At 41.6% G+C, this 288,358-nt stretch overlaps 8 protein-coding genes and 1 long non-coding RNA gene across 18 annotated transcripts in view; 3 read left to right on the top strand and 6 right to left on the bottom strand.

The window, feature by feature from the left end:
• The window catches only part of hmcn2 (hemicentin 2), a 59,698-nt gene extending 48,964 nt beyond the window's left edge, over positions 1 to 10,734 (bottom strand). The window contains exons 1-6 of the mRNA XM_037098615.1: positions 10,409 to 10,734; positions 7,554 to 7,624; positions 6,627 to 6,785; positions 5,769 to 5,891; positions 260 to 431; positions 44 to 150 (exon numbers count right to left, since the gene is read on the bottom strand). Coding sequence (XP_036954510.1) covers positions 44 to 150; positions 260 to 431; positions 5,769 to 5,891; positions 6,627 to 6,785; positions 7,554 to 7,624; positions 10,409 to 10,667 — 891 coding nt within the window. The 5' untranslated portion in view covers positions 10,668 to 10,734. The remainder of the gene's footprint in view (positions 1 to 43; positions 151 to 259; positions 432 to 5,768; positions 5,892 to 6,626; positions 6,786 to 7,553; positions 7,625 to 10,408) is intronic.
• Positions 10,735 to 12,961: 2,227 nt separating this feature from the next.
• LOC119019811 (neuronal calcium sensor 1) lies at positions 12,962 to 34,276 on the bottom strand. Its single transcript, XM_037098704.1, has 10 exons — positions 33,994 to 34,276; positions 33,292 to 33,405; positions 32,212 to 32,352; positions 27,706 to 27,730; positions 22,443 to 22,581; positions 17,734 to 17,812; positions 17,162 to 17,250; positions 16,376 to 16,453; positions 15,651 to 15,749; positions 12,962 to 14,222 (listed from the first exon to the last, which is right to left on the bottom strand). Exons 3-9 carry the CDS (start codon positions 32,273 to 32,275, stop codon positions 15,651 to 15,653), a joined length of 573 nt encoding a protein of 190 aa, XP_036954599.1. The 5' UTR covers positions 32,276 to 32,352; positions 33,292 to 33,405; positions 33,994 to 34,276; the 3' UTR covers positions 12,962 to 14,222.
• Positions 34,277 to 39,265: 4,989 nt separating this feature from the next.
• adamts13 (ADAM metallopeptidase with thrombospondin type 1 motif, 13) lies at positions 39,266 to 59,941 on the top strand. Of its 7 annotated transcripts, none has more exons than XM_037098669.1 (29): positions 39,266 to 41,139; positions 41,414 to 41,600; positions 41,896 to 41,962; positions 43,706 to 43,839; positions 44,118 to 44,201; positions 44,448 to 44,572; positions 44,658 to 44,804; positions 45,989 to 46,123; positions 47,017 to 47,167; positions 47,282 to 47,386; positions 47,490 to 47,641; positions 47,751 to 47,814; positions 49,242 to 49,368; positions 49,457 to 49,605; positions 49,700 to 49,820; positions 50,184 to 50,264; positions 50,341 to 50,522; positions 50,686 to 50,842; positions 51,920 to 52,049; positions 52,145 to 52,324; positions 52,401 to 52,599; positions 52,679 to 52,781; positions 52,866 to 52,995; positions 54,630 to 54,806; positions 54,895 to 55,099; positions 57,195 to 57,477; positions 57,553 to 57,696; positions 57,780 to 57,959; positions 58,793 to 59,941. In XM_037098669.1, exons 2-29 carry the CDS (start codon positions 41,523 to 41,525, stop codon positions 59,221 to 59,223), a joined length of 4,221 nt encoding a protein of 1,406 aa, XP_036954564.1. In that variant the 5' UTR covers positions 39,266 to 41,139; positions 41,414 to 41,522; the 3' UTR covers positions 59,224 to 59,941. The 7 variants fall into 7 exon arrangements, with proteins under 7 accessions (XP_036954564.1, XP_036954569.1, XP_036954568.1 ...); XM_037098670.1 differs by lacking the exon at positions 39,266 to 41,139 and having other exon boundaries at positions 41,185 to 41,600; positions 58,793 to 58,968; positions 59,068 to 59,941; XM_037098668.1 differs by lacking the exon at positions 39,266 to 41,139 and having other exon boundaries at positions 41,186 to 41,600.
• Positions 59,942 to 60,880: 939 nt separating this feature from the next.
• On the bottom strand, positions 60,881 to 67,404 carry LOC119019796 (carnitine O-acetyltransferase-like). Of its 3 annotated transcripts, none has more exons than XM_037098676.1 (14): positions 67,290 to 67,404; positions 65,621 to 65,890; positions 65,374 to 65,492; positions 63,943 to 63,996; positions 63,688 to 63,853; positions 63,398 to 63,572; positions 63,103 to 63,281; positions 62,566 to 62,666; positions 62,359 to 62,478; positions 62,140 to 62,262; positions 61,904 to 62,039; positions 61,708 to 61,770; positions 61,478 to 61,615; positions 60,881 to 61,373 (listed from the first exon to the last, which is right to left on the bottom strand). In XM_037098676.1, exons 2-14 carry the CDS (start codon positions 65,876 to 65,878, stop codon positions 61,158 to 61,160), a joined length of 1,848 nt encoding a protein of 615 aa, XP_036954571.1. In that variant the 5' UTR covers positions 65,879 to 65,890; positions 67,290 to 67,404; the 3' UTR covers positions 60,881 to 61,157. The 3 variants fall into 3 exon arrangements, with proteins under 3 accessions (XP_036954571.1, XP_036954570.1, XP_036954572.1); XM_037098675.1 differs by having other exon boundaries at positions 67,048 to 67,386; XM_037098677.1 differs by lacking the exon at positions 67,290 to 67,404 and adding an exon at positions 66,931 to 67,025.
• A 236-nt stretch (positions 67,405 to 67,640) lies between these two features.
• On the bottom strand, positions 67,641 to 69,103 carry LOC119019556 (immediate early response gene 5-like protein). Its single transcript, XM_037098285.1, has one exon. It carries the CDS (start codon positions 68,951 to 68,953, stop codon positions 68,075 to 68,077), a length of 879 nt encoding a protein of 292 aa, XP_036954180.1. The 5' UTR covers positions 68,954 to 69,103; the 3' UTR covers positions 67,641 to 68,074.
• A 20,709-nt stretch (positions 69,104 to 89,812) lies between these two features.
• On the bottom strand, positions 89,813 to 97,944 carry asb6 (ankyrin repeat and SOCS box containing 6). Of its 2 annotated transcripts, none has more exons than XM_037099168.1 (7): positions 97,824 to 97,944; positions 97,188 to 97,337; positions 96,865 to 97,010; positions 93,250 to 93,356; positions 93,046 to 93,154; positions 92,869 to 92,955; positions 89,813 to 91,931 (listed from the first exon to the last, which is right to left on the bottom strand). In XM_037099168.1, the coding sequence occupies exons 2-7, from the start codon at positions 97,295 to 97,297 to the stop codon at positions 91,210 to 91,212; spliced, it is 1,281 nt and encodes a 426-aa protein (XP_036955063.1). In that variant the 5' UTR covers positions 97,298 to 97,337; positions 97,824 to 97,944; the 3' UTR covers positions 89,813 to 91,209. The 2 variants fall into 2 exon arrangements, with proteins under 2 accessions (XP_036955063.1, XP_036955064.1); XM_037099169.1 differs by having other exon boundaries at positions 97,799 to 97,913.
• Positions 97,945 to 110,573: 12,629 nt separating this feature from the next.
• On the top strand, positions 110,574 to 286,128 carry si:dkeyp-14d3.1 (transmembrane protein 132C). The gene is made up of 9 exons (XM_037098900.1): positions 110,574 to 111,967; positions 152,361 to 153,249; positions 196,589 to 196,735; positions 237,563 to 237,749; positions 256,032 to 256,175; positions 265,431 to 265,639; positions 273,671 to 273,944; positions 277,756 to 277,947; positions 284,324 to 286,128. The coding sequence occupies exons 1-9, from the start codon at positions 111,922 to 111,924 to the stop codon at positions 285,491 to 285,493; spliced, it is 3,258 nt and encodes a 1,085-aa protein (XP_036954795.1). The 5' UTR covers positions 110,574 to 111,921; the 3' UTR covers positions 285,494 to 286,128.
• Positions 133,306 to 140,548, top strand: LOC119019919. The gene has a single exon (XM_037098899.1). The coding sequence runs from the start codon at positions 133,806 to 133,808 to the stop codon at positions 139,662 to 139,664; it is 5,859 nt and encodes a 1,952-aa protein (XP_036954794.1). The 5' UTR covers positions 133,306 to 133,805; the 3' UTR covers positions 139,665 to 140,548.
• Positions 276,867 to 277,867, bottom strand: LOC119019921. Its single transcript, XR_005075185.1, has 3 exons — positions 277,602 to 277,867; positions 277,365 to 277,503; positions 276,867 to 277,055 (listed from the first exon to the last, which is right to left on the bottom strand). It is a non-coding gene; the product is annotated as an uncharacterized LOC119019921 (long non-coding RNA).
• Positions 286,129 to 288,358: the final 2,230 nt, after the last annotated feature.

Genomic DNA, 288,358 nt, shown 5'->3' with positions numbered 1-288,358 from the left:
CATTAAGCAGTAGTAGTAACATATATGTTCACCGGAGCAGTACCTTCAGTGTCCAAGCCCCGGGCCTGGGGAACTTCAGGTTGACGACACGAGCAGAGTTTGGAATGTTCAACAGCTCTTTAAGGCCCTGCTCTACACCAACTACACGGCCTGAGGAAAAGAGCACAGTAATGTTAACTTTGGTCAAATATCATTCAAAATGTGAAATACAACTTCTCTTGTTTGGTGGCAAGAAAGAAAACAGCATTAACGTGTCTACCGAAGGGATCGCTGAGCTCAATTTGTGGTCCTGGTCCACTGAGCGACACGGTGACCTCTCGAAGGCTGGGGTCAAAGGGCACTTCCCACTTGTTCTCCTGGCCTCCATCGTGGTTGGAGGACAGCAGGTGGACCTTCATGGCCTGGACCGTCTCCTCCACCCACTTCAAAACCTGGCGGGAGGAGAAAAAAAAAAAAAAAAACATCACACGAACCGTAACAGAGCTACATGTCCCGCCGGAGGCAACACACGCGTCAGTCGATGAGGCTGACTTAGAGAGATGACAAAGAGCAGGAAGGACACCATGTTGGCCTTTCCCTGAAAGTTCCAACCAGCCTCTTCCCTACCCAAAGGCTCAGGCTGGTCTTTGTCTCTGCACTATTCTTTCATTGCAAAACTATTCCTCAGAGGGACTTTGCCTAAACAAAGGAAAAGTGGAGCATTTCGACTGTCAAACTGATAACACGCAGTTTTCTGCACTCCCAAGCATGTATTCCCAGAGGAGCGTCTCTCAAAGTGGAAGTCTGTCAGGCAGAAGTCCCCCTCCTACAGCTTTCATGAATCATAAGACATGTTCCTCAGAATAGAAAGCAGTGGATGTGAGGTAGGGGTGTTCCTTTGTTCTGGAAATACAGTAAAACCATGTATTCCACAGAATCAACTTGACTAATAAGCAGGATCATACATGGCAGAACAAGCTGGCCGATTCTCATTTTTCTGTTGAATCGGTTAAGCTTACTAAGCCAGATGAGGTCAGACTGTGACACATTAGGACTGCAAGAGGCTCACTTCTTAAATGAGTCATTCCAGTGCTCAGAGCGAAGATTACCTAAAGTCTGACAAAATGGTTGACAGTTTGATTGCATTTAATGGCATAAATGATCATCTCTGAGACAATGATGTCCCTCATTGGCTCTCCACAGGAATATCCAACACTATAGAATTTCCGTTATGACAGGTGCTTGACCTTCTAAGTATAATCACGATGATGGTTTTCAGTGAGAGCACAGTTTTCCTTTTGTTTTGTCTAAAATGAACACAGAAGCAGAAGAGCCCATTGATATTCCGCAGTCTCATTTCAGTGGTCTCAGCAGACCAACAATCTTCCGTCTTCCAAATGCTTAACAAGCAACTGCTGTCTAGTATTTGTTTTTGACCTCATACGCAGAGACATTATGGCTGAGCTGCGTCTGCAATGAAACAAAGTGAAAACATTTTTTTTTTTCAGCGGGCTCTTGGAGACGGAGCCAACGGCAACACATTTTAAGACATTTATGAAAACGAACGAAAAACGGAGACAAGGAGAGCCTTTGATAATTGAATTATCAGGCCTCCGCTTTTTGTCTATCAGGTCCACTGGGTGCTGACAGCAGCTGGTTCCTCTCCCCGTTTTACAACTGGAAACAGCTGTAATGTCTGCCACATGTGCAGCCATCACCAGCAGGGCAGGAAACTGCTAAGAGGTGACCTACATCTGCCCCAGGACAGTCTATTACTTGTGCAAGAGCGCAGAGATGAGTGGGCACGACTCTGCCCTCAGACCTCAGATAAAAGGATGTGGAGTGCAGAGATGGGACGACTCGCTGTCCAGGCCGCGGCAGGTCTGCAGGAGCACGCTGGGTTGTGCAGCCACTCCCTGCCCCAACCTCTGGGAACGCAGAGGATCTTGAGTCCTGTGAAACCTCATCCGGCGTGTCTCAGTCGAGGGCTGTTACAGGAAGGACCCCCCCTCTGCTATTCATAGAAGCATGACAGATGGGCCGGAGAAGAAGGGTTAGCTAAGGCTGGCGTGATGCTGTATTCCCTTTACTTGTTCAGGTACATTACCAGCGGAAGAAATCCATGGCAGTGAATAAAGGAGCAGTTCACCCAAAACTGAAACTAATTCATCTACCCACCCACATGCTGCTAGAAAGTTGGGTGAAACTGTGTTTCACGGCAGCATTGCAGATGTTCCTAAGCAACTGAAGAAGCTGGGTGCACGCTAATGCATTTAGCTTAGCAGCAACAGAATAAATAACGTCTTTTTCGAATCGGTTTGAAATCTCTGAGCGTCCCCCCTGTAGGACTCAAGCACCTTTAGTGGACGTGAATTTGACGATTGGAGTTGCCATTGCCAGCTGAGGCAATCTGCTGGACCGATTCCAAAACGTCTGGTAAAAATGAATCGTGTGTCATCATCATCATAGTGGTATTAGGGGACCGGATGGGCTAAGGCTAGCTGGTTAGCATGCTAACTTCAGAAGACATCTTTGCTGAGTACATAATGACTTAATTTCCATTTTTGGGTGAAGCGTTCCTTTAAACACAACAGCTTGACTCCAGACCACACAGTGGGCAGGGGTCAGTTTAGTCCTTAGCCAAGTTTAAACACCATGCCTTGAGACATGTGCAGGATGATGTCCCGCTACAAATCAAGGTTATTAGAGGGAATCAGTCCCAGGTGGACCCCCTGCCTCTTCTCAGCGGGAGTCGACACACCTGCCGAGGCTGTGCCTGTCACAAGTGGCCTGTATTTGAGAGCAGCAGCTGCTACATAGATGGCGCCTTTGTTCAGTGCGCTCAGGAGGACAAGTATAAATGTTACCTGGGTTTTGTTTTACCAGCTTCTCACTTCACTGCTGCCTCCACGTAATGAGGAAACCATAAGTGCAATGGTAAGAATGACTCTTAAAGGCACTTGAATTGAGTGTATGTGCAGCCTGTGATGTACAAACTGGCCATATCCTTCACCGCACATGCTTCTTTCAAACCCTCTGCAAGCACACATCACAGCAGACATTGTCTGGAAGCTAAGAAATCACAGCCCTAATTTTTGATCAGTGCTTCAGGCTGCCGATGAGTAAGGATGGCATCATTATCATGAGGAGCGCAGATCACGGTCCAAGTCTGACAGCACATTAGCGGATCTTTCTTGTCCACACTCTTGTTGGCTTATCCTCTCGTTGATCATAACCAGACCAAATTTAAAGAGTGTAAAGAGTGTGATGTGTAGAGCTGACAATGAGCTGCTGTGTGAAGACTTGGAGCCAGCTTCACTGGGCAGCTGTGTTGGAAGGAGGGAGGCCATGACAGATCATATCCTGGGATTAGAGAGTAAAATAAGGGGTCTGTTTTCACTCCCCCCTTCCCCGGACGCCACAAAAAAGATTCTGTATATTTGATTTGGCCGCACTTTATTAAACTGCTATTAAGATAGGAATATTTTGGTTAGATTTATACTACTTCTGAGGTTTTTTAGGATTAAAGGATTTGCATTCATTTGGTAAAAGCTTGCCACCCAAGAGCTATAATCACACAGGTCTAAAAACCACTGACATTCACTAATTCATCATGGATCCAAGAAAAATACATGCAATTTGCTTGGAACAGTGCGCCGAGAACATGTCAGTGTACTTTAGGCTACTTTAGCACAAAGCCATGTGGGGTGGAGGTGCGAGGGCCAGAGTGAATTAGGAATCCTGTTCGCTTAATGCCGCAACACAAAATGACATTCAGACACTTCTGAAACAGCTGGCAGGATTATAGAGTGATAATGAACCCAGCGGCCCCACACACAGGCATTGTATGTTTAGCTACATGCAAGCATGACTTGACAGGAAACAGACCTGCGCACACACACAAACACAAACACATGTGAGTTCAGAGGTTCAGTGGGCCACCACTTGGCCCCCGCTCAGCGCTGCCCAGCCATCTCCTGTGCTGACACGCAGGATACCAGTGTCTCTTCCAAAGGAAACTCTGGCTTCTTTTACGTCTGCCTGGGAAGTGAGCCCTGCTGTCTTTGGCTTCTGAGACTGGGCCTCTGTTACATGCTGCTTCCGATATTAAAGAGTCACTCACCCGTATCATATGACCAGGAAGTTTAATATCAGCTTTAGAACCGTTTGATTACTCGAAATGAAATCACTATTATTACATCAGTGGGTCAAATGGGATGTGTTTCCCTCCCACCCCTGCTGTTCTCCATTATTAGGTGACGTATAACCCTTTTGATATTGGTATACTCAACAAGGAATTAAAGGTGTAGGTGGCCAGAATTTGAAGGTACCGTAGCTCCAAACTATAGGGGCAGCATATCACTAGATTAAACAACAACCGCTGCTCTTTGCTAGCTATCTCTGGTTGTAGTTAGCTTTAGCTAATTACATCTGTTCGTTGTGGAGCCAGTGGCCTCATTAACTGGCTGAGTTTTCCTGGACTGTGACCTCGGGTCGCCGGGAGAGTCAACACAGGCATCGGGGCTCAGCTCAACCTGGCTGGGACTGAACACAGCCTTTAAGGCCGAGGGAGGTCATGTTGAGGACATGCGATGCAGTATGGCAGAGATTTACAGTGTCTCCAATCTGGACTACGATGACAAGACACATCAGGTGGAGACGGGAGAGGTTTTAAGTGACAGGGGAGAGAGAGTCGGGCATCAGCAGTGGTTGAAACCATTTTTCAGGGTTTTTAATTTGTAAATGTCAAGCGTGAATTAAGCTTTTTTTAAGCGCTAATAAAGCTATTAAATGATGAAGTATTTAGATGAAGAATGGTGTGTATTTTTCTGATTAGTGAGGAAAACAGGTTAAACTAGAATGGCACTCAGCAGAGTGCATACCTCAGCCATGGCCTCAATCAAACCTAATCCAACATCAAACGCGATAGCCCTGTATCACTATAAATTTCAAACCACCCATTACTGCTTAAGCATCAAATTGTACTCATAAATACCAGGTGAATAAAGTCACATCCTTTGGACTGTCATGGAAAATCCAACTCGAATCCTTCACAAAGAAATCCACAGTCCAACAGCACTAAACAAGGCATAATCATCCACAGCCTTATATAGGTAACCAAGAGAAGGGGAAGTTAATTTTTCACATCACGTTACTGTCTGGTGACATATGGCCAGTAAAAAGTGATTAATACAGGTAAATTGCAACACATTGTTCCATAGAGCCCCTTTAAGAAAAAATTCCAATTGTGTGGTGTAAAAGAAAAAACTCCCTTTATCTGGATTCACAACAAAAGTTAATGGGGTCGATTCTAGTCCAAGACCCATCCTCCATCCAAGTTTCGTGGAAATCCGTTCAGTGGTTTTTCTGCAATCATGCTGACAAACCAACCAAATATACAGACACAGGTGAAAATGTAACCTCCTTTGCAGAGGTAAAAATAGCTCCTTTCTTGACTGATGTGAGTTAATTATGTTTGCTTATTAGACTATGCAGCAAACTCACCACTTTCACCCATCTCCCAGCTGAAACTAAGGGGGCTATCGGACAATCACCTCTTGTGGCACGAAGTGGTATTACAAGACTGGACGGACCAGGGCAAGCTAGTTAGCATGCTAACTTCTGTGGACATCGCTGCAACACAGCACACAGATGTCTTTGACATCACATCATTCCATGTTTTTAACTTAAGTTCTGGCCACATCTTACACATTTCCCTTTCAGTGTGTATGAACGGGTTTAACAAGGCTTTGGTCATTGCAGTGCCATGTGCTCTGCAGCACTCTCACCTCGTTGACCTGCTGCTTGTCCAGGTGAAAGATCTGTCCAGACGAGGTGGCAGCGATCTCCTCATAAGCCCTGTAGCCCGGCTGAGAGCGGTCCCCACAGTCCCCGGTCAACACAAATACCACCTGGGAACGAAGGGGGCAGGAGAGTTAAGAGGATTACTACCGTTCACTGTTTGCTTTCTACAGACTCGCTTTCACTTGGCTCCAAAGTGACGCTAATGCTCATTGTCATGCTTCACGCCAAGGCTGAGAAAGAGTAACTTTGAAGAAATTTTCCCTCGCTCAGCTGAGCATCGGGGAACTTCATTGGAATGTAGATCTTTTCCCAGCATGCCTCTCTATCTCTTTTGTTACAGCATGTGATAAATGCAAAGACACTCAAAACTCTGTGGATCAGGTATTTAAAGCTTCAGCTATGTCTCAAGAATGCAATCCAGGCACCCCAAGTACAAGAAAATGTGTCAAACAAAAAAAGGAAACACTGAAAAAAAAAAAAAAAGTTTATGATCGTGGCTTAATCGTTTAAAAAGGCAACATGTTTCGACCACTACATCTTTGTCAGGGCTCCAAACAGAACTAATGGTCGAAACATGTTGCCGTTTTTTTTCTCGGATTTAAGCACTATAATTTGAAGTGCCTGGATGGCCTTCAACCAGTCTTCTCTTTGCCTAGCAATAAAACATTACTGGTTAAACCAAACTAACGAAATGCTTGCAGCACTGTTGTTTGTACCATCGGGGGGCAATCTCAATCATACGTCCGATCACTGACATTGAAATCATTCAATTTCCAACCTTGGACTGATTCAGTATGGATGCCTGAGGTCCTCACAACCCTGTCCAGTTTCTGTTTCTGTACCTGTGACTGACGGAGCTGCACCAGCTGCAGAACATCTCTTTTCAGGCGGTAGTCTTTGGCTCTGGCATCAGTGAAGACGTAGATAAAGGATCCAGGCAGAGAAACCTCCAAGGCTTTCTTGATGGCTCCGATACTCATCTCAGGACAGTCGCCCCCACCCTGTGTGACAGAATCTCGCATGATCAATGACTTCTGGAAAACTCTAAATTTGAACTTTCTGTCAACTTGATTCCTCATTTGAAAACAACTCACAGAATGCAGATTTTGCACACTCTAAGATCAACAGGTGAGCAGGAGAAGACCGAGGGCCCACATTTAAAACTGTAGGCAAAACTAAGCAAACTCTTGAAAGAAGAAACAAGAAAATATTTCCATTATCTAATAACATGCCAATTTCTAACTATTGATGCTTTAGGATACATTTCTTACTTTTTATTTTTTTTAATAATTAATTGTTTCAGGGGAATACCATAAAGGGATCGTGACTCATTTTACACCCTTTTTTTTTTTTTTTTTGCACCTAAGCTAAAAGTGTTAGCGCGTACCCTGTCTGAAGGTGGTGGAAGAGCTCAGCCATGCATTGAGGGTTTAAATAACTTCTCCTCAAATCAATCTGGGATCTCGAGGTTTGCAGAAACTTAGATTATTCTCGAACAGCTGTGAGGAGCCCTTTTATAACTCTTTCGGTTTATTTTTACGTTTTTAAACAAGTCCCCATCTACCTCAGTTGTTTCGGGGAATGCTGCAATGCTGTTTTGCTCTAAAGCTCCAGAACTGTTTTGTGGATGACAGCGCTTTCTTTTGGTTTTAGTAGGTCTCTTCCTTTAAGCAATGGTAGTCCCACCCAGCAGTACTCGATTAAGTGTGGAACAACACATGTCTGACCCAGTCTGACAGCATAATAGCTTCATGTGTTCTGGTGCCCACCTGGACAAACAGCTCCTGCAGATCCTGTTGGAACTTCTTGGGGTCGGTGGTGATGGACACAGGGCCGATATCTGCGAGGGGAGAGTACATTATGGATATCTTCAAAGAACCCACACAGAGACTTTTGAATTGAACTAAATCAAATCAAGCGAGCTTAATCAGAAATGTGGTGTATGCCTACAAATATTCATCCCAACTGAACAAGCGCTGAGGTCTAACTTGTCTGGATTTTTCTTCAAAAACTCAACAAAATAACTCTAAGAACAAAGGGCTTAGTTGTCCCCTCTCAGCAGTTCAGCGTCTGTAAACAGTGAAAAAAAAAAAAGCATCTGCAGCATCAAAACTCCTTCTAAGCCACAGCATAATTTATCAGGACCAGCGTGATGCCCTGTAGCTTTTGTGCACGACATGAATATCAATCACACGCGAAACACAACGCGAGAGGGGCTGGTGCACTGAGAAATAACAATGCTCGGGTTTTATTTTACACAGATCTTTGCAATCTGGCCAAAGTTCAGACGACGACAGAATAATCATTTTCCGCGGCTGCAGTCAGCATTTTCTACCGGGGCGACTTCCTCTGGTTCTCAAGCAGCAACATGATGGATAAGAGCCTGTCAGGGCCTGACACGTACTTGGACGCCTTCTGGGGCCAATCGATGGAACAGTAAACATTAACTGATACACAGAGAACACACTGTTTTTTGCTCTAGAACACTGTTGTCCATAAACACAAGCCTTTCATCGTAATTACTGCAGAAAAGACCCTCATCAGGTTGGGTGGAGCCTCATGATTTCTGGGTGTCTGTGCTTGTCATTCCAACTGTCAAGTACCATTTTCAAATGTCATCGTCAGGCTAATGATACACAGCGTGCAGACGTGTGTCAAGCTGATGATATTTCTAACTCATCCTCAATCTATTTTCCAACAGTCGAGGCTTTCAAGTCCTCGTCTCCCCCTCTGGAGCGACTGTAAAACACTGACAGCGCTGTCACGCCTCTTTGTCAGCCGCTGCGGCTTCTTTGCAGTCTTGGAAGTTTACAAGGTCCCCCAAGGGCAGGGCACATTAAACACAGACAGAATGTGTGGTGTTAGTGCAGCCCACCAACCTCCCCCCCAAACCCCACCACCACCCTGGCTGGCTAAACTGGGGGGCTAGGAGGCTTTTCCGGAGGCTTGGATGCAGGAGAGGGAGGGGTGAGGAGGGGGGTGATTGGGGTAATTACACACAAGCAGACAGCATATGCTTCTCATCAGCGCTCAAACACCCTCCCCCATTAGAGCACTCTTATTTTCAAGCTTTCCCGTGTAGAAGGACAGATGCAGGGAGGGTTAGAGAGGGCTTACCTGTCCCACAGACCCCTCGCAGTGTAAACCTTACATATTCCTGTCCGGCGTCCTGGAACAGTTCGCTCCATGTAAGTGGACCCACACCGCTTAACTTGCGCTACATGCGCTACAGTTTCTGAGATGAGCTGTGGTTTGATGTTTCTGTCATCTCTTAAGAGTAAAAACTCAATTTACTGAGCTCTCATGACAGCTCCAGGAAACTATCAAGCCAGGGGGGAATGTAACCTGGAAATGCTGATTTTATAGTTATACAAAGAGGAGGCTACCGTGGTGCCTGTACCTGGATGGACCCGGCAGGACAGTCTGACAGTTCTGGCATATTTGCTTTCTTATTCGGCATTGTTAAGAGTAACAACACGTTATACTTTAATAAAAGTAAAGATATAAAACTAAAGTATTACTCTGGTAAAAGTGAAAGTAACCAATACTGAAACTACTTGAGTAAAAGTCTGTTAGGTTTAATTAGTAAGTAAAAGCAGTAATGGAATGTAACTAAGTACATTTACTCAAGTACTGTAGTTAAAAGTACTTTACCTTACTTACCAGTATTTCCGTTTGCTGCTACTTCATACTTCCACTTCACTGTGTTTTGAAGGCAAATATCATACTGTTTACTCCACTATACTTATTTAACAACTTAGTTACTGGTTACTTTGCAGAATACATGCTGGATCAGAGCCAAAGTAGTGTATTTTCAAATTCTTTTCACCATTGAATTATAAATCAGTGATTCTGATCACCAGAAAAATGCTAAAAAATCAGATCAGGTGATGAGTCGACCAATAATCTGCAGTATATACATACATGTAAATATATGGATCTTCCAGTTTTACTGGTGCTTTTGATACTAATGTACTCTTGATATCAGATACTTTCACTCAAGCACTCCTTCATATGAGTGACTTTCACTTTCACCAAGTGTTATTTTAACTGGATATCTTCGCTTTCACTCAAGTATAACTTTTGGGTACTTTTTTGAGTAAAGGTCAGTCATAAATATATTCATATAAGTATATACAGTCCACAGGTTGACTGATGATCAGCCTGGCAAATCACTAGATCTGATTCCATATTAAGCACCTATCCGTGTATAGGAATCCATATTTGTTTGTTTCTTTTTTTTCTTTTTTTCTGACTGCAAAAATAATAAATTCATTTTAAAATGTGCTGCTTTGGCTCTGCTGAAGCCTGTCATGTGTAAAATAACAAGTAACTAAAGCTATCAAACAATTGTAGTGAAATAAAAAGAACAACATTTATCTTCAAGATGCCAGATTGGAAGTTACACAGTAGCAGCAAACTGAGATAACCAAGTAAAATGAAGTTTAGTTCTTCTTAGGGAAATTTAACTTAGGTACAGTACTTGAGTGAATGTACTCTGTTACATTCCATCACTGATCTTAATCAGCCCATGTGCATTAATTCACCAAGAATTCAGGACGACCACAGTCACAGGAAATGGACCTCCTGTGAATGGGGGTTTATGAAAGAACAAAGTGTGTACCTGGGTCATGGAAGGGGACCAGGACAAAGTTTTTAATGGGTCTGGTCCTCCGGTTCAGGGTCTTCTCCAGGATCCGCGAGGCGCCCTCTATCACCTGTTTCAGATCGTCGTACATGGAGCCGGTAACATCGAACACAAAGGCCAGAGTCGAGGCGCTGTCACCGGATCCATCATCCTCCTCAGCCCGGGGGACTGCCAAGAGCCTGTGCGCGCTGACACAGAGCGCCAGGATGAGACACTTTAATAAGACGCCGCTCATTTTATTTTAGATTTACTGCATCTGTCTGCTGGAATGAAGCGAATCACATAAAAAAAAAGAGAGAAAAAAAAAAGTTAAATAAAGTTTTGAAAAGTTTGGTTTTCAAAGCAGTTAACAGTCTGGGACTGCTTCCAGTCGGAAGAAAAGATATTTGGAACAATGCGGCTCAGCTGAAACACATCAAAATCCAGAGTAAAAGACTTCCACTGGAGTACATCCGTGCGTAAAGTTTGGAGGAGCGTGCGGACTGGCTCTGTGCTGGAGAGCCCCTGGAGAGCTGGTGCTCTGACGCTTCAAACGGGGGCGGAGATGGGTATTAAAAGGTTCCCGAGACTCAACCTGATTTTGTGTGTGTGTGTGTGTGTGTGTGTGTGTGCGTGTGTGTGCGCGCCCGTGTGTGTGCGTGCCTCGACCCCACTGTTACTTCCCGGCTTTAACCCTATCCAACATTCCCCCCTCCTCAATTCGATTTTCTCCGTAATCGCCGTGGGCCCCGAGAGACGTGGCTTTTTAACAGCTTTACGCACATTACCAGCGGAGTCTGGAGTCTGTATTATGGACATGCCGAGAACATTGTCTCAGTAACAGCCTCGTTTTTATAAATAGGCATAGTTTATATTCAGCTGACACCAATCTAATTTTATACGCTGAGAAATATCCCCCCGCATATGAATGGATAGAATGGCTTGACATGCCAAACACAAATGTCACTGTCCCTTTTAACTGTGCTGCTGATCTAGATAGAAATGTCGATAAGTATATATTATTGTCATTGATATACAGTGTCCAAGGTGATCAGACTACAATGGTAAGTCAGCCGTGGTGTTTTGTTAATGATTCAGCATCTTCCCCATAAGAAAGTGGTGGGAGCCCAGATTATTCCTGCTCTTTCATTTTAAAATCAGCATCTCCTTCACTGCACTAATTACAGAAGCTGCCTTTGAAACCTCAGTATGTTACAAAGAGAATCAAACAAGCACCCAGACAGCCCTGGACCCAGAACTCCTCCTCACTCTTCCTCAGGTGTCCGTGATGAGAGGAAAACTGACAGCAGGTCTGAGCAGCAGCTTCCACACAAAAAGCCGCTGAGCCCCCTTATTAAGCCACCCATCAATGACAAGGATTCACACCTTTATGTGGTCCATTATTCATTATACAACCACACAGTGCAGGCTTACACCACAGAGTGGGTTGGCATGTGAGATTCTGTGTTTCAAAGCATGACAAGAGCTTAACGGGAGATTAATCCCTGTTAGTGAAGAGGCTCGGTGCAAATCTGAACAGCTAATGTTCGAAATATTGAAGACTGTGCAATCAGGGGGGTGAAGTATTGGAACCCCTTGAGATGAGATTCATTAGAGATAAAAGGACACATTCTGCAAGCACACATCTGAGCAGCAGAGCATTACGCATTAAACAAAACAGATCCTTAAAGGAACACTTCACCCAAAGAGGATATATTAGACACTATCTACTCACAGCCATGTCAGTGGAAAGTCAGGTGACGTTTTGCAGTACACAGAACATTTCGCAGCAAAACAGCGTTTTAGCGTTCTCCTTCAACAACGGTGAAGTTGGTGGGGACTTGTTTTAAAACGCTAAAAATAACCAAAAAACTCACATAAAATGGCTCCGTTCAGCTCGTCCAGGTTTATCCAAGTCTCTGCTGAAGTGCTGAGATTCCAGATTGATTTGAAAAGATGTTATTCTCACTCTTGACACATGGTCAAATTTCTGCACCCACTTCAGACAGGGTGTGTGCTAACTCTTTTAGCTTAGCAGCTACAGCTAAGATTTCAGCTTATCAAAGGGTGTAAATAAAATCTTTTTGAAGATGATTGAGCCAGGTGCCATAATCTGGGGTTGTTTTGTTGCTTTGCTCACCCGAGAAAACAAAAACATAAAATGGCTCCATACAGCTCGTCTTGCATAATGCAAATCTCAAGTAGTCTTGAAATCATCAAACTGATTTGGAGACATTATGTTTACCCCCTTTAAAGCCGAAACACACAACAGTGATGTAGCTAAGGTGAAAGTGTTAGTCTCATGTGATTGCATGAGCTGGGTGTTGAGGGTGTAAATAACATCTTTCAAAATCTATCTGGGATCTCGAGGCATCCAGAGATTTAGATCATGCCAGATGTTTTCAGGTCTACAAAACGTCACCTGACTTTCCATTGATATGGGGGTGAGTAGATAATTTTTGGGTGAACTGTTCCTTTAAAGTGACCCAAGAGCCTGACAAACACACCATTTCTACTCATTTTGATACAAATACTAAGAATACAGTGATAGAAAAGTTAGCCACTTAAATGCATTTTATTCTGTGCTCTTATACTGTCAATCAACAGGTAAATGACATTTATCATTTAGTAAATTATCATTTGCATAAGGCATAAAATCAGTGAAGCTGATAAAAACATCTTAATGCTGTACGTAAAATAGTCAAAGAATGGGAAAAAAAGGCATCAATACATGCTCTGGCCTTTCACAGGACAAATACTAAGAAGACAATTGCAACCACAGAGCTCGCAAAAGCTTTACAACCAGAATTGATGTCTGTTTGTGCCTCTCAATGACCAGGCTTTGTGTGTGCGGTGGGTGGAGTACGATGCTCTCAATGGACATAATGAGCCTCAATTCAGATGCAGGCTATGACAATTTGTTGTGTTGCCTGGTGCATGTCGTTCAGGATGCGGCTGTGCAACACTGCAGACACTAGACGCTCGTGCTAACAGGGAAGTGGAAACACAATAGGATGCACAGACTGCAAACATAGTAAAATAATCTATAGAAAACTCTGCCCTCCTTCAACACTCTTCTTTAAATAAAAACCCTGTTCTCTCAGGAAAAGGAAACTTCAGAATGTGAGAAAAAAACAATCCCACAATAATAATGAAAAATACAGTGCAACATTTCGAACACTTTTGATTAAAAAATAAAACTTCATTCCATACTTATGAGTAAAATTCCCATAAATGCAGCAAAGCAGAAAATAAATTATATATACATTATACAATATACACTATACTGCTCTGTAACTTGAAGTCAGTGTTCACATTTTCACACATTTTGCCAGATTCTTCCCCAAATCTCCCATCTGTGCATGTGGTGATGTAGCAGTTTCTCAGAGCAGCTTACATGCCTCCCTTGCTTTACAGTATGTGAACAAGACGCACAGTAACATCTCAGAGGGAATTCAGTTCCTTGAACTGTCCGTGGGGAAATCACAACACTGCGCTTGCAGAAATGCTCGTACAGTCCACAACACTCAAGTGTGTACGCTGTGCCACATAGCCGCAGAAAGCACAGATGAATGACTGAGGGTTTCGCTGACGAGTTGGAATTCTCCGTCACGGCAGAGGATATATTTGTTTACAATCCTGACTGGAAATGTAGACGAACAGCTACTTGACACAGATGCCGTATGGCCGTGCGACGAAAGGTTTGCAGTCCACTTCTGGGTGAGCGAATTAAACGTGGCCTCCTCCCGTTACGGTTGTGATGGTGCTGGATTGGCATGTAACGCACAGGAGGATGCTGAGTTGGATCCATCTGAGAAGTTGTAAGAATGATCACCAGTGAATTAGAGCGGCAATAAGTAGCCAGTTAAACAATTAGTTATCAGCTACTGAAATAATCAGACTAATGAATTTGCGTCATGCATATCAAATGAAAGGATAATGAAAACCTGAGGGGCAGACCTGGGGATTCTAAAAAGATCTGAGGTGGTTTCTCACATTCTTGGAGTCCACAAGATAACACTCAATTGCTCAAACAGGTACTGATTCCCACTGTATATGTCAGTCACATTCAGTATATAGTTGCTTCTCTTTCAACTGAATTAGATGATTTAGTTCAGTTTTGTTATGTATTTTAACGTATTATTATCATTATTATTATTATATTATACTCTGTGCAGTTTTTCTCATTCCTTTTTGATCAGGCACACATGCTAAAGAAATCATGGTTTGGACCTGAAGGGGAGGGTGGGAGGGATGTGTGGTGATTGGGAGGGAACAAAGGGAGGGGCGGGCTGTTCTGGCATCAATGTATCATGTATTTGTACACTGCTAGCTGGTTCAGCCTCGGGGTTGTTATAAATCCAATAAAAAATAATGTTAACCCATTTTTTAAAAAACATATTTAAATAGTTGCTATTTTTTTTATAATCAATTAATTTAAGAAAAAAATCCCTGATTTCAGTTAATTAAATGTAATCATTTTCTAGTTTTATTTAATCTTCAAATACAGCAAGACCGAAGCAGAGTTTTGGGGGGCAGAGGCTGATAATTATGACTAATTATGAAAAATCTTTCTGTTACCATCTCTAAAAAAGTTTTCATATCGGTGCATATCAGACAACATATTCCCTCGAGCTGACCAAAATGGTCAGCTCTAAACTCTATGACAATAAACCAAATGTGTTTGAGTTGAGGACAAAACAAGACATTTGAGGACATCATAATAATCGACAAATTAATCAACAATGAAAACAGTCATTCGCTGCAGCCGTACAGTGAACAGATGACAGTTTGTAGTGTCATGAAACCCTGTTGTGGTCAGAGAATGCACAACAATCACTACACAGAGCTGCTGCATTACTAAAGTACATCTTCACAAGCTCACTTCACAGTTGACAAAACACTGAGCAGGATGTCAGCAACAATTGGCAGCGGCTGGTGCATTACATTAGGCAGTGAGAGGAGAGGGCTGTCTCGCTCTTCACTCAGCGCTGCAAGACTACTTGATTGCCAGCAAACAAGTGGGCCATATTGAATAATTCATAAGAACAAACTGAGAGCAGAAAGTGGCTTCTTCACTTTGGTTTTCAGCCCACAGATGGAGTTTCCTCTCTTTTATTCTTTGCTCTGATGAAATAAGAATTACTTGGTATAATCTTGGAGCTGTAGCATGACCTGGGATTTAAAATCACCCAAGCAGAGAAGAATGCAGGTACTGGCTTACTATAACCCCACTCACCTACACAAGTCCATCATAGAGTGACAATGCCTGAACAATAGAAGGGTCTGCCTTTGAGCCCTCCTGAAACTCTTGCAGAGTCAGCTTCCCGTCTGCATTCTGGAAGAAGAACATGAGACAAAATGAGCCTGAAGGCCTGAAATGCTTTAATACAGAGTTTCCAGCAGGGGGCAAAAGAGGCTCTTAACTAAATCATGTTACTCCTGTTCTATCCTTTTGGATTGATCTTTGGTTCAGTGCACTTGGATGGTAGCCACTCTCAGCCAATACAAATCACTGAGAGCTGCTGCGCTGCACAGCTAGTTCCACGGGCTGATCTTGGCAGTGGTGGGCTGACGAACACACCCATGCAGGCTGCGTCTCATCTTTCACCAAAGCGGAATGGATTCTTGGGGCTGAGGGACGGGGCATTAGCACCGAGGGCTAGTGGTGAAGGAGACTATATATGATGTTTATAGACTACAGGCGGTGTTAGTGACGCTGTGATGGCTACAACTAACGGCTCTAAACTTAACAGTGTCTATGTCAGAGCCTCGAGGGTGGCAACAAGGGCAGATTCAGTCCTCTTAATGGTAAATTGATAATCTTTACTGCACATGCATCAGTGTCCAGCAGCATTTGATGTTAAACTGTAGAAAGTAACCTCTAATCGTACAGCTACTACATAGTTACATTGTTTCTGTCACTTCAGTCTTTTGATATTATGTCAATATTGAAATGCTAACCTTGTCCATCATTGAAAATATACGGTCCACTCGTTTTTCTGGCGTGTTTTCTTCTTCTGGCAGCTCCACAGTGTTGCCCTGAGATGAAAATCATTTCATTTCGTAACATTCAAATAATTCAGAATGGGGTCACTCCATGCCATCTCACCTTGAATTGAATACAATCTATCAAATTAATGGGACCTTGCAAAAATCCAATAGCAATCATAGTACTTCTACCAAGGCCCATTCTGGGTCTCTTCTGGGCTGAGACCCATCCTCCATCCATGTTTTATGGAAATTTGTTCAGTAGTTTTTGTGTAATCCAGCCAACAAACCAACCAACCAATCAATGGATGTACACAGGCGAAAACATAACCTCCTTGGTGGAGATAATTATTACGGACTAACGTCTTTAAATGTGTTGTATGTCTGCAATGCATGTTATCAGATTCACAAAAAAAGGAAATTATAATAATCCTTCTTGGGAATATTTACAGTCCAAAACGTTTCTTTTAGCTATGGGTCTTTAACTAAATCTGTCACACTATTTTTTTTTATGCAGGGCCAAATAACCTCATGTGAGAGATCTATATTTATACTACCTAGTTCAAATTTGGTTGCAACAAAGTGAAAAGTAGGAGATATGCTTGGGAAGATATTGATTGATTTTTCATTTGGATATAAAATGATCCATTGTTATTAATTTGATTGTAAAACATTCTTCAACAACTATTTAAATTAGTACAGGTCAATTCCCCCCCCAAAATGATCCATATCAAATGCTGAATAGTTGGTAAGACTTACCACCATCTGATAAATGGCATCTACTATGTTCAACATCTCATCTCGGGTGATGTAGCCATCGTTATCCAGGTCATATAATTTAAAAGCCCCTGCATAGAGAAAGATGTTAAATCATATGGGTTTTTAGTGAAGCAAGGAAGCCCACGCTGAGATCAGAGAGCAGCTGTGACTTCAAAATGTAAAACAAAAGATTATATCACACCATGTATTTTCATGAATTACAAAGCACACAGTGTTACATGTTTTTGGGAGCGGTTCAGACTGAGCATCGACAGGCAGAGGCCTTTCATGATTGCTTCAACAGTAGCAATTCTGGATATAAATAATGATCAACACCGGTTAAAAACGTATGGTTACTGCTGACACTGCAAGTTTTTCAAGGGTGTTCTATTTTCAAAAATAGCCATCAACATATTGGGTCATGACCTCCAGGTTGCAGAACCAGCCTGTATCTTGCTAATAATGTCCTATTTGCTGCACTCCAGGAACCTGCTGGTCCTCTTTCACATGCAATGAATGGCAGTCATTTAAATGTCAAAAAAATAGGGGAGGAGGAGGGTGCATCTTCTTACATCTCAACTTCTCATCCAGAGTCCCCCGAGAGGTCACAGACAAGGCCTGTATGAACTCAGAGAACTCGATGCGTCCATCCTGTAGAGTGACAAAAGGGGGAGAGAGGGGGAGGAAATGGCCAAGAGACAGGGTGAGCATCGTACTTCACACTTGCTATACGTTCATAGGCTACTTGCTGTTCCTTCATGATGTCCTTGCTGTATTGTAACTGGGCCAGACGTTTGTTCCAAGTCAGCTGCTATTTTTGCCCTGCACCTGGCTCTCTCCTGAGGCAGAAATATGTCACCTCTGGTCATTAGAAAGATGGATGCTACTGGTTCATAGTCTAAAAGTTATAGCACACAAACAACCACTGAACATTTGGGGCGAAGATGTTTCATATTTTTCCTATGATCTGCGTCATGAATGGGGATGGCACACGATTCTGTCCGATGAGGTAGAAAACATCCCGCTCTGACACTTAAGTCCTCTCAGCTTTTTGAGAATCCCATGCACTGAATCTTATCACAGAAACTCAAAATTTCCAATTACACTCACATAATTGTGGCCTACAGCGCTCTTCGGCGAGGCCACACTTTGTGCAGCGGGGAGAACCGTCTGAATGATAATCAAATACAAAACCAATGCTCAAAGTGGCTCAAGTTCCGCTAATTCAAACCAACTCATCAAGTTATGACCTCTCGCCTTGAGCAAATGGAGGAGACTTTCTCAAACCAAACTGGGATGCTGAATAAAAGAGATACCATTCACATTCTACGTGAAAACAACAGCTTTTGGGCAACAGACAATGCATACAAAATCAACTTCCTGGCAGTGGAGCCTTCAGGCTTTTGGTTAATTCATACTCTCACCAGGTACTGAAGCATCATATTAACTTTTCAGACATTCTGCTACAACCAATATTGGAGGTAATGCAACTGTAAAGTAACATATTGCTTTGAGTAGAAACAGAATTATATGACAGAGGGTTTTGGTGACATTATTCAAATAATGTTTTTTAAGAAATTATCCACACCATACTAGGGCTGCACAATATATTTTTCATGCACACGCGCAATAGACACATTGCAGATGTGCACTGTGGGCATACGAACTCTGACACGTCCTGCTACAGCTTTCTTGTTGCTTGATACCAAAGGAAAACTTGCGCAGATCACATTTGCCTTGACTAATCTACAATAGAAGTCTGTTTGATTTCCATAATTTACTCTTATTTAAGGGTTGCAAGTGAATGACATGCAGGCTCTGCATGCCCAGTGAGTGTGTCGCTGCTGCCAGCGTTTTCGGTCAGTGGAGGAGAGATACGGCAGGTTTCCTTGGCATCAGAACACCTTGTAATATCTGCATCACTGTCGCCAGTTTGTGATAAAACATAAGCCTTGTCTCTCATGTCTGTGTGAGGAGGAGGAATAATCTAATGGATGTGCAATGCTTGATGTGGAAAAAAAACAAGTCAAGCCACTATTCCTCTTATTTACATGATGGCGTGCGGGAGGGTTGCTCACAGAGGCACAAGCAGCTGGACTCGCCATGTCTTATGGCCAATGTCCAATTATTTTGCCCTGTGTGCATCCTCGGACATCATCTCTTTGTGTGTCACACAAATGAAACAACTGACAGACCAGCAGAGAAAAGCAGGCAAGCATCATGTGGTGCGTTCTGGAAATGTAGTATATTTAAGGCCATGAATGTACCAGAGAACTGATATGGACATATGGAGTGAGAAAAAGTTCTGGTACATGCGTACAAGAGTAAAATGTGCATATTGGCAGATTTCATGTACTGCATGTGGGTTTTTACCAGTATGAGTTTCCTCAGCAGTTACTCTGAGCCGTTTTGTAGGGAGCTGTTGTAAAACCAGGAGCAGAGTTTTGAACTGCCTTTCTGAATTGCTTTACAATTATGGGAAAAACAAAATGGACTAGTTACCAAATAGACTGAACTCTAGGACAATATTTCACATATAACAATATTTTAATGGGTTGCAATCTGTTTATTGTTGGAATGCAGTTTTGTGGAGACATAGTTAATTACTCCTTACCTTTTTCTCAACTACTTTTCATGGTTTGGTGGAGTTATTTTACTTCTATTTTCTAATTATTTTTTTTCAGTTGTTTAATTCTTTTTTATTTTGTAATGACATTTTTTTTTCCAATATCATGCAGCCCTACGCAATGCCACTTCAGCCAGTGTGCCACCAGAAAAAATATTGCCAGAATAAGAATGGTCTTGGCGAAAAGCCTCAATGTCTGCAGAGTAAAAATCTCTGTTCTTCAAAATGCGAATATTCCGAGCTTATCAGAAAAAAGGACAAAAAAAGACAAAAAACTAAAAGGAAAGTACCGGCTTTGTGATGGGAAGTTTTGGGGATTTGCTACAGCGAGAAACTGAAAATGTTTTCAAGTATTTCTTTGGTTTTCAAGTATTCATAATTTTTCAGACTTCTGCTTTACAATAGCACCCCCCACTGGATTTCTACTGAACAGCAATATACTTAACAGCATCCGTGCTTTGATTTCCTGCTATGAAACTATATGACCCTCTTATCTCTACTAATGCCACCACTACTTCTGAGGTTATTTTGATGTAAGTCACAGAAAAGTAGCGTAATCAGTGATGCATTGCTCTACACTCTACATATTGTAAACTAAATTATTAATTTCAAAATGACAGTAACTACTTACATGTACTACATTTTGTTTTAGAATTAACTTGCTCAACACTGGCCACAACAGCTGCCTAGCTGTTCATCCACAGCACTCGTCACGGCCCTGGGGTCAGTTAACCTTATCTTTACCAGACATCTGACCAGCCAGACAATGCTGAAGTCATGCATTGCTGATTACATAAGTCATAAAAACTGTTAAGATCAATGCATTCTCTAACTACAGGGTGCCGAACACTAATGGCCAAAGATAAACATCACACAGAGGGGTTTGTCTGATCTTCCTTACACAAAGCCTCTTAATTGAAGTCAATAAGCCCCTGGGGGGGGTCACCAATATCCCAGGAGCTGCTCATCCACAGTTGTCTTCCAAAACACCTTTTGAAAAATCTTGTACAGCGGTAATGAGTTAGATTACTTAAGTCAAAGGCAGCATGTAACAATTAGGTGTTGTTAAAATTTGCTTTGTCATCATGTCCTCAAATAATCAGAGGATGTGACCACATAATAAAGAGTTTAATTAAAAATATATAAAACTATTTAATTCATTCTTAAATACTGGTTCCTGGTAGAAGGCTAAAAGTTACGATTACGTGTTACTATAGAGGATATGACTCATCTTCAGCCCTCTTGTTCCAATTCTAATTCCAAGTGGAATTAAGCAGGACTCTGACCTTAAAATTATGAAAAAATACAAAGACGCACAAAGAGCTGTAAAATAAATAGGATTTCTAGACACTGTTGGCCTTTTATTCTGTGCAACTTCTCTCTCTTTACGTTTGCCCTGCTGTCAGACACTGTCACTTTTTAGCACCCTATTCATTATCTAGCAGCACTCCCAACCAACCACTGTCAAACAATTTCTTCATAACACTGATGTTAACAAAGGTAATCGAAAAATGTGTTTGTGCATTGTAAGGTTGGACAAAATATCAATATTATATTGTTATTGTAATATGAGACAATCCTGATTTTAAAGGCTGCATTACAGTAAGATGATGTAATGTTCTCAACTTAACAGACTGATTCTTGTAAATTCCATTTATGGGATGTTGTGAAGCAGGGCAATTGTGAATTTCCTTACATTACAAATTTGAATTGCAACAAGGGGAAGCCCACATTTTTACAGTACTTTCCAAAACCCTTGAGCCATGTCACCATGACTTAAGGCTTGGCCTTCCCATTGCATCCCCCACAAAAAATTTGAAATTGCTTGTGCAGAAATACTGCAGATTCCAAACTAAAGAACAACAGGGAGATGCCCGCCTTGTACAGTATTGTCCTTTAATTAATGCAGGTGGGGCCTGCAGAAAAGATTGTTTGATCATGAAAAAATTCCTGTGTCCTTCCTGTGATGGAATAAAAATGTGTGTTTTTTAAAGGGTATTGCCACCATTTTTCCACATGAAAGTGTGTTTACAGGTCTTGGGGAGTACTACAGCACCTGCTCAAAAAGAAGCATAAAGCCTCGTGTTGCTCAAGGGAGCTGCACGTAATCTAATAAATTAACTACAGTGATGTCACTCAAGCTGCATTGTGGGTAATGTAGGCATCAGGTTTTAAAAAGGAAGAAGTATGCATGGAATAAAAAAGGTTATAACTCTGGTTCTGGTGTATCAATATTGATAATGTGTTTCTAAACTGTTCATAATGGCTCTAACAGTGGAACAGGAGTGCAACGCTAGACCACTAGACTACTTTTTAAAACCTAGTAGCTATATTACCCACAATGCAAATTAGCCACTAAGTGACATCTCTGGAGGCAATTTATTAGATTACATGCAGTGGAAACTCTCATATTGTCCTATATGCCTAAAATTTAGTCATCCCTTTAATATTGTCCTAATATCAATATTGAGCTATTTGGACACAAAATATTGTAATGGTTTTGTCGCCCAGTGCTTTTGAAGAGACTTCAAAATATTGAGATGTACTTTGTGATATTTTTGGGAAAATATAGCCTAAAAATATTGCTATAGTATCAAGGCTATAAAGCCCAGCTATACTTCCTTTTAATAAGACAATACAAATTTGATTACAAACCTTATTTTCATCAAACACATTGAAGACAAAAGAGGCAAACTTTGTAGGATCTCCAAAGGGAAAGAACTGCTTATATATCTTCTGAAAGCCCACAGCATCAAGCTGCCCACTTGGACAATCTTTAATGAAACCTTTGTACCTGAAACATAAAGCAGAGATACTGATTATTGAAAGAGTTAAAATTTCATTTTCATTTCATTTTCATTTTTTACTTAATCAGGACAAGATTGTACAATAATGACGACAGACTGAAGTCACCTCCTCTCGTCTACAGAAGGCATTACTGATTCAGTATGAAAGAGGATCAAAAAGGTGAAGTGCAAAGCTATTTGTCTCATTCACAGATAAGAAGATCGCCTTAATCCAATAGCAAGCCCAGAGTGGTTAACTCTAATCAAATTACTCTCGAGCCCTCTTTTGATAATATGCGTGGCTGATAGATAAGTCTAAGAGCTTCCTCTCGCCCCTGGAAATGACATATCTAGAGAGCGACTTAATATCTCTATTAGCCTAAATATAGAAGCATCTCATAAGCAATTTCAAGCGCAGTCATTCAAAGGTAGGCAGTTTCCTTCATAAAGGAATACAGCAGCCTCAAAGTCTGACTAGGCTGTAACAGGTCATGAGGAAGGAAGAAAGCCTTTACAAAAATAAAATCTAGATAAAATGTCTGAAAAGGAGAAAATAGCAGGGGAAAAAATAGCACATTCTATCTATAAAAAGCACTGAAAAAAGCTTTTGCTCTCAATCAACAGCAAAAATGACGCAAGTTCACACGAGGGAGCAGTGCATGTTCGTCTGTGATTCAGTTAAGGCTGTTCAAAATAAGGCTGGGCTGTAATTACGGCTGGAGAGAGAAAGAGAGAGAGAGCGTTCTGATGAAGAATGAAGGCCAGGACAGATCTTTTCCACTTGTGCTCTGGCTCCACTTTCCTTTTAAACTCTTTACTTTTAATCTGCCTTGCAGATAATGAAGCAGCTCCATATAGTCCGAGAGACTCAAAGCGACGTTTTGAGTAGCAGCTCGGAAAAAGTTCAGCAAGAAGAGGAGCAAGAAGAGAGCAGAAGCATGTAATTCTCACATTTGAATTATCTGGAGACATGCTAGAAAATGAAAGCCTTGCTGCTCACTATAATACAAAATGTAGAATGCAACCTATTTGATATTCAAAGAGCAGAACACATAGTGCATATTATAATCCAAAGCCGACCCGGTTTTACCTGAAGCCTTTTATTTTCAATGTGTGACTATGCGATATCATAGGATGAATGATACTGTAAACATACTGAATACTGTACCGTGTAGTAAAGTATATGCTCACAGATAAGTAGCATGAAATTGCAGGGCAGAAAAATGTGTTTTTGATTGGAATTCAACTTGTTTCACAGAAATAATGACTGCAAAAAAGGTTTCCTTATTCCTGCATCGCATTGAAAGGATTATAATTTATTACACAGAAATGAATCAATATCTCAGACCACATGAATAGTGTGGTCAACGTGCCCTGATTATGACTCTGATGTCGAAACAGGTCTGCTTTTTAAACCATTATGTGGAGTACTGCTTCCTGTACTGTGTCTTCTGTGGCTCTAAAGGAGTTTTACAGCATCTGAAATGAAAAAAATCTGTGACATATGAGCCCCTCAACTTTATGAAAGTGCAATTTTTAAATCACTGGAGTACCTCTTCAGGATAACTTATTTCCTTTTCTGACATGCCTGAAGAAGGTATGTGAAAGGTTTTTACAATTTGTAGTAAGAGCACCAGAAGAACTTCCAAAACCCTGAGCCATGTCACCATGGCTGAAGGCTTGGCATTCCCATTGTATCCCCCACAAAAAATTGAAATTGCTTGTGCAGAAATACTGCGGATTCCAAACTAAAGAACAACAGGGAGGTGCTAGATAAAATGTCTGAAAAAAGTGACATGGCAATGAGTTCCCCATTGTTTAAGCATTGCACTTCTATAACATTGTCAGAGTCACAAAGAACTTTTTTTTAAGTTTCAAAAGTGACAGAGAAGATGCATTTCTTCATCGATCTGTGTTTCTTTTCCTTGTCAAAACCAGGTTTCACCATTACCCACATTGCAAATTTAGCCAACAGTTAAGTAGCTAGATTCTGGGTTTTTATGCTAACGTAGCCATAAGCTCCAAGCACAAAGCCGAGACGAAGCGCAACCTAGGTAGGTCTTGCCTTGCGTGACAGTTGGATTATGAAGATCAAGTGATCAGGTGATCCTGCAAATCTATCTTGCTGGTTTTCACGTTACACACTTTAGTCCAAACAGTGGTTTAGACCAATTAGCATCCAGTGAAGTAATACTGGCAGCTACAGGTATGGTTTAGTTGCAACAGACAGCAAGAGAAGTGACTGGTGGCTCCTCAAGAGGTTAGTGTAGCTTCTGTTATGGCAGTAGTTATTAGAATAGGAGAGTTATTTCATTAAAAAAGGAGTAAAGAACAGTACTGAAGGCTTGTCATGATGGGACAGATGTTTTCTCTTGTCTCTGGACTGGCTTCAGTACCACTTTTTAAACAACATTTTTTCATATATGTTGTAGGACTACAGCACAGAAAAACAGGCTAATGTGTTTAATTGAAGCAGACAATTTGAATCATTAAAAAGGAATTTCATATTCACAGGAAAGGCTTGCCTACATCATACATTAATGTACTTCTCTGATGGTTATTGTTTGGATTGTTTGTTGGCTGGAGTTGCCAGAGCAACAACATATTGCCCTATTTTGCACAAATACAGCTGCCCAGTTTGAGGTAAGAAACAATGGGTGATTGATTTATTGTCATTGCTGTGGATGCATAAATTGAGTAGCCCAAAATAGATAGTTCGACTAAAATAAAATACGATATAATCTAAACTTTTTGTGCTTTTCGAATGCATGCCTCCACGGGACACGGATGAGGCAGAGCCATAAAAAACCCCAAAAAGATAAGTGACACAAAGGGATTCCTAATGAACCAATCATTGCTAACTAGCTAAATTGTATGTCAGCAGCCGGATCAGGGTTTGGGACTATTGTATTTTCAGGTTAAAGCAAAATGCTCCACAAGCTGTGCATGTTGCTATACTATATGTTTATGATTGACTTAAATCTGAAATTCTATACATTTGTAGTTTAATTAAGTTGTTAGTGGTTAATGATAGTAACTTAATTTCCTTTTAAATGTACTGTTTAAATTAACTGCTGATGTTAGTATTATGTTTTTTAGTTTATTTTTGAGCTGTAAAATGGCCCCCTATTATCTTGGTCAAAACAACTCAGAGACCAAATTTCTTTAAGTAAAGCGAAAATGAAACCATCCAAAATATAGCAGATATGGGATCATTAAAATCAGTTTTTGTTGGGCTTACTGGTACTGAAATGCTATTCTTCCATCTTTGGCCAGTCGATAGTCACATTATTACACTTAACTAAGCATAAAGTGATGCACATGTAAGGCTGACTACTGCACTAAACACACTATCAGTGCAGTTACATAAACAGAAGATACATACACTGTACATTACACTGTACCAGCAAACATGTTTGCCCAGTGTCAGCTATTCATCGTAATCAGAGTCACCTTCATTTGCCAAGAACACATCATGTACGAGTAATCTGACGTGATGACACTGGTGCTAAGACACATACACAGTCACCATGTACTTGAAGTTGTGCAATAATGCAACTACGCAGTGAACTTGCAGGGACAGCGCAGACGTGACTTTGTGCATCAGACCACACTAGGGAGCCAGCATGGAGATAAAGTATTTATTACTGGCACTGGCTCTGACTCCTTGGCATCTACCCTGGTGGTTTGCTAAAGAGTTGTGCAGGATGTTGCTCTTGTTTCTGCCTAGCTGGCAAGAACATCACTGCGCTACGGCATTTTGTTATTGATTTCAGGTGAGCATCAAGCATACTAATGATGTTCCCTTAGAGGAGAATTAGAAAAGGGAGCAAATTTAATACGCAACACAGGCATTTATCTAACCCTGCTAATTCTTCTATGTCTGTGCCTGTGCTCTAATTACACGCCATCTGGCATTTCCCCTGGTAAAATTCCCTCTCATCCCTCACACTCAGGCGTGTTGATTGCTGCTGATCTTCAAGTGAGGACTCATGCAAACTTTCCTGTGAAAGACAGTGTGAGTGATCGTGAGCTAGCTGGCAGCACAGCCTGGAGGGTGGAGGTTTAAGGGATGGGGGGATTCCACCCCAGTGCACTCAGGCAGCCCTAGAGACAGGCGAGCTCGAAGGCTCTGGACCTGCCGATGCACTATGATATTGAATGCTACTGCTGCTGTGTGGCCGTCAATGCGCCCTGGCTCATTCCCTTCCGTAAACCCCCAAACAGGAGACATGAACAGCGATGAGCTCTCGAGGCAGTGCTCTTTTCACGCATGCAAAATTAGGTCGTGAAATGCAAAACCAACGCAGGAGAACTGAAGTGTGAACATGGAAGAATGATCACTTTATCGCAATGCTCCCTCTTTATGTTTGTCATTTTAAAGAAATCAATAGCTCGAAAAAGCAGGATGCAGCAAACAAAAGCAATGACTGTGCTCATGCTTGAATCATCTATGTAAATCAAGATGTATTTTCTCTCATCCGTGTGCCGGTGGCTGTCAAATTGTACCTTCAGAAAAACATTCAGAAATTCACACCTTAGCAGCGATGATCATTCTCACAGCAGCTCTGTAACTTATCCTGGCCTGAGGTGTCTCTGTTTCATGAACATATTTTATTTTGATGAGTGTAAGTACATGTTATAACACTACAGGCTGCGATCAGACAAAGGTGTGGGTCACACTGACTAATAGGTACACAATCTGAGCGAAGGATTACCAAACAGTAACTTTGTGGCTGTGTACTCATTAAGAAGGTGACAGTGAAACAACCTTATGTTGCTGCCATTCTTCCTCTTCTGCCAATAGAGCAAGAAGGCTGTTGAAGAATGCATCATGGAAATGTTTGTATCAATGTTATCAGCCTTCAAAGTCATTCGGTCTCAGCAAGGCTTCAAAGTCATTCTATTTTCAGAACTCATCTGTCTTCAGGGTAGAGTGAGGGAGATGGCTTCAAATCAACTATCAAACAAATAGTAAATGTACTATCTGTGTACTTAAGAAACCAAACCCTGGGCAAAACATATCAAAGCCCCCATCATTTCTGCAAGTGTTGTTGGTAAATAGCTAAAGTATGACCAGCCTCATATCAGAAATGGAGACAGACTCATTAAAAATGAATGTACAGACTTACCACTGCTGCACCTCTTTCTCTGTAACTGCAAGAGAAACAAAAATTGACATTAGCTTAGCGGATAAACTTTGGTTGTCCTAGAAAAACAGATACAACAAAGGAGCCAAGTAGTAGTAGCATTTATCATCTTGGCCCACTCCTTTCAAACACACTTCGAACTTAACCAAAAATATTCAGTGTCAGCGTGCAATTATTGGAAAATAGCCATGTTTAGTTGAGCGTGGTGTGGTTCATTGATTCTAGCATACTATCAGAGGAGATGAATAATAATTTCTCCTGGCCAGTATCATAGAGAACAAGTGGGAGTAAACTCAAGGGAGCCACAAAAAGACAAACAAGGCTGAGGGGAATGAAGGTCAGATACAGATTTAAGACATAGAGCAGTTTAGGAGGCAGGATGTGTTATCATGCCCACACAAACACTATTATCTGCCAGTATCTAATCAACCAATCCCTCACGGCTTTCCCATGATGTCTCTTTACTCTCTCTCAAGTAACCAAAGCATAATTTGTCCTCTCAGCCTCTGGTGTTACTAATGAAAACATGGGGATGGAAATCAATTGCATTAATTTCACCAGGTGGTCCTCTGAGGGAGACTTTCTGAATTCATGTGGCTACAAATCTGAGAAAAGATGCCGTCACTTCTGCTGGGCCTTGGGCAAAGCCAACGCCTTACAACAAACAGCTAGTTAGTTAATCAATAATTTCTTCTACTGTTATGTTTAACCTTGAAGAATGTGTAGCCAAGGTTACTAAAGACTGACAATCAGGGAAACTATGGACCTGTGAGTTTCATGTCTCAGCAATCACTTGTCACAAATTAGATATATCTGAACAAATTGATTTATAAAAATGCTCCTCCTCTTCTTGTGGAGGATGGGACTTCATTCAGGAAAAATATGCACAGAAGCTAATGTGACAGACAATACATTTTTTTTTTCATGTGAAATGTGTTTTTAAAGGTAATTGGTCATAAAACAGTTGAAGATTATACACTGAACAGTAACATAAGTGTAGAAGAAATAGAAGAGCAATATTTATTTATCATACAGCATCATATCCAGTACAACGTAGGGAAGCTTTGTTCTCTGCATTTGTTCTCTGCATGGGACCCAGGGACCAACTGAAGATCTAAGCCAGTGAAGGACACTGAACAGGGAATTAACCTAATATACATGTTTTGATTGTAGGGGAAACTAGAGCACCCACAAAAACCCCCTCTTGCATGGGGGGTACATTCAAACTCCACATGAAAGGCCCTGGCCCAGCCCAGAATCATCTAATCTAACACTAACCAAAGCCCATAACTGAAACTTTATAGAGTTGGTCTGCAGCAGTTTTACCTTTTTTAATATTTGTTCTGTGAAATGTGACAGTCATGTTGGTATTGGTGACCTATATTGTGCAAGGTGACACTGACCTACTTTAGTACCATTATAACAATTGACTTTCTTGGCTTGCAAAATTGTCTTTCAAATTGACAAGCATCCAATGTGCACTGTTCAAAAAGGATCAAACCTTTGTCTCTTGCCAAAGAGGGCAACAAATATTATGTAATTTATAGAATAACATGGAAGTTAGCATTACTCTGGCCTCCTTAACAAAAAAAACATGGGATTTTTTAAATTGGATTTTGGATTATTGCAGAAAATAAGCTCGGTGGCAACACAAGTTTATAATACTTACAAGTTTTGTTCAGTCGTCAGAAGTAGAAAAGCTTACGTTAGGCTTTAAACTCACTACATCATGGTCATGTGACTTAAATGATTTGACCCCAAAGCTTTCTACTACACTTCGCTACTGATCCATCTACTATTTGGCAAGTTAGAGTTGGAACGGTTAGCATCTAAAGTGTGCCTGTAAAGGTGGAATAGTGAGAAGATGAGTATCCAAGTTCAGCATAATGAAATCAGGCAATTACAAACATATTTATGCAATAGAACATAAAGTGAAAATCTCATAAGCCTGTGTAAACCACAGACCTTATTTTAGGCATCTAGTGAAAAATACATTCAAAAACCCACTGATGTGAGGAAAAAATGTTTTAGGGTTTTCCTGCATATGTATTCTTCCTAGATAATGTTCCATAAGTGAAACCAGAAGGTGATGGACGTTGGCCCTCTACTGCAGGAGAGTAGTTAGATAATAATAAAATATATTCCTGACAAGGGTAAAAAGGAATTTTCTGCAAACACTTAACAAGGAGATTTGCTCATGTAGTCATACAGTAGTGCAGTAGTAGTATCAGTGTGACTACTGCAGCACTCGAGTAGAATCATACAGATGATATCGATAAGAGGGCCAGGTCAAGTAGCATCCCCCTGCCTCTGCCTCAATTTGTTCTGCTCAGCATTTCACCAAGAAACTCATCATGTGACCCTTTCCTGGGCAATGAATGTCTGGGTCAATCTCATGACTGTCAGCCAAATCAAGCTACCATTAAATTGGCCTCAAAAGTCAATGTAGTCAGAAATTGAAGCAATTTACCTTGGCTTCCATTTAATAAGAAAAAAAAATTACATAACTTGGTCCGAGGCAATGGACAATAATGCAATCAGCCCAGTGCAGGAGAGTGCAGGGCACACTCAGCGGTTGGCCCTCCAGGGTCTGCTACAACACATCCAGCTTGCACTCTGTCACTATGAGCCTCCTCATGGCTTTGACAACTTACAAAATCATCATGCTATTACATGGGCCAAGTCTACATCCTTCAGACATTTTAACAGGACTGCTGGTCTTTCTTGCGATGCCAGAAGAGTCATTTTGGGATTGAATTAAGCTCTCCTAAAGTACAGGTTTTTACTGAGAACAGGAAAAACACCGGCTAGCCAAAGCCTTTCCACAGTTGAAGGTTGTCTCAACCAAGAAAGTGTTTTTTTTTTCTTTTCTTTTTTTTAAATACAACGCCTTATTAATTAAGTGCTCTTGATTCTGCATTTTTAAACCTATAACAAAGCAGCAGAGAGAGACATCTACTCATATTCTTTTTGGATTAGACAAAATGTATTTCTAGTCTGGCATTGTTGGTTGCCTGTCAACATAGAGGGCATAATTTGGGAGAAAACACCCGACTGCTTCCACTACTGAAACACAAAGACACACAGGCACAGAGAATTTACAAAGTCCCAAATCTGTCAAGGACCAAAGGGAAGCAGTGGCTAAAATGGCATACAAAGCTTCTCATGGGAGAGCAAGAGCAAGAGGCAACAGGATGAAGGGAAGCAGAAATGATAGTCTCAAGTAAGGCAACAACAGAACGGGGGACAATGATCATGCTGGGAGAGAAAGCTCGGTGCCCCTCTCAGCGATGCTAACCAGATAAGATCCTAATTATACTATTCCATTCCCTGCTCAAAGAGGGCAATTAGGGGATAAAGCGAGAGAGACAGGGCGAAAGGGTAGGAAGGAAAAGAGAGAGAGAGAGAGAGAGTCAGCACAGGACAGCAGCAAGCAGCCCAGCCCAGCACGAAGCCCAATCTTCCTCCACAGCAATTTCCTGCCACAACAGCCGTCCGTGTTTCTGCTGTGGAGAGACCCACCACGCAAATAACACTGTCATTAAGCAGTCAATGGATGTCAACTCCCACCCACACCTGCACACTCTACTGCTCAAATAATAATAATAAAGCTCTGCGACAGAAATAACACCCAAATGATTAATATAGTGTCTTCAGAGCACATTTCCATGTGGTAATTATAGACGTCATCTCTGCTCAAATTTGATTGAAAATCGTGGGAGGAGAATCTTTCGTTGTTCAGCAGGAGATCATTGATAGGTGGTGAAAAAAGCGCTGTCAATCTGCAGCGTCCTGATATGTCGACAGAAACAACACAAATCCGCATAGGTGCAATGTTGCAGAACCACTCCAGCTTTTGACTCGGGTCATTCTCACCAATTCCATTATTTTTGTTAGCCTCTATTACTGACGTTTTTTTAATGGTGGCAGGTATTGCAAGCATTAATTATCTATCAATCTATTCAGCTCTGTCTCTGTGTACTTATAAAACATAAACAGAGGTTCATGGTCGGCATATAAAACCACAACCTCCTTTTGTTAAAACCCCCCAACTTCATTGCCGAAGGAAACTCAGCATCTCAATATTCATAAGTCCCTTCGGCGTGATTTAAAGATGCTGATTACAACTTTTGCAAGACCTTAACCGATCCCAATTTGCTACGAAACATTTAAATGTAAATTCAAATCAAACGAGGGGCTAATTCCCAGCTGACATTTAGTTGTAGCTGTTTTGTTGATAACAAGAAACGAGTGTGGAATCCCAATGTATCCCAGCAGGCAGGGATATTTACTGTACTGCCTATATGGAACACAGAGGGTGGAAGATATGATTTGAAAACTGCAGCATTAAAGTTAAAGTCGGGGAATTTCTTTCACACAAACCTCTGCCCAGATTGTTTTTCTATTCTCCTAGAGACTGGCTGAACAGTTTGTGCAGGATTTTCTTTCTAAAGACAAACAAAAACACAAAGACCTGGTGGTACTCACAGTAGGTTTTCCTTGTCAACTCCTCCACCACCTCTGGTTTGAGCTTGCTGTTTGATTTACCCATGATCTTCAACTCTCCTCCACACCTCCAAATCCACCTTGGCACGCAGCACCTGTCACTACCTCCTCCAATCTTCTCCTCTGCCAAAAAACATATACAAACGTGGGCCAGTTCAGTTGCAAACACATCGGTGAAACAGGAAAAACACACTTTTGTTTTGGTTTGAGAAAAAAACTCCCATTCAAGCTAAATGAGTATGAGATCCGTGGCAAGTCAAACCCTAGCGGCCCTCTGAAGAAGGGCTGGCAAGTTGCTGAGTCTATAAGAGAGCTGCTGAGTGCCTATGTGACCGCTTCATCTCTTCACAGCAGTGTGGGCAAAGAGTGGCGTTTGGATGCGTTGCTACCTTCGTCCTTGGATACAAGAGTCACTCAGTGGCAGGGTAAAGCACGCTCTCTCCCTCACAGTCATTCTCTGTTCTTCTCACTCCTCCCACCCCTCCTTTCCCACCACTATCTCTATTGCTCTGGGTAAGTTACTGTAGAGAAGAATCCTCCCTCTTGACAGCTCAGAAAAGGAGGTGTGTAAACTAAAACACAATGAACAGAGCTCTCCTTGGATGCACAGCGCTGCACTTTGCACTCACTCAGCACTGACTCTAATCCCCGGAATATATACAGACATAACAGTTTAAGAAAATGAAACAGGTTTCACTAATAATTTATGGTGAGCAAAAAAAAAAAAAAAGGAGAAAGGTCTCTACATAGCTCTACAGTTCTGGATGCCAGCTGAAAAGAGATCTGGTCTTGCTCTTAAAATAAGTGTGTGAGCTGTCTTGCAAGCTTATAGGAGGATTTGAAGAGTGACAGTTTTCTTTTCTTCCCCGTTCTGACTCATAATTCTCCCTCCTTCCTGGCCTCACGACAGCATGGTATGGTGATTTCCTCCACTCTGTCACTGCAGACAGGAGATGAGGAATAATGGAATTTCTTTGTATCTCAGGCCTGGTGTTGGCATGCACTGATGCCCAACCACAGCAACTGTCTAAACCACAGAGTCGGAGGAAAGGCAGTAGGCACCTTTACTGCAAACATCTGCTGTCTGTATCCATGGCCAGTGATGTCCTTCTGAGGGATGCCACGCTGGAAATCAGCATCTTGTGTTCCTTATGGTCTCCGGGTATTACTTAGACACTGGGAAAATGAACAGACAGACAGCAGTTTTAATGGGGATGACATGCATTTGTTGTTATTTAACAAAAACTGGCACCTGGAGTCACAGGCACATGAGCACTGGACTGGAAAAACACTCAAAACAGGCGACGACCTTTCTCCTGTCTGTCTGGCAAGGCTGCTGAATGCAGCCGACAGACACAATGTGGAGAGTGGACCAGTGATGTGAAGTGAAGAGGCAATTATCACAGTAAGCTGCTTTAAATAAGCACAATATCAATGACGAATTAACTGCGACGAGAGGTCCAAGAAATAACCGACTGAAGTCTTCTGAAAACAGCACAACGCAAACACCTAAAATTCATAACAAATGAAATGGCTAAACTGCCACACGAAAGAGGGCTTTATTTCCATATATTCACGTTAGTTGAGGTTGACGGGACTGAGAAAGGCGGCAGCAGCAGGTGGGATGTTGCCTGACAGCAGCACCATAGCAACACACAGTTTATGGCTAAAGTACAAGAGCTTTGCTAATCATTGTCTCCGTTGACGCTGGGTACCCACGCTGCTCCGCGGGGCGAGTTGACTAAAAATAAACAGGAAACTCACCTTTGAATTACACACAAAGCTATTTAAGGGAGCCACTCAGTGGTTTGCCTGAGTTTCCAACGCGGAAAGTCGCCGTCCAGTCAGTCCAAAAGCAAGACAGCCCGTCTGTCTGTCCGCCCGACGTCGTCTTCCTCCGCCGCTGAGTTCCGGAGCGACTCGCTGCTTCGCTCGCCGCTCGCGCTGCTCCGATGCCGCCGTCAGGGAGTGACGTTGCTACTGGCCACGACCAACTCAGCACAGTGCCAGAGACACTGACGTCGCGGTACCACTGCTTATACACTGACTCTTTGTGTGCTTTAAGGCGCTATACACGTGTCATGCCTTATATACACTGACGGGTTAGTCCACAGAACTTCCTCTTTGTCCTCATGTTAGGATAGAGTGTAAGGACAGATATGGCACTTGGAGGTGGCCTGCCTGTCCAGTTTGTACGCTGATGTTACATTGATGTTAGTAAGATAATGTCTTGTATATTCTTCGACTTGGCTCAAATGGTTAATAAGTAGCTGCTTTTAGTTTTTCATTATGTTTTGACTGAATGTAGTTTACCTGTTTAGCTAATCACTGTGTGTGCAGGCTGATAATAATCAATTTCAGACATAGCTTTTAGCCATTTTATTTAAATGACCTGATGTCAAAATTCTCTCAACTTCTCTTCCTCTCTAATAATTAGTTAGCATATGTGGCTACGATAGTGGGCTGAAGTGTTTTCAGCTATATTTTTTGCCTAGAAATGATCAGTATTGAAGGATTTCTCTAGAGATTTAGCATTATTGATTTGCTGGTTGGGACTTTGCATGGCATTGCATGAATGTATGAATTACTGTAAGTTGCTTTGGACCAAAGCGTCTGCTAAATGCTCTAAATGTAGATGTAAAGCAACTGGGCAAGTCTTTCCGTGAAGGCCTGGCTGGATTAAACAGGCAAAATCATGGCTCTTCTGGTCGACTGGACCTTGTTTTGGAGAAAAAGAAAAAAGTTTTTAGTTTATTTTTTAAAGAGAATTTTACCAGCTAGGTCAGCTAATGTTAGCATCACATAAGCTAATTAGCCAGCTAATGTCTGATGGTCAGCTAACATCCCATCAAGAGGAGTTAGCTTAATTTCACATCACCAATGTCAGCCGTGTTTGATTCCTTTCTTTTTCAGAGTGTTAAAAAGATTCTTGTTGACTTGACATTGTGAATAAATCCTTCAGTCACATATATTGCATAGTGTGACTCCTAATACACACTGCGGCACCCAGCTAGAGCGGGCCCCAGCCACCATGTTCTTTTTGTCAAGCTTGTCTAACCAAGCAACCCTAATTAAGAGGGGGGTGGAACTTTGGATTGTTCAGTTGTTTTCAATGACAGTCAAAGATTTCTACTGTAGATAAAAAAAAATACCAAATGTACAAAATGTTCAAAGTTGTGTTTCAATTTGTGTAGCTTTTATATTTAAAAATAAAGTCCTTTTATGGAAATAGGTCTTTAAGCTTGAGAATGGGATGACAGATTTAGAGAGCATACCAGGAAAATGCAGGTTAAGTTGATCCAAACACAGCCTGCTATATTTACTGATCTGTAGAGCATACAGCCAAGCTAAGAAAATATGCAATATTGGAATAAGGAGAAAACATTTCAGATACGCTGCTGTATTTAGCATTAGAAAAGGAATTCAGACTGGTTTGAAACATAATAATAATATTCTGCAGTCTCCAGGTTTATTGATTGCTTATTAGGCTCCTTGAAGGATCGTTTTTCTCCCCACGAGTCTCAATTTATCACATTTGTGACTGCCTCATCCTTATGTTGTACTTGTACTCGAGTCCAAACTTTGCAGTAAGACCTATTGACATGTAGCCTATTAAAATTCTGGTCCCATCGGCTGCGTGCCAACAGATGTCCAGTTATAGCATTTGTCCATTAACAACTACTACACCACTATTATATGGCCCACGGCTCTCGCCATTCATGGGAGGGTTGGATCTAAATGTAGCCTGTGTGGCTTGGCCATCTTAGTATTCTGTGCCCTTCCCTACAGTCCCCTTATTGCAGTCAACTGCAGTTACAGTAGTCTCACAGGAACAGAGGGAAGAAGACTGAGCACAGGAAAAGAGGCCAGGGCAAAATGGGGTAAATTAATGGAAGATTTCTAATCTTTTCACGCTGCAGACTTGAGAGGAGGTGGAATTCTGGATTCCTTTTAGAAACATGGTTCAACTTCAGCTCTAGCTATGTGGGTTGTGAGGGCAGACTGACCCAAAGATAACACATGATGAACAGAACACAGTCTACCAGCAACTATTTAGTCCAATATAGATCTTAATACCATATTTTCTAGTCTAATCAAATTAATTAACTTGTAAATGAGAAAGGGTTTTTATTAAAAAAAAAAAAAAGAAAGAAAGAAAGAAATGCTGTTTATCCTTCTTAATTGTTTTGGTGTAAGTTGCAGAGTTGTGGAAATATCACCATAGAGATGTCTGCCTTCTTCTCAATAAATTGGAACTACCTTGCAATTGACTTGTGGTGCTAAAAACGCCCCAAAAATACATTTGAAAAAATCAACGGCAAAGTCTCTCTCCACAAATATTGACCCGGTTACTCGAGAAAATCCGCAGACTTTGTTTGATTTAGGAACTGTTTTCTTTCTGCCAAACCAGACTGACTCACCGTGCTGAAGAAAAACATGCATCTACTTATAGATGAGAGGCTTATGCACATTCGTTTCATCCTGCTTGGCTGAGATGTGACGTTAGCTAGTTTAGTTAGCTTTATTGGCTAGCCTCTCTCCCATGAGTAGCTGCATGCGTCCTTTTGTCAAGATGATTTATTTGTCATTACATGACAGGTTTTTTTTCATAACCAAATGAAAGTTTGTAAGCTCCTTCATGCTACACAAACTTAAAAATACATTTATGGATAGCACCTAGTGCATTTTTTACATTTGTTTTGGGGTAAATGTAAACGGCAGCAGCAAGATGATGATAATAAGGTTGTCACCTTAACATTAAAAGTTTGCCATCAGGTAAACACCGTGTGAACACCAAGCATCAGTGATGTCAAGAGTCCACCTCTCCGCTCTGCCCGCTCAGAACATGGTCCGTCCCTCAAGTGTGGCAGCTTGATCCAGGATGTTGTTGTGGAGACAGGTCTCTGTAAAGATGTGGGCACGGCAGTCTTTGATTTCCCGTTGCTTGACCAGCCTCAGTCCCATTTGTCCATTTCATTTTACTGTGACCAGACGTTAGCCAGGAGCAGCCTTAAAATCCAGATTGGATTAGCATCGCTCCCGTCCTGGATCTCTTCCTTCCTCACTGGGGTGGTCCAGCTGGTCAGGTTGGATGGTTGAAAGACGTTGTAGGCAGTGTACATCTCAAAGTCTGTTGCTTTTGAGCCAAACCTGCGCTTTCCTCTTCAGTGCTGATGAATGTATTAATGGATGTCACAATGCCATCATAATGTAGCACAATTTGAAGGTAACAGCTGCTTCATCTGCATGTGCCATGGACGGGTGCTGAAAAGGAGGGTAAACAGCTCCTACATGAAACAGCTCACTACAAGGTCTGTGGATTATCTTGAGCCAGCAGGCCATGTTTTCTGGAGAGAGACATTGCTGTTTATTTTTTGTTTTTTTTTCGCTTTTGCTTTTTTTGGCAATTCGAGCACCACAGGCCAACTGCCATCTAGTTCCTGCATATGATCTACAGTACATGTATAAATAGCACTAGAGGTACAAGAAACATTTTTTTAGTTTTGATCATGCCTTTAATTTTGCTCTTTTCATATTTTGCTTACAATTTCAACACTGAAGAGAATCCAACACATCTCTCATGTGTCTAGGGACAAAATGATCCCCGTTGAGACTGGTTAACGTTGCCATTAATTCCCTCGTTTGTTTTGCTTAGCATCTGATAGTCGTTTACAGTAGCAAATGTGGAATTTCCATTGCAGGGGATCAAATGCCGACACAGTCATTCCTCCTTTCTCCTCCTATCATTCAAACACACATCACAAGAGCATTTGTGCTGAAAATGTTTTAGTGCAATCACTTGCAGATATTTGTCCATTTATCAGCAACCACATGCCATGATCATTAAATCGTAATCAGCGTAAGGGCAGCGTTTAACAACCCTGCAGCGTCTGTGCATCACCATGGTGCGCTGACATATGCTAAAGCAGCTGGAGGGACTATTGGGAGAAAACCGCTGCCTGGAAAGTTTCTGTATATTTTGAGTTTTAGCACCCTCAGTATTGGATTACAGGCTGGAAAGTCATCATCTCAGGGCTGACAATATACCATCAACACATCATTTGTCTTAATTAGCAGCAAAAACTCAAGAAGGTAGTAAAAATCCCATCAACAGGAGTAAACATTCTGGAGTTTACAGATTTTTATTATATTACGACTTGCAGACAGAGTTGCCCGTGCATAAACAAAGCACATAACAATTGAAAGAAACATTCACATATTTGAAAAATGGAGGTTACGAGGCCTTTTGGTGGTGATATTTTTATGTATAGCTGTAGCTTTGACTCAACATCCGATCCATCACGCTGGCAGTTTTATAGATAGTCACATGGCTACTACAGAAATGCGGCTTCAATGAGTCAAAGATGAAAGATGTGCCCGATTTAACCAAGGCCCTCTGGTTATAGTAACAAGTGATAACTTGGAAGATAAAGAGGAGCAGTCAAGTCATGAGGTTTAAATATTTAAGTACTCTGTCTGTCATTCTGTGTTAGGAAAGCAGGATTTCCATGTCAGCTACTTAATTAACATACTCAAATTTGTTTTTTGTTTTTTTGCAAACAAGTACAAACAATCGTGCAAACATAAAGGGTTTAATTTATGGGCTCTCATAAGGAGATGAACATTTATAGTTTTTGCACAAATTAATCTTTTACAGCCGTGTCACAGATGGAGGGAATGACAAAGAGCAGCAGATGAACGAGAATCCTTCCATGTCCATGTTCCATGAGTGCCAGAGCCACTCCACGTAGACGCATCTCAGAGCGAGACACTGAGAGGTTGAGCTTCACAAAACTAGGTCTGGTTAACCAGTTGTCTGTCAGAAAGGTTGTTACAAGTAATATTTGGGGGATGTATTAATCATGGCTTCTGAGAGAAGTCGGAGGAGTTGAAATAGCTGCAAGGAAAGAGCGACAAATCTATCAAAGTGAAAAAAAAAAAAAAGATGATCACTTTTCGACTTTATTCCAAGATCAACTTCCTCCTCCTTCTTCTTCTAACCGCAACCAAACAACATTTTCCTGAGGCATCATCTGTTGTGCCCACTCGAGTATCCCATATGGCTAGATATATATAATTTAGGATCATAAATATACAATCCCTACCCTCCTCCGAACAGACACGTGGATCCAACAACATTTATCACAGTCTGTTGTGCTTGGTAAAATCCAGCAGGGCACTGAGGTTTCAGCGGAGCAGCAATGCTGGTGTAATGCCTGTGACACCCAGCTGTTATTCGGACTGACAACAGGCAGATATCTGGCAGACTAATGGCAGATGGGGCTCGAATCTGAGCTCCATGGAGATAAACTATGCCCCCTCAGGAGGGAAGGGGATGGAGAGGAGGAGATAGAAAACGAAAGGGGTCAAATGTTTTCCAGCTTGGTGGAACAACAGTTTGGAATGTATCTGACTGAACACATCCTGGTTATTTCAGGGCATTTGTATCATTATCATAGCAGGAGAAAAAGGGGGTGCCTATTAAGTGGTGAGAATGTAAACAGAGCAAACCAGCAATGCGGTAAAAGCCAGATGAAAAATTCTACAGGGCCAGGCTTTACTATATGTATATATCATCACAGGCATCATTGGAAATGACATCTCTCCCCCAAGAATCATTTTATTTAAAAATCACTTTTAGCTGAATCTAAAGAGAGAACACATGCATGTCCCGGTAAGTGGTTGTAAAGTAAAATAATTGTGGCAGTAATGTTGTTTTATGGTTTCCACTGTGAATCTCCAGCCCTCTTAATAATCAATTTAGCATTAGATAGGGTTTTATGACTGTCATGGACATTAGGGACGTTATTGTGTTACACTATTGTGGAAGAGTGCATGTGCTTCTGTTGCCATCCAGGGTCCGTCCACAGGATCATGTCTGCCCTCTCATGGCTAAAAAAGGTAATAACACACATGATATTCACCAGAATGAGGATTAATCCAGCAGCTGTGGAAGGATTCAAATGATGGTTGTCGGTGGCTCCTAAATAAAGACTGCAGCGGCCATCATTGATTCTCTCACATCATCAACATATTTTGAATACAAATAGTCCAGTAAAATAATTTCAGATTAATATAGCTGCTGCAATAACTTGTGTGTGGCATTTTACTGCTGTTGACATTTCAAGTTGAGCTCATTGTGACTACTTTGTATACTGTTGGCTAGTTTTTATAGAGTTTATTTTATTTAAGAAGAAGGAGAATCAGCCTATAAAGGATCACTTCAACATTTGAGTTATCACAAACACTCAAAATCAACACATCTGGGGATATTTGGTTTCGAATGGACAGGAAGAGGATGAACAATTGCAATCTGAATAATAACTACAGCTGTCAGACAAATGTAGTGGGGTAAAATGTACTATATCTGCCTCTGAGATGTAGAATAGAAGTATAAAGTTGCATGAAATGAAATTGAAAGTAAAGCAAAGTGAAAATGTGTACTTCAACACATAATATGTAGCTGTGAGTTGCCGCTAAGGGGGCTCTCTTTCAAAACGAAAGACTATGAAGACGTTTGCTGAGGAGGAGAGCTCCTCAGACTTATTTTTAAACGTCTGGGATTCAAAATACTGAATTGTCTTCACTCAGGTGTTTATGTTCTGTAATGGTAACTGCTGACTGGCGCTTTGGGGGAAATGTTCCCTCTTCATGAACATGACGTAACTGGAGTCTCTGTGAGTGCTGAGTTGAGTCAGAGGTTGTCCTGATTTAAAAAAACTTATCTGACTTGACTCAAATGTTCACAGACTGTAGTATGTAACGTTTTAGTTCTATTCATGTTGTGTTTTGTCTCTTTTGCCAACTTCCTTCTTCGCTCGCTGACTCTATCCTAGAAGTTTCTAGAACAAATTAAACCCTTGGGTGGTTTTCTCTGGGTTTGACGTGGTTGGAAACATTCGGGATAATGTAAGTACACAACTCAACAAAATATATAACTAGTCTTTTTTTTTTGTACATTTTACTGCAGAATTCATATGTATTATATCTTAAAGTACAGTGTTAGCCTAGCCTAAGTTGCTCAGTGACAAAAGGCAAGAAATTACACAAAAAGCCAGTCATAGTATGATAAAAACAGAGCAACCAATGAGAGCTGTCCTCTTCTGTCCCAAATTCAGAAAAAAGACTAGCAAATATTGTGTGTCACTCATCAACTCTGTCAACTCCCACACTGTTTACATAGACACATGTTACTCATGCCCTCTTGGCTGGCGCCGTCCTGCTCTGTAGGAGGATCCCATACTGTCCCGGTGTTGAAGCAGAGCAGGTAGACTCACAGGAAGAGGGGAAACATGTATTTTATGGCTCTGCTTTGTCTGCTGTTACTGCGGCCTGGCTTCGCTGCTCTAATGACTTCTCCATTGGAAGAGGTAGGTGGAAAGCTGCGGGTGAACAGGAGCGCTGTGGTTAGTGATTCCTCTGTTCAGGACTTCTGCAAAGTACATTGAACTCTTCAACTTTAAACTGTTTATCATTCTGTGAAAAAAAAACCCGGCCTGCAGAAAGTCATGTTGCGTTTTTACTGGATTTGCATGGCAATCACTGAAATGCAAAAGCGCCGAAATAGTTTTGTGTTTTCGTGCAGCATTTGGGCCACAGAGCTAAATATAGTCACACAGGTTCAAAGCTGCTAAAAATGGTGTTATTGTTTGTGTGCACTTTAAGCTTTCCCATCACTCCGCCAGTCGGAAAGACACAGTTTCCTCCTCTGGTTGTTCTCCTGACGCCTCAGGTAAGTATAAAAACAGTTCGAAGACTCACGAATGACGCACTGAGAATTGTTTTCTTCCTGTCATCATGTAGTGACGTGTTATGTAGAACACAATCTTACCTCATAACTACACTACAATTACCAAACTGCAAAAAACAAGCACTATGCAATACAGATTATGGCACTTTACAGTAAGGGACAACATTTGGAGCTGTTAATAGGGAACAAATGAGGAACAAACTGCTTTAGTGCTTTCCCACCAAAATTAGCGGGCTTACACAGGGTCAACCCGATAGAAATCGGATATTGACCCCATTCCCACTTCCTGCTGGCATGGCAAGTCCATCTGATTTTTATCTGAAACGTCACATTGTACCTAATTGACGTCACGTTTTATTCTCGAACACACTGGAAACAGTTGCAACAGAAGAGAAAACAACAATAGACTCACGGTGAATGAAGCTTCTGTAAAATTTATAAAGCGTCACCATCCCCGCAGGATGACTCGTTTCACTATCGTAATTTAAGACATTCTGTCCAACAACATTTAGAGAGTCTAGAAGAGCTGACGATATTATTATTACATTATTTTATCACAGCTCAAACCAGAAGTTAGCTGGTGATCCTGGTGTTTTTATAGCTGGGGAGTTGAACTTTTTTGTCTCCAAAACACTGCGGGGCAGCTTTCATAGGAATGAATGGGACTCGGCCTCCAACACTGTGTCCAGTAATAAAACGTCCTTGAGTAGACGCATCCTTCCATCCGCAAATCCTTCCTTATTTAGCACCACCTCTGTGTGTTGACAATGTGTCATCACTTTGTTTGATGGAAGTAGGTGTGTTCACCCAGGTCTTATATTTAGAACAAAGCTGAGCCGAGCAGATGTGATAAAAACCCATGTCTACTACAATTAACCCGAGTGTAAATGCAGAGTTAACACATTCCCATTGCACACTTGTCATATCCAACTACCCCATGTCTCACGAGCATATAAGCAAACACTTAAATAAACAATATCGTGATGAAAGTATAAAACATACATGGCCATTGTCTGTACTCACCGCTGTCAAGCAAGTCTGTTTATATTTGGACATTTTGTCTGCACTTTCTCTGCCATCCTTGTGCCACTAGTTTGCTAAAGCTTTTGCAGGTACGTAGGTAGACAGACAGGTAGCCTGACCAATGTTTTAATAAGGGCTGAATAAAATGATTGGATTGGTTATGAGAGTTACAGCCTATATTACTGGATTATGTGGATTGTGCTTCTGAGAAAAACTCACCAATCCTAGCTTCAACTAATGAACAGGTTAGCTTCAAATAATGAAGTAATGATTCAATCCTCTTTATGAGGACTTCAACCACTTAGTATGATGCATTGCTTTATTTAAAGGGACACAGATAAGTAATTGTAATACATTGATGGGGTTATTAATAAGGGCCTATTACTACCACTCAGTATTATGTATCACTGCTAGGGCTGCACAGAAAACAGTAGCTAATGTAATCAGGAAGCTATCATTAACTACTGATTCATTTATATAGGATCCTCAGGTCTGCTGTCTGTTAACAGGAGTTATACTAAGTAGTGATTAATTAATTATTGATTATTCACCAGCTGCTATATAAAATTGGATAAGGAGTTAATCACTAAGTACTAGTTAACTAGTTGCTGCAAATTCATTCTTCATTTGTCATCTAGTAACTGTGACGTGTTACCCAGATTACTTGTGTGTGACTATACTGTTTGTTCTCCTTGCTCACAGTGAGTGGACGGCTGCGTCGATCGGCTTTGATGCCTGATATCACACATCTGGAGCTACTGGTGGTGGTAGGGCCGGATGTCCAGCAGGTCCACAAGCAGGATACAGAACGATATATCCTCACCAACCTCAACATTGTAAATCCGAGCGCAAAAACATGAAGTAAAATCACTGAAATTATCATCTGAACAGCCTACACTCTGTTGATGACCATTTTTGTGAAGAAAAGTTAGTGATGCAAACTTAAACACTGTTTAGAGGCTGAAGTAAATATTATCTTAATAAAAAAGCAACATAAGGGAGAAAGATTAGTTCTGATGTACTATGGGGAAATATTTACGTAACCGTATGTAATGGCTGTACTGCAATTCTATAGTCCCAGAACGACCTGACTTTTAGTCCAATTTCTACCCAGGCCTCAGAGCTGCTGAGAGACATGACCCTGGGAGCCAACATGAGGGTGCACCTGGTCCGCATGATCATCCTGTCAGAGCCAGAGGTAAGCAACTCACTGTTTTAACTTCAATGTTGAATCAAGCTCATAAATGAGCAGATCTGAGGAGTATTATTTTTGTGCAGCTGTTGTGTAATTAAAGCATTTTTAAGTACAAAGCTAATGCTGTTATCCAGGGTGACTTTGAACATCAGCACCACTGGAACAACTTTTATTATTATTATTATTATTATTATTGTTGTTATTATTATTATTAGTACCTTATTTTTGTTACTGTGGTCACCCTTCTAGCCAGAGATCCAAATGTCATCCGACATTACTTCATGTCTCAGAAGTGTGTGTGACTGGGGCAGAAGGATAAACCCCTCGAATGATACAGACCCACTACACGCTGATCTCCTGTTGTACATTACAAGGTGTGCCATATGCAGTTGGTTGTATCGTGAGTTCATATTTGATGAATGAACACACATTTTACTACATGTTTCCTGCCACAAACAGGTACGACCTGGAGTTGCCTGATGGGAATAAGCAGGTCAGGGGAGTAGCACAGCTGGGTGGGGCCTGTTCAAGTGAATGGAGCTGTGTGATCACAGAGGACACGGGCTTTGACCTGGGGATCACCATCGCTCATGAAATCGGCCACAGGTTAATCATTTCATTACATCACTGCATCTTATGAACATTATTATGTAAGGCATTGTTTTGCTGGGCTGTAATTTTCAATTTGATAGGTCAAATGAATTGCTCTATAATCTGGACAGTGTTTTAGTCAGTTCACATTGAGGTAAATATGTAATGTTTGACTCCATGCATATTGAGCACGAAACTGCCAAAATGATAAACAAAAATGTTAATGATAATAATAATAATAACAAATCAAAAAATGAATGTATATGCCATTAAATGCTCCATCATTATTTTGTAATTTGACACCAATTAGGGAAAGTAGAAAACAATGTTTGACTGGTACACTTTTAATTATGAATTTAAATTGACTGCTACCATAACGTTGAAAGTCTTCTATTCAGTTGACAGCAAGTCAGGTAAACATGTGATATTTGGTTAAATGCATATGGAGGACTGAAACTGCCAAAATTAAAAATAGCTAAATAAATGTCTCAGTAAGTAACTATGCCATCAAATGCACTGAAAAAGATGAAAACATAAGTAGATACAAAAGTAAAATGTTTTGAATAAAACAAACAAGGTTGATTATCAGCCAAGAGAATAACTTGTCAAGTAAAAGATATGTCATAGATTAATGTGCATTTGTATTTGAATTAAGCTTCTCATTTGTCATCAACATTCCTATGTTCCCTATAATAAGCACCAAATAATATGTCTCCTCCGAGAAAGTTCTTAGAAGTTATTCAGAAATTTCTGATGCAATACATTGTGCAATTGGTAGTACATAGTGAACCACAGAGTATTGAGTCGTGTACTGTAACAGTACTGGACTCTTGCATTTAGGGCATTTATCAGACGCTTTTGTCCAAAGTGACTTACAGTAATTCATACACTGATGAATGTCCAGGAAACTTTGACATGCAGACCAGGGAAATTGAACCAGCGACCTTCCAACAACAAAATGCTGACTCTACCTCTGAGCCACAGCTGCCCCTAATGCACCCTTAATGTCCCAGTTTTAACCAAAAATGGATAAAGAGGAGATTATTGTGTTTACATGCTGCTGGTGGGGATGAAAACTTCAAATATCACCCTTTATGTAAAATCTACTTTGAACAACTTAATTAGAATTGCTTAATGGTATAAGCATCACAAAAGAGACATTATCACCATATTTAATACTTAATTTACTTTTCACCCAGTTTTGGAATAAACCATGATGGACTGGGAAACACCTGCAGCAGGAGTGGCTTCATTATGGCCTCTGATGGAGGCTACAACAGTGTGGATCTGACCTGGTCCCAGTGCAGCAGACAGCAGCTGCTCACATTCTTCAGGTGGGCCAGCCTGTTCAGAGCAGCTGTGCATGACAATGCCTCTCATTCATCATGCACACCTGGCGCTGTTGAGAGGGCATTTCATCTATAAGTCATATCTTTGTGGGTTCACCTCAGGTTGATTCCCCTTTGCGCATTTTGAGAAAGGATCGATGTAATGAAAAAGAATAGTCATCATCTACTCACCACCATGCTGATGGTGGCTAAGGTGAAGTTTCGTACTCCACAAAACATTTATGGAGCTTCACAGGGAAAAAAAATGCATTGCAGCATTTTCGTAATCAACTTTTAAAAACCCCGAAACAAAACATAAAATGGCTCCATAATATTTGTCCGGCAGTATCCAAGTCTCCAGAAGCCCTGAAATCCCACATGGATTTGAAAAGATTTTATTTACACCCTTTTTTTAAGCTGAAAGCTTAACTATAGTTGCTTAGCCAAAAATGTGCATAAGCTTGACCTTGGTGTTAATAATATATTTTGTAATTCGGGATCTCAGGGCTTCCGTGGATTTGGATTATACCAGATGAGCTTCATGAAGCCATTTTGTGTGTGTGTTTTTTTTTTTTGTTTTTTTTTGTCTCCATCTACTTCAGTTGTTTGAGAAAATGCTGTTACGCTGTTTTGCTCTGAAGATCCAGAAATGTTTGTGGATTGTGAAACTCTCCAGCAGTATGCAAGTAAATAGATAATGACTGCATTTTCATTTTTAGGATAACAGATGCAATACATTTTTTTTCTTTTATTAAAAATCTAGCATAACATCAATATTTTTCTTAGAATATGAAAAGGGAATCAGCCTTACACTGCAAGTTGTTAACACATATGAAGTACATGCTCGCTATAGGCTCAACTTCATACTGAGATGACTCATTCATGATTCATGTTCCCAGTGAAGGTAAAGCTGAATGTGTCAAAGACCTTCCTGCACTGGGAGGTTCCCTACAGAACTGGAAGCCTGGCTTATATTACGGAGTTGACGACCAGTGCCGGATAGCTTTTGGAAGCTCTGCAAGAGCCTGCTCTTTTACCAACCCTGACCTGGTAAATCCCCTGTAATAGCCGCTTGATACCACCAGGTGGCATTCAGCCTGAAAAAAAATCTACAGTATTACCATGCTTGTAGTCATTTTTACAATATCGGTCTGTTTCCATCAGCCAGCTTGTCGTGCTCTGTCCTGTCACATTAACCCCGATGATGACAGCTCCTGCAAACGCCTCCTGGTTCCACTGCTGGATGGGACAGAGTGTGCACCTAATCAGGTGCTTCTGAGTCATTTTGGTGCAATCATTTTCCCAGAGTGGTATTATTCCCTAAAAATAGGCCCCAACATATTTCTTCATGAGGTGTAATGCTCTCTTGCAGTGGTGTCTGAAGGGCCGCTGTGTCTCCCTGGATGAGCTCAGCTCCTCTGTAGTGGTGCACGGCTCCTGGTCCAGCTGGTCATCGTTCTCCCCCTGCTCACGGACATGTGGTGGGGGAGTCACTCATCGCACAAGGAAATGCAATAACCCAGGGTGAGAACTGTGGTGCAAGCGTTAGTCATGGTCAGTGCAGGCGATCCTGTGACTGTGCCGTACACGATGAGGCTGTTTCAAAGGGTATGTGTCATGTCTCATTTCTCAGACCTGCTTTTGGGGGGAATGACTGTGAGGGGCCAGATATCGAGGCTGAACTTTGTCACCAGCAGGTAAAGTTTTCACTGCTTATGTTTACAGTGGGCCTCCGTACAGAACATCTGTACTGTTTACTCAGTCGACCACTGTACCCAGCATTGTACACTTTTTAATGATCATCAAAAAGTCATCAATTAGAATCAAAATATCAAATTGATCAAAAATCAATTAGAATATACTCGAGTATTCTAATTAACTTGATTTTTATATAGAATCTTAAATCATTTAAATTGAATTTAGGATGTAAGACTTTCTAAAGAAATGTCATATTTTTGTTTTCAGACCACTTCAGAACTTATAAACGTGAGTTCTTCTGGGGTCTTTTGACATGAAATAATGAGTTGCATAAATATGCTGTACAGTTCAAACTGAAAAAAAAAAGAAAAAAAATTGAAGGGAACCATGACCAGCACATTAGCAGAATTCCCATGTATTGATTGAGAATTAAAACCCTCCAGAGCACCTTCTTTTTCATAGTTTATTAAGAACATTAAGAAAAAGAAAACATGATGGCAACTTGCTGTATGTCTTCAGTATATAAAGTTGATCTACACCAGTGCCGAGATACAGTCATAAACTAAGAGCAGACACAACTTAAAGCAAGATTATGGAGAAATTCTCATTATGTTGTGTTTGGTGCCCCCCACAGTTTCTGACTGAAACATCACTGTGAAAATTACTTTTAGGCTGTTAGTTTTAAGGTTAAATAAGTTACGTAATGTTGCTTTAAATCTTCAGAACAATACACAATACATGGCTAAAACAAGGTAAAATTAAAAATGTTGAAATTCAAAGAGAATTCAGAGCAAGACTTATAAATAAACGAAACAATAAGAACAATTAATAGATTGAAAAAATAATCAAAATTAGCCATTAAAAAATTGGAATGGGTCAGTGTAAAAAGTACCCAAAATAATTCTTTAGTAAAAGTGAAGACATCCTGCTGAAAAGGTTACTGGGTGAAACTGAGAGTCACCCATATGAATATCACTTGAGTAAAAGTCTGAAAGTGTCTGATATTAAATTCAATGATTTATGAAAAGCATTGTTCTGGCAGTAAATATACTTGAGTAGAAATACATTTTACATTTATTTGCATACGGTATGTGCATTTACTGTTGACCTGACGGCTGTTCATTGTATCTGATATTCAGCATTTTTTTTTTATGTGCTTTGGCTCAGCTGCAGCGATGCAGCATGCAATTTTCAAAGTAGGAACCAAAAAATTGAAGCACTGATGGGATGACTCAGACAATCGGAGCCAAGAAAGTCATTTAAAAGTGAGACCATGAGCCTGGAACAAAGGGAGCGATTCTCAAAATGAGTTTTTGATGACATGCAATGTTCCGCGCTGAACGTCTCTGCGGTCAGTGGTGGACTGAGACACTATAATCTGACCGGAAATGTAGAAAATAATCCCTCTATTTTCTCCCACACGTAGTCCTGTGAGCGCACCCAGCTGGATTTCATGGCAGAACAGTGTTCCCAAACAGACCTCCACCCACTCTACCTGATACCAAACACTGCCTCCTTCTACACCTGGATCCCTGCTGTCGGCTTTGCACGAGGTGGGCCTCAAGACAACGTTTTGTGTTCCATATGTAAAGGGACAACACCTTTATCTGTTTTGTTTTTTCTTTCGACCCTTCTCACCAGGCGATGAGCAGTGCAGATACATGTGCCAGTCAGATGGAGAAAACTTCATAGTGAGTCGTGGCTCTCAGTTTGTGGACGGGACTCGCTGTGAGTCAGACAGCCCACCTCCCTTTGGCTCCACAGCTGCTTGTCTAAGAGGGAGATGTCAGGTAGGGATGACTAACTGTGACTCAGCATTACCGAAAACAGATTTCACACTCTCAGTCTCACGCCTTTCTAAATGTGCCGTTTGTCTCCGATCAGCTGTTTGGCTGTGACGGCGTGCTGCACTCTGGGAAAGTGAGGGACGTGTGTGGGGTGTGCGGTGGCGACGGATCGTCCTGCAGTTTGACCTCTGACTCCTACACTGGCGGTCAGGCAAGAGGTAGCGAACAGCAGTGTGTGGAGTAACTGAACACATTCAGTGACAGTAAATCAATTGACAATAATTTTTATAACTGATTAATGACATATGTCATTTCCAAGTGCATCAAACACTCTGATGCCTAGTGATGGATTGCACAAGTACACTTACTCAAGTGCTGTAGCAGAATAGTTGCCTCTCAGTTGTAGTGGAGTAGAAGTATAATGGAAATAATCTAGTACAGAGCAAGTACCTGGTAATTAGTACAGAACTTAACTACAGGTACTCGCTTAAATTGCAATTTTCAGATTTTTTTTAAAGACAAATATTTAAAAGATCAACTTCAAAAACATGACAGCTTAGTTCCTCCTCTTTCTGTTCCAGAGTACACCACCTTCCTCTCTCTGCCAGTAAACGCCACACAGGTTCATATTGTCAACAGGGCTCCTCTCTTCACTCACATGGGTGAGTATCATCACTTTCACAGCAGGTTCAAGTTTCTACAGTTTCATCTCAAACTGATGGGTATTTGTGTCTGCAGCTGTGACAGTTGGAGACGGGTACATTGTGTCTGGGGGGGGCAGCATGGCGCTGAATATGACCCACCCCTCCCCACTGGATGATAACCGCCTAGAGTACCACCTCCACATGACCCCTGACCTTCTGCCTGAGATGGAGGAGCTGCTGCTGCCCGGACCACTGCAGGAGGAGATAAACATACAGGTCAGAAGAGGTTAAAATGTCCAGTCTAATTCAAGAGGTGGACTTGATGAAAACTTTTTTAAAAAAGTAGCTTTCACATATTAGATCTTATTACAAAATGCTTGAATCAAAATCTATCTGTGCGCACAACATCTGACTTTTACCATTATGTTTGTCTCTGCAGGTCTATCGCAAATATGGAAAAGAATACGGAGAGAAAACAAATCCAAACATCAGTTACCAGTTCTATGTACCTACCAGAAACAGTGTCTTGACAGACATCACACCAAAAGGCAAATGGGCCGTCTTAACAGCACCCTGCTCTGTCTCCTGTGGATCAGGTCGGTAGCTGTTAATCAGGAGCCATGCTGAAAAGCACAAAGAGAACACAGCACAGTAGAATGTATTTGATTGTTACAAATTCATAGACTGCCTGCACACTCCGGTCTGTTTTACAATCTCAAAGAGGAGGCACTTGAAGCAATACTGACCTTTACGAGGAAGCTTTTATCACATACTTGCAATAGCTGTCTGTCACAAGTGCAGTGAAGAAAATGTCAAATTCGCTTTGTCATTGTTCCAATCTTAGATAAAAGACAAAGTGTCCGCTGATCCGATTAACCGAATGATCTCACACACAGTCCAGCAAAACAAAGTGAAATATTGTGTGTATATTTTTTTAATTTAATTTTCCTTGTTGATAAATGCTGTTGAATATCCTCAGCTTGTACTTTACTTATGTAATTTTAATTTTCTGCTGGCTTATGCTTCACTCCACTACAGTCTAGAGGGAAATACAGATTAGAGTAGTGCATTTCTTAATTAATTTGTTTGATCTATTAATTTAAAAAATGTATTTATTTAAAAAAAAGATTTCCAGCAATGGGGAAAATGCTGAATGTTGAATCCAGTAATCGCCCCAGCTGATTATACTTTTACCTGTACATTTGATATTCAAGTACATTTATTGCCAGGGAATTACTTTTAAGATATTAGTACATATCATATCAAATATCCAAGTTCTCCCCCAATAGGTACCTTTTACTTTTATCAGTTATATTTTAACATGACATCTTTACTTCTGCTCAAGAATAACATGTGGGTACTTTTTGATCACTCTATAAAATTCATACCAGCCATTTTTAGAATATAGTTCTAATTTTTCACATCATGTTCATATTCTGCTCACATATGGCCAATAAAAAGGTCACTAATACATGTAAATTGCTACAAGTTGTTACAGAGAGCCCCTCTTAGTCTTTTAACTTCCTCTGCATTTAATGATTATACTAAAGCCATGCATGAAGGGTTCAACATCTGAAATGTAAAACCAAATTTGCCCCAAAATGCAGAAAAATCATTTAATTGAAAAGGTTCATTTTTCTTTCTACACATACTAACCTTTCTTTCATCATTAGGCATACAGAAGCACGTGTACATCTGTGTAGGTGAAGGAACCAACAACCATTTGGAGGAGCACAACTGCGAAACACCTCCTCCACCCACACCACCCCTCACAACCTGTCAGCTCCCCCCCTGTCCCCCCAGGTCAGCTTCACACTCTGTCCTCTGCTCTGTCTGGACTGACGTGGACATGCAGCTCAGCACAAATGGGAACCCATGAATAATTCACTGTTTTGCAGGTGGGATGCAGGGACGTTTGGGCCTTGTAGCGCCTCTTGTGGCGGAGGAGAGAGAATGCGCCCTGTAAGATGTGTCCAGAAACACAGGGCTGACGTGGTAAAGGTCCCAGATTCTGAATGCCCTGCTGATACACCTCCGAGCACTGTGGAGAAATGTAACCTGCAGCCCTGTCCTGCCAGGTAAACTATCACTGTTGACCGCAGAGTATGAAGTATTTCGGGGTGTGAAAATGAAACGTCTCACGTGTGTTTCCAGATGGCGTGTGTCAGAGCCAGGGGAATGTTCAGCTGTGTGCGGGCCAGGGGAAGCCAAACGCAGCGTCTCATGTGTGCGGCCAGAAGACGGTCAGGATGTTGAAGTGGATCAAAGCCTGTGCTCAAAGCAGATCAAACCACCTGGTTCTGTTCCCTGTGTGGTCGATGTTTGTCCCATTGGCTGGGAGTCTAAGGCAGAGGTAGAGCAGAAAATGACTTAAAAACTGGCTCTGGTTTCAAAAATGTGCAGCGTGTCTGAACATCATCCTCTCTGAGCAGGAACAGCCCGTGTTGAAGCCTGGTTTGTTGCCGCGCTCCAGACAGACCCCTGTGTACGTCTGGAGCCCCGTCATCAGCCAGTGCTCGAAGTCCTGCGGGAATGGTAAGTGAAACCATATGCTCACCTTTACTCAGAAGCAGCATCTCCCCATCCGATGAGGTCACCCAAAGCCTGATGCTCATGTAGGAACCCTGCAGGTGTGGTTCTCCTGTGTGGACCACCGGACCAGACTGGAGGTGCCCGACGTCCACTGTGACGCTTCAACCAAACCTCCACCTCACTCTGAGACCTGCAACACATCCCCCTGCCCTCCCATGTGAGATGCTATACTTTAACATGCATTTTATATGCAGTGTTTATTTATAGTGTAATCTGTGATGCAGTGTAACTAAGTACTCAAAGGGTAACTTCACCAACTGTACACATTAAAGAGTGTTTACAGTTCTTGAGAAGTACTACAGCATCTGTGAAACAAGAAGTGTTAAGGCCTTGTGTGGCTCCACAAGAGGATGCATGTAGTCTAATTATTTGCCTCTAGTCTTCTGTCACACAGGGCTAAGTTGCATTGTGGGTAATGTATTGTGAGTAAAATTAGGATATCCCTGGTTCTATTTTAAGAGTTTTAAGAGTGCAATACTAGACCAGTGAACAGCTTTTCAAAACAGCTTTCTCTGGAAACACAAAGTGCTTCAAACTACTTTTTTTTCACATACATACTGGTATTCCATAAGAACTGTAAACACTCTTAAATGTGTAACCACTGCACTATATTTTGGAGGCAAAAATTTCACTTTTTACTCATTGACTTTATTAACTTGTGTGTTATGTGTTGCATAATGTTGCATCAGAGCCAAAGAAGCAGATTTCAAATTAATTTATTTTGATGAAAAAAACAACACACTGATGACAATAAACAGAAAGATGCTGCAAATGGATCTTATAATTGGTCAATCCATAGTATGATGTATATGTAGTACATGCAGGACATGCAAATATATGTATAATTTACTTAATTACTTTAAGACTTTTACTCAAGTGCTATTCTTCTGAGTGGCTTTATTTTTTTTTTTTTTTAAATTTGTATACTTTTAACAATACTGGCATGCGATATCCAACTGGCAGCCCATAAGTCGTATGAGGCCCTCAAACAACTTCCTCCAGGCCACTGGAGCATGTGATTTATGCTAATGAGCATATTAATCACTTATGTCTGTTGATAAGTACACAAATACTCTTACTTCATTGAAATTTTGAACCCCGGCTGTTCAATCAGGGGACATTTTTTTAGTCCATCTAACAACAAACCTGTAAGATAAAAAAAAAAGAAAAGGTTCATTGTTTTCTTTTTCTTTTTTTCTAAAAAAAAGTAGTTGAATAGAACCCTAATATGTAAAGCAGTTAAAATGAGATCAACCTTAGTTGCAGCAGTAAAATGCAACATACACATTAATGCAGCATTAATATTTTTTTTTTTTTAAATTTTATTTTTTTTAACAGTTTTGGTAAACAGTTAGTACAGAACTATATCCAGAAGCAATTGGTGGGGGGGTCCCCACCACAGCCGACATAAAAATATACATTTCTTATCAGGCAGATCAAAGCATTAATATTAATCTAAAAATATCACATATAATAGTGAAACACTAACAGGGAACATTTAAATGCACTATGAGTACTTTTACTTTTCATACTTTGAGTACATGTATTGCCATGAAATTACTTTTCATAATTAAGTACATCTTATATATTGAATACTTTAATATTGCCACTTCACTTTTTTCACATTGTTTCAAAGTGCTGCGTATTAATTTCCACCAAAGTAAGGTTTTAACAAGACATTGTGTCGACCTTTGGCTGCTTTTTACAACGCGCTATATATTTGGAGAGAAAAGATGTCTTAAAATAAGGGTTTGAAAATAATAGCAGCAAAATACCTTTTGTAATCACCAGGTGGCACTCTAAGCAAGGAGTCTGCAGTGTAACGTGTGGAGGAGGGGTGGCCAACAGGGTGCTGTACTGTGCTAGAGAAACAGAGGGGGAGGAGGAGGTGGTGGAGGACTCTGAGTGCAGAGACTTTCCAGAACCCACAGCAGTGGTTTCATGTAACACCCACAGCTGCCCAGCGAGGTACATCACACACAGATAAACAAAAACACTTTTTTTTTTGTTTTCAAATGCAAAATTACCTAAAAAAAAAACACTGTCATTTATCCAGGTGGAGGGTATTCAGCACGTCACCCTGCTCGGTGTCCTGTGATCTGGGTGTAGCTCAGAGGGCTGTGTCGTGTGTCCAGTTCGTCCATGGTAAGGAGAGTGTGGTGTCAGAGGAAAACTGCCGTGCAGCTGTCAAACCAGCCACCACAGTGCCCTGCCTGGTGCAGGTGTGCACCTTTAGGTGGGAGGTGAAGCCATGGAGCCAGGTACATCTCACAGGGCACACACTGACTGAAGGAGAAAGATTAGATTAAATTCAGGATAAGGACATCAGTTGTTTTGAACATTAAGTTGCCAAATGATCAAAACAAATCTATTAATCATTAGAATACACTTTCAAGCAGCAATGCAAACTATCACCCGATTACAGCCCCTCAACTATGAGGCTTTTCAAATTTTCATATCAGTGGAAAAATCCTGAAAACAAGATGTGAATATGTCAAGCTGAGCTCTGAGAAATTGTGATGTAAAACTTTCACTATATTTAGTCATTTTACAAAGAAAGCAAATGTCGAAAAATAATTCCTAGTTGCTGCCCCAGATCAGATGAAATAACTTATAATGGAAGATGAAAACAAAGACGCAAAAGTGAAGTAAATATTAGATATTATTCCATTGATAAAAATCTAAACAGCATCACGACAGTGGTACCTATTGTGTTTTTTTTTTCTCATTACTCTACTTTTACTCTTGTGTAGATAATTAGTGTCTTGCAGTCCAATGTTAAACGACTGGCTTTGCATGTTTTATAGCAGTTTATTTTACAGCCTGGGCGTCCCAACCCAACTGGGGAGTCACCAAAGCTTTACTGTCTCATGAGGCCTTCTTGATTTTAAGAGGTGCACAAAAGCTTTTTTTTAGCTATACAGTAGGCATGCACCAATCAGCCACAATATTAAAACCACTGACAGCTTAAGTGATCAACATTGATCATCTCATTACAATGTAATGTTCTCCTGGGAGACTTTGAGTCCTGGTGTTCATGTGGATACGACTTTACATGCACCACCCACCCAAACACTGATGTAGACCATGTAAACAACCGCCTGGCAACGGCACTGCACAATGGCAGCCCCCGCCAGGACAATGGGCCCTGACACACCACAAACACTGTTTAGGAATGACCCCACGAATGTGACAAAGAGCCCAAGGCGTTGATCCTATCCCCAAATTCCCCAGATCCCAATCTGACAAGCATCTGTGGTACACGCAGGAACAAGTGTGATGCATAAAGACCCCGCCCCCGAACCCACAGGACCCAAAGGATCCGCTGCCAGTGGCCCAGTTCCAGACATCACAGAACACCAGAGGTCTCTGCTTGTGTCTCTGCTTCCATTTGTCAGAGCTGCTTTGGCAACACAACGGGAGCCTGCGCGATACGGAGCATGGTTAACATGTTGTAGCTGAGTTGGTAGAGCAAGCGTCCCATGTACAGAGGCTTTGTCCACACTGCAGCGGCACCAGGTTTGAGTCCCAGCCTGCATGTCAGCCCCTGTCTCTCCCCGCTTCCTGTCATCTAAGAAGCTGTCCTATCAGTGAAGCCACAGAAAGCCCCCCTCCCCCCAAACAAGAAGGAATGGGTAGAAGAAAACACTGAATTTATCAAAATATAAGACTTTTAAGTGTCTATTCTTGTTTTTATTTTTATTTTTTAAATATACAAAGTAAAAGAATTTAAGAATTCACAGGAGATAGTCTGCTCCATCCATCCAAATTGTTGTTTTACGCAAACGTCCTGCTATTCTTACATTTACTGTTGGATTGATTGTAAAGTCAATCATTTATTCTTTACTCTTAATGTTATACACTGAACATCATATGAAATATTCATCAGATGTGTTGCTTAATCAGTTTAATCAATTACAGAAAATGAATGCCTTAAGGAAAAAGGTTTGGAATCGTTTAAAATGACGTCTGCTTTGTGTCGCAGGTAGTCATTTTGCAAACCCTCCGACTTTGAATGTACTTTTTCCACCATTCCTGCCATCAAGTGGTTTCCGTTTTATTGGCAGAGTATTGAAACTTGCTCCAGGTGTGTAATCCATCATGGTGAACAAGTCTGCACGTAAACTTCATTACTGATATGATAATGTTACACAGAACATGATGCAGACTCGATGTTCATTGTGATCGACCACATGACTCAGGCAAGTTTGGAGACTGTTCCAAATGATTTTTATATTGTCGAAAAATAACCCATAAATTGAAGAAATGACTGGAAAGAATATATCCCAACATCGAAACTGCTGCATTTTTGTGAATGATGTTGCTAAAATCACCACTGTGTTGACTGCTCTCCAGTGTTCAGTCCCCTGTGGATATGGGATCCAGTCCAGAACTGTGTCCTGCATGGGCCCCTCAAAGCCGGAGCCCCTCAGCCCCCTGCTCTGTATGCACCTGCCCAAACCCATCACCATCCAGGGCTGCAACATGGGCGGCTGCAGGGAGGACGGACCTGTCACGTCTCCCACTCCAAGCCACACAGATACACCGCCGCACCGCATGGGCCATCCCTCTCCTCCAAGTGCTACAGAGGCCGTCACCATCCCACACACCACAACAACCATTCCAACACCTAAACCCGGTTAGTGCACGTAAACTTCTTACCCATTCTTGTTACGGCTGATGGCAGATTATCATCACAGCATCTGTTGTTTAGGTGCATGTGGGCAGCTGCTTGTGAACGAATCAGGCACGGTGGACCTGAAAGATGTAACCGGCCGCTGCACGGTATCCATAGGCCGACCCCTGGATGAAGTCATTCATATCAAAGTGGAGTCTGGCTCCTTGAACTGCAGAAAAAGTTACGTTTTGACACATATAATGGATGAGATGCATCTGTCGTGACCATCGCAGCTAAACCAATGTATGCACGTGTTTCTACAGAGGAGTTTGCTGCATTTTTTGACCGGCTGGCTTTCGTGAGGAAGTGCGAGCAGGTAGCAGGAAGTGAACTGACCACCAGAACCAACGTGTTGCTGGTGCGTCAACACCTGCTCACCCCCGGAAACGGCGTTGTGCTGACCTACAGTTCAAAGAAGAACGCGAAGAAGAGTCACCATCAGGGTAAGAGTGTGAGTGCCTTTTGGAAGGAAAGCAGTGATACATGAACTGAGGCCAATGATTTAAGCCTACGTTAAGGTACAGAACTGGAAGTTCTGTTGAAAATACTGCGAGGCATAAATGCTCTTGTAATCAATAACAACAAGACAGAGGAAATTGTTATGGCCTTTCTCCTGTTTTTTTTTTGTTTTTTTTCTTCGAAGACTTAGATCTTTTGGAGCTGGCAGCCAGATCATTTCTCTGTTGTTGAAATTGGAGTGTCATGCTGTACTACTGTGAAACCTTCAACTAAACTAGAACTCTCAGTAGAGCACGTACCTCAGCCAAGGCCACATTCATCCACGATGAACTGTACTCACTCACAGACACCAGCCATCTAAATATGCCTGATTCTTTACATCAAGGTCCATGCATCTTTCCCAGAGAAATGAACAAAAACATCACAAAGGGTCATATTTTGAAATGTGAAAGATAATGAGAAGCAAATCCTGGATCTGTTCTGTCATTCGGAGCTGCAGCAAAAGTTCATCAGTTTTTTGTGTGATCCTGCTGACAAACCACCAATCAGCAAATGGACCCAGTTGAAAAGTAGAAGTTGTATTATACAATATCACTCTGACATCAAAGTTTTATTGTTTAATATTTTATGTTGCGGTGTTGAGTTATATTTTAGTCTGTCCTCTTTACCTCCTCTTTGACTTTGGAGGTGACAGCATCTGAAATATTAATATTAACCAGTTTCAGTAACAAATACAATACTCAGTGCCTGGCTATTGCACTAGTTTGCGTTTGATGATATTTTATTAATCCCAAGATTGAATGTCTTCTCCCCACAGATTGTGACATTCAGCTGTTTTCCCCAAGAGGTGTCTTTGAGAATCCAACAACATCCAGCACTAACCACACCTGTCGAGTCCTCATCAACGCCCCTCCCTCAGTGAAGATTAGAATCCAAGCGCTGCACATAGGATTAGTATTCAACTCTACCAACTCCCAGTCCACATACATTATGGTGTGGACAAGCATTTTAACACTGCTTGTTCTTTCTGTACGCTGCACATTTAATAGGAAGAGCAGGCCGGTAACTGCCGCACTGTTTTGTCTTCTTCAGATTCGGGACATGGATGTCTTAAAGACCAACGTGTTTAAAGGCCAGCAGCTGTTTCTGTGGCACTCCTCTGGAAATATGGCAGAGATTGAATTTCATGGAGACTACCTGCATTCCAAACGGAGTTTCAGAGCTGAATATTCCTTCACACGTCTTTGATATTAAATATTAACCATTTTAAAGGGTAACTCAATTTAAAAACAAAGTGTGTTTTCAGGTCTTGTGGAGTCCTACTGCATATGTGAACAAAAGTAGCAGAAAGCTTCATGTGGCTCCACAGGAGACTCATGTGATCTGATAAATTATCTCCAGTGATGTCACTCAAGCTGCATCGTGAGTAATGTAGGCAGCAGGTTTTGAAAAGCAGGCCGCTGTTCAAAACCAATACAGCATTTCACGTCTCGCTAAAAACATATTCATTCACCCGACTGGGCGTGGTTTTTCAGCATCAAGATGAGCAAGAACTACATAGTTGTATGGATCTTGCAAATAAGTGCACGAAAAGAGAAACGGAAAAATAAAAGCCCGGTTGAGCACATCAAAGTAGCGTCCATGTTTTAGCCCAGTTTCTCTGTATTTTTCTTCTTTGCCTCTTGCCATTTGCAACTATTTAGCAGGAATATTCTCAGTTAGAAGTGGATATATTAGAGGGAATGTTCTCATAAGAAGCTGCTTAATCTGAGAGGCATTTCCTTTCACACAGGCTCAGAACATCCAAGCTTGTTGGCAGCCGGCTGCAGTTTTTGCAGCGTGGTCAAGTGCAGCTTCTTGGCCGAGACATGGGAGATCTGAGGCGACAAAACAGTCGGGCCCTGAAGTAAAATAGTTCTCTGATGTCGGTCTGGCGTGTCAGGCCAACGGAACCACCTAGTTAAACTTAGGAAAGGTTCATGGTTTGGATTACCGTTCACACTTCTTTTCACATGGGAAATTATCTAAAGTTACATGTGACAAGACACCCAATGCAAACCAACAATGTGCAACAGGTAAACAACATGTCACAGGACACAAGGCGCTGCCTCAAGGTTATCTATCAAGGTCCCTTTATTCCACACATTCTTCTTTCCTTGTAATACCCAGTGCCTACATTACCCACAGTGCACCAAGTGACATCACTGGAGACGTTTATGGTGCATTCCATTGCAAGTTCATAGTCGGAATTTCCAAGTCAGTTTTCCCGACTGACTTCCAATCTAAAAGCGTCCCTGTGCATTTATTTGGGAAAACATGGACGCTTGATGCAAGCAGGTGTTTTAATGAAGTGAAGTGAACTTCACAAGCAACTACAGCAACAGATTTAACCGCTAAGGGCACTTAAATAATGACAGGAGTTGGCTCCTAACACATATTCTCAAAGATTTCTGTTGAGCACAGATCAGCTGAATGAAAGTGAAAAAAGACAACTATAAAGGTTTATTTGCTGCATCTTTCCAACTTGGAATTCTGACTTGGATGAACGTTCCATTGAGCTTTTCCGTGTTGAAAGTTGCAATGGGACACACCATTAATCTGATACATGCAGCATTATCTGGAGCCACAAAATACTTTTTACTACTGTTTTTTTACATATGCAGTGGCTCTCCTCAAGACCTGTAAAAACACTGTAATGTGTCAAACAGGTTGAGTTACCCTTTACGCAAGATTTTTTTTTGTTGTATCTTTTCATGCCTACTTGCTACTTCTTTTGACCTGAAATAAATAATAAAGGCCAAACATTCAAAATATTTGTGTCAAGTTAGGACAGTATCATTTTAAAGCCTGCACTGGGAATTAATTAGGTACAAACAAGGGCTATTATTCTATTGCAGTCAGCAAATCTTGTTCATTTGAAGTTTATATGTACACAATTTCTTAAAATATAGAATTTCCTCCACAGATAATTAAATCTCATCACAAAGGCAGTGTATTGACAGTCACACATTCTGTACCCAAAACCCCTCAATAACACGTTTCCCCTCAGTTCCAGCACGTTCAGTCTATTGTGCGTCTATGTCGGAGTGGCCTTCTGCCAGCGACTCCGGCATCGGTTCAGTTCCAGTTGTCCCATCCAGCCCCGGTGGGACACAGACGCCGTGCCAGGCTCCTGCGTGGGATCACTGCTCGGCTGTTGCTGTGTCTTCCAGGAGAGCTCTCATGTCCAACAGAGCATCCTCTACAGCCTGGGCAAACTTGGCAGCGTTCGTCTCCTCACAGCTGTTGAAGGCCGTGATGGCGATGTTGATGTGCTCATCCATGGGATTGTAACACACTCCATAGCCATCTGGCACCATCGGACCAAAGCACATCACACAGTCTGTCTTGGAGCCAACCTGGACACGGAGACGGGAGAGATGGGGGCAAACAAACAAACATTACTACAAATAATCATTCGCTCAGTAATAATAGATGTTTATTTTCTTACATGTAAATATACCTGGCTGGTGGAGAGATGGTAATGGTGAGCCACAGCAAATGAAGTATCCATGAATATCTCAGGCATGGAGGTCAGGTCCTCAATACTCACCATCTTCAGCCCGAGGAGGTGTCTGTCTATGGCTTGTCCATGAATTGCCTAAAAAAAAGAGTTGCATGTGCAGAACTGAGATGAATCGGACTGTGTCAGAAGAAGGCACAATTTTAATATAAGGAAGAACCAGGTCTCACATCGTATGTGTTCGTCTTATGTGTCTGAACGGCTTTCTGCAGCAGCGCCAGCCTTTCAGAGTTCTGTTGGGAACATTTACTGTGGTGTCAGACAGCTTACAAGCCTTACAGGAACAACAACACTGTATTTGAATTTTGGGTGAACTGTTTCTTTAAACTGCATCTTCATTGTGAAAATACAGTGGTGTAACAGTACCTGTTTAGCTGGGTCTTGCATTGCCTGGACAAAGTTAAATGAGTCTACAGTGGTTGACCGGATTGCATCTGTTCGCCCATACTTGAACATCCGTAACGATGCACTCTCATAAATCGAGCAGGAAATATTATACATCCTGGAATTCAGAAACGGCACACAGGACATATGATGTAATACCTTGAATGTATAACACAATGTTTTACTATGAAAAGGAAAAGGGGATGGGGATGTCTCACCTAAAGTAGGCCAGTTGAAGAACCATTTGCATAAAGGCATCTGGACTCAGCTTATGCTGTTTTGGTACATTTTTTCCAAAGTGAGAGAACATAAGCACCTTCACATCTAAGTCGTGCACCATTCTGATAAAACACAATGAAAAAAGGAGTTACGCAAAATGTGAAATGAAACTGAGACAGTATTAACAATAATAATGATCATAAGTGCACGTTACATACATGTTCATATTTTGTTTGGCTCTCTCTATGTCTCTCTTGACCTCAGGTGTAATGTTAAAACGCAGTTTCTGAGGCATGGACAAGGGAACCATGGGGGAGCGAACCATTTCAGTTCTCTGCCTGATGAGAAAACATGAAACGCTTCAGCAATTTGAGCTCATTTGTAAACAAAGATAACACTGAACTAAAAAACTGAGCGGAACTTACATGTATTTAACAACGTAATCGATGAGGAACACGATGGGTGGACCCTCAGCGGGTGCATGCTCATACACCAGCCCACACGTACCGTCTTCACCAACAATGAACTGAGGACGATTAAGGAGTACATTTAAACTCTCAAGCATCATCACAGTACTGCTGATTATTCTATAAGGTGTTATTTGTAAGAAACTACCACAATTTGGACATAGCTCCAAAACTGTATGGGGTAGCTTACCTGCTAACTACTATACTCTTTGCTGTAACTATCTTGGCTGTAGTGACCTTAGATTTATACAGAAGAACTAGTGACCAGATAACAAAATAAGGCCATTCCAACCAATGAGAATTGTTTGCTGAGCGATTTACCCAAAAAAGTCTTTTACTTTCTGGTTATGCAACCTATTAAATATGTGCAGTAATATTTCTCCTTGCCCCGCCCGCGAGTTCCAACTCTGCCCATAGACTTTTCATTTGTTGCATGTTTCAAACTGAAATACTGGCCAAATCTTACATACTGCCCCTTTAAATGTAAAGACTGACCTGTAATGTCTTGTCAAACCAGCGGTTGCCGCTGTTCCAGCGAGCACCTCCTCCGTGCAGCATCTGGGCAGCCACACGGCTCGGATACATCTCATCTGACACGCGGGGCATCGGGGCATCCAAACAAACTGTGAAGATACTTTTCTGGATGGCACGGACTGACTCCTTGTTCGTCTTATCTGAGGACAAACAAATCCAATAAAATCTCATTTTTCCATGACACATTTTCTCTCAATTATTCCTCTTTCTTGATTTCTGCACATGCTATCAAAGATTTTGCCTTCACTCTGCTTACCCTTAATCAGGTTGTTATAGGCTTTTCCCCAGGTGTTGCGATGCTGTGATGTAAGGATGCCAACAGGCTCCTTGTTAGTCTGCAGAGATGAGTTCCAGATCTTCTCCAGCTGCATGTACAACTGGTCTACTGTCAGCCGGCTGCCATCGCTGTTGTACACATCCAAGACAAAGAACTGCAAGGAGAAGCCAGACCAGGCTGATTTAGTCACAGTTCCAGTATGTCTTTAGCCATAAAACCAGTAGTAATTAATACAAGGCACAGACCAGCAGCAGCGCCATCTAGAGTACCTGGAAGTTATGGACGACAGTGATGTGAGTGGGAGGTGTTTTCCCGATGGCGTGATTTACAACCGTGTCTCTCTTTGGACCAGGGAGGCGACAGGAGGACAGGATCTGGTAATATTGGTCCATACACAGCGGCTTTCCACTCAGATACTCAACCGGCAGGGTCTCACTATAACACAGTATCCATCAGCCATTTTTCCACCAACTGCAGTTCATGCTGATAATAAGCTTTTTGCTATTAGTTAAAGACAAACTCACGTGTCAATCATTTTTTTAAAGTCCAAAACACCTGCAATCAGTTTGGCAGCAAACCTGCACAGAAGACAACACTGGTTATGATGGTTATGATTTATTTCATATTAAAGGACAAGTTCACCCAAAGCATTTTTTAAAAAATTGTCAATATTTCCTCCTGCTCTCACTGATTGAAAGTCAGGTGAAGTTTCGTATTCTACAAAACATTTCTGAAGCTTCACAGTGAAATAACGTTGCAGTATTCTCTTACACAGCTGAAGGAGCCTGAGACTTGTTTCAGATCTAAAGATCCCCCTCATCCGTAACTGTTTGAATCAGAATCAGAATTCTTTAATGTCATTGTCACAGACGTTACAGCGAAATTGGCTGAGCAATTCATCCTGTGTTTATTTAAAGAAAGATTGAAAAAAGAAAAAATAATAAATAAATGTCCACACATACCTACATATGTAAACCCCCATCCATGCACACACTTGCTCACTCACTCACGCACCAACACACACGCACACTTCTGGGTAAAATCTACACGCGCACACATACACACACCTGCAAACATACATACACACACACAAAAACACACACCCGCATACTTCAAACCCGCCCAGCCACACAGTCTATTGCACATGTTCCCATGACCCACACTGATGTTCAAAGTGCTTAGTGGTGGTGGGGGGGGTTATTGAAAAATGTTATTTACATCTGTGATGTACGGTTAACCTTGTTTAGTTACATGTGACAACAACAAGTCCTGAGCTACTTCAGTTAATAAGGAAAAAATTCCAATGTTGTTTTGCTTGTCAAGTCCGAGAAATGCTTTGTGGATTGTGAGACATCACCTCACTTTCCATCAGCATGGGGGCGAGAAGATAATGACTCAATTTTTTTATTTTTGGGTGACTATATCCTTTGAAGCTCTAAAGCTACTGTGTATTTGAGGGGTGAATAGACAACACAACATTCTGAGTAACAGCTTTACATTTACAAGTAAATGCCACTGGCTGACAATTTCAGAGCCTTGTGTACCCTGCACAGCTAAAGCTCTAGCACTGGCTTCACTGGAGGATTTCTCTATGGGGCCACCGTGTACACTGCATATCCCAGGGGTCACAGTAGTCGAAAGCAGCTGAGCAATGCTAGGAGCAGCCGAAGAGGCTTTAAATAGCCAGAGTGTACAGGGAAGCCTGCACAAAGGTCGGCCTGCGGCTACAGCTTCATGTGAGCTTGTTTACGTTGCGTTTCAGCACAATGTAAATCAGTTTCAGATTAACAACTTCATCAGAATGACAATGACAATCAGGGTTTATAACTGATATTACTGAGAGTAATACAGCAAATATCAGAAGAACTGGCTTGTCTTTTCATGACTGTACATATTTGTTTATTAAGATAAAGAGTTATGTTCGGCTGGTTTCACAGTGGGTGCTGGTTTCTCACCTCATCTGTCCCTGTCGGTCGGTGAAGTGCATGCGAGGCAGGACAACCCCGGGACTGGTGTAGACTGCCACCGGCATACGGCAGTCTAGATAGGCAGACTGCATCCACCATTCTGACAGCTACAGCAGTAGTCAGACAGCAGGATATATGTTTTGTTTTTTGTTTTTTTTACAGTCTGCAAGGTAGTATTACAAACATACAGACCTTATACATCAAAATATACATGTTAATACAGCCAGATATCTACCCAGTTGTCTGTTTTGCGTGCCTGTCGCTCCAGGCTTTTCTGCAACCTTTCCCCCACACCACCCTTGAGGAACTCCTCCACCAGTTTACGGGTGTGTTCCAGCTCCTCCTCGCTCACGATGGGCTCCAGGGCAGCCAGGTATCGCTCGCATGTCTGCTTCAAGGGTGGCACCGGCAGTTTAGGTAAACCCTCCTGGTGCACCAGGGACCTCTCTTGGATCTGTGTGACTGGTCTGACCAGGCGACATGGGTTCACCATGCCGGGTCGCAGCTGAAAGACATGGGTTTAATAAGCACATCTCTCCTCTGCTTTGGTAATATCTTCAGTGACTACACTGCAATATGTCAGGCTTTCATTTCAAAGACTGTCACATAGAATTTATCGATCATCTCGCTAGTTGAACCGGAAGTTAAATTGGATTCTGGAGCAGACAGATGCTGTCCATGAATCCAGGAGTCCACATGTTGCAATCAAAGCCTCCAACAGTAAATAACTCAGTAAAGTGTTAGAACAACATTTTTAATTGATTCAAAGTCATATACATTACAGTGAGGTGACTTGGGCTGTGAAAACTGACACCAAAACAACTGAGGGCAGGCAGTCACACTATTTGTCTGGGCCGACTGGTGAAGGCTCTGCCAGCTTATAAATAGAAGGTTGACACAGTTGAAACTTTGGAATCGGAGCTAAAACAAACACACATGAAAGCAAGAAATAAATCTGTGCCCTCATGCTCACTGATAGTTACCATTATGAAGTAGTTATCTGGCACAATAAAGATTTGACAATACATTTGGATTAATTCAATCAGATTTAAATGTTAACAACTACGTAACAGTGGGAATTATCAGTTCAAAAGTATTGATGTGAATCATTCAAATTGATAGAGCTGACTTTTAGTGTTGCCAAGCGTAAGGGAATCTGATAAACAACAACTTCCGGTATGTTTTTTTTTTTTTTTTTCAGAATAAAGTCGCTGTTGTCATGATTTTGGCAGTACATGGTGCATCAAATATGATAAAGACAAAGGTTATTACTGAAGGCTGGGGCTCTGCAGCAAATACAAAACTACTAATAACTGGCATTTTGTCGCATAAGTCCTGTTCGAAGCATGCACAGTGAGCTAACGTTATGCTATCGGCTAACATTAAGCTAGGCTAACGTTATGCAAAATGTCACCACGACGAGGCGGCCGCAAACGCTCTGAATTAATAGTCCGCCTTTAACAATGTCCTACCCAACATTATGAACGTGTACGGCGGTAGAATGAGAGTTACATTTTAACTTAATATTGTGACATTGCTGCTGACCTGTACAGCGCCCCACCCCCTTCACACAGCCTGACGCCGTAAACACAGACCGAACGTTCCTGCGATTTGTCATTGCGCACCCAAAAATACACGTAGGCTGAAAAACAATTGACTCACCGTGGATCTGACAAAAACAGCCAACATGTTGTCCGACAGATGCGCTAAAGTTTATGACAGTCCCGGGAATATGAATGGGAAACTGTCGGGCAGTCATGTCTCAAGGACGAGCACGCCGTCTATTCTGAGCCATCCGCCCCCCTCGGACCCACCGAGGAAAGACAACTGCGAGCTCTCCGCCAAAAGTCCTGATTTTCTGAGTGGACTTTGGTGCCTGCGTCCTGCTGCTGCAAGATACTCACCACGCGTCTGTCAGCAAATGTGTCTCATTTCATTTGAATATTTATTTCACTCGAAGAAATACAGCATAGTGTCCCCCCCCCAATAACCACCAATAAACTATTGTGTTTACGTTTGATTACGTTTCATTGCAGAGTAATAAATGTTTTGATTTGTCTCACAGGGAAACGGATCAGTGTGGTAATACAGACCTGCAAGGTCACTATAGACCCCATACATGTGTGTCTGTAATAACACCATCTCGAGTGCACACTCACAGCCTTTAACAAGAGTTAAAGTTGTAATTTAAAGCCCATACATCAGTGTTTTTCTTAGATTGTTAATTTTATTGATTTATTTATATATATAAAAAAAACCAGGCCCTGGTATAAATAATACATTTACAGAATGATGCTCTGCGTTGATCTGATGCATGAGGCTGTACAGATCTGGACCGACCACATGATGGCGCTCTTCCAACATCTTTCCTTGGGAGCAGCGTTAACGCCAACCGAAGGCAGTCTCTCCAGAACCCCGAACCATCACCGGCCAGTCAAATAAGGGGGTTTAAATGAAAGGTACATTGTGTGAATAAATTACATCAATTGGCACCGGACATGTTAATGTGCGAGAACAGCCTAACCGGAGACGGGCAGGACCGCTCCATACAGCCACAGCTCATCAGCGCGTCAGAAGAACAGAGGAGAGAGATGATTTGCAGTCGTGTCATTGTTTATTTGAAAGCATTAAAATAAAAACCATACAAAGAAAAAGAACAAACAAACAAACAAAAAAACAGTCTTACAAATCAAAACGCTTCGATTGCTCTGGTCCAGCCGCTGCCTGTTAACAGTGTGTGTTTCAAACAAATTGTTTGCGCGGCGAATATTTGCTCAAGGTCCGTCTGCTGCCAACTCACAAACTCAGATAGTCCACCTGAACCCAGCACCGAGATCAGGTTGGAGATGTTCGTGCTGTCCAACTGCTCCGTGTCTGAGTGCGAATCGTCGTCAGTTCTCATTCGTTTGCATGGCACTGGGCCGAAGTCCGGCAGATAAAACTCTGGGTCAACAATGTGATAACTTGTGTCCATCTTTCGCTTTTTGCTGTAGCACTGCGCGCCCTGCGGCTGTTTTGACTGCGCGCAACAGTCTGAGTGGAAGTATCCGTTCGTGACGGTAGTCACCACATGCGTGTCCAAGTCCAGGACAGTCTTTTGGTTGGCTTGCGCGTTTGGGATAGGTAACTCCCAGGGTGATTTGTCCGCACAACTCCAGCAAGCATCCGAAACCATGAGATCAGAGTCGCCTGGAGAGACCGCTGCGCAGGCAGACGCGTCTTGGTGCGCCACCTCCGCAGGCTGGCCGATGGGCTGGTGCGCTCCGCAGTGCCAAGTGTCCGACTCAACCCCAGTAAAGTTGCAGTAGAAGTCATCAGACAACTCCGTTAGGCTCCCGGTCAGTTCGAGATATTCTTGCCTCTCGCGGACTGCGGCTACATCCTCGTAGTGATGCGTCCTCTGCGCCTGCGACAAGTTTTTGCTCATGTAAAACTGCCTGGCGTTTCTCAGTACGTACGTTACCAGCAAGTTCTTGTGGAGCTTGATGCCTCCTCTCTGCGTCCTGGAGCTTTGGATTTTCCTCAAAGAAATGGAAATCAGGTTCTGTGCGTCAAATGCACACTCCATCCTCAACCGGGCCCGACCTGTCTTTTCTCTCGGCCTCTCAAATCGTTCGTTTCCTTGCTGGAGAAATATTTATGTCTCTAGCTGAGATTCCTACTCGGTTCGTGTAGACTGTGTCCATAGCGCTCCATGTCTTCCCAGTAAGGGCATGGATTTGCAACTCTCATCTTTCCTCGCCACGCCCTCGCGTAGACATTGTCCAATGGGAGGGAGGCGGTGCTTCTGTTATACGCAAACATCACTACGAGCCTCATTCAGAATGCACGTAGGAGCTGACATGCTGCATTTCACTAAAATGTGTTCTGAGCTTTTTTTTTTTTTTTTTTAAAAAAAAGAAAAGAAAGAAAAATCTCAGTGCGGACAAAAAGCGTCAAAATGATCGTCCGCTTCGAAAAGTAGGATGGAAGAGACTGGAAAGAGAGGAGTGGGATACAGCACACTGTCGAGGCGAGCAAGACAGGAGTATAATGAAGGAGAAAGTAATGGAAGAGAATCGAAAATAGAGCACCATATTAGAAGAGAACGGAGAGTAGAATAAAACTATAAAAAAGAGAGATGTAGAATGGAACGGAACACACTGGTTAGTCACTATTGTAGAGTGGAACAGATCAGAACATGCTAGAGTGGAATGAAACAGATTGGAATAACCTATAGAGTGTGGTAGAGAGCAGTAGAACAGAACAGGATAGAAGTGAATAGAGTAGTAATGCAATAGGCAGAAAAGTGGCTTAAAATTCAGCGGAGGGTTATGAAATAAAATGTAACAGAATGGAGACTATTAGAACAGAAATACTAGAATACAGCCACGAATAATGGAATACAGTGGGACCAGAGAAGCTGAATAGAATTTAGTGCTTAGTTGTACTGGATAATAGAACAGCATAGAATAGAACAGAATAGAATAGAATAGAATAGAATAGAATAGAATAGAATAGATAGTTACATAATATTAGACTAGACACAAAGATAATATAATATGCTACAGAGAAATATAGTAGAGTAGAATAGAGTAGTAGACAGTAATACAGTAGTATACAATATATCATAGTGGAGGGTTTTATGATGAAATAGAACAGAAAATAATATAATGTGACAACGTGAGTACAGCAAAGAGTAAAGAGTCAAGAAAGATAACTTAAGTGGCTAATAGAACTGAGCTAGTAATTGCAAAATAACAGAAAGTTGTTGGGGTAAAGAGAACAGATTAAGATTTTATTAAGAATATATGAATTTAATAGAATAGAATAGAATAGAATAGAATAGAATAGAATAGAATAGAACAGAACAGAAAAGAACAGAATAGAATAGAGAGAAACAGAACACAATAGTGCAGTGTACAGTGAAGAGTAACTGGAAGGAACAGAATAGATAGTAATAGAGAGTAATAGAACAGCTTAGAATAGACTAGTATGTAGATGACAAAATAATAACATAACAGTAGAGGATTATATGATAAAATAGAACAGAATAGAGAGTGATATGATACTAATAGAAAATAGCAAAGAGTAATCAGATAGAATATAGAGTAATTCATTAGAAAATATGAGAACATAGTCAGAGAGATATATACAAGAGAATAGAAAAGACAGGACTAGAATAGAATAGAATAAAATAGAGAGGAGGCACAAATGATAGTCAAGAGAGAAATAAAGTAGAACACTGCATTCTAAACTGTGTAGAGTGTAGAGAGCAATAGAACAGAATGAGACAGAAAGTAGAGGGTAATGGAACAGAGCTAAATAGAAGAAGGTTATTTGATAAAATAAAAAAAAACTGAGACAATTATAATCAAATAATAGAACATAGCAAAAAGTAATAGACCAGAATAGCACATAGAGCAAAACATGATGAAATATTGAAAATATCACGGCCATAGAGAGTGAGTAATAAAGAATAGTGAAGAGTAACAGGATAGAATAGAATAAATGAATAGAATAAAGATGCTGATCTGGAACACTGGACAAGTCCAACCGAAACTCGCGGCAAACTCAATTGCTCCCTGGCTCTAAACCATGAATACAGGCAGAGTATTTCTTCACTGTCAGAGATACAAAGCAGAGTCAGATCCTGGACGAACACAGACTCGGAGACCACAGTGAAGAGAGAGGACGACACAAGCCGTCCCAGATCCCGACTGAGGAGAGAGTGTGTGGTCACTGCCCGACAGGTGAGGTAGAGACAGACGCGTGTCCTCTCACAATGATACAAATACAACAGAAGAATACTGCAAAACTGTGACGCGTTGAGCCCAACATTCACAGAACTAGATGGCAATCAAAAGCAAAAGTAGGACAAGGACACATAATTAAAACATCACTGAATATGGCAAATACATCTGAACGATGTGAAGTTCCCATTTCTCTATGTCTTACTTATAAATTATGAAATTTAAATTTGTTGAAACAATGCGCTTTTTTCCTTCCTGTGTTGTATATTGTGTATATAGAAAGGAACGTTGCACATTACATAGGCTATAAATGTGTAGGTAAAAAACAGCATATTTTCAATCTTAGGTGGTCAGTTTGATTCCGGCACATTTCCCCTGCTCCCCTGCTGACTTTAAAATGGGAAAAAAGGAGTTTTTTGTGCATAGCAACAGAACTAATCAATGAGCCAATAAGCCTATTAACAAACTGATCAAAGAGCCGAAACAAAGTTGCTGAAGGGCCGCTAGTTGACTAGATGTGCAATAGATTGTAGGAGGGAGCAATAGAACACAATAGAACAGACCCCAATACAGTAGAGTCGAGTGAAATAAAATATGGGAAAAAGTAAAAGAAATGAATAGAAATGAATAGAAATGAATAGAAATGAATAGAATAGAATAGAATAGAATAGAATAGAATAGAATAGCAGATGGAACTTTTTAAAGCAGCTCTTTTTTTTTACAAATAAATGCAGTTCAAACAGCCGTGCACCATATTAAATGACAGGAGACTGAATGAAGAATGTCAGCACCGCAATCCTAAACCTACAAGGAAACTAGAGTACAAACAATGAGGAATCGGGCAAACGGGTTAAAGGCAGACCGAAAGAGTATGTTTGGATCGACATTTCACATTTTCCACTTTGCTCAGATCCTCTGGATGACTGAAGCCGAGCCATGGCTGATGAATGTGGCCTCGCTAAGAAGCATGAATGTTAACCAGCAAAGTAAGACAGAACAGACAAAAGAGGAGAGAACTCAGGAGAAGGGGAACATGATCATAATAATACTAAACTATAATTCTGTACTATAGCAACCTACAAAAGCAGCCTGTGGTAACCATGCCAACATTGACAATGAGAAAAATGGCTGCGGTTTCTTTTTCTAACTTTACCTAAAACATAAATACATTTCCATGGTTTATAAATCATGACCAGTAATTAACCCTAAACATGCAGATCCTGCACTCTGCCTCCTGTTACCTTGAAAAGATACACAGGTAGAGCACAGCAGAAACGACAGCCTTCTTCTTGTCTTCTTATTGTATTAAATCTGGATCTGTTTTACTGTTTGCATGTTTGAAAAGGTAACACCAATGTCCGTGTACTCTCTCATGCTGTCTAGATAGCTAGGGCAATGCAATCGCCAAAGTAGATGTTTGCTAATGTCAGTATGTTTCTGCAGAACCACAAACCTGAAATAAAAGGCAAGGCAGGTTTATTCACATTGCACCATTCAGACACAAGAGAATTCAGTGAGCTTGGTAGAGACACACATTGAAATGTGACATTAAAAACATTCCGAAAATGTTAAAATCACATTTAAAAGATGATAAAATCAAAAAGGATAAAAATGCATTTAACACTGAAGTCTGTTTCAGTTGAATTTTCTATGTATCGTTTGACATGATGCTGGGCTTATGCTTGCTTAGGTTTGGGCACGAAAACTACATGGTAAGAGTCAGGAAAACATCAGGTGTTGGCTTAACATACCTGTTTGGGTTGTTGGAGATACTCCGACTTCCTGCGAAAAATCGATCGCTGTGTTGCCCCCAGAAAATGGCTGGATAGTCAGCAAAATGTAATGTCAATGTGATATGCCACATTTGCTACAACTGGGAACCTTGGATGTATCTGTGGTTTACAGAAACATTAACTCCTAACATTACATAGTGGTGACTGGGCCGGCTAGTGCTAAGAGAGTGAAATCCAAACTGTTATTACTATCTAATACAATCAGTCTACACAGGGGAATCTTTTTACGGACACTTGCTGCTGTAGACTGCAGTTACTGCTGTCACAGCTCAGAAAAAACAAGACAGAGTGCAATCCACCTGACTGACAATGCCCTGGTTTTTGGTTGAATTTTAAAGTTACTGCAATCTCTTACATAAAGCGTTTTCTAAGATAGAGCACGACTGAATTTGTGACAATTTGTCACACGATAAAACAGATGTTTGAAATTTGTTGTTACCGCTTCGGCTTTGTAGGCCAGTGTGCAACGGTGGCAGAAGTACACACGTTATTTACTCAAGTAGAAATACAGATGCTTGTGTAGAAAAAGACAAGCGAGAGAAGTCAACTCTTTAATCAAGAAAAAGTAATAAATTACAGGCTCTGAAATGTACTCAAAGTATAAAAGGACATTTCTACTGGCCATTTTCTGCAACGCCAAGTGAACCTGAGCCTTTGTCACTACGCGCCTTTTCTCCCCATCTCAGTCTCCCTCTCTGTCTGTTTCTGTTTTGTTTTGACTTTTATGTCATTTTGTCTTGTTACCTCTGCTGTGCGTGATATGCACTGATGGATCAAATCAGTCTTGTGATGTTGAGTTAGGAGTGAATTAAAATGATCCACAATTCCCCTCACATGCATTCGAAACTAAAGCAACCAGCCTGTCTTGAAGACGTTAGGCGTAGAAAGTACAGGGATTTGTGCTCAAATGTAGGGAGGAAAAGTCAAAAGTTGTCAGAAAAGAAACTACTTGAGTAAAGTACAGATACCTGAAAAATCTACTTACAGTAATGACTGATGGATAATGAAGTATTTATGCTTTATTACATCCCACCTCTGCTAGTATTAAAGTCTGTACCATACTATCAATATACTCATACAGTACACAGGTTTACTGCATATATAAACACACATAGAGTAAATGTATGAATGAAGTGTCTGAACCTGACAGTGATGTCATTAGGACATCCTCTCACAACTGGAATAGTGTCATTGCACTGAGACGTGTGAGGCGGAGGCTGTTTGTAGAGAGATTATCTGTCATCCGTGCCCCACATCTGTTTGTGTGTACACACACAGATGGCTGACATCATACTGAACACCTGGATATGACTTTGATATCCTGCCAAATACGTGAATCAGGAGGACAGCCGCTATTATGGTGATCATGCTCTGATAATAGTGTAAATTGGAGTCTGACACATGTGGGCTCTCTCTGGAACATAGTTTAAATGGCAGAGAGTCAGATTGAGATCGTGTCCTATGGTATAGTGTGCTATGTGGTACGGCAAAGCATTGTGTTTCATGGTAAGGCTCAGTAATGTAGTGACACCGAAACACAGGTCCTCGGGGTTTAGTAGATGACACGTCCAAGAAATACGCCACCTATATATATATATATATATATATATATATATATATATATATATATATATATATATATATATATATATATAAATATATATATATATATATATATATATATATATATATATATATATATATATATATAAAGAGAAATACGCGTGGAGTGGAAATGGAATAAAAAATTAACTAACACTCTTGAATCACTAACATTTGGATAGACATTGTGTTTTAGCCAACACTTGTATAGTAACACTGAATATCTGAAAATGTTTCAGTACGTATATTTCACAGTATCAATACTCCAGTGCTAGCTGTGTTTTTGTTTTTTTGTTTTTTTGCTGTCCTCTCTATCAGCAAGTTGACACATGCACCGTTGTAGTGCCTACATATCCCACCTCCTCCAGAAGTAAATTCTCTTAGATGCTGCCTTGCTTAACACACAGTCCACGAGCCCTGTTATGTCTATCTCTCTGTAAAATGTTTAAATGTTATGCCCCCCGCGTTGCATCTTTTTTTTTTCCCTGTGGCATCAAATAGTGATTTTTTTCCAAGGTATTGTATTGAAATGAGAAAGTACTGTGACGTGACAACAGTAAAATGCACAAAACACATTTGCAGTATTTATAAACGCTGAGCAATTTTCAACACTATGCAACCTTAAAATCAATGTCTGCTTTCTGTGCAGCTATTTGTAAATGCACACTGGTTGGTCGAAGTGATCAGTTCATGAATACCCTCATTTGTTTTCCATCAGTGCTGTTTGTATCTTTACATTTAAGCCAGCAAAGCCTTTCACTGTCATATGAGCCAGCTAGGAATACTCACGAGTGTGTCCAAGTATAGCAGCGTCTTCAAAACTGATCCCGAGTCCATTTGACATTTGGTCTGACCTTTGGTTCTGTCTCTCACTGATTGCAGGTTGTGGTTTCTCTCCAGTGATGCTCAATAAAATATTCGTCACAGTTCTTCCAGTGTGACATTTTGGCACTTACCCCTTCTTTTCCCATTCCCTTATCCCTCCCTGTAACCACCCGTAAGGCAACATGTAATTCAAAACATGACAAAAAAAAGCCATTCATTTAGTGCACTTGCATCTTTTTTACTCTAAAGGAAACATGTTCCAGAAAAATCATGAAGATTGATGAAAAGCAAGTATTGCAAGTGAAGAGCATAAACAGAAAATGAAAGATTTACAAAAATCATAAAAAAACCAAATCAACATATGTTCAACGTGTTATTTAAATAAGAGACCTGTGCAGTTTTGTGTTAAAATGCAGAAGTGCAAGGGACTGACCAGAAAATGTGCTAGACATTCAGAGTTTGCTGTATAAGAAGAAAGCTAAATTCCCACGCAATGTTCCTGTCAACCTTTACAGTGGAACAATAGAAACATTACAAGTTGACACAGCGAAAGATTCAAACTGCCCAGAATGTTGTAGGAGAAGTGAGGTGTCTGCACAGAGCCCAAAGGACACTCAAAGACAGCACCCATCCCTGCCACAGTCTGTTCACCCTGCCGCCGCCTGGCAAAAGATACAGAAGTATTCACTGCTGTACCACCAGACTACAGAGCAGCTTTTTTCCTCAGGGTGTGAGACTCCTTAACGCATCCTCAGTTCCCCACTATGAACAGTTTACAATAATACTAATACATTACATTATTACATACATTTAACTTATGTAGCGTCTTTCAAAATACTCCAAGAATCTTAATCATAACAGAGGCTTAGATGGAGAGGCAGCAAACATCATTACATTACAAATCAATTAGCCGTGTTGGTGTGTGTCTATGTTTCTTAGGGTGTAACAGACAGAAATTTCAAATACAATCTTGTGTTGTATAAAAAAATAATGGATCTTGAATCTTGATAAAAAATATTTGAAATGTGCAAGATGGTAATCCAACCAGAACACACGTTTTAATGCAGCGCATTGTGTCGAAATGTTTTTTGATCCTTAAAAAAAATAAAAATAAAAAAAAAATAGATTTACATAGTTGTGTATTTCTTATGTAACCTTTAAATCCATATGGGCACAGTCTATAATTTCTTTCATGAAATTGGATATTAGCTGATTTACAGAGGGTAGTATAGTATGGGTAGAGTGCTACAGTGCAATTAGATAGTATGATTGTTTTAATGAGGTTAATTGAATGTCCTGAGTGAAGTCTGATGTTTGCACATGGAAACCACTATGGTCTTTAATGGATTTGTTTGGTCTTATTTATACATTTTTTCTCCATACTGCTACACTGCTGCATTCCAGTCTCATTACCACTCACGCCAACTGAAACTGAAAGGCAGATGATTTCAACTTCTAGACAGATATACAGTCTTTGTAGTCCAAGGGGAATGTTGTTTTCACAGACTGAACATATTCCACCATCCCCCCCAAAAATACTTGAAATATACACTTGTCTTTTTATATTAAGCTTACAGATTAAACATACACATACATACTATATAACACATATTCACACATATGGAATCAGACATGGCCACAAAACATATCACATAACGTCGTCAGATTCAGATCTTAGTTGGCAGCACATTGATTTTTGTTCAGCAGCAGGATAGACCGATGTATAAAAGATTTTTTCAGCCTGTTGTGTTTAAATGTGGGGACTCTACGTGGCTGTCTGCTCAGAACACGTGAGGAGTCACAAGTGATACTGTTAGTAACACTGAGTTGGCTCTTATTGTGCCTTGTTGTACATGAGTTAATTAATGCTAATTAATTGTTGTAGTGGAGATTTTATTTTATTTTTGAAATTCTGGTCAATTAAATGTAAGAAACAATCTTCTGTGTAGTGTAATATAATACAGCATCACCACAAAACAAAAGAAGCAACATTATGCAAATATTGGTATTTGGTATTGGTATTTTATTTTGTGCAACTTGGACGGATACACCGGTACTTTAGTTCAGTTCGTTGAGGTTATTTAAAACCGTCTAGACAGCAGATAAAATTTTATTGGGATGATATTTTCTGATTTTCTCTCACAGCTAACTTTGCTAATTAGCAAATGGGAGCTACAGAGAGCAGCAGTTAGTGGTTAGTTTAGCAACACATGAAGCTGTCATTGTCTGTCAAGAAATGCCATTAAAAAAAAAAAACAAAAAAAAAAACTTATTTTCACCATAAAAAATAATCCAGTTTTACCAAAATCAATGGTCAGAGTGACTGTAGATGTCATATTTCCCGGGAACTGCATGAGGTACAAAGATGTACGCGAGCTAGGATCCATAGCTGGTGGTGTTTGACGTGGGCGAGGGCTGTAAAACATTACACACTTCTCGCATAACCCGCATCACTAAGCCAACATTACATTCCAGTAATAGAGGAGGATGTTTCAGGACTGCGGCTCTGCGACCCGAGTCTTCAAGGATTCAACCCAAACACTGCTATCTGTCCAAGTACTAATGGTTTTAAAGATCAATTTTACAAAACAGTGTAAAAATTATGCAAGTGGCTCATAACAAGACACAGTTAATGTGGACTAAACAGTTAACATAGTTTAATAAGATTATTTAAAACTAATCAAAATGGTTGACAATGAGTATGACACAAACATCTGCACTGTGGTTAAAGAAATGCATCAAGAGGCTACCAGTTTGATTTGCAAAGAGATATCTAAGCTAAGCTGAGCATTGTTTGTAACAATAGTGCCTTTAAAACTACTACAGCTGATGTTACTTACACTTCAGTTAGCTAAGGTAAGCTTCATATTTAGTTCTCATTTAAAACACCTTGGTTGTTTTCAACGTTCTTGATAAATCTCGCTTAATATGTTGGACATCCACTTACGACGTTGGCACAGTTACAAGAAACTTGGGGAATTGCATCCTCCTATACTGCAGGAAACATGCTACTCCACATGGCACACGTCCAGCGTTCAGGGTGGAGTGGAAATGAAGGAGGCACCATTCTCCCTATTACAAGTCAGAGTACCATGTGTTATTTTAAGGTAAAACAGTTGAATGATGTTCAACGTGAACTTTCTTTTCATACAATTGACAAATAGAAATGTATTTATAGTTTTGAAGCATTTTTTACGTGAACAAAGAGCTTGTTTTGTGCATAAAATGGAAAATCCTGTGCACAAAAGGTGTGGAATGCTTCTCAGTTTCCAGAGAACAGCCCTCACCAGTTCTCTGACATGGTGCGAGTGCTTTAGCAACTCGAGTTCATTTCGTGCATCTTACTTGAGTCAAATAAGAAATTCCCATTTTCTTGAATGTTGTGAAAACATTAAAAATAAATAGCTACATCTGATACTTCGTAGTTAAATTATTTCACTATGTGTCCTGAGCTGAGATGAACAAAATATCAATAATGGAAGACCTTAGATGTTCTCATTTAAATATTTTTTACACTTGCGCTACATCAGTATTCAACCTAAGCATTTTAGGCCTTACTTCATACAAGTTGTGATCAGGATTATAGGTACAATTTTATCTGCCAGAAATCCAGGACAAGGAACTCACCCCTGCCTATGTCCAGCTGCCTCTTAACTCTAAAGAACTGAAAATCAGAGAGGGGAAAAAGTGTACTTTCAGTACTTTCCTTATCAACACATCTCAGGTTGTTGAGTTGGTAGGAGAGTCTAAACAGAGAGGAATCACTGGTAAACAAAGAGAATTCAGTCTTTCCATAGTGCGTCCTCTTAAACACAGTGCTGAGATATGCAGCTCTGTAGAAGATGCACACAATTACTTCAGAGGCGGGGTGCTTTATTTACATATGCAATATGCATAAGCAAGGTTACTGTGAGGGTGAAATAACCGCGAGATAGAAGGAGAGAACGGAGGAGGGGTTTGGTACGAGTGTGAGATGTGTGTGTGTGTGTGTGTGTGTGTGTGTACGTGTTTGTGTGTGTAGTGGTGATGGAGAGAGGGTGTGTGGGGTGGGGTGGGGTAGGGTTGGGTGGAGGGGGGTGGCAGAAAATTGGTGTTATCAATATTTAACCAACCCTTCGAGCATATTTATGGCAGACAATAGAGCAGACCTGCAACTGTCTCGTGTGAGTGGAAGTGTATTTATTACAGGCTGAAACAGAGGCAGTAAATAGGACGTTCATTGATATATCCCCGCCACACTTGCATGGAATCGGGGAAGAACCCGCCACTCGGTACAGTTGATTGTTGACCAAAAATAAACTATTAACATATCGACTAATTGCACTCCATAACCCCCCCCCCCAGAGTGTGTCACGAATATTCATTAGGAGGATATTTCTACATGTGGTGGGCAGATGTGTGTAATTCAATCAGTTCAAGAAAAAAAAAAAAAAAAAAAAGAACCTAAAAAAGCTATGAAAAGAGGGAGAAGAAATAAAATGTCTGGAACTTTTTTTTCACAGACCCATGGCCTCTCAGAAAATGTTTCCATGTGTTGTGTCTGAGCACACTGAGAGCAAAGAGGGAAAACATTCTCTCCTCCAAACCACATGCAACAGATTCTTTCTGAAGCCAAATAAATCAACCCTGTGTTTCAGATCATGTGACACTTTTTGTGCTTTGTGTTATTCCCAACATATCCTGTTTCAACCCCCCCCCCCCACCTTCCAACACGGTCTCACACGCACGCACAAACACTGCACACACACGCACACGCACGCCATACGCACGCCACACGCACGCCACATGCACGCCACATGCACATTCAGAGTTTCCATTTCCTGTGCGTAAGATCACCTGTACAGACAGAATGGCGTGCTTCGACGCAACATGCTCAGGCAGGAAAACAGGAAAGGGAGTTCAAGGGTGTCCAACATGAAATACTCGCAGAGTTAGGGGAAACCCAGAGCTCATGGCAGCGCTCCAGTTTCTGAAGACACTAAGTAAAGTTTCACTTGTGCACTTCTTTTTTTTTCTTGTTGTTGTTTTAGCACTGCCATCATGCGCTCTACTTTTGCTTGTGCAGAAAAATGTTCCAGAGGGGTTCAACAACGGCCTGTTCTGGGACAACACAAATACTTCAGTACAAGTTAATGGGATCATCGAGCATAGACATGGAATGCTTTTGGAGCAAATGCTTTGCCATTTTAAAGCAAGAGTTAAAGTTTTTGTGGAGAACTGTTTTTCCCTTTTTTTTTTCCTATTTTTTTTTAACTTCCTTGCCAAAAGGTAGATTACAGTTTAATCCTGTAAAGTGTATACATCTCATAAATCCAAAATGCTTGTTTGACACTTAAAAGCTTTTACAAATTGAAATAAGTATCAAAAGCTGTATATTCCAACAGTAATCGCTGATATAGAGTGTTCGGTCAGTAACCCATTTCCCCCCCTACCCATGCAGAAGACAAAAGAGAAGAGACATTTCGATCCTGTCTGCTCATCAATGCACAGAGAGCAGGATCCTCCTGTTTGCTCTTAAGTCTGGTGATTACAGCTGCGCCTTCATGTGGGGACATAGCGAGGAGGGAGGGGATTGCTAACTGCAAAACAGACAGGAAGTGAGCTAAAACAAGAATAACGCTCACAGTGGCTTTAACTTTCAGTGGTGTAGAGACCTGATTTCATTTAGAAAATGAGAGTTAGCAGTTAGACGTCACTGTTGGGTGATATCAACAGATATTAGCAAACAGTGTTCGGGGTAACTTGTTGCAAAGTAATCCGTTACAGTAATCAGATTAGTTTTTTGTTGTAACAAGTAACTTAAGGCGTTAAGTTCTGCAATTCATGGCTGCAGTGTTACTGACTACTGGCTGTAAAGAAAGCTGCACATGACTGTAGAGTCAATACATTCAAAGGTGCATGTACAGTTGGCTACACACCATCTCGACTATATAACCAACAAGTCACAAAGGGCTTTTGCTGCTATTTTTGGCAACTCTAAAGTACCCTTACATGTGACTTTTTTCAGTAGATGAGGCATTTACGCAATTTTTTTAATACCAGTAATCTTGGTATGAGTTATTTTTAAATAACTTTACCAAACACTGCCAGCAAAGCAGCACGGTACATGAAATAAACAAGTTGGTAGAAAGCACATTTCTCTGCAATGAAAATCAACCACTATCTTATCTACCCAGAAGTAACTGTTGTCATGAGCACTGTGTCACAGTGTTTGTCTATACAACTTGCTGTCGCCAACATACAGTTAACCTAGCTTTGCATAAGGTCTAGAAACAGGAGCAACCAGCCAGCACTGCTGTATTCAAAGGTAACACAAGACTGAGAGTCAAATCTCAATAAGCAGATAATTGCATATAAATACAGAATATGGAGACAAAGGGACAAGGCAGGCATTTGGCATTGGAATTGGTTTTTAGTCAAAGTAGTATTCCAGTCATGTGTGAGTGGGCTTTGGCTGCATGCAGGTAAACAGTCCATGTGAAGAGAAGAAGAGGAAATGCAATTGGCTGTCTGGCTGTGATTTAGTTTTTTACAAGCTTTTTACAAATGTATTCATAAGCTTTTAAAATAATGTGTATCAATCTGAATTGATATGCATTTGTTTATCTGCATATGCAGATAAATTAAACACTGTCCCTCAACTCCAACTCCCTGCTCTGTTCAGTCTTAGCCAGGTATCCATTATCCAGATATCAGGCGGCTACACCAGTAGCCCCGAAAGATTGCTAAAATGACGTCAGATGATAAGTGATGGGTTCCAAGATTCAGAGTCTCATGCTATGCTAGCACCTCTTTGCAGCTATACCCAGGCACAGCAGTGATTTTCAGCTAAATGCTAATGTAAGCAATATTAATGTATTATAGACCTGGACAGGGCCCCCTCAGCCTTGCTGCCACTTTTTGCCCAGTGGCCACTTGTGGTATTGCAGTTGAAAGTTCTATTGTGGCCCAAAAAGCATTTTGGCCACAGACACTATGAAAGTAATCGATTCATGGAGGTATTCATTGTATTTCCTTGAACCAAGAAAAGCGATGTAAAGTATCTGACATCATCAGAAGAAGTGTATGGGTAGAGTGGGAACTTATGGGCGGGGCCAGCTGGGGTAACTTTACAGCATCCAATCCACTGGGCTGCAGGACAGGACGCAAACCCAGAAGCAAGAGAACTTTTTTTACTGTATGCAGCTGACAAGCATTTCATATTGGACTGAAATGGATTCACTTTAAAATCTATGGTAATACTAGTGCTACTATTATGTCTAGCAAGTGTATAAGGTGTAGTTGCATTGCAGATTGCTTAAAAATATTCTAATTAGGTTGGGAAATATGATTTGTTACATTGTAGATCAATACAACTGTCATGTCTATATGTTAAAAATGAAGCTTGAGCAAGCGGTTGGTTAGCTTAGCCTTGCATAAAGACCGGCAGAGGAAACTGCCAGCTCTGTCTGAGGGTAACAAAATCTGCCTATAAGAATCTCTGAAGTTCTGTAATTAACATGGTTAATATTGCTTTTTTTTGTACAAAAACCAAACAACAAGCGAGCATACTGCACAAAATATTGAACTTTAAGTATTCAATATTTTCCCTTATATAACACGTTTTCCCTCTAACATCATTCATAGGTTTTACTTAGCATGTACTATTGTCCCTTGTAGATCTAACTATATGTGACACGCTGAACTGATCAATCGCCCCAGTTCTCTGTGGGGTAACACAGTGTTCCCCTGTGCATCTGACAGCCATCCCTAGCCCATTTACTGTCAAATGGGCTCGGCTCTCTTTGCCTGAGCTCAGATGCAGATTTATGCCAGAGCAATGCCGGTTCTTGCATATTAGATGAAAGCCTTGTTTGCATATACCCGCTCTCTCTCTCCCCCCTCCCTACCTTCCCTCTTCCCCCCTCTTTCTCTCTCTTCCTTTTTTCTGAGGCGTCACTTTAATATGTATGCAAATGGGCTGCGCTCCACGGGCAGATATGTGTGGAGTCCTGTCCTGCAGTCAGGAGGTGTAGGAGAGATTGTGTTTGTATTTATGAGGCATGGGCCCTGCCGCTCTTGGGAGAGAAAACGCTGCGAGTAGTGTGGTGGAGGCTCTGCAGTGCAGGCAGAATGCAGATATGCCAATAACAGAGGTCATGGTTGTCACTAATGATAAGAGAAGACAATTAGACAATAGCATAGCTGTAATGTAACCCCCCTTACACCCTCTTACATACACACACACACACACACGCACACAAACAAACAAACAAACACACAAGCCCTCGTATCACTGCTCTGGCATGAAGCAAGCCAAGCGACTGAGGAGGAGAGGCTTCTTCTGGAATGTTCTGCATGCTGCAGCAGCTCTTCTCCTCAGCTTCGCTCCACCAGGATGGGACGTCTTGGGTGATCGGTGTTGGTAAAAACCTATCTATCTATCGATCCTGTGCATCCCTCCGGGGGGTGAGGATCACTGTCAGGGGCTGAGGCAGGGGAGACAAGGTCAGGTCACTTATGAGAGAGGCACCCTTCGCCCATTTCATCAGTCCGATGCGTCCTAGACAGGCCTCAGAAGCCTGTGATCAATAACGTCTCCCCAAATGGTAGAAGCAGGAATAAATGGACAATGTAACGGCTCCTGTCCTGTGGCCCGCATCAGGATTTTCTTTGCACGCATTACGTAAAAATTTCCTGTTACGCGTGCGTATCCCGAAAAATCACAGGGAAGATCTAGTTTCAAATAAAATTAAGGGAAAAAAAAATACAATGACTGGTATTATTTTCAAGACATAATAATATCTTGGCTCGATGCCAATCAGTGATCTACTAAGGCAAGACACACACACACACGCACAAAACTGTGTGCAAATCAAATGTCTGTTTCCTTTCTCTCTCTCTCTCTCTCTCTCTCTCTCTCTCTCTCTCTCTCTCACACACACACACACACACACACACACACACACTAGCACACACATCCCCTTCCACCATCATGAATAAACCATACTGTGTCTATGAGTCATATACCACCCCCACATCCCTCTCTAACCCACTCCCCCTATTTGCCGCTGCAAGAGTAAAAACGCTAATTAACGTGATGGCTAGCTGCAGCTCCTGTCAGCAGCTTGTGGGGGCCTCTCAACCAGCCAGGCTCCACTGGTCTCTGGTTTTAGCAGCTCTCTCTCCCCAGCCGCCATCTCTGGAGAACCGGGGCCCCTCATTCATATTCAGCCCCAGTCGCAGGCACCTGGAAGCAGCCAGCACCACCACCACCACCATCACCATCACCACCGCCGCCGCACAACCCCCATAGCGTCTATCACCAGCGACCCCCGTCAAGCCCACCTCCTGTCAATTTTGGATCTCCCCCCGATGCTGCTGTTACAATATACCCACCAACTTGCCCATTACTGCACCCCCATACACACACTCAGTGCAATTACTCCGTTTTCTTAAACTAGAATTCGATTGGAAAACAAGCCCGGACTAAAAAAAAAAAAAAAAAAAACTCCATCTAGGAGATGACACAACCCAACTGATGGGTTGAATCACCCAACGGTAGCGAGAGGGAGAGAGAAGGAGGGAGAGAGAAAAAGAGAGAGAGAAAGAGAGAGAGAGAAAGAGAGAGAGAGAGAGAGAAGGGGAGGGGGGGGGCTGCGTGCCTTGGTGGACTAGCTCTGTAACCATGACAACGCAGCCGGGAGAGCAAGAAACAGGAACATACAGAATCTGTTTCTGCTGAGACTTGCACATGTGGCACAGTGCTGCTTTTCCTCCGAGAAGAAATGAAGGGGAGGCTTGTGTGTGTGTGTGTGTGTGTGTGTGTGTGTGTGTGTGTGTGTGTGTGTGTGTGTGTGTGTGTGTGTGCGTGTGTGTGTGTGTGTGTGTGTGTGTGAGTGTGTGCGTGCATGTGTGTGCGTGTGTGCTGAAGCCCTTATGAAACATACATGCCTGCTGCTTCTCCAACCGAACTCACTCGCCTGTGCTAGTCACTGAGTGAGTCACAGCACAAAAGACATTATGGTGAAACTGAAGAACACAACCCAGTGTTTAGTGGCAGGATTTTGTCTTTTTTTTTTTCGTTTCTTTTTTTTCCCCAGCTAACCGAGCACAAAGAGGTGGAGGCTGGTACGCAGCGTGAAGAGAACAAGATAAAATAGGAAATATAAAGGGAAGAAAGGGCAAAAATTTCCCTCCACAGCCGCTGCTTTTTGCCTATTTTCTCTCCCTGTGCTTCTCCTGCCGCTCCCCTTCTGCCTGTCTTTTCTCTTCCCTCTCGCTCCCTCTTTCTACAGGCTCAGTCTAACCTCCCCCTCCCCTTTCCTCAAGGGAATAAAGGTCGTAACGCAAATGATTACTCAAACCCGAGTTGCCATAGAAACGCAGTCATGTGACTAGAGCAGGCATGCATAGACCACAACAAAGAGGTGGATCAGGAACCAGCGCTGGAAAGAGCTGTAGCTCGCCTTACTGGTGCCTCAGTGCATTTCACTCAAATTCAAGCTTTTAAAAATAGGCGAGCAGCATGAAACGCAGGCGGAGAGAGGCAGAGAGAACGACGCTCTAAAGAGCTGGGACGAGAGGCTGTAATGAATCTAGGCAGTAACACTGCAGTGTGCCATATATTCTACCATTCACTAGCATACCAAGGGTGTGTCCTATTCATCATGTCCTTCTTGGAGGCAGAGCTCAGGCGCCAGTTGTCTGGAATTTCTGTGAAATGGCGTCAGTTGTAGAAATGTAGAGGGTGGTGGATTTGTGTGCTTCTAAAATAGGAGTTGGGGTACGGAGCTGGAACTTTTCGGTGTGCTGCGCTTTCAAACGATGCCTCCTCAAAGAACTAGACCAGATTTGTGCTAATGTGGCACCAGTCTGAGCTGTGTTCTCCCCAATGAGATTCATACAACAGGGACAACTTAACTTAAAAACTCTTACTGGTGTGTAGAACAACACATTCGAGGATGTGGTATCTACGCATAAAAACATCCAAGAGATGTATAAAGTAGTATAAAAGTGGACAAAAAAGTAAGGTTATATCGGAAAAAGACTGCTTTTGTTTCCATTTTCCAACAAGCAGTGAATGTAAGTCCAGACCACTGGATATCTAGCAGAACAGCACACAAGAAAAGCCCGAAGCTGACTGAAACTGTAAAGCTGGTGTGCGCAACTGTCAGTATGTGTCAATCTTAAGGAGGAACCAACACCTGGAGCAGACTGAGAAGGTGGCCTGCCCCGACAGGATTCAGTTATACTGCATCCAATCCACCCCCACTGAGATTAGTCCTGTGCTCGGGGTGAACCCAGCGACCTGCGGCCATCTCTCAGAGACCTACCCAAAACCCCCCACAAGACACACACACACACACACACACACACACACACACACACACACACACACACACACACACACACACACACACACACACACACACACACACACACTTCTCCACACTCACTCCAAACCCCCAAATTTAAAGGTGCCTGAGCCAAAAAAAACAGTTGTCTTACAAGTCAAGTGCTGAATATGTTGAGGTTCTCGCATTAGCATTACCAGCCATTACTTTTGGAGAGCTCCATCAACACAAGCAGAGCAGTAGGATGGGGTGCATTTTTTTCTGATGAAGTCACCACATCTGCGGCTATGAACACTGTGTGTTTCAATGTCTGCGCTCTCTTTCTCTTTTCATTTTCTCTCTCTCCCACACAGCTGAATCCATGCTTTGCCTTCACACCAGCAAACATAGGCAGCAACGCAGATGCACAACACACAATCTAAAGGTGCATGTTTGTGTGTGTGTGTGTGTGTGTGAGTGTGTGTGTGCGCGCGTGCGTGTGTGTGCGAGCCCCTCACTGACTGCTGGACATTTCCCTCCAAAGTCCATCTCAACTCCCATGAGGCTTCAGGCAGCAGCTGAGCGTTCAGTGATGTCTGCAATTATCCTGTGTCTAGACAATGTCTAGTGAAAGACACGGAGATCCACGTTCTGCACAGGCTGCGCTCTATAGAAGAAAAGGCCCAGAGAGGAGCACAATGTCTTTCAGCTGGTGACGTGGTGGTAAATGAAAATTTTAGGGCCAGATGAGGAACTCAACCAACAAGACCTCCTTACAAGTACAAAAAAAAAAGAAACAAAAAAACAAACAAAAAAAACTGCATTATTTTTGAAATCACTCAACCGGATTTCACATTAAAGCTGTTTTGGTTCATTTCTATTTTAGGAAAATGGATTTTCTCTCCATGTTTTATTCTCTTGGTACATTGCAGTAGAATGTTTTTTAAAGTGGTTATGGCCCAGTTAATTTTTCTTTTTTTTAAGGATTTACTCTCCAGCTCATGGCTCATGCTACATCGTAGTAGCATATTTCTTTTCCAGCGCCTCTTATTTTTTCTGATTTCATCTCAGTGAGTTGACTTCTAGTTTGACTTACAAAAATTAAATCTGATTTTTGTGGCTTTATCCTTCAAAACACCTACACCAGCATGTGTTTATAAATGTCCTTGCACTTCAGTCTGTATTTCTCAAGCATGACCTGAATCAGGCTTCTGTATCCTTCAGTCAGTAGTGCTGAAAATGAACTGAAGAACTTGACTACAAAGAATTAGAGAGATTATTTAAAGACGCAATCCCTAACTGAAAGAAAGGATGGGCAACACGTGAAGCATGTTACATAAGGTTTTTATTTCAAAATGATTGTTTTCTGCCTTGACTTTAAAGGTGCAGTATGTAGTTTTGGGGAGGAAATGTTAACCAGAACAGAAAGATCTTCATTGGTGATAAATCAAGTAAATACACAAACTCTCTTTGTTTTCATGGCTTAATAAACTGAACAAACAAACTGACCTTAAAGGAAAATTTCATACTGTTTTACTTTGTTCATAAGTGGCGGACCCTGCCACCTCTCAAGCCTCATATAGTGTTCTGGGACCATATTTTCCTCTGAGAACAGCTTGTTTATTCAGTTATGGGGAAAAAAAAATATTATTACCTCATTATTATTGTACGTATTAAGATTCTGAGTTCAGAGTTTTTATCCAAAACTACATAGTGCCCCTTTAAAGCATCTTAGAGTGTTCATTTGTCCAAAGTTCTGAGCCATTTGCCACCCTCCAGAAAACAAACAGGTTTTAGTTTCCGACAGACAGTGTCAGGATCTTATTTTGGAAGAACTTGCCTGTATGAAAAGATGACTCGAAGACAATAAAAGAGCTACAGAACAAGCAAAAACACACACACAAGCTGGAAACAAGCGGTCGAAAGATACAATGGGTGAACGCCGGTGAAAGAAAAGGCTGTGAGAGAATGAGCAGGTGTGGTGGGAAAGACCCATGGGCTTCAGGGAGAGAATAGATCAATAACTAATTTCAGTACCGAGCTTCACTCGCACAGTTTTCCAATAAAGGCTGGATGGAGAGTACTGGCTTAGCCCTCCCCCCACTATCTCTATTCTATCGCCTTGTACAAGCAGGGATTGGACTCGATGGATGGAAGAAGGCTGTTTTTTTTTTTTTTTTTCTCCCAGCGTTGTGATTGTTGGTTGGGTGGATTATGTTCCTACGGCTAGTGTATTGTATAAATATAATCCAACGTTGCCATTCCCCATTTCCATGCGTCCTCCATGAGTGCTCTTGCAACCATTCCACCTATACCATCTCTAACTTTTTTCCCTCTCACTGCTCCTGCAACCCCCTCCCTCCTTCCCACCCCCCCTCCTCCTCCTCCTCCTCCTCCTCCTCCTCCCTCGACCAGGGCCAGTGTTGAGGTTTTGTCAAGAGATTGAGACAGACAGGAGAGTGAAGCGTGTGTCATGCAGGGCTGCTGCTGCTGCTGCCGAGGCTCTACTCCTCAGAGGCTGTGACCTAGATAACCAAGAGGAGCTGGAGCGCTCGCAAGCCTTGGAGCCACTCCAGCTTCAGCAATGTCAGGAAGGGGTTAGTTGTGTAACACAATGTCCTATTTAGTTTGCTCGTCACACGCACATGGACGCAAACACATATGTACCCTATGGTGTTCCTGTACCATCACGGCACATTTTATTTAAGGCACTGTTAGTTTATTGCCAGAGACAGGGTGGAGAGGATCGCGGTCTTCCTTTTTCCATATGTAAAGGAAGCAAAAGAAGAAGAAAGAGGCCCCAAATTCATCTATTTTTTCAATTTAAACGTAAGCATTAAGAATGCTTCGTAAAACTTTCCATGCCAGCAGCCGCTGCAGCTATGTTACAGTAAAAACATCCACAAGCACACTCTTTCCTGGTGAGTGTACCATTTTATTCCTACGTCTTTATTTCAGCGTTCACTCAGCTGATGTTTTGGTCTGTGAAAACAACCACGAGGTAAATGCATAGCTCCAAATATTCTTCTGAAAACAGGTGAGTTTACTGCCCCTACCTGGTCAGGCACAAGCAGTAATATGTTGATAAAATATAAAATAATGTCTAGCTGTTCTCACAGGACATCACAGCCTCACAAAAAAAAAAACAAAAAACAACTGATGCTGAGACACAATGCCGTTTATTGGTCCCCTTCAAATTTACAAGAAAGAAAGACAACTTCCACGATACAGCATCATCATGTTGAGGAGATAAAATATAGATGGAGCCTCCTGCGCTGGAGCAACTGTAATAGGCTGCTCTGTGAATAGCTAAATCTTTGACCCTGACATCTGAGCCGCTCGTGATATGCAGGAACAACACTGCCATCTGGTGGCTTTTGTTGTGTATTGCAACTTCTTTCGCACGTGAATATGGTTTAGTCGTCTATACAGCAGTTTAACCATAACAGTGAAAACTTAGTTACAAGTCAAAGGCTGATTTGTACAGACATCAATTTGTGTCTTAAAGGAACATTTCAACCAAAGGTGAAAATTCAGTGGTTTTCTACTCATCCCCATGTCAATGGAAAGTGCGGTGCAGTTTCCCTAAACATTCATCACATCACATCACAGTGAAACAGCACTGCAGCTTTCTTAAATGAATTAAGTAGCTTGGGGGGGGAGTCACAGTGAACCCTGCATTGCCAAAGGGAGCAAAAGTCCTTGCCACTCAGCAGCCATCTTGGCAACAGCCCCGGACAGTTAACAAAAACAACAGAAAGTGCTTTATTCCCACAAGTTATACTTGTACTACACAGGTGCAGAGTTTCACAGCAGCCATTTATTGTGTAGCTCAATCCAGAGTGCTGCAACATTTGGATGCCTTCCACCTTTTCTTGGTTATCTTATCTATGCATTAGTGTATTATCATACCCCTCTATATCTATTTTACATCTGTCTGCAGCCACACAAAACCACTTCAAACTGTTGTGAATCTCAGCTGTCTTGTATTGTGATCGGTTGATATCGTTCCTGGATCAGCGGGGATAAAGCGGGTGATTGGCCTCACCATCATCAGCCCTCTGATTCAAAATGCTTTTAGTGGTTTGTTTCCTCTCTTATTTATAGTGGAATACTCTTGAATGTTTCTTAGATATTACATAGTTATTGTTTTTTTAAGGAGGTTTCAAATGCATTGTTTAGCTGTTATTTAAAAAAAAACAAAAAAAAAAAAAACAGTTCAGTTGTTTTTTACATTTTAAAACAAAACTCCAGCCAGTCCAGTTATTTCAGAGAAGCCTGCAGCGCTGTTTTGCTGCAAAGCACAAGGAAATGTTTTGTGGATGACAAACTTCACCTGTCTTTGCATCAGCATGGAGATGACAAGATAATGACTGAATTTTCATTTATGGATTACATGTTCCTTTTACGTAAACATAAACACATTTGTTAAAGTTTGGCACAGACGACACAAAATGGGAAGTTAAAATGGGCCGCAGTGGATTGTTCTTTAATGTAGGCTCATTCACATTTGTATTTCTTTTCATTTCAAACGCTACCAGCTAGTAGCTCATACGGTCAGCGCTGGCTATGTTGGGGCTTGAAGCAGTCCCAGCCAGGCTTCGGGGTGTACGTGTGCTCAGGAAGAAGAAAGTCTTTCAGTCTATCTGGTAAAGGCAAGGCTTTGACTCGGGCTTCCAGGGGCCAAGGCTGTAGGTGGCTCCTTATAAATGCTCGGCAAAGACACCGCAGAGCAGGAGGGCTTGCCCCGTGCTCTACCACGCGGTTGTGCAGGTCCACCAGTGCCTGAGCGTAGGGGTGAGAGTTCTGACCGGGCGCAAGGAGCTCCAGCCTGGAAGGCAGATGAAGCGCTGGGATGTCCACCCTCGCCAGGTCAAGCAGCACCTCAGCTTGCTCCAGAAGCTCGGAGGCTTGACTTTGATCAGAGCACTGCTGCAGGGCGGTTTGGAGCCGCTGGAAAAGGAGGCTATAACCTGACCAACAGGAGTCGCCGTGATAGGAGCAAACCAGAGATGCTCTGCTCTGGATTATGAGCACAGCCAGAGGGAAGAGCAGGTCAAAGTGCTCCAGGCTTGTCTGAGTCAGGGAGGGCTCACCGTCCTCATTCAGACAGCAGCTGGGGTCCACACCATGAGCCAGCAGCAGCTGTGTGGTTTTCAAGCAGAAGTTACCAATCTCAGCGGCGTCCTCCACGCTGGCCTCCAGGGCCTCCTTAACCAGAAACACCAACGAGGACTCAGCTGTTTCACCGTCTACAGTAGCAGCATTAACGTCAGCACCTGCAGTGAAGAAAACATCACTCAAAACCACATTTATGAGCAAACTACAGTTGTGTGCACGTGCCTTAAAGTGAATTTGAAATAATAAGCCAATTTATCAATAAGACTATTCCTGACCATCATAACATGGTTATTATAAACCCAGTTAAAAAGTTTTTTTCTTCTCCATCAACATGGCAAATCTTTCCTCTCTTGAATCGAGGGTCTCCGGACAGCGGATGTTGTTCACTGTACAGATTGTAAAGCTCTTTGCAGCAATGTGATTGCAATTTTGGACTATATAAATAAAGTTGATTTGATTTAACATGTTGATTCAAAAGACTCCCCACCAGAGGGCACAGTGAAGACGCATGTCCGCTCAGAGATGCTGTAGGGGAAGAGTTGTTGTTGTTTGTGAAATGGAACTTGTGGCAGCAGTGTTCCTTTTTCCCTTGAGATGCTGTTTCTCTCAGACATGCTGTTTGTATACACACTTTTCTAAGCTTAGCTTCCTTAGCTACTCGTTAGCTAGTGTTTTATGCATTTGGGGCTGGATGTGATTGTCCATCACAACGTTCCACTGTGGACATCGACATCTCCTCCAGATATGTCTCTGTCCGGGCACACTGGTCACTAAAATCAGATTTCATAGTCTCAGTGTCAGTTGCACTTTGACACAAGAAAACAAATGTTTGCAGGGCGAAATGATGGATCTCCATTTGTCAGGCTATTGTGGTGGAAAGTCACCTATATACATTGTGACTGACAAATTCTTAAAAACTTCATGTGACTATGTTAGCCTGGTAGCCGCTGACCTAAAAATGCACACAGGTGGACAGGTGTGCATAGCGACACATCTTCTGAGTGTAGTGGATTAACCCTGATCCTCTTTGACAGGATACTGAAATGACCAAAAGCAGACGACGAGTGAAGATGAAGAGCATTTTACAGTCCGTACCTCTCTGAAGGAGAAGCTGGATGTTCTCAGTGTTGTGCACCGTGAGTCCGTCACTGCTTGCCAAGGCATGGAGCAAAGGAGATTTTCCTTTGGCGATTAAAGCACAGAAATCAGTTTTCAGAATGAACAGATGTAAAAATGAATATTTCTCGATTAGGCTCGCTAATGTAAATGTACCATGTTTATCCCTCGCATTCACATCGGCACCCATATCGAGCAGAGTCAGCAAACAGGGCAGCCTCTCCGACTCCTCGCTGGCGAGATCCAAAGGACTGCTCTCATGGATCTGCCAAGTAGATTGTTTAAATAAAATGCTGAGAAAATAGAGGCGATACTATGAAATTAAGACAGGACACAAACACAAGTACAAAGGTGCCTCACCCTGTCTCTCTTTTCAATGTCTGCTCCATGCCCGACCAGCAGCCTCACCATGTCCTGCTTGTTCCTCAAAACTGCTATATGTAGAGGGTTGTAGTAAGACACTGGGTCTGCAGAGTAGAAAGAAAGATTCGCACTGAGTCTGTATCACAGGAAGGAAATATCAAATCAGACGGATAAAGGTTCCCAAACTACGTTGTCTTTAGACGTGTCCGGGCAAGCACACAGGATACACAACTTACTAGTGTTATTTAAATATCAATTTTCAGATACACTGAACACGTCTTAATATTCAAAAGTATTTCAATATTTATTGTCTCCAGTATAAATGAACAGGTACTAGTTGTTCTCTCGTTCTCTCTTCTCTTTCAGAGAAAGCTGACACATATAAACGTCCCAATGTTAAATTACAAACAACAACGTTTCTGTTTTTGGGGTGACATTAGTGTGAGGTAGCAGACAAGTGTGTCACTATTGAACACATTTAATGACAGAAAAAAAATTGCCAATCATTTTGATCGTGTCAGTCATTTAAGTAGCTGAAGAATCACTGTAGCACAGTAGCACTCTCTGTTTCCCAATGATGGAATGTACACGTAAAGTAAGGTGCTTACAGTTCTAAGGTACTTGTACTTTACTTGAGTACTATGATGTCTGCTAATTTATTCTTTGCTCTAGTACGTAAGTTACCAGTTATGGTTAGGGTTTTTATTATATGTTGCATCAGAGCCAAAGTAAAAGTAAAGTTCTAACTCGTTGTCATGTTACAGCCTTGCTACCTTTGTCTTTAAAAAAGAAAAATAATCTAAATGTTATGTCCCCAATGTTGTGTCAGGTTTACCCTGTGACGCTGAAAACAGTATCATAACTTTTTTTCTAAGGTATTGTATCGAAGTGAGAAAATCCAGTATCATAAATTACTCCTGAGAAACCACAAGCTAACAGAGGAAACGCTTTCACCAACTTGCAAACACACAGCAGCACAGAAACACATTACAAATAGAGAAGACACACAGAAACACAGAGAGCAAAAACAAATATTTAAAAAAGGAGAAGCAATAACAGAAACACCACGATACACAAGCAATATAACAGCTGTGAGCTACAACACTTCGGTTATGTTTTGGGGCAACAAACAACACAAATTTAAACCGCCAGCATATGTATTAACAAAATGGCGAATATTTGCTAGTGTTTTCTCAAGCTGTTGTGTGTTAGGCTCTCTCCCCCCTGTAGCTGGCAGCAATCCAATAGAAAAGCAGCTAATAAACCTTCATATGTTACATAACTGCACCTGTAACTCACTGTGGCTTCCCAGCAGCAGAGAGCACAGATCGTTACTGCAGGTGTCTTTTTTTATTCCTCACAAATGTTCTGTTATGTATACATTATCACCAGTGCCCAGATTATTAATTGCCACATTTGGGACTTGTAACTATCATAACTACATATGTTCACGCTTCATCACAGCTCTCTTCTCTGATAGCTGGCACCAGACAGCGTATTTTTAAATATGAGTGCAAAGGAATGCAAATACTCAGAGGAAATGGAACATTTTTGCATGCTATGTGGGAGCATTTGTCAGTGTTAACTTTCTGGAAAGAGGCATTCAAGAAAAGTAAAAGATGAATGAAGCCCCCTCTGCCAGGATCCACTAATTATGTCCCCGGGGAAAGGCACTTTTGCTTCCACTAGAGGTCACCACAGCAGAGTTTGGATGAGCCCTGGCAGGTTTCATGACAGCAGCAAGACATGCTGCACTTTCCACCGGGAGGCTTATTTTCTCGAGTGTATAGAAGTGACTGTGCCCGATTTATCCCTGCAGCTCCTTGAACGAAATGTGGAAATTGAAGATTTATTCATGTTCTTGGTGCAATCTTTCATTTAATTGTCTCTATTATATTATATGAAAAAATGTTAGTGCTAGTAGAAGGGATACAGATTGGGGTGCAGTGATATACCAGTTTCACCTCCCATAGTGGTATGAAAATTGATAGTTATCACATCAGGTGAATTTGATTATAGGTCCTGAATTCTACTGTGTCAGTGTTATAACCAGTCCCAATAGTGTCTTTGTGTGTGTGTGTCATCATGGCAGAATATGGTCCTGGGGACACCCATAGTAGTGGGAATTACTACAGAAGCAGTTTTTAATATTTTGTCAGGTGTCTGTGTGTCTGTGGACCGATATTTTTTAGCATCAAACCATGCTGGATGCAGCCACAAAACTTTGCAGTATAGTGTACAGATGAGATGAAAAGAGGCCAGATTTGGAAGTGCCCAGGGACCTGACCATTCAACACTTCAAAGTTCAGACAAAACAAATGTAGAACTTTATGTCTCAACTGTAAAGTTTTTAATTAAAATGCATTCAAAAAAAACTTTTTTTTTTTTTTGCTTTGTTAGTTTTAATCTTAGAAGTAGATAATTTTTAAGCATTTTGTGCTTAGCAACATACTGGACTAATAAATGGGCTAAACAGTCTTCTAACAAAAAGGTCAAAGGGCCACATCCGGCCCACGAGATGACTCAGTACTCACAGGCTGGACCACAGCCATCATTTTGATCTTAACAACACCTGTAAAGTTTTGTGGCTGCATCTTGCACAGTTGGAATATTATTGCACTGACATGTGATATGCCATATGAAAATCTTTTTTTAGGAAAAGTATATTTTCCTAAAAAAAAAACTGTTTGTTTTTATTTTATTTTTATATTTTCGGTAATGTGCCACATGCTATTGGCCTTAGGGGTGTACAACTGGAGGTGATGAAACAGAAACAAGTCCCAGATGTAGAGGAAGTGTGCCTAATGTTTACAATTTACAGAAAACCAAATAATCCTAATGAATGTATCTGATATTTATGCTCACATGACATAGTTCAACTTTATTTTCTCGACCAAACCAAACAATTAATTAACATCAAGTCTAACTAATATTTCAGTGATTGTACAGCACTCAATTTAATGAGGTGACAGACTTTACGGGGATCTCTCATATAAGCATAAAACTGAGTGTACAAAGAAGCCTGAGTATACTTTTTCTCATCTCCAGTTGTTTCTCAAATCATGTAAGCTGGCTTTGTACACAGCATCTCAGAACTTCGATGAGCCCATGGAGATATATTACGAGTGCCTTAAACATCTTCGTTTACTTGGTTTGCCAGTTTGTGTTGTTGTGATTTGCCCAGTGTTGCTGTTCCTTTCGGCAGACAGGAATGGACTTCGTCTTTGTTTTTCTGGTCGACTAGACACGGTTTAGTGCATTGCTGCCTAAAAATACCCATTTGATCTTTACAAATGGGAATGATGCATGTGTTTATTTGCATACAGAACGGGGGAGTGAGATCCAATCACCACTAGTCACCGGAGACACATGAAGGAGATGCATGTTTATGCCAGGTGGGAACGGACGCACATAAAGGTGTCTGCTTGTGATAGGATCGCTCAGAACAGATGATGATACCAGGCGGGAACAGGGCCTCGGTGTAACAGAAATGCTGATTGAGTGCATCATCCAGAGTAGCTCATGGAAGTAGACTGGTTTCTCCTGCTGACAGCTCCTTTTTCCAAGTGCTTGCACAATGTATTTAAAGCATCCACACACATCGTTTCTCACCTTCAAAGTTTAGATCAGCCCCAAAGCGTAGAAGGATTTCAGCAGCGTACACCAGCCCCTGCTCAGCCACCTTAAACAGAGCATAGCTGATGCCTTCCACAAACACCTCAGACTGGGACTCCCGCTCCAGAAGCTCCACCAGAGACCTGCACAGACCAGACTCAGGTCAATGTATGAAACGCCACCAGTGATTCCATCAAATGCATTTAGCACTGGCTGCGGTTATGACAATGGCTTCAGTGTAAATATCTACAACAGACAATTATGCAACAGAGCATCGCCTTCCAGGTGCCTGAAGAATAAAACCGTGGCTTCAGTATCACCTGCCATCGTGTCCACCATCTGCCCCCTCCGGTCCGACAACACCCATGACAGCGTCCACCAGCGGCTGATACTCATAAATGATCCTCCGGAACCCGTGGAGGAAAGGCATGGCTCCTGCGCGCTTCACGACACGAATCTTCAACCAGTAACTAAAAGACAAAACGAAAAAAAAAATACTTAAGTTAAGGACAGAGGGCGTTTAATGTGACAGAGGGGGCAAGTCACGTTCACGATCAACTTGTCTGACGTTATCTCTCGAATTCAGCTGACAAATGTCTTTTGGAAATGGGCGGCACTTGACGCTGACTCGCTAACGTACACGCTTTAAAGAAAACCATATCACACTAATGAGTTCATCTGTTTTTCTGCTACAAAGGCACTGTTCAACTTTATTTTTACCGGCAGCTATTTAACGTTGCATCTGGCTAGCTAACTTGGGAGAGCTGCATTTATGATTTGAGAGAAAAAAGTTTTATTGTTAGCTAAAAGGCGAATGTTAACTTAAAACTCAGCTCTAGCATTGCTAGCTCTGCGTATCGCTGTACGCTTGCTAAATTATTAATGTAGGGGTTTTCTGGATAATAAACAAGCCAAGTTAACAGAAACTCACTCTAGCAGTCACGCCAGTCATTTACCTTCAAAACAGGAAAGCTCAACCACGCCCATATCAGTCCGACGCTGTTTTTATTCCCCTTTAAAACGCAAGAGTAACGAAGGTTCCACTTCCGCTTTGTCCTGTGCGGGAGCTACAGCAACAGGACTGATGTTCTGACCTTTGCAACTATAGATTAGTATTAACCAGTGTTGTAAAAAAATAATAATAATAATAATAATAATAATAATCAAACGTCATACTTGAGTAAAAGTAAATAGTTTTAAAATATTATTTTGGATTTACTAGTTTTTGAGTAAAGTCCTCAAGTATCTGGTAAATGTAGGTTACTTATGTATTAAAAGTCATTTCTGGCAATGAATGTACTTACATATCAAAAGTAAAAATAAAAATAAATCACACAATAGCTATATTTAAATGTGTGTATATTCTGTATTGTATTGGTCCACAGATTATTGTATCCAATGGCTAAATAAAGGACTATACTTAAGTGATTGTAGCGAGGTATTTGTGCTTGACTTGAGTTTGTTCCCCTCTGTTTCTACTACTCTGAGGTATTTGTGCTTGACTTGAGTTTGTTCCCCTCTGTTTCTACTACTCTACTGTATATGTCCACTTAATGATATTTTTAAGACAAATATTGCACTTTTACAGTTCAACATTAATGTAATAACTTCAGTAACTAGTTATCTTGATTACGTACATGCAGGTTACATAGTGCATCAGAGCCGGTGAACTGCATTTTTGAATTGATTCATTAATGTATATCATTGCCAATCAGGTAGTAATATTTTAACAGAACATCTTTATTTTTACTTAAGCATAACACTGATCGTATCTGATTTCGTTTTTGTCCTGATTTCCGATAAATTAATAAAATAATGCACTATTTTTATTCTGATACAGTTTGCAATCTGAAAAGTAAGCAAGTTATCAAATAAATGAGTACAATGTACAATATCTGCCTCCAAAATGTAGTAGACTGGAAAAATAAGTTAGCAGAAAATGTTAAGTACAAGTAGGCCTAAGTCAAAACTTAAATACAGAACTTGAGCAAATGTATTTGTTTACATTCCATTACTGTTATTAACACCAGGTTGTCTGAAGTTGCAAGGGAAGGGAAAGGTGTAAGAATTAGACCACTCAGCTGTTGTACTTAAACATAAGTCACAGTAAGAGGAACATTTGCTAAGTGCGTGTCCTAAAACGATGCTCACCTGTGGGGCATACATCAAAATGACACATGAAAAATTCAACAGCGTCTGGCAGATAGTGCAAAATGTTGGACCGGAGGCATACTGTCAGCTACACCATTAGAATTTTGACATAATCTTGGATAATTCTAGGAATATTTACATTTTTATCAGGAAAATATTCCGTTCTATAGAGACACCCCAACTCTCAACTGTGAACATATGTGAGACTCAATGAATGTCCCTTGTTAGTAAGTAAGCAATAAGCATGTTTGATCATGAAGACTGTACAACATAATGTGTTAAATGGCTACAGACAGATCAAATTTCACAGACCATAATTCACATGTACCTGCATGTTCTGACCTGTATTTAATAACATGTATCATTATGTTCCTGTCTTCCAGAGATCAAGCCACTGATTAACACTGTTGTTAAAGAAATCATATGTAACCACCAGAAACAGCTGAAATGTCTTTCATCTGTGCTGCAGATAAGTTTCAGACAGCAGCTTTTTTCAGACAGCAGATTTTGTATTTTTTTTTTTGACAACTGTTTATGCTGACAGCATCTGGTTACCAACAGTCGCCTTTGTCTCGTTCAGTAAAGCAACCCCTGCCGTGCCTGTGTTTGGTGACAGATGGCTCACTTTTAGAACCGCCGAGGAGCGCTCCCGTACAAAAGATGTCATTTTGAACACATCTGTGTGTCTGATTTTGAGCACGACATGTGTTAATGACAGTGTATTTTAACACCACGCACAGTGTTGCCGACTGTATCATGTTTTGGAAAATACAGCAAATGTCTTATTGTGAAAGGCGCATTATCTAAGACCAGCACTTAAAGAAATGAAATTATTTTTGATTGAGCAGTGAATCAAATCAATACAAAGATGATATTTGGTATGTGCTTTAACATAAGTTCTGCCAAAGTGGATTTTTTTTTATAGTGACTTTAACAAAGTGATGTTCAGTAACAAGCAGAATATGAAGTTTCTATTTGCAGCTGTTTTAGCAACAACAATTACATTTACACATTATACTTATTTTCAGGTTCATAATTTTATTTTGCGCTACTACTAAAATAGGTTTATATGCTTTATCGCTCCAAAAACACATCAGCTTTATCATGCTGTCCAGTGGAGTAGCACTGTATTCCCCCTCCATCTGAAGTGCTCTGTGTCATCTCCTGTCTCTTTAAGGCCACCCTCGTGAATACACAGCCTGCTCTGATTGGTCAGCTCACACATGCCTGACCCATCACCGCTAACAACAACAGACCAGCTGCGCTAAATCAATTTCTAAGCTCGTTGCCAGGTATTTTTAACTTTCAATATTTTTGACATGCACAAGAAATGACATAAACACTGAAGGAAAGCAAGAACATGAATAGTAGATCTCCTTTAAGTTCAGAGAAAAGTGTCAGATTTAATGTTGTTCAGCCAGTGTGAATAAACTGAATAACTTTGAAACCAGTGCAGATTTATTCATTAACCTTATGTGTTTTCAATTATTACATATAAAGGTAAGTGGAGTTGCTGCATAAACGTGTTTATTCAAGTGTTTACAATTCAAGTATTAGACATAAAAGCAATGCACTTTATATGGTTATTCTCTCTCCTGTAATAAATCCCAAAGTAAGTTATTTAATTTATACACAGTGACTCAACATGGTAGAAAATCTTTGCATTAACCCTTGTGACCCTTGCACTGAATTCTTGTCATATTAGATTATTATTAGATGTAATTATAATACTTAAAGTACATGTTTTATGTCACTGTGCTGGTATGGCAGTCTGGCTGTGTTTCTATTTTCAGTAGTCTGCTCTCGGGGAAGCAGGAGAGTGGCACACCTGAGGAGGACCAACCTGTCATCCAGTGGCTCATGCCCCCCTCTGTGTTGTCTTCTACAGTGATCTCCAGCACTGCTCTGCTTTTTGCTCCTCGGTTCACCCGAGTTCCTCCACGCAGGCTCCACTCAACCCTCCTTCCCTGCCTGCCCTACATCACCCTCCAGCACAGTTCGTTAAATAAATCTACTACTTCCTGTCTCAGGTGTCTGCATTTCGTAAAATATAACCTCAATAGTAACAGTTTTAGGCCAATTGTTTTAATTGCATATGAAGCTCACACTGTCCCTGTTGAAATGCTGTCATTTAAAATGTGTTTTTAAAGATGTTGGACTCATAAGACAGGGATAATGTCAATACTGTGACTGCAGTTGTGTGTTTTCTGTATGTAAAGTCCAGTATGCTATATGACTGGTGACCATACCAGTTAATTCAAACTCTGACTTTAGGTGGCAGCAGAGCGACACAGTTGTCCACACACCCTGGTCCCGGCGCTTGGAATCAATGCTCCACATTTTTTTTAAATTTTTTTTATAGAGCACATGCATGAGTGCACGATTTCGCACATGCATGAAAGCAAACATAACCACTCGTGTAAATGTCGACATGGGCAGTAACGCAAACAAACAGTACTTGGAGAATCGTTTTGGTGTACCTGGAACTCTTCCTCTGAGGTGGAAAACAGAATCCAGTCTTTTAACCAGGGTTGGATTCATCCTATCCCTTTAATTATTTTCACGTCATCCGATTAATAGAGCAGTGTTCCCTAAACGGATGGCAGATTGTTCAGAATCTCTTTAATGCGGCTGAATCTCTTTTGCTATCTTCTAGCCACACTCAATTTACCCTCATATTTTGAGCCATGTGCTCATGAATAATCTGTTCTACCTCACCTTTTCCAATCTGACACTGATTAGGTCGTGATCCTTTGTGCACACACCTGTCGGGGTTCCCTCGGTTTTTTTTCCACTCTGAGGTTAATTTGAACCCCTGCCACCCAGCGGACCCAGGAGCATACTGTTTGTCAGACAACAGTAACAGTGGCAGACACATCCTGTGATTGGCCATGAAAAAAATGAAAATTAAGTTATCTACTCACCCCAACACCGATTGAAAGTCAGGTGAGGCTTCATCACCAAAACGTTCCTGGAGCTTCACACTGAAACACTGTAGCATTCTACTAAGCAAGCGAATGGCTCTGGGCTTGTTTTAAAGCTGAGAAGAAATGGCTCCATACAGCTCAACCAGCATAATCCAAGTCTTTGGAAGCCCAGAAATCCAAAATTGACTGGAAAAGAAACTTACTTCCACCCCTCGACACGTGGTTGAGCTTGTTCAGCCACTTCAGAGGGGATGTGCACACTGAACGCTTTCAGCTTCTAGTGTCAGATCGAGAGCTCTGTATGGAGTTACCTTGGAGTCACCTTTTGAACTGTCTTCTTTACGTTTTTAATAACAGGTCCCCGGCTGCTTCAGTTGTTTAGGAGAATGCTGTAATGCTGTTTTGCGGAGGGGCTTCATGGACATGTTTTGTTGACTTCAAAACCTACATTTTTTTGGGAATTGCTCTTTTTACATTAAAGGAAGTGTCAAAATCATGTTTTTAAGGAAAGCAGCCAATTTTCTTCTGTGTCTTTCTACAAGCTCTAGATAAACAATATATAGCATACTGCCTTTCCACCAAATTGGCAGGGCTACACAGGTTATTTTAAACCCTTTTTTCCTTTTTTTTTTACACCCACTAAATTCAAGTATTGACACCATTCCCACTTCCTGCAGGCAGTCCATCTGTGATTTTTTTTTTTTTTTTCTGAAGCGTTACAACTGACCATTGTGAGAGAAGCACCTGTAAAATGGTGGATACATTCTTTTGAGACGCACAACCCTTGCGTAATGACTCATTTCAGTAACATAATTTGAGCCATTCGGTCCAATAACATTCAGAAAGTCTAGAAGAGCCACACGATTAAATTCTTTCATCCCCATTCCGCTAAACTGGAAGTTGGCTGGCTCAGTCTGAAATCCAGGTATTTTTTTGTAGCCGGGCCCAGCAAGTTGAGCATTTTTGGAATAAAATTCACTTAGTTTTTATAGGCTTTCCAACACAGTAATAACAAGGTCGTTATCGTACCTAGACCCAGCCACAGAAGCGAGGTCCCATTCATTCTTATGAATTCTTATTTGCTCAGTGGCACATGAAGCCAAAATGACTCGAACTGTCTTCCGCATAGCTTCTGCACTGTGCTCTCTGCTAGACTTTCCAAATATTATTGGACCTAATGGCTCAAATTATGACAGTCCAAAAGAGTCGATTTCAAAATTTCACAGAGCTTGTGAAGCTAAAAAAACATTCATCCACCTTTTTACAGATGCTTCTTTCACAATGTAAGCTTATGGAAATACGATATTTTTGGTACCGTGTGCATCACATGGTTTTTTTTTACATGGTTTGTCCGCTATGAAAACTGGCTTCAAAGCCTGGCACTTGCCTCCGGGGGCCTGAGTAAAGGCATGTCCTTCAACAGACCGCTTCCCAAATTCCTTCTTTATTTATGTGGCACCACCGGATGTTAATACGTCAGTACTTCGCGCAACAGAATTTAGCGTGTTTAGCTGAGGTGACTACTAAAAACTACTACAGAGTCAGTTGACCTGGGTGTGAATGCAGAGTGTACGCATTCCCTTTGCACACAAAAGCCTGATCTTAGCGGGTTAAAGTGAGATTTTTGAGCTGTGGAAAAGGGGTATCATTTAAAAAAAAAAAGTTTACTTAAAATTTTAATTATCTATATGACCTTTTAAGGAAGTTAATGAACATCACTTGGCTCATTGTCGATCACAATGCTTTGCATTTCAACAGCACTGTGGTCTTTAAAACTTATTATTTGAAACTGCTTTTGCAGAAATCCTCAAAGCAACCGTTGTGTGTGTTCTCCCAGAGGAAATGTAGAAAAAACACAAGATAATTTGAACTGAGCTACTGTTTTTTGGCTTTAGTCTCTGAGCTTGAAATTCCACATGCCAATAACTCACAAATTCTGCACGCTTCACAATGATAAAGTAATTTAACCTCTCTCAATACTGTAAACGATGAAACAATTCACTGGGATTATAGGAATCGAAGAGTAATGGTGATTGTGAAAAATCTGTCAAAAATATCACCCTTTGTGCTGTTTGTCCTTTTCCTTCCATCTAATGTTGAGCTGAATTGCAGGATAGGGGTAAAGAGGGGGGAAAAGGAGAGAAGATAACTGCAGTTCCATTCCTATAGCCCCTCACAAGTAAATTGGCTCTTTATTAAATTTAGACCACATCTATCAATACAAAGAACGGTATCGAAATTACTTTGTTGGCCACAAATCGTTTGCAATAGATTGAGCCTCTCCTGAAACAAGGCCATCATTTATCTGGTTCACATTTCCTCCTGAGGTGAGAGGAAGCAGGACACTATGAGACTTTCATTTGTTCCCTTGGTGATAGATGTGACCCCCCCCCCCCCAAACACACACACACACACACACACACACACACAGACACACACACCCCCCGACGCTGTGATTACGAGATCACTACATGCAAAATAAGAATCTATTAAACATTTAGACCTGTTGGTTCCCCTTTGGACTCTCTTTATTTTTTATCAAATAGTGCTGTCAAGGGAGCGTGAGGCATGGGAGTTCCCCAGTGGCGAGGAGATTTACGCAGCTGCAAAGTACTTTGGGCTATGCAAAGCTGCATGGTTTGTCCCGAGAGGGTGATGCATAAAGGAGAAGTTAATTACTGTGGATACAAAGTACTTTTTTAAGATGTAATAAACCAGAGCACACAGAATCTTTCAGCCCCTGAAAAAGCGGCACTCGCTGAGGTGAGAGGTGATATAATACCAGTGGTGAAGGTGAAGGCGGATGCAGGGAAATGATAATAGAGTGGCGGCAGGGCATTGTGGTTTGGTTTCCGTCACTTCCATACCGAGAGCTGGAGTTATCAGACCAGCAGGTCCGGGCCTAATATCCTTTTGTGCTGGCTGCGTATTGCTGAGTGAAGATTGTGGATGGAAATAATCAGCCCTTTTAAAGGTCAGGTGAAGTTAAGCACACCCAAAGTAGACCATGACACATTCCAGCTGATAAGAAATAACTGTCTGTGTAAGGAAGAATGAGGAAAGTTCACCTTGTCCCATTTATGTTATCATGATTGCTCAACTGTCAGTCAAATATAATGGCACATAGGAAGTCAACCCACCTAGAACTCTTTGCTCTGGCTAGCGTACTCTGAGGCACAGAGTGATCTGTTGAATGACGTCGTCGCTATAGTTTGATAGTATTTTGTCATAAATTGAATGTGGTGTTAAGCGTTAATGTCCTGCATAATTACAATTGAAAATTCTGTTGTTTCCTCGTCACAGACATGTTGATGGAAAGTGTATGTGTAAAATGGCTCCATACGGCTTTTACAGTGTAATCCAAGTCTCTGGAATCCCTGCGTATCCAAATATGATTAAAAAGACGTTATTTATACCCTTCCCTTGATATGCAGTCAAGCTCTTGCACCGTTCAGACGGGGTGCATGCTGATGCTTTAAGCTCAGCTTTAGTAACATCTTTTCAATTTTTAATTTTTATTTTTTTTCTCAGGGAGCCATTTTGTTTGGTCAGCTAACTCCCCGGCTGCTTCAGCTGTTAAGGAGACAGAGTTCTGAGGTGAAGCCCCAGAGATGTTCTGTGGGCTACAAACAGCATGTAGCAACATTAACATTCCTTATGTTTCTGGCTCTTTAGATGGGAAATGTTCGCTAGCTAGTTACTAGCTTTGCCTGTATAGCATTCTGCCAGTAGCTAGAGCTTGTTTCCTGAAGTTAGCTGTCTGCCGCAGCCTAACTCTACACTACGAGAGCCGTGAGATTGAACACGCTAATTTGCCTACTGGAAAGCCAAACAATTAGCAAAACAAACAAACAAACAAACAAAAAAACAAAAAAAGCAAAGCAAAAAAGCTGTGGACTCATCACCACTTTTACATTGGTATGAATATGTTTGATATTTTGGGCAGACAGGCAGCTGCTCCATACCAAGAAATATTGATGCACATACCCACACAAACAAGATGCATATAAGGTGTTAAAAAGTGAGATTTAGAGGTGTTGGAAAGTGAAGTTTGTAACCATTGTACTGAGTCAGGCTAGCTGTTTCCTTGTTTTTTTTTTGTTCTAAGCTAAAGGTCTGTTGCTTGTATTATATCAATCTTTTAATCTAGCTATTAGCATATATGTTTTTTCTCAAAATGCAAAATTTCCAGTGTTGTTAAAAAGTAGCCTACCCAGACGTCATACTTGAGTAAGAGTAAATGTACTGTGTTAAAATATGACTTTTCTCAAGGTGAAAGTCACCCACAAAGGAGTAGCATTTGATGTTAAATCTACTTTAATATCAAACATACAAGTAAATTATACTTGGCATATATTTGCACTTTTATATATTGCATATTATGGGTCAACTAATTATCTGACTGATTATCAGATCTGACTATTCAACACTTCTTGGTAATTCTCAAGTAAAATAATTTCTCTAATTTGTACACATGACTAATAATGTAATAGGAGTTGCTCATAATGAAGAACTCACACTGATCTACCGACTTAAGCGCCTCATATTGTAATTGAATAGATGAACTTTGTTCCATCCCATCACTTAGTACTTCTTTAACATAAACATGATTATAGAAGCTTAAAAGAAACAGTCTCTCTCTCTATTTACAGAGTTATTAAAGTGTTTATGTCTTGTTGTCGAAGAGCTGATTGCTTTCAGTAAAGTTGAGGCAGCAAAAAAAAAAAAAAAAGGACAAATCATCGGGGACTTACAACACCGCAGGCTATAGGAAGGTCACTCTTTGCCTTCCCTCTGGGCATCAGTCTTGAAAACAGAGTGACGGCCCCAGAGAGGCTGATAAGTAAATACACTTTTAATGGGCTGTGAATGGCTGGTGGTAATCTGCGATGGCTGGGAGTGGGCAGGGCACAGAGGGCGACAGGGCATTCTGCAGCGGTTATTATTAATGCTATCATAGATCAGATATAGGCCAGAGCAGGAGAATGAAAGGTGGTGATGAATTTGGGCCTCCTGTCTACCAGCTGAGTAGAGGACAAGCCACAAGGCTGGTTAAGGTCATGGATGAAGGATACCACCCAAAAGAGGACACAAGGGACAATTCATTATGTATAACATAGGAGACTGGGTGGTATGTACCCCAGGGACCTGCTGAAGGTCACTGGGTGACTATGAGAAGATCAAAAACACATTCTGCAGTGCGTCTCTCCTAACACATGTGGTAGTCTTAATGCCTAAATATCCCACAGATTATGTATATTAAGTTTTTAGTATTCTTGATGGAAATTGTGTGTCCTTGCACAGGCAAATAAACTCACATTCCAAAGCAAAATAAAGAAATCGCAGCTTTTTGTATCTTCATGCGTCTGACATTTCAGTCCTCTGTGTATTTCAGGGTATGAAAGCTTCCAGATCTTTCTCAAGACATCAAAGCCTCGAGACCTTTCTCCAGACATCAAAGTCTCACGGCCCATCCACGGAGAGGTCCTCACATCTGAACGTCGCATCTGCCGAGACACAATCGCTTTGCATTCTTGCCCCAAGATATCTCTTTACACGCTGCCTGCCTGTTTTCAAAAACTCCTGAATTTCCAAGGAGGAAGACGGATGGTGTGTGAGCTTTTTGCAGCAGCCGATGGGCCTGTAATTTAACCTGGGAAATGGACTTACCATGTGTACAGCTCAGAGGGGTTCAGCAACTTTTTTTTTTTTTTTTAATGACTCGCAGCAACAGACGATGTAACCTAAGCCACTCTGGCTCTGCTGGAGCTCTCTCTGACTTCCAGCAGCTGAATGGACCTCAGTGTAGCATGGGCTTCAAGGGATTTGTCTGACTGTCGGGCTCCAGACGGGCTACTTTTGGATGTCGACCAGCCTTTGTGTGAGTGATGTTGCAGCCCTCCATTACAGCGAGGGAAGTGACTGCTCTACATCAACACTTTTGTCCCCCCACCTCTAATGCTTTTCGCAGCTGTGGAGTGCATTTGTCTCCGCAACTGCACACATTCAGGAGGAAGCAAAAGCCTGGCGCTGTAAGGAGAAAACTGGAGCTCCAGGCCAACCAGAGAGGAAGAAATCATGTAACCCCGGTCAAGGAGATTTCAGATACACTCTTACCTTGCAAACTATCTTCACAAAAAAATAACTTGAGTGGTATCAATACCCGTAACTTCATCGGATGCCTCAAACAGGGTACGACACGAACACAGCTGGAGAAGTACCAAGGTCCAGTTAGAAACACCGGGGTCGGTCACCTCAGACGTGGCTGGAAATTGTCTTGAGGTTATCAAGTGGTTGCACACTTACAAATGTTGAAACGGGTCTCAAACTGTGGTCGCTAGTTTGGCAGCTGTCTCCCCTGTAACTCCAGCATCCCCTCCATCTCCTCATAATAAAGTCAGGTCATAAACATGTCATATGAATTTGATATAACATGCTTTTTTTTTTGTTGTTTGTTTTGTTTTTCTTTTTTGACACAGTAACATGGTTAGCAGCCTATGGTAACAGGTGTTTAACAAACAAGTTGTTTGCAGAAACATTCACTTCCAACACTTTATCCTGGCAACTGGCCCGGATGTCAATTTGTTTGTGCATAATTTGTGATTAATACATGCTGCCTTGCGAAATCACACCAAGCACTAATTATATTCATTACATCTCAGAAAAACATGATTATCTGTCTCACCATCAGAAATACAAAGCAAAGTAATGTTGGGTCCTTACCTCACACTGATCACAGCAGGAGCAGCAACACTCATAAAAAGAGGATCAGACTGGTGGGTGACTCATCTGATATTTCTGTATTTAGTGTTCATGAATCTGTCTTTATCTTTCCTTCAAAACACCATCTGGCCTGCACGGGGAAAAAAATCTGCTGTGTGGTTCACGGTTTAATCAGTTAACAGATTACAGAAACAAACCGTCTTTGATATCATTTTCTGTGCCGAAAGTGTTTCAGGTTGTTGACGAATTCATCAGCAGCAACAATTACATTTGCGAGTCCCAGCGAATTGTGTCCAACTAAGAAAACTGCAAAACATCATCGTGGTCAATGTTCAGTCATGTATGAAGTTGCATCAGAGCTTAAATAGTCACAAACATTGCATTCATTACCTGGAATAGATGTTTGTTGGACAACATCACCATGTGAAACGAGCATGTAATCTCCAAGTAGTCTGCTCGAACATACATGTATGCATGCTGGGACAGAGTGTGCGCCCACACATCAAGACCAAAGTCAATTAGTCTTAAGTCTCAAAGCCTAAGAAGTTTTTCTTAGACAAGTCGTCAGTCAAGACAAGTCACGTATCCAGTTTTATGCTGAGAACAAGGTGCCTCTTTTATATTATAATTGGCCAGTTCATCTAACCTATGACAATAAATTGACTTTGCGTTGTAATTATTCAGTGTGTAAAGTAAATGTAATCAGGCAAAAACAAATGACTTCATAAAAGCTTTTTATACCTCCACCAAGGAGGTTGTGTTTTGGCCGGTTTGTTGGCAGAATTGCACAAAAACTAAAGAAAGAATTTCCGTAAAAGCTTGGATGGATGAAGAGTATCGGCCCAGAATAGACTCCACTAACTTTAATTAGTCATCCCACTTGATTTAACATTGTGAGAGAACATTTTAATTTATTCAGAGACTAATGAAAATCAAAAATCAGACATATTTAGGTGGCTGGTAGGAGTGAGTGCAATTTGATGCGGATCCAACTGAAAGTCCACATCCAGTGTCTGTTAAATATGTTTGATTTGATGTTGCGATGTTGGGTTAGGCTCGATTGAATTAAAGGGGTCTGTCGGGCCTTGGCTGAGCGCTCGACGCCGCTGCTGTGAGTGTTGATGTCGTTTTAGCCAAACTGCTGTCCATTTGCAATTAGCCATCATTTTCCTCCTCTCTACGTCACCACGCTTGCACGGCGCCTTTCTTTTCTTTTCCTTTCAAGACAGCTCTCTGTGCCTTTTTCTTTCCTTCGAGTGTTTTTCTTCGCTCAGTGTGTTTGGCTGTAAAAGCCTTCACCTGCAGCACTGGAAGTGGTTATTTTTTTCCTGCTCCACAATTGTGGGTAAGCAGGAGGATCCTGCTCTCTGTGTGCTCCCCAGCAGACAGACCCACCTCTTAATAGAGTTCTCTTTCCTGATTGGATAAAGTGGGCAGGGATACCAGATTTTTTTCTTCACCCTTTTACAAGCATGAGCAGGGAGAGGAAAGAAATGTGTTACTGACTAAACACGCTATAACAATGATAACTGTTGGAATATTGATCTGACACTAATTGTAATTTAAAAAAAATCACTTACAGTTGGTTTAATCTTTTTTTTTTTCTCTATCAGAAAAAAACAGTGAAATACTTACAGCCAGTCTAAAAGAATTAAAAAATAAACTGAAAACATGAAAGGATGGCGGACAGGTCGTGCCAGTCTCACATCCTGTCTTGGAGTCCAAGTCACAAGGACTCAAGTCCACATCTCTGAGTCATGCTGGGACTGAGCCCAGGCAGAGCCCGTCCCTCATGGCTCTCATAAGTTTGGGAAGTAAAGTGAATACATGTATGAAGCAGGCTAGTGTCAGTAGAAATGGTGACACTAGAAACTCACCGCTGAGCGCCACACTGCAGTGAAACCCTCACAGACAGCTGGAGATTTTCTAGGACCTTCAATCTCTTTAATAGCTGATTTCTGATTTCTTCTCTATTACAGTGTCCTCAGAATTTATTTTGTCCTCCACCTCCACATCCGAGCTGCTGTGTTCAGTTCAGTACGGGTGCCACAAGGGGTCACTAGTGCCTGCCAAGTAGCGCAATCATGCAATCACTGTGGCATGTCCGAGAACAACTTTTAAAGTCATTGGTTTTGCCCACAGAGGGCAAAGGTTCCTGTGGGAGCTGCAGGGCATTTAGACTGAAGGTAAAGACGTGAGTTTGGTGGGTGGGGGGAAAAAAAGGCGCATCGACAGTCCGACTAGAACATTAGCGGTGCTTCACACTTCAGGGAGATGCATTCAGTTTGAATGTGACTTGGTCAAAGTGTTCTGGCGGTGCATGCTCATGTTGATTCTCCCCGCTACCTGTGAGGATGGCGCGCTGCCGGTGCGCCGGGCGCCTCCCGCTGTGCGCCACTGTCACTTCTTGTCGCTTTCTTCCTCTCCTCTCGCTTTCCTCGACGCGCATTGGACGGCTGACGGTGCGTAAGCTCCACTGATACTGTAGCCCTCAAACCTGTCTGCATAAACATCGGAAGATGACGGCGTGAAAACCGGACATCGGCAGACTTGTTTGAACCACTCGGTGCCAAAGTGTGATAAGAAGTGGCGGCTGAACGCTCGGCTCCCGGACCAGAGCCGTGCGCGCTGAGTTAACGCCGAGGACTTCACGAAAGGTCGCCCGGGTGTGGATGTACGCCGACACATGCTGCAATTTGAACTACTTTTGTATATTTGTCATATGTCGGGCTGGAGCTGCTCTCACTCGTCCCCGCACAACACCGCACGGCTGCCAACTTCAGGAGTGATGCGGAGGACACGCACGGACCAGCACGCTAAGAGGGACTGAACGCGTTTTCATTTAGGAGAAAACACTTTTTCTTTTTTGAAGCTCACTGAGAGAGTCGTTTGAAGGATGCCTCACAGCAGACGGCTCGCTCCCGGTTTATTCTCATGAGCGTCTCCTCTCCAAAAAGAAAAGAAAAAAAAATGGCTCAAAGAGTGATGCAAAGCTGCGCGCAAGTTCCCTCTCTCCAAGCGCTGAATTTTCCGGAGAAAAAAAACAACCAAGTAGGACATTAGAGAAGAAGCTGTCAGCAGTTTTTTTTTTTTTTTTTTTTTTTTTGGATGAGGCATGACATTGTTTCCAGAAAAGTTGCTCTCTCACATTTTGCAAACGATGCTGCAAAAAGGCTCCTTTCCTTTAGATTGAATCACTCTGGCGCCTGCAGCATTTCCGGATATTCTCGTTTTCCTAAAAGCTGAAAGAAACATGTTGCACATCCTCGCGCTTCAGTCGGCGGTGTTACTTTTTGGAGGTAAGCACAATGTTTTTTTTTTTTTTTAAATGTAATTATTATTATGATTTAATTTTTTTTTTACCCCGTCTGCCCATGTGTCTACTAGTCCACCGGTTCAAATGAGCAGGAAATGTGTTTCTCTTACTAAGAATATGTAGCCAAACATGAAGAAGTTGAACAGAAGCTGTGGCCGACATACAGAAGCAGTCTGTGCCATGAGCCAGGTGAAAGCAACACATCCTACCTGAGGAGCCTGAGTCACTGATGTAAGGCTCAGGCTGCTTTCACAATGTACAAGTGCCACACTGTGTTGTTCTGAATAGTATCTAATTAAGGTAGACTGTAAGACAATGACTGCAGTGTATATATGTGCAGTTAATAGGTACTATGAAGGACCCACCGCAGCCAGTGATGACAGGCTTTGCGCCTGTACAGCAGCTCTGGCTTTAAATAATATTTACACCCTGAATATTTGAGGATGACACGGGCTCTGCTGTGCAACAGAAGCATCTGGAGCTTTGTCACCTCTTGTCTTGAAAATTCATAATTATTTTAATGGAAAAGTTACAGAGCTGTGCCGAGGTGGGACGGCGTCGCTGCATGCAGTGAACTGATACCTGTGTTACCCTTTCCCTCTCTGTCTATCTGCATTCTTGCTGAAACACTTACAGTGTAAATGGCATCCTCTGTGCACACGACATGGCATCAGGCATTCAGCGCCACAGGGAGAGGAGCAGCATTTACTTTGACTGCCCTGCAGCCAGAACCTGCAGGACTGATGGCAGCTAGTGATCTGGCTAATGAGCCCTCTCTGTCTTGTGGGGGGAAAAGTTTAACCCAAATTGTGTTTGGAAAATGTGTCCCGCTCAGGACTGTAGGACTGCAGTTAGTGATTATTATCAGCCTTCATAAATGTATTGATTAACCGGTTACCTGTTTGGCGTCAGAAAATGGTGAGTCAGTGTTCCTAAAGCCCACGGATGGAAAGAGCTTCAGTTTACTGTCACAGAGGAAGGGAAGAAAACAGACAATATTCAGAAGTGAAAAAGCTGGAGAAAGAAGATTTGGACTTGTTTTTTCTTAAATAATGACTCAAGAGATCATCAAAAAAAAAAAATGTCGCAGCTCTGCACATTTTAGAGTTTTCACTGGAGACCTGGTTCTAGCAGCTGTTCTTCATACAACATTTGTATAGCTTTGCCGCAGCAAATCGTCAAATTAATATCAACCCCTATGCAAAACAGGTTCGGCGACTGAGCCTTATTTGCATTTTATCTCACCCTGGGAATGGGACCCACTGTCTGATTGTACTCTCGGCCAACTATGTGTGATTTATAATAGAATAAAAGGAACACGCACTGATTCCCGGGAGAATTAAAGGTCAAGCATGTCCAGAGATTCGCCACGAAAACACTCAGACTGCATCTCGCACGCACACCTTGACAATTCTTCCCCCAGCTGCGAGGACGCCTCTTGTTTGACAGCGCCTCGATTACAAGAGCTGACTCACTGGCTTGAAGTGAGTGTAATGATGTTTGCCATATGCCAAGTCCTCCTCAGTAACCGCACGCAGTGTGATACTAATTGAGCATTGTGTGTCATGAAGCTGCAGGACACAGCTCCTCACTGTGAATAGTGATGAAAATTGATAACACACTCCAGGAAATGAGAGGATCAGATCTATGATAGAAAAACGCCTGCGCAGCAAAATGAACTCATAATTGCGGAGGGAAGTCGTCCTGCACTCTGGTTTAATTGTCGCTGTAGCCTTTGTTAAGAAAGACAGAAATATTATCAGGGCAGAAAGTTACTACACCTAAGATATCGCCTGCAGTCCATTGAGTAAAACGTCCCTTTGCCGAAGTAAAGATAAAGACTGGAGGTCTTTTTCAGTTTTCAGAGAACCAGCCTTATTCCGCTCATTTTAAAAAGGCTGTCCTCTCTATTAATTGAAGCCTCGAGGTGTCTTCCAGTGAGACACCTCGGTGGGATTCCTGCGAGGAATATCCAATCTTCCCTCCCTTCGTCTTATCCTTGAGCTTAACAAGATCCAAAAGGGGATCAAGCAAGGATAGCCTTCAGTCCACATCTTTAAGTACTGAGCACATAGCCCATGCTGTCTCTTGTCTCCTGTCCTCACGCCTCTATATCCCTCTCAAGGGATTCAGCTTGTCCTGTAGGATATTTTTCTTTGGAGCACCAACATTTTATTAACCCCGCGGAGACTCGGGGGCTTTTTCTCAGCGGAGAGTTTTTATCTGTAATTGTCCTCAGGAAGATCCACCGCTGTGGTCCCGCACCCGATTGCTGTGGCACACGTCCAGGTCCCCTTCCTCTTGCCCCTGGCAATCCTTTAAGACTCAGGACTCGTGTCCTTGAGCAAGCAAGGACCAAGAAATGAGAGAGAGGGGTGACATGCTGCCTGCACTGAAAATGTCGTCAAAACGTAATGGAAAAGGGAAATATGACTCACATCAATGGAATACAACGTGGACAAATAAGCTCGAGTATTTTAGTTTGAAGTGGCTTTTTGAATGCTTCTTAAAATTGTTGTCTTTGTTTTTGCATTCTGTCATTTGAATTTGACTGTGTCTCCTTGGTTTAGGCTGTACAACGTCAAATTCATTTAAACCATCAGCTGGACATTTAGACAGAATCAAAGACAATCACCAGTTATCTGCAGGGGCCTGATTAGCTCAGTGTGATTCCGTCGTAGTGTTTTATTGCTCCAAAAAAAATGTCCAAATCCAGGAAATCTCATTGAGAATTACTGATCCTACATTCTGTTTTAAAATTTTGACAGCTCATCAGTTCTACCTGTATCAGGAGCATATGGTCATTATATGTGTTAAGTGAGCTTGCACTGGATAAAGAACTGTAATGCTGCCTAAAAATCTTTCAAATAAAATGCAATTTTGCTAAAGTGAAGAGAAAGACTGGAGGTCTTTTTCTGTTTTCAGAGAATTGGCTGCATTCCTCACATTTATAAAAAAAAAAAAAAAAGACTGTCCACTCTGTTTACTGAAGCCGCTGGATGTGATTCCTGAGAGGAATAGCCTATCCCAATATCCAGTATCCAAATGCGTTTGTTTGCTTCCTGCCATACAACTGTCTCTTTGGTCTAGGTTGTGCAGTGTCAGCTTGAGTTTTGAATTTCTAACCAAACCTTTGACAGCTCATCAATTATACCTGCATCAGGAGTCAAGTGAGTCCCTGTGTTAAATAAACTTGCATTGAATAAAGACCTGTAACATTTCCTGGAATGTGTTGAAGGAAATAACAATCTGCTAAAGTCAAGATAAAGACTGCTGCAGTGAGACACCTCGCTGGGATTCCTGAGAGCAAAATCCAATATCTGATACCTTTAATTTAGGCTGTACAACAACTTAATTTCAAACACAACTCAAACATTTCTGAGAATTACAGATTGATACTTGAGTTTCAGGCCGATAACTTCAAATGTAGTTATTAATAACTTGAGTGACATATATGTGAAACACAGGTAGGATATTTTGCAGTTTAACAATACAATTAAAGGAGCTGTTGATAAGGAAAATTCATTTTAAAGTCTCATTCCCAACTTTGCCCGTCCTGTGGGATGGTGGCCGACCCGCCCTGCAATCCCAAAGCATCACTGTTTGATGAGTTGTGAAAGTGTTTAAAAAGGCATCAGTGCACTGAAACGGACAACTTCACTGAGAATTCAATAAGAAGAAAAATACCACAGGCATCTCCTTCTGCAAAATTCTTCATACTTCTCAAAAAAGTGTTCATATTCTTGCCATTCTATGCCAATACTGATATATCTGTGATAGGCCAATATTGGCTGAGATTATCAGCCAACTGATATATGGTTAGGGCTCTAATCACTAGCTAAACAAAGAGGCCTGATTTCATCAACAGTTCAGTGATTACTTCTATTTTTGTCTCCACTCCTCCTCGCAGTGTTTCATTTCACTGCAAGACTATAAATCCAGGAAAACTCTCCAGGAACTTTCACATCTGAGAGCACATCAGTTATACTTTTATCCAAAGTTAAATGAGTGTCTGTGTTAAGTGAGCTTGGGGTTTGATAAAAAAAAAAACCTTGTTAAGTCATTTTGCGGGTTTGCTGGTGTTCACTTGGTTCTGCTGTTTATTTACGGATGAGAGGACATGAATAGAACAGAAGAAATCCCTGGCTTCCTTTGCTGGTATTTTTCATCAAGGCTATCTTACAGCTGCGCTCTGAGCAGTCTGCGGTGCACGTCTGAGATCTGTGACGGAGGACACTGATAAAAAGAGGCAGGATTTCTCCTTCTCCCAAATGTAGTTTGGCACGGCTGAGGCGATTTCTGTAGTTCCTCTTCACGGAAGGGGAAAGGAAAAGAAAATCGCAGCTCGGTGCAGGCCGAGTGCGAATCTGTCTGCTGTGTAATTACCAACCACGACAAATGATTTACGCCCAACCTTTACGCTCTAAGTTTGTGCGTCAAACTGAGCACCTTTGTTTGTTTAATGACCACTTTATGAAACACAGCGAGTTGGTGGACTCCCTCCTTCTGCACTTTCACGCTCATTATACTTAAAGTGTGTGTGGGAGGCTTACATTGTAGCTTTTCCAATCACTGAGTCAAAAGTGGGTTTTTGCCCCCATAAATCCTCATATTCATCAGTGTAATGTCCTATAATATTTCCACAAAGCACATCTGCCCCGTGTTAATTGGCTCTTTATAACTGCCGTGATCTCACTTTCCATTTAATCAAATTTCATGATTAGGGAAGGTGAATGAAGGAAATCTGTGTAAAAGCTTTAAAGGGAGGGGTTGTAAATGTGTGTGTGTGCCTGAGGAGGCAGGTCATTGTAATAATTGCCCAACATGCTGATGCAGTGTTTGTGTGTTCTCTCATCAGTGGATAGTTGTGTCTGAACAGTGGACTTCCACTCCATAAATCTAGCGAGGTGTTCACAGCCTCGCTGCGTGCTCCAACAGAGAAAAACGCCGAAGACAAGCAGCAATTCGCACTTTAATGTAAAGACATGTCAGTTAAGTTGCATTTACATTTGTGAGGATTCAATTTAAAGGGTGACTCCACCCGTTTTACAAATAAAAGTGTGTTGACAGGTCTTGGGGAGTACTACTCCATAAAAAAAAGTGGAAAAGTGGTGTAAACCCCTCTGTGGCTCCAGAGAAAGCTGCATGTAATCTGATAAATCTCCTCCTGTGATGTCATTCAGTGGCTGAGTTGCACTGTAGGTAATGCAGGCACTAGGTTTTGAAAAAGAAGAAGAGGGACTGCTTTTCAAAAAATCTTGACCCGATGATGGCGCTAATGCAAGTTGGAAGATCATGGGACTGCCCACGTTGCTGCAGTTCGTTGTCTGTGTACCACAAATGTGTGTGCTAAATTTCATTTCCATCCACACAATAGTTGACATGTTTCACTCATTCCCAAACTTCAAGTAGGATTTTTCCATCCAATTGACGAGAAATTTCAGTCAGGTCGATCACACCAGTCGTACGCATAATTCATCCCCTGGACATTATGAATGTCTGTGCTGAGACCACAGCACCACTGCTGCTGACATGTCGGAAGCCATCGGTGAGAGTCAGCGGCTCTTGTTTGTGCAGTGTGTCCCTCACTGTTGGCACTAGTTGGTTCTTATCAGCGGTTTTCCAGCCGACTGAGCGTACTGAATTATCGGCGAAGCCCGTCAGTGAGAGAAATCATTCTGATTGGCTGTTCAGCTGACCGAATGCACAAGAAAGGACAAGCCTGTACCATCTTGTGAAGGGTTCACCGCATGGGTGGAATATAAAAAAATATAAGATGCATTACTCCTGAAGCTTCCAAAGAGGAACTGGATGTGATCACCACTCCACTGACTTCAAGAAAGGAAAAGCCCTTTGAGCCCTTAGTATTAAGAATTTCACCGTGTTAGTGCACTTTGCTGGTGCCAAATTTTTTATCAGACATGTTCTAAAGGTGGGAAAAATGGTGAGACTAGTGTAAAAAATGATGCTGCTTTATCATAACAATGGTTTAACATATCCGCAGTCCTGACTCTTCTGGTTTCCCTTCATGAATGGTTTAAACAGACAAGCGTAGGTGCAGCATGTGAGAACGAGTTGGCCATCAGCCGTAGTCTCTGTGGTGTGTTCAAATGCAGCTTTTTGGCAGATGCGTGTATTGTGAGGTGAATGATGTCAAAAACATTTTTAAACTTTTGCTAAGATGTCACTAAAACCAATCCAATTTAAGTTTCCCAAGAAATACTTTGAGCGGGATGAAGAAATCTTGTTTTTATTTTGGAGGCCGAAGAAAATAAATAAAATTTGGCAAAAAAAAAATGTACAGCTCAGAAATGCAGTAAGCCACAGCAGCAATTATTTGCCTGTTGAAGTGGCCACCTCCTGTGGTCACATCAGGGCAGTGGCCAGCACAGTAACTGATGCTAAGACCTTGCTCGCTGAGAAAAGAGTAAAGACTCTGGCATGCAGTTCATTAGTAATGCTTCCAGCTCTTAAACATATGCCTTGATGTTTTCTCCTGTTTACCTAGTTGGCATAGTGAGCCTTGATATGCAGCTACATCGTAAAATATTTCAGCCAGAAATGTTGAGGCTGCAGAGAAAGGCAAGAGCTCCCGTCACCACGACAGTATTCCTGCAGATAACGTACCCTGAAAATCCTTCTGCCTTTACTGTCTCAATTTTCCAACCAATTTCTTTGCTGTAAATTTAAACATTTTTTTTTTATTCTGTAAGATATATTACCACTGTTTACTGGAATTTAAAAGCTATTGAATCATTGGATATTTCAAATAAAAAAAAACCCAAAAGACTAAGAAAGCGGATTATGTTTTTATTACTTTAATAAATTAATAAATGTCATTAGCCCCGGAGCTTTCTTTGGAGACGAAAAAGTGCAAAGGCAGCATCCCACAATATTACATATTTATGTAATATATCCTGCATTAAGACTTAAACAATATGAATCCACCCCCCGAGAAACTTTATTTCCTTGTAACTGGGTCTTCTCTGCACGCACCGATGTGAATAGGAGAAAAAAAAAATAACATCAGCCTTTGTGATAAACTCTGTACACAGAATTATCTGCATGGGTATATTTTCTCCTCTTCCCACTCATTTATGGCTTTTTATATGCTGTTCCTCAGCTGAGTCTTGCTTCCTTGCTGTCAGCAGAGATGAATTCATAACTCCACGTGGTTATGCATTTTTGATTTGAGTAATCACAGGCAGGTGGCTGGACAAAAGGCTGTCACTACATCTGAGAGCGCGGAGCACTTGGTTGTGTGCGGAGCTGTCGCTGTCTATCAGAGGCATCAGAGCCTAATGCATTAGAGGCAATGATCTGACAGGTACATATTGTCAAGGCCCATTGACTTCTTTGTGGTGTGGCTGATTGATTGTCGAGATTATGTTAAAATGGGAGTCGCGCACCTCTTTGTGATTCAGAGTGCCGTGCTCATGCAGTAGAATGCTGAGCAGCAGCCTTAAAACCACCATCGAATTTTAATTCCAAAATATATTAGTTTTATCCCTCGAGCGGTCCGTTCTGTTCGTGAATAATCACTATTGTCTGCGGTGGCTGGAACAAGAGCGAAGAGTTTGTTGTGTCCTCTCATCTGTGACGGCAAAGCAAAGCGCAGCTGCATGAAGAATGAATTATGATAGGTGGAAAGGTGCCTCTGACACAGCACATTTTATAATGTGAATCAAAAAGCATTGGCCTAATATAAAACTCATTTGGATGTAGAAAGAAATCACTGTTTGAATCAACATATTTATTGCAAGGGAAGCAGCTGTGGGCTTAACACCAGCGTGACGTCACAGACTGATAGTTCAGCTCTGTGGAGGCTCACTTCCACTTGTGAGGCTTGTTTTCAGTTCAGAATGATGTATTCTGTCTGAGTTATCAGACAAATGCACAAGTTTGTCTCTTGTTTTCACTATCAACACTGGTGTATTACAGTCACTTTATCCGTATTAATTAGTGATGGGCAATACGGATATTATTACCTTATCGTGATTTGTGACTGTGATTTTGGATATCGGATATGACGTCGTCTTCTGGTTTTATATGCTGCATTACAGTAAAGTGATGTCATTTTAAGAACTTATCAGATTGTTCTGCTGGTTCCCCACTTAACCGTTACATCCACATTACTGATGATATTTATCAAAACATTTCATTCAAGGAGACTTTTTAATGTCATGGTTTGGGTTTTTGGTTTAGTGCTTGTTTCCTGTTTATATGTTGTACGGCTCAACCTCTAGCTCTTGTTTTCCCTCCCTTGTGATTGTCTGGATTAGGTTTGTCTGTCCCTGATTAGCCTCTTGTGTATTTAAGTCTTTGTCTTTGCCTCACTATTTGTCAGTTTGTCTTTTCTGTTTTCTTTGGCCTCTTGTTTTTATGGCCCTGTCTGCCCGTGTTAATTTTGTGGCTTGATTTTTGGACTTCAGATTTTAGACGACAGCTTCACTTTTAAAGCTTGCTTTTTGTTTTCACCCTGCCTGCCTTTGTGTGTCTTGCTGATTTCTTTCCCTTTTCCCCCGTATTTATTGTATGTTCTTATGCATGTTAAAGATCTTGAAAGTTAAAACGTCAAAGTCAAAACGTCATGTCAGCAGTCCTGACCTTAATTCTGTCACTTTGTTAAATCAGTCATCACCATGTCATACATTTATTTATTAATCTATTCCTTGCGGCTAGGTTGGCATGTAAGAATTGATTCAGCATAGCTGCTCTATTGTTGTAAGCAGTGCTGGCTCAGGTGTGTGTGAGCTGACCAATCAGAGCAGACAAGGTGTTCGCTATAGTTTTAGCTGCAATCAAATCAAGTTACTTCACATCAACGGATGGAGACGTTTTATACTCACTCTACTCAAATGTGCGGCACTAATTGCAAGATGGGTGAAGTTTCCTTTTCTCCCTTGATTTAAAGCCAATACTCAACGGAAATACCTCCACAGAATAATCATTTGTTCATTAACCACAAATCAGTCACATGTAAAAGGTCTGACATGCACTTTGACCAGTAGTAAGATGGTACTTGATGTAATTGGAATGCCTGTGTGTGTGTGGGTCCCCCAATCAGTCCCGACACAATCACTGATTCCTAATCAGTGTGAAAGTAATGGCCACCTCGGAGTACAATCAGTGTACAAGTTAGTCTGGCAGGAGCGGCTCTAACTTAATGAACTCCCTCGGGAGAACTCACTGACTCAGCGTGATTGTGTTCATAGGCAAAGAACACAAAAGTCCCCCTTTGCACACTGACTTTCTGGAGCTAAGCATTGTCCTGATATCGATTCACCCTGATCTGTAACTACATGTGTAGCAATGACATGTTTTCATGCTGTCATCTTGCCCTTGCCATCCAGCAGCCTCCGGTCGTCAGTTTTTGGCAGCCTGGAGTTTTCACGCTGCTTTGTTTCCCTCACGCTGGGGGACAGTGAGCTGATGACGAGGGAGGATTAGATTTGTCCAGTCGCGACGTAGACAGTGCGGCTATAGTGAGACACTGGGCCCGTGGTGCTCAGTGGTGTCGCCCCAGGCCGGGAGGGGCAGCGCTGGCAGCTAGCAGCTCCTGCCACAGCTCGCTCTGAACCGCTATCAGCTCCTGCAGATTCTCTTCCTAACCCAGAGGCCCTCAATTTCACACAAATTGGAAGGAGAAGCACCACGCTGAGACAGAATGACCCCAATGATAATGAAGGGTTAGCCTCAAAAATGTTACAGTTTCATTCAAATTGGGAATAAAATCGTTTAAGAATGTTAATGCAACACTGAATGCTGTATGCCCAACCTGCTGGGAATTAGAATTTGGATTAGCCATCATTTCTATTCGCCATGCTAGCGCTCTGACTTTATGGATGCTGGTCGGCCAGCCTCTCAGTCGGTCCACCGCTCTGGCCCAAACAGAAAAATCTCATCACATTTTGTCCATTGACCCCAAAGGATGGATCCCAATCACTTAGCTGATCCCTCTGAGAAAAAAAAACTTTTGGATGGGTGGACGTGAAGTTTGGTAAAGAGAAGAATGTTCCCCAGTTTTTGATTTGGTTTATGACTAAGTACCTGAAAACTGATCACGCTTTCCCATCAGCCTCAGAGACACTTTTGGGGGTTTTCACCAGCAGTAACGTAACAGAAAATTATAATAAAATGTATAAAATGTTCTTGGCAATCTTATAGGTATGGGGATGGGTGGCAATATGTGCTTGCTCAACACTAACTTTCTGTTTGGGCTCCCTGAGTTAGATGCTACAAAAGTGTTGAAAACATAGGAACTTTGTTGTAGGGGGAGTAGGCAAGTCAATGTAAACTGGCTGTGGTCATGTGATGTTGCCAGAGCCCGTTTAAGAGGTGGGCTGGACACACTTTGGCCTCACTCTGGAGATGGTCCATTGGAGATGTAAAATACAATGATGATGCAAATAAAACAAGGAAATAATTGAGGAGAACTAACTGAATATTGTTATAAAACAGTAGGAATTGTAAATGTTTACTTACTGACATGCTCTTATGTGGTAGGGTAATAGTTCAGACCTAGGTTGGAGGCAAATGATTGATAACTGTGTTTGGGGTGAAGAGTCAAACCTCAGAATTAAACTGAAATCTATTGGCAGGCAGTGTAGATAGGCTTGTCTCTCTGCAGCAGAGAAGTACACTGCAGACAGTAAACCGCAGTATGGATATGAACAGCGATAAATGCATTTTGTCAGCACAGTATGGCAGTTTGTATAATCTTTAAATCCCACATGTCGAAAACAATATTGAGAATCTTGCGTGGGTCTGACATTGATTTGGCAGTGGGATACAGAGGTGTGATGGAGGCCTTGATATGATTCACTCAGAGGACACACGAACTCGACTGAGATTAGTTCAAACAAGCTGCTGGCAAGTGGTTCTTTGCCCTGTTAGGCTGCATTTGAATACCATCGGTGCCTTGTTTCACGCTGTTTATGTGCATCTCAGTGAACCTCTCCGAGATTGTTTTGTGCAGGCCTGTAATTAGATGTGCTGGGACTATGGCAACCACTGAAATCACCACTGAGTGATGTAATCTGTGCTCCATCCTTAATTGCACATGCCATGTGTAGGATGGTTAATTTAGCCCGGAAGAATGAAGAATGTGCAAGCTTTTTGCCAAGTGATACCTTCCCAGACCAGTCCTGACATTTCATGGCAGTAGTGTCATATTCTATAATTTGATATAATGTCCTAGTGCATGCTAGCTCATTAAAATTGTTTTATATAGCTGTTGCTATGATCATGGCTGGAGGTGCTCTGACTTTCCGTGAAAAACGGGCAGTTTTAACTACAGAAACATCCCCTGAAGAAACAACCGATTTTGTCGCCACATAAATGCCTGGAAATGTCCCCAGGTTTCCTTATAAATATTCACTGGTGTGGCTCCAACTGCACTCGGCCGTACGGTTGCCTTCTAATACATTTAACATATAACATCAATGTGGTATGCCACTTCTGCAGATGCATAACAAATGTCAGCCTTGGATGTATCTGTGGTTTGCAGAAACGTTAACAGTATATCCTGGCCACTGGGCTGAGCTTTTGTGCGAAAGAGAAATATGTTTGGGAATAAAGTGTGAGCTGACCGGCAGAGAGAGGTGGGCTGATCTGTATGTCAGCAGCCTGCTGAGAATGAAGACGGATGAGAAGTGAAGAATCACTCTCGGCCCGTGATATGGCACAGTAAACATCAGCTCACCAGGCAAAGACAAACGCCGAAAACACCGCAGTTCAGTCCAGGTCATCTCACACAAAAGCATGCCAAGCACATAAAGCCCTGAAAGTGTAGGATGTGGAGGAATTCTATCAATTATTTGATAAGAGATCTGGAGGCTTACACAATTTATTTTTGGTGTCTCCTCATGTTTGTGGGAGATGGACCTGTGCTGTAACAACGGGGCAGCAACGATACAGAGTGTAACGACTCAGAGTTTTACACTCTACTTCAAGATTCCCCTACACGTGTATTTTATAAACACTGATTCAAATGACTGAATAAAAGCCACACAAATCAAACTATCCTAACCTTCTCAGGGGGGCCACTATCTATCTAATCACATTTATATAACCTGCTCTGATTACTGCTAATTTGAACCCCAGGGACTGAACCAACAACAAGGGTAGGGCTTTATTAATTTACAGTCAAACAACATTAACTGATATCAGATATGGATGTGACATTTCTTTAGCAGCTAATCCAGGCAAATTCCCCTCATGCATGATGAGTTTGACACTTGACTACCACCAGAAAAAAATGCATCAAGCCTTCTGGCAGAGTGAAGTGAAGAATGACGTGCTGTCAGTCATCTGAATGAGCTTTGTTGTGTTTTCCCTCGTAGTCTTTACAATATGTAGCGCTGCTGACAAATACAAGACAAGACAAAATGACAAGTTACCAGAATCATCTAATTAGCGGGTGACCTGTCAGTCCGTGTGATTTCAAGTTTTTTTTTTTTTTTTTTTTTTTATGAGTAAGATGGCCTGAACCCTAAATGCACTCAACTGAAATGCAGAATTCTGTTCTGTAAAGGAGAAAACAAATTGCAGCTCTGCTCACCGCCCAGAATGCTCGTGCCTGTAATACGTTTTTAGAGGTCGAGCTCATGTTGTTGGATTTTCTACTCCTCATATAGATCTCTTTTAGTAATAAGAAGGTGTCTTACACATAATAGAAATACAGATTTGTGGCAACACTCTTTACGTGATATGAGACTATATCTTGGTCTTCAGCTTGGATATCATCAGTTTCTGTTTTTCAGTAGAAGCTCTGTTTTTAATGGGTCTTCCCTTTTTTCTTGAGGTATGTTTTACAGAAATGTCATTTCAATGGATCAGCGATTTACACTAATTAACCTTGTTTGCATTTTGAGCTGTCATGTCAACAGTTTTATAGACGTCTGTTTTAAAATGGTGCTTTATGGTGAAAATGCTTTTTGGGCTGCAGGGGAATCTTTCCACTGTGAGGCCCCCGGACAAAACTGGAGGGAAGACTGAGCAGTGCCCAACACAAGAGCCAGAATAAATATTATATACTATATTTTGTAATATTATGTTTGTTTAGGGTGTTTTTTTTCTGTTTCTTTCATCACATTGCTGTGCAGGTTTACGCACAAAAACCACTTGGTTAGGGTTAGAAAAACATCATGGTTTAGCTTAAAATACCCGTTTCAGTCGCCACGATCAAGGATGGAGATGTCTGCAGGTGTCCCTAAAAATATCCAGCGGCGTCACAATGAATCAATATATTATGGCCATCGCAGTATTGAAAGTCTGTTTTCAAACAGCATTGTAATGATGTACTGCAGTGCTGAACAGATGTCCTCATTTGCAGATCTTGTCCTCCAGATATAAGATGTTTGTTTGGTACAGACCCAAGAAATGTCCTATCAGCATTCTTTAAAAGTTTTTCCACTGAAATTTGCGATGTAAAAATGATCATTCCCAGTAAACGTGAATCATAACGCAATAACAGCAACAATAATAATAATATATTTTTTATCGTATTGTGCAGCCCTAGAATTTATATTCTTAAATGAAGTTATTTGCCTTTATTATTTTTTCATTATAATAGCAGTGAGATAGCTCATTTTTATTAGGCCTACCTAAAATCTGATTAAGTCGAAGTCATGTGTGCAAAAGATTCAGCAAACCTTTCTAATTTTTCAGGGGCAGTTTTGCATTCTCTAATGACTAACTTCTTCCAGTACAAGTGGACGGACTCCTTCAGCTGTCTCCGTCTGTGACGTTTCCACATTGCTCTGGACTTCGACAAAATATCCCCGTTTGACTCTAACACCAGTGAGTGTAGTCATTAAGGCAAAAAACTTTAATGTATGTAATATATTGTATTATAGACGACTGACTTGTCCTTCTCATGCTTCATTATCTTAAAGAATAGCTTTCATCTATAGGTTACGGCTATTTTGAACTTTAGAGGTTAGCACGGTGTAGTGTCTAACAGGGTTAATTCATGCGCTAAGACTGCTTTACTTTTCCTTTCCTTTTTCACAGAGAGCGCTTGAAGCTTCATAATATTCACGCTCCCCTCCCTCCTTTGCTTTCCCAAGGTGTTCAGTCTAGTTAGGCAGGAAAAAGCATGCTGCTTTCACTTGGCCTGTAGAGGATTAACTAAAACAGTGAGTGATTTTTTTTTTTTTAATTTTTCCCGCCTGCAGAGCAGCTCTGCGTCCAAGAAATGTTGTAGAACAAAAATTATAATTAGCTTCCATTTCCTTACTTTCTTTTTCCAACACATTATGAACCCCACGTCTGTAAATCTGGCTCAGGAGGAATCGCCCAGCCTTCTAGGATTCCTGCAGACTCGTTTTTCGAAGTGTAGAGTGAGTTGCCGTCAATCACTGAAAGAAAGTTCAGCTTGGCAGCAGGACAGGAAGGCTATGTGAAACAAAATGTGCCCTGCCGCATTGGTAGATGGAAACATTTCTTTAAAACTAAAATATTTTGTCAGAGGTGTGAAAGCACACTGTTTTTTTTTCCTAATAAAAAAATAGAAACATTTCTCTCCTCTTGCTTTAATAGCTTTTATTTCCCTGGATCAAAATAAATCCACTTGCTCACAGAGTTAGTGCCCACTCTGACAGGTTTGAGGTTAAACTGCAGATTTAAAAAAAAAAAAAAGCTCTTTTCACAAGAGGGTGAGTGGACACTTCTAGAGAACCCTAAATTTTCACATTTCCAAGGATTAAAAAAACCTAAAATGTATAAGCCTTGCACTGACTGAATGAAACACCACAGGCCCACCGTGTTACCGGGATAGATCTCAATGTGTGCATGTGTGCAACTACTTCAAACCATAAGATCCCTAGATTTAGAGGCTGAAAATATCTTTACTAGTGCAGAATCTGCACTAGAGCAAAAAGCACCTCGACCTGTTTTCAAGGGTGAAAAGACAAGTACAGAGATGGCATCTGTGCAGTGCAGCATCAATCAGTGCTATTATTGTAGTCATTGCAGTCCTGATATAACGAGGATAAATGCATAATTCATTAGTGTGTTGTTTAAAAGAATTTATCATCATGATGCTGTGCTGCAGTAGGTTAACTGACTGCACGTACGCTCAGTGCAAGTCTTTTGGCCATCATGAAAGCATATTCTCAACTTGATCAGCTTACAAAATATCATGTTCAAGGTTAAGACTTCTGTTGGCATGGTGGTTGACTTCCTATTCAATAACCTATAGCAGGGGTGCTCAAATACAAATCTTAAAGGGCCACAAATTACTTTCTCAATGACTCGAAGGTCCATGTGTTGAGGTCAGTCAGGCCACATGCAGTAATACTGTAATATTCAAAACAAAATGTCCTTTTCATTCAAAAGGACAACAAAAATTCAAACTAAAATAAAATGTCATTTCCATTTTGACATAAATTAAAATACATAGTTGGATATTTCCTCTTTTTGTTTGCCTTCAAACATTGTGTCCATCAATTCAGTCATGCATTATTTTATTCTTTCTGCATCTGAGAGTGGCTTCTTGTGCTTACCCACAATCCACACCAATCTAAGTGAGCACGCTGTTGCTTTTTGTTGTTGTGTCATAGATGTGACAAGAATTTGTGTTGTTCTTATCTCTGAATTTTCAAAATTCCCATGCTTCATCTCATAATGCCATTTCAAATTGGAAATCTTCATCACAGCTATAGTCTCCTGGCATATTAAGCACATGGGTCTTGTGCTGGTTGGAGGGAGAATGACTGCAGTCCATACAGATTTTCACTGTCCACTTTTCTTTTAGCAGTCAACTTGGAACACGCCATTTTCGGCGAAATGTCAACATGCAACCTGCTGCAAAATTGAAAGTGAAAGTTAAAAATTGCGCTCGCAGTAGTGAGTGACCTAGTAACACCTTGTCTGTGTATCGTTGGCATGGAGACAGGTCGCAGCATACACGTGCCGACCCGACCAAAACACACAGTGAAGGAATAACAGGTCGGGGGCCACAAATAGGAGGCCGGCGGGCTGGATGTGGCCGGGTGCCGCCTATTGAGGACCACTGACCTATAGTCTCAGAATTATTGATAGACCCAACACCCATCTCTTATCACAGCAAAACCAGAATAACACATAGCACACATCTATAGTGATAACATATGTGGAAGGGAGCAGACAAAATGATACAAAGACCTAAGTGTCATTTAACGGTCAAGGCCCTATTTAGACAGTCTATAATACATGGTCTGAAGCACAGGGCGCGTCCAAGGCCATCTTGCTAGTTAAAGCAGATAATCTGGGTGCAAAGAGAGGCGCATGGCACACAGGGGTTGTATTCAGACCCTGAATTAGTCACGTGTGAAACAAGAGTAAACAATCCCAGTGCCTGTTACCCAGCATTCAACAATCATCTGTCCTATCATCAACTGCATATGAAAAAAATACTCTGATATTTAACTGAGGAGGAGGAGGAGTGCTGCTGGCGATCTCTCTGTGTGTGCACAGCTCTCATTTTGTGGATCAGGCAGGATGGGTCATAAAAAGAATCATCCTGATCAATAACGAACAAGGGTAACAATGAGAGGGTGAAATACATCCTTAATGTGGAATCCTCCAGCAGCAGAAATGATGTGATCTGCGCATAACCTGTGCATTTGCGCGCTGGGAACAGATGATAAACTTTATAGATTATTTAAAACTTCTGACTCGCCGAGAGGATAGGTAAGTATTTCATGTTAATTAATGTTCTGTGTTCCTCTGCACACCGAAAGGTCACACACAGTCCAGATTCAGACAGTAACATAGTTTGATGTGAAGCTGCTGTCCTGAGAAAGCCTGAGATTGTGTCTTAACATATTTATTTCAGAAGCTAAAAGTTGACTTTTGTTCCCTCTGGAGCGTTTATAACTACAACCTTTAGCTTTGCTGTTTTAATATGCCACCATATTTGTTATGGTGACATAATTTCGAGCATGAAAATGTTTAAAATAAAGGAAACCAGCCTCTCAAATCATAAACTCAGAGTGTACGTGCGTTTTGAACCAGCCTCTGTAGGCGCATCTTACTGTCTGATTAAAGTGCTCTTTAAATAGCAGGAAACAGAGCAGTTTTTTGTTGGTCTATCACAGAGATGCCTTCTGCTGCCTCAAGATAGCGATCCACGATCAGTGCGCCTGACCACACCTCATTTTAAGATCAACATGTCCAGGAGTGCACAGGTGGACGCAAGTACATTCGCTCTTCACACAACATGGGCGATGGCTGTGAAATTGACAATGGCGTCGGCCTGATACTACTTAGGCTGCCGTGTGCCCCTTTTTGAGATTAAGATAGAGCCTGTATACCCTGTATCTATGTATTAGATACATTGAAATTTCAAACTGATGATGGCGCCAGATGAAAAGTCAGAATCACTACAATCACTGTGGCACCACGAATGTTTGTACCAAATTTTGCCACAATCCATGAAGTAGATTAGAGGTCGATCTATAGTGGCTGATACAATGACCCTGTTTGAAGCAGAGAGCATAGCCATTGATCGGCCCACTGCATGAAGAAATCTGTGCAGTGTTGAGCGTAGATGGGATTGATTTTTGTAGAGATTTATCGATTGGATTATGATTTTTTAATTTTTATTTTATTTTATGCAATTTAAATTACATAATATAAAGTGCACCTTGCTGGCAGGAGAAGACAGCATCAGAATGCTTGTGAACTGCTAATTACTGCAGTTTTGAGTTTTGGTGGGATTAACAAGCAAACCTCACTATGGACTGCTCCTGCCGCACACTAGTGACTACTGACTGTGTACTAATGGAATGAAATTGACTCTGGTGTGCACTTAGTTATCAAGATAAGAACAAGACATGATATGTGAGTAAGGGAGACTGGACATATTATTTTTTTCTGCTCTTCTGCGTGGATTTTTACGCTGCTAAATACAGTATGTGCTATACGCTGCTTGGAGTGCACCTGTGAACTTGTCTGTGTGGACAGTCGCTTGGTAGAGTTGTTTTCATGATAGTGCAGGTACTTCAAACTGTGGACTCGCCAAACTCAGTTCAAAATCTTATCAAGATCAGCAAATACAAATAAAGCTGTCCTATAAGTTAACTGGTCGGGGGAGGCTGGCGCAGCTATCGGCCACAGTTGGATACAAGTTTCACATGTATATAATGTATACTATGGTTCATTATCAAATTAATGTTGCTTGTAAAACGGACAATATTTGCCTTTAAATTGTAGTGGAGTGAGGTATAAAGTACCAGAAAATGGAAATACTCAAGTATGTACCGCAAAACTGTACTACATTCCATCCCGGGTTACAGCCCTAATGTACAAAGCTACCAAACTCATACTGTTATGACATCCATGTTTGGTTTGGTTTGGAAGTTTGTATTTCAGGTTTAATTTTATGAAACACACGGTAACTTCTGCCCTCAAATGCTGTATCCTACTTCCACTCAATAAAGTACACAGACCTTGTAGTGGTTACCCTTTTTTTTTTGTACGTAATTAAAGTACATAAGAAGTACATTGATAGAGTCACCTAAACCGAAATATTGGAAGCTTTAGAAAGAGAAAGCGAATGGTTCCAGAGATTTTCTATGTTTCTGGAGCTATCTTACTAACATTGCCTCTTCTGTTGGACAGTAATATCCACAACACCACACTGAAGACGATGCAAATTTAGCACGCTGGCATGTTTGGCTTAAAGTTGTAACTCCTTCAGTGTGAATGAATGACTCATAGAAATACAGACTAAATAACTGTAATAGTCTGACATAAGGTATGTTATTTTTGCAACAAGAATCCAAATCGTAGATCTTTAATAACCGTTTTATTTTATAACAGCTCTCAAGCTCGGAGCAAGAGTGTATGAATTCGACCATTCGCTTTACTTTCAGCTCCTTTGTTTTTGCAAATTCTGCTCAGCTTGAGACATTTATTTTAGGCGACAAATCTTCGCCACCGTCTCGAGTGAGCCTACACACCTGTTTCGCTCCATTCACTTCTTTCTGTTGATGTGGAGTACGTCCTTACCGCCTCAAAATTTTTGCCTGGCAATTTATCTGAATGCACCATTCAGTTTAAAATGACGACATCCTCATTAGGCATTTATAATCTAATAGTACTGCAAGCTATAATCCAATCAAGGCCAATTATAACCATGATTATCGTCTATTCATTAGCAATGAAACCAAAGTCTGGTGCTGCTGAACATAAAAAGTGGGAAAAAAGTGAAAGTCTATAAACACCACCTATCCAAGACTCACAGTATGGCTGCATTTAAAGGGATTCAGCCTTGTCAGGAGAGCTCCGCGCAGAATTTATCATCCTATATGTAGGTGACCTTGGGGAGAGGTTTACCAGTAGATTTGGGGAGGGAGCAGGGTTGGATAGGAGGCACTTAAGCATGCAGCGATACCGTGCCACAAAACCCTTTCATTTACAAGCTCTGTTTTTCACACCTTGGTTATAAATAAAGGGGATTTGGGGGGGGAAATCTTCCCTCTGTCCTGACTGTATAAACTGATTTAATTAACTTTTACGGATTTTACGGCTATCATCCCCTGGTTCCACGGCAAACTCCTACAGCCTCCCAATGTTGGCTTTAACAAACAGTAAGTAAAACCGTTCATTGTGGGAGTTTTTGCGCTGACCGTAGTTGAACTCTGAAGTTTAATTTCACAAAAGTTTTGATCCTTCAGAGGAGAAAAACACGTTACGTCTTGATTCAGAGGCACTTTCATTATCAGAGGCCGCCACTTGTTCCTCTCACTCATCAGAGAGGCGCAGCACTTCATTTTCACACTGCAAAATCACAGACAGGCATCAGCATCCACAATCAATCTGCTTTGCTTGTGTTGAATATATTCTCAATTAGATTTTCTTTGGTTCTGAGATTTGTCGTTAATATGATTTTGTGGCCATCGCACTTAAAGAGGGGAAACTATGATGGAGTTGAGGAACAATGTTTTTCAGTGTTACACTACACGCGAGAATCGCATAACAATTCATTCAGAGGGGGCAAAAGTGCACTCATTTCTACCACGGATCGACATTAATGCATTCTGTAATGTCATGTAATGTTCTCACCTGTTAATCTGTATACTGTTAATTCTACTGAACAGATTTTAGTGAAACTTGGATGAAGGAAGTGTCTTTTTCTGGACTAGACCCCAATAATTTGGTGCAGATCTAGATAATCTTTACTTACTTTCTGTAACAATGTCAGATGGGGTGTTTTTCGACATTTTAGTTAATTTGTTAATAAGCCGGACTCTTAATTCTCTTGCTGAGAAGCCATCCGGTGATTATAACTAGCCCTGACATAGTGCTGTGGAGTGAGATAACTATGGCAGCGGCATGACAAGATGCGCACCATCGTAGTCAGAAATAGACTTTACCACTTTTACATTTTCTGTTGTCCCGATCAGGGGGGACAACAGAATGCTGTTTGTTTCAAGCCCTGCGGCATGAGAGCTAACAGCAACCGGAGATAACAGCTGACTGAGCTGACAGCTTCCAGCTGACAGATATAACAGCTTGTAGCGGAGCTAAACACAGCAGAACTGTTCAGAGAAAAAAGTGAAGTTAAACTGTGAAATGTAGTTAAATGTGACATCACAACACGTTTACACTAGATAAATGTACTGAAATATTTTAGCTGATTACAGTTTGTGGGTGAAAATACTTCGAGTTTGAAATTACTGAGACACAGATTTTCCTAAATTCCCTTCTTTACAATTTAGAGACAACTATGAATCAAGATATATTTCCAACAAAGTGAAGAAACATCCTTGTGGGTGGTGACTGGAATTGGCTGATACTGCTTTCAGGGATCTGTGATCATCCCCAAAAATCTGGATCGGAGCACCCTCGGTAATAATTCTAACTCAGAAATAGCTATTGATATATTTCCATATAAACAAGCTGTCCTCGAGTCAAATAACGTCTAGAAAGGTGTCTACACAGAAAGGTCCTGCTAACATAAAGAAAGTGAGTATATATAACATTGTGCTGTCCTTTGAAGAGAGTATGTTATTCAGTTTATTCAGTCATGAAAATCTTGAAATGTCTTCCCTAAAATGACACAGTGCACCTGTAAATCATCCTTAAGCAGTAATGGGTGGTTTAACATGTCAAGTGACAGAGAGCTGTTGAGTCTGATATTCTGACTCCCTGAGACACTGACAAACCAAAAGTTATCCAAGTTTTGTGGAAATTGATTCTGTAGTTTTCGTGTAATCCTTTTGACAAACCAACCATCCAACAATAGGGACACGGATGAAAACACAGCCTCTTTGGCAAAGGTAAAAAGTGCATAGTGTCTTAGTTTATTAAACACACTGACTGTGTTGAGACCTAGATATTATTTGCATCTCAATATTTTGCAGTTTAATAATTTAGAGGTCAGTGAGCTGAGGAACTTCAAGTAAATGCTCACAGTTGAAGCTGTATGTTCGTTTTTCTTGTATTTCATAATTTTTGGGCTGAGGTCAGAGTTCATGTGATGTCATCGGCCGGCGCTGAGCAGGATGGGTGTTTGTTTTTTTCTTCTTGAATTGTTTTTTGGGGAGTACGTGTGTGAAGCAGGCCTATCGCCTGGAGGAAAAAAACCGATGTAAAACCGGGACGAATAAAGTTGCCAAACTGTGAGACGGAGTCGGGTCTACTTGAGGGTGCAACATAAACTTGGTGTTTCCGCCCGGTTTGAGTTTTTTCTTCAGCACGAAGCAAGAGGAATGACGAGCAACCAACGGACATCGTAGGAGCTAACGCTAGCTGCTAACACGGACATTGTGAGAGCTAAGCCTGCAGACATCTGGAGTCACGTATGGTGAAGGTAAACGTCTTCTATCATGTCGGAGCTGCAACAGATGTCGCCTGAGTGGGAAAGTATTGTGGCAGAGATAGAGGAAAAGTTATTGACACTGAAAGCACCTGATTTGAATGATGTGTGTACAGCGCTTAGCCTCACGGTGGATGAACGTGACAAAGACTCATCTCGCAAGTTGAGAAGGCTTGTTCTTCAGTACATAGAAGGAGAAGATATTATCTCAAGGGAGGATGAAGGGATGACTGTTTTGCTGGAATTAAATGACAAAATTGACGAATTAAGAGAGAAATTTGAGGATAGCGATGAGCTCCTGCATCAAAACGCTGTCCAAGAGCACCACCCTGTGGAGAAAAATGAAACTACATCCAATAACACAGAAGGACAAAAAGAAGGCGGTTCAACCCTGAATGCAACAGCTGCTGTGGCTAGCCAAAATGTGTCTTTGGTCCATCCACTGTACAGGAGAGAGTTAAAGATAACTGGACAAATTGGAGAACCAAACCAAAAGGACAAATTAACCTACTCAAGTTTGGAGAGACAAATCCAAAGGGCCCTAAAGAAAGGGTATGAGGAGGGAGAAGTTGTCGAGGCTGTGATTCAAGCAATAGCTCCGGGTACAAAACTGAAGAGTTATTTGGAAAGTAGAATAGATTTGACACTGCAAGCCCTCAGGCAAATTCTACGGACTCACTACATTGAAAAAGATGCTACAGAGCTGTATCACTCCCTCACACGTGCAGTTCAGGAACCCAAAGAGACACCTATACAGTTTTTGATGCGAGCCATGGATCTGAGACAGCAAATTGTCCTTGCTTCAGACAGAGTCAAGTCAGGCTTGAAGTACAGTTCAGAACTAATTCAAAACCAGTTCCTTCAGACAGTAATGACTGGTCTTCATGATGATGCTATTCGAACGGACATAAGGCCATACTTACAAAATCCCAAAGTTACAGATGAAGTCCTTCTGGAGAAGATGACAGCTGCTTACAGTCTGGAAATGGAAAGAAAGAACAAGCTTTCAACCACTGTGAAAGCAAAAACGATCAGGATGGCAGCAATTGGTGAAGAAAAGGAACAAACTGAACATATGCCAAAACCAAACACAAACAAAGGTGGTGAAACAAACAAACGTGATACACTTATGGAGAAGGTTGATCAAGGCAACAAAGCCATATGTGAAGCCATCCAGAACCTCACCACGCACATTGCAAGCCTACAACAAGCCCCTCAGCCTCATGTTCAACAAAGGAGAGTCAGTGGAGAACCAAGTCGAAAATACAGAGCACAGCCTAGGATTGTTAATCGCAGACAATGTCCGGAATGTCAACAGTCCAATCCTGATGGAAAGTGTGACCACTGTTACAAGTGCGGCAGTGTAGAACACTGGGCATCAGGATGCCGAAGGAGAAACGTCACAGCCAGCACGAATAAAGTTGGAATCCTGCATTGTCCTGCTGAAAACACGGAGAAAGCAGAACTCTTCAGTCTGAGAGTACCTCTCAGTGGTAAACAGCTGCAAACAGCAAAATTGATTGGGAAGAAATGTTTAGTTCGAGCTTCTTTAGGAGGAGTTGACACTACCGTACTGTGGGACACTGGTTCACAGGTATCAATAGTGGGATCCAACTGGAAATCAGAGTACCTGCCAGATGTTGACGTGAAACCAGTGGCTGAGCTGCTTGGATATGGATCATTAGAGCTTTCGGCTGCCAATGGAACTGATATTCCATATGAGGGATGGATGGAAATTGAAGTCACCTTATCCAAAGATGCTGTTGCTGGAATGAGTGACAAACCCGTCCTGGTGCCCATCCTTGTGGCCCATGATGACATGGAACGCCCGATCATCGGCTTTAATGTAATCGAGGAACTGGCCCTGACCAATGACACAAGTGAAGATGGGATTTCATCAGGTCACATGGTTAAGAGACTGAGCACAGCTCTGGATGTAGGCCACAGAACTGCAAGAGCTGTTTTATCCGTGTTGAAAAAGCAAAAGCCTGAAAGTCAGCCCCACCTAGCCAGAGTAGGCAGGCAACCAGTGACAATCCCGAGGAACAAAGTTATGGTCGTGCAGTGTGGTCGGCTAAACAAGGATGTGGTGAGCACATCATACGTAGTGTTAGAGCCGAACCTTGAGGCACCATGGCCATCTGGCCTAGCCATCAGAGAACAGTTAATTGAGCTTTCCCCAGAAGATAATGGTAAAATCGAAGTGACTGTGGAAAATATGACTGATAATGATATTGTGCTTTGCAGTCGCACCACACTTGGCCTGTTGCACAGTGTTGTAACCACCTACCCATTGCAGATAAAGTCAGCTGAGGAACATATATCACAAGCTTCAGACAGCAGTGCCACTCCGCCTGCACAGCAGCTGAGGGGAGAATCACAAGGTGAGCACTGGGATCCACCAGTGGACCTGAGCCACCTGTCAGAAGACCAGCGACAGCAGGTAAAACAAATGCTCAGGGAAGAATGTGATGTGTTTGCAAAGGATGACTGGGATACAGGGTGCATTAAAGATTTGGAGATGGAGATACAGCTAAAAGACAATGTGCCTGTCCAAAGAACATACAATGCAATTCCGAAACATCTCTATCAGGAAGTAAAAACACACATACAGGACTTACTCCACCGAGGCTGGATCCGGAAGTCCTGCTCCTCATATTCCTCACCTGTAGTATGTGTCAGGAAGAAAGATGGGAGTCTACGGCTGTGTATAGACTATAGGCTGCTGAATGGGAAAACACTGCCTGACCGCCATCCCATCCCGAGGATTCAAGAGATTCTGGATAACCTGGGAGGCAACTCCTGGTTCACAGTGTTGGACCAGGGAAAAGCCTACCACCAGGGCTTCATGAGTGAGAAAAGCAGACCCTGCACCGCTTTCATAACACCATGGGGACTTTACGAATGGGTGAGGATCCCATTTGGGCTGACCAACGCCCCTGCCTGCTTTCAACGCTATATGGAGGGATGCCTGAGAGAGCTCAGAGATGAGGTGTGTGTACCATATTTGGATGATGTATTGGTTTTCAGCTCCAGTTTCACTCAGCACATCCAAAATGTGAGACAGGTGCTCAGACGACAGCGAGAGTGTGGCATAAAACTAAGACCAAAAAAATGTGACTTCTTCAAAAGTGAGGTCTGTTATGTAGGTCGAGTTATCTCTGCAGACGGGTACAAGATGAACCCTAAAGAAGCAGAGGCAGTTCAAGCACTGAAGCATGAAGCACCAGCCACTGTGCGAGAGGTGAGAAAGCTAATGGGATTCCTTAGTTATTACCGATCGTACATACCAGACTTTTCTAGGACAGCCAAGCCCCTTTATGAACTGTTAGCAAAACCCAAGTGTGAGGCGAAGCAAAACCAAAAGAAAAAGGTGCTTGGCCGCAAATGCGCTCAGTTGCCACCTTCCCATCCAGTACAGTGGACAGCACTTCACAAAGAGACACTGAACAGGATCGTGGATCAGCTGACAAATCCACCAGTCATGGCCTACCCTGATCTAGAGAAACCCTTTGTGCTTCATGTGGATGCCTCTGAAGATGGTCTAGGCGCAGTCTTGTACCAGCGTCAAGAGGGTGTTCTCAGGGTGATAGCCTATGGATCAAGGACCTTAACAGCAGCAGAGAGGAATTACAAGTGGCATTCAGGCAAGTTAGAATTCCTGGCGCTGAAATGGGCCATAACAGAACGGTTTCGGGACTACCTTTTCCATGCACCTCACTTTACAGTTTACAGTGACAATAATCCCCTGACCTATGTCACAAAGTCAGCGAAACTGAATGCAGCTGGACACCGCTGGGTGGCAGAGTTAGCGGATTATAGGTTTACATTGAAATACAGGCCTGGGACCGCAAATAGGGATGCAGACTTCCTGTCGCGCAGACCAAAATCCATTGAGGAGGTCATCCAGGGATGCACTGAGGAATGCCAACAGGAAACCATCAAATGCATCGGGGAAGCCCTGGACATAGACAGGACAGGAGAAGTGAATTGGATCTCTGCTGTTACCTGCAATGAAGATGCGCTGCCAGACGGGTGCAACATCTCCGAGCCAATTCAGCCTCTCGCAGCAGACGACATAAGAACAGCTCAACACGCGGACTTAGTTCTAGACAGGGTAGTGACTTTGAAAAAAACACATGTCCACCTGAGACATAAAGACAAGCTGACAGAGAATGAAGGCGTCCGACAACTTCTCAGGGAGTGGCCCCGTCTACATATCGATGGTGATGGCATCCTCCGAAGAGAGACTGCGACAAGGAAGCAGCTGGTTGTTCCTGAGTCCCTGAAACCAGTTGTATACAAACATCTACATGAAGAAATGGGACACTTAGGTGCAGATAGAATGGTGGCTCTAGCAAGAGAGCGCTTCTTCTGGCCTAAGATGAGGCAGGAGATGGAACACTATGTTACCAAAGTGTGTCGCTGCATAAAGAGAAAGAAACCAAACAGAGTAACCAGAACAGCGATACAGAGTATAGAGACTTCTGCACCGTTTGAGATGATCTCCATTGATTACTTACATCTGGACAAGTGTAAGGGAGGTGAGGAATACATACTTGTAGTTGTTGATCATTTCACTAAATATGCACAGGCATATGCAACAAGAGACAAGTCTGGGAAGACGGCAGCCAGAAAGCTTTTTGATGACTTTATCATGCGTTTTGGTTTCCCGTCCAAGATACACCACGACCAGGGTAAAGAGTTTGAGAACACTCTCTTCCACAAGCTCCAAGACTACTGTGGTATCCATCACTCTCGCACTTCTCCATACCATCCTCAAGCAAATCCGGCAGAACGCTTCAATAGGACACTGCTTGGAATGCTGCGTACACTGGAAGAGTCTCAGAAGTCAAGATGGAAGGAGCACCTTAACAAAGTGGTCCATGCCTACAACTCAACTGTGCATGAGGCAACAGGATTTTCTCCATTCTTCCTTCTGTTTGGCCGTGAACCAACACTACCAGTGGACCTGATGTTCCCCAGGAGAGGAGAGGGGCGACATCAGTCACAGGCTGGCTATGCAGAGAAGTGGAGGGAAGTCATGCAAGAAGCCTATGCCATGGCAAGGCAGAGTATGAAGAAAAGTGCTAGGAGAGGACAGAAAAATTACAACCAGCGTGCATGGAGTTCGACACTGGAGTCAGGTGATCACGTCTTGGTGAGGAACCTCACACCTAGAGGTGGCACTGGAAAACTGCGCAACTACTGGGAAAACATGATCTATGTTGTCAAAGGAAGAAAAGGTCCTGATGGCCCAGTGTACGTGGTTGAGCCATTGCAAGGAACTGGGAGAAGACGTGTGATACACCGAAACCTACTCATGCCGTGCCCCTACCTGGTTGAAGAGTCAGAGGCAGGTGAATCCAACCTGAAAGACAAAAACGGTAGAAACAAAACAAAACAGAGAACAGGAAGGCGACATACAACCAAGCATGACACTTACCCAGCTGACACAGACAGTTCCAGCGAAGAGGAGTGTCACTTGTGGACAGCAGTAAGACACACAGATCTGCCCCTCAACGCAGAAGCAAAAGAGTTCTGCCCCAGGAGTAAATCGCCCAGAGACAGACCTAAGGTGGCGTTTAGACCTGAGGAGCACTTGGAAGAGGGACATACGGAGGACAGCCATGGTATCGATGAAAAGAGCGACGCTCTGGCTGTGGGATCTGAGGATGAGCAGAGCGACGCCGACACATGGAGGGAAAGGCCTAAGAGAGTTCGACAGCCCAGGCGTGTTTACACCTATGACCAGCTAGGCCAGCCGACTCTCCAACCGCTGAAAACCTGCCCTGTCAGTGCGAGAGAGCCCCTGAGACCAGCCATGACCTGCCAACCAGACCATCATCCATGTATCCTTTTGTCATGAATAGAGATTCATACACACACAAGATCATTTAAGAAATGCGTTTTTTCTAATGTGTTATATGAGATATGGTACATGGGTATGTAGGAATTGACGCACATTACAGGATATAGAAACAGGTTATCTGAACATCTATTTTAATAAGTACAGAAAATGGAGGATGCTATTCTAGAATTTTGGAGTCAAGACGGTAGTGTGATACATACTGGAAAGAAGGAATTAGTAGTGTGTGCACATACAGAATTTACTGGATAGATGGCTATGAAATGTGTAAGTACACAGTTCCGAGTGTAGATGGTAATTTCCTTGTCCCATTTGTGAAGATTTGGGGGGCCCACCAATGCTTCTATGGACTATGCACTCTTCGATACTTATGGACTATGGACATTTGATCCTGTATTGTGGCCATGAGAGACTTTTGCAAAGGGAAAAAATGGACTCTTAAGATAGCGTAACCTCATTACCCTGTAAATGAAAAACAGTGCTGTATGTCATATATACCTGTTTACTCACCTTCTCACAAAGTGTTCAATAGTTGAGAGGTTAAGAAAATGTTTGGCAACATTTTATTTAGTGGGGGAGGGTGTTGAGACCTAGATATTATTTGCATCTCAATATTTTGCAGTTTAATAATTTAGAGGTCAGTGAGCTGAGGAACTTCAAGTAAATGCTCACAGTTGAAGCTGTATGTTCGTTTTTCTTGTATTTCATAATTTTTGGGCTGAGGTCAGAGTTCATGTGATGTCATCGGCCGGCGCTGAGCAGGATGGGTGTTTGTTTTTTTCTTCTTGAATTGTTTTTTGGGGAGTACGTGTGTGAAGCAGGCCTATCGCCTGGAGGAAAAAAACCGATGTAAAACCGGGACGAATAAAGTTGCCAAACTGTGAGACGGAGTCGGGTCTACTTGAGGGTGCAACAACTGCAACTTGTTCATGCCAATGCACGCATTTAAAGGAAAGACGCTTAATTCTATTCAGTCCGTATAAATTAATTTTACAGGAGTTTAGACCAGAAGCACCCATAAGGTAGTGTCTCTGGCAAATGACATTTTAGGGGAATCTGTTAAGAGCACCTGCATGTTTTAATGAAAACATTTGACGCCGTTATATCGATGATTATATCGCAAGAGGAAGCTATACAATGTATTGCTGGATCAATATTTTGTCCCAGCTCTTGTCCACAGCTATAATCCAGTTTGCTTTCATTAGTGGGTGGCAAACAAGTCGTGGTTGGATTTGTGTCCACTTGTTCCTCTGCCCGAACAGAGCTCTCTCACCATTAAATGCCCCTCTGCACTCACAAAGAGGCCGACTGACTGCCTTGCGAATGCCTCTGTATTTAGCCTGATTTACGATATCGCTTAGCAGTAAAGGCCAGTGTGAGGGGAAGAGATTCATTAAGGATCCCAGTTTATGTTTTAGAGAAGTCCGGAGGGGCCACGGGAATACTGATTGGCACACAGATATGTGCTTGTCTCATCCTCCCGACCCGAGCCAAAAGCTCTCAGCTCCTTTCCCCCCTAGCCATGTGCACTGGATTGCACAAAGGAGGTGTTGTTCTGGGATTGCAGGTTGCCCAGGGTTCTCCTGCTGTGCCAACACTCTTCCAGGCCTCCTTGCAGCACCTGGAGGTTCTTCTCTGCATCCCTTAATGACATCCCTGCTGACCCTCCCAGCCACTTAGAGTGCTGCCTATTTGGGTTCGTCTTTTCCATCCACAGCTTCACCGTACAGGCCAGCAGCACGACATCGCAGTGTTTACTCTTCATCGGTCGATACGCTTTAATCCCCGAGATGATGCTTTCTCTCATGAACTCAAAATAGCTCTTCCTCCTCCCCAGCGAGGCCACAGGCCCATTACTCTTTATTAGCTCTTAGCGTCTTAAATGTGGCCATCCATTAGAGGCAAGGGAGCAAACAACCCCAGCAGGTCCCTCAGCAGCCTGCCAGCACACACACACACACACACACACACACACACACACACAGACACTCTCTCTTATTTAAATTGACCCTTAATCATGAACAGTTATCGTGCATTGAATTCAGCTCATCCGAAAGATAAAGAAGAGTTTTCTCTGAAGGTTTCCCAACTTTGTGTTGTGGCCCTCCCTCCCCTCTATGACTCTTACTTATCAGCTAGGCGGAGTCCGCAGCCCTCTATCTGCCTGAATGATTTCTTTTCTATGGAGGCTGGCATGAAGTAATACCATACTGTGTCATGTATTGATTCTTTTCCCAGTCCCTCTTTCCTGGATTTCTTGGTGCCTCAAAAGCATAAATCATCTGTAAAATGATCCTTGAAGGAAATATTGTAATTATTATTCTTGACGCATGGTCACAAATTCAATAGGCCTTATTAATTGAACATGGTGAGAAATATGATGTGGGTAATTCAATGGGACTAGAGAGCTTTCTCTCATCCCTCATGTTTAAGGCACTTCTGTTTGGCATTCATGGCAAAGCACCGAATGATTCAGGGTCGGGAAGAGGGTCAAAAGGAGTGTAATTGTGAAGCTCGACAAAGAGCCTTTCTCTGTCAGTTTTGCAATATGATTAAATGTTTTCTGTTCTTTAAACCGAATCAAGACTACCCATGTCAGAAAACCCTTTTTCTACAGATTATTGATAATTTAATCTCTGCAGAGAATCGAGGTATCACAGGAACATCCACCTTTTTTTCGAATACTTTGTTCATTGTTGTCCACCAGCTACTTTTGCTTTTTCCTATCGAGCTTTCTGTCCTTGTTCCTTATTTCTTGCCTGTCTTGACGTGTCTGATGAAGCAGAAAGACTAGCAGCCAGCCAGCCAGCCACCCAGGCAGCCGTTCACTTCCACCTACATTATTACAGCCAGGAGTGGGCAGCAGCAGTGTGGCCTCGCCTTCCCTGGTGTCCTCTATTGTGGCTGTTCATTTACTCAGCCTCTGCGAGTGTGAAGGCTGCTCTTCGCTCCGCCAGTCCTATTCCAGCTCTACATATCATAGCGTGGAGCCTCAGTGATAGGATGAGTGAGCCTGTATGAGGCTAGGGAAGAGGAAAGGTGCTGCTTGGCTAGTTAACACTCATGTGGGACCTGCACACCTCTACACAGCCATGTCTGACAGTAAAATGGCTGACTGGTAACCTCAGAAACTGGAAAGTGGAAAGTGGCTGCATATAGGAGTAGCATCAGATATATTTAAGTGACAACCAAACTAATTGGAACTCAAACTTTTAAGGCTAACTTGTAGCACTTGCTGCAAACTCCCATAGTGCCTCAGCAACTAGAATACACTAAAAATACAGACCAATGCCGATAGAGATTGGAAATCTACGAGAACTTCAGATAGTCTTCCACAAAAAAAAAAAAACAAGGTTGTCTGTGATATGTGTTCAAGTGATTTCATAATCCAAATACATACATCTTGTTTCATGCTAGTGTAGCTATCCTACATCCAGGTGAAATCTGTATCAGGTCTATTCTGAACAAGAATAGGCCTACAGCCTTATAGTGGCCCTTGAGGCAGTTTAAGGCTTGCAACGTCAGCATGCTCACATGTTCGCAATGACAGTTTCACACAGCGTGATGCTTGGCACGTATATTTACCATGTTCATCATTTTAGTTTACCATGTTAGCATGCTAACGTTAGCTAATTAGCATAAAATACAGCTGAGGCTGACAGGAATGTTTTTTGAATCAGTAATGTGGATATAATGATGACGTGGGTAAAGAAAAAGTATCTGAACAGTGGGACAGTCTGGTATCCCCAGGAAGTTACATTTCTTCACTGTAATGCAGACTTTAAAACCAGGAAATGACAACATAAATGTCATATCGTGATGTAACAACATTCAAAGCCTGAGACGATGCATTTCTGAAACTGGCAAGTTACCCTAATCTATTGTTGGTAGCTAACAAGAGATTTTTGTTGGAACAGCAGCGGACTTTCAGGCTAGCTTGACATAGTGGCCAAACCATGTTATTACAACGTCATGTGATGCACACTGGCTGAAGTAGAATTTTTCCCATAAGCTTACATCGTAAAAGAAGTTGCTGTAAAATGCTGCATACATTTTTTTTTCATTGTCACAACTCGTGTGAAATGACTCGTTTCACTATCAAAATTCAAGCAATTTTGTCTGATAACATTTGGTAGTCTAGAGAAACTGTACCATTAAATATTTTGAAGGCTCCATGGGCATCCCAGTAGGAAATCTCTCTGGATCATCCGGATTATTCTATACCCAGGAAGTTCAACTTTTTTGGCTTCCTGAGCCACTGCACAGCTTTCATAAAGATGAACATTTTAAACGCCTTATCCAGATTTTCCATTGTTAGATCCCTGGTAGAGAAGGGAGGAGAATGCCAACTGAAATAGTAGTCCAATGGCAGGGTACATACCAACAGTCTACATCTGGTGAGTCAGATTAGGCTACGCTTTGATGTAATGTGACTTTGTCTTGTGTGCAGATATGTCTGATTCTCTGCGTGAATCAAAACTGCCATAAGCAATCTGCATTACCAGGGGGCACGATGTGACACACTTGTTACCATTGTCGTTCATCTGCTTCTCTCTGTTGACGCTTTGTCGCTCTATTATTTTTTTTCCCTCCCATGCACTACTTGCATGTAAACGGCGCAGACAAGTCGACATTTTCACCTGATAATGGTGCTAGATGAACTGTCAAGAGATCCCCAGTTGTTCGAATTCTTCCTGAAGGGGACATGAATGACTTTGTCAAACAACATGACAATCCAACCAATGACTGTAGAGACATTTGCCTCAAAACTTTGTCAATATCGTGGTGGAGCAAGAAGAAAGTTCAGGGAATCACCTAAGTGAAAAGGATACATCATGTGGGAACAGTTAATGTCTGTACAAAACTTCATGACAACCCATTCAGTAGTTCTGCAGACATACAGAGCTTTCACAGTGCACATTCACCACATTTAATGAGGCGACCATCCTCTGGGTTTGTTGGATGCAACAATCATGGCGGTCTCATCAACGAGAGCTCCTGACAGCTGTTCCACGAGGAACACAGCCTCAGAGGTGTTTCCATTTAGAGAGCGAGAAAAAAAAGAAACACTTTTTATTAGAAATTGGAAACAATGAAAGAGATTCAAACATTTGAATTGTATCTGGCTCAGCATAATACTGGCTATGCTTTTACAGTTTAATGCCACACAATAGGGAAATTTAATTATACATGATGTGGATCATAAAATGTTTGCTGAAACAGACATTTTTCTCAGTTGAATTATCATTATTTCCCTTTGCCTTTGCACTTCTCTGCCAGCTGTAAGTTATGTGTACCCCCACACCTCCCACCCCCAACCACTTTTATTGAAGTAGTTTGAACAGCAAACGTGGTAATCTTATAAACACTACAAAACAACTTACAGTTATGACAACCAGCTAATTGTTGCTACCATCACATCGCTCATAAACTGAGAGTCATTTGGACTTAACAAAGATTGCCATGAGAGTTGTTCATAGATGTAATTAAGCTAGTGCACTTGACCAGTGTTGTGATAGGCACTTTACTTTTCTACTCGACTTTTGTTACTCAGCACAGCCCTGTTACATACACTGTACAGACCATAGACATGCAGCCGGCACATTTTTTTCAGGGTATTTGAAGACCATCAAGCTTAGTCCCAGAGACTGTGTGAAGCACCCTAACACAGTTCAATGCGTATAGAGATCTTTGAATTTTTAGAAGAGGCTAGCCAGTACCCCCTGACAGCCAAGCTTTTACTTGTTTACTTGTTTTAATCGTTTTAACAAACCTCTTTTAAAGATTCTGGTTAGACAGGAAACAAGCAAACCCCCAAACTGTCAAATTAATGGAAATGTGACTGACATAAGCAAACTAACTGTATTGTAACAACTGTATTGTTATTCCTAGCTGTTTCTTGTCTCTGTGCTATGCTAAACTAGCTGGCTGCTGGTTGTTGCTTTGTATTTACTGCAAAGACATGAGTCGTATCAATAATCCTCTCGTCAATAATCCTCTCGGTAGCGTATTGTGACAGTATCCTACAAACTGAGTGCGGCAGGGATTAAAAGAGGACTGCAGCCTATTTTGGTAGGCTAACCTTGAAGTTAGCATTGCCCTGGTTCCCTTGACAAAAAGCCAATGGGTTTTTTTCACTGATATTGGTTAGTTCAGAAAATAAGTGAAGATTAGCTAGCTTATCAGAAAAAGCTCTTTATTACCCTTTCATATTTCATTTAGCGAGACGATTTTCAACAGTTTCATGATTTCTTTCTGAAGATGCTAACTACAGTGTGGATGCATGACTTCAAGTGAAACTCATTTTGGCAAAAGTTTCACTTTAAACATTGCCGCCACTAATCTTTCTTCAAGTAAACTTGCTTTTTAAATGGATAAATCTAAAAGTTACATCATTTGAGTTATATGAGTAGATTTTGACATGATGACGACAAATGTCCTCCGACCTCAGTAGTCCCATTTAACCACTTGTTAGCAAATGCAGAGGTAAAAACCATGAATGGGGAATTTACTGACGTCTTTTATGGTGTTAAACAAAAAATGAAAATCTCTTACGCTTGTCAAAGGTGCCAAAGTAAATAAATTCTGTAGAGTTTTAAGTAGGGTCCTGTAATATAGGACACTTGTATGCGTCACTCAATCTACCTGAAAAGTTGTGACAATTACTCCCACATCTAGTTGCATCATGTCTGGTGTCTTCCAAAGATATGAAATTGGGTTTCAAAAGAGTGATTATATTAAACAGGAGAGCTTTGAGCAACATTCTCTCGGGCGCTCCTTCCATGTATGTGAGCTACATCCCTGCTGCACAGAAAAGTACTGGAGTTTATAATGTGGGTTCGTAATGTGTTTTCCAGTTTCCCCTCCCCAGAACAAAGGAGGGAGAGATATATCTTGAAATAGCTTTGTATGATTTATTAATTCAAATCCATAACACATTCTTGCTGATTCTGATTATGTTGGATCAGGGTTTGGAGATTTCCAGGCTTTATTTTTTGTGAGGTAGGATTATTTTCCAGTTTATGAATTCAGTGTCAGTTTTCAGGTGCCGGTGCTGAACAGTGTTTGCATTGCTGATGCTAGGTAACCCTGCTCTCCAATATTCAGGGGCACGCAGACACTGAAATACACTGAACAGTATACCTGGGTATAGGATTAAAGATGTCTAATCTTAATTATAAACAAAGCATGGATTAAAGACATGTTGGAGATTAAATGCAAACAGCATATAAACCAAACCACCATCAATTTAAACCTTGTTTATCAGAGTGTCCTCGTAATTATTATAACGACTGTATGTTCTACTTGTCACGATTTAACAGCTTAATGCAAACATACCTAGACCCTAATTTGTATTAGATTTCCCATTTTCTGTTTCATTTCCTCCTTTCCACTAGAATAGCCATCATTTTATGAAGAGAAGACTGTGCGATTCAATATTTGTGCAGAGGATGTGGCTCATGACTTTAAATGAAATTAAAGGAAGTCCTTTGATAGGTTTACATGGTAGTTTGGCAAATCTCTGTCTCTTAAAGGTCTTTTTCCTATGTTATTATTCAGGTGCATTGTTACTAGTATAACTCAGTTATTTAGTTTGGTTCGTGATTTTAATAGTTTGCTGATCATATTAGTCATGCACAGATTTCACAAACCATCCAATCTATTAAATTTTCATTATTTGAAACGTAACGAGTAATGGACCTTTTGGTCCATGTAGATAATAGATGTTTTGGACTTAATCCCCATTCTTACAGGGTGAGTAATACCTGGGGAACTCCGGTTATTTCTAGTAATTGTTTGGTGATCAAATTAGCCATGTCAGTAATTCTTTAAATCAAAATTCCACCGCATATTATCTACATTATTTAGCCAAAATTAGAGGTCATGTGATCCTGTGCAAGTCGGCCTGTCGGTGATTTGGGGTTGCATTTATTTTTATTCATCTGTTTTTTCTGCTGTCAGTCAACTGAACATGCATGAAATTTGACCATGGCTCATAATTTGTTAAAAAGCAGTCAACAGCGATGTGGTGAGACGTTACTATACCGACGTTACATGACAGAGAAGACAGAGGGGATTAGGAGCGAGTAAAAAACAGTCGGACACATCATTTTATGAGAAGTTCCTTAGAAAGTACCCCAAATTACCACAGTAATTACCTAAAATATATATTATTATAATAATATCCTGTCATTTGATAATTTCTTATCATTTCCAGGAAACTTCCTGCCAGTTTTCTCTTACCTTCTGCTGATCATGCCATTTTGATTTCCAGCTAGTTTCCGTCTAATTCTTCTCAGCAGGCCACGAAATTGAAGTGAGTTGTTGCAGCTCACAGCTGTCATTTTGTGCTGAAAAGTGATGGGAACACGGGCTCAGATGAGAAAAAGAACATTTTTAATTAGTCTTCAACATATGCAATTTTAGGCATTGAAGTGAGGGGATTGTATGAGGTTCCTGTAGGTAATTATGACAGGAAAACATTGCAGAATGGTACATCCAAATTAATTTGATTTCATTTGTTAACATATTTTGCTCAAGCTATTTTTATGTACATGTTTAACTAATAATGCTTTTAATAAGTGAAGTGGCCAAAAGTGGTCTTTTCAAAATGTGGTGGGTACCCAGCGTCCTCAGTATTATTGACACCCACGTTGCAGCTTAATTTTCCAACCTAATTTCCTGTTGAACTTCAGAAAGCAATTTTTTTTTTTTTTTTTTACCAAAGACAGCACCAGCTCTTTATTAACTCCTCAGTGGCAAATAGCAACTACATCATGTTAGGATAATTTTCAATAAATTTCAAATATGCTTCTTGTTAATTACCCCCTACTTACCATTCAGTTTGTGGACCTGTAAAACGAAGTGTTAACAAGTTTGCTTATCCTGTGAAAAAGCACCACATGAAACACAAATGTGGGGTGGTAATTTCTAAATCACATGAGATCCCCTGGTAATACTAGCCCAGCGGGAATAGTGCTGAAAGTGTAATTTCTCATTTCTAAACACTTGAAGTCCCTTCATACACCATGGTGAATATGTTTGATTAAAATCTGTAACTTAACACGCGCATCTTTCAAGGATTGAGCAATGATCTCTGCACTTTTACCTCTTTTGTGTATAAGCAGTGTGAGCACATTCTAATCATTTATGTAAGCTGTGAGGAAAATAAATCCCTGACACAGAGAGTGCTCAGACCTGTGGAGAGAGCACTTTGCCTTCACTTTCCTTCAGTTAGGCAAGGCTAGTTTATTTATTTAGCACCATACAGACACAAGGCTTGTCAATGTGCTTTGCAGGGGCATACATTGAAAATTAGATATTCAGAACATTTAAGAATTTACTTTAAAAGACAATGCAAACGCAAAGTAAAGGAAATAATTATCAGCAGATTCAATACAAATTGCTCAGATGTGAGTGAGAGTGACATCACATCTCAGCGACTAGGGGATGAGTTTGCTCCTGAGTGTACTATCAAGCCCTCCGTTTGTCAGCCGCGCACTACCACATATAGAACAATGGCAGAACAAAGCTGCCGCTTGTTCAGGAAAAACACAAATTGCTCTGCGGTGCTCTTCTGCTCAGAAGTCTGTGTTCTTCTGTGGAGCCACGTGTTCACTCAAAAGGAGCTGACTGATGCCTTAAAGGAGGACCGGTGCTGCTCCCGTGTTGTGGATAGCGGGCCATCTGCACCCTTGTAACCCACAGTGGGACAGCAGCACTGAGGTCAAGAGGAGCAGCATGAATCACACATCCCAGTCTGATTTGTAAACTGTCGAGACATCGATTTACAGCGCTGATCAAAGGAAAGAAATCCTCCTGGCAGCCAGCATGAAGATGGGAGTCTGCTGAGGGAGTGTAATCACACAGCAGATTGCTCTTGAGAAGAAGGTCAAAGCCTACTCTTATTGTGATTAAAACCTTTTCTTCATGTGGGCAGCGCTGCTCCTCAACCAGTGGGACGACAGGTGAAAATAAATGAGTCCGCACTGTGAACCGATTCTTTAGCGTTACAGGGTATAATTGCGCGGCGTGGTGTGGCGGGCTTAATTGTAATTATGATTTTCAAAATGATTTGATAAGCAGCCATACCAGTTTTGTCAGTATATCTGATCATGATTGATACCCTCTCTTTCATGTTAGAACTAGGGATGTCCCGATCAGGTTTATCGGAGTCCTTTAATATTTAGTATCTACTGATACCGAGTCCTGATCCGATACTTAGCCTTAACTCATATTTTCCTGGATAAAACATACTTGCATCCAAGCTGTTCCTTAATAGTATTTTTTAATTTTTTATTTTGTTGAAACAAAGTATATACTGTACTTTCTTATGGCTCTCAATGCATATGCGATTCCACGTTCCTTGTGTTAGTAGGTGAATCTGTGACGCTGCACTGTGACAGCAGATCCTTGTGTACAGCCAGCTGACGTGTTTGAGACGCAGCCCACGCTTGGTACCTCCATATCGTCCACCGCTTTTTACATATTCCTTACATTGTCACGTAAAATGATGTGGGCGTTGCTTGTCTATTTCACACGTGTTCAGCATCTCCTAGATTGCCTGTTTTACATGCTCTGCTGTATAAGACCCATGAAACTAGTGCGCATACCGGCACGTTGTAACTTGAAAGTGGAGTCAATGTAATGCAATGCTGAGATGGTAGGGCATACCGGGGATTCAAAAACTCCAGATGATGAAGAAAACCCTGATCCGACCACAGAGATGAGCTGGTTATCCAGAGCGACTGATTTAATTCCCTTCTCTGTAATATTTTATCGTACCAAATGAGTAGTATTAAATGGTCGTAAAGAAACGGTCGTACTGCAGATGTTACGTGTCGCTGCTGAATTATTTCCACACTGCAGTATCCACGGGTTTGCCAGAGTAACGTTACACGGGTGCCTGTGTTCTGCCACACATTGTGATCTGACATTAAAAAATAAAATCAGCATTATGTCCACATTCAAAATTGCCGATCCACGATCAGTGGACAATATCAGCCCCAATCCCGATCCTGCAGTTCGAATCAGGACATCCCTAGTTAGAACCTTTACGGAACATACACATTAACACTGAGAAATTCAGAATGGGGTGATAGTTTGGTGCCACAGGAGAGGAATATGTAAGGTAGAGCTGGAGGTTCATTTTAAAAGTATTAATTAACCACAAAGTACACCACTTCCAAGTAGTTAATTATAAAAGTTTCCTTTGACATTGACAGGATATTATATCTAAGAAAATTCTTGAATTGCTGTTAATGATTTTCCTGCTGGTTGCAGTTTGGGACTCATATGTGACCGCCTGTGGAGGAGCTTAATGAACAATGTGCAGCAGCAAAACACTGCATGTTTGACTTTGTCTACTCACTTTTTAGTCCACTGATTTATACGTGCTGTCTGGCTTCAGTCTCCTCTGTACTCGCTGTGATCCAGTCTTCTAAAAAGTTTGATTTTCTTTTTTGGTCCACGGTTGTTCCTGACCCCTCATTTGTGCTGGCAGCACAGAAGTGGGGGAAGGCAACCCAGTTGCCGTCGGTTGAAGTTGATATGAGAATTACAGATCATGGGTGTATGTGCGTTACAAAGATGATTCTTAGAACCTGCCCATGCAAGTACTCTGCTAGAAATGACTGTAAGAAATGAGACCCCAGTTCTAATTTGATAGCTTAGTGTGAGTACTGAAAACAAAAAGATATCATGTGCAAAACAACACTTACTTACATCTCCTATTTTTTGAATATTGAAATGTTTTTTCTGCAAAAGCTTGTTTTAATTCATCAAAAGAAGCAAATGTTATTTATTGCTAAATGCCGTATAAACACATGCATACACACAAGATCATTGTCCATATTAAATCCCTGATCTAAGAAGAGTGAAACAGAATATGAAAGAACCAGGCATTCAGTGGTAACTCTGCAAGCAAAACTCTGACTATTATTGCATCCTATTGGGTTTGGTGATCTGATGAACCGCACATTTTCAAGATTTCATACTTGCTTTGGCTCAGTGTTCAAAGCAGAGTTTCACTGTGCAAAAAAAACTTAACACAAACTGATGTCCTCTCATTGTAGCCTCAGGTGAAGCAAACCAGGGCTGTACCCATTTTCAGCTACTTGTAGTCTTGATGTAGGGTGTGGGACATATTAATCCCTGCATGGTCTCAATACCCAGACTGATGACATTTTACACTTGTCCAGCAGTTAAAAATCCTGAAATATGACATGCATTCCACTGAAATAGCAGGAAATGAGAGAGCTGGAACCAGTCAAAACACATAATTATCAGTATTTTTGATCGATTTTTTTAATTGTTTCATCACTAGCACTAGACAGTGTACAAATTCATTCACAGTAATCATTCCAGACACCTGGCTCTTCTCTTTGCCTTGTTTTGTTCTGTTACAATGTAATTACAGAGTACAAACATCATTTTCACCAGTTAATGTCGTTTTCCAAGAACACTTAATGCTCTGAGTGAGTCAGAGATTGTTAATGTCAGAAAAAAAACACATGGAACATCTATTATGAAAAGGAACACAATGCTATCAGTGGGTTTGATTAACCCACCAGAGTAAAACGAGGGAAAAATTGGTTGTTTTTGAACAGGTTCAAATAGCTGTCAGTCGCTGACTGTTTTCTGTGTGTGTAAGAGTTTTTGGACTTGCCCTGACTGTTTTTCGCTTCTGTCTTGCAGTAGCCGACTGTCGAGTCTTGGAGGGACTGCAGAGATATTCCTCCATCTCCACGTACCTGCCTGTCAACTACCAGGTGCTCAATGCTGAACTGGCGTTTTTCCTGAAGGAGGCCAACCAGGACTTCATGAGGAACTCTAGCCTGATGTCGCGGACTGAGCCCTTCTTCATCTACCAGGCCAGAAGCTTGCCCTCGGTGAACGCCAGCTATGGACCTCTCTCTCTGGAGCAGCCTGTCCCTTTAGAGCTCTTGCAGAGCCCTGGGATGTTTCCAGCCTCCTCAGTTTTTACCTTCAACTGGAAGGTTCAGACCTTTATCATGAACACCAGGATTCACCTGGCCAAGCCCAGAGTCCAGGTGCTGTTCTATGTCGCAGGCCGAGACTGGGATGACTACAGCGCCATCGACAAGCTGCCCTGCGTCCATATGTTTGCTTTCCATGAGACGCAGGAGGTGCGTGGCTCCTGTCAGCTGAAGGGGGAGCTGGGCTTGTGCGTGGCTGAGCTGGAGCCTTTGGGCAGCTGGTTCAGCCCGCCCAGTGTCGTGCCAGGGCGCCAGAGGAACCTGGAAGTGTCCGAGGGCACGCCGGTGGAGCTCTACTACATGCTGCAGTCCACACAGGCGGGGGAGTGCCACTCAGACGAGGCCAGGAAGGACAGCTTCATCCGCTCAAGCCAGGAAGGGCTGTTTGGTTCCTACACCTCCACACCACTGAGGAGGATCGGTGGCGTGAGGCTGTACCAGAACCCCACTCCGCCACCCCTCGCTGAACACAGGCTGGATAATAACTTTATGGTCATGGTTCCAGCAGTGCCCATGAGTCAGAGGGAAACCGTCTCTGCTTTCATCACTGTGTCAGCCTACTCTCCCGTGGAGATGTTTACTCTCAGGTAGGAATGTTTTCCTTTTGTTCTTCTATGAAGTGTCTGGCTGCACACTCTCTGCCAGACGCTGACTGGAGTTCTGCAGCCAGACTCTGTTGACTTCTCTGCATTTACTTTAGTCTTTTTATTCTGCAAAAATTTAGGCACCAATATCGTAAGCAAGATTTTTTGAAAAAAAATAAAAAAATAAAAAAATAAGAATATATATACACACACACATACATATACACATGTATATACATATGCATATAAATATATACATAAAAGTCAAATAACTGAGCAAGAATAAAATTATGGTTTGATTGCAGCTCAGAAACAACTCCTGTCAACCAAGGTAAACAGACTGTAGGTCAAAATAGGGGTGTTAGTGTAGTGACCTTTGTCAGCAGTTTGTATAACAAATGGCAGCAAGTCTGCAAAAAAGCACTCAAAAAGCACCCATCCAGGGACGAATAACCATCCATAAAAACATTAATGTATAAATGATTTTTGGTTTTTATCGGATAAATTTGCTTAATTATGTGATTTATGTCAATCGGGAGTTCTGTTTTTGATACATGAGCTTCAGGTTTTCAGAATGGTGTGGATAGTTTGTGTGGATACAAAGAGGAAAACTGTAATCATCATAATCAGTCCAAACATTTCCTCCAGACTGAAATGGCCTTATCCTGTGAAGCTGTTGATAGCCACTAATTACAGTGAATACATGAGACAAAATGATTTAGATAACTAACATGCAATTCAAATGAGGATGTCGTTAATTAAAATGCATGTCCATTAGTGTACTGACCAAAGCCGATCTTAATCACGCTGGTTTAGAACATTTATAAACCCTCGGAGACATCGAGGGGTCAGGATAATTTGTCAACCTATTAATAAGAAGAACAAGCTGTGTGCTGAATACGAGGGTTTATTCCACTGAGGCACGGTAACGCAGAAGCAATTTTAAAAAGAAAAGTATACACTTTTATATAAATGCCTTTCCACTCTTATTTTTGTTTACTAATGAAGATCATTTACCCAGCTACACAGTGGGTGCTTTGGGCTCAGAATAAGAGCCAAGGTAAACAAGTTCACAATAGCTGTGAAGTCTTAACAAGCCAAACAAATCCTCCAGACTTACGTCCTTCTTGGGTTTCATTTAATTACCGAATAGTTGTCCTGAAGTGATAAGGCAAGTTTTTGTTTTTCCAAATTGAGAAACTCTGAAAGATTCCTTTCATCAGTCAGATGAACAAGCCCGGCTGGCCACAGAGGCAAAGCCTGCGGTGTTTTTATTTGGCAGCGGTGTGTGTGGCAGGCGCAGGTTGGCCATCTGAGAGCGACTGATATGGAAAGGCCTCTGTGTGGTCCTAGGTGATAAGACTGTCCTCATACATGCATTTGTTAGGACGCTTAATCACCAGAGCGAGAAGACTTTGATCTCTATATTCACAACATCATTATCATCTGTGTTCGACACACTTCTGTGTCGGCCATTGTCGGATGTGTAGCCCTGTATGCCGGATGAGCTCATGATACTGTGAAATCTGTCAAACAGATCCTGTGCTTTAGATTTGAATGTTTATTAGATTTCTGGCTTTGCACATTTAATAGCACAAAACAAGGCAGAGTCCTTCATTTTCCATTTCTTGGTTCTCTTCACTGTTCAGCATGTGCAGTGACAAAAAAACACATCTGTATGAAATCCCCACTTTCACTTTTTTCTTTCCACTCTCCCAAACTCAGTTTTCACCTGCCTGTGATCCATTATGCTGAAAGGCTCATGCATAATTTCACAAAATTTTAATAGCCAATCATCCAGCCATTTTATTGCTTTGTGGATGCCCAGCATGGTGTGCATTATTGGGTTATTCCTATCTTGACATGCTACTTTTAATTTGATGGACTCTAATGTGATTTGACCTCCCCTGTGTTAATGGGCTGTGTCACTCAGAAACGGAAAAGTTTGACTTATTTCACTGGAGTTTACTTTGCTCTAATTCAGAAGGATTTTGGTGTGGAGCGTTTAATAGTTTGTAATTTTAGTCATTATCATGATTCATTCTGGCATCCTATCTCCTCTCCAATTGATCTTCCATGGAGAAAAATGATTTAGGTGTGCAGTTACAGAGAAAAATGCCCGAGCGATGGTAGAAAAAATATGCTATTGTAGACATATGCCACACAGTTGCTTCCTATCCAAGCCAGATTTCACTACATAATACGACACACAATTAATGCATCAGTGCATTTCATCTTCCACATGGATAGACAAACTATACTCTACATTATACAAGATATAAATCAACAAATATGCCAAAGCAGGGCATGACAGTAACGGTTGCCTAGGGCAAGTAAACTCAGTCCTAATCAGGTTAGTCAAAAATAAATGTGATGTCTAATATAACATCATCTGAAAATAAATCGGCCCTGTATTGGTGAGGTAAATTCTTCCAGCTGAGCAGTTTGGACTGGTGAGAAAAATCTGAATCTACCAGTGCTGGACAAATCTTCATCTGGACAAAATATGCTGTTTTGTCCAGATGATGATCACTCTGGTGCTGCCAATACAACTTTGAACTTTGGTGTCCTTTGTGTAAAGTAAATCCAACACTCTACGTTTCTGTGTCAAGAACAGTTTGTGTCGCTGTTTGCCATCAGCTAGCTGTCCATGCTTTGGAACAGCTAAAACTGGTAGAAAAACACACAGCACTGCACAAAAGGAAAACAATGGTTTCAGAGGCAACTCTTTTCTACCGCCTTGTCTCGGTGTGATCAGCCACATAGATTGTCTTGCTGAGGCAGACTTCACCTTTGCCTCACTGTTGATCATTCAACACAGTGTAACTGACGCTTGCACAAAAATGACTACCAAAATGCCTTTGGGCAGATTGAAACACAGATAACTTAAAAAGTAGTTTTTTAGAAACATACTTCAATATTAACAAAACAATTCTGACTAGTTTTACTAGAGCATGTGCATTCTGTAGATATGATATGAATAATGACTATGTTAAAGACAGTACATGAACATAATCAAATTGTTAAATGATACAACATTTATTTAATCTCAACATTTCTGCCTCTCCTGACTGCACGTCACTGATTGTGTGCATGGTTCATAGTGTTACGTTTACATTTTTAAAGATGTATCACCATCGTCTGCATGCCATGAATACCAAGGTAAAATTTAGAGGGCACCTGATAATATCAGGTGCTTTGGAACAGAAATGTGAGTATGGGTTTTTATTTTTATTTGATTTCAGCTATTTCTCTCTTGAATGTGCTGAATTTCTGAAAGAGTGTTGTCCTGTTACCTTGAGTTATGATTAACGACTTAATGAAAAACCATATGTCCTTGGAAGCCTTAACAATTATAATGAACATGTTTGTGAAAATATGAGGGTCAGTTTGTGGTAGCATGAGCTTTTTAATGTTTTTCACTTTTTAATTAAAAATCTTCTCTATTTAGCATCAATAGAGGCTGTTTTAGAAAAAGAAAACATTTTAAACATCCTCCTGAGTTATGTCTTCATATTTTCTGCTATCATATGTTCCAAAGATTCCATGTTCCCAGGGTTCTATATTCCTAGGGTCCTATGTTCCAAGGATCCTGTGTTCATTCCAAGGGGACTGTGCTCCCAGGGTCTTATGGTGCAAGCAGCCTATGTCCCAAGGGTCAGACGATGGGAAAAAAAAAAAAGAAAAGACAAGAAAAGAAGGAAGAGTGGGGAGTTTGAACGGTGGCTTTGTGTGTGATCTGGTACCTTTGGGTGGAGAGCTGGTCTAACTTTAGGCTCCTCTCAGGGTTGCAAAGTCAATGTCTTGCTCTCTCTTTTCTTTTGAAGAGGGAAAGTGAGCTGAGGGCACCGAGTGCGGTATAGCTGGTCTGAGGATGCGACACAGTTGCAGGTGCAGCCAGCGTCCTCTCTCATTATATTCCTTTTCTTCCACTTCCACGTTAGATTAAAGTTTTTCCATCGGGAGAGGGTACTGCGTCCGGTACAGCTGGTCTGGAGAAGCGTCAAGTCGCAGGCACGGCCAGCGTCCTCCCCCCTGGGTTGCTTTCGAATTACACTAAGCACGTTAAAAAAAAATAAATAAATAAATAAGAGAGCAACGCAAGGTTGCTGTCTGCTGTCTCTCCCCCTACATTCATTCAGATATCAGGAAGATGAGGTCATTGAAGAGAGAAAGGGCTAGTACTTAGCTGTTGCTATCAAAAACACTGGGGGCACTTCCGGGTCACGTGATGGTGACGTAATAGCTGTGGCAAGCTGGGAGGGCCCGCTGTGCTTTAGCTGTGGGAGGAAAATCCCTATAGAAGACTCACATGATGTTTGTGTTTGGGGGAGGACCATGCACAGGCAGCAAGGGAAAAGCCTACTGAGTTGTTTCTGCATGACAGCAAGACAAAGGGAGGCACGTTACAGGTTGTTTAAAACAAGCACACCTACTCTAGGGCTGCAGTCTGCCAAGTGGTCTAGGCTGGTGGCCGCAACAGTGGGGGCGAGGGCTGGCACGGATGCTGCACACACCCCCATTACTGTTTGCTCAATAGGGGGTGTGCGGTCTGTGACTGAACCCCGCCCAATCGGAGCTGGGCTCTCACATGAAGCAGCTGTCATGGATCTCAATCCCCCCTGCCCCCCGATACATGTGTTTTTCATAGATCAACAGGTAGGGGAGGAGGAGTTTGACGAGAAGTGGTCACCTCGTCTGCAGGGCCTTATCAGCAGGGCTGCGGCTGCCTTGAGGGTGGACAAGCCACCTGACCAAGGACCTGCCCGATCGTGCTTTGATGACGAGATGGGAGGGTTTCAACCTCTAGACATGGGGCTGACAAGCTCCTGCAGAGTGCTCGAGCCCCATCAACAAGGGCGGCATACTCCTGTTACTGTTTGTGTCACTAACCAGATCGACGCAGTGACATGTTCGGCCCCAGAGGTGCTTAGGTACCTACAGGAGCTCCTGGAGGCTGGGAAGTCACCATCGACCCTGAGGGATGTGAAGGCAGCCATCAAGGCCTCTCGTGTGGGTGAGGCTAAGCTGTCTGTGGATGACAGTGTTCTTTTATCACAGTTCCTGAAGGGTGCGCAGAAGCTTGTGCACCGCAGCAGTAGGCCAGCCAGCCCAACATGGGACCTCGGTCGGGTTCTGTCTGCCTTGGAGCAGGGGCCCTTTGAGCCCCTGGAATCTGTGAGTCTTCAGTGGATGTCGCTCAAAGTGGCATTCCTCTTGGCAATAACATCAGCCAAGAGGGTGGGGGATCTGCAGGCTCTCCCCGTACATAAGAGTCGCTGTCGACTGCCAGACAATATGGGAGTCGTCCTGCGTCAATATCCGGTGTTCCTACCGAAAGTGTTCACCGACTTTCACCTGAATCAGTCGATGGAGCTGCACTCCCTTAGGCCCTCCCAGGAGGCAGGCAAGGGTCAGGAGGAGTCAACGTTATGTCCGTTCAGGGCACCGAAGATCCATATTCAGCACACAGCAGCATTCAGGAAAACAGATCAGCTGTTCATCTGTTTCGGGCCCCAGTGCCTGGGTGAACCAGTGTCTAAGGCTAGGCTGTCTCATTGGGTCATGGAGGCAATTCAACAGGCATACAGAGAAACAGGCAAACCAGTGCCAGTGGGGGTAAAAGTGCACTCCACGAGGGGTGTGGCCCCACCCTCACAAGAGGTATGTGCGTCTGCAATGTGGTCGACTCCAACCACGTTCACATGGTTTTATTGTTTGAATGTGGCTGCCAGTACCTCCTTCGGTGAACGCGTGCTGAGGGCCACTTCAAAATAGATGTTAAACTCATCATGCCCCTGTGCTGGTTGGACCGGCCAGGGTGATGTCCCGAGTCTTTGTCAGTGGTCTAGCAGGGTGCTGACCATCTGAGTGGCCTCTTCCTCACGCCCAGCCCTTGCTTCTTGCTGGGCTTGTTTTGCTAAGGTTGTGTTGTGGCGGTGTCGCTGACCCCTTCCTGTGTTGGGTGTATATTTGTATAGTTCTTGGGTGATTTGCGCACACTGTGTTTTTTGTTTGTTTGTGCACCCGGTGGTGGTGACGTGTCATTCGAAAATACCAGAGGGAGTTGCTATAGGAGCGGCATATGTTCTGTCTCCTTGGTACCCTCATGGTGTGTATTACAGAGTCCCATAAAATATATTCTATGTGTAACGGAGAGAGAGATATTTTCATAAGAAAGAGAACACTGGGTTACATGGTAACCCTGGTTCTCTGAGTATAGAGAACTGGTCCTGAGCAGCTGGGTCTATTTATAGAAGGCGCAAGGGAAGCCACAATAGGTGTGGTGTGTCTTAAATGATCATTCACATCAGCTGCCAGGATGTCAGCAATCCCATAACATATATTCTATATGTAATGGAGAGATATAATATGTACCAGGGTTACCCTGTAACCCAATGTCCTCTATGCCTTAGTGTTTTTATGTTTCAAGGATCCTATGTTCCAAAGATTCTTTGTCCTGGGACCACATGTTCAGGGTCCCATGTTTTCCAGTTCAATATTCTGTAGATATAACACACAATAACCCTTCGATTGTGTTTGGGTCATCGTAAACTAAACTGGGGAACACAGGACCCTGGGTACATGGAAATTACCCTAAATAAACTGATATTATTAATGTGATCACTGGGAAACAGGTTTGACCTCAGCTAAACATGTGTCTAGACAAAACCCCATACTGTGACATTACAGTCATCTACTGATAACTTTAATTAGATTTTCTGTGTAATGCATTAATGCTATGTCATTACACCGTCAACCAGTTAATTAAATCAGGATATTTCATGATAATTTATGACGATTTACTGAATATACTTGGGGTATATAGCATCTTTTGATGTTTCAAAGTGTCAAAGGATATTATCAAAGCATTAATCATTGTGAACAAAGCTTGATTAGGCAAGATTAACTCTTTGATTGGAGCCTGTTCCTTTGCTGTATTCCTTTGCTGTACATTGATATTTCTCTGCTTTGTTGTGCCGGATGAGAAACAGTATCACATCACAGTCTACTGTGGAGTGGTTTTATAGTGAACAGGAGTAATGCTCTCAAAGACATTTCTGCACACCAGCAGATTCTGCTCTATTGGAGGGGAGTCGAATGAAGGAAAATACACTGAAAAGGCACTTAGGACTTTAAGGCTTTTAATTTAATATGTATGTAATGTAAAAGCTGGACTCATTATCATGATATTTTTGTGGTATCACTGTGCAAACAATTTAGATTGTTAAATGTTAATTTCTTGTTATCCCTCTGTATTCGATAGTTGATATGCAAATCAAATGAAATGAAGGAAATATTGGAAAGGATTTTCCTCCTGCTGTCTCCTGTGGGATAAAGAAAAAAAACCTGGAGCACAAAAGAAAATTGTTCTTTTTTCTGTTTTGGTGCAGTGCTTTCTTACAGCATGAGTCACTGCACAGTGAGGGTCGTTTCACGTGCATTGTCCTCCCTGCTCATGCTCAGCCACCAGTTAAACAATAGATCGGTTGAACATTTTGTGCGAGCAGATATTCTCCCTAACATTCAGTACTGTATTTCTGATGTCTTTGCATGTATAGATTACTTCCACTACAAAAAAAAAGTTTCCTGGTGTAGTGACATAGTGACAAAGCAGCACACACCGACACACCACTTTTAGGGGTTGGAGGCCTGTTTTGAAAAATGGGGTGGGGGGGGGGGAGGGGGGCTGATCTTTATGCATGCTTTGTGTGATTGCTAAGCTGTACCTGGTGTTACGATGTGAAAGCCTCCCCCAATTAGGCAATGCACTTCTTTAACATTGTCAGACATAATGAAATTCTTCCAGTGTGTAACAAATTGGCTTGTATCATTTAGTGTGGGTTTGTATAAGATGAAGTGTGAAGTTCCAAGAATATATTGATTTGTCCAAGCATTGAGAAAAACTGCAAAATAAATAACTAGATAAATAGCTAAGATAAAAACACAAAGGCAGAATAGATGCAGCAGAATTAGACATAATGTCAATTTTATTCCACACTTACAAATCCTGGCACCTACATTACCCACAATGCATTTTGACTTTTGACTGTTTGGTTGGACTTGCGGGATGTGTGTTTTATGGAGGACTGAGATTCAGTTCCTTTTTTTTAGCCCCAACCAGTGCTGACTCAAGTGACATAACTTGAGGTTCTTGATTTCGTGTAGCTCTCCCTGACAAACGTAATAGACCTGTAAACATAATTTGATATGTAAAAGTGTACATCCATTTTAACATCAAACCGAAAAAGTCACTGGAGTTGTTTTCTCTATTGTTAGACAACCACCACAGCAAATGAAAAACTGCAGTGTAACTCACACCATGACTTCCTTCCATACTTCCTGATGTCCAGCTGTTTGCGGACATTTTGATGCAGAAATATATATTATATGTCTAAATGTTTCCCCTTGACTCAGACAAAAGCTGCAACTGCAACAGTGTTGCGAGTTGTTTTTCTATTGATGAATTAAGATCGCCACTATGAATACAGAGCAGCTAATGAATACATCTTTTTTTTTTTATTTCCACTTAATGAATGAACTGTGCACAGATGAGCACTCTTTGGCAGGAACATTGCTATGATCGGTGCGTAAGATCAGATATTGTTGTGTATAAGATCAGTCTGTAACATTGAAAGCCAGCCATGGTTTTGTCATCATGTTTAATTTTGCCTCTCTGATTCAAAGTACGTGATGTATGATGCTGAACTTGATTCATATTTTAGTTTTTTTTTCATCCTCTCTTCAGCCAAAGGAAAATATACCATTGAAATCTTCTCCCCCATTGATGTTTGTACAATCTGGTGAGAAAAACACTGAAAACCTTTGATGGATACAGTAAATATATAGAATTTCAATATAGAAATATGGAATTTACTGATCAGGTTATATTATCAGTGATTTACTTTAAGTGCATCAAATCTCCAACTGCTGGGTGCCATTTGCCTCTGCCCTGAAAAGGAACTGAAATGGCAAAGATTGGAATAAAATTGGTTGCAATGACACAAAATTCAGTGTTGACATCAGTGCGGAGGTAATAACTGTTATTGCTGTGGTTATACTTTCATCTGCGTTTCATACGTGTGTGTTTGTGTGTGGTAAAAGGACGCGGAAGGGTGTGTGTGAGATGTGTGGCAGGTGTGTGCCAGTTGCAGGTGTGTTTCATGCACGTGCCTCTCTGTGTGTTTCAGCTGACATGTTTGCCAACTCAATAAACACCGCTGGTCGTCCGCATGCAGGTTGTTTAATCGTTTGTCTCCCGTGGAGAACATTCTACCAAACATTTGTTTGCAAACAGATTTTCAATAAAACTGTCAGCCCTCTGCAATCACATCGCGTATGCATGTGTGTCTGTGTTTGTACGGTAGTGTTTGTGTGTTTACAGAAGTGTTTGTGCTGGTGTGCCGACACGTCTGAGCACCGTGCTCCGCTCACGCTGAAAACAAAAAAGTACTGTACTGCTGTGGTGGAATCAATTTGCCTCGTCTTTAAAAGCTGGTGCATCAGTGAACAAATGATCTTCCATTACGCTTCATTATGTTTTTTCCTGGACAATAGGGACTAATATATGCAAGAAGCAATGGTCTGAAATATCACCAGGGGAGAGGGAGCATAGACAAGTTTCTAATGATTTTTCTGAAATTCGAGGCACAGCTTCATTCTGCAGTTACTTGTACAGTTTGAGGCATAGTGTGACTCACAAGTTTTTTGCCATCAGACATATTTAGCTTCCCTGACCTTTATTACAGTATTGATATATTTGCATTACCTGCATGCAGTTCTAGAGAGAATTAAAGCCTCAACTAATAATTGTTTTCATTATCAAGGACAGGTGATGAAAGATTTTTAAGCACATCTTAGTACAATAGTCACACACCATATTTTTCTTAAAAAAGGTTATGTGTTGCTGTAATCACTCCTCTGTATCTGCACTGTGGCGTGATTCCACAGCAGCACAACTACACTGAAAGAAATGGAAGACTAAATTCACATTCCTTTTTTGTGTTAGTGTTAAATACCGTCTTTGTGTTTCCCCACACAGTGTTTTCCTGTTAAGATGAGGAATATGTCCTGGTGGCTGTTTACAGGACCCAACATCAGCAATAAACCTTGACATGATTGCCATGATAAAAATTAATTTGTCTCACTCTGTTAAGCCTCATATTTGCTTTGTGTTACTACCACAATGCATTCTGTGGATTTTGTCCCCATTTTTTTTTTTTTTAAGAGCAGCCACTCTATGAAAGCATTACATAACAACGGTCTCTCATTTCCAATTGCTTGGCCAGCCTGACTCTTATTTGTCCATTTAATTTTCCTGTGACCAGACATTAGCCTGGAGCAGCTTTAATACCGAGCTGTATTAGCATGGCTCTTATTCTGACTTTCTTTCAGCCCGGGGCGATCTCGCTGGTTAGGTTGGATGGTTAAATGATGCCGTGATCAGTGATCATCTCAAAGTCCACTGCTCCTAATCCAAAACATCCGCTTTCCTCTCCAATGCTGATGGAAGTTTTTCTCCAGAGGTAATTTGTGTTTCAGCAATAAAGCTGAAAAATATTACAGTTGAAAAAGCAAAAAGGGTTGCTCAGTTTTAACTTATCAGTGGTTTTGCCGAAACATACTTGGCTATTAGCCTTTTTTTGGCCACTGGGTTAGTGGAAGTTGTACCTCTTTGTAGATTATTACCAAATTTTTGTTCAATTTACACATTTACATTATCTTCTAGTTCTACACTCTCCAAACATATCCTCTGGCCTATAGGCCGACAGCAGTAAGCATGCTGTTTTAGCTTCCGGCTTGTAGCTGCAGACCACTGGAGTCCCACTGAAACTAATTCTTCATAGAAACAAATGAATAACTGCTCAGGGTCAGAAATGGATGATAACATAAATGGTAGCTGGCTGAGGCCAATTGGAAGACCCCTCTTTACAGAAGACCACAACACAAAGATCAGCCCAGTGGTCACACACTCATGTCCGATCCATTATGGTGCAATCTCATTTGAAAGCCATCATCACTGGCTATAAACAGGCCCTGAATCAGCAGCCATGGGGGTGCTTCTGCAGGGGGGGATGTGTGATGAAAGACTAAGAAAATGCCTTGTCATTTATTGGCAGGCATTGAAGCCATAAGCCATTTTCCTAAAACTGCTTCTCCATTTGAAATTGGGAGAAAGAAGCCCTCCGGGAAGCAGATCTAGATGATTTAGACTAAACGTATCTGAGAGAGCGACTTTAAATATGCATTAAATAAATCTTGTCAGATGTCTTCAAGTCATTATGAATTAGTTCTTTGTAGTTTGTTTATATTTAGCCTGTGAGAGGTTACAGATAACCTGCAGCAGATTGCTGGTGCCTTTCCCCAACAAGCTGTCGACTTTCTTGTTAAAGTGGCTCGTGGTGTCAACAGCAGAGACTGCCTGGAGCCCCCTTGGGTCAAATCATACTCATTGGTTAAGAAAACATAACCCAAACATACAGCGCTGAATGTTTAAGAGCTGTGTTAATGTAAAAATGGGTCTCCTCGTGTTTTCATCAAGACGTCAAGCATCACCATCCCCTATGCTGAGCTGGCTGATTTAAATGTGTCCCATTAGGTTTGTTACATTTTTATTAGCTGTGAGTGTGTGGCCTTGCCAGGAGCTCACTGAGGTCCCGTTAACAAACACTGCTGCCAGAAGCTGGGTACACAGTGAGGCGTCAGTGCTGTAATAGAGCGCAGCAGAGTGCTGCATCACTCCCACATCTATCCCTCCATCGTTCCCACACAGCTCCATGGGGGGTCCCATCATCTGCCCTGGCTCCTATTCCTTCTCTTACTGAAAATACAATATTGTACATCCAGGAATAGCATTCATGTATAATTAGACAGCACTACAGATATACTGTTGGTTTACCCATTACATAGAAGGTTGTTTTTCCTTTGCAGCTTGATGTTTCCATTCAGAACCTATGGCAGTGTATTTGATGGCATTATCTGAGGCTGTAATAGCCCGGAAAGAAAAAAACATTTTTCTTAGCCATATTACAGTTAACAAGGAAAATGTCTTTTTATCGCATCACTTCAGTGCACAATAAGACTTGCTAATTGCAAGACAAAGATAAAATGTACAATATACAATATGAAGACAGTAAATGCTCAGTATTTTGGGGGGGGTGTTATTGACAGGAAATACTGTATGACCATGGTGAAGCTCTCAGCACGCTCTCCTCAGCAACCGATGCACCATCTTATCTGCTATGTACTATATGTGTTCTAACAACAATTTTGTGTGCTTGTGGGAGTCACAATTGATCTCTGACGGTGCAGCGGGCGCTGTGGACAAATCCTCTACAATCACACAGGGAAGCGCGTGTAGTGGAACCAAGCAGAAAAAAAGACTCACATGACAGTTCTCGCGTCTTCCAGTGCTTCCAACATTCTTCAAAGTACACATAGTATACTCAAAGTAACTATGCATTTGATCTGGCTGCTAGTCGCTGTAACATCAGGGGGATAGTTGGAGAGTGACGTAACATGCATTAAACCATAAAACATTACCTCATGCATGGACATTTGTACTTTGGTCTAGACAGATTTTCATCAGCGGCACTGGTGGTTCACTAAAGCAAACTTTCACTTGCAGGATCATTTGTGTTTATTTGCATCAAACAGCCAGACCTTGTTGCACATGAGCTGTAGAATAGCTAGTGATGTCACACAGCGAGGGTTTGTGTGTTTGTGTTTGAATTCGGGTCAGTCTCTCACTATGCTATTCCCGTCTTTTCTCTGTAATGTGCTTTCATGAAGTACATTTCCCTTTCAGCGCCAGTCGACAGTCAGCATTGCAAAACATAAACACCCGACAATAAGGGGGTCACCTCCGCAGATCACTGCTACGATCCCCCATCAGTAAAAGTTCTCTGGATCAGTTTGTTTTGTTTGGAGAACTCTAGCGGTAAGTTTAAGATGTCTGATTGGAGCGCTCGAAAGATCTTGTGCGAATAGACATAAATCTGACCTTGATTGTGAGCCTCGTTCTTACCCTCACTGCAGACAAGAAACGCACAAAAAAGTGTTTTCACAACAAAAAGTCAGACGTTTGTTAAAACAGTTCTGCTAATTTGGAAAGTGGTTATGTTCGTCTTAATGGTAAGCTCAAGGCAATTTTTTTCTTTAAACCATCACACACAAATTTAGTACTGTTTCCGGAGTGAGCAGGGGTGAAGAGTCGGTTCTTGTGGTTACCAAAACATACATCACAGGAAACATCACACAAGAGCGGGTGCCTCAAACCACCCAGAACATCATTGGTACCCATCTACACAGCATCAGTCTGTTCACCCTGCTGCTATCTGGCAAAAGATAGTAGTATTCACTGCCGTACCACCAGACTACAGAGCAACTTCTTTCCCCTTCTTCTTGCCTGATCTAATAACAACTGAATACAATCTTTGATCTTTTTAAATCTTTGAATTATAAGCCTTTCAGCAGTGGTCTCAGTGTTGCCCAAACTAAACTTCCAATCATCTGGAATTTACCTATAGAATATTCAGCTTTCTGCACAGATTACACTTGTAACCTCACTGATTAAACTGTTTCATGTAAAATCAGCAAGCTAATTAAATGCTGAGGAATATTAAAATGAGCTGAACCTCGCAATCACAATCAGATATCCTGCTGGAGGACTAATAGAGGCCAAGCTCTTACCACTGATGAATGTACCGACAAGAGCAGAGCCTCCGAGATCACAATGCATTTCCCACTCGCTACATTATAAATGCAGCAGTAATTATTTCTTTGTACAAAGGCTGAATTAAATTACAATAATTCCGTCTATTATTCACTGCTAATTAAAGGGTCAGCTTATTCAATCCGCAGTCTTTTACTTACACTTTCTTTTGCCCCTCTCACTTTTATTCCCCTTCGAAGCATAAACATGATCAAAGCATTTTCCTATAATTAATTACAGTCTCTAAGCTAAACCCCGTTAGCTTGTAGTCTCATGTTTAATTTAAGGTCAGTATTTTATGGATTCTTCCAGGGTTCTTTTGTTTAAATTGTTGTCCATCCCAGAGTCCTGATTTAAATGTAGATATGGAGTTTGTAATTTCAAATGACTTTCTCATTATAGTCGAACATTCTTGAATTAATAAAGTTGGTTTTAGATAGTTTAGCTTTCGTTTTATACGCTTAGAAGATCAGATGTAGGGAAGGGGCTAATTAGATTTATTTTTAAATGCACTTTGATCATCCACCCTTACGACGCCCATAGAAATACAGTCTGTCATGCAGACTACACTTAAACCTCGACTCTTTGGCTCAGTTTGAACGTATCATCCATTAGACCTTGAATGATGCTCAGCTTATTAGCAGTCGGGAAGTAGAGAGATATGATTTAATGCCGTGTCTTGGAGGGAACACAATAGGACTAAATTGAATGGTTTCCCTATTCATTTTCATGGACTTTAATGTGCCCTTATAACTCAGTAATTGGCACAGTAACTGCTTGTATTATATCTTCCGTGACACTTGTAGCCACTTGTTCACTGACAGCGGCTAATTATCTCAATTACTTTAGTTGTATTTTTTATTTTTTTTTTGCTGGTATGGGGAGTAAATAAAAAAAAAAAAAGTAGTCAGCAGTTAGAGGCATGGTGATTTTCAAGAGATCTCTCAGTGCTGCTTTTCTCTGACATCCAGATAAGAACAGACATAAGAGGATTATCTTTGCACCACAGATAAGTGTAATCAAATTTATCAGATGCCAAGTAGATTAAGATTTAGAAGACATAGGACGACATTTTTGTGAATGCTTTTTTTTCTCTCCTTTTTCTTCTTTAGATGTCCAAATCCCCCCCCAAAAAAACCATGACAGTCTGTCGTCAAAGGAATGTTTTGCCATTTTGGGAAATATGCTTTGTTGCCAAGAGTAAATGTGAAGAAACATACCTGCTCTCATGTCTGCTGTGAATGGAGCTAGAGAAACCAAATCATAAGGATAGATGTTAGCAGTGTGCCTTCCTGCAAAACACAGATATGCTGAACCTTTTCTTTATGATTAATTGTAATTTTTTTGTTGTTGTGTAATGCTGTGCGTTTTGGTCTGGTTAGGTTTAGGCACAGGAACACTTTAGGTTAAGGGCTAGGAGTTAGTAAAACATCATGCTTCCGCTTAAAATGTCTGGTTCTGTCGCAACAAACACGGCTGAAACATGGCTGAAAAAAAGTCGTTGCGGTCTGTCACACCACCACCCGCCCTAAAAATAAATCACTCTTGAATTGTTTTGATTTTCTCTCTTGAGACCAGTGAGAATCCTGACCCACCCAACCATCCCATAACTCGCTCTTTATGCTGCTGCTCCAGGGGGGGCGCTTCAAGAACTGATGCCAGACGGGCACCTACAGCGTCAAATATGAAAAGCGCTGTGACACTGACCAAGCTGCCATGTTTGACAAGCTGGGAGTGAAACAAGCTGGCTCGGCTTAGCTAGCCTGGCTCTGTCCGAAAATCAAAAAAAAATCAACACCTCTGAAGCTCAATCTATCGATCCTCACATCTGACTCTCTTTCAAGGAAGGTAGGATGGAGTATTTTACAGAAATGTGAAATATTCCTTCAGGATATACAACGAGCGCCTGGAACTGAACTGTTGAAAAATTGTTTGCTAATCAAAACAAAAACGCTGCACATTTGTTAAGGCTATAATCCATCTGTTCACTGAGAATGTGAACTACGTTTTACACAGTTGTCCTCAAGTCCTGTCTGGGGAAACATACCACAGATGGCCCTCTGGTTCAGTTTCACTAAGCTTTGATTTTGATGTCAGACAGACAACAGCTGTTGCGTCTGTTGAGATCAATGTGAGAATGTTTAACTTGTCTTTGTGTGCATTATTTTACTTTATCCATGAGTAGTCAGCAGAAGAAAGGCTGCTCGAACACTTATGTCGTCATCCATCCCACGCTCTCCACAATACAGCTGAGCCGTTTGTGCATCTTAACATAAATGCTACAAAAGTGTGAAACATTGAAATAAGACTTTTTTTTTCTATTGCGACACTTTCAATCCACTTTTCTCATATTAATTCAGCAATCCAAAGTCCCTGAGTAATACAAATAATAAAAATGCCTATAGCTACACTGTAGCGAGATTGCCTTAACAATCCATCCTGATTCTGATGACCTACGTCCAAAATTCTGTTGGACACCGCTTGAAATGATTTACTCACTTTGTCCCCACCTTTGTGTGTGTCACCTAGTGGACATTTGTCAGTCTGCATCCTGGCATCAGGACAGCAAGAAGTGTAACTAGCAATAGCTCAGCTCTCCACAGACACACAGACAAATACAGCCCCCTGTGATAACAGTTCCCTAGTGCAGCCCCGCCCCTGCCAGACCTGCATCAAAGGTTTCAGGAGGAGCTCAATTATGTCTCCATAGAGTAGGAAGATTATTCCCTTTTTTCTGTCCTGCACAGCTGCTATATAGCGGAAGAAACACGCATATCACGATTGCCTAACATCAGTTTCTAAATAGATTTAGAATTCAACACCGTGCATTCACCTTGAAACAGCCCATCTACACTGCAGGAAACCCTTTGTGTTAAGATTCACTTTTATTTCATTAGAAATGATGCTGAAGTCCTCTAAGTCCAATCATGTTTTTTTTCTACAGCAACCAACTCATCTCTCATCACACACACACTCATTGTTTAAACGAAAAGTGTTGTTATGCTGTCTGTAGATGTTGCGTAAAACAAATAAGTGGTTCAAGCAACCACCACAGGAATTCATAAGTAAAAGAAACTCTTACTATTGAGAGTATCTGTGTAATGTGTATAGATCTAGATCCTTTCTAGTAGGTTGAAACATTCCATCACTGCTGTTATCATTGAGAGTGCATTGTATCTGCAACAGTGAGCTCATTTGTAGAGATTGCACATTTAAAAATTAGAATAGCTAGTTACACATTTTTTCACCGTTACCTTTCCTCCAATATTTGCTTAAAAATGACATTGTCTCTTGGTCCCTTATCAAAGAACGTCAAACCATGTGCCAGTTCTGTTTGTCTTTGTCCTCACTTGTATTAAACATTAAGCATGTTACGCGTTCATGTTCTTACCAGTTGAGGACTATCGCCAGAGCACGAACAGTGCTGAGTTTTAATGAAACTCATGCTTTTATTTCCTGACAGTTGGATCTTTGTATTGGTCTTTTATAGATATAAGATGCAATGATTCTGCATTAAAATATCTAAAAATGTGTTATGTACCTTGGTGAGTTGTGTACTTACATTATCCCAAATGTTTCTGACGATGTTCAGACCTAGAGAGAGAGCCACAAGTTAGGGATATCAACAAACAAGTCTAAAGTTACCATGAATAAAACTTCAAAACTGAGTCACTATTCACTATTCAGCACCCACCAGAGACTGTGATTCTTGATGTCTCCATGAAATAAAGTACATTTCCCCTCCAGCTCCAGTCGGCAGTCAACGCTACTATGATGTGACAAAAGCACCGACAGTGGAGGTTTCCTCTGCAGATTGCTGCTGCAGTCAGCTTGGTAAACAGGAGTGAAGATAAATACACTTTTCAATGCCAGAAGTTCTACTAAAGTAATCTCTGAGCTCTCCTCACATTGGCTTCAGATCATATGGAACACTGATTTATTTTACCACCCGTAGATAAATACGTTTGTATTGTATACGTGTTTCGGATACCAGCTGAGAAGGAAGCTATAGGGAAAGCATGTCTGACTTGGCAATGATGTAATCCATTTAATTATTAAACGCGCCTGTATCGGCTTTTCTTGGATTAATATTTGCAGGTCTTGTGTATGAAAAAAATTCCTGATGGTGACGTTACGTATGAATTAGATGATTACATGCTGGAACTGAGCTGAACTCTGACCCGGCAGCACCCACTTAACCAGTAATCATCCGCAGCCAGCCAAACAACGAAAATGAGAGCTGCTCCTTGACCTTCAAACCCGATCAGAGAGGGATAATCCTACGTTAAGCATTATGCAGCACACGACAAAGGATACACGGGGTCTCAGGAGAAGATGGGGGCAATGACGACATGTTTCTGTGTAACAGTTTAATTATTACACATCGACGCTCTAGACCTGGACAGGAGGATGAAGAGACAGACATTACACATGTGCACATATTTTGGTTTATAGTATCTCTACATTAGTTTGTCATCTGCTCTTGTTAGAACATATCTGATTGCATGTTGGCAATGTAAACACATTTGTCGGCGGAGCAAACATTTTTCATTGTGCACATTTTTCTGAGGCTCTGTGTGTATGTGCACAGCTGTTATTGACGATGCCACCCGCATTTGCGACATCAGCTGCTAATGCGTTACCACCCGTGGATGTGTTCCCATCCTGTGACTTATCCCCCCACTCCGACCCGGCTAATCTCCCTTTCCCAACCTATTTTTGTACTTTGGTAGAAAATGACAGAAATTCACATGCAAAAGTGTTGAATCGCTGTTAAATGATCTGCTGAATATCTCAAAAAGAAGCGTTTTTCTTAACTCAGAAAAGCCAGACAGATCTTTCTTTTTATCTTTTATCTTTCGTATTCGTAAACTCTTGTATGTTATTGTGCTAAATACACTACGTTGACTGACGCGGTGAGTAGGTGCACAATGCCTTATACTTCGAACCTTCAAGTAGCTGCCTACAATGATGAAAGATACTACTACAAAGGAACAAAAAAACATTAAATAAGAAGGAAAGCTTTGTGACACAGTTTGCATATATATAACATACTATAGCAGTATCTTCCCTAACCTCTTGGGGAGCCACCATGTCCCTGGCACGGTTGGAAGAGGAGTGCTTCAGCATGGTGTGGTCGCTCATGCACAAGCACAAGCGCAGGTACAACATATGTACAAGAAGTAACCATGCGCTCCTTACTCCTTATCACGCCTAAATCCTGTCCCGTAGCTTGGTAGTTTCTCATAAGATACTGATTGGTTGTATGTAGCTTGAAGCCTGGTGCCACGGAATCAAGAGATCACATGATCACAAAATCTAAACAATTTAGGAATCCATCTGTTTCTCAAGGTAATGATCATAGTGTTCTTTGTGCTGAGAGAGTATAGAATGACATTATTAAACCCCACCCATACCTTCATAATACAGTCCAACCTGCCCACACTTTTTTGTAATACACAGAAGCCATTTGGCTGGGTATGTCCCATTTTGTTTTACAGTGTTCTATTGTGTTTGACTTCCGTTAAGTCACCTTCTTGAAAAGCTGGTTTCAGAACACAGGCCCCCTTTATGGAAATCTCCTGACTCTGTTAAAATATGACAGAGCTGCTACTGGTAGACACAACCCTTGCATGATAAAGGAAATCCACAAAGCCTCCTCAAAATAGTAGCACTGCTGGGGAGCAGCGATGACTTGTGAAACAATGTCGTCAAGGAAGAAGAGCGTTCACACAGGCTGCCTCAGTGATTAATATAACAAACTGTTCTTTTTTTTTTTTTTCCACAATTTGATTCTAACCATCTGTAGCTTGGGGGAGTCTTGTCCAGGCTTCAATAGCCTCAAGAATAAATGCTTCCCAGCACAGGGTGCCTTCCCCCTAGTGTAGAGTTAAACTATATCATTTATCAGATTGAGAATATAGAATTATTCGCAATTATACCACAGCACAATTTTGTGCCTCATTTGAAGATATAATATGTATATATATTTTTTTGAGTTGTGTACTTATATTAACTCAAATGTTTCCAACCATGTTCATATTTAGAGAAATCCACAGATTCACTTGAGGTAACTTTCAAGAAAGGACAAGGAAAGGAGTTGGCAAAAACGTAACACTGATGAAACTTTAAAACATCACCTCGTCCGAGAATGTTTCTGCCTGAGTCAACCTCTCATTAAACTCAGCACTCACCAGAGACTCCAGTTCTCTCTTTTCTTTTGTCCCTCTCCTCAAAATTACACATTACAGAGCAGAAACACCCGATAATGGTGGTCACCTCCGCAGATTGCTGCTGCAGTCAGGTTGATAAACAGGAGTGGAGATAAATCTACTTCTATCCCAGAATTTAAAAAGTAATCTCTGCGTGGAGCGGCTCGGGATCAGAGCAGAATGTGATGTGACTCCAGGTTTTTCTCCCCAGAAGGTCAGTTCTGCACCCGACACTCTCCTCTAGAGCTGGCCGGCTCTGAGCCTGCCTGCTCCGCCAACACCCAGCAGATGTCTTCTGTTTTGTTTGGATAGAGACCCCTAGCATCAGAAATCACCTATTGTATGCTTAATTAAAATGTATTTTGCTCGCATGATGTTGATTTTGGAGGGGTTGAAGTCATTTCAGGGCAGAGTGTGTGCGCTTTGTGTTTTCTATCTGTATTCACATATTCATTCAATCATTTTTTCTTACTCTATTTTGATATTATTTATATTTCCACAGTCAGAGCCTATGGAAATGGTGCAGAGCTGCTCCGCATCGTTAAAGTACAGCCTCCCTTATTTACATTTCATCCTCTTACTCCTGTAATAATCTTGGGAGGAAACTGTTATTAACCTGAGGAGACCCTGTTCTCGTAAAAAGAATATGGAAAGAGGATGTGAAATGACTTAAAGATTAGATTTTATACCAGGAAGTTGCAGTGGGATGATGTAATATTTGGCCAGAAGTCACCGTGTGGCGCCTGGCCTTCTTGTTCAGTGACTGAACTGATGGAGATGTTGCGACTCACTTTGATTGAATCATATCTTGATAATGCTAAAACGCAGTCTGACTGCAACTCTAACAACATTATTGTTGCTGTTTTTCAAGTCCACTGAAGGCACATTCTGCACAATATTTAGAGCTTATCTCACTCTCATCCCGACACCTCGGGATTTGGCCACTCAGATGCTGAACTCTGGCATTTTTCATGCACTTCCAAATCTGGTTATGTTATTCAACTGTCTGGCATTTCCAAAGGTCACAACCTTTACTTGTTCATTTGGTGCCTGCGATGTCAATGTTTCTGTGTTCAACATGAGTTTTTCTGGGGCAGGTGTCAGAGGTCTGGGCCTTGTTAGGGCCACAGAAGGGGCTGATTGGCATCGCCGATCAATTCTCAGCAGGCCCTCTGTGATCTTTCCTGCCTGACGCTCCTTCTTTGATCCCTCAGGTCTAATCAATGAACCGACGGTTTACTCAGTGGGCCGCAGAGCTACAGTTGCAGCAGAGGGGATGTGTCACTGCACAGCAAGGACTATCTGACAAGCCGGCGGTGCCAAAGCAAGAGAAAACAACATAATAAAACAGCTGACCTCAAGTTTCTCACTGTCAAGTTAAAAATTCTTAATCACCCTTCTGGTTCACTGCGGTTCGGCTTTTTACAATGCACGCTACACCCCTGTCCTCTGCAGCGCATATCTACCATGGACATACATCAAGAGTATGACAGCTCCTCTTGTAGCATTAGGTACTGGCTGACAGTGGGGAAGGAGAAACAGAGCAAAGTGGTTGATCTGAGTGTCTAAAGACTGAGAGAAATGAACCATGGTGGCCTCTTTCTCTCCTGTAAAAGGAGCCCGTGGGCCCATCCTGCAGCAGGAAGGTTGGGATTCATCATTGACCAGAAAATTCAAGTGTGTGTGTGATCAGGGTGACTGCCCAGCGCTGGGCTAAATGGAAGACTAATGGGTAGAAGGAGTGAGCCTGACGGGCTCTGAGGAGCCTTGTTCTCTCTCCCTCCACCTGTCATCCATCACATTTCCAGCTGATACTGGGAGATAGCTTGTCCTACACTGGTGGATGGGTGGCCAGGGGAGCAGACAGGAGGGCGGGGTGGGGGGAGCGCCAGCTGGCTGGAGACAGCGACAGGGACATGGCTTCTGCATACCATTAGGAGTTTAGTGTTTAGCAGTCATTCTCATCCACAGATGGAGGCAAGGGACTGTCTGTTGGGGTCAGGATGATACCTCAGGGCATGCTCCAACTATAAGTACCCTCAAAAGACAGTCGACAATCAGTCTGCTCCAACAAGCATCCAAAGTACATCTAATTAGAATATGAATGAGGTGGATGTATTTTATCATGCAACAGGAGAGAGGGTGAAAGCGGCTGTTATGACAGACAGAAAAAGACTGACTCAGTGGCCGTCATGATTAACACTGGAGCTTATGTAAGTAAATTATAGCATTTTGTCTCATTGTCAGTATGAAAGGCAACGTGGCATTCAGACAACAGGGTGAAGGTTTCGCTGTTTTTCTTCCAGAGTGGAGGCTTTGGAAAAACCTTTCTCACATAATCATTGGCTGGCTGCTTTTTCTCTGTGGGACAGAGGACACCAGGGGAAGTTCACACACACACACACACACACACACACACACACACACACACACACACACACACACACACACACACACAAACACGCGCACATTCAACAAAAGCCAGTGAAATGGCTTTTGAAAGTCCTTTTATATCTGCTCAGATAAGAGTTCTTTTTAAGTAGATGTCACCTTGAGGGCAAAGAAAAGAGATTATGGATTTTTTTGATCACCTCCCTAACTAGGTGTCCTTTACCATGGAAAAACATCTTAACTCTTAGGGCAAAAGGATCCTTAGATAGAATAGCAGTAATTAAGGAAAAGGTATTCCTTGAAGCTTAGTGTTGACTGTTCGAGTGTGAATGCAACAGGGAGTCATTAAAAACCTAGATCAGGACAAAACGGGCTAAATGCAAAATGCCGTTCTCTGCCTGAGAGCAGATATACGCAGATATATGTGTTTATTAAAGTATTCAACTGTAACCCGCGAATTCCACTGGTTGCATGTACAGAACGGAACGGCTCCGCTCCATTTCTGCTCCGTGCTTCGTAAACCGTCAAACCCTGCCGGCTCCCTTTTGAGTGCAGCACGGTGCAGCGCTGCTGGACAGCTGGGGTCATGAGACCGAGGCGTTCCCACGATAATAACAGAATCACACGTGACCGCAGGTATTTCAGTGTGTTATAAACACAGCAACAAACAGACAAAAAGTTAGTGTTCCCAACCGAGAATTACAGGAAGTAGGAAATTGTTGTGTGTTCTATCATGAAAATTAACTGGCTGTTATGCTGTTGCTTCTGTGTGACTTCCTGTTTGCACTGTGCTGAATTCGGCTGCCGTGCTGCGCTCAAAAGGCAGCCGGAGGGGGCTGATGGACAACGGAGCACGGAGGCTATGTACATGCAACCAGTGGAATTCCCTGGTTAGAATAACAACTTCAGCCTGTCAGTGGCCAAAAGGAGCACTTTTACTGGACATACAGTAACTTTGACGGCAGCAGTTGCCCCAAATGGTTACATTGCAGCCATCTTGTGCCTGCCAGCCGAGGCTAGCTACTGGACTGATTCAAAAACTTTGGAACTTTTATTGTGGTATGAACCGTTTACACACCAAAAGTGTGTAAATATTGGGCCCAGGTTTAAAAGCACCCTTACCCTTTAGCCACTGAACCACTGCTGAACACAGAAAACAGGTGGGAATACACAGTGTCTTTCAACATAAAACAAGAAATTACTGAATTAAATCCCAGGGCCATGACATGAACATATAATATAGGCTGATTTATCATCAGCATCTTTGGCCTGTATTCAGGCCCATTTATTTTTCATTGTTCAGCTGCTTATTCATTCAGTCAGAAAGTCAAATCAGTTTTCATATTTGACAGATAGTGTGACGTGTGTGTCGGTATGATAAAACCCAGGAGTGCCCCGTACACATAATTGAACTCACAGGTTGATTATTGGTGTGTTACCTTGAGTTTCTGAATGGCCAAAATGAAACAATTTAAACTGGCAGTCTGAATGAGACCCTGATTAAAACTGCACAATGCAACATGTTGATGAGGTTCTCAGCTGGTGCTGAATAGAAGGCAACTGGACGTGTTTGAGGCTTTGGAAGATGTTTCGCCTCTCATCTGAGAGGCTTCTTCAGTTCTGTAGAACTGCTGCACAGTGCAACATAGTGCACAAGCAAGAATGATCCCTGATTGAGGAAAAATATCAGAATGGCAACATTTGCTTATAGAGCTTTTCCTACTTGAAGTCTAAATGCTAGATCTCTTTTCAGCCCTATATGTTTGACCATTTGTTGCCATGCGGTGATCTGTAGTCTAGTCCTTTGTAACAGTTACCTAAACAGTTGACAGAGAATAGGTGTAAAATTGCCAACATTTACAGTTAAAACATATGCAGTCTGTTTCCTCATATGTTTTCTGCCTCCCATCAGTTTCACCAGACTCCCTTCACATATTCTCCCCCTCACCTCTTCCTGGTTTTCAGTGTATCATCTTGCTTGGCAGTGGCTCTTGACACTTTTTGTGTACTGTAGCTGTTAAAATGCAAATTTCACAGGATTCAGCTTTCCTGTTCTGTCTGCAATTTACTGTGTGATGTTGCTGCTGAGCAGAGGACGCGAGTGTCAGCTATATCCATCCTCCTGTGCCTGGGTAAAATGCCCCTATATTCTTCTTGCAAAAACTGCAGCACCCCTCGCACGCTGCAGAGTATGGAGACCAACAAGGTTACGAGCAGATCGCTCTCAGTTTTCTGATGTCTGAGGCCTTGACATTGTTTGTCTGAAGTATATGTTCTAAGCTGATGGCAGCTCAGGGAAAAAACTTCAGCTGTGCTGTTTCCTGGCTGTAGACATAGAAGAAATAGCTTAAAATATACTGTGTAAACAGTGAAGGGAGGCGATTTCAAGCCCCATTTTACACCATGAATAAAATTCATGAAAGCAGGCGGTTGATAGTGTATTCATGTCACCCTCTTCTGTAACATTATGCAGGACACCTTGTCGCCTTTGGATACCATACAAGGACAGGTTGCTGTCTTGCAGCTATGAAGTTTGTAATGCGGATCTGCAGCCACTAGGACAAAATGTTGGCAGTTCATGTTTCTGCAAACCACTATTATATTAATTTGTACATGCCCGAAGCTTCATACCATATTGATGTTTCTAGAAAATGTGTCATATCATGTTCACATTACATGTTCATGCACTGTCTTTCATATCAAGGGGCAGAGGGGACAGTGGTTGAATTTTACAGGTGAAAAGGTTGCCAAGCCACTGACCGCTGCTCCAGACTGTGTTTCACTAATTGACCCCGAATGGATTTTTAAGAAGACCTTGGGACAATTTCTAGCTGTGTTTGTGGTGACAACAATAGCTATTTTAAGCCAAATCATGATATTTTCCTAAACATAAATAAAGTTGAATCAATCTAATCAATCTAATCTAATACATACAGTGTTGTCATTACATAGAATAGAAAAGTGAACCTAAAGAAAGGGACTTATGGCAGATGGCTCATTATAAGTGCACTGATAGAATCAGCTCAGTCTCTTTTGTGTGGTCTTCCCATTGAGGTGATGATACTTTGGGTCTTTTGATATGTGGCTGTATGAGGTACTCATCTCCAGTCAGTGTGTTACATGCACAGTCAGCTAGTCAGCTCTCTGTCAGCAGGCAGCAGGGCTTTGCACCGATGAATCTGTATCAGCCGCAACACATATTTTATCCACCTAAAATGAGTCCCGCTTAAAGTATGTATATCCGCTTAAGTGTACACTGTGTTTGTGTTGTTGGCGCTTTATGTTACCATTAAACAGCGTTTTCCTTTGGCACTACTGTCAACTTGTGTGTAGGATTATGGATGTTGGATGGTTACACCTTCTCATGACATGGGAAAAACTCTGGCTTTATTCTCCACATGCCTTGCTTACCAGCAAATCTGGCATCATAGTACACTGCTCTGCTGTACAAGATGCAGATCCAAGCTCTCAGACTCCCTTTCACTCTCTGTAAAGAACTCCATCGGCGGCGACGACATCGGCACTTTGTAAACAAGTGGTATTAATTGTCACAGTCTCATTAACTCACAGTGAATGCCGAGTAAACAGCCTTAGCTAAGGTGAAATGAAGCATACTGCAAATAATGTGCAATTAGCAGTGAGTGGAAACAGTGTTCAGTGTGTGTGTTTGAGTGAATACAGCACCTACAATGGACTGGGTCAAGGTTGCTTATGTGGAAATGATTCCTGCATGCTGGGGAGAAAACAAACCGAAGGAAACTCAATACTCACAAACAATATTCCCCTTTCCTTTCCTTTCCTGTCCTGTCCTGTCCTGTCCTGTCCTGTCCTTTCCTTTCCTTTCCTTTCCTTTCCTGTCCTTTCCTGTACTTTCCTTTCCTTTCCTTTCCTTTCCTTTCCTTTCCTTTACTTTACCCTTTGTCTCCATAACCCCATCATGACTCTGACGCATTAGGAACGGATGGTCATACATCAGCCTCATTATTAGCACACTCCTGTCAATGAAATAACCAGCCATGAAATAAGCATCAGTCGCTAAGCATCCTTTATCCATATAGAACATGACATCCACTTACTTATAGACATCGCTGAATGTCACGTGCACTTAAGTGCTGTTGTTGCGGACAGTACGGCAGAACGGTGATCACAAGGGAGGTACAGCTCTGTGAGATGAAGCCTTTGTTTGAGTTGGAGATTTTTGTACTCGGGGAAGGAGTAGTTTACCTCGCGTTGTTGTTCAGCTCCACCTCTGTCTGTCCTCTGTCACATTATACGTACATATTTATACATACGTCTTTATTGTCGATCAGTGAAGGCACTGAATTATTCATGAAGCGTTTTGTCGTCTGTATACAAATGAGATTGATGTTTAATTATGGGGGGGGGAAAGCATTACGAAGTGGTCCTAAAAAGTAGATGACTACAGCATTGCTCTATAATTCTGGAAAATAAAGGCACTTTGACGCCACCAGCAAAACAAATATATCGTCTTTACTATACTAAGCCAACATGGGTACTATTATCAACCTTCATAGCAGCAAATTTTGGGGCAAAAATCTTTAATTTTAATAGAATTGCCTCAATAAAATAAAATGAGCAAATCTTTTGTTTTACTCATGAACTTTGGCTTACCAATTCACATCCTGACCAATGGCAAACAGTCTCAGTGTTGTTGACGTTTGAGGGAATGAAGACAATGTAAAACAAGAAAGCTATTGTAGCCTGTTAGCTGTAATGCACCAGTCTGTCAGCGCCCCGGCCCTGCCAGCTGCCTGGTTGGTACTGTTCCTGTACTCCTGTAATTCAAATCAGAGATGAGAAAGAGGGGAGAAGTGATTACCAAGGTGGAAAAAAAAAAAAAGTCTAATCACAATGTTACTGACTTTTTAAAGTGCAGTCTGACAGGCTATGTGATCTGCACTTTCTAGTGTGACCATGAATTTGTTTGTTTCTAATTTACACTTATTTATTTGGAGTGTAGTCCAAAAAGTCACTTCTCTTCACTCCAATTCTCCTTTTTGGCCTTTGGGTTTTCTCATCTTTTTTTACTAGAAACACCGGCCTCCTGTCTGGAAGCAGACAATAATTGATGAGAGCGATGAGCGTGAACAAAAACAGTAAAATTGGAGAATGTGAACGAAAAGCAACAAGCTGAAAGTGGCTGAAACACTTCACAGAGCCGTGCAGATGAGCTGGGGGGAGTCATGTGGAAACTATCTCTGTGTCTGTCACTGGGAGCAATACCTCACAGTACTCATATGATTCATGTTAACATTGGTTATCACAGCTTTTACAATAGGTACATCGGCTGTTATCATTATAAGATTAAACGTCAGTATTTCCGTCACTTCCCAAAGTGCCTCGCAACGGCTGTTGTGTCGAGTATTAAAAAGAGAAGCCTGTGTACCTTGTTGAAAAGTCAAGATGTTTCAGGCTCCTGCTGTTGGAACAGAAATTGATCTAAGTCTGTCTCTCCCTCTTTCATAGTGGGATTCTCTGTGTATGAGCCTGCAAAGAAGTCCTTGTTCTTTGATTCTGCCAGCCTTCATGTAATATATGTAAGATTTTAAATGCTTGAGGGTAGAAGTTTCTTTTCAGGAAACTTGCTTGTGGTGTTCTTATCTTTGTTTGTGTGTTTTAAGACCTGTATTGCGGCGCTTCATGTCTGCAGCGCTAAGACTGATGATTTATTACATGCCTGTGAAACAGACACGGACATGTCAGTCCACATGGGGCATCCACTTTTCTTTGTACACTGGTCCTGCAGAGTCAGTGTGTGTTTGTGCGTTAGAGTGTGAAACCTAAGAGCCACTTGTCCCTGGTGGGATGAGGAGAGCCTTGTGCCTCAAGAGCTGTGGGGCTGCTGCTCCAACAGGTGAGTCCATCAACTGACCTCAGCTCTCTGACCACATACGCAGGACAAGGGCACAACACGTCTGCCCACTTCTATACAGTGTCACCCCACCTGTCATACGCTGCGTCACCTGTCAATCAGAGTGCAGTAATGTACTGCGAGGTAAACAGGCCAAGGGCACAGTCTGCTGTGTTCATAATTAACTCTGCAGAAGACGTTTGGGTCGTATAAAAGGGGTCAGCACACCACACTGTAATTCTGGCATCAGGCAAGAATTGTCCTCTATGAGGAGCAGAGTAATTAAACTTAAATGCTGCAGGTTTCTAGGCAACAGTGGTTGAGTCACTTCTTATTCACGAAGGTCATCTTGTTGTTTGGGAGGGAGACAAATATCCAAAATTTCAAACTTGGTCCCGGTGTCATGGTGGCCAAACAACCTACAGAGTCAGACTCCTATATTATAAAGTAGTCAGAATAACACTAAGTCGGTTATCATTAACTCCCTATCCCTATCCAATAGTTAACGCTCCCCTGTTGTTTTCCAGCTGCTGGGAAAGTGAAAGGGGAACCTCCTGACGCCTACAGATGGTGCATTTAAGTACAGCTACCGTGGGCTTTAAAGGGTACTATACTGAAAGTGCTTTGGTTAAAACCAGGCGTAAGTGGCTGTGTGACCCATCACTGGACCATACCAACTTTGCTATAGGGGTAAAGATCCATACTTACGTGCACCGCCTCCATCCAGTGATAAAAGTGGCATATAGAGATTAAAGTCTGCAGGAAAATAGGCCATGACTTATGGATCTACAGATACACAGATACACAACCAATGGAGCATCACACGCAGTGCCTAAGGTCTTCACACAGTTAATTTCAGAGTGATGTGAATGTTCTCAACCCACTTAATTCAGTGCATAAACAAGTACCAGTTGGACGACAGAGTTTCAGCAATTTAGGTTCCAATTTTGCAGATACGAGTTGAGCCTTTAATAGACTGCGATGCTTTCTCCCTGTGCTATATTAGGCTGTTAGTGGCACTCTGCGGTTTTGCATGATTTGAAAAGTTGTGTCGTTACATTAGCGGCCGGTGTCTCCTTCTAATCCCATTTGCCTTGTGGTTACAAACAAGGTGCAAGCAGAGGCACTCAGCTGAAGGAACTGGGAATCCATGCTTTATACAAGGCGGCCCTAATTCAATTGACATTACTGGCTGGCATTAATGGATTTTACCTGGTGAGCCTGCAAATTGAATATTTTAAGGCATATCAACTCCTTTGGAGCGACTGAAAAGAACAGGTGCAATTTTCATTTGGTGAGCATTTGGTAAGGAGATGGTGACACGCAGGAGATTATAATCTGTTTCTTGGTTTCAATTTGAGTCATCCTCGGTAAAGCACAGTCCCCCTTTTATCTCCCTCAGGCCATTTGATGTTCTTAATCACTGTTTTTCCTTACAGGGCTCATGCGCTCTCTCTTGGCACCATGCACACATAACTACATCCTTTTGTACACCTCAGCCCACCCAGCTCCAGTCTCTCGGTGCAGAGTCTCTTTGCTGTGTCATCTCAATGAGCCTCTGAGGTTGTTATTGTTTTATCTCGTGGTGTGTCGATCTTGCTGTGAGGTGGGCAGCCGTCCTTCCCCGGCTCTCCCTTTAAAGGTCAGTGAGCGGCGGATGAAGTTGTGTCGATCAGATGAGAGCCAGAGACTGACAGCTAATTCTCATCAAAGCAGCTGTGGGCGATGGGGGGGGGGGGCGAGATGCTGGTTGCCTGGGGGCCCGTCGGTTTTCTGAGGATTCTCCACTACTTACCAGGCCTATTGGCTTACTGTGTGCAGATATGGTCCTGCGGTCTAAGTTGCAATTCACTCATAACACCAGTTTTACTGCTGGAGAGAGAGAGAGACAGTGCCAGTGTAACATTGTTATTTAATGCAGCCTGTGCACACACCAGCCTTTATTCCACTTGGTTCCTCCTCCCCTTTGCTAGTATTCAAAACATGGTTTGCATTGATTTATTCTCCTCCACCAATTAAAAGCAATTTTGTGAGCATTAGAGTAAGCCATGCCGGGAGCCGTTTACTGCAGCAGGCTGTTCATTACCTTATTGGGTGTGTGTGTGTGTGTGTGTGTCTGTGTGCCGTGAACGTAACCATGCGTCTCTGTTTGACCTCCTGGGTGCCTCTGATATGCTTATTTAGCTCAGCGAATGTGTCTGAACATGCATGTGCATGCAGCTGGCGCCTTTCCATACATGTTACGGGACAGAGGAGCAGATGGGTGTGGATGTGTATCAGAGATTCTCCACACGTGCAGGGCATTAGTTCTCTGTTCGCAGGCTAAATCCTCATATTGTTGAAGCTGTGTCAGTTGCGGCTGCCACGACACAAAGCTTATCTTTTAGCAACCCCGGCACCCCTTTGGGAAAAGGGAGACATGGGGCAGAGCGTGGGATGAGGGGATGTGTGAAAGAAGACAGGAAGCTGGTGTAAATAACCCTGGGTGTTGGGGGGGAAGGTTAAAAAGCTACCATCATGTTGAATACCAAGTTTTATCCCTGAAGGATTCAGTCCCTCACCCAGCCTGTCCCCTACAACCTGACAGAGATCTGAACCATGATGGCAGGTCTCTGTCGGCTCTACGACCGCCATCTTGCTGTATTAATGGTATTGGTATTGGTAATGGTATTGAATAAGTACAGGAGACAGGACAGAAGGTTTTTTGTTTGTTTGTTTTTTTTTGCTTTCAGCTTGTAAACATTTTTAACCTCACGGAAAGTAAAGTGCTGACAAATATAACTCCAACTAAAGTGAATGAATAGAATAGCACGTTTCTTTTTTGTACTTTTGTATGTTTGGCCCTGTTCAGACCTGGTATTAACATCTCTCCTGATCTAATCACAAGTGCAGCAAGTGCAGCTGTGAATGGAATGCTTGCACTAAATCTATAAGAAAAAAGATAAATAAATAAAAAAAGAGTCAAATTGGACAATGACAAATACAGTGAACACAAACCAATATAGGTTACTTCTTTATTGCCCTTGGAGAAAGTCCCTAGGCTCCCTAAAAAAATAGTGCAGTGTTGTGAGGTGATGAGTTGGGAGAAGCTTTAAAGTTTCTGTGAAATGCTGTTTCTGACAAATTCGTAAGTATTTGTAAATCAAGGAAATGTTATACATGAAATTATTTCCCTTGTTAAAAAAAAAAAAATGACAGGTGATGCACCTTGAGACGCATTATATTACCAGATCTGAACTGATGAATTAAAACTGACCGTCTGTGATCAGTGATCACTCGAGACCCTTTGATTGTGAAGGCAAAACATGTTTTTCATGTGTAAATTGTGGCTCCCTTTGTTCACTGTCTGAAGTTCTTTGCTGCTCAGTACCCGGTTCATTTGCAATGTGGAACGTTGAATAAGACTTGCGACATGAGCTCCCTTTGACATTATGAAATAATATGTGTAAACACAAGACAGAGAGGAGAACTTGTCGCTGTGTCAACCTGAAATAATTACAGTTCTTCAAAAAAATCATCACGCCGGTGGACCAATTTACTCTTGCAGTTCGGAGACAATTTGCAGTTTAAAACAACTGGACTATTACTTCCGCCAGAATGTAGCAACAGGAGTATAAGAGAGTAAAAACTTTTTTTTTATTATTACATAAAGTAACTATGGTAACCTAGCTCTCTGGATGAGACAAGCTGAGAAACTGGTGGCATATGTCTTGAAATGCCTGTTGAGTGAAACCACATTTCACTGACAAGGAGAGGCCTATCCAGCCCAGCCGTCATGTAAAGCAGTTAACATTTCTGCAAACCACAGTAACATCCCAGGACACGTACCAAATGTGGTACACCATATTGCGCGCTTATTACCTGTGGCAGCAGGACGTTGAGGGGAAGGTGTTAGCATTATTACAAGCAAACACGGCGGCCAAATGGATGATGATGGAGTTTGAGTCAGACCACTGGATACCTGGAGAGGTCTGGAGAGATTTTTTTGTTTTGTTTTGTTTTGTTTTGTTTTTCATGAGCTGTGGGAACGCTTCCATCCGTTTCGTGGCGTTTTAACTGGGAGTTGCTCATGGGAAGTCAGATCAAATCCGTCCGTGATCAAAGTGACTAAAACAGGTGTTTTAAGCCAAACCATGATTTTTTCATAACCCTGACCAAGTGGATTTTGTGCCTAAATGCACCCTTTGACCAGCACGCCACATTAAACCAGAGACGAGACATCACTGTATGAGCAACAGAGCCGGGGCCTTCAATATAGTTTTCCATTTACAAACCATTGCCCCTGGGCGTGCAACTGTTTACTCTCTCTATTTTCTCAGAACTGGAAATGAAATGAAAAGGAGGGAAAACAGGAAAAATAGAGAAAAAAACAAGTGTGAGGGTTAATCTCTCTCGCCAACGGGAACATTGCAACATTATCTCTCCGTCACAGCTCAACAGAGGGCTGCTCCAGTGAGCGCCTTTCTGTCTTTGTTTGTACATACATGTGCAAACCATACATGAATGCACAGATGTACATTTGCATTTGTGTACCTGTGTGTGTGTGTGTGTGTGTGTGTGTGTGTGTGTGTGTGTGTGTGCGTATTTCCCTGTGTCTGGCACGTGTGAGTTTTGAGAGCGTTTGCTGTTGTGCTCAAAATGAAAGGCATCGTGTTTACCTACACACACATTCATCTTCAGATTAGCCTGCGGCTGCCTGCCTGCCCCCATGCAGGAGACACACACTTTTCCCGCAGCCTTTGTTGAGCCCCGCTACCTGCTCCCTCTAAATCAGCTCTTCTCAAACGCTCTTTAACATCCTTTAACAGGGGATGATTCACAAGCGAGACAAACTATTTCACAGACCCTCAAACTAACAAACCACAGACAGTTGTGTTGCATTAATAAAAAGAGACGTTCTTGAATTCGCTGGATTAGATTTGAGCCTTGTTTGATTGAAAACCCTTTTTTTCCCCTGATGAAACAGAAGAGGAAAAGCCGTGCAAATATTTTATAAGTCTTAAAATATCTCACCAGCGAGCGACTGTTTCTTTTTCTCTCTGCTGCTTTTTTTTTTTTCTTCCTCTCCTCCTGCGCGTGTTTTCCCCCTCTCGCTGTGCTCTTGAATGTTGCGAAAATCCAATTAGGTGGACACATTCTGCGAGAACACCACAAAAATGCGCTCCATGATAGCAATCATATAAATTCTTCAAATGGGATTTTCGATGCTCCCCTTTCACACCATGCCTACACTAAAGATAGAGTAATTGGCAAACAGATCTCCATACAAAATGGTTTCCCCTTCTCTTTTATGGCCACTCAGCATAACAATGGGTGCTTCTGTAATCTCTGCTGTGTGATTCAAAAAATGAAAAGCCAGTGTCTCCTGGCATGTGGGGAAGTGACTGCTACTGTGGGCAGAGCATGTTACCAGCGTTGAGTGGCTCCCCCACAGACTCGTGAGAAAAATGGCGCATACTCTTATCACAACATAGACGCTTATCGTAAATTTTCCGACACGACCTGGCAAACAGTCCTGTTATAACAATTAAAAGTTAAAACATAGCTGCCATAAATGCTAATATTTGCACGGATACCGGTGGGGAATCCTTGATGCTTTTTTATCATTCCTACTGACATTATTTTGCTTGGAGAAAGGGAACAAATGAATAATTCATCGTAAAAAAAAAAAAAAAAATGATGTGAGGCTGATAGAGTGAGGATATTATGTTAACATTCTGACAGCCAGCAGACAGTGAAGGTCTGCACAGGACTCGTGTTTATATTACTTTTCATAAAAGGACTCAAAAGTGTTGTGTCGTTTAATCACACCGATGTTTTCCAAAGAGCATTTTATGTTGATTTTATCTGTACCTCTACAAACGCTGCTTCCCGTGCTAGCTTCAGTATTGAAGCATCTGTTTTCCTTCATTGCTGAATGGCTGAGATGAGCAGTACAACACATTGATTGAAGTAACTGCAGAGTGCACAGTCACGCTCTGTGCCTGCACCGTCTCAGTCACTCAGCCTCTTCCCTAACCAGCCTTTCTCCTTCTCCGTCTCACTGTTTGTGTTTCTACCTAAACTCCCACTGACATATGGCGTCTGTTCTTTCCTCTTCTTTTCCTTTTGAAAATGAAATAACAAGTAATATAGAAGTATAGATCTGGCACAGGCGGCTAGCCAGCTTTCAGCCCCAAACAGCAGCTATCAGCGGTAAGCAGTGACTTTAGCAACAAAGCTGCAGCTATCTGTCCATCAGGAAACTCCATAAATCACCTCGTTACTGTGACTGACTTCCTTAAAGTTTCAAAGTTGTATACGGCGGTGTTTATTGGAAGGCTGCCAGTTAGCAATACTTAGAAGTTACTAACAGTTACAAATAAATCTATCTGTCCAAAACTGAAGCAAAGCAGCCAGAGGACAGCAGAGGGAAAACCAGAAAACATTTTTGCCATATAATGTGTCATGGTTTACCAAGTGAATAAAGTCTTAAAGTTATGTTTTGAACAGTAATCCGTGACTCCCTGTCCCCAGAAACACTATTATTTTTAGTGATTAGATACCTAAATCACTACTTTTTGCCGTTGATGTGCCTGTTGCTGGTGCCTGTGATTAAGTCACTGAGTTTGAATTAACAGGTATCTTTACATGTGATTACTATGAGGTACTGTGTAATGTTTGATGTGTTTGCCATCTTGGCTTAGTATGATTGCAATCCATGAATTTCGAGTAGATGTGGATACCACTGAGTTGCTCAGCCTTGCTTGCAATTTTGCCTGGTGGCCACTTGTGGTCCTGCTGCAGAAAATCTCCCTGATTTTCGCCATAGAGCACCATTATGAAACCGATGATTGTCAAACTCTTGACAGGTATTCCTGAGCTGCACACAGTCAATTATGAATGTTTCTATTGTGAATATTTGATCCATGGATGTTCTATATTTGCAGAACTTTAATCCAGCTAAGAAAAGTAAATTCAAAATATGTGATGTGTTGTGATGTGATCACAGTATAAAGTCTATGGACCAATCAGTAACTCATGGGCTGGTCCAGCATTAGAAACTACTGCACATATTCAGTGGGCCACACAACCAGAAAGTAAAGCTAGATGCTAGAAAAAGTATGTGCCAGGTGAGCAATTCTGATTGGACTGAACTGGTGCGTCTCTGGGTTCAACGTCTAGGTCAATGTGATAAACTAACAACAACTAATTAGCTTTTTACACAAAGTACATTTGAGGCTGGTGGGGATGTTATTATTACCATCCAGGAGACTTGATTGTCTGTTTCAACTTTCAGGGCAATTCATCCAGTGGTTCATCTCCACCATTGCCTTCGTTGGCAACATTTTGAGTAGGGTCAGACGATTCACGGTGACCCTCAAGCTCAAAACACAGCAACCTTTGTGGAGAAACAGTTGTTTTCATCCTCAGGGCCTCCGCAGAAATCTGTCCAAAAAATAATGTTACAATCTATTTAATACCTATCATAATCCACAAAGTAATTTGTGATCTTTTTTCCTCCATTTGTAATAACCCGTAGGCTAAAGCTTGACTTAAAATGTCCTAAACAAGTCTACATTTGCACTGTTAAAACACAATATCACATTCAAAATTTTAGGGGTTATTGTTTTTCATTTAGGGTTATTTATCAATGAGTAATTAGCTCCTCCTCCACCATGCTGCTAGATATAATTCATGCAATTATTAGAGCCATGTGAGTAATTTGTCCCATCAGCATCATGTAGTTACTACATGACTCCATGGGTTTGTCATGAGGATGAGTTAAGTTTAGAAACAGAACTAATGGGACATCAAATACCACGATGTCTACAGATTTAATCAAAAGTTGCCTTTAAGATTGAACAAAACATAAAAGCATTAAAATCTCTAATGCTGAGCCTCACTCTGACCTGAGTTCATCTTGACTAGATTGCTCATGCTCCTTCTGCGCAGTTCGTTTCTACTCTTTTAAGCTTTCTTTTCTCTCAACATGCTATTTCACTGCTGAGGTTCTTGCTTTTGATTTTTCTGCCATTTTTTTTTGCCAATTTAGAGGAAGCTGTGATATGTCATAGGTAGGCAGAAAAGTCAGTGGCCATCCATCTTTTTGGCATAATGGACCAAATTTCATGGCAACTCTTCCAGTAGCTGTTGAGCCACTACAGTCTTGAAGACTGGCACTGACATCCCCAGATGCCTCGGCTTAAAACGCACTGTGGAACCAGGGAAGTCATGTACATTAATAAGGTGACAGGCACAGACTCCTGCTTAATGCTCTGATAGCTATGAGGGAGTGCTGGTGAGGTAAACCCATCAATTATACCACAGTGTAGTAAGACACAGCCCCCTGCATGCACTCTAACACACAGATATGCACACAAACACAAATTAGTAAACATCAAATATCTCTTTTTGGAATTTTTGCAGAGGTTTTCACATCTTATTGTACAAAAGTGAAATATGTCTGTTTTGATATGTCATCAGAATTGGACGTGTAGGCGTTTGGCCTGATTTATTTTTTGCTAGCCGCTGTGTATGTGCGTGTGTGTGTGTTCGTTCCAGTCTGCTGTTGCGGCAGTTATGGCCTATGAAGCAGCAGGCACGTAGATGAGCGCAGTGCTTTACACTGTTCCATTAGCCGTCAACCACAAACCATCACAAAGTACGGTCCTCCCGCTGTCTCTCTGCTTTTCCCCCCACACTGAAGATCCTCTCTTTCCCCCGTTTCCCACTGAGCTGTTGCAATCCCTGCACACTGTTAATGTAGGCGGGATGGCACAATAAAACAGGAAGCTTCCTTGGGGAGCCGCTGATTGTGGATGCATATGGTCCTCAGAGGAGTCCGAGGATGGAAACGGTCAGAAAAGATCACCGAACTCTGTGATGCATGTGAGCCAGGGGGTAGCCCAGCAGAGCCAGATGGAAGCAGGCCACAGAGGTAACTGGAGTGCAGCCCGGGATGCAGGACACAGACCACTGGCTGGGGACTTCCATTATCGTCCAGCCTCGACCTTATTGGATTTCCCCCGGAAATGTTTATTTCTTTCAGTGCCCCGCTGAGAAGTAGCTCTCCTACTTATCTCATCACTATTTATTAAGGGAGCCCCTGAGGTATCCAAGCACACAAGCAAGACTGAGTGGGGATGGGCGGTAGAGAGAGAACAGAGATGGAGCTGAGAGAGAGAAAACATATGCGAGAATAAACTAGTTGCTGCATGATTTTCTTCACTTGTCCGAAGAAAGGGTGGTGATGACACGAAACGGGGAAAGAATCTGGAATGACCCCTCCGTCCTCTCTGGTTGCCTCAGTGCACAACCTGTCGTCCACCAATGGGAAGGGGTGGTTTCATCTCTGGCTGCATGTCTGCAAGGCTGTGAAAAGAACAGACCATATTCACACGGCCGTTTTCGTCTGAGGTCACGTTTGTAGGATAGAAAATATCCACCCACATCAAATCACATCATTTATTTAAACACACTTTATTTTAACTTGAACATACCTAGTAACTTGAACGGTTACTAGGTTGTTGTTGCACCTTGAGATATGTGTGTTTTTCATCCAGGTTTTAGTATATGTGTCCAGAATATGCATTGGTATTTCAGAATGTATATATGCTTTTCTTATCCTATTACGTGACACTATCTAACAGTAATGACAGCTGGGAACAAAATGATGTGATGTCCCTCCAGATTCTCATGACGCATAATATATTCAGTTGCTGATAAAGTAGGAAGTATTGAAATTATCATAATTTCTCAGATTCCCTATGTTTATAGGACTTACAGCCTTGAAAGTAGCAGCACAACAGTTGAGCCTCCCACTCCGAGCTTGATGTCGGAGAAAGATGGCCACCGTGTCAGTATGAGCTATTGTCATGGGGTGTTCACTCAGAACGAGCTGCATCGCTCCTGATGAGCAGATCGGCAACCTTCACTTCGCCATCAGTGTGTGAATATGGCAAGTGTTGTAAAGTGCTTTGAGTAAAGCGCTAACAAAAGGCTGTATTTAAATGAAGTCAATTTACCGCTTGTTCAGCTCAGTTTGGCTCCGATGCACGATGGTGTTGATGAGGAATCGTCAGGTTCTTTTATGACTGCTGACAGTTCTGAGAAGTTGGGTTGTGTGTAACTTCTAAACTGTCAGCTGATTCCTTTTTACACTGCATCTCTTCTTCCCTCTGCGGGCCGTTGTCTCTTTACTTCCCCTCCAGTTGTGTAATACTTGGTATTCAGAACAGTCAGTCTCAATTGTCGCACCGCCGATTCACAGGAGACCTATTCAGAGACTGAGGAAAGCCCAGGTGCATTCTTATAAAGTGTTTCCTCCTTCTTCATTTTTCGGGGGGGGAGTGTCAGCTTGTCAAACTTTGAGGAGAGTTTTAGGCATTTGTATGTGGTTTGTCCTTGACTTCACTCTTTTTTTGCGTCTTGCAATGCCACACGACAGAGTAATACAGTTAAATTGCATTAAATGTGTAAGAAGAAATTCAGTCATTATCTCCTCACCCCCACACTGATATAAAGGTCAGGTAAAGTTTTGTAGTCAACAAAATATTTCCTCCAGTGCAATCAATTGGTTTTGTGTGAAAAAAAAAAATGGTTCTAACATTTATGTGCCCCAAAGGATGAATTGTAATGATTGTGGTGATCCGCTGCCTTTCCTGCTAAAGTCACCATCAGTCATTCTGGCTCGTGATACAATACCTGCAAAACGAAATTCCAGCCTCAGTTAAATTTGCAGATACTAGCATACCATAGCATACCATCTTGTTTAACAAGGCCAACAGTACACCTTCTAAACATGAACACATGAGAATTTTAATTGCTGGTGGCATGCTGCATTATATGTGTGTCCAGCTCAAAGCAGCACTGTGCTGAGTACTGTCTCACAGAGGCATGACTGTAGACTTTTAGCCTTGGTGTTTTAGTTCAATAAATGTACCTTAAAATTACATTTCAAAAATATTAAGATACGTTGGCTTAACTTCTAGTAGCTGCTGGAGAAGATATATTGTCGCTGGCTGAGATTACCACATGAATGTAGTCACTCGTGGTTGATCGCTGCTATTTAACCTGCAGGAGACTCCTACACTGCCTGGTTACAAGGCCAAATTGACCATTAGGTCAATAAAAGACACTTCAACCGTGCTCCAACACATGCTGTGAGCTTGGTTATGGTCTGTGGAGTAATGACTGGTTTCCTCCTGAGACTCGACTGTTTAAAACGTTCTTAAGCCTCACTGGAAACCACTGATAGACACCCTGATCAGTGAAGTGTAAAGAAACCAGATATAAGATCTCTGCCTCCGTTGGGACCCGAGGAGGACTGAGCATGAGCTCTTTGTGTAACAGTCGTTTGCCCACAGCCTCGAAGTTCCTTCTCAGCACTTTCACTCCAGCTAGTTCAGTGGATCTTCCATTTAGTGAAAAAAAAAAAAAAAAATAGCTGCTTTGGATTGACACTGTGAGCTTTTATTTGGCATGATCTGAGTTTTTCAAAATGCAGCAGGTTAAGATGACAAGTTGTAATTTAACCCTTTGATGTTACCACCTCTGCACCTGTCTCATGTGTAACTGACAAGTTAAGGTGATTTCCAGCTTATCCAGTATCGTTTAGTTTAGCGAGCAGGTTCTTTTTCTTCTTGCAGTAGAAAAAGAGGAATAGAAATATACTGTATAACCTTCTAGCTATGCAGACTGCAAATGCTAGGGATTTCTGAGGTTGCAAATAGGGATTATTCTGTTGCTGCATATTAATTTATTTTCATCTTTTGCATTGTATTATATTGATTTGCTAGATCCGGCACACTGCTCTTGCTCAGCATCACAATTTGTTAATTGTACTTTCATTTCAGTCCCTCTGGATGTTCTTCAAGTGTGCTTAGTGTCCAGAGGGACCTGAAGTAGTTGAGGATGTAAAAAACTACCAGAAAACACAAAGTGGCTCCGTTCAGTGTAAGTGTAAGTGTCTCCAGTATAGTCAGAAGGCTGGATGTACTACTTCATAGGTTTAAATGGTATTTTATACTTTTTAGCATGTAGAAGGTCATCTTTATAGTAAGATATTCTTTTGTAAGGGGTTGCAAAGAGTACCAGTTTACAGGGCCATGGAAAATAACAAAGATACCTCTTACCAGCAGCTAAATTAGAGCATACCACAGTATGTATGTAGTAATTGTTTAGTGACCGTGAACAGCACAGGTACTTGTTCTAGTGTCAATTGAACAATAACGCTCACAAGCTGTAATTAACAGCAGTATTGCTTTGGCAAAGGTCTTTTGAAAACTTTGAAAAAGAAAGAGAACATTGGTCCAGGGTTAGCGGAGTTGAATTTGGATCACAGACTGATAGCTGAGCTGACTATGAAAAGACAAACCTCAGTCTAACCCTAACTGCTCCAGAGGGGACTAAAACAACAGATTCCTAAAAAAGCCCATTTGCACTGTTGTGGTTCAGTAATGATCCAGGGCCAGCTACACTTTTCTGGCTGGGAAAACTAATTCAAATTCAAAGGTTATTTTGAATGGTGTGTTTTCCCTGTCTTGCAACATTGTGGGGATGTCAACCAAACGTAACTTTTATTGTTTTTGCCCCTCCAAAACTGACAGGCGTGGGGTGAAATTGACCACGGGGTGGGCAGTAGCTTATTCTTCCTGAACAGTTTGTCATAATGGAAGAAATGGACATACAATACTGGAATGCTTGACAATGACCCAACACAAACATGAGCGTGGCACATTTGTTTCGCCTTCTCTTGCCTAGTTTGACAACTTTCCATTGTGTTCCATTTAGTTCAGCACAGCGAGGGAGGACTCATGCACAAAGAACCGCAGAGGAGAATCAGACGACAGTCTGGATTTCGAGTGTTTCTACTTCAAACATTACAGGGCTGAAAAAGAATGTGCACAATCAGAAACATTTCAGTCCATGCTGGATTTCCTAAGTCAGAGGTCCGACCAGGCTGCATTGTAACGTTTCCCAGCTGAGCCAGAGAAGCAGACAAACTGAGGATTTGCTTTTGGCATGGCTACCGCTACAAAAGAACAACAACATGAATCCAAATTTGACCTAGAAACCCTGATCTCAGAGCTATGAAAAGGCTGAGTAAGTCACCAGGTTGTAATAGGAAGTATGCAGGTTACTCAGCTGTTACTCCTGCAATATGTAGTTCTCCCAAACTACATATTGCAGCTTTAACAAGACTTTGGAACCATTTCTAGATGTTTTTCTAGCGACAAAAAAAACATATTTTTGATGGTATATCCTGACATCTCCAGTCGTGTTTTTGCTGACCTAAACAGGTATTTTACGCCAACATGAAAAAGACCCTGGTGGGTCTTTTTTCCAAATCAAACAAAAAGTTGGAGTTTTACAGTATAGTGGTTTTACAGAATCGTACAGAATTGATTTATTCTGAGGATTGGGTCGGCATGAGACACTGTAAGAAAGATAATTTCATGTCAATCAACCAACAGTGTAACCTTTAACCATCACCCTCTGGTCTGGAGCTTCAAAGCAAATGTATCACACCTGTGGGTGCAACATCACCACCTGCATGCATACAGTATGTATGCTGCTCACCCACACATCCATCCTCTTTCAGAAGATGAATGGTTCAAAGGTTTGCTTTCATTCATAAGCCCAATATTACCATTCCCAGGTGGAGCAGTCATCTTTAAGTCGTGAAAGATGGCAAGCTGTGATCGTTCAAGGTCCCATTTGAAGTCATGTCATTCAGCCAAGTCGTGGCTGCCGCAAATGACACAAATCTCATCTCAAAAGACCAAAATATTGTGTGGTCTGATGTAGGCATCAGACTAAACATGTGATGTTGTGGCAAAATCTATAAATGTGTGTGTTGGCCTTCATTCATATGCACAAACAGAGAAACAGCTGGCAAAAAGACATCAAATCATCACAGAAGAGACTGTAACACAAAACACAGCTTCACACACACACACACACACACACACACACACACACACACACACACACACACACACACACACACACACAGAGTAGGTGTTGTGTTTATCTTTATTCCTATAGTGAGAGAAAGCATACCATTTGTCATATTACCCATTTTCACTTCTCATATAGCCCTCCTTCACAACATGATAAGACATCACATCAAAGAAAGAGGCTTTACTGGAGAAGGCAGATATATTCATTGGCATACAGAGAGGCAATCACATAGCGCATGTTAAAGTGTGGCAACAAATTCAAGATGAAAGCAAAGTCCTATCTTTGGTCTCATCTGCCAACCAGGTATGGATTGGATGGGAAAAGTGCTTCGACCTTCTTCTGTAATTTAGTCTTCTCCTCAGTCCTGGAACTTTGCTGTCACCTTCAGACAACATCACACATGTTCCTCATTATGTTACAGAACATTAGTCCAAATCTATTTTATGTCAGAATGTTCTGCTCAGGTCACCCTCTGTACAGTGGATACACATTACAATATGGGTGACTTTAAAGGGAGATTTTCATTTGCAGGTTTCTTTCTTTTTTTTCATGTGGACATTTTCCTGCTTTGTAGTGCACAGAGCCAAGGACATTGACGCTGTAATTTTGCCGCAGTCGAAGAAAGCTTTTGATAATGTCCTTTTCAGAGCACAAGAGAGTGAATCTATTACTGAGGGGGGTAAAGGAGGGAGTGGAGTGGGATAATGGGCTGGTCGCATCCCACTTATACTGTATACTCATTTTATAGCATACAGCACAGTCACCATGGATGGCTGATCCTAAAGAATCAGAGTTATTTTTTTATGATTAATTATTGTTGATACCTTATTTTTTGGAGTCAAAACGAATGAGATTTTAGCAAAAAATGGTTTACGACATACAAACTGAAGTCGCAGGTGCTGTCTGTGCTTTGATTATTTGATTGGCTGGTGGAAAACATGCATGTCTAAAACGACCAATTGTCCTCTGGGGAAACAAAAGACAACAGCTGGGACATCTTTTGAAGACAAGATAGTGTAGTGCACCATCTGGATAATGTACTGCGAGACTGAATGACAAAAACAAAAAGAAAGAAAGAAAATGGACACAGCTGCTGAGCATGGATCAGCTGGATGTATGCAAAATGAGGATCTTCTTGGTAGCAGAAGAGAAACCTTCATCTGTAAACATCCACAAACGTGTCATCTGTCTTTTCTGTCTCCACAGAGTGAAGTTGAAAGAAGGTTTGACGTTTCTCGGCGCTCGTCCCAGCAACCCCACCCAGTGGATAGTCAGCCAGGATGTGAGGAGTGAAGGCCACCGAGTGGTGACGCTCCACTGCCGCAGGAAGGAGTCCGGCTACGACCAGCAAAGGTCAGAATATAGTTCACTTCATTTTGAAATAAATCAAGATTTTAGAAGACTGACCTTTTGGTTACCTTCCTACAATTTTAAAGTATCTCCAGCAGATAATGTCCATGCTGTGTTCATTGTAGGTTGAAAAACACACCTACACCCATTGATATATTAAACTTTACCGTATGCAGCTCTTTTCTGTCAGCAGCTGAGGGAAAATGAGTAGGAAACAAAATGATGAGCTAAAAGGTGCGAACGCTATTTAAAAGGAACTGCAGGACTTGGTATGAATTCTCTGTGGATCAGATATCGATCTAAATGTCACCAGTCTCCTTAATACATCAATGTGCCAGCTACCACTGAATGACAATTTTTAAAATGACAAATGTAAATCAGCATTACTTCTATGTAATATTTCCCACTGTTAGTAAACAGCAAATTAAATATGATTGCAGTTTATCTTTTAGATTTAGATTTAGGGCATTTAGCAGATGCTTTTGTCCAATTGACTTACAGTAATTCATACACTGATGGCGGTGGCTTCCACACAAGGTGCCGACCAGCACATCAGGAGCAGTTTGGGGTTCAGTATCTTGCCCAAGGACACTTTGGCATGCAGGGGGAATGGAACCAGCTGTAGGTACTCCTCTGGCATCACTTCTGGGCTACCCCTCTAACGCAACACTGTAAAGAGCATGAAAAGTCGTTTTTTTCAAGTTGGTTGGTGGCTGAAATGGTTGTGTGGTTCTGGTCCTAACTTTTGTTGTTATGTTGCGCACGTTAGTTAACCCGCATAAGTAACTCACCTTACGTCACCTGACTGAATGTAGTTCAACCCAAACAGTGCTCTTTTCCTTAACCTAATCAAGTACTTTTGTTGCCTAAACAAACCACGACCGAATCAGCCAATCAGCTGTGTAATTTATAATGTTATAACTGTCCAAAAGTCATAATATGTCATAAAATGTGTCATGAGTCATAATATGTCATAAAATGTGTCATGAGTCATAATATGTCATAAAATGTGATCGGTTTGTTGGCAAGCTATAACCAATGTTGTTTATAACATAACATGGCTAACATGACCATGTAGCATTTAGTTTGAAAGTCTACCCAGATGTAGTATATTATGTATTTTTGCTAACTTGACTTTATGTGCAAAACTGATGCTCAGGGGGTGTGAAGGTTAATGTCACCAACCAAGCTGCTGAATTTTGGAGGGCTGAGAATGAGAACATGCTGACCAAAGAGCAGGCTGCCGAGGAGGATTTGTCTCTGGCTGTGTATTTCATCTCATATCTCAAGTTTATATCAGCAGCAACACAGTAAACAGACATCATGCTGCATTGGCTGCAGTGTTTTGTTTGACTGTGGCACAAAAGGGGTCTGTCAGCCAACCAGAGACCCTTTTTTTTTTTGTTTTCTGTAAAGCTGTCTGTATGTGAAATCTACACATTGGATTTGTTGCCTAAACATCCTCAGAAGCAGAGTTTGCTTGAACCATCTGCCTCACAGTCTGTCATCGGACGATCTGTAGTCGAGCATTAAGCGTTCGACGTCCCATACTCAGAAATTCTTGCTAATGCAGTTTATACCCGGGCATTTCTTGAATTCACAAAATCAACATACTATGCAGCTGAAACACACTACATTCTACATTTTTTACATCGTACTGAGTGTTCATTCTGAACCCAACACAGTAATGTTCTCTGTTGTTAATACAAAAAAATATTAATTATTGCAAGCTTTAATTTGTGTATCTAAAGTATTTCAACTGCACTTCACATGTTTCCTCTCTATGGTCTATTAGGGGCTGTTATATTCATATTTAGAGGCAAAACCATTTGCTTTTTTTTTTTTAAATAACCTGGATGTCGATTTTCAAACTTTGTTCTTTTCAATTTGCCACTTTCTCACTAGTGATAATCAGACATTGATGTTCACTGGCTCGATCACTTAGATGGCGTCAAGGTTCAGTCTCCTATGAAAGTCTGTTACATTTCCACTTTTGACGCTCATTTGTCGCACATTTTGCAAGAGACATACTGGAATATACAGTGTGAGTGGTAATCAAACTGATGTTCCCGCTGCTGAAATGACACAGTTAACCCCCCGCCCGCCCCCATTTTTTAATTTTTTTTATTTGCATACTTATTTTCTCCACCACGGCTCAAAGTTGTTTTGGTCATTTTCTATCTGTATTCACGTCCTTAAACTAATCTGGCAGATATGGAAGTGATTGCCAGCACTGGGGAAAAGGTTGCTGTGTTAATTAAGTGCTGATTGAAGGCTTTTGTGTGTTTTTAATGGTTTTTCCTCCTCGGATCAGGAAGTAGTTTTAATAGATCTAACTTTCTAGTGACAGGTGTAATTTTCTGGATTAGAGGCAGATTTAGGGTTGGGGAAAGCTCCACTTATGTGCTCTTTGGCTTTCGTTCTACTTAGCGAATTCTAAACCACTCCCTTAAGAAACGCGACACTTGACATCGCAACTGCAACTTTATAATCAAACTTGTGCAGGGGTTATTTCAGTGTGGAGTGGTCTGTGAAACATACATCATTTAAAATCTGCTGGTCCGCTGATTTGTTTGGACATGCTGCTGTAAGTGGATCCCTAGGAGGAATGATTCATGCTGCGGCACGTAAAACAAAGATAACCGTGCCTGCCTTTTAACGGCCATGGCTGTAAAATCAGAAGCAGCTAATAGAGATTTTCTTTAATAGGCTCCTCATACAGTCATTTGACATATAATCCTGCAGAGCCACATTCTGACTCGCAGCTCAGGCCGTGGTCTCAGTGGTGTGTTTTTTTTCTATTGGTTTCAAATATTCACTTCTCCGAACAAAACAGCTCAACTTTATTTGACTTCAGCAGATTCAAACATGAGCTGCCCTCGGAACTCAGAGTCTCCTCCATGCTGGAACTTCTTTTCAGACCTTCCTTTCACTCATATAATAAGTTTTGACAGCCTGGTCGTATAAATAGAAAGGTTTCAGCTGCCTGCGAATATACACGGACGCAGAATATGCCGCCGATAATCATTTTGTTTGTATCCATCTCATCCATCCTCTTTTCCTCTTAAAAATTTCTGGCTGTAGCTGCTGTGGTTTGTGTTCATGACTGAAAAAGACTCAAAAAGCATATTAGGAGCAGAAGCTGTAAGCTTAAGATGATTCTTTACAGGACACAAGATTTTATCCATATGACTTTAGAGATGGTTTTTATATAACTTTAGCAGAAGCCTGCATAGTGAAAGGCTTTTTGGTTCTGTCTAGCAGCTGGTGTCAGCAGTTTCTGTGGAAAAGGTTGTACAGTAAAGAGCCGTCCACCCCAAGAACAGTTATGGTGACGATAACTGAATATAATATTTTTTTACAAATCTGTCCACACCACAACTGTAATGATAGCAACCATGGTAAACCATACATTTGCGATCACTTTCAGAGCAATTTGATGAATGATAGAAACCCTGACAGCCAATCAAAATCCATCTGAAATTGTCTATTAAAAATCAATTAGTGCAATTTTGGGGACATTTTTCTACAAAATAATGTTGCAGGAGCGGTAATAATATTTGTTTTTAATGTGAGCCAACTGATGGGATTTAGTCACGACATTGAACTCTGGTATAAAAAGTGTTTTTGACCTTATTATGGGGGAAAGTCACCAACCCTTTTGAGCAGTTTTTATAAGATTGAACTATTGATCTTATACATGCAGCTGTATGTTCCAGTGATCATTAAGTGAAGTTCTGGCTCTCTCAGCATTCATTTAGACATGGGCCTGGGCTAGCTAGCCCGAAATAACCTGCAGAGGGTGTTGCCAAGATGGCGACCGAGTAGCGACACTGGCCTTAAACCACAATGGTTCTCCTTACTCCTCTCATTTTCAAAGAATTTTCTCAAACTATATGCTTTTGTGCTTGCTTCTTGCTCTTTTTTGTGTAATGTTCAGCAGTAACAGGTCAGTTATATCGATTTTCCAGAGATGCCGAATGCTATAAATGTTCACATCATTATTATACAGACCTTAAGCATCAACAAGTTGTGTCAATTTTTATTTATTTATTTATTTTTAATTTTTTGATAAAAGTTTGTTTTAAGATCCCAAAAACACGACCTGTCAAACTGAATAAGTGAAGGGGCTGAACAAGTCAATCCAAGTGGCATTCTTAGAACGCTCTCATGGATGTGCCAAGCACAGACATTATGCTTGGCTGTAAGCGGAGCTGCCGCATCTTGAAAAACATTTAAAGCAGCTCTCAGCAAACTGCAGCAGCGAGCAGCAACACTTGGCAGCCGACTCCTCCTTCCCTCTGGATCTATTCACTCCTTTCAAGCAGGTATTTTTTTCTCACCGCGCTGTCTGTCTCATAACCTCACCTTCTCTCCCACACACACACACACACACAAAAACACATGTGCTCTTGTAAAAACATGTTTTATTAATTTACTAAGCGAAAGCACAGGGTAACAAGAGTGAGCATATTTAGTCTAATCCCTACTGTTTGGGCCGTGTACGGTGGACTGCTCCTTAATCCCCAAAGCTGTCAAAGTCACTTCACAGAGAAGTCCAAAGACGCCTCGTGATGGCTCTACAATGCACAATGCTCCAGTTTTTCTTTCGTCTTGTCCTCCCCGCTCCCAGTTATTTCAATGAAGCTCTTTTAGGAGGGGATTAGACAGAGCTATCTCATCTGTTGAGCTGTCATTCAGCCGGCTTTCTTCTCCTCGGTTCCTACCTTGAGGATAGGAGGATGATGAGATGTGTGAATGCCGTAGGTCAAAAAGATGCGGATCCTTTTAGCGTCTTTATTTTTGTTTTTTAACAATGCCATGAATATTTTGTCCATTTCTTCACATCACTTTCATCCTCTTCCTGAAAGTAAAATCTTTAGAACTTTGTGCACAACCTTGAGCTGTGTAGTTACACTTAATGATTCGGCAGCTCACACGTGGGAATTGAATAGTTTTGAATTCAGAAGTCAGTGTATGGTAGAGAACAGAGTAATTAACATCTGTCGGAAAGTATATAACCCCTATTCTGTTGTATTTAGGCCGGAACATTTGGAATGCTGCAGAGAACACGGTGGGTCTTCTCTCCATGCTGCTTGTATTAAAGAGATCTGATTAACCACACTGAGTCTAAAAAAATCTTCAGAGAATTGGCAACTCTCTACGTATATAAAGGAGAATTTCCCTTACACACACCTTCACCGTACCAAAAGCGCTTCACTTCACGTCTTTTTAAAAAGGTGCTCGAAAACTTGAAAGTTGCTGGGTAGTCACACATCTGAAAAGCGCGGATTAACATAACGATTTTACTGCAACTCAGAGATAAGCATTGGTATCAACTCATTTGCCCTTACAATTTCCCAGCTTTCTTCACCCAAAAATCACTACCCTTTTAGTGCATTGAATGTCCGGTCACATCCAGCGGGAGACACTTGGGATGCAGCCAAGGAAAATAATGAATAGCACAGAAAGCAGGAGGAATTATAAAAGTTTTTTTCTTTTTTTAACGCATATATTTCTAAAAGGGTGAATGATTGCGACTGTCAAATGTTTTCCTACTCAGTTGCTGCATGACTGGTAACTTTCTAGCTCGGGCACAGTCTGGAGCAACATTTAGAAAACAGATTGTCTGTGAGCTGTTTTTTTTTTTTTTTTTTTTTTTAATCAAATTACTGTAAATGTCTAGAAAAAATGTGACATGCAGATGCAAAACAGGAGCTTCCAAATGTGTGCTCCACAACATACTCACAAAATATTTATAATAATGAGAAAAGTCACACAGTCTTATCTTCCAGGTGTCACATCGCGGTGAGGTTGTCTTGTCTTGGGATCTGTCTCGTGAATTTCATGTTTTATTTTGAAAGTAACACTCCTCTCATATCAGGTCACTTGCCCTTCCCCTTGTGTCCCTGGTCTGACATCATCCCTAATTCCTGATTGTTTCCACCTGTGTCCCCTTCCCCCATGTGTATAAAGTCCTTGTCTTCCCCTGTCTGCGTCGCCAAAGTATTTTGTCTTCCATGTCGTATACCGAAGCCCTGATCCACAGTCTTGTTCCTAGTCCTGATAAGTATTGTTCTTGTTTTATTTATCTTATTTTGTCCTCTTGAGAAGAGTGATTTTGAGTTTGTATTTTTCTGGTTAGGGTTTGTGTTTTGCATTTGAGATTTCATAGCTTTTCTTTTCTCCTCCTTATGAGCAAATTTTTGTTAAGTTTGATAAGAGAGTAGATATTTTTCATAGCCTTGTGCTTCCTCTTCCGAGTGATTTTGTTTTGTAATTTTGATATTTTACTACTTTTCGAGAATAGTGTAGGTTTTCCTCCTACGGGAGCGTTTTGAGTTATTCTATGTTTGTCTTGTACGTCTTCCAGATTTTCATAGCCATTCTGTTATCATTCATTCTGAAGAGTTGCAAAAACAGATCAATAAAACCTGAACATTTACTTGTGCCAATACTGCATCTGAGTCCTCTTTCCTGTCCAAGTCTGACACCAGGAAAGAGGAAAATATTTATCATTTACTGTATAGTTAAAGAACACTGGAGCTGTTAAAGATGGATACCCATATTTTGTTTTTAGTCCAAATTAATCATGACTTTTTTCATATGTGGAATTTTAAAATGCATTTTTTTTTTTTTTTTCCCATGCTTATTTCTCTCATTATTTTAAAAAATGTGTTCAACTCCCTATCAGTGAGTGTGTCCTCTGTGGAGATGATCCATCCACAGGTGTGGCATATCTGATTAAACAGCATGATTAGTGCACAGGTGTGTTTTGGCCTTTCTGAAATGTGCAGCTTTTATTACTGAACTAAACTTAACAGTGCCCAGAGCCGTCCACACAGACAAGAGGCCCTGCGTTGCTAATTGCAGTCAAAAAAAAACCCAGCTGAGGCACGTATTTCAAATTCTCTGTATCCTCGTCCTGAGAATGCTCTTAACACAAGAATGAATAGATGGATCCATCTATCCCACATGTCTCGTCACATTTGGGGTAGGGCCTAATAAGAATTATTTATCTTATCTTCAGAAAGAGACACATGCGCAATCTGACAGCGGTGGATGATGGCATAAATAATAGACTTTGGAGCATTATTACCAGATTTACATTTTATATTCTTATTTTCAGACTTTCGTTCAGTAGTATTGTCTGTAGTTTGAAGGGTGCGAGTGGCACAGCTGGCCGGGGATGAGCAGCTGTTGGGGAGAGAACTAATGACACCAGTAAACATATATGTCATCAGTAACTGCTCTCATGACTGCACCGAGGTTGGATTTTCATTTTTCCACACACTTGGACTGAGAACTTGGAACTGAAGCTCTGACTGTCAGCCGTGGTGCAAATGGATCTTTGGCGCCGTGGCTGGACGTTGGATTGTGGACTGGGCTTAAGTGTCACTGAATAATGTCCGGGGGGGGGGGGGTTGCTAATTGAAGCCTGTGTGTGCGCGTACTATTACGGGAGCCCGGCCCCACTGTGAGCATGAGAGCACAGTGCCACTGATGGGTCAGGTGTGTGTTATGTGCAGGTTCACTCAGTCTCTTGAAGCCGCTCAGACCTGCCAGCTGAGCCGCTTCTTTCTTCCCGTCCACAGCTGAGGCTCCAACCCCACCCGACTCGCTGTGAATACATTTATTTAGAAATGCGTTCATTTGAAAATACATAAATTAGACATTATCTGATCCGCACTTTCCGACTCTTTCTAAATGCTCACAGGCAAGTTCAAATTAGGATTTGCGTTACAGCCAAACGTAACATCTGTTTTTCCCAGTATTCATCAAAAATGGGAATTGCTACAAATACTCATCACACAAAATATTCTTTTCAGAGTCTTGACATACTCTGAGTCTCTGTCTCGGCCCTGGAGATATTGAATTCTCCTCTGGTAATGCAAACCTGCACGCTTTCCCTGACTGGCGGCATCCAGCCTAATAAAAGCAATACTGAGGTGACAGTTTTTCATCAAGGAGTGCTACAGTGTGAAGACAGGTTGGGCTTTTGACTGAAAATAACAGAGCTGATTTCACCCTAAAGAAAAACGCCACCAAACAGCTGATGTCAGTTCTTTTCAAATTACTGAAAGAAATCTGTTGAGCATGCAATAATGAGCCAACAGCTGTCCGGGACTTTGTCACGAGACATGTTAAAACTGCTCCAGTTCAACTTCATGCTGAGTCACACGCGCTACCTTTTTAAGCCTCTGTCATTTATTGTCAAAACAGGCGGAATAAGAAATGCTGGTTAAGCACAACGCTTACTCACAAAGAGAGGAATTTGTTGAAATGACCCCTCATCACCTAATTTATACTGCGGGATAATGATGCACATTATTCTTTGAAGGAATTAGTAGCTGATTAATAGAGTATCGATGCCTTTGAATTTATAAGTTGAGAGGTACTATTATTTAAGTTTAATTGACTTTTCAGTACACCCAGCCCTGAACAGCCATCGTCAGACCACAGCTTACCATCTAGGCACAACATGCCTGTCAGGCTTTGGATTATATCTCACATGCAGATACAGTTTATGGGCTCTAATAAGTAGAGTATTCTGCCCACTTGAAGGCTGGTGTCTGTTTTATCTCCATTGCAGACGTGTTGGGCAAGGATTTAACAGTGTGTTTGTGTAAAATGCACTGCAAACTTTAGCATGCCTGGCTGACTGGCTTATGCTGCAATCTATGGCACTCGAAACACGGAAGTCAAAAAGAACTACCTCTAACATGGAAAAGTGCAACGGAACGGTCAACCAAGTCCGAAAGCCTAGCTAGAAACTCAGCTCTACAAAACCTGACTTCTCTTTCATAAACTCTCAGATGACTGAATGAGTATGTAAAGAACATAACTTGTAAAAAAAAAAAGTTGACATCACAGCAGTATGTTGCCGCACACACTGAACAATTACGTTTCACCTTTTCACCATTTTTCAGTTAGTGTTTGTGTCGTATGCCGTAACAACGTCTTTGTAGTTGCCGTTTTCATTTCAGTTGATTTATGCTTGACAGAAGTCTTTGCAGTATGAATGCCATAATGTGTTAAATCACCTGCTGTAGATGCTGCGGACGTTCATGGTTCCCTGAGCAAAGTGCACTGGTATATATTTAGGATAGTAATCAGATATACCAACTCAGAAATATAAACTATCTAACTTGCAGTGGATTACAGCATCACTACTTATACTAGTAGCATTGATTATTTCTGAAGGTACGGGGTATGTCATTAGCTCACTTTATTACTGTTGAGCATCAGGGGGAAAAATATTTTTAAACTGGGGCCCCTCATCCACACCCATTCCAGCAACAGCACCGGCCGCCCACCCTTAGCTCTAAAACCAACACGGGCAATTTGAAATAAGCTCTTGGTCATTAGCCTTGTAGTGACACAGATGGAGCCTCTTACAGCTGTTTCCAAATCAGTGTTATAATCACAAACAGGCCATGTTCTGATATGCATACAAATACCCAGAGAGTAATATACAGTTTGTTTCAGATTATATTGTCAAAGGTATATTCTTTCTTCAATTAAGATCAAAACAAAAAGAAAGTGTCCTTCCAGTGAATGAGTGATTGGAGAAAAGTAAAATCAAACATTGAAAAAATGACTGCAAGGCTTTATATTCATGAGATCAAATCATGGTTGAACAAATAGATGTACTCCTGTCAAATTCATTTTTTGAGGGCGACATTAATCAAAGAATTGGTCAGATTGTGTGCAAAAATAGAAATACAATGGTCATCAGCTTGAATGATGATGATGCTAATAATATATTCAGTGGCTCGTCTCTCTCTTAGTGGACCTCTTGTGAGTGGAGATTTTCAGCACTCGTCCAGTTTCTGATAGGGTTGATATCAGCCTGATTATTTTCTTGTTGACATTAGGAACTGTTGCAGTCATTTTCAACCAGGTTGCAGCACAGACTTATAAGGGATGCACAGCAGTTTAAAGTTGTATTTGCCAGTCTCAACTTCTCATACCTGGTGCTTCTGTCAGGGTCAGATGACAAGTTAACATGACAAGTCAAGAAGTTTTTTTTTGTTTGTTTTTAATTATATATAAATCATATTGTCAGTGATAAGTGTCAGTAAGTCAATTGATGTACTAATTACTGTATGTTCAACCATGCAGCTCTTGGATCGGGCTCATCTGTCCCCATTAAACAAACAATGCTGCTTCTTTATTTTCATGTCCTCTAAACTAAGAAGTTTTGCCCTCCACATATAGATATCATCTCAGTATTTTAGGGTTACATCCATTATGTATGTACCCATGAAGCACTTATAGTGTAGGCTTTTTTATTTCAAAGCAGCTACAAGGAAAGAAAAGTCAAAATTTCTTAAGCCTATGGTAACCAAAGACCATATTTGAACCTCAAAACCCATTCAAAAAAACCCAGTGACTGACTGGGTTTTAGGACTTATTGTTTTTTATTTAGTTATACACTTGGATACAAGGACACCCATGTTTCAGCTCAGTGGCCACTTATGGTATTGCAGCAGAATATTCCCCTATTGCCCAAACGGCACGATTTCAAAGAGAGATATCTGTAAAACACTTCACAGGATCCCTTGAACTGCAAACAAGGTTAATTATGACTCTTTGTATTATGAATTCTTGATCCATGGAAGCTTTAAATTATAATTAAATTAAAGCTATTTTGTTGAGGCCAGACAAGCAATCTGAGATAAAATCAAAACTATTGGCTTAAGATTGATGTCCACTGGGCTGCAAAACCACGACGTAAAAAACCTGAAAGATAGAAAACTAGCGAGTAGTTATTTCCTTTTTTGACTGATGTATTATTATTATATTATCTTGTTGTCTGCAATTGGTTGTCATCCTGTAAATACTCAGTGACTAATTGATATGATGTAAATTAATGAGAGAGTTTTCCTTTTACATACACCTGGCTGTTTGTATAAGCCATCAGTCCACATATAGATGCAGGTTATTTTTTCCCCGTTCATCATATATTGAAGGGAACATGGTACCTTTTCTTTGACAGGTGGATATTTCTGATGATGGTGCTACACTACATCAAATAAATCAAATGAATCTCAATAGCAGGGGACAAAATTGCTGTGTGGAGAGCACATGATATTGGCTGAAGTGCACTTTGGTAGATTGAAAAGTTCCCTTCGTCACTATTAAAGGCCAACCTGTTCAAAACAAAAGCAGCCCTGCCTCCTCAGCATGTCATAAGGCATAAGTGGACGCCTCAGTAAAAGTGTCTGGCCCTCGGTAGTTCATTAAGACTGTCCGGCTGCAGATGGATCTCCTTTGTGAGCCACGACTTCATTAATCCCCCCACACCACACCCAGCAGAGGGACAGCAGGCAGTCCACTTATTATAGCCACTTTGCAAAAGAGCCAGGTTGAAGGGAGGGGGCGAGCGGGGAGGACATATATATTTAAATAAATTTTAATTATCTTAACTTCAAACAGCCTCATCTTGGCCTGTTTTACATTGTCTGAATCAAATCTGCACAAAGATCCGGTTAATATAATTAAATTCATCGAACATTAATTTTTCTGCAACATGAGTTTCACTCTAAAGTAGGCCTTTAAATCCCATCAATGTGAATGCTTAGGATCCCAGAGGGAGAGAAATCATATAGCTACGTAATAACGGGTGAGATTCGGCATTGACCTTGCAATTTATCTCAATTTTAAAGTCTGGAGAACCTTTAAGAACATAATTGTTTATGGTTTGCAACATTTTACTGCAAACCTGCAATGAAACAAAGAATGAACAAAAACTGAATCACTTTTTTGACAACTTTTGACTTTTATTCCCGACATTTGAACGTAATATCTGGACTTTCTACTCCTTGGAATTTTAAATCAAGCGTGTTACTGTAGTTTGAATGCATTTGAGGGGAATTGATTATTTTTATTTTGCGTCATTGCACGCCACTTTCCCAACATCACAAGCCTGATCAGTGCATATCACACACGGCAGATGAAACGCCATCAAAGACGTAATAAGACGGAAACAGACAGAGAGGGAGACTGAAATGGGGAGAAAAGGTGTGTTGTGTCTTGTATCTCCAGAGACCCCGCAGCCTTCTGCCTAGATTTTCTTATTTTGTCACTTTGTTGCTGTGATTAGGGCACTTAACCAACCAGAAATGTTGCTTTTTAATACCCCAGGAATCAGTTACCTTTGTGGTACGTTTCCGAACAGCTCGGATCCTACTGACGTGACGTAGAAATGCCCTTCAGAGGGATACTTTTGTACTTTCAGACTTTGAGTACATTTCAGAGCCTTTACTTTACTACTTTTACTTGAATAACAAAGTTGAATCAGTACTGTTGTTTGTGTAAAAAGTGTGCAGACTTTCACTACCTCTGGATAAAACCAATCAAAAAGTCACTATCACATGAATGCAATTACAAGCAAATCAAAAAGAGTAAAAGCAATAAAAACACAACATCACACAAGATAAATTCGATACTGATTAAAAGGAATGAGAATAAGAAAATGATAGAATAAAAACAAACTTTACATAAAAGCAAGTCTATAAAATTGGGTTTTGAGAAGTGATTTAAAAGAACTTTGCAAGCCTTATCTTCTCAGGTTGATGACTCCAAATCAGAGGGTTTCAGAAGGCTGTAAACGGGCTCATATTGGGACAGTCTTTCTGCTGTGTATCTGTGGGCCAACCCAGACGAGTTTAAAGTGATCAGTAAAATCTTAAAATCAATTCTAAATCAGCCTGGAAGCGAATGAGGACAAGCTAGATTTGGGTTAATGTAATGTCATCTCTTCATAAGAAAAATTAAGTTATTTTCACAATCATCAGTGCTATTTCTGTGATTTCAAACTTGATTTGAAATTAGATGCTAAACCCTCCTGATTGCTGCATAAATCAAGTTTCTTTTTAGTGCAACAGCCCTGAGACTGAGCCACATGCTGTAGGCTTTAATGCTGTATAATGCTGCATAAATCAAGGCTGAAATGAAATGGCCCAATTACATTAGGGCCAAACAGGAACGCTAACTTGACAGTCTTAATGCTAACACCCTTAATAATGAATCAGCCCTATTCCCACTGACCTCCATTTACAGTAAACACTAGCTGGAGCCTCATTGGCAGTATTTACCAAGACACAACTGTCTACAATGCTCTGTTTTCTTCTTCATCTCCTACTGTAGTAATAGAAATGTGATCTTTCCTCATGTGTGACAATCCAGATGTGTCACAGCTTTATACTCAGGCCCTTTTTCGATCAAGATAGAGTGAATTCTGGGGGTGTTATTAGGAGCTATATTGTAAAGTTGATGAGAAAGGAACATTCAGATTTCATTTAATAGAATAGATGTGGCTTGGTTTCCTTTATCAGGGCCGGAGCAGAAATGTGGCACTTTCTGTGTCTCCCCAGGACATCCATCTGATTACAGCAGTCGGCCCAGATTACATCTGAATGTTCAGGCTGCTCCTCTGTTCAATTGCCAAGGAAACAATATGGGGAAATAATGTCCCAATGCGCCTCACTACACGTTTTTCCAGTTCAGTCCAGACAGTAATAGCACTCAATGGGGAAGATTTAATCTGTCGTAAAGGTAATCATTATCCAAGTTTGAAACTTTATCCATAAATCACATTAGGCTCACATCGTGACCTAAAAACAGGTCAGTGATACGAGCAGAGAAGCTCAGATTCATTCAATTCATGCCATGGCGGCTGCTGTCACAGTTTGTTTGTGGTAGAGTGTGTATGCGTAGAGGAGAGACAGATTGAGGTTTGCATGTGTCCCAGAGAGTTCATGTGTTTCAGATTTATAAAGGTTTATGAGTGAATATCCTGCTCTTAGAGGTTAATCCCCCATGGGATTAGATGGTAGCCACCAGTGTTTGGAGCGTTGCATTACTGCATTACCAGAGGTTTTTCTTTTTTGTAGTTACTTACAGAAAATTGCTTTCTAAAAATACACAACATGACAAGTAAAAGTACTCTTTTTTCGGTCATTACATTTACATACTGCAGTGTGTGCACAGAGTTTTCTCGTACAGCAATTTTAGATTTAATTGTATGTTTGTACACAGAACTGAGCTATTACACCATCAGTCACACCAAAGGGTCAATTTCTATTTTAAGATAACTTTCAAAATAACTTGACTGTTGTAGCATAACAGCAACAGATATATCGAACCTTCATCGTAGAATCACAGTTTGGCAAGTTTAGGCAAGAAAACTAGGTTCTGAAACAACTAGGTTAAGTTTAGGCAGTACAAGTTCTTGGTTAGATCTAGGCAGTAAAGTTAATTGGTTAGGTTTAGGCAATCCCAATGACTTCCTTCTTTGCCATTGTATTAATAACTACAGCCAGCAGATGTCGCCAACTGACAAGAAACATAAATATCTGAAATAAAAAGCTCTTCACACAGTTGAACTATACCACAATTTTCCTGTCTAGTAATTACAGTGAACAGTGTATCAATGTTACTGGGGACTGAAATGGTTTAATATGGGTGCATTTTAATGGGAATTCTAAAATATGCAGTTAGTTTTTGGATCCAAACTAATAGAAAGTGATTTTATGTTTTAGAGACCCACAGCTTTCTTACATGTCATTATATCAAAAAGTAGAAAGCAGCCAACCACATACTGTCACTCACACACAAACCTTATTGGAATTTATTGGACAAAATACTGCATAAAGAAAAGGACACAAACCATTCATAACTCACCAACCACATGTCAGTTTCCTCTCTGTTCTTATTCATGTTTTTTGAAAAGTCAGTTTGAACTATGTCCGTTTTTTTTTTGGTGAGAAAACTCTAGGACAATCAGACCAGTCTATCAACTAGTTGCCCCTAATAAACACAAATTTGTTGGTCCTTATTGCCTCAACTTCTACCCTTACCTACCAGTTAACATTAAAAAAGGCTGATTCCCCTCAAATTTTTACTGCAAACATCTCTGTAAACACCCCTCATTTGCCAGGATAATCCATCCAGCCACAGGTGTGGCGTATCAAGATGCTGCTTAAACAAAATGATTGTTGAACAGATGTGCTTTGGACTGGTCACGATAAATGGCCACTTTAAAATGCGCCGCTTTTTCACACAAAATAATGCCACAGATGTTGGAGAGTGTGGGAGAGTGTGTGCTTGCTGGCTATCAACCAGAGCTTTTGCCCTTGAAATGCATGTTCATTTTTCACCCTCAGTCATCTCCAGTTGTCTTTCTGAGAATTTGGCAGCCGGCCTCCAAAAAGCAGCCTGAGACCTCCACTTTTCCACTGCAATATAAATTTGAGTCCCCAAGTGTTGGTAACTTTATTGTTCATACATGTCAAATACAAAATATACTATATACTACTATACTACTATAATGTAATTCACTGACTGTATTCAAAGTGTTACGCATCATTTATTTTTGGCACATAAGTAAATTTGTCCCTTAAATAAACTGTATATGTGTCTGTGATGAATATGAATACAAAGTTTAACACATTACTGAATACCTTGACGATTGTCCATGGGACAGACTGACATCTCTCTGTGTTTACATCCTCCCTCTGTGAAGGAATCAGGAGGTGTTGTTTTGAAATACTTTGGTGTGAAACAAAGGCCAAGAATAAGCACAGCACTGATTTATTTCCCCTGCTGTCTTCCCATAAATAAATGTATGATCTTACCCTCTGCAGAATGTCCTTATGTTTCCTGAGCAGACAGACACAGTTTAGACCTGTGGTTAGATCAACATTGTTGCTCTGCTCGCTGCAGGTAGCAGAACTCAGAGTCAGGGAGGTGAAATGGGTTGAGATGTAAACATGCAATTGTCTGCTCACATTCTGACAAAAAAATACTGAAAGTTTCTGTTCTAATTACATCATCACAGTGTCTATTGAACAAGTACTCAGTTTGGATTGCATAGCAATGAGATTTCCCTCATTCAGCATTCTCTTGTAATGAACAATAGAGCAGTGAGAATAAGCTCCACTTGTCTTTAATATCACCATTCAAATTTCTCTCTACAGCTCCTTCCCCACAGATTATCTAACTGAATAGGCAAAAGAAACCTTGGCCTGCAGTTGGTGCCAATTAACCTCCATTTAGCTTGGCCTTCAAGATGATTGGCTTTTATACCAAAACCTATTCCAGTTAGAGAAATGTCTTCTCTGGCACCAACACTGTCTCATTTCTCTAACCTGCACAGGAGAAATATTTAAATGAGCCTATTAAAACAGGCCCTGGGCTGTTGAGCATGGTATAGGAGCTGTATTTGGAGAACAAAAAAAGAAATACAAGGAGTGGGGGGTTTCACGTGCTCAAAGGAAAGGGACATTGAAGAACTCAGCACATGTAACACAACTGGGCAGCTCTGCTTTCAGTCGAGCACATTCAATCAACCGGAGGACAAACAGAAAAGGTACCAGTCTCATCCCCTCATCTGCACCACCAGCACTTGTATGTGCTAACACTGACAAGCAATCTTTTGCTGTCCTCTGTTATCATTCCCAGCCTAACCAGCTGAAAGCAGAACTCGGTCCACCTGATAATGTGCAGGGTAAAGGATAGGATGCCACTGTACGCAGCTGCAGCCCGGTGCCTGTTTAGCAGGACTTACCAGCCCTGACATGTAATCAGACAGCGTGTGCGCCTCAATGGGACACACGGAGCCTGGAGGGTCTCAACATGGCAGGACCCGCCGACATGTTCATGCCTCCAGATGAGATCCCACTCTGTACATGTCGACTCGTCCACCTTGAACCTTCACATGTAAACACTCGCTGCAGGTACACAAACGGACGTTCACACGTCGGAGTGAAGCAGCAGAGGCTGTCGTTGGCTTGTAGAGGTCACTCTGAAGAGACATCCGAAGTTAATCGATGACCTCACAGTTTTTACTGCAGTTTGTGCCAAGAACATATCCCTGATAACCTGTCACCAAAAGCTACAAATCTGCACAGCTGATGTGTCTGGAGTCAGGAGGAATGTGCTACAAAAATAACATCTTACAGTGATATATTACTTTAAGCAATAACAGATTACTGGTTCAAAGCGGGGGACGGAGGCAGACTCTGCCTCTGCCTCTCTGTGCCGTGTGAAATGAACGCAAACGGTTTAGGAGGTTTGCGCATGCGTAGTCTGTTCTCACACTGTCTCTAATGGGCATCCCTGAGGCACAGTGCTTCTCTGCTTCTGTGGGTTTCGTGGGTTTCGCGGGTCACCCCCCTCCTCCCCCCCAAGGTTTCGCGCTGCTGTTGTGGCGCGCAGTGATTTGATTTCTGCTGCTAGCTATGGAGATTACTTCGCTAAAAAAAATGTCTAGTCTGACATTTGTGGAAAAAAAAAAAATAATATTAACCGGGAGACCAACACCTGACCTGGAGAATTTAACGCAAAGGAAGGGACAGAAAATTGTGAGGACTTTTCAGACAGAATGGTACAAAAAGAAAGAGTGGTTGTGTGGATGCAGCCAAGCTAGCAGGCTGTTCTGCTTTCCCTGTCTACTGTTCTCGGTGGGAAGTGAGAGCGTGTGGGTGAAGGAGGGTTATGGTGACCTGCTAATTTTGACACTGATAAACTCAATAGCTTGTCAAAATACGCAAGATTCTTTGATCAAGTTCGATTACAGTCTGATTTGGTGGGATTATATTGCTCACAACTGGTCCAGGGAATGTCACCTGCACAGCTGCTCTCATTCTTGAAAGACAATGACCTCCAGGAGACTGTACCAGAGGCCACAAAGTTATTAAAGCTGGTCTTAACGATACCTGCTACAACGGCATCCGTGGAGAGGACGTTTTCAGCTTTAAAGCGCATCAAGACGTATAACCGTAATAGGATGCACCAGGATAGACTTTCAGCATTGGCGCTGATTTCCATTGAAAAGGAGAGACTCATGACATTACAGAACGCTGCAAACAAGGATGACTTCTACAACAAAGTCATCAACAAGTTCGTGCAGAGGGACAGGCGCATGGACTTCATCTACAAATAAAGTATGGGGGCCCCCCCCCCCCCACCCCCACCCCCACCCCCTCACACAGACACACACGCTGTATGGTGCGCCGACACCAAACTCTCTTTTTCTCAGTCCGTACCACGGACAGCGCCGCAGTCTCTCTCTCTCTCTCTCTCTCTCTCTCTCTCTCTGTGGTAATAATAATATTAACGTTGTGAGTGACGTTTTGATTTTTAGTTGTAATGTTATGTGACCAAGAGCGGACGGTGATGTTGTTGCTTTGTTAATATAGTGTATCGGAGCTGTAAGTCCTGTATTGAGATACAGGTTTTTTTGTGCGTTTGTCTTTGGATGATGTAAATCCTGTAGAAATACAGGTGAATGTATGTCTCTGAAATTAATTGGCAGTAATTGTGTGCGTGCTATAATCCGCCGACGTAAATAACTACAGTTTTGACAGCGGCAACTTAATTGGCTTTGCAGTTTTAATACTGAGCTCTACCTAGTATATATTTTTGTATGCACTATGCGATTTAAGGTCTTGCTGCCTACCCAGCCGTGGACCTCACCGCACGTTACTGGACATAACAATATAAATGTTTTAACATTTGTCATTATGGACATGCTGTAGTTGGTTAGATCAGTTATTGTTGGTCAATTCATTAAATGCAAACCAAACACTTTGTTCAGATTTGCTGGCATGGTTACATGCCAGCAAATCTTTGTCTTTGAAGCGGTAATTAAGTCCGTAACCGCTTATCCCTTTCCATGGGGTCACGGGGTGTTGCTGCTGGAGCCAATCCCAGCCTTGTCTCAGGGCGAGGGCAGGGTGCTCCCTGGATAAGTCGCCCTCACTGATGAGCAATGTGGGTTTCAGTATCTTGCTCAGAGACACTTCGACATGCAGCTCAGCCTTGCCTGGAGCCAGGATTTGAACTAGCGACCTTTTGATCACTAGTCGACCTGCTCTACCCGCTGAGCTACAGCCGCCCTGCTTTGTGTTCATTCCTCGATTTAGTTTCTTTAGTTATGGTGGGCTCTCTGGCCATAACAAATAAGGGACGCACATGTGAGGGGATTAAGCAAATTAAAGGAATTTTATTTAACAAAGGAGAATTCGAAGATAGCAAATGTATGAAATGATGCTTCTAATAAAGAAATCTGCTGGAAAATGTATACTTAATTAACTCAACCGAGTAAACTACACAGCAAATCATAACACTATAAAGCAAGAGGATTTTGTGCCAGTAGAAGAGGGAGCCATATGACTGGCAGGATGGGGCGCATTTACATGGATACTGGAGGGACTGGCCAGATGCCTCAAATTCCCTGGTCAGCCATAAAGGGACTGGCAACACTGAACCAGCAAACACACAACACAGCAAGTCCTAGCAGAGGCCAAAAAACAACCCAGGTTGTGATTGTTGTCCTGTGAAGTCCAGCACTCCCTGTCTGTCAACTTTGCTCATCAAACCAAAACATATCTTCTTTTGACAGGACACTCATGTTGTCTTCCTCCTGCCCAGTGATATGTTAGGTATATATTGGGTGTGTTTGTTTAATTTACTGTATGATGCACCCTGCAACACAGAAGTGCCCCTGGTGTACAGCAAAGCATTCCAAATTTAGAAGGCCAGTCGGCTCTTTTGTGTACCTTTGCCGCTATGGTCAAATGAGCCGTTATCAGCTATCAACTAATCCGCCACCCACGGCTGTAGCCGAAACATTTCAATGCCTTACGGTGTGAAATCTCACCTCACAGACCGCTTTAGCGCCTGGTCAGACAGAGGGCAGTTTTTTCAGTGACAGCCATCTTTTTTTTCAGTTTTCCAAATGCAGCTGAATGGCGAAGATGTGAGAGATTCTGATAAACAGTACGTCTTGATTGAAAGTAGAAGGTTTTATAGTCAGCAAAGAGCAGGTTAATCTGAGGCTATAGTAGTGAAACGATTATTATGCTCTTTCATTTTTATAATACCTTGTCATACTTCTGTTAATTAAAAACTAGTGTAACCAGTAATGCATTACTCTACATGGAGGTAATGTTGTAAAGTAACATATTTCATTCAAGTGATAGTAACTGCTAATACGCTTGTTGGAAATTACTGTCAGTGACAGCACAGCCACAGAAGCAGCTTATTCATGCTGTGCGAGCGGCTCAGCGCGATGGAATTCAACATTTCAGACACTCGTCGTTAGTCAATCATTGGACAATCTATCTGAGCTCTTCACAGCCTGTGGGTCGACCCTCCAGCTCTCACAGGCTGTAAGTCAGTGAGCGGCATTGAATCACAGCACTGAATATGTAAATGTGTGCCATTAAAGCGCTCTTTCTTTAATTAGTCTCTAGATTTCATGACTGAGTGCTTCCAATTATGGATCAATGTCTCATTCCTGCTCACGGACCTCTGGGTGTGTGGAGGCATTTTTTTTTCTTCTGTTACAAAATGCTTTATAATTTTTTTCTGTGACAAGACGTCCGTTGACATCACACTCCATAACTGCTGATCAATGATAAATTCTGCTGCATAAGCCTGATATGTATATTACTTGCACTGGTAAGACTTTCTTTTTAATATAAACATGATCAAATTTCAACAAGTATGCAGTTTTATTAGTGGATTATAAAAGTGGCCTGTCTGTATTTCACTGTTGATGTGTGTATAGTGGGTGCAGTGTGTCAGGCAGTGTTGGGCTGATGTGTGTGTAATTGCTCTGGTGGTTATTTAGTGCTGAGCTCATTAAGCGGTGCAAAAGAGGTGGCTAAATTCTGCATCATACCTTAATGTGCTCCGGACTGGGAGCTGGGTGCACGCTGGGAGGAGGTGCTGATGTAGCGCTTTGAGACTGTAAATGCTACTCATGTGCTTTAAAAACGGCCATTAGGGCTCACTTGCCTGAGCCCATGATTGCAGCTCAGGGGTTTTACGAATCCAAAATGTAAGTAACGTTAGCGTTAATTGGCTTGTGAGTGTCATTGTGTCCACATTCACTGCTAGTGTTCATGTACACTAGGGGTTTACTGACTGACTGAACACATCATCTCCGGCATACCTGCCAGATTTTTGCGAAAATTTCCCTTTTGTTCCATTTTCTCCTGCTGTGCTCGCAATTAGCAATTTCTCCTGATTGAGGAGTGATACAAATCAAATGGCCGTTCCTCAGGGTCTTGTGGGATATGTATTGTGGTACCTGGCAACCCAACCCAGACGTGAGCAAATGCCGGCCATGTCTCAGCCGTTGGTGAGAATCTGTGGTCCTAGTTTTTGTGACGTGTCCTGCGCTACATCAGGGCTGCTTCTGTTGCTTTGGAGTGTCTTGGCCAAGGTTGAATACATTTTCTCTTACTTTTCAACCAGACTGAAACACATTTACAACTTCATTTTGAATGCAAGAAAATCCCAACAAGTAATCGGACATTTTTTTTAATGTGTTCTCATAGCAGCCAAATCCTCGTTACATCATTCAAATTGGATACAAATGGACTGTTTGTGGTTACTGGCCAGCGTTTGGACAGGCTGCTAATGCACCGAACCTTTTTGATGACTAGAAAATACAATCAGTGATTTGCATAATCAGCCATAAATTTGCTGTGAAACGTAAACAACTTGTTGGAGAGAGAATTTATTTGAAACTCTCAGCACATTTGGAAGTCATTCTTAATAACCACCTGACAAGCGTCGCGGGCTGAGGGAAAACAGATTTTTAGTGTGAGAGACTAGCCAGCGAGTGGGCGTCAGGGACCTTTTTTGTGAGTCTCTCAATTAAAATGGAACTCTTAAGGACTCCTTGGAAGGTAGGAGTTGACTCTCCATCGCTGCCTCTCAGCCCTCCGATCTGTGGGACACTACATTAAGACTGAGGTACAAAGCAATCATGCCAACACAGCCTCCGCATCATTTCCTCACCAACACTGTAATTATCAAAAACAAAGCAGTTCCGTTTACACCCGTGTTTGTGTGGAACAGCAGGAGTGTGACTTGTTTATTTAAGTGTCGGAAAGTAAAAGTGTTCGTGAATGTTCGCCTTCCAGCATCATTTTATCCGATTTTAAAAGGTCTCTGCTGTCGGGGTTAAATGCTTTTTTAGTAAGATGCCTGCACGGATCTCACTATGCTGTCACAGCAAGTTCGACATCTGGCTCTGCCGTCCTTATTTACCACTGACCCGTTTGCAAAACACATGCTGTAATATTGAGCTGATCCTCTCTCTGACTCTTTCACCCTTTTTTAGGCCTTGCAGAGTTGGAGCTTAACCGTGCGCATCCTACAAGCGAGGGGGTGAAGCTTCTGTTGCATTGATCACATATTCTGGGCCTCTCTGGTCAATGACTCTTGTGTGCTCTCCTGGTTCTGTTGCCATGCCGACGGAGCCCGAGCTGAAAGGACCAAGGTTTTGGGGGTCTTTAAGGACCTTAGCGGGGAGGACAGGCGTTGCCAGTGTCACAGCACCTGCAGGTGCAAGGGCAGACCCAGACGGTCACATGATGTCACCCGCAGATCAAGCAGGGCGAGTGTGCGGACCGGAGAAGTATCAGTTCATCTGCTCATATTTGCATCAGTGCCCCAGGGCTCAGTGTCTGCTGCCCCCTAGTGTGTGTGTGGATGAGTTATCAGCAGCTTTGCTGGTGGTTAATGCCTGTTATGCAGCCTTGAGATAAGTGCTTTGATGTTGGAAAAATTGAGAGTGACTGTCAGGACAAGTAGCAATTTGTTATATTGCAATTTGCTATTTGGAAAGCTTCACTCTGAATGAGACTGATATAGAGTGCAACTAACTAGGAAGTGATGTGTCGCGCACAAAGGTCTGAGGTCACCGGTGATGATAACTGCCGTCATTAGGGATCCATTACACCATGAAGCCTACTTCAGCTGATGGACTCTAATGATGTTGCACTGCAGAGAAGCATTTAGCTTTGATTAGACAATTGTTGGCAAGGCGCATTTCATTAACTCTAAGATGAGATTCTGTTGTCTTGGAATTGATATGGCTCTGTTTGAGCCCTGGTTCTCTCAAGAAACAAACGTAATAATGGAATTTTCCCCTCCTGACACTCCTCTACCTTTCGCATCCCATCCTTCACCCCCTGTGTATGCCCTAATGAAAGATGACTTATAACAAGCCCGACTGCAGCTGTAACGTCTCTACTTAATGTTTGTGTAAAACGTGGTCTTTTAGTCTCGCTGTAGAAGCTGACCAACCTGCCAGCTGAACATTTTTTATTGAAGTGGCAGTAAATTATTTGAGCAATATAAATAAAAGCAACAACAAAACCTCCTCTCTTTCCGATCCAAGACCACATATGACAGTTACTTAGTTAGAAAGACAGAATTCTCCCCTTCCCCACATACATTTAATCAAATGAAATGCGTGACAGTTTGAGCGAGCGAGACGGAGGAGCAAGAGGCAGAGCCACGAGAGAGTGAGTGTATGTGGGAGTTGAATATTTTAGCTGATGAATGCTGCAGAACACTGTTAAGCTAATCAGAAATTTGATCCCCTTATTGGGTTTGGTGCACACAAGCCAGAACCCCTCGGTTTCCACCCATGGTTCATTATAATCGTATAATTAATAGTACTCAGTCCTTTTCTCTGTGTGCACGTTAGAAAGGGGTAAAGAATAATTGATTAAATTAAAGGGAATCGGATGCTTATTAAAAGTGGGTTTTAATTCAGGCACTGTGGGTTATTTCCAATGTAGCAGTCTGATTTCCTTATGGGCTTCTGGTGAATAAGATAGATGGAAATTACATTTCTGGAATGTATTTCTTGCCTGTTGGGAAGAATAAAGCAGAACAGTGTAGAACACCTTTAAAAGTGTCTTACTTTATTATAGCATCATTTTACTGTTATATTTAGGAACTGTATGTCTTTATTAGATAACAGACACTAAAGAGATGACAGGAAATTAGCGGAAAGGCAGTGGGGAATGCAGCGCTGGTCCCTTACTGGTCATAAGCTGAAAGCACTTGAGTTCATGATCCTGAAGACAGCCAGAATAAATGTTAGCCAAGCATGTCTGCAAAACCACGTTTATGTTAAAACTGGACATTTCTTTATGTTGCAACTTAACGTTTGTTTCAGTTGAATTTTCATTTTCTCTTTTGTAACGACACTGTGCTTTTGCAAAAAAAATACTTGGTTAGGGTTTGGAAAGCATCACAGTTTGGCTTAACACTAATTTTCGTCCGACTTCCCATGAAACACCACAAAAACGACTGGTAATGTGTCCGAGTGTGCTCGAACTCAGGTCGCTGTGGTTATAATGCCACTGCCCTGACAGGGGGCTCATTAGCATACATTTTGAGTGTGATAGGCCAAATTTGGTACAAATGTCAATCTTGGACGTTACTGCTAACAGTAACTGCTAACATTACATCCTGTTGACTGGCCTGAACAACTTCAAAACCTCCCGTAAAACAAACACCTTAAATTTCCCCCGGGCTAATGTAGACTGTTATGATATGTGGTGAGAGAAGAATTGTAAAGTATTTTAAAAAATAGGTAAAAAATTGAAGCTGCAAGCAGTAATGAACGGTCCTTTGCAGTCCACGCATGTCGGGGCATGCTGCCGTATGGATTTGCCATGTAGATGTATTCAGGGCAACACCCTCTACATGTTTGAGCAATTTGGAGTAGATAGCAAATTTAATGTGGAATTTATGATGACTTGAGGATTTTGTTTTATCCACAGATGCTACTTGCAAAGTTTAGTGCAAATCAGTCAAATGGCCTAAGAGGAGTTGAAAAAGTACGTTTTTAATTTTTGGCGATTTTGCGATTGGAAATTTGGCATTGCCTACATCACACAATTCAGCTGAATTTAGGGAACACGCAGATATGAGGTTTAAAAATGTGGGCCATATCATATGGGAGTTATTTGGCACCACATGCTGGTCATTTTTGGGGTGTGAGTTACAGGGACCAGTCTATAACACACCTATGAATTTCATTGACATAATAATTATGGTGTGGACAGAGTGCCAAATATTTAACTAGACTGCCACCAGAGCGCCACCTAGTGGCAGATTGGTAACAGGCTAGCGGTCATTGGCTAAAATTTGCCAAGAATATGTAGGCATATGTAAACATATTCTAGTGGTGATTTGAATGTAAAATTACAAACCTGAAAATGAGTATAATGCTGTCTGCTTTAATATGTTAAGTTACTGGTCACTAAAATCCTATTCACAAGGAACTAGTATTACCGGGGGACCTCATGTTATATAGATATTACCATTCCACATTTGTGATTTGTGTGAGATTTGCAGCTTGTAGAGTTTAGATCAAGTAAAATATGCTTTGGGGCTGTATTTGTTCATAGCAACATTTTGTTGGCCCTAACCTCCTCTGTCACTCATTTTTTAATGTCAGTACAGCTGAACTGACAGCACAGCTGTTCATTATATTTCGAGCCTTAAATTTCATTCTTGTTCAGCAACAGAAGACAGATGTTTAAAAAGTTAAACATCCCCAAACCACTGACATCCTGATCCCCCAGGACTAACAATATCACACAACCTCCTAGTTTTGGGAAATATGGTGATCTAGTAATTCCTCTTGAATTATTACAATTTACCTGAGGTTCCCAGGTAATACTGTTCCTATGCAAACATGGCTCAAGTCTGTGGGTGAGTAGCAGTATAAATTGCAGGAAAACTACAGTACCTCAAAAATGTACAAACTTGAGTCAATTTTTTACACAACTTCTTCAGAATATTAATATTAATCAGAACTCCTGGTTCTGATTAATAAATGTATGGTTTGATTTTGAAACACTAGCCTGAGGGCTCATGTCCATACAAATGCTGAGACCAAACTTGGGTTCGCTACCTTAGCTGCAACAAGGAGAACACTTCCAAATCTTATCCTGGGCTTCCAGCCAAAGTCAATGTGGGAATTTCCTCTTCTGACTGTTCAAGGTGCACAACAGCAAAAGTTTTTTTTTTTGTTTTTTTTTTCTTCTAAAAAACTTGTCTGACTATAACAAAATGATGTCTCTTTGGCAAGCAGTGCTGCCTCCTTGCATATCCAGATGAAATCAAGGAGTGACAACACATGTGGTAGCAGACAGCATTATCAATGTTATTTGATGCCACTTTTATACCTTGAAACTTCTTGATATTAAATTAACTGGCCTAAAACAAATACTGTCATCTACAAATACATCCTACTCCCTCACAGTGGGTGTGGCAGTTTTTGTGTAACGTCAGACAACTGCTCCCTCATCGAGTCTTGGTAGGCGGATCTGAGTTTACATGAATTCCAACTCTTAAGTGGCTTTTTATTGGAGCTCCAAGTCGTCTGGAACGCAGCATTTGATTGAGCTGTCACTGGCCAAGTTGCACTGTTGGTAATGCATGGAAGGAAGAAGAATACATGTAATAAAAGACAATAACTGTGGTTCCGCCATTTCAATTTTGATGCTGTCCATCATGAGTCTAACAATGTTATGCTAAATTAAAATACTCAACAGTTTAATCAGTGAGGATACAAATCATTAGTTGGATGTAACGGTGTATTTATCTCAGGATTAGCATCCGCAATCAGATTTCTAATAATGACTTACAGTTTAATCATCCATTTATCCTTACAACAATGCTTCCTTCTTTAAATACCTCAGACTGTTCTGTGTTCTTGTTCAGCATCACCGGCTGCTGTACAAACTGGACATGCTGCACAACTGGACTGGCTCGGTATATTTTTCAGTGTGACTATGTGGAATGTACTCAAGAAGAATTTGTGTGCCAGACAGAGATGTGTTCAAGGATTTATGCTTCCTGTAGTAAATTTTAAAACACTGTCACCCCAATCCATATTTTTTCATCACATTCCAGACACAGCCTTTAAACCAGAGAGCTTCTTTTAACAGCCCAGTTTAGTGTTTCCTCTATTTTTGTTCTGCTGGTTTAGGGGCGTGTAAAGGAATGTCAGTTGACGCACCATAAATCAAAAGGTATTGGTTTAGTATCTTGGAGGAAATGATAGCAACATGAGGGATGCTCTGACTCACTTGATTGTATCACCAGTGCAGTGCAGCCTTCATGTAGCAAACACTTCGACATGTTTGAAATACTGGAATCCTGCACACGCACATGGATCCATACACGGGCGAGCTTGCATGCTTATAGCCATCACAAAGCCATACATTCAGAGGCAGCTTGGCATTAAAGTTTAATCAAATGTGAAATTGGCGCCGTTTGAATGTCATATTGACAAGTTAATATTGGGCACTGTGGGCTCCCGTCAGCAGCCACTTTGTACAGAAGGATCTTTATTGCTTAAATCCTGGAGAGGATGGAAAGAGCACTCACAGGCTGCGAGAACATATTGTTGCTGTCAGGTGAAGGGGAGAAAAGGGTTTTTCTCGTTTCACTTTGTGTCAGGCCGAGAGTTAAATTTTATGTTATCACTTTTTTTAACCAAGGTGCACTTGACACTGGTCACAAACTTTCTAAATGCTATGAAATCAATTCTTGATTGTTGGGAGAAAAAGAAAAGAACAGCTTAGTCATTGTCTACTTGCTGTGATGCCAAAACTTGGTAGTCCACAAGCGTTACAGCATTCTCTTAAACAACTGAAGTAGCTAGGGACATGTTTAAAAAAAAAAAAAAAAAAACTGAAAGGAAAAACGTCAAACGAATCCATATCATTGACTGTAAAAATGGAGGACAGAACCACCACGATGTCACCCATAGGTGTCTGAAGAGTCAGAATGAAGCTCAAAGGGGGTGGGACCAGTGGTCGCCATCTTGGCTGTACCAGTTACAGTCACCGTGGTGGAGCAAGTCTAGTTAGCTAAACAAGCCCATCGAGCATAGGCTAACAAGCTATCTGTGTTCACACATAAAGGGAATTTAATTTTGATATTAAATTTCATTATTATCATTGATATAATTATCACATTATTTTGACTTCTGTGTTTAGTTGAGTTGGACCGCCGGTTTATTTTCCTCGAACAGACAGAAGAACGTACTGTAGATTGCCGCAAGACATCAAGCAACAGCAGGTGCCAAAGGAGTGTGTGTGTGTGTGTGTGTGTGTGTGTGTGTGTGTGTGTGTGTGTGTGTGTGTGTGTGTGTGTTTGTGTTTACAAAGTCACGCTCACCAGATACTCAGTTTCTTTCTGTTATCCTGCAGTGTCTTTTTCCCATTTCCTCTGTGTACATTCATAACGTAAAGTACATTCCCCCCACTCAGCCGTCAAATAAAGAATTATAGTCCATTACAGTGGATTTTCGTACCTCGCGCCTCATTGCAGCAGACAGACTGAGAGGCGAGAGTGAAAAAAATAAATCTATTTTTTTATTCTACTAGTTTAAAAAAACAAACTATCCCCGTGGCTGTCTCCTTCAGCGCTCACCAGGACAATCAGCTGTACGCAGGGTTAACACTTACGGGATTGCACATTAATCAGAAAAGAAAAATTCTCCAAACGTCAGATACACGTCAAACAGGGCCGAGAGATTAAGATCTGTGAATCAAATCAGCTGAGGTGAAGCCTAGCGAGCGCCTTGCAGCTAGCTGTCACTCAAAGCGGACATGCTCTTAAGTATGAAGAACTATCTTTTGTACCAGGCTGGGAACATGTTTATTTCTGACGTTAAGTTGGGCTATTTAACATGGGCTCTTTTAGGGACTGACTCGCTTTTGGGCCCAGACTCAAGTGTCCACTTGAGGAACTGCAGTTTTTGGTACTTCTGTGTGTCTTAATTTTTCAGTACCAGAGGTTGCATAATGCTCCATGCAGATCATCTTTTGTAATCATGGTCTCCAGAAGCCTTGAGCCCCCAAATACATTTAGAAATAAATGATTTACAGTATATTTAAAGCAAAAATCTGCACTGTAAATGCTGAGCTAAAAGCGTCACACAACACAACACTGAAATGGGTGAATGAGCTCGATGACGCATCCAGGGAGTGTAAAATTGATTTGAGATCTCGCCGTTTGCCTTTTCACTTGTTAAATCAAGTCCCCAGCTACTTCAGTTGCCTAGAATGCTGCAACACTGTTTTGCTGTGAAGCTACAGAAATGTTTTGTGGGTTACGACTTGGAACTTCACCTGACTCTTTTTACATCCACGTGAAGGTGAGAAGATGACGATCGGGTTTCCATCTGTGGGTGAACCGTTCCTTTAAAGATATTTGAAGGTGTCAGTTTGGGTACTTTTTCACTTTCTACCCAGCGATAATCAGCACGTGGAGCGCCAGCGGAACAGGAAAATCATGTCCTTTTCACTCTCATCTGCCACGATGATTCATGTGTGAACTTCAAAATGAATACACTGGAAGACGTGATATCTTTTCACTGTCAGCAGGCATCGCACATATTTTTAAATCATGACATAAATCCAGTCTTTTCTACTCTTGAAGTGTCTGTATTCTTGTGCGATTTCTCTCTCTTCCATCCACCTCGAACTCTCTCGTGGCCACTACATCTCTGCATAACCATGAACCTCGAGAGCCACAGAGGCAGCTACACCTTGCTGACATTTATCACTATTATTTTCATTCCTGTCTTCCCTTTATCTGACAGTGTTTCGGGGGAGTTTACACCTTTTTCTCCAACCGTCACTATCTCTCTGTCTATCCTGGACGAGGCTGAATTGAAAAGGCCCGCTGGGTATGGCCATCTGAGTTTTTCCCGCGCTCCCTCCAAACCGCAACCCCCCACTCTCCACCTATCGTTTTTTTTCTTTCCCCCGTCTTCCATCATGTACTTTCATAGAAACCTTACAATTATTATATACATATTTTTTAATATAAAGATACTAATGGATTTAACACCCTTGGCTCGTGCAGAACGTTTCCAATAGCCAAGAAGCCTGATAATAAATATTCTCATGGTAATAAGAAACTGAAGTCTATATTCAGTGTTTCTTCTCTTTGCCGAAAAGTCAGGATTAACGTTCTGGTTTTTGAATGTACCCATGACTATAGCATATTCAGGCTCTGAGTGATTTGCTTTGATTGCAGTGGCGCTAATCACAGGGCCTAGAATATGTGACTTCAGATCACACTTACCGGCCAGGGTGTCACGCTGTGACCGCGGGGGTCTATTCATAGAAATCAGGCCCAGAATGATGTAGAATGGGCATGCGGCAGGCTGAGCAGTAACCTCTAGATTCCACTGGGCACGTCTCTTTCACCTGCAGTGTTCAGTGCTGTTTTGTTCCACCCGTTTCATGACATCATATCCCACTGGGTGCATTTCAAAAGCAGACTGAAATGCCTGCTTGATATTGTGCTGCTTGAGTTGCTCGGATTGTTTTTATTTAGTCGTCGTTTTCTTGATTTTGGTCTGTTTTAAACATGTTTTAAATTGTTAATATTTTGGACTTTGTCGTGCTGTATATCCTGAGTCGGCACAACGTGTTTTATCTCGTGTCTGCTCTGTGCAACTCAACACATCTTTAGCCGGCCACTGTCAAAAATAGGCTTGGCACGTTTTCTCCGCGGAGCAGAGCACAGAGCCGTTTCAGGGATGCAGCCGAAATGTGGAATTTTTCTGCTCTTCCCATTTACCTACGTCACAACACCACTGTTGTTTGAATCATATGAGTTTGGTGCTTTCATAGATTATATATCGACAAATATGAATCAAAGTCTGATATTTGATCATTTTTGGATAAAGACATAATAATACTACGAGATAAAATTTGCCGGAAATATACTTTAGCATAAGGGTGACTATACAAAACCAGTAAGAAGAAAAAATCTGCCTTTTTGTCTGCATTTCAAAATGCTTGGCTAAGTTTAGTGGCAGTTTTAGTTTTGTCAGCATTTGTTATGAAAGAATAACAGCAGGAGAAGCCAGTTTGAAAGATCTGCTACACACTTTGGTAAGGTGTTATGAATCAGGCCCATTAGCCATACATTAATAACAGTGCTGCATGACAATACTCTGCGTCATTTGCACTGAGGATGAGGGGGGAAGCTGAAACGATTAGTCCATTAATGAGGTTGACAGAAAATTAATCTGCAGCTGTTTGGATGATCAAACGTTTCAGTCAAATTTCCAAATACTTCCCAGCTCCCCAAATGTAACAATTCTTTGTTTGTTTGTTTGTGTTCTGTTTTATATCTTCAAAAAAGTGAATATCTTTGGTTCACAATTCAATGGAGGAAACTGTCATGGACATTTTACACTGTTTTTTGAAGAATTAATTAAGAAGATAATCAGGGGAAAGGGGGAAAATATGCAAGGTATGGACATAATTTTTGGTTAAACACAACCAAATATGTACTAACATTATCACAGAATATGAAGAAACAACAAAGTTGACGTTATGTCAAAGAGTACAGTACAGAGCAAACTGAAGGGCCACCTCTAACTGAGCCATCAGCTGTATAATGGTTGCTGCAGCCAAGAATGACTTTCTAGTCATATTATATAAATACATGTTTAAATGATGAATGAATTAATGAAAATAGTGATTAGCTGTAGCCCTTAAACAAAACATTTTTAAATTGTGTAAATATTTATTCCCTCTTACTCATTGTTGCACCACTACTGTTTTCAGCAGAGGTGTATGGTATGCTTGCTTTTTTCTCAGTCTTTTGCATGTAGTATGGGGATTTATGGACATGCAAACACGTGTAGCAGCCAATATATTCTACAGTTTGTTGCATGTTGATGTTAATATTAGATTCAAAAAGCTTAATCTCGCATGAGGGATTAGGTCCCCCTTGTTTGAGCGTGTGCAGATACAGTTCACGCATGGACGCACTAGTGTGCAGTATATACTGTGTGTGCTCATACATGTATGCATAGGTCTTTGTGTGTGTGTGGGTGTGTGCGTGCGTGTACGTGTGCATGTGTGTATGAATGTGTGTGTCCTGGATCCATTGTGCTGACTGGTTTATTGCTGTTCCAGGTGACGGAGCATGAGAACAGCAGAGTTTGAGGGTGCTGTTTTCAAGCACCACTGAAGCCACAAATTTGATTATTTTTTTTTCCTCCACGAGTAGTTTAGAGTTTGCATGAGAAACCCCCCCACCGCCACTGCCACCACCACCGCCACACACACACACACACACACACACACACACACACACACACACACACACACACACAGAGCTACCTCACACAGCTGCGGACTGCGTCTCCTCTGGTTCCACCAGCCTGCATTATGCATCTTCATCTGCCATTCTGTTTCCACTCAGCATCTCTTGTTACAGTGATTCAGCAGCGTTACGTCCTGCTCTGTTGAGATTCGTCACGGCCCTTCATGGTATGTACTCTACATGATCTTCCTCTATGTATCTTATACATTAAACATCCAAAGAAGAAGCCATCTGGCCCGAGCTCCAAATGTTTTTATCAGCCATCAGTCTGTTGTTCGACTCTTACAATGTTACCTGGAGACGTATCTCAAAACTTGAGCTGTAAGTTGGAATATGAGCGAAATTGGACCTGAAAATGTCGCTTCATTTATCCAACAAAAGCTCTCTGTCTATATTCTCCCCTATTCTCCAATCCCCACTGGGTGAGGCAGTGGACACTCAGATCCTCACATCAGGGAGAGATTAAACAAGGAGTGTCACAATGACACAGTGAGTCTGATAATGGAACAATGGAAGTTCTGTCAATTACGGCTCTTTCTCTAGAGAAATCTTCTCAAAAAGGAGTTTCTCTAGTAACTTTGTCTCATGTCTTTTTATTCATTTTGACATTTAAATCTGTCTTTCTTTAACCATCTTGCAGCCCAAATTCAATATCGCTCGAACGTGCTCCATCAAGATAAGATGGAGCTCAGTCACCTCTAAAGAGAGCTTTTGAGACCGTGTAATTGGTGAAGACAGAAGTTGAACAATACAAGTTTGGGTATGTTGATAACACGTTTTGAAAGGACAAGTGGAAGATGTTGAGGGTATTACAATACTTAAACTACCTTAAAAAGAAAACCTATAAAAAGACTTTTTTTAAGCTTTTTTTTTTATATTAGCTGAAAGCATTAATGAACAGAAGATCATTCAGCAACTATTTAAGCAATTGGGTAATCACAGCTGACCTAACCAAACCCCCCTTAGTAAATGTTGGTACGTCAGACAGACTTTCAGAAACATGCCGATGCCAGTCCTGTTCAGTTGTAGGCTGCAGTGTTTACTGAACACTTTCTGAAAGTCAGGCAATATAGCTTTAATACACAACAGTAAGGACTACAGTGCACAGTGAACTGATATCTTCACAAGGCGAATCGAATGGAATTGAGGTCAAGTCATTCCGGTTTTAACGAAAACGAGGGAAGCCTTGATCTTTTCTGGCTAAGGATAATTCATGTCATCTTAAAAACTGACAGTCCTTTTCCAAACCTTTTTAACATTATCACAGAAATAAGGAAAAAGCAAACCTGTCGGACTTCATATTTCAAGCATCTTATCCTCTTTATCTCTCAGCACTCTGTGTATCGGTCGATCCAGGAATTGATCCAATAACGTTTGGTGTTTGTTTTCCATTACATGGAAAGTTTAAAGGTTTACAATGTGACTGTTACATTTGTTGTCTTACAGTGAGGGAGGAATTGCACAGAGAACAAACAAGATTCAGACTATAGTGTGTATTATAGATGTCTTTATCATTATTTATTGTTTGTTTTTTTTTTTATAGAGAGAGTAAAAAAAGTGTGCAAACATCTAAGTCCACGTTGGACGTTCGTCAGTGCAGAATGAGAGATGCTTTCTGGGTCACCTCAGTGTATTTATGGGTTACTCTACAGGTGCACCTACTCAGTCATCCAGGGCATGTTAGGCACTCATGAAGCCAATTACCAGCAGCTCACATCATTTCAAACACACGGACAATACCATTCCAAAGCATTGATACCACATACACATACAAATACGCACACTGGATATGGGACCAACAGCTACAGAGACACAAGATGAATCATAGAAAACAGGCAGTATGTAACTCTACATTTAAGCATCAGGGTGTAGTATTTTAACTATGTACTGTATATCTGGATTCACATTGGAGTAAAACTTGATCCACATTTCCACCACGACGATGAAGAGTCCTCATGTCAAAGCCACAGACTGCAAAATCTAAGACAGAATGATTGGCATCTGCAAAATGTCTTGCAGCGCCTCAGAATCTTAACTCGCCTCCTTGTTTTTTCTGCATATCGGATGTCACATTTGATACATGCAAAGGGGTAAACAATGTCACTGGAGCTGCATGTTATCAGTTTAAAAATGTTGTGCTTTTCATTTTAATTTTTAAAGGTTTTAAAAAAAAAAAAAAAAGCTGTTGACTTTTTGCAATTACTGCATGCAACACAATTGTGACAGCTGTGCCATTGTTCAAATGTCCCTGGTGGTTGTAGTTTGTGGTGCGTGTCTGCATGTACCAGTATCAGATATTACTTGCTCTAGAAAACGAGAGAGGGGCGTGTGTTTGTAATGATGTGAGCTGCTCGTAATTGGCTTCATGTGTTTCAAGCCACAGATGACAGACTAGGTGCACCTGGTGAGTAACCCATACTGTATGTAAGGTGACCCAGAACACATGAGCCTGATTCTGCACTGAGGTCCTGAAGTCCAACATGGATTAAAAGTTCAGCACATTTCTTCACTGTCTCTTATCACACTGTAATATATCAAGTAGAGTCTTTAAAATCCAGACTATAGTCGGCCCTCGCTGTTCTGTAACTGTTTTCCTGACTACCACACCACTTTAAGTATCATCTGGACTCCATGCAGGCACCTCACTTCACAGATATAACTGATGCTCTGTAGATGGGTACCAATGACGTTCTGGGCAGTTTTATTCACCTGATGTTGAGGCTTCCTGTCCTGGGCCGTGCATGTAGCATGCCAATTTGTGATTGTTCAGTCTGGATGTTTTCTATTGCTCCTCTGTTAAAGCTGACAGTAATTTGGCAGGGGAATTAAGCCATCTTTTCCTGCATAATGATGAAATATTTGAAAGTAGAAATAATTCTTAAATCTTTCTTTGTATGAAGTCAAGTTTGTTTCTAGTCTGGTTGCTCCGGTTTTAAACTAGCTGTGGGCTCTTTGAGACTAGATCTTTAAATTCTATTGCCATTTAGTCTGACTTTTGTAAACCTGTAAATACTTGCACAGAATGTTATTTTGTATTTGTACTTTTGGTAGAACTTCTGTATACAGCCCTCTTTCTGTCATGAAGGGTTTTCACCATAAACAGAGTTTATGGTAAAAACTGTAGCGCTGACATGAACAGTGGGGTGAGAGGCTATTGTCACTAGTCGTCACATTTGCCTCTGTTATTTATGTCAACGATTGACTTTGCAGTGTCATTTTGATGTATGAAAAAGCTAGATATAGCATCTTAAACACATGCATTATGATGCAAAGCTATTCACTTATGTTTTGTTGTGTGTCACTGCATTCCCTGCAGATCTGTTGGCATCATTGTGATTAATGGGCATCCTGAATGTGCCTAAACAGCATCTTCTCAGCCATCTCCCTGCTATTCTCAGTGAGTCGGTTGTCAGTTTCTCGGGCGGCACCTTGTCAACTCTGATTTCCTCTCAAGTCCTGTCCCCAAAGCCACAGGGCCAGCTGCTTCCAACTTTAGGGGCTGTTATCTACCGAGCCCCTCTCTATTGCCTTTGGCTGCCCTCCGGTCGTCTGTCTGGCCTCTGATTTAGTCAAACCGCAGCTAGTTCACAGATAATTATCAGGCTGAGGCCAGCTGTGTGGCAAGCATCCATAGGCCTTTTGTTGCTAATTGAATTAGACCCCATGCTGGAAGTGACAGAGAAATGAACAGTTTCCCCTAGCGAGCCATGCGATTAGCAGACTTGGAGGGGGAGGTCGGCTCAGGATGGCATGCTGGTGTGTGTGGCTGATGTCTGCGACTCACCGTCTGAGCCTCATTCACCCTGACATCCATGTCTCCGTCAGGTTTCATTTTATGACACGTGTCAATGGGGGTCAAGTACAGCGGACGATCAAAAACAGACTGCTGCCAGGCTTTCTTTGTGAGGTAAAGAGCTTGAAATGTCTGTTTATTGTTCACACTATTTGCCATCTGCTTTATAACTCATTAGCTGGCTTGATATACAACCAGGAGCAGCTTTTGTTTTTAAGAGCCTTCATAAAAATGCCCCAAATAAACTGTCTTCGACATGAACATTTATTAGTTGTTACGTATTTATTATAGTCACAGCTTTGTGCATGGAGCACTTTTACACATTTTTCCTTAAATCACAATAGACTGCCACAGATATTATTTCCATACATGTTGCTACTTAACGTCAAAGAATGGCGAAAGAGAAATTATGGTTCAGAAATACTTTTTTTTTTTGCCATAAATAAAAACAGGTTGTACATCCCAATTCTTATCCAGCCTCCTCCTAGCTTCCTCAGCCAGCTGGTCCTGGGACTCACAAGCCCAGTCCTGATACAGACCCCCCATGAGACTAAACCAACCAACTACTTGACATTTGTAAAGTTATCAACCAACAACCAGAGCAAACTGGAATGCAGTACTCACTGGCAGATTACCTGAGCACTGTGACCGATCTAAAACTACGGATATCCTTGAACATGTACAGACTCATTGAGCACAGCCTGACCGGGGAGAGAGGCCGCCACAGGCACACCTGATTCCACAGAGGAAAGACCATGAGCACAGCAGGAGGTGGAAGCCGAGCTGCACTTTTTAATCACCTGCCAGTTGTACCACCATCAGAGACAAATACAGATACCTACAGATTACTACATCCCAAAAAGACTCAGGAAACCTGGCTATCAACAAAAACCTTCTGGGCAAAGAACAGCAATGTGCAAACACAGAAGAGCTGCTCCAACATGCCTCCAATGTAAAAAAATCCACAATGAAGACTGTCAGTCACTTGTGTAGTCTTGTATTGACCATTTGCACACTGCTTATGTCTGTAAATGTAAACACATTCAATTTGAAAATATGTTTCAGTGTTTATACTATATTTTTCTGTTTGGAAAGGAAGATAAAATAAAGTCTCAAAAGTTTTGACATGTTGTGAGCTTATTTTGTTGACTTATTAGACTTAATCTAATCTCCCAGCTAAAACTGCAGGGGCTATCAAACTAACACCTCTTGCAGTAGGAAGTGGTATTACAGGACAGGAATGGCTTGGGCTAGTTGGTTACTATGTTAACTTCTGTAGACATCTCTGCAACACAGCACACAGACATCTTTGAGGTAACATCAACACTTGTTTCTACTCACTCTGGTGATAATGTTCACTTTTTGAATGTTTTAAATGAAAAAGAGCCATGCTATACGGGGTCGAGGTGAAGTCTGAACAAATGAGTTCTGGGTCTCTTGCGGAAGATGGCTGTCCTGACATTGGACATTGGTCTGAAGTTCATCCCACCACTAAGCGACCTTTGTTTGCTCTCAGCGATAGCGGTACCAGTCAGCCAGCTAATGTAGTAGAGCGAAGTGCTCGTGCTGGGGCGTTGGATCTGACTAGTGTTTGGAGGCAGCTGGGTTCGGTTCCGCTGACAGCCTTGAAGGCCAGCACCGTTATCTTCAATAAGATTTAGGCTGCAACAGGAAACCATTGGAGGTCTCGAAAACGAGGTGCTCTGCAGTGTTCTGGATGCGTTCTAACGGTTTAGTCGTGGAGGCTGGGAGCCAGCCATTATTATTTTGTTTTATTTGAAACTTTTTGTAAGGCTCTGTTCCCATGCCAATAAAGGCTTTTTGAATTGAATGAAATTCATTGCATGTCTTCACTTTTGTCCTTCGTGTCAGCAATACACTACCCTGAGATCAATTTTTTTCTTCTCCTCCCTCCACTCGTCCTTGTTTTCTATATTGGTGTCATTTTTTAAGTTCTTCTTTCAAAGTTGGATTGTTCTGTTACAAAAATACTTAATAAGACGCTTGTTAAAATGGAGCAGAGGGACTATTTTTACTCAACACTGTTCATTCTTATAACCTCAATATTTTGTTGTCATTTTTATTGTAGGAAGAAAAAAAAAATATATATATATATACATATATATTTAAAACGTATAAAATTTATAGCATTCACAGCTGCTGTTAAACTCTGCCAACTGGATCATTCACGGAGGAAAATAATTGACGTCCCTGAAGGAAAAAAACAAAGCTAATAACAGTCAAGCTTTCTGTCTTCTTTGGGAGCCCTTTTGCTTTGCGAACCTGGAAGTTAAGTTCCTGTACTCAGTAGTGTATGTACAGCATAATACAACCTTCCTGCTGTGCACTCGCTTCCATAATTTTGCCTGTCTGTCTCGGTGCAAATATAAACTGTGTGATGTTTGCCAGAGCAACCTTTCTGCAGCTAACGTCTGCCTGTGCTGTAGAAAGTAGGCCACTTGGGCTGATGTCTGACACGGGTCTTGTGTGACGCTCAGTGACTGCGGAGGTTTATTTCTGGACGCTCGGTTCATCATCTGTTTACTCTGTTTGCCTGTTAACGCTCGTGGCTGCACCGGTCTGCAAGCAGAGATTAGCATCTGTCTTTTTCTTCAGCATTGTGGGACAGTTATGTAAGTCCACAATGTCGTAGTACGCCTTCAATGGCTCGGCACACTGATTGGTATGCTGTTATGAAATGTGACACAAGTTATTTGGTTGTCGTCTTAATTATTTATACGCACCTCTGCTGGATGTGAAATGTGGGTTGTTGTGCTCTGCTGTGTGACAAATCCTTCATTCCCTCAGAATAAAACTGAATAATTTGAAAATGATGAGGAGTTTCGGTTTAAGATTTACGTGAACGTGGGATTGGTGGATAGAGCATTTTCAATAATTTATTGTTTTACTGCTTTTAGTCCTCTATTCATTATTTTCCATGTAATACATTAGCACTGTTGTCTTTGCCAGTGTATGATCTCTGTTTATGGCAACGTTTTGTTAACTTGATATTGAATTTGCCATCGAGAGAGGAAATACTTTTACAGATATTCTCTTCAATAAACACACACACACACACACACACACACACACACACACACACACAACAAAAAAAACAGAGATGACAAAGTAAACATTCTTTACTCAAGTAGTAGACTCTGGTAAAAGTATAAGTACTGATTTGACTTGTTTAATAAAGTAAAAGTAACAAAGTACAGGCTCTGAAATGTACTCAACACCATGCTGTCTTTTCTCCTCATTCCAGTCTCCCTCTCTGTCTGTATACACTGATAGGTTGAAATAAATGTCGTGATGTTAGGAAGATGGCATGCAATGACACAACAGAAAGATAATAACTCCCCTCAAATGCACTCAAACTAAAGTAACGAGAGCTTTTTTTTTAAATGTAAGGAGTAGGAAGTACACAAATTTGTGTTCAAATGCTGGGAGTAAAAGTCAAAAATTATCAGAGACATGAATAATCAGGCCCTGTGATAGACTGGCGACCTGTCCAGGGTGTCCCCTGCCTTCGCCCTAAGTCAGCTGGGATAGGCTCCAGCCCCCCCGCGACCCTGCAGAGGATTAAGCGGCGTACATATAATGTGTACAGATAATGGATGGATGGATGAATAATCAGTACAGATACCATCCTTTGTTATATTCCACCTGAACAGAAAAATACAACTGTACATCATCTGAATTTGAGGAACTGTCTTTTATCAAACGAGTAAAAAGCTCAATTTACTCGTTAACTCATCTTAAAAACACCTCTCATTCAAACAAAATCAATACACAATTCACAGAGTAAGATGTGAAAATATTCCAGCTGTACACGCCGTGTTTACTGCCGACCAGCTCGCTCTGTGCTCTGTCGCTTCATGCCTCTCCTGTCCCTGCCATGTCTTCTTGTCCCCAGAGTCCTAGTTCTGATTGGAGTCACTGTAAATCACCTCCATACTTAACCCCCCGTCTTCACCTGGCTTCTGTCGGCCCTGTGTTTACTTTGAGGTGACTGAGCCTGGTTGAGCTGAGCCCTTTACCTTCAGTGACTTCACCCATAACGGGGCCACTTGGCTTTTAGACTAATTGAGCTACAGCCTAACACAGCTACATAAGAGAGTATAGTCAGCAGCAGTGTACAGGTATGCTGCCCCCTGTAGTTTTGGAGCTCCCTCCATGTTCCATTTCTTACACCTTTAAAGATGATCTTTTTTTGTTTCCTTGCCTCCTGCTTTGCAATATGTTTTTCCATGTCAGACGCAGCCTTCCTCTCCAAACAGAGTACCATGTTGGATTTATTCATCTCCTCCTCTCTGTCTCTCTCCCCCTCACCGTGTTCAAATTACAAGATGCTGTTTTGTGCCGGTGTGCCACAGAGACCATGCATGAAATTTATTGGCCCCAAGTCCTGCCATTTGACACGCAAGACGTGGCTAACAGATCCTGTGCCATTTCCCATCTCCTCCAGCCGCCGTGTAAAGCTGACCTTTCCTGCCTCCAGGCTATATTTAAACTCTGAGCACCAGAGACTTATGGCGCCATGGGAAATTTTATTATCAACGCTCTCCATTTGTCTGACTTAATTCAGGCCTGCCGTAGATTGTGCCAAAGCATGCCGTATATTTACACTCTGCTGTGGCAGAGAAGGGCAAACCAGAGCATCGACACCATAGCGGGGGGAGCATTCCTTTGAACTGCTCCGAGGAGCCGCCATGAGATTATAGGTTGTATTTACAGTGCACCTCTGGAAAAGAAGTGCGAGGAATGAAGAAAAAGGGGGTGGTGATATTATTCCAAGAAGCAGAGGGTTGACCAGCGAGTAAAACACGAAGGGACTTGACATTTTGAAGAATCTCCGGTGGTAAAATGTCAAAGATTTCAGCTACAGAAACATTCCTCAGCCTTTACCTTTAGTCGTCATTAGACTACACAGCAGGTCGAATGAGCTCACATGAACGCTCACATTTTTGCTTTATCAAGCTCACGTCCAGCCATCCGCCTAACCATCCACTGACTTTATCTTTTTTTTTTTTTCTCCTGTACACCGGCAGGTCTGAGATGGGGGTTCAGAGGGTGCTCCAGGTGGATCTGAAAATGGAAAGCTTCCCAGAGCCGTTGGGCAGCCGCTGGATGGCCTGGCAGGTGGAGTACCCAGCCAGTCGCGCTGCCACACAAGAGGCTGAGACGGAGATCCGAGTGGCACAGGAGGACCTGGTGGGCATCGTGCCACTGGCCATGGTGAGTCATGCCCCTCTCAGCTCAGTGCCACACCCGAAGTGACGGCTGCACACTCAGCACTCACAGTGTGGAACATTCCGTCGTATTCGTTTGGTTTTAGCATCAACGCTTGCATACGTTTTCTTTCAACACATGAATGAAATATTTTTGCATTGGAAATGTCCGAGAGTTGCTGCACTTTTAATCATAACTGGTGGCAGCCTGGAGGAGAAGATTCATATTCATGCTATGTTCACATGTTTCAATGAACAATTCAGTGACCAAAAATGTGTTTTACTGAACATTTGAATACCAAGTAGGATAGCACCCTGGCATTAAAATACTACAGATGATAGCCACTAGAACAAAGATATTTTTATAGTGCTTTAATGAAAAAGAAAACGCGATCTAAACACAGAAAATATCTAATATACATAACACGCAAAACCAATCATAAAAAGCTGCTACACTACTCTGCAGTATATTAATTACCTGAATTTATTCTACCTTGTCCAGATACATCAATATGCGGCATACATGTTAATTTAGCTGCAGTGACAAAGCAATCATATACACATTATGGAAGGGGACATTCTGCATGATGAGTACTTTTTTTTTGCGATACTTGAAATGTATTTTACCTTAGTAGGCTTCAGACAGGCAGACTGTACAGTGGCTCTGTGCCCACAGAGTGTGTTTATGAGTGGGACAGGAAGAGAGCATCTGTATCTCCCAGCAGGCATCAGATGGGGTCTAGAGTCAGGCTCTGGCCTGAGGGTAAGCCTGGAGCTGTGTGTCTCCCTCAGCGAGGCACAGGTACTCTGTTGTGTAGATTAACCAAAGCTCCCCTTATAGAACTTCACATGGAGAACCTTTCATGCATTTCCGCAGCTTTGTTCAGTGACTGAGAGAGTCTGATTTAGATCAAGAACATTCAGGTGAAAAAACGAGCGACATCAATTGTGTTGCCTAAAGAGAAAGATGCGCTGTCACATCAGCACTGATTAGTAAAACAAAAAATGCATTTATTTCTATTCTGGTGCTCCTGATCTGCATGATACATACCTGACTGTTGTGTCAATGTTATTCTCTAAGTATTGCCTGTAGCTGTGTAGATGATAGATGCGTGTGGGCGGCTGTTCCTCGATTCAGAGGAATGTGACATCCTCGCCCACTGATCCTTTCTCCAGATAATTGAAGCCATGTGTTTAATGCTGCGGTATTGTTCGAGTTTCTTTTCTCACATCATGTCACTGGTGTATCAACAGTCTGCATGCTGTGCTCGAGGAATATTTCTCTTAAATCTATCACTGACAAAAAAAAAAGCGTAGATGGTTTGTCCTATAGACTTTACCCCCGAAAAGATTTGAGGGCTGTGAGCTTATTTAAAAAAAACAAACAAAAAAAGCAAAAAAAACCAAAAACATATCAGCAGTGATGGAATTTAAGTACATACATTTACTCAAGTACTTTACTTGAGTACAATTTTGAGCAACCTTACTTGAGTATTGCTGCAAGTTGCATCAGAAGCAATGTAGTGCACTATGTAAGAATTTAACCTGAAAACATTACAGAAATCAGCAGAATGTGAATAAATAGTAGTCCTGACATCATGATGTCTCTGTTTTGTTTTGCTGCGATAACTATTGAAGTTAGCAAGCTAACCAGCTTTCTCGACCTGTCCTGGTCCAGGGCTCCTATGCTAGCAGTCTCCTGGTTCTGAGATCCCAGTTCGACTTGTTGGCTGCACAACTGACTGAGCTAACCAGCTAACAGTAGCAGCAGTTAGCCGCAGTAAGCGGTTACACTGGTGATATGTTGCACCTTATTTACTTTTACAATGAATATGACAGGTGGTAAATTCTTACATATTGCGCCTTTAAATTAGTCTGTTTTTTCAGCACTCAGATTAAAACAACACTATTTCAGATAAAAAGAAAAATGCTGAATATCAGATCCAATGATCAGCCAATGATGTAAATGTCTTAAAATCACTTCTGCTTGTTCTTTTTTTTTAAAATATCATATATAATATTTTAAATATATGTGGCTTTCACTACTAAAGTAATACTTTACCTAAGTAGTAAATATAACATTTCCGTTTACTCTAGTAGCAATTTTGCATACTTCAAAATCACAGCACAGCCCAGAAGAATCAAACATGCGCTCACTAATCAATCCTGAAAGTGTCGCCCACTTCACTCTGAGTATTCTGCTCATTTTGTGCAGATGAAGGGATAGAAGGGATTTTATGGCTCACTATAAATCATGTAACCTTTTTTTCCACAGTGGGCAAATATCCATCTCAATTAACCTGATATTACATTATTTGCTAAACTTGGCTAAATCAATTAGGGACAGGATAATTTAGGCAGGAGCCTCTCAGGAGTCAAGATGAGTAGTTTCATGTGTACTAAAACAGATAATGTACTGTGCGTATGTGTGTGTGTGTGTGTGTGTGTGTGTGTGTGTGTGTGTGTGTGTGTGTGTGTGTGTGTGCCGTGCATGTACAGAAAGACTTGCTCTCCCCGTGTCTGTGCCTTGAATTGCTATTCTGTTCAGAGGGCCTGTCAGTGAGTCGGTGAAGCAGCTGCTATCATGTCAGAGACTCCGTGGATACGTTGTATTGAGAAGGATCAAGTTCGCTGCGCGTCGAACACCTTTGATACTAACATTTCAAACATTTTCATCATCTGGCTTTTATTGAAAAGACGTTGAACGGGCCAATTCGACTTCATTTTGCTTTATCATAATGCCGCACACATTCTGCTCGCTTTTCTCCTTTTTTTCTTTTTTTTTGTGCTTTTAGGCACAGACGACTTTGAAAAGGTGCACAAACATCTCCGGCCACTCCGCGCTAAGTTAACACACAACACAATGACGTATACATGCAGAGACATTCAGATCTCATTAACTCTATCTTTCTCCCCCTGTCCGCTTTCTCTCTCTCTCCACACACACGCAGACACACGTGCACATAAGGTTTCTGCAATCTGCATGTGCCAATATGAGAGAAGCACACAAGCGAGAAAGAGGAAGGCTGAATTAGATTACTTGGGATCACTGTGGCATGAAAGGCCCACAGATAAGTTCCTCTCCCTCCCGCCTGCTACGCTGGTAGAGGAGAGGAAGTAAGGTAATGTAAAAGCAGTGCCTTCAAACCCCTTTACAGCCGGCAAAAAAAAAAAAAAGAGCCCCCACCCCCACCCCTCCGCTGTCACCACATTGTCTCCACCAAGGGGAAAACAAACTCAGTGATTCAAATGTAAAACAGGTTGCTGCACACAGGACTCACTGTTGTAGAGAAATGAAGATGAAGACGTAGCAGTGACTTGATATATGAGACGTGGGTGGACAGAATATGTGATTCATGAAGCAAATGTTGGGTTACTTTAAGGTTGCCATAAGGTAACATCATAAAGGAAACACACAGACTGCTGGTCAGACCGAATGACTTAAAGATATCTGCCCGCAACAGCACAGATCCAACATCTTGTTTTTACTATATCAGCAGTCTGTAATCATCCTCTAGTTTTCTCTAGATGTACAGCAGGGGAGAAAAAACGACTGACTGACTGACTTTTTTTTTCCCACTACTCTGAGATCTGGAGGCTTTACACAAAGGGCAGGATTCTTTAAATGATGCCCTTGGAAGTGCTGCAAGTTTGTTGCTTTAAAACTATACTGCATTTCCCAGTGGAGATTATGCCCTTGGTACAAGCTTTCACAGAGGTCTAAATTCTGTGGAGATTTCTAAGATTGCGGTAGGGCAATATTCAGCTGATCTGCAATAGGTCAATTTATCCCTGTTGGCAAGCCTTAAACATTAGTCACTCAGTCAGCAGAGGCAGAGCGACACTGACATCCCGTCAGAGTTCTCTTTCCTCCACTGGTCAAAGGCAAGTCTGATATTGTTGTGTTTTCACCTCTTGTTTTATCTCCTAACTCCTGAGATAAAAAAAAAAAAAGAAAAAAAAAATCTGGGTCTCTGAGAGTCATAGTAATGAGCTGAACATGGCTAAAAGCTGAGGCTGTAGGCTTTAGTGTCGGCTCTCGGTGGGATCAACATCACAGACAACGTTTGATGAGGAAATACATCGATTAAAGAGGAAAGCAATATGAATGTCTAGTAATGTAGTTTATTTGGTGCAATTGTTATGGTGTTGTATTTTTTGCAAATATATTCATGATCAGTGTAGCAGCCAGGAGAGAAGGCAAATGTAAACATGTAGATTACAAAGCAAATGTGAACAAAACATTGTTATAATGTGAAACAGAAACTTATCCTGTTATAACAAAATATTATTTATATGTTATAACATGAAACATTTCACCTGTTGTTTTAGCATTAATGGTTACATTTTATAACACGATAACCTATTATTATATTGTGAAACGTTTCATGTAACACGTTATACTGTAACAAGAATAGTTTACATCTGGTAGTACCATGAAGTTATCGAGGAAAACGTCTTATTATAACATGATGACATCTTGTTATCATGTGAAATGTTTCATGCAACAATGTATTTTCACTTTAAGATGTAAAACGTGTTGCATTATAATAAGTTTAATGGTATGTCAGAACAAGAAAAGTTATTTGTTGCAACGCAATAATGATGTTTGCATCCGGTCATAACGTGGAAATATACTATCATGAAAGTGTCTTGTCATAGCTGATGCCTTTCTCTGTGAACGTGAACATGAACGTGAAAAGTGTTTTAATGTGAGGGCTTCCATGGCACAATAAGGTAAATGGAAAAGCCGAGTGTTATAACAACAAGAGTTTATTTTTGTGACGTGATCACAAAAAAAAAAATCTTGTTTGAAAGTGAAAACATCTCGGTGCTGATCTTTCTTTTTGGCAGCAAAATGCGTCTGCGGAACAGTGACGTGGACTGTAAATCAGTTTTACAGAAGAAGGAACGAGGAAAAGGAGAGCGTAGAAGAGGCAAAGCGGAGTTGGAGGAAAATGAGGTGTTTTCAGAGATAGTGGAGAGGGGGAAACGCGTGGGGGAAATGTTTTTTAATCATGTTGAGAGGGGAGACTTCACAGAGCATGCTGAAGGCATCTGTTGACACTACAGCTCCGTGCTTTTGCTTTAGAAGGTCCTTTCATCTGTATTTAGAACTAATTAGTGTAATAAGCTTGACTGTATTCTGTCATAATGGAAGGGCTGCTGTAATTGTGTTTGGACCAGAAATAATCTCATAAACTGAATGAGGATCCATAACTGACCATGTCTCCAAAGGTTGTAATGTTATAAAGCTAATGAGTATTAGTAATGGAAAGCTTATTTTGGGTCTGATCACATTTATGGCCTATTACTGCAGCGACTCCTCAGATCCCCTCCTTTGCCCATTTATGGCTCGTTCCAAATTACTGCACCCTTGCCGGAATTGATTATTATAAAAAGGTCTTTTTATTGCATTTTCCCAGCCGAGCGATGGGCTCTGCCATGGGTGACACCTCTGGGAGAGCAGCGACATCCTTTTGAAAGATGAACTCTTCTCTTTTTCCGCTCCCTTTGAAGAGGGCTCCTCCTGTGTGTTGTCACAGACCCACCTGCACTGGGAGGGCTCAGAGCACCGCTCACCACTTTGTCACCAATTTGAGGCCCTGAAGCGGGAGTTGTGCAAATGCAGCAATTATTTCAAAAGCAGAAAATGAAAAGAGCACTCAAAAGTTTTCGTCGGTTTCGAGCGAGGAACTGCCTCTGAGCTGCCTACTGTAATACCACATGCCACGCTTCGCTTTACCTGCTCTTTTAGATCTTTAGATCCTATTTTTCTTCTCCTCTCCTTTTCTCCCGCAATTTATTCCTGCTTGCTCCAGACAAACATACATTAATATATTAACAATGTAGATTAATTGTCTCCCCCGTCTCCTTCCACCTCCTTGTATCGACACCCTCCATTTCACTTAAAGAGTGAACGAGCTGTGTGTTTTTTTGGGTCATGTTGAGATGGATCTTAAAGGCAGTAATTGGATGCCTGAGCAGATTCCCCTGCACAGTAGGAGGCTGGTCCATTATCTTTTACCATCGTGAAGTAATATTCTCCTGTCCAGGCTGCCCTCATCATCATTACCCATGCTGTGGATGCCTGGTGATGGAGAGGGAGCAGGAGGACAGGGCATACATCATAGCTGGACTCATCAGTCTTCCTGTTCCAGCCGAGACACCAAACTGTGCTCACTCACACGAGCATCCGTGGGCATAGAGATGAGGAGAAATGAAAGCAGCCGTTTGTATTCACGCGCCGCTCCCATATATCGTTAAACAATACATCATCACCCTGGCCCTCTCTGGCCACTTCTGCTCTCACATGATAAAGTCATCTATCAACATCGTCCGATGAATGTTTCATTTTAGTCCTTTCGATTCCATTCCCTCTGTTGCAATGCACATCTCCTCTGCCAGGCAAGTGAAATCTGGAGGGCCATTTATCAAACACATAGTTAGACACACAGACATAAGCGCTGGTGTGCCAGCTAATCCTGCAGAAATGCTGCATGGGCGCAGATAATATCATGCAAGCTGTTTATCAAAAGAGGATATACTGTACACCGCGCTTGAAAGCACCTGATTTTAGTCGTCTAATAACCTCACTTCCGCCGGTGCCGAGTCTCTGTTGCACGGCTGTCGTGTTTTACTGGAATGGAGCAACTCGTAGCAAGAGTCATACAGTTTACATTACGGGACTGATGGATGGACCCCAAGCGAGCAATCCATTAGCCTCTACTACAGCTTAGAGGCTGATGATGAAGTGGTGGCACTAATTGAGGCTGCTGCACTATGCACGTGTGGTGTTCTACATGTAACGCTTATTAAGACAACAGGCTGTGACTCACAGCCACCAAAACCAGAACGCGACTGAAGTTGTCGACACTGTGCGGCATTTTTCACGTTCCACCTAGGGTTGTAGCGGGGATGAAATTTTCCCGCTGATAATAAACTCCAGACAAGTGTCCAATTACACCAGGCTCTATAGAAGAGAAGATGTTCACTGTCAGCAGAGCACGATGTCAATTTCCTAGCACTGGAAAGCCAAGCATTTCCTACCGCTGCAGCTTCAGATTAAAAGCATTTAACTGGTGAAAGACGAGTTGAATTTTATTATGAAGCAGGCCACTCACAAGAAATGTGAGCGGTCATTTGTGGTATTTTTTGACAACCGATCAGTTTGAAATATGTCAGGGAGACGCTTCACACAAGCCATGGGAGAACTGAAGAGAGCTGTGTTCAGCCCGGCTCAGACCAAAGATTTGCAGTGAGAAACTTGCAACTGTTTGCAAATTCTGTGAAGCGACTGTGTGGGAGGGAAAAAGAAAAAAAAGTGCGGTGGACAGCGGCTGTGTGTGCAAGCGGAGCAGGGGAAAAGCTGTGAAGGCTTGATTACATTGATTACATGCATTATGTTCTAAAACCGGCCACTGGCGACTTGACAAGCTGAGTCTCATGCAACACCAACTGCCGGCCCGAGTCAAGCTGCAACAGGCCAGTTCTCACTGCTGCAACTTTCCCATGCAGCATTCTGAATTGGTTTGGTGGCGTCGTGACCCTTTGGTCTGAACCGATGAAGAGCTACAGGCGACAGGCGGCACACCTCAGTTTCTAAGTGAAGCAACCAACTCCTTTTAATCCAGCACTCTACTGACTAAATGAGCTCCAATGCAATCCTTGTCAACTTCTTGGCGAGGTTGTCTGACATGTTCCAAACGTCGAGGCTGTGAGTGAGGAGCACAGTAGTAGTACATAACTGGACATATTTTCATACTTGAGAAAGGAGCACACTGGAGTTGATTTCAAGGTAGTTTTCATTTGTGAAAGCTGTTCAACAGTTGCATGTCATTAGCTTGTGTGTTCTGGGTTGTCTTGTAGCTCATCCTTCCTCTTAGCATGCTTTTTCATATTTTTCAGTCACAGAAGCTCTTGATTGGCGTAACGTGATGAGGTACAAAACCAGTTCATTGAATCCCTCGTCCGCTGCCCGAGCACATCACAGCTTCTCCTCCTGGCTAGCGGCGATGTGATCTTTGGCTGCGGGTCATCCTCAGACATGACAGCGGGGTGCTTGTAGCGCTAGTTTTACTAATAAACTAAAGAGCAGCATCACTTTGAACTTACATTTGACTTGGATGCCTTTCCTAAGGAAATATTCCCACACTGAGCTTCTTTTAGTGCTTTTCACTTTTTTTTTTTTCCTCAGACTGCTCTAGTGAAGCCGTTAGCTGACAGTGTGTCTGCATGCAAATTAACCTTTAGACCGACATGCGTAACCAGACAAAAGTGTCCCTGACATCCCTTGTTTATCTCCACTAAACACAGAGAACACAGACCACTGCAGCAAAGCTCGTTCCAGCCTTTTCCATCACAGGATGTTAAAGGTATCGGAAGGACTGACACTCATTTTCACTGCATGCAGAGTAACAAGTGAGGAAGTGAGTGGGTGAACTACTGTGACTTTTCTGTGACATAGCACTCACAGACACACACACACACACACACACACACACACACACACACACACACACACACTGGGAGTTATATTCAAAACGAAGAGATACACTGAGGTTTAATGACGAATTCTTCCAGTGTCATTCAGGAACACACTCTAAAATGTTTTTGTAATTGGAAGGCTAAAAGTGAGTGGGATGGGTTAGCTACCTTTTAAAAACACACTCACTCATCCTCCATTTGTGTTTGCTGTACATAATTACAACTTCCGATGCTGCAGAACCTATTTTTGCTTGCTAATTGCAGTGACTTCAGAGAATTATCAGTCACCATCAAGAAAGATAACCTTTCCGTGATGCCTTTGAAGCCCCCCCCCACCCCATCTCCCAGCACTGAGGTCAGATTACTTGTTTACTGTGCTGTGGCAGTTCTCAGAAGATGACCTGCCATGCATTGCGTGACTCAAGCAATAAACGCTGCATTTGTGTAAAAGTGTATTTTCGCCTGCCTATAGAAAAGGGTTAAGACCTGTACCGTTTGGAACCAGTTACATTCTCGATTCTCTAATTGAATGCTGTGATCCTTCATCCCGGTCACTGTGGCCCTCTCTGTCCTCCTAACCCCGTCCATTATGGTGAGAACAGTTTGTACAGCGAGGCAAAAAATACAGGGATGAAGTGAAGGGCAGGATCCAGACTGACAGATCAATCTCAGAGTGACAGAGTAAATGTCCGTATCTTGCATCTCCCCCAAAAATTGTTAACTTCCCACTCCACATTCTGGCCCAGTTCTATTCATTCTGACTTTAATCCTGGCCCACTGAGCTTTGAGAGGAATGTGTGTATTTTTTGGCGGTAATGGACTCTACAGTGGAGCTGACCTTTGTGCCTGCTGAGAGAGGTCTGTGTCCAGAGGGCAGCTAAGCCAAGCTAAGCCAAGCTAAGCTGGCAGTATGGATCTCGATCAGAGCCGGGTGAAGAAATCAGACAGAGATCAGGAGGTCATCTCCCACAGGCATGGCTGGCTGTTGGTGAAGAAGTCTTCATCGATCGCCCGAGTGTGATAGATATCGGGCTGAAATTGAACAGACTGGCGCAGGCAGGGTTGTTTCCTTGGCGTCTAGCCTCCGGGCCCTGGCTCAATGGGCAAACAGCAGGGGCACCAGTGAGACATCACTGCACCAGAGCCAGCATCAGTCAAAGCAGCCGCCAGCTGCCTGCCCTGAGCTCTGCAGCTCTCTCACTCATCTGAGGTGAGCGGAGAGCTGGTCGTGTCCCTGGTGCCCGACCTTGGTTCTCTGGAGCTGAGTCGGACTGTTTGAAATTCCCCAGGGACGCCCCGCTCCTCCCTCCTGACCCCATTGATCTAGATGTATTACAGGGATCCTTTTCATGAGAGTTGCAGGGGATTTGTCCTATAAAAAATATAAAATAAAATATTGTACTTCCACGTTCGGCCATGTTTTATTCACAGCTCCTTTCACAGCATGAGGTGCAGTTCATAGCCACTGGGCTCCAGAGGATCGCTCCATCCCTCGAGCGTCAATACTAAATCATTTCTGACTTTATTTTGAAAGAATAAGCTCTCTGTACTCATATTTTGGATATGCATCTTTATAGGAGATGCCCTGAAGATGAAGGACTGCAGCACAGATAACTGCAGTCCATGAACGTATTCTATTGTCTTCCTTTACATTCTGTCTCTTTTTTTTTTTTTTTTTGATAAGATCTAAGCTCGACCCCTAGATCAGTCCTTTGCATTGAAGAAAATGAAATATACTGTCAACAAGCTGTGTTGACTAAGGAAACAAGGACAGTTCATAATGTAATTAATATTTATGGGGGGATTTGTCCTGTCATTGTGACAGTTCTCTGCAGTCAAAGTTAACTCGTAAATCATGTGCACTCATAAATAATTTACAGTTGAGAGAGATTCAATGTGACTAAAGCATCAATACCGTCCATGAACTGTCATGTGAATCGTCTTGCATAACTGACCACAGCGGCTCAGATGAAGAAGAGGCCGTTCCTGATATGTCATTGGTTGCCCTTCGATTGAAGTTTGTGAGGGCGACAACATAAATCATTCCACTGAGCTCAGGAGTTCCTGTTCAAGTTAACACAGCGCATTCGAGTACTGTGAGGAGGATCAGTGCCAACTGTGTCTTTTCTTGTTCCCTTTCTTACTACCGTGGCTTGGTTATCAAGAGTCAAATTCAGGCCAGCGTTTTGAGGTTGAGTGCTTTATTCTTCTTTTTCAGTCAGAGACTTACAGTGAGTCAAGCCATTGAACACTTCAAGCATATGGTGATACATTTAGATTTTGGCGGAAAATGCTCTGCTCTTTGAGGGACCTCACAGAATGCGAGCAGCAAAGAGGATTCTGTGGGAGAATTAATCCCACCTTAAAGGAACAGTTTGTCATTTTAGGAAAGACTTATTTTCCTTCTTTCATGAAAATTTCATGTCTGTCTGGTAAGTAGGAACCTACAACAAGAAGACAGGAGCACATCCTCGTACTTAAAATGACTGAATAGGTCGATTGCCGGTGAATCCCAAAAAAAACGAAGTGGTATATCACCGTTTCTGAAACAGCATGACCGTTGCATTGTCAGCTGTACTGGACATTCATGATATGGGTGCTGGTTGGTTGTGTTATGGTAAGAAATTTACTTGGTTAGGTCAAGGCACTGAAACAACTAGTTATAGGTTGAGGAAAACATCTAGTTCAGTATTTATTGAAGTGTTTCCGGTCTTTATGTGAACTCAAGCTAACTGGCTAATTTACTTTTACTCACAACTATTCTATGTTGAACCAGTCTCTTTTGCCAGGACAAAATGTTTTCAGAGTGTCTGCTTATACCTTCTCTCTTTTTTTACACGTCATATGTACTATACTGACTTTTCTACAATACGTGCCACATCATGCTGGTTTTACATGTATATAGCCTGACATTCGGATTGAATGGATGGGTGCTGGTGAAGATAGGCAAGAAGGCAAAAAAGCCGCTGACCACAGTTCAAGACTGCGTTTCAACATTTTTAACATTTGTCTGTGGTGACCAGAGCAGGTATTTTAAGCCAAAATATGTTTTCCTAATTCAAACCAAGTGTTTTTTTTTGTACCTAAACCAATCAAGACCATAAACACATGAACACATTTATCCTAAAGAAACATTCATTTTCAATAAAACCATGGTTGGTAGAAATGTACACTGACAACATTTCTTCTGGTGATAAGTTGATACAATGCAATACGACACTGTGCGACAATACAAGAATGAGCAAGAGAATATAGTAGCAGATGTCATGTCATAATATCAGAGGTGGGAAGGGAGACAATAGAAGGGCACATATTTTGTTACTGTACATTTTTCAGGTAACTGTGATTTATTTTTCTGACAACTTTTTACTTTTCCTCCTCAAATGTGAACACACATATCTGTACACTTTGTAATCCTTACATTTTCAAAACAGACTGCTTACTCTAATTTTAATGAATTTGGGGGAAATTATTGATTGGCAGAGTGTGAACCTTTGCCACTTCTGCATAATGGCAGCTTGAAATACCTTAGCTGATAACTGATCAGCTATTGAGAATGTGACTTCAGTATTTTTCTAGAACTAGTGCTATGCTCAACACTCTATGAGACAGGTGACAGGTAAAGCATGTCTATCCAATAACATGAAAAAAAAATGAATGAATTACTTAAACGTTTCATTACTAAATTTCAGAAGTTACACAAACAAATGCACCATTGGCCACAATCTACACCCGTCTGCCTTATCACCCAATCTAACAACTCAGCTCATTCAAATACTGCCACTTTTGTGTGCTTGACATCCACTATGTACTCTGACAGGGAATGAAGAGCCCTTAATGTCTCTTAATTTTTGAACAAGGTACCTGCTGAATTGGCCCTTGACAAGGCACCAATTCATCCTGTCAACGTGATCGTCACCATGATCCCCCATTACTTCTCCTTTTAAACAGACCCCTTCTGGAGCAGATCCACTATCAAAGCAGCCATCGAGTTAATCTTCTCCCTACCAGCCCTCCGCCAACAGTAATGAGCACATCAGGTCTCTGACCGGCATGCACCTGAGACAGGGCACTGCCGTGCACTGCACTTGGGTCTATGTGTGCCGCAAAACTGCAGCCACCTCGTCCAGTCAGCCGAGAAGAAACGAGGGAAAGGAAAAACGGAAAGATAGGGGAGGAAGTGGCTCATTCTTGGCAGAGCAAGAGTGGGAACAAAAGAGAAGGAGCAAGAGAGAGACCCTCATTAAAAGGCACTGTGTTGGCTTCACAACCATCCCACCACTTCAATGCACTGTCATGCAGTGATGTATCGCTCTGCATGGTGCTACCAAGGCCTTTATTCCCACTCTCCTCCATGTTTCTGCGCTTCTAGCCAATTAAACGCCTACTGGAATAGGAGAGAGGAAGTGCCACATTGAGCAACGCACAATGTGGAGAGGGGAGCTGATGAAAGGACATGTCTCTTTTAGGCTGCTTAATAGCTTCAGGACACCGTCTCAGTGGCGTTTAATGCCCATCATATAATTCACTATGCTACTACTCCCATTTCAGCTTCCTCACACGTACACTCACTTTATCACCAAGGGAGGGAAATGTTTATCAGAACTATGAATATTTCATTTACCCTATAGCTGAGTTTGTCTATTGGCACACTTCCATGCCTCCTTTTAATGCGTTTGTTCTTGAAATGACATGAAGGATCATAAAGTGACTTATGTCCAATGACAATGCATCAGTTATGGTGGTGAAAGTAGGTTTAGGTGATTTGGCCTGTAGGGTGTTTTCCTATCCCGATGTGCATATTGGGCTACGAGCCACAACAATCAGGGGCAGACAGAGGTGTATATTCTCGCATAAACACTGTTTACCAACTTCTCTTCTCTGTTGCACCATGAATAATGTAGGCCCTGAAATCCCCAACTCAACACTGTGCTTGACCTATTCATTTGTTGCGGCAGCCAGGACGGTGGGGTCAGAATGTGGATGTGTTAGTGCAGCGTGGAGGCAGAGGCTAATCGCAACACCAGGACGGGCGGCTATGCTACTTCTCATTCTGCCGGTGTCACTGAGGCTGACACCATAAATCTCACTTATTTTCAGATCCAGCCGAGACACAGGCAGAAATTACGGCCCAGAGCACATTACCAGCCACAGCAGCGCGCTGAATGCTAACAGAGAGATTCTTGATAAAGCAGACGGGCAGTTCTCTGACAGATTATTGAACAAAAAGACTCCTATCTGTGAGACTTGAGGGGCCAGATTGGCTTGTAGCTAAGGTACAGACACCAGCATCAACAGTAGAGAATAAAATGGACTACAAATCAAGCCATACTTAAAAAAATGTGACTAAGTGCATTTGTACAATTGCATTCATCATTTCTATGATAGATTTGATGACAGAATCATTTCCTTGCTTTAGAGTGGGGAAAAAAGGACACATGTCAATAAGAATGTGAAGGACACCAAGACAAGACAAATATAGTCTGATTGACATTAACATTTGTCATTTTTTTTAATGTGCTATAAACTGCTTTATGGGGCTTTTCATCATTCCAAACCAGTGCTCAAAGGCAGTAGGCTACGTTTTGCAGGCAGTAGGCTACTTTCTTCTTCTTCTTCTTCTTCTTCTTCTTCTTCTTCTTCTTCTTCTTCTTGACTGGATTTCCAGCCAGCCATAGCAGGTAACTGCCTGGGACACATGTGGATCCCAAAGGCTTCACGTTCAGTATGTGGCGCATGTTGTAATTTGATTAATTGTGAATTTTGTCCATCCATTTTGTTAGATTTGGCAGGTAATTCAGTAAATTTGTATTTGATACAACAATCCTAAATGACAGGAAACGGAAACCGTTTTTACTTTGCAACACTTCTGCATCCCTGGGTTCAACACATCTATCTCATCTGAGGGTCATAAACAGTGTGTGCCATTAAGAAAACCTCTATGAAAACCTCTTCCTTAAGTAAATGCAAATAGTCCAGATATGACCAGATTCAAAAACTTCTTCATATCCTTCAAGCGACGTGCTTATAAAGCACACATTGTAACATGTATCACCATTTTATATTCTTAAAGTTGATGTTGGAGGTTGAAGTTTCATGTTTTCATGAAATGAGTCTCTGATCGTAGTAAAACATCACCAACTCTCAGGTGGTTTCTTTCTACAGTACGATGACTGAGTAACACTGCTGATGTGCACCACTGGTCGCCATTTGGTGTTTAATTGCGCTGTCTGCGTCTGAATGTGTCGACCACTGATGCATCACTGTGGAATCCCGCTGTGGCTTATTACTGCCAGGCCCCGCTCTCTGCTGCTTTCAACCTGCTGGGTCATCTCCAGCTGCTGTAATCTAACATTAGCCTCCGCTTTCACCAGGTCCCAACCATTTACCCCATCATATATTATAGATGACCCTTTGGAAATGGAGAAATCCCAGCAGACATAGTATTAATTTACAGCATCCCTCGATTTTAAGGGGGATTGAATCAAAGTCAGCGGCATAGTAAGAGGGGGGTTTATATTGCTATATAACACTGTCACAGTCTATAAAACGTAATGAAAAGCCATTCGAAGATTAAGTGTTTTTTTTGTGATTCATTGCTATCTCGTGGCTCAACTAATAATCATTTTACTCCAGAGCTGAATGGTCTCCGTAATTGATGCCCGACCAAGCGCCTTTCAACCAAACGTAATCCTCTTTTCCTCTTTTTTTTTCTTTTTTTTTTGAATGGCTTGCAGACACAGGGGGAAGTCTTTAGAAAACCATTTAACAGGGGCAATGTACAAATATTGTGTACTTCCCTGTTGATGGTGGGATAGACATGAAGGCAGTGACAGGAAGTCAGACAGTGTAGATTGGTCCACTTTGCGCTTGTCAGGTTTTGAAATTACTCTAAACAAATGTGACATTTTGTTCAACAGGCATCATTCCAGAGTTAGATTTCCTCTGTCAGAAGAAAAATATGAGTGGCTTCCTCAAAAGACAATAGCATGTCTTGGGGTTCCTGCCCGTTAAAATTAAAGAAATCTGAGCAGGGCTTTTGTGTTAGACCTTCCCAGTAGTAGAATGAAAACAGCTTACGGTGGGAGACTTTTTGTCATGCTGTACAATGAGCCAATGGAATTTCTGTTGACCAATAGCAATAAGGCTATGTCCGTCGTATTGTAAGTACTGAGAAGTACACTCTGACCTTAATGGCAACAATTTAATGTGCTTCCCGGGGTTCCATAGCAATCTGTGTAATTGAAGTCCAAGTTCTTAGTGTTGAATGAGCAGAAGTACAATGTGCATGTATGACTTTAGAAAGCAAAAGTTAACTTAGACTCATCTTAATTGGCCCCAATTATCTTCTGTGACAAGTCTGGTGTGTGTGTGTGTGTGTGTGTGTGTGTGTGTGTGTGTGTGTGTGTGTGTGTGTAAAAATGAAAGGTTAAGATTTATGTTCAGTGTGATGAAGCTGCACCACTGAACTTAAAGAACCTGAGCTGTCAGGACCACTGAGGTCACTCATTAGAGTAGCTTTTTCCACCAACGGGCCTAGTTGGTCTTTCTCATATCACTATGTTGGTGTTGTTCCTACAAGATCATACCAAATGTTGTTCCAGGACTGTCATTTTTACCGCTCACTAAAAAGAGTGTGTCAGGCTGTCACCTGTAAGAGAGGAGTGTGTAAGACTGTCACCCTGGAGACAGGCGTTTATATCCTGTTTGAAAAATGTACGCTGTGTTTCAAATTCAGGAGCCGCATCTCGAAGGCTCCTTCAAATGCCGCTGCCCTCTTCCATGAATGCTGTTGCGCGCAATGAATCTTTGCGATAGGCCGTGAAGTGTCCAACAGCCTACCCTATCCCAAGATTCACTGCCCTTGTGACATTTGTCACAGGGTAAAATATACTACTCATCTATATACTACTAGTGTACTAAGTATATACCTCTAGTCCACATTTTACTTTATAAACATGTAAGTTTATAACAGGGGTAATACCTCAAAGCAAACGTGTATAGTGAAAAACATTTTTATTCTGCTAAATTAAATGTAAGCACAAGTCAATGACTTGACCTTATTCTGTACTTAGATCAAGATATACTAAGTATTAGTACTTTTTACTATCGAACATGCCATCAGTTTAACAGACGGGAAGTCTCTCCTGGAAAACACCTCTTCACTCACGGTGCCAACATTTTTATCATCTTTGTTAACTCGACACAATTTAACCACAGAACAAGGATGTGAATTAACCCGCAACCATCTTACACATCATCTTATTCACAACCACATTCACGAACCATTAGTGCACCAACAACAACAGAATACCCAAGAGTCTTTGCGCCACAGTCCACAAGGGGCGTTACAGTATTCTAAAGTACAAGTATGAGCTTTAGTATTAAAATATAAGTGTAAGTCCAAGTATTACTGTACTTAGTCTTGGACTATTCTTTATACTTTTCAGTATAAGCCAAGTATACTCCACTATACTTTTCTTAAGTATATAAAATATAGTATATAAAAAGTACACTTCAAGTATACTGCCTCAGTTTTAGTATAAAATAAGTATACTTTTAGTACACTTGAATAAACTACTTTTTGCTAAGGGGTGCTTTGTGACACAAGGGTAAAGTCAGTTAGTCAGACTAGTCTAGTCTAGCTAGAGAGTAGACTTGGAAAGCACTCAGTTCTGCCCTCATGGTATATGAAGGCCACGCCTTTGTGGACCATGTCATTCAAGGGTTGTTTATAATTGTTTTACCGTTCACATATTATTTACAGATATTATTTCAGTTTTCTGTCGCTGTGTGGTTAGGTTAAAGCAACAAAAATACTTGGTTAGGTTAATGGAAAGAGGGTTTGGTCTGTATTTTTTGGTCAGTCATTATGTAGAAATGCTCTGTGCAACATATAATGGAGACATAGAGTATAGACGTAGAGTATTTATACCCTAAATCATAGTTATAATCTTGGTTTTCTTGCATTTAACTTTATGACATTTTTCCCAGTAACACATGTGTTGTTGTTTGCACTTTGCACCCCAGCCAGAACAGCCTCTTATCAATGAAATCAACAATTACAATATATGAATCAAAATATATTTATGAGATAGAAAAGACGCCACACATACCACTGAAGGTAGAAACGTTATTCACTATGTGCTTCAAAAAAAAAAAAAAAAAAAAAAAGGCAATTTGAGACGTTTCATGGCAGTACGCCAACCAGACACATGCATGACAGGAGGGCAATCACACTCAGAGCAACCCTCAGCATCAAGCCTGGCTACAGGAACAGTCAGCGACTCTGTGTTAGTGATGATGTGTCTGAGTGATTGTGCAAATAATTCATAGAAAAATGTTCATGTAATAGAACACGAATGATTTCCGACATGAAATATAAATCTCCTACATTTAATTTGTCTCCTGGCAGTAAAATAAAATAAATGTTTTATCTCCTGCTCTTTAATTTCGGTGACTTGACAGCCACAATGCTATGCTAATTACTTTCATCAATTAGCCAGCTGAAGACTGTTGGGGGAATGTTTTGTATTCATTCTAATAATTACATGCACAATAATTAGAGCAACCCCCACATACTTGCAACTCGAATTCAAACTCAAGAGTAACTAGTGAAAAATACATGCAAAATGCTGCATGTCGCACCTTCAAAATGAATGATTCTCCCCAGGAGAGCGGCAATTCTTTTCTGTTCTCTCAGAGTTAGTATTTACAGATTATCTGCAGTTGGATGGATTAGAGACGTGCCAGGCTCTCCACCGTTGCTCGGCTGATCTCTCTTTCTTCTTTCTGTCTCCAGGATTCAGAGATTTTGAACACTGCCGTGCTGACTGGGAAGACAGTGGCTGTCCCGGTGAAGGTGGTGACCGTTGGAGTAGACGCCTCTGTTATGGATGTCTCAGAGGCAGTCAAGTGTCGCTCTACAGACGAAGATGTGGTCAAGGTCGGTGAGATGAATTGTCGAAAAAGAAACAAGCCTCTGTGTGTGCAGAGTGAGTGTGTGAGTGTATTTTTTTCACAGAGATTCCGAAAGTATTCTCAAAAAAGCTTTTACACCTGGGTTAGAGATGTAGGTGTGTTGGTAAGAGCACATTGCGACCAAGTGTAGGGGAAAACGATTTAGCGACTAATTCACATGAAGCGTTAAACAGGTTTGCACTTCACTGTAGACACAAAACATTGATCTGTTTGGAGTGATGAAAAGACTGTAACCTTCTTCAAACTACAAACATAAATGTGAGAAATACATCATGCCATCTCATAATGTCCTCTTCTTCTGCAGTGGTGTAATGGTATCTGACTTGAAAATCAGTGCCATCAGCTGTTTATCTTGAGGTGCCCGACTCCTAATCATTTTATACTGGCAGTGGTTTGACACCCATATTGATTTCCATTTTCTTTTGCAGACTTTCTGGGAATTTAGTTAAAATGTACAATCCTGGCCTGTTTCACTTATCTAATAAAAACATACCTTGCTATCGGCTGACTTCAAATACATTTTTGCTGCTGTTTTTCCACAGATTGCAATGAGTAAGTGTGTGAATGAACACTTTCAATTAGGGTATAAAAAAAATCTCAGTGGGGCTGCTGAAACTCTTAAAATACTACAGAAAATGTCTTTCACCTGCGTTGGTAAAGTTGTTTTGATAAAAACAAATGTGCAACAGAAATAGCATTTGCGGCTAAATAATGACGTACATGAGGAATGTGACTTAAACGCAAAACTTTGCACAAAAGATGTTGCATAGATCTGAGCAGAACTCAGTGAGGAGACTGTAAGCTTTCTCAAATGAATACAAAAGACAAACATAAATGTCAGATTTACATCATGTTACATTTCTATTTGAGGTTTGACTGGTACTCCTAATTACATCACCTCATATGTCCTCTTCTTCTGCATTGGTGTAATAGTATCTAACTGGTAAATTCGCACCTTCAACTGTTGATCTCCTAGTATTTGTTTGCATTTAATTTTGCAGATTTTCTGGAAATTTTGTTAAACTTTACAAACCTGGCATTCATCACTTGTTGTTTTTCAATGATTTACAAAGAATAAATAGGTTTTTAACATATGCAACTAGAGTACTGTTCCTGCTGCTAACCCTTTCAGGAATTTCAAAGGATTGACCTGTAACGTAGAACCCATGCTGTATATTTTGATGAACTATCAACAATTATTTTTTGACAATAACAATAAATTAATCAAAGTTAATAACAGAGACTGTCACAGTCACAGTCTAATTTGACCCTGCTATAGTTTCATGTTGAACCAAAAATATTTTTTTCACTTCTCATAACCGTGTTTGATCTCGTTCTGCTGCTGCGGGTCATATATTTTTTTTTTTTACAATTTCTTATTTATGTTCATGTTATTTATGATATAGCCTCTGAATGTTGCACCAGATTGATGCATTTGACTTTCTTAATTTGCTAAATTCCCTTCCGGGGGGACATGTCCTTGAGGGTCCTATAGTCTCTATGGGAATAATCTGTTATATCCATTCCCTTCCATAATTTTACATTTAGCAGACGCTTTTGTCCAAAGCAACTTACAGTAATTCATACATACATTCATGCACTGACGGCAGTGACTGCCATGCCAGGTGCCGACCAGCACATCAGGAGCAGTTTGGCGTTCAGTATCTTGCTCAAAAACGAACCAACGACCTTCCAATAACAAGGCTTGCTTGTTCCACCCCTGAGCCACAACTTCCCAATGGCAGTTAGCAAGTCGTTCCTGGGTAGAAGACAGCTCAATTGTTATACCTAGCTGATGTCAAAGTGATCTGAACAAGGAATGACAACAAATATGTGTATTTAACACCGACACTATTATTGTAGCATTTTACAGACAAGCATTAAAGCAGATGTGAGGATAGATGAGGATATTATCTATGTTTAGCACATCTATATAAATCCTCCAGAATGGATAAACAAACACCAACAAACAACATGAAAGGGAGTGTTTGATATGCAGTGACTGCTGACAGGTTGCTCAAGATTTCCTTTATTTTTAGAGCCACTTTCAAACCTGGGGCATAAGGCATGCAAGAATAAAAAGGCACATACAGTTTTATAAAGTTGAGCCCTGGTATCTCTGGCTTTGGTCTCAAAACAAAAGAAGTGTCTCACCAGCAGAATCCCAATGACGTCCTAATGATCCCTAGAAAAACATCACAGTGTCTGTGGTCTGTTTTCAAGTGGCTGCAAGATCAGTCTCGGCATTTAGAGACAGCATCCTGAAATGCAAAGGGATCCTTCCAACTGCGCTCCCTGTTTGAGATTATTGTAAAGGTGAGGAAGGATAGAAGGATGCAGCAAATCAAACTCACTACACTTTAAAAGTGATAATGAAACACAGTCAAAAGCAGCGGAGGATGTTTCGCCACGTCGATCCATTTTTATCACGTCTGATTTGTGAGTTGGGGACGGTTAAGTGGGTTCCAGAGGGAAATTAGATTACAGTGACAGATCTTTAAAAAATCCAGTCAGAGCACTCATTGGAGTATATATACTGCTGATAACTCAGGACATTTTCTTTTAATCATAGTCTGCCCTCATGTATGTAAACATGACTAATTCATCTTATTTGGACCTGGGGAATTAGTGATACGTAAACAGAGAGTGACACTGAAGCTGAATAATGAATGATGGCGCACATTAAATTATGCTTTTATTCGCCTGTGGCTTAAAAGCGAATTTGAAAGAAATACCCCAGGTCGCATGCTTTTCATTCAGACCTCTTTGGAGATGTGTCCCGCTTTAGCAAATTTTGTCTGACATGTTTAGGCTGAAAGCAGGCAGAGTGTTGATTCATTTGCATGCACACGTGTCTGTTCCTTTCCTGGTTCGCTATGACTGTGCTGAATGTGAGCCGTCTACAGTATCGAATGGCTCATGCACTTGATGTTTTTATATCAACAATCACATGACTACTTGTACGTGAGTGGCATCGTTCAAAGTGATCAACCAATGCAAAATGATCACAGGACTCTTGCAGTTCCCCTCCTCTCAAAGCATTTAAGCGTCTTTCAGCTCAAGGCCTTTTTCGGTGCGTGTTGTTTTCAGCCGCAGCGGGCTGCCGCTTTTCTTCTGAAAAACTCCTTAAAAACCCCCTGTCAGCCACCCGCAGACAGACAAAGTTAGCAGTCGCCTACAGAGAACATTGTAGCTTTTAAAAAAGCGAGGTCAGAGCAGGGGTTCCTGCAAATCTTCCAGCAGCATAAGCAGATGCTTCAGGTGCTTCACAGCTCAAGAACAGTACATTTCCAGGGGAAACAAAGGGACTGATCCCGCTTTAAAGAAATACAATATAAGATTTCTGTTGTTTTTTGTTTTTTTTTTACCTCAGCACTCACCAGAGACTCTGGTTCTCGCTCCCCTTTTCCCCCCTCTCTTCTCTGTAATGTTTTGTTCATGAAATGAAGTACATGTCCCCTTCAGCTCCAGTCAGCAGTCAACATGATAAAACATTTGCTGAACATGAGTGGCGATAAATACCCCTTATAATCCCAAAGATAAAACTGGAGCTCTCCTCCCATCGATAGTAGTTGAGATGTATGAGAGCGAAATGGGATGTTACTTCAGGTGCTTATTCCTCCAGAAGGGCCTGGCTCTGCACATGACTTTCTCCTCCAGAGCCGTCCATCTGTTGTTTTGTGTTGACTGAGATACCCCAGCAGACAAAATAGAATATTATGCCTTTAATAGTACAAACAGACCAGTGTTTCGAAACAACCTTTTTCATCAGCGTTACAATGGACAAAGACGTTAAACAAACACATACATAGTCAACCTAGACTAGGTTAAATATCTAGATATTTGATGCCAAATGAATCATAATGTTGCTCTGCTTCCTTTGTCAGAATAAAATGGCAGTTATTACCAAAGTGTCAAGTTTTTTTAGATTTTTGCAAATATTGCAGGTTTAAAACTTGTGAATTAATTATACATTTTAAATGTAATGTTGTGCTGCAGATTTTGATTATTCTGGGGTGTTCAAAAGTTCTCTGGGTACTTTGTTTAGCATGAGGCCCATGTAGTTGTAGAAATAACATTTGACTCCTGAAACTTATTTTTTATAGAAGAAAAGTATATTACTTGCTCTCACAAAACAAGAATATCAAGAATTAATATAATCTGTATAAATGCATTTCCAAGCGAATCTTCTCATGTCATCCAAAGCGTGGTCTGTGCTTAGTCAAGGTCATGCTACAAGCTGGCTTTTAAAACCACCGCTTCCATGGAGCAGGGCTATTGGAATATTTACAGGCCTTCCCCTTGCATTGAAATGAGTGGCATAGCTTATGCAGAGGAGTCTGAGCGGCTTAATTGCTTCTGTCAAGCCAACTCTGTGTACAAGTCTGAGACAGGCTCACCCCACCTTCATCCTCCCTACTCCCATCGCTCATATCTGCCGTGGATTGTATCTGTCTGGTGAGTTGTTAATTTCCTGGGCTAGATCCAGAGACAGCCTTAATGTCTTCGGTAAGTATTCTCCCGTTAGCTGCCTAATGTGTCTGATTAATGTGGCAGCGGATCCTCCTGGACGTTTATGATACTATGCGAATCAGAATGACGGAGAGTGTGTAATTCGCCGAGACAGTCCCACCCTCGGTCTGCCACAACACACATCCTGCTGGGAGAGTGTGCGAGGGGTTAAAAGGACCACTGATTAATTGAGGGTGTCTTTGTATGTTAAAATATTGATTTGGAGCCATGTCGGCCAGTATTACAGCACAGCAGGAAGGTGTAAGCACGTCAGTGTAATGTGTTGAGATGGCTGGTTATCAATTGCATGTTTTCTGTAATTGTTTCTGCTAAGAGTGTTTGGGAATACCTCAAAGGAATGCCAGCAGGTGTTTAATTTCCCTGTCATGGGACATGCTGTGGCAGAGCTGCATGCTAATAAATCACACACTTATTTGCTCAGAACTTTTCCAACAACAATTGGTAAACTGACTTCATACAGCTTCCTGTTAATGTGAAAGATGACTGATAGGACACATTAATTTGCGAGAAACATCCATTTCAATAATCATTCCAATCACTGTTAGATATGTACAAAGGTCCTGAGCTCGGAACACATTTTATATAACGCAACAATTCAGAAAAAAAAAAAAAAATACATTTAAGAAAAGGCAACAACATTTCAGAAAACACAACATTTCATTTTTCTGAAATGTTGTGTTCTCGCAAATGTTGTTGTGTTTTCTGAAACCTGTATTTTGAAAAGCCGTCTTGTTCTCTGAAAGGATGTTGTGTTTTGACCTTCAGGGCCACCGCGGCTATCGTCGGTGAGCCTCACACGGAGCCCAGTTGTTATCTGGCAACCTCTCTGCTGGTGCAGACAGGTCACGGAGACCAAAGTTGTGAGAAAACGTCGAAGACGAAGGGTCTGTCAAAGGCACTTCAGTATCAGCAGACTGAGCGCAGGGAAAGAGAAAGAGGCAAACAATGAGGGCTGATAAGGAGCACGGACTCCTCTGACATCTTTATCAGTTCGAACACACTCTCACACAGGGAGCCCTGATGGAGCCCAATCTGCTCCATGACTGGCTGAAGCCAGTGGGGAAACACCACCCTTGTAGAAATGTTCAAAAGCTTCATCAAACAACTTTGTCACTGTTAAGTTATGCAGCCTTAATGCACATGCACAGTAGTACTACTTATGCTCTGTGCTTGTTATTAAGTGTAAATTTATAGAGAAAATATCCACTGATCCTGCTTGTGTCCACTTGTGAGTGCAGGGCAAACAGCAGGACTTCAGGATCGGCTAAACTCTTGAAAGATACCCTGCAGGAGGCTTTTCAGCCCCCTCACAGGGGTTTCTAGATTCTTGTTGGGTGCTCAGCCTACTGCACCTACATAAAGTCCACTGTTCTTTTTAGCTCACTGTTGGGTTGGAGACCTTTTTGTACCATTTTAAAATGGTCCTTTCTAACAAAATTTTTCAAAGGGACATTTTGAATACATTTTTGCTAAGAAAAAAGTATGAATAAATAAGTAAGAATATCATTGGTATTTGTTCTGACATGTTTACTTATTTGTTTAAAATTGTAATAACCAATACAAAGATATTTAAAGCTACAACAAGCAAAAATGTAATTACTGGTGAAATGATGACAGTGGTGAAACACAGTAAACTTTGTTTTAGTGCTGTACTCCTCAGTTCATCAGCACTCCACAATCTTATTTTACTTTTATTTTATGACTTATTCAACCCGGATGAGTTGAAATCCTACCCAGCAGCAGGACAGACGAAAAAAAGGTCCTTTTAGCTCATTGACTTGTGTCGGGATATATAGGAGCATCAGTTTTAAATTGAGACGTCATACCCAGTTAAAAGTTGTTTGTGTTATTTATTACATTTGTTGGGGTTCCATGTTCCATGTCTGTGGGCACACACTAAAAATAGTTCAATACATCACTTCAATTCCGACAGCCACACTGACACTTGTGTATTAGCCCGGGGGCTGATGTCATTAGCCATGAGTTCCCAATCTTTGATATAAGCATTCCCAACATTTCTCTGTGACTCAGCTCTAGTGATCACAGTCAGCCTCAGTGCTGTAGTGCTGAATGCCTTTTCAAAGCCAAAAACAGTGGTTGAATGTAACTAAGTACATTTATTCAAATACTGTACTTAAGTACAATTTCTATTCAATTCTATTTCATATCCTTACTTCTACTCTCATACATTTCAGATGAAGGTCACAACTAATTTTCCTGCATTGTTTATATATATTTTTTAATTAATAAATGAGTTAAGCCCATGATAATGTACTCAGATGTCTTGTTTTGTTCACAACCCAAAGATATTCTGTCAGAGAGGAGGGAAGAGACCAGAAATTGTTCACATGTAAGCAAATGGAATCAGAGAAATTTAATCAAACCCCATGTATCTTTTGTTCAAAATAGCTGGCAATTAATTTAATGATTCACAACTAATTGATTAATAGTTGCAGCTCTATTTGACACAGTACTGTGTTGGCTCCACATTTATGAATTGTATATTAAAATATTCACTGTTAAAGGTGCCATTCTGCATAATATAGGGGACTTTTGATGCCTTTCTTTTTCTTTTTTTGCATAGATGTCTCTGTAGAATGATTTGAGAACTTCTACCACCACTAGAGTTGCCACATTATGAGTATTTTCATGGTACGATAACCATCTCATATGTAGAATTTTTATTTTTTTTTAATAATTTCCCAAAATACTATATCCAGACAGACATTAAACATGACACAATCACAAAATATTACTCTTACATGTTACAGTTCAGTATCTTATATAAGTATCACTGCAGCTCTAACCACTACTGCAACTGGACCTATGCTAGAAAAACAGTAAGCTGCCTACATGATTAACTGTGAACCTCCCACTTTGCCTCTTCTGGGAGAAACACAGCACAGACCGAGCAGGAGCAGTAGCTTACAATGACACGACAGGTGTTAGAAAATAAATGCCTAGTTGGGATACTTGTTTAGATTGGCAGGCCAGGCTAACTGGCTTCATAGCCTCCACTTTTGCATGGAATGTAAACTGAGCCTCAAGATCCCACCGATGGTATAAAGGGACAAATAAATCACTAATGGTGCATAACCAACACTATGTGGGCTTGTTGACAAAAGGGGAAGAAAAAGTTTTATTTCAGCAACACTGGCCCTTGGATATCAGTCAACCGCAGGGGAAACCAATTAAATGCAAAGCAAAACGCCCACCCAGAGCATGAGGTGCAGACACTGTTTCTCAAAAACATCTAAAATGTGTTTATTTCACTTTGCAAATTGGAAAAATATTCACAAAGATGCAGCATCATTATAGTGCTTCCTTACACAAAAGCGGCAAGATTCCAAATGTCAGTTTTACTTTAAAGGTGGGATAACTGGTTCTGTCCGAATGACGGTAGGTGCCTGGATTCAGTGTGCAACTGCAGGGAGATCCATTATGTTGCTCTTAAATTTAGTGAGAGAATGAGAGAAAACCTTTGGGGTGCTGTGTTTCCAAAGCATTTACAGTACATTCCCTTTAGGTTGCAGCAAACCTAAATTATGTTTCTCAAGCAACAGTTCTCACCACATGGATCAACGAAAAAACAACAGCCTTCAACTGGAAGGTCTCTGATGAGGCAAAACCTCCAACCACACACCGGTTCTGTGAGAAGAGTCCACAGTGCAAAGCATAAAATCAATGCAACAAATCTCCAAATATCCGCTTTTAGTTAAACAAACCAACCAATATTTTCCACATAAACTCTGCTGGCTTTACTCTAGAGGTGATGTGAAAGCAATGGAATCTGTCACACGCAAAGTTTTCTGGTCACAGAGGATATCCCGCCGCGGCTTCGTGATGAATGGCTGTTTATGGTTTTATCTCGCTGTGGAGAAACAACTTGGAAGGAGGGGGGAAAAAAAAGAGATATTTCCCCAGACCATCTAATTCCATCTGGTTCCAGCCATAGTAGTCTGCTATATGATGGGATCAATAGGATTGACAAAGAGCCCCAAAACAGCATATCTCTGTTTAAGACATACTGATTAATTACCTCAGATTGTGTGTGTGTCTGCTGGATATTCCTCTTGAGATCCTTTGTGGCTTTCTGTGTGTGTGTGTGTGAGTGTGGGGTGTGTGTTTGTTTCATGTGTTTTTAAAGCGAGAGCGACAGAATGCTGGGCATTAATCAAACGCTGGTACGAGTAAAGAAAGACGCAAAGACAGTCCGCAACAAAGCGTTGTGTCCTTCAACGGCACAAAATTGGCCCGCCCATTCCATTCATAATGCAATTAATGAAACAGATGGCTGTGCATTTGGTCATTTCGTCAAAAGACAACCTCTCTTCTCTTACTAGTTTCCATCTGTTGGTCCTTCTTTTAGCCACAGGCAGAACTATAATAGAAGAGCCGACTACGACCTGTTTTCCCTCAGGTTCAAAGGCATCCTTGCTGCCCTCCTCCCTCTTACCCTGAGTGTGGAGCCGATAGAGGACCTTTCATCTTGTTCAAAGTAGTTACAGCAGTACTGTATCAGTGGAGCAGAGCTCAGGAGTGTAAAGCCTTATAATCAACTCGAGGGCCAGGCCTACAGTGCGCACTGTACAGTATATTGCACATTGTAATTGACTGTGTAGTCATCTGGTGCAACCGCCAGAAGAGCTCAACTAAAATACTGCCTCTCTTAATCCCCACCACGCAGGTGTCGGACAGGTGTGACTACATTTTCGTGAATGGCAAAGAGATGAAGGGCAAGGTGAAGATGATGGTGAACTTCACCTACGGCTACCTGAGCGCTCACCTGGAGCTCAACGTGTGGATCCCTCGACTGCCGCTCCAGATTGAGGTGTCAGACACAGAGCTGAGCCAGATCAAAGGGTGGAGGGTCCCCATCACGGCCACCAGTCAGAGGTACAGTACCGCGTCTTGTCAGGTCCACTGCACTGTGTCCCTGAGCTCTGCTCTCTTCTCTAAGTTTTCAGTCTCTGGGACTACATCAGAAGTCTCCCCCTTTGACAGACTCCATGATGACGCATCTTGTAGCTAAGTCACCATTTCTCAGAAATTGCCAGGGCGAGATTAAACCAGAGAAATACACACAAACACATTTGTTCCAATGTTTATTTGCAATAAAGAAGTAATCTGGGAGGTATTTACATATCTAATGGGATGGAATATAAGTTAACAAAGTCTTCACATGTAATGCTGTTTCGTATCGGTTGTCAGCCCCACCAACTTTTCCCAGGGTAATTTCATTTTACTCACGAACCTCTCCATCACATCAAAAATGTTCCTGCCCGTCGTCGTTCCATGCATGGCAGCTACATCCAAGAGCTCCTCGCTGACAGTAAAGTCTGCCTTCATGCCTCTTATGAAAACAGACAGATGCGCTGTATCCCTCATCAACAGCTAATGAAAAAGCCAGGTAACTGCGTGACTCTTGGGCCAGCTGTGTTGTCAGATAGTCTGCCAGTTCCTTAACTCGATCTGCGATGGTGTTTCTTGACAAACTGATACTGCCGTAAGTCTGTATCTGGTCGGGGCACACCTGCTCACATACCTCTCAGCATGCACCGCTTCAAAAATCCGCCCTCCAAAAAGCACTTTGGGTGATTTCTTCAGCCACAATAAAGCTAGCTTCCACTCCTGCATCACTTTAGCGGTAGCTTTGGTGAACAAATTCTGCTGCAACTGCAGTTTGCCTTTTAATTCCTGGACAATTTTCTGTTTTTCTCTCGCATACCAGTGTTCTGTTCAAGTATTGTTGTGTTTCTCTCATATGTTTCCACTCAAAGTAGCTTGTTTCTTAAGGCGTGTCGTTTGAGGGCTCTGGTTCGCACAAATCCAGGGGGCGTGGCTATGGTTGACAATGCTGGTGGAATTCGTAAATCATTTATTAAATCATTTATTAATGGTATCTTTGTAGTCCAAACAAATCCGAGGTTGCACACCCTTTAACCATGCAGCGGCCACACACACTCACACACACACACACAGAGCTTTCTTGTTTTAGTAGACAGATATTTCAACCTAGAACATTTTCTCCAATGTAGAACTGTATCAGTGACTTAATCAATGTGTCAATCAAAAGAAAATCCAACCTCTTGACCCCAGGACAATTTAAGAATATTGCGGCAGTGCACTGAGAACCCTTCCTATGAGCATTTTCCTCTACTCAATACAAACAAAGAGCTCAGTCTCAGTTACTTCCTTCAATGGACTGTGGGTCAACATAATCTTCCAGGATCCATAATGACTGGATGTTTTTGAACAGTCAAATACCTCATGAAACTTTCAAACATTTTTTTTTATTGTCAGGTTGCAAAAGATGTTCATAACCCTTTGTAAATGGTTATGAAATTCGGTGTAGAAAACGTTTACATTATTTGGATCATAATTATAAAGTTTCAATTGATGCTTATACTACAATAAATGTCTTAAATGTCTTAAATAGTTTTGATGTTTGTTTTTGATGAGTTATTATTATTATTATTATTATTATTATTATTATTATTATTATTATTATTATTATTATTACTAATTGTTTCCTAATCAATTAATCAATCAGGGCCCGTGTCCATGCAGCGATATCTTTATGAGCACCAGCATCCAATTTCAATTGTTTCTAATAAGAAGCGAGCATATGTGGCCACCCAGAGGAAAAGTGCTGCTCCCAGCGTATTTCTTCAGACCACTCTGCAAGTTTTCAAGCAAACAAGCATATATTTGATCAGATGTAGCCTCTCGCCCTGGTAATCCAGAGAACCGAGGAGAGGCTTGTTCTGGCTGCGCCTGTCTGTCCAGAGCTTCATCTGACAAAAACTCTTTTTTTGGGAGCAGATTATCTTTACACTGAATGTTGCTCGTGAGCGTTGTGCTTTTATTGCCCTACTTATTGTACGCTTGTTTGGTCAGCCCTCTGTTACCATGGCGTGAGCAGCTGTCAAAACCAACGTGCAGCGTTTTTTCTATCAGCGCTCAAGCACTTGAACCCAGCGCTCCCGAGCACACTGCCAGCACTGTTCTGTTGACAAAAAAAAAAGATGTGCTCACATTCATTCTTCTGTTGGATCAACTTTTTAAACGTTGGGATGTTTTGCTTTTTTTTGTCGTTGATTATGGTAAATGAAGAGTCTTTTGGTTTTGAACTGTTCGCTGGACATAAGAAGCAATTTGAAGCTTTGGGCTCTGGGAAATTGTGATCAGCATTATACACATTATTTGGAGAGCATGTGGACTAAACAATTAATGGATTAAGTGTTGGTTATAGCCCTCAGACAATAAAACAGCATCAGGGTCAACTTTAATTTGAGCGGATCCAAGTTTCATTTTCCAACAGCATGGTTGTTCTTGTAGATCTGCCTCTAAACTCTCATGATCAGACCCTTTTGTCCACCTCTGCAGCAGTAACTGTCCTGGTGTTAGAGGGTAACGAACAGCCCTTTCTCCAGGTGATGTATTCGATTTCAATCACGGCAGCCTCAGATAAGATAATGATGAGACATGTGACTGCACACCACTCAACCTGTCTCTTCCTGACTTCAGTCCTCCTGACAGCTCTTGGCTGATAACAAAATGGCTGACCTGTGCAATACAGCTTGTCATTACCGCTGGCTTAAGGTGGCCTCCCATCATGCCATTTAGTCGTCAGTAAGACAGAACATTATTAGAGCTGTCTGGAGGTCAGAGTTCTCCCCCAGGGGCTCATCACTAGCAACACCTCTGCCAACCCAGCTGTGTAGTGCTGCTCTGCAACTGTTGAAATCCGTCAGTTGATGGGGCAGCTATCACCTACCTGCAGTAATTAGTTCCCGGAAAAAGTGTTGAGATTGGACTTGGAGTTGTCCCACGCAGCAGTGTGGCTCCTCTAATTATCCCTGCTCCCCTCTTATTTTAAGTGACAGAGGTACAGCATTCGACTAATGCCATGGCTTGTCGAGGATCTTGCTCTCCAGCTGCTGGTATGCCTTTATCAGCGGGGACAGCCGGGTTGTGTTGTCATTGTTGACGCCAGCATGGCAGCTGATGGGCTGCACAGAGCTTTGTTTCCCCCCTGTCTTCCACCCGTCTTTGTTTATCAGGGGATAGCAGGCGTGACCTTGTGAAGTAGCACTGTGCCTGTTGGCCAAAATGGGCATTGGTCCACTTTCCATAAGCACACGAGGAACAAATGGCAGGACACTCCTCTATCAGCCAGGCCGGCAAGTCGCGGCCGCGCTGCAGGGGGAGAGGAATGAGAAATAAATAGACATCAGGCTTGTAAGTGGGATAGTTGCAAAAGTACTCCTCGCACAGTTTTGGAGTGACACTGCCTGTATGGCTCACCTCGTCTTTTCCCTAAGCCCTGTCGAAAAACACGGAACAGATAAGCCTCAGCAGACAGCAAACCTAAGTGTAGGCGTAGCACTCAGGCACGCGCCACTCCTTTAACATGTCTTTCAAGATATGGATATTGAAGAATGCTCTTTTCCATCTAGTTTTTGTTTTTTGTTTTTTTTTTTGTTTTTTAAATCTCTTGCAGTCTCCTTTCATTACTCTATTTTTAATGTTGTTGTCTAAAGACTGTGCGGACTGAGAGGTTTTCAACTGTACATCAAGCCGCTTCGCACGAAATTTCAACAAGATTCAAGCAACGAAAAAAAAACAATCAACCACTGTCAGAGGCAGCGCTGCCTATTTCCGTCCAAATGACCTCCATCCTGTTATTGTAGCAGAAAATGGAATGCAGCTCAATACCAAAACAAATACAGCACACGATCCACAGGGCACAAAGAAAAATAAGCATGACACACCACATTAATATGCAGCATCTTCTCTGAAGTCAGGACTGGGCTTGAAAGTGAGCGAAGCGGAAAGAAGAATTGCTTTGTGAGGCAGGCTGTTCTCGGAGCTGAGTTTGATTTGTTTATTAGATTAACCTTAGATTAGATTTGGCGATGGCTGCTGCATAAGCACTGGCAGACCAGCGTTACACCGCAGATAAAATGGTTGGACCTCACTATCAGCTTGTTTACTCCTGAATCCATTACACTTGACGACTACCTGCATGTGTAAATATCTCCATAAATATACTGTTTAAAAGCTGGTTCAGTCAATTTGCCAGAATGTACTCCTGTACATCAGCGCCGTTTGTCGATTCATTAGCCGTGAGTGTCAGATGACAAATTCTGTTTACGCTCAAAACACTCACAGTATGATTGAAAGGACTCAACCAAAGCAGTCAGCGGTGGAAAACTTTTAATCACTTCCACTGGAAGACGGTGAGTGAAATAATTGGCAGGTTGTTCTCCTCTATACACATGCGGGGAGAGGATGTTGAGACAAAAGTGAACATGGATTTATAAAATGGGAACTGAAATTAAAAAGACGAATTCATGTTTGATCACGAGGTCCTTGTTAGGCTTTTCAAATAAACAATGTGAGCAAGCGCTAGACTTTATACAGCTGGTAGTTCTTTTGATTATGTGTGAATTTGAAGGTTGGCCTTTGATTAGCCATAGTGGACAAAGGCCAACCGGGCAGAAAGCTCCATGCATTTTATAAAACAAAAACTAGATCAGAGGAACTGAAATACCCTCGTAATTTAGTGCAGTGTTTCACATCTGTGTGGGGAAATTTCATAAAAGTCACAAAGGAGTAAGCACTCATAAATATGCATTAAATGTGTCATGTAGGGACTGCTGAGGCACAGCTGATCTGCTGTTTTAATCTGGCGTTACAGGCGTTTTCTAAAATAGTGTTAAAAATAAAACTTTCAAAGTAGGAGGACTCAGAGGCGTGCGAGCATCGAGCGAGCAGTGCCACGTGAAGACCATGACAGCAGATCTCCAAACTGATCGATAGACATCCTTCCAAGCGTGGTACACGGAAGCTGCTGACACTTGACTGATATCCATTCATTCCTCTCCCTGTAGTCTGCTCCCAAAACTACACTGAATTTGACAGAAGCCCTGAGATCCCAAACTGATTTGAAAAGAGGTTATTTTGCACTTTAAACGTCTGTTCGAGGGGTTTGGCAGTAACATTTTTTACCTTAGCAGCTTCAGCTTAAAATAGGGTTTGAATAGCATATTTTGAATCAATATGGGATCCTAGTGCAAATTTCTCGCTGCTTAGCATAATCTGAAACACAGTATTATGATTCAAATCTGAAACAAATATGACTCAATCGACCGCAAATTTGGCATACTGCACTGTGGGACAGAGATCCATGTTTGTATTATGAATTAGTGGCATTGGTTGAACAAGAAATGTCTGACTGACTTGAAATTGGAGACACAAGTCCAGATCATTGTTCTCAAAAATGCGTCCTACAACATATAGGCAGGCCGTGATGGATGTGGTGCTTATTAGCATGAACTGAAAACAAAAGTGTGCTCTGCCTGAAAAACAAGTGACACCTGCCTCTTCAAATTTGATTCGATGCCAAATTGGGTACAAAGCATTGTAGGACAAAGATACACATTTCTATTACAAACTGAAGAAAAGTACAAAAGTTTGTATCTGAACCCACTGACAAAATCGTTTGAATTTGGGATGTTGAATCACTTGTTGCTTTTGAACCTTGTTGAATCCTGGAATTTTTCTTTTCTCTAGGGATCCACAGAGGCATCATTTCCTCTGCGAATGTCTGTCACTCAGTTGCCTGTGAAATCGGTCCTGCCAGCGGAGGGTTTTAAGCCCTTTAACTCCAAATCTCCCTGTACACTCGGCTTTTCTGCAGAGCGTGCAGCTAACATCTTTATTTCCACGGCTTCGCTTGCAGTCAGATTTCTCGGGGGATTCAGACAGAACGAGACAAGCGGAGCAGATAATCACAAGAAAAAACAGTTTGAGGGATTAATTTGTTTTTCTTCTCCCCTTTATCATGACCACAACCTTTCCTGGCTTGTATGTGTGCATGAGAGAGAGACTGAGGAATAAATGTTGTACAGTACAGTGTATGAATAGTAGATTTGTTGACACTGCGCTTTTCAGTCCCCGCTGTGCCCCTGTGTAAAACTGAAGAGCTGTGAGGGCATTTAGTCTCCCAGATCAACTGTTCACGCATTTCTTTCTCAGCACACCGGGGTGCTTTATCTGCTGGTTTTGAAAAGTTGTTTGTTAAAGCAAAAAAAAAAAAAAAAGACAAAACAATCATGGGCAAATCTAATGATTACGAGGCTGTATTGTAACCATTGAAACCAAGTTTGTCATACTCAAAGCAATTTTCCTGTTGAGAAAGAGCTGAGCCCGTGTTTGGCTGATTTGTTGCCTTAAGTCATAAAATTAGATTTGCTAGCAACAAAGCAATCAGCGAGGCCATTAAGTAAAGCAGTAAGGAGGTGTATGCACATCACAATTCAGACCGTGTGCTCCAAAGTAGTGAAGGGAGAGACACTGAGAGAGAGAAATGATAGCCATGCACTGGATTGATCCTCTCTTAGTGGTCCAATAAACAAACACAGCATCATTACATGAGCTTTGTCAGGTTCACATCTCCGGGTGAAAAGACCTGCTGCGTGTGTACATTTGACCTGAGATCATTTTAATTAAAACGCTGCTGAAAATGCCACAAACCAAACATCAATGCGGTGAGCAAGCGCTGCTGATGTTTCCCTTTCTCATCTATACAGTATATATTTGGTTCTTAATCAAAGTGGCATACGAGTGGTTTGATGATATACTGGTATTGACAATAACCCGTTTTGTAAAAAAGAAATAATGATGTTGATACTAACACTGCCTCTTAATCATTGCGGGTTCTTTCTGTTTTTTGTTTTGTCATATTAGAAGACAACATTAAACAGAACAGTTGTGTAAACTGTTCTTTTTGCATGCCTTTGAACAGTTATGGTTACAGACTCTCTCCACTTACCTATGCTTGTATTTTAGGTTGAATTCTTTTTGCAAAAAAAATGCAAAATATACAAAATAAAGCCAAATTCTAAATCTATCTGGTATTGCAATGCATTACATTCACAACTTATTATACGCTTATAACGTATGTGAGGCTCATAATCATTAAATAAATGTACATACTGGTAGTCTTTGGCACTGATGGAGTCTCTTTAGTCCATTTTTGCCCTAACTGATGGCCAGGATGACAGATGTTGACTTATACAAATGTACTGAACTAAATCTTCATTTTTTATTTATTAAAAAGACGACAACTCTCTGTCAACTCTCGACAGTTTCTCTTAACTCCTCATCATTGCAGAATTTCATGAAGCCATATCTTTCTTTTTGTTTCTCTGAGTGAAGTTACAGCAGTAACAGGTCATAATCACACATTTTCCTGAGCTGCAGACATACCAGGACTACGTAGTGCTTGCTTGCTTCTGCTGGAGCAGAAACGCAGGACTTCTGTTTCTACCAGATGCCGGAGCACGACACAGCAAAAAGTCACACACCGAAACAACAACATAACCAGTTATTTATTTACCATTTACCTTGGCATATTGGCCAGGCAAGCAGTTCTCATAGACTGAAAAGGTAGCTTCTTTGGGTTCACTGACTAGTTTTTTCTATGGTGCGGATGGTCTTTAAGAGCCCACAGCCATTCTAGTGACTCTAAACTCTAGTGACTCCGCAGAGGCTGATGGGGAACATTTTACAGATATTTTATTTATTTGAGATGTTATTAAAATTTACCTTGAGAAAAACAAGAATGCGTTTGCCAAAAGTGGCTGAGGCATTTCAATCAAAACCACAAATGCCAACCTCATGGTGGCAGTGACAAAAAGTCAGGGGATGACCAAAGTTATTAGGATGTATCCTCTGGGCACCATAAATGTTCAAAATGTCATAGCAATTGATCCAATAATTCCAATAAGAAGATAAGTTGGATGGGATATTTCAGATATTTAAAAAGCAGTGGATTGCAGCCATGCAGCCTAAAAAAAAAGATTAAAGTTGCTGACAATTTTTCACCTGATTTGTTTTTGTTATTTTCATTGCCAGGTCTGCACGGGACAGTGAGGATGAGGATGATGACGACAGACGTGGGCGAAGCTGCACTCTGCAGTATCAGCACGCCATGGTCAGAGTCCTGACCCATTTTGTAGCAGAGTCAGCTGATCCTCGTGGCCAGACCAGCTTCATGCTGGGCACTGATTGGCAGGTAGACATCACAGAGCTGGTGTGGGACTTCCTGAAGGTAGAGGACCCCCAGATTGCGCAGCTACTGGACAGGAGAATACTGGTGGGACTTGACATGGGGATGACCACAATCCAGGTAGGCCATGGGCTAGCTTTCCAGGGGCATTACATAAATGTTCTCATATGTAGCATTAAAACCACTATACTGTTTAAGACTGATCCCAGTTCATTACAGCTGGGATCTTGTTTTCTTAGTTTTGGCCATCACTCCTATCCTATCAAAATAAAATCATATTCATGGATTTAATTGCCGAGGTTGTCACTCCAGTGAGGCCTGTTAAGGCAACACAAAGTCAGGCAGTTGTAAGGTTGTAAACAAGCCCTCAAGTTAGCTAAAATTAATTGGAAGCATCCGATCCAAATTGAAGGCAAACTGTTTAATTATGGTCTGTCTGATATTGTCGTGTTGGTGTTGTTGTGGTCTTGGAACATCATCATTAAAGTTGTCTCAGGACCATCATATCTAATTACAAGCAAGCAACAAACTCCACATTTTAAGCAAGCTGTTGTTATCCCATCCAGGAAACTGGGGTTTGTGACCTGATTCAAGCATATTATTACATGTTCATTTATTATTGTTACTGTTGCTGTTTGGTCAATTTTGGCACTAAACATACTTTTTAGGGTTTATGCTAGAAAATACTTGGTTAGTGTAGGAATAGATGATTGAGTTCAAATATACATTCTCACCACATTAAACAATTTTTCAAAAGATTGGAGTGTATTTTCCCACATATGACATCATAAGAATGTGAGTGGAGATGCGGAATTACTCCTCTTCTGGTGGTCCATCACATGTATGTAAGTAAATGGCAAAAGACATGTCATTTTCTGATTCCACTGGGACATAAATTACACATATGTTTGTCAATTAAAATAATTGATAATTAATTAATGATTAATTGATAACAGAAGGTCGTGATTAGCCATAAAATGTCATCATTCATCAAGTATAAGACTGTACATGGAAAGACTATACACCCAGCAGTCATATAAGTGAAGTTGTTTTGTTTAAAGTTCACCAAAATCCATAAATTAAACATCGTACTGACTTAGCCTCTTTTCACTTCAGTGCAGCGATCGATATGACAAGTCCTGTTGTGATTTTGACATATTATTGGTTCTTTTAAATATTATATAAGTATGATATATTTAAGTGGTAGATGTTGCTAATTGTTAGCAACCATTCATACTTGGGCCACCTAGCCCAACCCGCAGGAAGGCCGGTTGGGTCAGTGACCCACAAGTGCCCCTAACGAGTCTGAAACTCAGAGTTCACACGTTTCGTTAACAACTTTGTAAGGACACTCCCACACAGAGTTTAAAAAGCAACTCCCCTCCAGTTAATTAAGACTGAAAAGGCCTCTTGGATGAGAAGTGAAACGTCTTCAAGAATCTGAAACAAGTCCACTTGCCTACAGTACAGCATTTAGCCATGACCTGGATGACTGAAAACCCTCATCAACATTCTACTTGTTAATACTTTTGCACTTTTTGGCCTTGTTTGTGTGGTTGACAAATATAGTTCACTGAATGTAGTTCACACAAAACGTAATTTTTATTTTTATTTTTATTTTCATTGCCACAAACTGCGACTTTGTCGACTTGACAAATTATCTTTCAAACTGACAAACATCATATGTGTAATTCCTGTCACAATTCAAAAGGAATCAAAAATCAAATTTATCTCAACATTTACTACTGTACTATTGTTTTCCGAAATAAGGGGGAATGGGAGGGATTCTGATCTCTCCGGTCATTTGCGATGATGGTGCTAGAGCAGCTGTCAATGCAAACATCTATCAGGCTTTACAAACTGACTTCTTGCTTCAACTTCTATTTGCTGTTTTATGTCATTTCTTACACACACAGTAAACTTGTGTAACGGGGGATTTCTGTTGGTATTTTGTTTTACTGACTTCACTTTTATTTAAGGAACTGGTCCCAGAAACAGGATGAACTGTACAATGCCTTTGTTTCCTGCTCTGTTGGACTTTGTATTAGGAATGTGGCCATCACAGCAATCAATTTGCCAATTTTTTTAATTACAGATTAACTTTATATAGGGCTGCATGATACTGGAAAAAATTGACATTGTGATTGTTTTTTTTAACCCTGCAATACATATTGCGATATGAAAAAATACAGGAATTTTCATCAGATGACCTGAATAGCACTCAGAACACGTGTTTGGTCAATATCATCTTGTAGCCGAAATAATTCCAGATAACTAACATTGCTTTTCTTTTTGGCACCAAGTCTTCGTTTTCGGCGATTTTCTCTTGTTCATTGCTCATTTTTCAATTTTGTTACCAGCGACTCATTCCATGTGCAGGGGCTGGTCTGCTTCGGCACACTGATTAAGAAGTGATTGGTGGATCGCTGCGCATGCGGAGTCTGCATGCACAGTCTGTGTCAGGTACCCTTGAAATTAGACGAGTTAATTTGCCTCCTACATGGCAGGCCCTGCCATGTGACTATCGCGCACACGTACATTGTGATGATGATGCTCAAACGGTATATCATGCAGCCCTACTTTATATTGAGCCTTGTAATGATAAATGCAATTATCCCTCATTCTCATAATCTCCTTGACCGTTGTCAGGAAGATTATTGCACCCCACAACAGCATACAGTAAGTGAGTCAATACTGAGTATCAAACCAACAGAATGAAATTGTCCTCCTGTCTTTTTTTTTACATTTATCTTGTCAAGGGTCAACTATTTTGAATCCACTACAGTTCAGCTACCTCTCAGAAATCCTGTTTAATTTAGACCACACATCATGGTACGCAGTAGAAAACGTATTTGTAATTTATATAAAATATTTGGAAGCACAATTTAATAGATTCTACTCACCTTTGTGTGCAGTACATTGTTCTGTAATGATATTTTTACTAGAGGTATATATGATAATCTGCTTCATATCAGCCTCTTAATGACATCTGCGTGAGTGTGATCCGCTCCCTGGTGTCAAGGTCTCATCCATCAGCCAAAACATGACGAGTGCAAAGGTCTGACAGCGGTGACTACCTGAGCCACGCACCGCACAGGCTCTTGCATGATAAGACATTTATAAAGACGTGCAGGCAGAGAAAGTCACAAACTGCACATGGCGTTTATCATAAATGTGGTTAGACTTCCTACTTCTGTTTTGGGGTTAAAGTGTGCCTTTCCTCTAGATTACCTGTATTAATCAAAGGGAATGGATTGTTACCTGTAAGGAGGTATCGGGTGGAAGGCGGCCAAGCTGAGTTGTCATTTGATCTACACAGCCTGATTTAAGAGATCAAATAAAAAGTAGTTTCTGTGTATAGTTTTGCATATTGCATACTGGTTTGTGAGCCTTTTATGTTAGATGAAAACACTAGGAAAGACATTTTCTTAAATCACCTATAACGGTGAATGGTAATCTGCTTTTTCTCATGTTGGTGACATTTTCCCTGCAAAATGGTTATTGATGTGATGCTTTTGCATTCCACTTGCCGGGACTCACTTGTCAATCAAGCAGTGTGACCAGTGGGAACTTCTGCTTGGATTTTCTGTTGATGAAGTTTCTATAGGTAGCGCTCTCGTTCACCGTTCAGCTCTGGTTGCTGTCACTGCTGATTTCTCCTGGGAAAACCTCTCCAGCTCTGGGCGTTTAAAACAGGAAATGAAAAAGCTTTCATGAACAGGCTGCACAGCAGGTTGAGCCACTATTGTAGAGTAGCACAGCAGTAATTAAACATACCTGAATGTCACAGGTTATTGCTGGACAATAAAGTGTTTGAGGGGAGTACTGTGGAATAAAATTCTTCATCTTCTTCCTTTAAAATTCCTTCAGCATTGCAGTGCTGATCCTTTCCCATTTATCTTTCTCTTCATTGTCTTCTTTTTCCTCCAAGGTGTTGTCTCCTTTATCAGACTCAATCCTGGCAGAGAAGACTATCACAGTAGTGGATGAAAAAGTGACCATCACAGAGTTGGGGGTCCAGCTGGTGACCGGCCTCTCTATGAGCCTGCAGCTCAGTCCAGGAAGCAACAAAGCCATCCTGGCTACCACGACCACCCAGGAGGTTCTGCAGAGCCTCAAACAGGTCAGGATACTGTAATGTATTACAATATATCATTGGTTAGGTCAACTTTCTACAGTAGTTTTTGGTTACTGTAATATATCTCAACACCATATTACATGGTACAATGTAATTCATCCCTTATAATATAACACAGGGTTGCATAACGAAATAAACATTCATAAACTGCTGGAAGATAGATAAACCATTGTAACTAGATGGCACACATGGTGCTTAAAGGGTGTTATGATTCGACTCTGCGTTCATTACGTCATTGCGGGGGATTGCATTCTAGTTATGAGCTCTTCCAGGTCTGAGCAAGGACCCTTCATGGACCCATCACTTAACAGTCAGACCCCTGTCACAGAGGAACGGGAGGTTTTAAGATGTTTCATCTGTATAGACAGATATCTGTAAAGATGTTTGGGGACACTGTGTGGAGACGGGTCACTGTGAGCACAATAGTCTCCATGTCCTTTGCCTACAACCAGACATTAGCCAGGAGAAGCCTTAAACCATGCTGGATTAGCATGATTCTTATCCTGACTCTCATCCTCACTAGGGCGGTTCTACTGGTCAGGTTGTTTATTGGATTTACCCTATATGGATGCTGTTTGATGGGTTGTTAATCACCAACATCAATATCGTGCTTCAACAGGTTAGTCTGAGAAGGAACATCAGCAAACGATATTTGGTTAGACTCAATTAACTCAACCAAGTCCGAGCATTCCAGTTCAGGGAGATGAGACAAATGACTAGGGACATTTTTCAAGATCTCAGAGTTCAACAGCTTTCCCTTAGTCAAGGCCGCAGACAAACCCACGTCACTCGCTTCAGCACTGGACAGCTCCTCTGCAACATTCCCTACCACCAGGCTTCCGGGCAGTGGTACAGTTTTAACACCAGACAGCACCCCAGGTCTCACTGAGGCTTCATTTGTCTCTGAACTGGACTTCACCTCCAACTGAGCATGCTCCCTCTCACAGTATGTTTGCGGCATGTGAGTGTGACAGAGGCGGGTTCTGCGTTGCCAATCTGGGGTAGCCTCAAGGTAGTCTCAGCCCCCGATTGTCTGCTGAACTAAATAGGGTCCACAATAGCGAGCCTGCAAGCTAGAACCAGGAATCGGCAGCAACACCAGGACTTTGTCGCCAGGCTTAAACTCTCTACTTTTAGCCTCTTTGTTGAACCATCTTTTCATCAGAGCCTGTGCTGCCTTAATATTGCCACTCGCTATCTTGACGCAGTTTCAACCTGAAGTTGCTGACATACTCCAGCAAATTTTGTTCCGTCCCCTCACACAGCCACTTCTCCCTCCTGAGCTTCAAGGGGCCACATACATGGGACATATATGGGCAAATGCCTACTCCAAAGGACTAAAGCCAAGAAACCACTTCCCTAATGGCAAACATCTACAGGTGAACCCCCTCATCCCAGTCCTTTTCAGACTCCAAAACAACAACCAATCGCCGTTCACAAATGCCAGAATGAACGCGTTTACAATAACGTTCATCAGGCAGAATACAGTACGTTCAGTTCACATTCGCTCAAAATATGAACGAGTTCATGAACGATCATTCACTGAACGCATACAGGCACAACAGTGAAGTGCGCATCATGGTCTTCAGTGTCTGGTGAAAACGTTCAAGTGCACCCTGGCTCTCAGGGTGATATGCACTAGAATGGCAGTGTCAAATTTTGAGCTCCTTCAGCACCTGACCAAACACACCTGACATAAAGTTTGAACCCTGGTCTGTTCGTACTTCCTTTGACAAATAACTTTGTCAGCGCTTTAACTACCACTGGTGTGGTAATCTTACGCAGGGGAAACACTACTGGAAACCGAGTGGACACACACATCACTGTCAGCAAAAACTTGTTACCAGCCTTTTTACATGGAAGTGGATACACACAGTCAACCACATCCTGTTCAAATGGCTCACAAACAACTGGAATTGGTTAAAGTAGAGGAGGAGGGACTGTTTGATTTGGCTTTCCAGCAACCTGACAAATGTGACAAGATTTACGATATCGCACCACATCACGCATTAAACAAGGCCAAAAGAAATGTCACAAAATGCTAGTTTGCATGTGCTAGTTTCAAAATTTCAGTCCAGCATGGAACTGGGACAACAATCTGAGTTACTGTCACTCCAGTCATCTGCTGCAAAGGCACTCAGTGGGGCCCAATCTACACATCAGCAAACCATTGTTAAAAAAATAACCCAGCGGCAAGGTTTTAACTTCTTCTCCATCTACTGTAGCTTCAAACAAAGGGAACAGAATGATATCATTCCCCTGATCAGCAATCAGTTGTTCACTAGACATGGGGAAAGGTTTACGATCTGTTCTTACTTGTGTCACTCAGCATCACATAGGGGCGGCTGTAGCTCTGGAGGTAGAGCGGATTGTCTAGTAATTGGAAGGTCAGGTTCGCTCCTCCTAGCAGCATGTCGAAGTGTCCTTGAGCAAGATACTGAACCTCAAATTGCTCCTGATGTTGGCACCTTGCATGGCAGCCTCTCCCATCAGTGTATGAATGTGTGTGTGAATGGGTGAATCTTACAAGTGTTATAAAGTGGTTTTGAGCAGTCAGTAGACTGGAAAAGCTATAGAAATGCAAGTCCACTTACCACGTGGGGAACAAGAGCAAATCTCTTGTATCTCTTGTACATAAAACTGTCACTCAAGTCCATGTCATCTTTATTCCCCCTATACATAGCTTGAGTAGCAGTGCATGCTGCAAAGACCTTAGGAAACCTCTCTGCCAAATCATCTGGAGGCTGCCCAGCCTGAGACTGGTGTTTCTCTGGCGTAACCAACACCTTTTCCCCAGCAAAATCATTCCCTATCAAAAAGGGAACCTTAATCAGGAACTAAGGACGGACCCCCACAGCTACTTTACCTGACACCAGATCTGACTCCACAGAGATTTTATGTAGAGGCACACCCATGTCATTCATGCCGAACCCCAACATAAGAATGTCGAAACCAAAATCAGAAACATTACTAAATGGATACACTCCCTCCAGAACAAAAGACTGAGAGGCAGCAATGTCCCACAGTATTTTCATAGGAACCTTAGGACCATTACTAAGCAATGAATACAAAACAATCCAAAATAAATGTATCAAAGTCTGTCAGATCACTAGCTTTCCCTTTAGACTCTCCAGACCTGACAGTCTAGGTTTTATTCATCCTATTTACCAAAAGTATTGACTTTGTATTCAGTTTGTTAAACAACTTGCCACAATATGCCGCTTTTTCTTACAGTAGAAGAACATTACCTCACCCTTTCCCCTCAACTCATCCTTCTCAGCCTTAACCTTAGGTTCTCAGGAACCAGCACTTCTGCCACATTCAGACTCCACAGCCATACCTTTAGCACTATTCCTCCTAGTACCATTAAAGGCTTTCAACAGGCCCCTTACTTAATGGGCAATCAACAAAAACAGTCTCATGAGGAAGAACATATTCAAGACAGCTGCTCTAAAAACATCAGAAACCTTCAGCTGATTCAAATATGTTGATACCTTCTCTGGTAGATAGTCCTCCATCACCATCAAATGTCTAAACTGATAAAAATCCCTAACCTTACTGGATGTACACCACCAATCAAAAAGAGCCTCCTTTTCACAAGCAATTCAACATCAGTTTGATACCCTTGCTTCTTTAACCAACGAAATCTTGACGGTACACCTCCGGTACCAGCATGTATGCACTGAGTACAGCAGCTTTTACTTTGTCAAAATCGAGACTAGCCTCTTGTGGAAAAGATGAGAAAGCCTTCTGTGCTTTCCCACTCAGAACACATTCAGTACGTTTACATGCACAGCTTTGTCGGATTACAACCATAGTTCAACTATGCTACTCAGCCAGACAACTGCAATTGTCCGAGTATACATTCCGGTTAGAAAATCGAATCATTGGCTGAAGCTTGTCATACCCCCGTACAATAGGTGGCGTTGTACCCATTTTGACAAGTGGTAATAGAGCCACCTCCAGCTGACCTCTGTAGCGACACCAAACTCTGCCCCGGCATTTGATACACAGGCCTACTGCCACTAAGCCATCACCCAGACAACAACATTGAAAAAAAACAAACAAGTTTTTTTCAATTAGTTTGGACAAGCCCTCAATTTATGTTACGACCCCCTCCAAGTGAGGTCTAACACAAGACAAACAGGCAAATAATCAAACAAAACAAAAAAAACTGATGGGCCGGCCAAAAGAAGAGCAGCCACCCAGTCCAACCCACCATTGCCGTCAGAACTGGGGGCTAACCCTCTACCCTAACACAACAGAACAACTAAACCTAACTGAAATTAATCCAAGAAAACGTAACTACCACATCCATCAGATAAACACATATCAGCCTCCTGACTGACTGACTGCACTCCTTGTCTGATGGAGTGAAGTTAGAGAATGAGCCAGGGAGAGAGCCTAGTGCCCTAGCCCCATTTATAGGATTTTCCCAGTCAGCCAGACTGCTATTACATGGCAAGGCAAGAGACCAATCACTACTCAGGGGTCCATCCTGGTCAGCAAAGAGGGAGCATATAACACTGAAGCAGAGAAAACGTGCTGTGGGCTGAGATAGTGGGCTGGCTTCAAAAAGTGGCTCTCCTTACTGATTTAGATGTTTTTTGGCAGCAACGGTTTTCTGTAGATATTATATAGTTTTGTATTTTTCTTTGAACAAGGAATACTGAAGCAGAAAGTGTTTCAAAGGATGCTGAATTTGTCTAATACATTGCCATTGTTAGACTGCTTTGCAATAGTGATAAACTATTCATTAAGATTAAAGGAGATAAATGCTAGTTAGGTGTGTGTGTGGGTGTATGTGGGTGTGTGTGTATATACTATCTCATATATATATATATATATATATATATATATATATATATATATATATATATATATATATATATATATATATATATATATATATATATATATATATATACTCACGCTCACACACAAACACACACACATAAAGTTTGAAATGAAATACGCAAGAATTGAGCTTTTTTTCAATGCATGTCTCCCTTAGCAACCTCATACAAAGCCTCCTTTACTGAAATTATGGTGATTATGATCTGAATAGATTGAAAAACAAGACCAGTAATTATTTCCAAACGCTATTTAGCCCAGTCTGATTAAGGCAGAGAATGATGTTAATTTGTTTTATAACAGTAATTATTATCTCTTAGCATATTTAATTATTCTTTGATGGTTTGATAGTCATTTAAAGAATTTTATATGCGTACTGAAAGAGAAAATGTTCACTCTGCAGCCTTGACTACTTTGCATTCCAAAACAAAAGACTAACTTCCAGACTCCATTCACACCATCAGGGTCCTTGAATGTGCAATTTTACGATCAAAGAAAGCGAGAATGTGCATGCACTCATGTACTCTTGCCTATTGGTTTGTTCCACACCATCAGTAACCCTCTTAACTGCAAGGCTCAAAAGCCCGACTGTGACAGAATGCCTTTCCTTGGGCAGCAAAGAGAAACTGAAGCTTAATCTGAGAACACGCGAAAGCAACACCACAGCATCTGCTCCAAAATATGACTTACAGGCCAAATCATGTTTTGCTTTCTGTCTCATTTGCCGAGGCTGCTCTCTTTGTGTCAGCTTTGATGTGCCCATCAAGCCCTCTCAAAAGTTCTCTGAACTGCTCCTTTACAGTCCTCTTCCTCCAAGTGAGGAAGGAAGGGACTGGGAAGGCCATTTATCTGCCCTATCTGCACATGCAGAGTGTGAAGATAAGCAGGCAGCGCTGCACTGTAAGTCCTCTGGTGCCAGTAATTAGGGAGCATTGACAGACCGCTATATGGATCTACTTGTGCGCCTTTGGGGATTTGTCTTTCCGCAACATTAAAAGGCAAATTGCGAAACTGCAGCAGGAGAAAGGCTTGAGATGCCTATGTATGGCAAATCCTTATTCACATGAACAATGTTTAATGTTACTGTTTGATCTTTTCTGCATATCTTTTAATCTGTATCCCCCTTAGCTTAGAGAGAACAGCCAGTGAGTTTGCAGAGCCAAGCGACTTAGTGAACTTTTTACACTCACAATATCTCCCACAATTAGAGAGCTGTAAATCTATGTGGTGCTTTGAAAAAAAAAAAAGGAAATTTAGATACAAATAGATTTTTTTTTAAATTAATTTCACTCCAGGTAGTGAAAGCCAGTGGCAGCAAGCAGTAGGATATTACAGAATCCCTAAACAGAACACCAGGTTGATGCTCCAACTCCAGGAGGCCTTATAATATAGAGCTTATATATTGAAAAACAATGTTATCAGTTTAAGTCTGTTTCAAATAAGGCTTTGTACATTCAATTTTCACTATATTTCCACACTAAATATTGTTGTGTGTGTGTTTTCACAGGAGGCCCTGATCAGCGCCTGGCTTCAGTTCAGCGACGGCTCCTCGGCTCCTCTGGACCTGTTTAATTCTGACTTCTTTGTCCTGACAGCCACCTCCCTAGATGAGGAGGTAGTGACAGTACAGCAGAACCCCTCTTGGAAATGGCCTGTCATTGTGACGGAGGCAGAGGGCCAAGGCCTGCTGGTCAGGGTGGAAATGACTGTTTGCGAGGTCTGCCAGAAGTTTAAGCGCCGCAGCATCCTGGCAGCGGGGAACTGTAACGTCAGGGTGAAGTTTGGTCATAGCGACAGCTCAAGGGGAGGGAACAGCGACTACGGTCCTGACGGAGACGATATGGAGAACAGAGGCAGGCTCTCCCCCTCCCAGGACAGGACCGGCCTTGACACCCACTACTATGGCAGCTCCATCTCTGACATGGAGGATGGTGTGTTAAGGAGAGCCACCACCACCAGAAGCGCAATAATGCGCAGACCCAATGGGGGTAAACTTGCAGATGACGGTAGCCAGAACATGCCAATTGATTTCGCTGACTTCCCTGCACAAGTGGACCTGCCCCGTGGCCGCAACATGGACGACGACCTCATCCAGACTGCTCGTGGGCTCACCGACTTGGAGATCGGCATGTACGCCCTGCTGGGGGTCTTCTGCCTTGCCATCCTGGTCTTTCTCATCAACTGTATCTCCTATACCCTGAAATACCGCCACAAGGAGCTCTCAATTGAGGGCCAGGAGAGCATGAACCACGCCCATGATTGGGTGTGGCTGGGGAACGAGGCAGAGCTGCTTGAGAGCCAAATCAGCCTTTCACCCCAGCAGGAGGAGCAGACCTCCATGATGGACTCGAGCAGCGGACTTGAGGAAGGCAGCCACCTGCTGAACGGAGGCTCGGCCCAGAAGAACGTGCAGGGCCAAGTGCATCGGGCGGCGGACACAAGCTGTATACCCAAGGACAGCAAAGGAGACTCACCCACCACCAAGAGGAAGCGAGTCAAGTTCTCCACGTTCACCACCATCCCTTCAGACAGTAACTACCCCACTGTGAACACACTGACTGGAGGCCACAGCCAGGACATTAAGTGGGTGTGTCAAGACGTGGAGCTGGGAGACTCCAAGGAGTTGCGCAATTACATGGAAAGGTTAAATGACAGTGCTTTAAAAGAGGTGGCATAATGTACTGTGTGCCCTTGTAACAAACTCACCCTTATGCCTTTCAGAAGAAAGTGGGTCTGGATGGAAACCGGACCTCTTGTTGGTGAAATTGGAGGAGAATCATCTCAAACTGCCAAAGGGTCATTAAAATTAAGAGAACTGTCTTGATTCCAGAAGAGACTAATGATGAATCAGTAACATATAATACGTCAGTGAACGAGGACGTCAGATGGTTCTTTTTTTTTCATTTGTTTATCAGATGATTACCTTTTAATCATTGTTTTACGACTACAGGGTTTACGTGGAACGACCGTGGGACTGATCTGCAGACCTGTGATAATCAGACGACATGTAGATTTTACAACAAACAGTAACGTGACTAGATAGATGTTCTGAATGTCCGTGCACATTAAATGGTTTTGGAATTTTTTGTAAAATTTTGGGTATTAATTTCCTACGCCAGGTCCTTATTCTGTGGAAGAGTCGAGGAAAGGCCAAAGCAAGCCGAGAGAAATTTCTGCATGCTGTTGGAAACAAAAGGCACAACTTTCCGGTTCATTCTCATCCTCCTTAACACGGCAGACGACCTGTTATGTATATACCGAACAGTCTCCAAAGCATTGTATTGTTGCTCTGTATATTGTATTTTCATAACATTTAAGAAATACACAACAATGTCAAGAGTGTGTGTTCAGCTTTTATTACCCACAGCAGGTCATTTCTCTCATCCTGAGGTCAGTCATGAATGTGGTGAATGAGTATTTTATGAAACACAGTTTGCCCACAAGCCACAATACAATCTGCTGGTCGGTGGACATCGGCAGTGGCCATTAACACTCTCATCTAGTCTATTTGAACACAGTAGCCCGACATGACGGCCAGTGTATGAAGGAGCTTTTAAATTAAATGGCTGGACAACATGGTAATGTGACATTTCCAGCTGCCACCCCACAGTTTAAAGTTTTGTGAGCTTTGAAGAAAATGCCAATTAAGGTCTCGTTAACCTCTGTACCATAGCCTCCAGGAAAAGCATACTGATTGGCGCACTGAGATGAAATGTGCTCTCCATCTCTCCGCGAGTGTGGATACAAAGAAGGATAATTACAGGGAAGGTGGGACGGGGTGAGATGTTTTCTTTTTGGAAATGGATATTTTTTATTATTCAGATAATTGCACAAATAATAATCATCTCTGAAACTTCCCAAACAAAGGCAGTCGGCTGAAAAATTGCATTTTGCTCAGTGAGCCTTATTATCATCACAGTGGTGTCGGCTGATTGGGTTTTTTTTTTGTGTGTGTTATTATTTTCCGTCAAGCAGAGAAATGTTCACATTATGTTAACTGTTGCTGCGGTGTGGATCAGATTGTTAATCAGCAATGCACACAATATTATCTTGGAAAAGGGGAGGTGAGATACTTCAGCAAATAGGAGCACTACCTTGAGTGTAATTAGGGATGCCATTTAGATTAGCTCAGTTATGTCAACAGTCAGCACTGAATGGAGCCCCTCGAGACACCTGCAAGTTTTAGTGGCTTTTTTACTTTTATTGAATTTGCTCAAGCAGCATGATGACTGATCCTAGTTTCAACTTTGGTGGAGCTGCTATTGATCCACTGCCTGCTGAGCCAGGATGTTGAATTATCACAAAAAAAGAAAATTACATGAGTTTGAATAGAAAGATAAAAAAAAAAAAAAAAAAAAAAAAAAAAACAATGATCGGTATTAAGATACAGATGTAGCATTTTGGGAAATGTACTTTGCTTTTTTTGCCAAGAGATCAATAACACTCCCATGTCTGTGCAGTCAGTATGACATTACAACTAACGGACTAACGGTTAGCTTAGCATAGCGTAAAGACCAGAAACAACAAGTTAGTTAGCCTGACTGTGTACAAAATCAACATATCCTCGTCCCAAAATCAACTCAGTAGGTCGACGGACAGCCTCAACTGTCTGCTGCAGTGCAACAGCCACACACATACGTAGGTTTAGGTACTGAAACATATCATGGTTTTGGTTAAAATCACTTCCATTACTAACGTACCTACTTTACTTAATTACCTTACGTTACATTATGTACTTGACTTCAATACATTAAGCAGTAAATCGACATCACTATTGAGTTGTGGTTTTTATACATGACATGAACAGCAGTCGTCTGAATGAAAGTCCTGTGCTTGTTCAGCCAGATTGTCACTCCTAAACTTATGGACTTTTAACTCTTTATACTACTTTACTACACTTTCTCCTTTGCAGCATAAACAATTATACTAGGAATTAGAGGTTACTGTCTAACAACAATTGTGAATATGGGTCATAATAAGCTGTTTCCAATTTTGACCTATATAGTTGTTTTTCTGATGAGGACAGGCTCCCCAAGTTGGGGTGTTGAGATATACCGCTATCGAGGATAACTGTGATATATAGAAATGAAATATTGATATCATGTTGATAAATATAATGTACATAATCGAGAAATAAAGAAGAAAAAGACACAGTAGCTAGCCTCTAGCATCCACAGTGTGTGGATGCTAATGACGCACACAAAAAAAGGAGAAAAATAACATGGTTAGATTGGACTTTTGGAGATTTTGTTAATTATTTATATCTTACAGTGATATCATCATTCTGAATTCTGCCAGTCTCATATTTTATGCCTTATTTATAGCAGTTTAAGGTAAGGTAATACCACTCTCGTGTTGCTGTGGTAAATATAGACCTAGCACCAGCAGTCATTTAGCTTCGCTTTGCACACAGACTGGAAACAGAATGAAACAGCTAGCCTTGCTCTGTCTGGAGGTAACAGATTATGTTACCAGTCTGTGTGCTACGTAATATATGCTAAGTACAGCAACATGACAATGGTATCAACCTTCTCATCTGACT

This window comes from Acanthopagrus latus, chromosome 5 (genome assembly GCF_904848185.1).
Source record: "Acanthopagrus latus isolate v.2019 chromosome 5, fAcaLat1.1, whole genome shotgun sequence".
Classification (NCBI taxonomy): Eukaryota; Metazoa; Chordata; class Actinopteri; order Spariformes; family Sparidae; genus Acanthopagrus; species Acanthopagrus latus.
Note: the sequence above shows the minus strand (reverse complement) of the source record. Positions and strands in the feature narration are given on the sequence as shown.

Bases quoted from the DNA above. Each gene is read 5' to 3' on its own strand.
- asb6 (XM_037099168.1), bottom strand. From the start codon at position 97,297: ATGCCTTTCCTCCACGGGTTCCGGAGGATCATTTATGAGTATCAGCCG. The intron at 97,011-97,187 runs GTGATACTGAAG...TGGTCTGTGCAG, and splicing joins GATGGTGGACACGATGGCAG to GTCTCTGGTGGAGCTTCTGG. The intron at 91,932-92,868 runs GTACGGACTGTA...TCTTCACTGCAG, and splicing joins CCAGCTTCTCCTTCAGAGAG to GTGCTGACGTTAATGCTGCT.
- LOC119019919 (XM_037098899.1), top strand. From the start codon at position 133,806: ATGTCGGAGCTGCAACAGATGTCGCCTGAGTGGGAAAGTATTGTGGCA.
- LOC119019556 (XM_037098285.1), bottom strand. From the start codon at position 68,953: ATGGAGTGTGCATTTGACGCACAGAACCTGATTTCCATTTCTTTGAGG.
- LOC119019811 (XM_037098704.1), bottom strand. From the start codon at position 32,275: ATGGGTAAATCAAACAGCAAGCTCAAACCAGAGGTGGTGGAGGAGTTG. The intron at 27,731-32,211 runs GTGAGTACCACC...TTTCTCTTGCAG, and splicing joins GTTGACAAGGAAAACCTACT to TTACAGAGAAAGAGGTGCAG. The intron at 22,582-27,705 runs GTAAGTCTGTAC...TTTATGTTTCAG, and splicing joins GAGAAAGAGGTGCAGCAGTG to GTACAAAGGTTTCATTAAAG.
- si:dkeyp-14d3.1 (XM_037098900.1), top strand. From the start codon at position 111,922: ATGTTGCACATCCTCGCGCTTCAGTCGGCGGTGTTACTTTTTGGAG. The intron at 153,250-196,588 runs GTAGGAATGTTT...CTGTCTCCACAG, and splicing joins GTGGAGATGTTTACTCTCAG to AGTGAAGTTGAAAGAAGGTT. The intron at 273,945-277,755 runs GTAGGCCATGGG...TTTTCCTCCAAG, and splicing joins TGGGGATGACCACAATCCAG to GTGTTGTCTCCTTTATCAGA.
- LOC119019796 (XM_037098675.1), bottom strand. From the start codon at position 67,074: ATGTTGGCTGTTTTTGTCAGATCCACG. The intron at 65,493-65,620 runs GTAGATATCTGG...CTACTGCTGTAG, and splicing joins CACGCAAAACAGACAACTGG to CTGTCAGAATGGTGGATGCA. The intron at 63,282-63,397 runs GTAAGCAGAGTG...GTTTGTCCTCAG, and splicing joins CTATAACAACCTGATTAAGG to ATAAGACGAACAAGGAGTCA.
- adamts13 (XM_037098669.1), top strand. From the start codon at position 41,523: ATGTATTTTATGGCTCTGCTTTGTCTGCTGTTACTGCGGCCTGGCTTC. The intron at 47,387-47,489 runs GTGCTTCTGAGT...GCTCTCTTGCAG, and splicing joins CAGAGTGTGCACCTAATCAG to TGGTGTCTGAAGGGCCGCTG. The intron at 57,697-57,779 runs GTTACGTTTTGA...GTGTTTCTACAG, and splicing joins CTCCTTGAACTGCAGAAAAA to AGGAGTTTGCTGCATTTTTT.